General features: G+C 35.9%; 3 protein-coding genes across 3 annotated transcripts; 2 read left to right on the plus strand and 1 right to left on the minus strand.

Moving 5' to 3' along the window:
* Positions 1-14,584: 14,584 nt before the first annotated feature.
* Tcs5 (TP53 regulating kinase) lies at positions 14,585-32,945 on the minus strand. Its single transcript, XM_090408298.1, has 2 exons — positions 32,750-32,945; positions 14,585-15,191 (listed from the first exon to the last, which is right to left on the minus strand). Exons 1-2 carry the CDS (start codon positions 32,943-32,945, stop codon positions 14,701-14,703), a joined length of 687 nt encoding a protein of 228 aa, XP_090264424.1. The 3' UTR covers positions 14,585-14,700.
* A 52,618-nt stretch (positions 32,946-85,563) lies between these two features.
* LOC150096879 (thymidine kinase 2, mitochondrial-like) lies at positions 85,564-157,168 on the plus strand. Its single transcript, XM_090408090.1, has 6 exons — positions 85,564-85,711; positions 97,953-98,005; positions 98,167-98,241; positions 122,639-122,692; positions 142,474-142,637; positions 157,072-157,168. The coding sequence occupies exons 1-6, from the start codon at positions 85,639-85,641 to the stop codon at positions 157,166-157,168; spliced, it is 516 nt and encodes a 171-aa protein (XP_090264216.1). The 5' UTR covers positions 85,564-85,638.
* A 1,164-nt stretch (positions 157,169-158,332) lies between these two features.
* On the plus strand, positions 158,333-201,494 carry LOC150096880 (thymidine kinase 2, mitochondrial-like). The gene is made up of 3 exons (XM_090408091.1): positions 158,333-158,362; positions 183,005-183,085; positions 198,799-201,494. The coding sequence occupies exons 1-3, from the start codon at positions 158,333-158,335 to the stop codon at positions 198,922-198,924; spliced, it is 237 nt and encodes a 78-aa protein (XP_090264217.1). The 3' UTR covers positions 198,925-201,494.
* Positions 201,495-211,670: the final 10,176 nt, after the last annotated feature.

The following is a 211,670-nucleotide window of genomic DNA, read 5'->3' on the forward strand; positions in this document are numbered from 1 at the left end:
TAGTAATAGAATAGCTATCTGTGCAATAAACAGGTAATTACACCAATTCCAAGTTCGCAACAAAGACCAATAATGTTGCAAATCTTCCCACCAGTCCGACCTAAGGAGATTCCACCTAGAAGGTGCTTTAATTTTAATTTTAACTGGGAACAGTTCTCAAGAGAATTAGACATAAACCTGTCCAACATTTTACTTAGACCAGAAAATTATGAAAGTTCACCATAGCTATTAGACAGTCTGCTACCAGGCACATCCCAAGAGGTTGTAGGACGAGTTATATTCCAAGTTTTACAGAACATAACATGGAAATATACTGTGACTAACATGATAAAGATCCATTTTCATCAAAAACAATTGACATAGATGAACTCATAATGGCACTGTCTGAAAAAAGAAGTTGAAAATGGACAGAAAATTAAAAGCTTAGATAGGAAACAGTAACGGGAAAGCCTGGTTCTTACTCAAAAAATTATCTGATGAAATCCACAATAGCAGCAACCGAAGATAATATAAATACAAACAAAACTGCAACTCGGCTATCTCTGAATAGTAAACCGAGTACCGAAGGGAAAAATACCTAAAGACTACATTTAGAAATGTTAGGGATTCAGAAAATAATCTCTTCAAAGCACCATTTTACTAAAGAGGATCTAGAAAATGCCTTAAAAGCCTTAAATCCAGGAAAAGCCACCGGATAGATATTAGAAACGAGACCCTAAGGAATCTGGGAGAAAAGGCAATAGAGTGGTTTGTTAGATTTTTCATCTTGTTGGAAATTTGCTAAAATACCCAGCATATGGAGGCAAACAAAAGTAATACCTATCCTGAAACCAGGTATGCCTGCTGAAGATCCAAATAGCTACAGACCTATTGCTCTCCTATGCTCAACGCAAGCTGTATGAGAAGTTAATTTTGAACAGATTAAGTCCAGAAATAGAGAAAGTGCTGATAAGAACAGGCAGAATTCAGATCAAGTTCATGCACTGGACAAGTATTAGATTTAAGTTTATTGAGGATGGCTTTGAAGGGGGTTAGCGACAGCAGCATATGATACACTAAATCTCAGAAGGCTCATAGTCAAAATTTATAGCATGACAAACAACTATTGGCGGAGGTATTTAGGTTGCGGCTGTTTTAGCAGGAGATTCTTTGTTGAATTTCAAAGAAAAATGGTCTATCCCACTGAAGTGCGCTCGATCCCTCCTCTTTGATATATATATATATATATATATACTAATGACCAACCTATAAAGCCACAATCAAGAATCTTCTTATATGCAGATGACAGGACAATAGCTCATGAAGCTGCTGTTCAATGTTATCAAAATCCTTTGATAACATTGGGCAGCAGCTCACACAAGAAATCGAAGCCCTTACAGTTTACTATAAGGAAAACCCTGAAACCAAATCCCAGTAAAACCCAAATGTGTTTTTCCATCTCAATAATAGGAAGGCGAGGAGAGAGTTGAATATGGAATGGAATAGTGTGAAGTTGGTCAATTATCCATAACCAACTTACCTAGGTGTTACACTACATAGGACCTTAAATTATAAGCAACACATAGAGAGGACAGCAACTAAATTTTTATTTTATTATACTTTGTAATGATAGGGTACTACTCTTACATAACGTCCAAAAGGACTTAAGGCCAAAGTCTTTACATAAAAAGAAAAATTACAAGGGTATCACCTGACGGCAGGCCTTGATATCCTATTTGTCACGTGCTGATGGTAACGCCATGCCATCATTGTACCCTGCGGGGTCCTCAAAGAAATACTTTATCACTCTTGGATAAACCAAGTAAAGACAAGTCTCTGTAGCTAGCGACGCTCCACACACCGTTCATAGAGACAGTGGCGCTGGTAAAACAAGGAGCTGCCCCAAACTCTTCTATTTGCCTGACGAGGCCAGCATTTCTCATTTCTATTAGTACTGAACCTTTCTCTTGTGGCAATAGGTAAGTGAGTGCCCAGTACTCACTATCTGAACATCAATCATCCAAACACCACCATCCCTCCTCATTACTTTATCTGGCATTCCAGAGACCTGAAATTACCATAATTAATTGTCTTCTCCGAACCCTCTCCGACATCTTTTCATCCTTTTGAAAATCAGGCAACCAAATCTGTGCACAGTAATCCATATGCAGTCTGATCAAAGCGTTATACAATGGAATCATAACATCCTTACTTCTCCATGTTAGCGTTCTCTGCATCATTGCCATAATCTGCTGTGTTGCCTTCACAATTTTAGCAAAATGTCCCCAAAATTTCAGATCTCTGTCCATCATCTCCTCTAAGATATCCCCACCAACCTTATAGTCGGCATCCCATCTTTACCTTTGCTACATTGAATTGGCAGCCCACTTACTCACTCACTCATTCAAAGAGTCTATTCAAGTCCTCTTGCAAGGTTACAACATCCATTCTACTCCTCATAGCTCTCTCCAACTTTGCATCATCTGCATACAACTATCATCAAGACCTTTACAATGTTATTTACATAAAAATTAAACAACAGACCCATGGGACACAACACAAGTAATGCAGTAAGTATATTTTACTTAATGAAATTACTGACTTGTATGTTCAAGGAGAGTATTTTGCTGTTACAACAAAGAACAAGTTGATTTTATATATACTTTTATAATAAAATTTATCTAATTTTTTAAATATACTTTATCAAATATATGAAGAGCCAAAGCTTCAATTCAGCGACATAACTTATTTAAGTAAAGGGATATTACATCCCATATTGTTTCTTAGCCGAATAAGAAACTTAGAGTTTCATGCCGAATATAGAAACTATATAAAGTTCGGCGATTCAAAGCACAAGCAAATACCTGGATAGTGCAGCAACTAACCCTTAAGGTAGTGCAAGCTGAGGCAACTCATAGCAAAGGTGAAGCAAGCTCCGATCACTATTCTTGATATTTGAAGCTTTGGCTCTTCATATATTTAATAATTTATTAGAACACCTCTTGGCAATTCTCATAGAAGGGATGTAAGTTCTGTTCACTACAAACTCGGTATTATTAACTAGGTCTACCTACTCAGTGATGAGACCTCAATAAAGGTTGAAACCGGTCTGGGTAGTGACCGTCTCTCATAATGTAGAACAGTAATACAGCTCCTAGGAGCTAAGTTCACATTATGGGTAAATATCAAGAATAGTGATTGAATCTTGCTCCACCTTTGCTACGAGTTGCCTCAGCTTGCACTACCTTAAGGGTCAGTTGCTGCACCATCCAGGTATTTGTGTGCGCTTTGAATCGCCGAATATAGAAACTTTATATAGTTTCTATATTCGGCATAAAACTCTTTGAGTTTCTTATTCGGCATGAAACTCTTTGAGTTTCTTATTCGGCTAAGAAACAATATGGGATGTAATATCCCTTTACTTAAATATACTTTATCAAGTTAATAAACCCCAGTACTGTTTTCAATCCAGGGCGAGCCTCAGCTACTGGGTGGGTCCGCAGGTGGTAGATAGAGGAACAGCTTGCAGATATGCAAGCTAGCTGCAATGAGGGAAAACCTGAGCAGCCCCAAACCGAAGTGGTAGTGCTAACAGGGCACTACCAAACACTGTAACATGGTCAGGTCATCATATAATGGTCATACCACATCGTCCATCTTGTGGGTTACCAGGGGATGCATTCGGATTTTTGGCAGAGGGACATTATATGTTACAGTCTCCTTTAGACACCATTCCTCAGCACTCTGCCAGAGGAAACTCCATCAATGAGCCTGCTCTTGGGGAGGTGTTTAGGGGCAGAGCAAAGAAATGGTTCTGCAAAAGGACGGAAATGGCAACGACAACGGCACCAGACTATGGCTTTAGGCAACTTAGGTTGGTGGCAGAGGATTGTGACCATTGAAAGTCCCTCTTGCAACTGCTCCCCCCCACAACTCGATTAGTAAAGGTAGGTCTTGAAGATGGATGTTTTCAACATGGCATTTAAATACATACATTCTATAAATACAGATGAACTTGAAGTCAGATACATTTCATAATATGTCATCTTGTGAGAACCAAGTACCAAAGAGCTAATTATTTTCATATTTTTTTTTTTTTATAATTTACTATTTACAAAAAGAAAAAAAAAAAAACATTTGGAAGATATCTGTTGCTTTAATGTGTGGTGTCTGAAAAATTATCATGCGTATCAAGGCCTAGCATGGCCTGTTCCGGCCTTAGAAGACATCTTGAATCGTTTAAGATGATGTCCTAGTTTTCTTTTTCCTAATGGCTTGTACTTTAAGGCTTGTTTTGGTAATCTTTCTGTTTTCATTCTTCGGACGTGTTCCATCCATTTGTTTATATTTTTTAATTTTTCTATTACTGGTTCTTGGTTTAATTCTTTCATAATTTCTTCATTTCTTTTGTGATCAAATAGGGAATACGTTGCAGTTTTTCTCATAAACTTCATTTCTGCTGTTGTTAATCTTTGCTTGTCTTTTTATTTTATTGTCCAGATTCGCTTCTATACATTAAGACTGGTAGGACTAATGTATTATATACTTTTAGTCAGGTTTGTTTTTGAACTAGGTTTCGTTTAAATATAGTTAATTACACCTGTTATTTTTAAATATTTTGCAATTTTTACGTTTATATCTTTTTCATTTTCATATGTGATCATACATCCTAGGTAGTTAAATGAATTCACCTGTTCTAAGATCTTGTTATCTATTACTATTTTAGTTCTTGCTGGATCTTGTCCTTTGAAGGCCATAGTTACGATTTTTCTGTTGATATTATACCATAATCTTTGGATATCTCATTTAGATCTAAAATAGCTTTCTATAAGTTATCTTCAGAATTTGTAATTATTATTTGGTCATCAGCAAAGAGGAGAGTGTTTAAGTTTACTGTAGGAGAAAGTTTAATTCCTTGATGTAAATTTTTATTCCATTTTATTATTATTTCATTTAAGTAGATATTAAAAAGAGTTGCTGAGAGGGGATATCCCTGTCAGACCCCTTGATTTATCTCTCTTGTATATGATAGCTCGTGATTTAATCTTATTTGTATTTGATTATTTTCATATATACTTGTGATAGCTTTTAGGATATTATTTGATATTTGTCTTTCTTTTAATATGTTAAATAATGTTTCTTTTAACTTTGTCAAATGCTTTTTCAAAGTCAATAAAAGCAATATGTGTTTCTAAATTGTATTCTCTTTTCTCTATTATTAATTTTAGGCAAAAGGCCGGGTCTATACATGATCATCCTTTTCTAAATATATTCTGTACTTCTAAAATAAAGTTTTCGGAATATTTCATTAGCTTGCTATTTAAGATTCTGCTATATATTTTGTAACAGGAATTTAGTATACTGATACCTCTATAGTTTTTAGGGTCATCTCTATTACCTTTTTTAAAGATAGGAATCACGATTGCTTTTTTCCATTCTATTGGGGGGATACCAGTTGAATAAATTTTATTTAAAAATAATAAGAGTCTTTCTTTGAATCTTGTTCCTGCATATTTATATAGTTCTGAACCTAGCTTATCTTCTCTAAGTGATTTTCCTTTTCTTGTTTCTTTCAGGCTGATTTCTAATTCTTTAGTTATTTCCTTTTCATTTTCGTTAATTGTTTGCCAGTTGTCTTTTATAAAATATTTGTCTGTCCACAATTCTGTGTAGTAATTTAGAAATTCTTCTAATTTCAATTCAGTGTTTAATTTTATGTTTTCTTTGGTATCTGCATTTAAATGTTTCAAAATCTTATATACATTGAGTTATTTTAGATAAATCATGTTCTAAATTAGAAACAAATTTGTTCCATGATTCTCTGTCCTTTTCTGACTTCTCTTTTAGCTATGGCTCTTATTCTTTTATATTCTATTTCATCTTCTAATGTTTTACTGCTTAACCATTTGTGATAGGCTTTTTTTTTCTTTTTGATTTTTTCTTTGATTGTATCATCCCAGATCTTCAGTTTTTTCCTTTTGAATTTTTTGGTCTTTCCTAAGCTTTCATTTGCTGCTGCATTTAGTATCGTTTTTATATTAAGCCATCCTATTTCTATTTCTTCATTTTGTTTTATTTTATCTAGATATGGGTTAATTCTTTGTTCATATAGCCATTGTGCATTTGTGTCATTCAATAGTCTAGTTTTATAAACAAATGTTTCAATTTTTCTTTCTGTTCTTGTTACTTGTAGCCATTTAGGTGGTAATCTTAATTTTATTTTAACAAGGAAATGGTCACTGCTTATTTCATATCCTCTGTGAACTCTAACATCTAGTGAAAATTTTGATGTCTTTTCATTTAATATAAAGTAATCTAATATTGATTTCCATCCTCTTGCTGCCCAAGTATATTTATGTATGTCTTTATGTTTATAGAAGGAATTCATTATTTTTAGGTTATTATAAACTACAAAGTCAATCAATTTTTTACCATTCCTGTTTAGAATATGTTCTCCATGTATTCCTATATTATTATTAATTTTTGTGTTTCCAATTCTTGCATTTAAGTCTCCTGCTAAAATTACGTAATTATTTTTATTTATTTTATTATAAATGTTTTGTAGCTGATTATAAAAATCAATATTATTCTGTTCTCTTCTTTCTTCTGGGGCATATAAACCAATTATTGTTAAATAGCCTCTACTTTTATTCTAGCTTCTATTATTCTTTCATTCCATAATTTATAATGTTTTAACTGTTTTGAAAGGGAATTATGAATCCAAATCATGACTCCTGCTTGTGCTCTTTGGTCTCTGTTGACTCCACTGTATATCACATTAAAATTTTCGGTTCTCATAGTTCCTTTTAATTTCTATTTTGTTTCAGTGATTACTGCTATTTTAAAATTTCTTTCATTTAATAATTGGTCTAATTCTATTTCTTTATATGCTATTCCTCTTACACTCCAGTTTGCTATGTGTATTATATTTTGTCGTTTCCATTTTGTTTTACCTTTTCCATTCCAGGGTCGTTTCCCATAGATTCAATCTGATTATCTTTTTCTGTCAGCTTACAAGTAGAATTATGTTCTCCATGTCAGGGGACTAGCCTGACGATGGAATAGTTCAGTGGTAGGGCTGCTACCTTAAGGCTTCTGAACTAGCCTTCTTCCGAATTTAAACTCATAGGAGAAATAGGGCATATTGAAGGGGGGGGGGGAATATTATAGAAGAATTATAATAAGGTTTATAGAGAGGGCATAGTTGTAAGGCCAGAAATGAAAAGACTCCATGGCCCTCAAGTATTCTAATAGCATAAGGGTCATAAAATAAGAAGAGTTGGCCGATAAGGCCTTATAGGAAAAATTATATATAAAATTAGCATTGCATATGTAAAAATATTATTATTATATGGTATCTCCATGGAGTCTGGAGACTCATTGTGGGAGACCCAAACTGACTATTATACACAAATCTATCAAACCTCTCCTTAAACTCATTCACTGTTAGGGAACTCGCAACTAATTCTGGCAATCCATTTCACTTACTTGCCAATCTCCGTGCAAATAATCTGGTCTGTACACCCCTACTAATCACATTCTTATGCAATTTTCACAGATGACCCCTAGTTCTCTGATTCTTCTTCTTCATTTGGCTTCTTCAGTGAGAGGGTGCAGCACCATGTCCTTCCAGTTCTCTCTGTTGGTGGCTTTCTTTTTTGTTTCTGCATATCCATGTGATCCTGTCCATGATCTTATATTTTCAAGCCATGTCCTTCATTTTTTGCCTTGATCCTTTTCCCATAATTTTTCCTTCTAAAACTGTTAGTATCCTCTGTCCTGCTGAACCTCTCTGTTGGTGGCTGTCCTGTCAATCTCATCTTTCTCTGGATCATTTCCTGTAATAAAGATCTCTGTGTTCTCATTCTCTTTAGGACATCTGTATTTGTCACATGTTCTGCCCATGAGATTTTCAGAGCTCTCCTATAGCATCACATTTCAAAAGGCCATTATCTGTTGCCTTACTCTATTCTTGAATATCCAGGTCTCACTTCCATATGTGAAAACTGGCCACACTAATGTTCTTATCATTCTTTTCTTTGTCTCAATACCCACAGAACTTCTGAGCAGATCTTTATTTTTCCAGAAGGCATATTTAGCTATGGCTGTTCTTATTTTTATTTCTTTATCTTGCTTTCCATCTGCAGTAAAGTAGGCGCCTAAATATTTGTATTCTGTTGTATGTTCAAGTTTCATGTTGTTTATGAATATTTCTGGCTCAGATCTGTTTTCTTTTGAAATTTTTTTTTATCATATATTGAAAAATTTCCTTTGCATCAATTTTATAAAAACCCCTTTAACATCCTGGAAATATATACATATTAAGATATTTTAAACAAATTTATATTAATCCATTTTTTATAAACTGAGTTTTAAAGATTCCAGGAGGTGAGCAAAGCATTTGGGACAGGCAGTTTTTGATACACTGCTTGGAAAATTATGCAATGCGATGTAGTGCATGGAAAACCAAAATGACAAAACTCAGGTGCATGTAACTCATGTACTTGAAAGGGTGTAAGAAACCTTTATAGTTTACTCACCATAGCAAACACTCATTACAAACTATCAAAAAATCTGTTTTAACCAAATCCCCATAAATACAGCACCCAAACTATTCCACTATAACAAACCATTTAATGATCCCTACAAGTTTCCTATGGTGAGCAGTGATTATATCATAAAAAATTTATTACTGCATTTTGGCCATGATAATTGTAAAATTAATCATATAGCAATGTCACAGTATCCTGTACACTCCTATCAGAACAGTAATGCAACAGTTTAGCATGAAAGCAACCTGTTATTCTATCTTTATGGTCAAACCAAAATTTTACCAGTAAAAAGTGTCATTTTTTTGCATTATCAATTAAAAATAACATATAAGACTTGACTGTTATTATTCTCAAGTGCCCCCCCTTTAACAATCCAAGCTTTATTTTAAGCCCCCCCCCCCACTGCACGATTACAAAATTCCAAGTCAGACTACAAAATATATCATAACTTGAAACTCTCTGTTCAGGCTTTGTACACTGCCACACTCTATAAATATTAGTTTTATCATGAATGAGAGTTGTGTGCTTGACCATTTATACAAAGGAATTTTCAAAATGGCTGACAAGAAAAAAATAAAATAACAAAAATAAGAAAATTTTACTTTTATTTTAATTACATATTCTTATTTGTACACTTTCATATAAAATATTTCATTACTGAAATATTTGAAATATTTTGTATTGTGTATAATATTTTTAACGATACTAATTTTAAATTCCCACCACACATTTTGTCTGGCTATAATAATCTCATCCACAAAAATGAAATCCTATAGCAAATTTTAGGAAATCAGTATTATACATTTCTGTAAGGATATGTCTTGAATTATGGGATACTAAGGCAACCAATATGAAGTCATTAGCTTCTATATACAAGTAACACAGTCATGAAGTTACTTGATGTGCAAACTTTGTTTGCTTACATTTGGATAAAAGATGAAACCAAGAATATAATTTCTTGGCATCTTTAACTTTAGAAAATATATTGTCCAAGATACAGATGTAATAAATAGTTTCATAGGTAGTGACTACGGCTTAGTAAAATCAAAAATTGTCATCAACAAAAGATGGGAAAGACAGAAACTGATCAAAAGTAAAAGACCCTCTATTACCAAATCTAGAAAAAAAACAGAGCTCTTCCAAAAAGAGACCAAAGAAAAGTTTTATAATATTGATATGAATGAAGATCTAGATAAAACCTACCAAATAATGCCAAAGAGATTGGTGGAATTAACCAAAAGAAGAGTGAAAGAAAATTGTCTGATGAAACCCTAAACCTTCTCAGAAAGAGAAGAGAAATGAAAAGAGATCTAGACATGAGAAGTAGAATAGAATTTTTAAAGCTACGTAAGATAAGAAAAAGAATAACACAAGAAATTAGAAACTTCAGAACAAGGAGAATTAGAATTACAATAGAAAACAATATGAGGCTAAATGGAGTGAGAAGAGAGTTGCCCATAGAACAAAATAAATTAATAACCCTTAAAGATGAAAAGAAGTACTAATTAAAGACAACAAATAGATCATAAGAAGAAGTAGTTCAGCATGCAATGGGAAGCATGAGTTATCAAAAGACACCAGGGGGAGACGAGTTATACCAGTAGGCAAGTTTGTGGATGGAGAAGTGAATGGCATTAGTTAAGAGCATGAGAGAGAAGGAACACAGAGTAGACAGGAGGACACTGTGAAAAGTGTATATGATGGTTTCAGGAGTAGATGCGTGCATGTGCAAGAAAGGATTAAGATAATCAAGGATGTGGAAGTTACATTTAGGTCTGGGGAGTGGCATAATATTGATGATGATTGAAAGGAATGAATAAGGGGAATGTGGAGGAGTCATATCTGAGAAGTGGGGATAATAGGACTTGTTCAAGAAAGAAAAATGAGCTAGTGTGTATATCTATAAATGTTAGAAATATTATTATTATTATTATTATTATTATTTGACACCTCCAGGGAGTCCAAAGACTCATTGAGGGAGAGTGTGCCAGCAGCATCGAACGATTGGGCCCCCTTCCAATTACTAACCACGCTCAAACTTACTTAACTGAGCCATTAGTAGCAGAGGATCTACCAATCGACCAACCTTTGCCAGTTATGTATCTGAAACAAGGAGAATGAAACTGTAGCATTGATAGTTCATTCACCCAAAAATTGTTGGTATAAGTGAGACATGGTTGAAAGAGGATGACATTCTGAATAGAGGAATAGATATGAAGAGATATGTAGTTTTTGGCATATGATGGCAGAGGAGTTGGGCCATCTAGGCCATCAACATGCAAGGAGCAAATACTGATGTTTAGACAAATTGGTCTGGCCAATAAGAAAAGGGTGATCATTATGGATAATTTCAATTATGGTAATATAGACTGGAATGAAGAGACAGCATCAGGAACCAAAGAATGAATTTCTTGAAGTGATAACTATATTAAGCAGAATGAAACAAAGGCCACATGTGAATCGAGGGTCTTAGATTTGATTATCTCATCAGAAAATATAAATGAAGTGTCATATCTTCCTCCAGTTGGTGAAAGTGACCATGGAGTGATCATTTGGGTGCTGATCAGCCATATCAGGACTTTTGTGAGAAAGGGTTATATGTGGCAAGCTCAAGAGGTGGCTTACAACAATATCATGGAATGAGGATTGCATGAGAAGGAAATCAATGTTGTTTGGTCTCTACTCAAGAGACTAGAGACCAAACCAAAAGAGTAGGGAGTTAGTCTCTACTGGCAGAGGCAGTGAATGAGTGTATTTCAAAGGTCAGGAGATTAAATACAGTAGGTGGTAAAGTGGATGACTGAAGAAGTGAAGCATGCAATCAGGAAGAAAAAGGCATTATGGAGACAGCATAAGATGAGTGGAAATAATCAGTTACAACAAAGAGCAAGCAAGGAAGATGAAAATGACACTAAAAGAACTCCTCAGGAGTTTTTTGATATGTCGGCAGTAGAAGGAAGAACGATTATGGGAGGATGATGTTGGTCAGTGATAATGGAAGAATGATAAATACTGAGGAGGAATAGTAGAGGTGTTTAATAAGCAGTTCATTCAAGTATTCCATCCTTGTTATTGTAACATAATGCAGAAATTGAGAGCAGTGGGAATGAAGGAAGAACTGCTGATGGTGAGTGAGCAGGAGGTATATAAGGAATTTGTCAACAAGGCCATGGGACTTGATGGTATATCACGGCATGTCTTAAGTATATGTTCCAGGGAGTTATCAACAGATTTATCTTACATTTTTAAGATGAGTCTTAGATTAGCCCAGGTTCCAAAGGAGTGGAAAGATGGCAAAATTGTTCCACTTCATAATGGGGATGATAAGACTAAGGCTTCAAATAATTATAGGCCAATCTGCTTGTCTGGAGTGGTGGTCAATGTGTTAGATGAGGACAAGGATTCAGAACTGGGTTGAGAGAGCAGTAGAATTCTCTTTAATGAACAACACTAGTTTGCTACAGGTCGATGGTGTTTTAATAATCTGCTAACTTATTATAACAAGATGATGAATACATTGGACAAAGGAATGCACATATGGTAGTATATTTAGATTTCACGAAGGCTTTTGATATGTTGCCACATGCCAAACTACTAGTAGTTAAACTGGAACAGAAGGGATAGGTATCAGCAGATTGAGTATGGGAGAGTGATATCCAAGAAGAGGAAAGTCACTACTGGTGTGCCTTGAGGTCTGTTTTGGGACCATTGTTTAATTTGTATGCAAATGATATTGGAAAAGGCTTAAATGGTGATATACAGCTGGTTTGCTGTTGATGCAAAGTTGGGGAGTGTTATGAGAAGTATATGTTATGAGTGTAGCTTTGCAAGAGGACCTAAAGAAACTGAATGGGTGAGTGCGCAGGGATGTCAGTTTAATCCTGCACAGCATAAGATTTTAAAATTTGGGAAGCAAAGATGGGATGTAGAGTGTAGGATTGGTGGGTATATTTTAGAGATGGAAGAGATGAAAGATCTGGGGGTGATGGTGGATAGGGATTTGAAATTTCATGGACATTTTACTAAAATTGTGATGACAACACAACATATGGATTACTGTGCACGGATTTGGTCACCTAGTTTTTAAAAAGATGATGCGATTCGAAGAGGGTTCAGAGATGACTAAGTTGGTTTCTGGTCTGGAATGTGAAATATGAGGAAAGATAAGAGAATGCAAATTACAGAGCCTAGTGGATAGAAGGAAGAGGGGTGACATGACTTGAGACATATAAGTTGGTAAGGGGTAATTACCAGATTAATGTGGATGAGATTTTTCATAGAATATCTGGAAACGGGAAAAACGAGAGGCCAGACCTTTCATAGAAGCTGTATAAGTTACATGTGAGCAAGAAGGAAGGGGGGAAAGGAGTAGATTTTTTGCATGGAAAGTGGTGGGTGATTAGAATGCATTACCTGAGAGTGTAGTGAGTGCAGGGACAGTGAATGTATTTAAGTCAAGGTATGTGAAAGTGGTACTTCCCACGATGAGTCTCTTGACTCCATAGAGATCTGATAATGATGACAACAATAATAATAATAATGACTATGTTAAATAAAATTTATACATCATGCCTAAGACCAGGAGCGGCTCGTGCATAGGCACTGCGGAACTGCAGCACCAACAATTTTTCTCGATATATATTTATATTTGCTTGTAATATTTAATTTTATCATCAACAATCCTATACAATTCTCTTATTTTGTATAAAAAATAATAAAATCCATCTTGTAGCATTTAGGAAGGCGAAGGACGTTAGCAGTACTGTGTTTACCAGTGTCATATTGCTACACATGCAAGCATATGCACATCATAGTGAGATGCGTCCTATTAGCGTAGTGCAGCACTGTCCATAGTGCAGTTCCACTGTTGTTTATATGCAGTTTGCAGAGGTAGTAGAGTGTTTGTGGTGCTTATCGTGTTTCCTCTGTCTCTTTAAATATTTGAACATTATAATTAAAGACATAACATTTGTTATAGATTTTATTTTAGAACATTATTGGGGTTATGATAATGGATTTTATTTTTAAGTAATTTTGAATTATAACCAAACTATAATTTTATCGATAATAAACAATGCTGTTTCATGTTTCATTTTTTTTTTAATTTTTACCATAATTTTGATACTTTATCAAAATTATGGTAAAAAATCAAACGTGTACACTGTACTTACAGTGTGTATGTATGTATATTTCGAAAATTGCAACACTGACACAATTTCAAGCCACGAGCTGCCACTGCCTAAGACAGAGAATACCAAAGAGTTGGAACAATGCTATCCTTATCAGTTTTTAAAAAGGGAAACAGAGAAGATATTAAAAATTACTGTCATCACAAGTCTCCTTTCAACAATATAAATTTTTACAATCATTAGCAACAGAATACAAAAGACTAGATTTTTGCCAACCTCCAGAACAAGCAGGATTCAGAAACAATTACAGCATCATTGATAATATGTAATAAGACAAATAATTGAAAAGATAAATGAATACCGAAAACCCTCAGGTCTGGCATTTGTTGACTTTGAAAAGGCTTTTGATTCAATCTCAACATTAGCTATTTTAGAAACCCTTAAAAAATCAAAAAACCGAAAACACTTACATTGATATACTTAGTCCCATATATAAAAATTCGATTGCATCTTTAAAATCAGGAACAGATATGAAATTTTCTATAAAAAAAGGTAGTTATATATTATAACTACCTTTATTTTAAAATCAGAAGCATGTTCTTCTTTTCTACAAGCTTCACCCCTCCCCCTTCAGTTTGAGCTGCTAAGCTTTGGTACTTAGCAGCCCAAACTGCTGGATGGATAGATGGCTATCCATTATTACAACCAGTGAAGTACAATGACCTCACCAGAGCCCAGCAGAAAGAAATATTTCTTCATATACTTTTGCTTATTATTAAATTACATAGAAAGAAAGCATATGTTTAATTTAATAGAAATAAGATAACAATCCTCTGCTTATTAAACGGCTTCTAATGCAGATGTTCACATGACAGTGTGTGTGTGTGTGTGTGTGTGTGTGTGTGTGTGTGGAACTATTTGCAATCACATGAATATAAATTTATTGAAAAGACTGTTACATACATATAATTTGCAAAAAATGCATTATATACATGGAGCCGGAACTTTCAGAATATAATACATATACAAGGTATCATATATTAACCTACCATTGTTCTTTTCCTTCCTCTCATTTGTACTTCTTCCAGCTTTTTTAAAACACTACCTGCACCTTTAGGATACACGCTTTTGTAAGCTTCTAACAAATAATGAAATAATTCTTCAGAATTTGGATGTGAACTTAAAAAAGCTCGTTCCAACACATACAAATCAACACCCTTATCTTCAGCCATATGCGATGTAAAACTCAAACCAAAATCAATGAAAACAATGTCTGCGTTCGTTTCTGAATTTTCTTTAACTAATACATTAGAAGTTGTAAGGTCACCATGGATGATATGATTCATATGCATAATTCCAATATTGTTTCCAATTTTACTAATCAGTGGTTTTAGCTCAAGGTTTGATTTCACTCCCAACTCTCTCTGAGTTTTATAAATTTTTTCTCTCACACTGATGTAATCTATCATGTGCTCCATTACAATGCACCTGGATTCTATATCAACAAAGTAAATAGCTGGTGTGCGAATGCCTGGAAAAAATTATAATTGTTCAGTAAAAAATGAAATTAAGCAAAGATAAAACTACTACCTAGAACAGGGGTGTTCAACCCATCAATCGCAGTGCGATTTTTGGTTGATCTCTTGTGTATTCCTCCTTACTTACAAATTTAATTAAAACTGAAAACATAATATTTTATTTATCATTACTTTGTATTATTTTTAATTCGCTTTAAGTGTATGCTATTGTTTATTTATTTTCCGTTAAAATTGTCAAATCAGTAATTTTCTTATAAGTCCAGGTAAATGAATTAATTTGAATCAGTGGAAGTCAAACAGTGAGCCGAGTGAATACGATTATAAGCAAAGTGTAAAATCTCGATTGTAGCTTAAATATTAAATATTTCAAAGCACATTACATCGATTTTTTACTTAGGTTAAGTCCCATGTGAATATTGTAAAAAAATAAACTTTGTTTGTCTCGGTATAGTTTGTATTAGATGTTTTTGTAAATAACTCTTTTGAAGTTAACTGTATATACTGCTTTAATAAGAATATGTTAGAGGGTTAAAAACAAAGGCAATGTTTTTGTCGCCGAAGCTGAACATGGCGGCATTAGAAAGATTGTTATTGAAGCTTGTATGAGAAAGGCTTGCAGGCTCTAAGCGTAAACATCTCCGAAGTTAGTCAGAAAGAGTTCAAACAACTTTCCGATGGCCGGCAACTTACAATCAAAAGAAAGCAGAGGAGAACAAAAGGTGTGCTGAACTTGAAACTTAAGATGACTCATACCAATTCTTTGGGGGTTGCCAAACTTCATGCAAGGTCTCAGAGGAGGCCTAATAAAAAGGGACTGAAGCAAGCAGAAGGGGTCCCGGTTCTAGAATTGCGGTCAGAGAGGAGGCCGCCTGGTCCAGCGTCGCCGTCAGGGAGACTGCCCGGATTCACGTTGCTTGAGAGAGGAGTAGTTACCCACTTCCAGAAAGGAGCTTCTTGATTCGAGACGTCACTAGAGAGAGAGAGAGAGAGACTACTTCTAGGCCGCAGACAAGGTTTCAAATTGCCGAAAGGAAGAGTTCCTGCTGGAGAAGTTTCCAGGCCAGGTTAATGTCAGACATTCACCAGTGTGTTGTGTTTTCATTACAATTTGATGAATCAAACGACTTCACTGATATTGTTCAGTTAATGGTATTTCAAGATTAACCAAGAAGAAAATTAGAAAATTATAATTTTCAAAAAGAACTTTTGAAAATTATACCATTATTGGGAAGGGCTAGGGGAGAAGACATTTTTTCAGTATTTGATGAATTTGTGAAACAACACAAACTTCTGCTTTTTAAACTTGTGTCTATTACTACTGACGATATCCTGCAATGATAGGTAATAAATCAGGCTTCATTTCATTATGTAAAAACGATGACAAATATCCATATTTTTTAATGTACCACTGTATTATTCACTAACAAGTACTGTGTAATAAAAGATTAAACACAAAAGATGTTTTGGATATTACATTTAAAATTGTAAATTCTGTTCGAGGAAAAGCCCTGCAACGGCGGTCATTTAAATTACAGGCAGATGATGATAGGGAACTTCTGTTCGCTGAGCAGAATTAACTTCTTAAAATTGACTTCTGCTGAGCCAGTGAACATTAGTTCGCTGGCTCAGCAGAAGTCATTTTTAAGAAAGATTTCTTGTATTAATTAACGATATAAAAAATTTTCTTCATGAAAAAGGAGATATTTATCCACAATTAAGTGATAAGATGGTTGTTACACTTATTTTTAGTAGATTTCTGTACGAAATTAAGCAATTATTTAAATTAAGGGGATATTAAATCCCACATTGTTTTAAAACCAAATAAGAAACTCAAAGATTGGAATCAGAGAGTTTCATGCCAAATATAGTATAATAAACTATAAAAGTATCGGCGACTACTAGCGCGAGCTAATGCAAATAGTCTAAGTACGTAGTACAAACTCGGGCAACTCACAGCAAAGGTGGTTAAGTTCTGATCGCTATTCTTGGTATTTTCCATAATGTAAAACATTTCCTAGGAAACGTATGCTCTTATTACATTATGGTGGGAGGTCACTACCCAGACCAGTTTCAGCCTTTATCTTCATGAAAAAGGAGATATTTATCCACAATTAAGTGATAAGATGGTTGTTACACTTATTTTTAGTAGATTTCTGTACGAAATTAAGCAATTATTTAAATTAAGGGGATATTAAATCCCACATTGTTTTAAAACCAAATAAGAAACTCAAAGATTGGAATCAGAGAGTTTCATGCCAAATATAGTATAATAAACTATAAAAGTATCGGCGACTACTAGCGCGAGCTAATGCAAATAGTCTAAGTACGTAGTACAAACTCGGGCAACTCACAGCAAAGGTGGTTAAGTTCTGATCGCTATTCTTGGTATTTTCCATAATGTAAAACATTTCCTAGGAAACGTATGCTCTTATTACATTATGGTGGGAGGTCACTACCCAGACCAGTTTCAGCCTTTATTGAGGCTTCATCAGTGAGTAGCTAGACCAAATTAATACCAAAGGGTATAGCGAAAAGAACTTATATACTCTGCTACAACTCGTATAGCAGAGTATAAGTTCTTTTCGCTATACACTTTGGTATTAAGCCTCAATAAAATCTGAAACCAGTCTGGGTAGTGACCTCCCACCATAATGTAATAACAGCATACATTTCCTAGGAAACGTGTTTTACATTATGGAAAATACCAAGAATAGCGACCAGAACTTAACCACCTTTGCTGCGAGTTGCCCGAGTTTGTACTATGTACTTGGACTACTTGCATTAGTTCACGCTAGTAGTCGCCGATACTTTTATAGTTTATTATACTATAAAATATATAAAACTATATATTGAGTTTCTTATTCGGTTTTAAAACAATGTGGGATTTAATATCCCCTTAATTTAAATAATGTTTATATCGCCAAAATGAAGCCTATTGGCTCTTTATATTTAAGTAATGAAATTAAGCAATTTAAATTTAGAGTTACAAGGTAGAGATAAAAATTTAATTGACATGTTAAGTTCAATAAAAACTTTCCAATAATACTTACTTTTATTAAAGAAAAATATAAACGACCGCGAATTTAACATCTCCCATCTTTATTATTATTATTTCGGGTGACTCCAGAAGTCCTTAGATTCATCAAGGGAGGCCCTAAACATCATGTCCACACAACTATGCGATTACATTCTCACAGTATCTGTCATACCTTGTCTTGAACTCATTCACCGTCATAGCACTCACAACAGACTCTGACAGCTCATTCCACTCATTTACTACTCTAAAAGTAAAGAACCCAGCTCTAACACCCCTGCTAACCACACTCTTGCCCAACTTCCATAGGTGTCCCCCAGTTCTCCCACCACCAGTCCTGATCTCAAAAATATCCTCTGAATTAATCCTATAGAATCCCTTTAGCAATTTGAATGTCTCAATCATATCTCCCCTCCTCCGCCTATCAACTAGTTTCTGCAACCCACAAATCTTCAACCTGTTCTCATATGGTTCATTCCATAGACCTGTTATCATCTTAGTCACTCGCCTATGGATCCTCTCCACCTCCTCCCCATCAAGAAGGAACCGAGGTGACCAAATCTGGGCACAGTAATCGAGATGAGGTCTTATCAAGGCTTGGTACAGAGGTACAATAACTTGCTTGTCTCTGCTCATCAAGATATTTTTCAACAACCAAGTGAGTTGATGAGCTGATTTAGCTACTTTTGCAGTGTGCCCCCTAAACTTCATCTCCTTATCCACCAACACTCCCAAATCCCTGGCCTCATCGATCTCTTGGAGTACAGTTCCACCAATGTGGTATACTGCTGCTAATCTTTTCACACCAAAATGCATAACCTTACATTTTGTCACATTAAATTGACATCCATTCTCCTTAGCCCAGAACTCCAATCTATCTAAGTCATCATGCAAGACTTTGACATCTTCTGCATTCACTATTGCCGTACCCAACTTTGCATCATCAGCGAACAAACGAATTGTTCCACTTAGATCCTTCCCTATATCGTTAATGAACAGATTAAACAGCAGTGGTCCAAGAACAGAACCCTGCGGCACACCACTAGTCACAGGCCGTCTTTTGGACTCTACTCCTGAATAAACTACTCTTTGATATCTCTCCATCAACCAACCACCTATCCATCTCACCAACCCTATATCCATTCCCATATGTTGTAGTTTACGGATTAGTATTCCATGTGGTATCCTGTCAAACGCCTTTGCCAGGTCCAGCAGTATCACTGTAAATCCATTTCCCTTATCCAGTTCAGCTGTCACTTTGTTATAAAACTTGAGCAAGTTACTGAAGCATGATCTACCCTTCACAAAGCCATGCTGTCCCCTGTACAGTATCTCGTTTTCATCAATCCATTCCTGTATTTTTCCCTTGACTACTTTCTCTAAGACCTTGACAACGACTCCTGATATGCTGATCGGTCGGTAATTTGCAACCGTAGTCTTGGATCCTCCTTTATGCAGTGAAACTATTTTTCCCTCTTTCCACACCTTCGGGACTAAGCCAGACCTGAGACTCAGATTAAACGACATGGTCAAGGACATTGATAATTCTTTAGCCGCTTCACGCAAGATCCGTGCCGGTATACCATCCAATCCCACAGATGTGTTCACATTAAGGTTCTGTAATAAACTAGTCATCTCCACTTCATTCATCACCTATTCCTGTATAAACTAATGGTTCCTTCACTTTTTCAATGTCACCACCTGGATGATATGCTTTTGCAAAGTGCGCGCTCAGTAACTCCACTATATCGACTGATTTAGTGACCTCCTTACCATCGTCATTCCTTAAAATCATTTTGCCGCGTACAGTTTTTTTCTTGCTTGCAAAGCTAGTTTCCTTTCATAATCCACTTTTGCTTTTTTTACCACACTCGTTACCTTTCTGGCCTGCACTTTATACCATTCGTGTGCCTGCAGGTCACCATTTTCTTTAAATTCCCTCCACAGTTGTTTCTTTTTTTGCAGCTCAAGCTTAATGGTGTTATTCATCCATTTAACCCCTACTTGTTTAACTATTCGGACCATAGGTATACAATCAGCCATAACCTCCTGTAAATGCTCCTTGACCACTTCCCATGCTCTATCAACGTCCAGCCCTTGCAGTTGTACATGCCATGGCACTGATCCAAGCAATCTCCTAAGCTTGCCATACTTGCCAGCACGGTAATTCCACATATACCGTCTTAATCGAAAATTCCAGACCTTTAGCCACCTCCCAGGTCCTTATGATCACTCTCACCAATAGGTGGCAACATGGTCATATTCATTACAGTCAAATTCTCAGATGCTATTACCAGGTCAAGCACTCTCACACCCCTAGTATTTTCAATTACATGCTGTCTCAGATAGTTATCCCTTAATAATTGAATAAAATCCTTTTCCTTCCTCACATGTGTCCTCTCCTCCTTCCAATCAATGTTACCATAGTTGAAATCCCCCATAATAATTACCCTCCTTCCACTCATTTCATCAATTTCCCTATGCATACTATCTCCACCATCTATTCCATCACCTGGTCTATAGCAGCACCCAACTGTATATTTTATTCTGCCAGTCTCAATCTCACACCAAATAGCCTCAAATGAGCTCCTTTCACTATCCTGCGATACAACTTCAATTCTCCTTGGCTGCAGTTCATCAGCTATCATCAATAATACCCCTCCCCCCCATTTTATTCTCTCTGTCCCTCCTAAACACACTATAACCTACACATTCTATCCCACTAACTATATCTTCTTCCGTCAGCCATGTTTCACTAATGCCAATAACCTGTGGCCAGGAAGAGCCAATCAAGGCCAAAAATTCTTCCTTCTTGTTCCTAATACTCCTGGCATTAGTATACATGAAATGCAGTGATCCCTTAGTCCCACCCCTATATTGACACGTTATTCTAAATGACCCATTCCCATTTTTTGTCCTTAGTGCTGGCTCGGGTACATTATATACATTCTTACACTCATCTGTCTCACTGATGTCTGCATATCCATTCCCCCCACCTCCTTGGTAGTTCTAGTTTCCCTGGTTTTGCACATCCATTTTCACTTCATTCAGCAACACTCCTTCCAGTCTCTGCACACCAAGTCCATTCAAATGCAGGCCATCCATCTTGTATAAGTCCTTTCGCCCTTCAAACTCATTCCACACGTCCACGAATTCCACACCACACCATCTGCATAACCTACGCATAATGTCATTTGCGATTATGGCCCTCCTCCTAAACTCCTCTCTATCATACCGCGGCAACAGACTAACCATTCTAACTCTGTCACTCTTTTCTTTCGCTACCTTTAACAATACTTTCAAGTCCTCTCTCATAAAAAATTTATCACCTTTCAATTCATTTGTACCCGCCACAATTATTAATTCTTTCACCCTCTGTTTTTGCACTCTAATACTCTCACTTACATCCTTAAATTTCGCACCCGGTAAGTACGATTTAGTTACACTGCCATCTATCACCCCTCTTAATAACGAGTCACCATACAACACTCTTTCCTTCATTTCAGAAACTCTCTCATTCTTGCACTGTTTTTTTACGTTAGCCGAATCACTCTGGAAAGAGTTTTGCAGGTGCTCTAATTGCCGCTGCGCATTTTGTATCACTGCGCGAAACCTAGCGATCTCACTTCCTACAAATAATTCCTCATTATTTTTATCATTTAAACCATTTTCTCTCTCATTATGGTTGCTTTCACTCTTTCTTAGATCACCGCTCTCATTGCCATTTATTTAAATTTAATTTAAATTAAAATTAAATTTTTAAATAATTTTAAATAATTAAAATTAAATTTAAATTTAAATTTATTAAAATTTTTTGAACAAAATCAAGAAATGCTTCGCTATGATTTAAAAGAATTTATTTGTGAAATAGAATTAGTTGAGGAAGAAATAAATTCAAGATTTAAAGATTTTAAGAAAACTGAAATGATTGTATCTTTTATCAATAATCCATTTCAAGAAAACTTGAACATCACAGAAATTTCAAATAAAATTAGTGGGCTGTTTGATATAAACCAAGCTGAAGTAGAACTTGAGAGAATAAACATTCAGAATAGTTTACATTTAAAATCAATAAACAATGAAGTCATTTGAAAGTATGCACATGAAAAATTCCCAATATTAACTGATATTGCGCGAAAAATACTATCATGTTTCGGATCAACATACTTGTCAGAATCCGCTTTTTCAAATATGACCGTCATAAAAATTCAATTAAGAAACCAAATTACAAATGATCATTTGGATGATTGTCTGCGATTGGCCACTTCATATCAGCTTGACTATGAAAATATTGCGAGGTCCAAACAATGCCAAATTTCACATTAACTTTTTTTTTTTTTTCTTTTTTTTTTTTTTTTTAAATCAACCAGCATTTCCTGTAACTTGTGAGTTTGTAATCAATCTGTTGTTTTTTCTAACTTTGGTTTTCCAAAATAGAGAAATAAATATTTTATTCCAATATATTTGTTTTTTTTATTGTATTAAAACAATTAAAAGTGATAAATAAATTTTTAAATACACAAATAAAGTTTTTAGTTGTTTATTTTTAGTTTTTTTATTTGTGCGTAATCAGATATCAGGTTGGGGAACGTGATCTATATAAGAGAGCAGATCGCGCCGAATAACTTATATATAAGAGAATAGATCACCGAATAACTTTTTATAGAAAAGTAGTTCGCATAGTAAAAAAGGTTGAACACCACTGACCTAGAAGCACATATGAGGAAAGGGTTTAGTAGCTCCATAAATGATAGAAAATTATACAACTCATATAAATAACAGTAACAGCAAGGTATCTCTATCATAATGAATCAAACTCATGCTGGCGTCAAGCATTCACAACACTCAACGCATTCTGCTCACCCACCACTCTTCATGTAAATAATCTACTCCTCACCCTTCTCTTCACCATATCTTTACAATAACTTTCAGGAATGGCCTCTTGTTCTCTTACCACCCCCCTCCATTGAATGTATAATTCCTTCTGTATTAATGTGGTAAAATCTCCCTCACTAATTAACATCTCTATGACAGTAACTCTTTTGGATCTATCCAAAAGAGTTGCTATCATAGGAGCAACTCTGCAATTTACATTCTTCTTTCTCCCAACCTCTACTCTTATATAAACAACATTCCAGAGTTTGATGTTGCTATAGTTATTTGTCTCTAGACCTTCTCAAGAAATTTACGCATCACAGTGAAAACTAGGTGACCAATCTGAGCACGTAGTCCATGTATAGTCTGATCAATGCTTACAGTGGCAAAAACACTATATCTCTACTTACCAGTGCCTTATCATAACAATTATTTCCTGTGTAGTCTTTCCATGATGCAATATCAGAATCTTCTCCTAGAGTTCAAAGAATAAACAGGTTAGGAGCAAAATTTTAGGTAGGGGATGAATTCCACTGCCAAGCATGAGACCAATACCCTGCTTATTGGAGACCTGAAGCAGCTTTAAAAAAAAAAAAAAAAAAAAAAAAAATCCATGTTTGGTGTCTACAGTAGGGTTTCCAGACTATGTAAAAAGAAATAAAACACAAAAAAATTATAAAAATTAATAAAAATAGAATTAAAAATATCCATAGCTAACTAACAGTAGTAATGTACTATGGGCTTATAACCTTTTGTGAATGGGAATCATATTAAAAAAAGGATGCACAATCTTAAGCAGGAAATTCTTATGAAAAAATGATGTAGAAAGAATACAATATGCATGATGATGTCAGTTATGGAAATTCTAAAATGCAGGCAAGAAGAGTTACAAGTATTGCATAGAAAACTAATTCTGAGTATAAAAAGGATCTACAAGTTAAAGACAATTCAGAAGAATTCTAACATTATATTTCAAGTAAAAGAAAGAAAGAATGAGCGAATGTGCAGACAAATAAAATCCTTAGCTCATCCATACAATAATAAGTTTACAACATTTTGTGGATGAGAGTAACATGAAACTAAAGAGTACCCATTTTGATAAATGTCATCAGGCTGGATTATGCAACACAGAGCTCAATGCCTCTTCAGTGAAAAGAAACTCAGGCATAAGAGGAGGACATATTTGAGCTGTTGAATAAACTAAATAAGGATTTGGCATAAGAATGAGAACTAAATAAGAATTTTAGTCTCTAAGAGTAGAAAAAATGTATCGTAATCCTATTGCACATTCTTGAGATGCTGATAAGTCTAACTATTAACCTATCAGTATCTTGGGAATGATGAAAGTTTTGGAAAAGATGGTTAAGACTAACAATGCCCTGAAATCAGAAATGGGATGACAGAGAATCTGCACTCTCTGAAAGAACAGCATGGTTTGTTATGGCTAAGTTGGACAAGGAAAATGAATACACCATGATGCTTTTGGACTTTGCTAAGACAAAGTCCAAAAGTATCATGGTATATCACTGCATAGGCTGTTGAATAAGTTGGAGGTTATGGGATTAGAATAAAAACTATTAGCATGGATAAGATGGCTGACAGATATCAAAAAGTGGTGTATTGGTTTATGAGCCTGCAAGATTTAACGTGACCAGTTTTATCCTTGATCCATTATTATTCAATCTTGACATTAATAATATGGGGAAAGATTTGACTGGTGATACACAGCTGTTTGCTGATGATGCAAACATGGGTAGGATAATCATTCTGCAAGAGCTGCATGTGACTGACATGCAGCTCTTGCAGAGAGAGTAAATATATAAATATAAATTCAATTAGTAAATATAAAATTATGCTAATAATAAAACCTAAAACATTAATCACCAGTCAAATCTTTCCCCATATTATTAATGTAAAGATTGAATAATAATGGATCAAGGATAAAACTGGTCACGTTAAATTTGGCTGGATCTTATATAATAATGACTATGTTAATGATGAAGTTGTATAAGATACACAACTGTATCTTATACAACTGTCTCATACAGACAGTTGTATAAGACACATGGATGTGCCTTATACAACTGTCTGTAAAATTTTACAAAAAATTCTGCATTTCCACCCATTCAGGATAACCCTGACACAGCAGCTGTGCCCACAAGAAAGTCAACTGACATTCGCTTTAACATTCCTTGCTTGAGTGGAGTTGGACATGGCATGGCCATAGATAATTTTGCAGGGAGATGAGGTTTACTTTCTCCAGAATGGATCTGTGAATATCCACAATTGCTGGGTATAGGCTATACAGAACATGTATGCAATCCATTCCTTTGCATTCACCCAAAGTTACTGTCTAGCTGGTTAACACTTTATCATTGGACAATTCTTCAAGGACGTTTACTCAGTTACTGCTGAGAGGTATATGATAAACAATTTTGTTCAGCCACAGATACAGCAGTGCCTATGCATGGATTCAGTCATTTTCATGTAGGATGGTGCCCCCCTCCACACACACACATCAATCAATCCATAGAGCAGGTTCTTTGAGAACATTTCAAAGCCAGAGTGATCAGCCATGCTTTCCCCATTGCATGGCTGCATCATTCACCTGATCTGAACCCCTATGACTTCTGATTCTCGGAATTTCCCAAAGACAGAGTTTATTAACTTCCCAGAGCTGAAAGACAGCATAGCACAGCATGTGCACAATATCAGTCCTGACCAGCTATGTTCTGTAGTTGAACACAGTGCAAAGAATGCAGTTTGTGGCATACCAGGAAGAGCAGCACATTGAACAGTACAGCTAGTGAATGAATAATAGTCGATAAAAATGTGTTATGATTGTGTTGCTTTTCTCTTTCTTACAGACTCAAAAAAAATTACCACAGCTATATTTGGTACATCATAGTACCCCTTGGTGGTGAGTTTTGGAACTACTTTTTTTTCTACAGATATCACTTCTGCATGATGCAGAATCTTTCCTGCAAAGTTACGCAGCATTTAGATCATTGGGTAGTGCTCAACAAGGCTAAAACAGGTATGCTTTAACCACGTTATCGGCCAAGATGTCTATAGACATCAAGGTTTTTATGGATGCAATGTGCATATTAAAATTGTAATACCATTGTTATTACATTGAAATATGATGGATACAAATCGTATGACGATGCGTATTTGATCCATAATGGCCGGTAAGGTGGTTAATTTTGATCACTGTGTATAATTTAGATTTTGCAAAGGCTTTTGATATATTGCCATAAGACAAACTACTAGTAGTTAAATTGGAACAGATGTTGGATAATAGATTATTATTATTCATGCCTCCATGGAGTCAAGAGACTCATCGTGGGAAGCCCCTCCTAGGAAACACAGTCTATCATACCACTCCTTAAACTCATTGACCATTCTTGCTCTCACCACTCTATCAAGCAATGCATTCCGCAGTTCCACCATCCTTACAAAAAGAAACCACTTCTCACCCTCTTGCTCACAGCTTCCTTTCATACTTTCCAGGGATGGCCCCTTGTCATCGCTCCTTCCTGCTGCTCCACCAAGTGAAAGAATTCCCCGGTGTCCACCCTGTAATTGCCTCTCGACAGTTTAAAAGTCTCGATCATATCCCCTCTCCTTCTATCCACCAAACTCTGCACTTAACATTCGTTCAGCCGATCCTCATAATTAACATTGTACAGTCCTGAAACCATCTTTGTTATCAGCCTCTGCACCCTCCCCACAGTTAATTTATTCAAATCGTGGGGACCAAATTTGAGAATAATAGTCCAAGTGTGGTTTGATCAGGGTCTTATACAACGGAATGATAACTCATCTATCTCTGGAAGTCAGCATCCTGTTCAGTATTGCAGCAATCCTCTGCGTTACCTCACCACCTTTGCAATATGCCCCCTGAATTTCACTTTTCTATCGATCATCATCCCCAGATCTCTCATCTCCCATACTTCCTCCAGTACAGCTCCTCCAATCAAGTATGCAGCCTCCCATCAATGTATCCCAAACTTCAAGACTTTACATTTTGCTGCATTAAACCGACACCCATTCATTTGCCCATCTGTCTATTTTATTAAAATCCTTTTCCAGGACTGCCACATCTGTACTATTACTAATAACCCTTATCAGCTTCATATCATCTGAAAACAACTGAATATTCCCTCGTAATCCATTGACGTCATTGATATAAAGGTTATATAGGTCACAGTACTGAGCCCCGTGGAATCCCACTTGTAACTTTCTGCTTCCTTGATATTGCTCCACCATACACAACTCTGATACCTATCACCTATCAGACAGCCAATCCTGAATCCAGTTGACTAACCTGACATCTAAACCCATGTGCTGTAACTTAAATATCAGCTTATCATGTGGCAGCCTGTCAAATGTCTTTGCAAAATCCAAAAAAAAAGGCAGTGTATGCCTTTCCTCATCAACTGCTCTTGTCACTTTATTATTCTCACAGATAACATTACTCTCATCTGCCCAAAGGCATATATAGTCCCGTACTAATTTCTCCAAGACCTTAACAACTACTGATGACTCACAAACTGGCCTATAATTAGACACTTCCAGTCTGCAATTGCCCTTATGCAATTGCACTATCTTACCTTCATTCCATTCCTTGGGTACGTTTCCCATAGCCAGACTTTCAATGAAAAGCCAGGTCAACAGAGCTGTCAGTTCTTTAGCAGTCTCTTGAAATCTGTTGTGAAATACCACTCAGTCCCACTGCTTTACTGACATCCAGAGTACTCAATATTTGGAACACACTCTCCTCTTGCACCTCTAAACCTGCCCTATCCCTCTAGTATTAAAACCTCCAGGATGAAATATCCCAATAAAGTGCTCATTGAACAACTCCACTGTGTCCTCTGCATCAGTCACTCTATTCCCATTTTTATTCCACAATGTCATTCTTCCACAATCATTTCTCCTATTGGCCACATAGCTAAAACATTCCCTAGGATTTTCTTTGGATCTTAGTGCCAATCTCTTCTCATATTCTAGTTTTGCCTTCCTCACTACACTAGTCACTCTCCTGCCCTGAGTTTTATATTCTTCATGCATCTGCTCTCCACCCCTCTCCTTATATCTCTTCCATAATCTCTTTTTCATCTGCAGTTCCTGTTTGATATTGTTTGTCATTCACTTTACGCCAAATTGTGTCCGCTTCTCCACTAGTGGAATACAGCTTATTATTGCTGCTAACAAATATTCCTTCACCATTTCCCAAGCATTAATGATACCCTGGCCTTTCAATTCCACCCTGTATGGAACTGCCCCAAGTTGATATCTAAGACTATTATAATCATCTACGTTATAATTCCTCATATGTTCCCTTTTCTTTGATACTCCTGCATGTCTATTCATCTTCCATGTCAAAACCATATGGTCACTCTCTACAACGGGGGGGGGGGGGGGGGGGAAGTTATCTCAGTTATTACCAGCTCTTCTGATGCTATGAACAAATCCAAAACTCTTGAACCTCTTGTTCCCTCTATTACATGTTGCCTAAGACATTTGTCCCTCAAGAATTCTAGAAATTTCATTCCCTTATTAATACATGCATTTTCCTCTTCCCAGCTTATACTGCTGTAGTTAAAATCTCCCATAACAATCATTCTTCTTGCACTTGCCAAGTTCAACTGCCTAAACATCTCCTGCTCTCCACCCTCTGTACTCCTTGGCTTGTAGCAACACCCCACTAAATATCCTGTCTTGCCCACCTCTACCTCACACCATATGCTTTCAAAACCATTACTGTCACTGCCTTCCATAGCCTCCTCTCTTAGAGAATATAAATCACTTATAAGCAGTACTCCACCACCGCGTTTCCCCTCCTATCCTGCTGAAAAATGCTGTAATCTGCTACTTCTATTCCTGTTATTATATCATCTTCCGTCAACCACGTCTCAGCGATCCCGATAATCTTTGGACAGGCTGACACTATCAATGCCACCAATTCATCTCTTCAGATACTCCTGGCATTAGTATATTAGATTGGCTGTCTGATAGGTATCAGCAGGTTGTGTATGGGAGAGTGATATCCCAGAAGAGGAAAGTAACTAGTAGTGCCCATCTGTTTTGGAACCACTGTTGTTTAACTTGTATATAAATAACATTGGAAAGTGCTTAAATGGTGATATACAGTTGTTTGTAGATGACGCAAAGTTGGGAAGCATTATGAGAAGTAGAACAGATGTTATAGTTTTGCAAGCGGATCTAAAGAGATAAATGGGTTGGTGTGTGTGTGTGTGGGAATGTCAGTTTAATGCTGCAAAGTGTAAGGTTTTCAAATTTGGGAAGCAATGATGGGATGTAGAGTATAGGACTGGTGGTGATATTTTAGAGAAGGTGGAGATGAATTATCTGGGAATGATGGTGGATTGGGACTTAAAATTTCATGGACACTTTCCTAAAATTGTGAGAAAACTACAGCAGATTATAGGAATGATCCACAGAATGCCAACATGTAGAAGTAAGGATGTTTTAATTCCATGTACAAGGCTTTAATGAGGCCACATATGGATTACTGTGCACAGATCAGATCACCTGATTTTCAAAAAGATGATGAATTGTTGAGGGTTCAGAGACAACTAAGCTGGTTTCTGGTCTGTGGAACATGAGGACAGATAGAATGCAAATTACAGAGTCTAGTGGGTAAAAGGAAGAGGGGAAAACATGATTAAGACGTAGAAGTTAGTAAGGAGGTAATTAATGTGGATGAAATTTTTCAAAGAATATCTGGAGACAGGGAAGGGAGAGAGAGAGAGAGAGGCCATCCCTGGAAGCTGTATAAGGTGGGTGTGAGAAAGGGATGCGAGGTATATTTTTTGCATACAGAGTGGTGGATGATTGGAATGCATTGCGTGGGAGTTCAGAGACAGAATTCATTTAAGTCAAAGTAAGATGAGCTGCACAAGTGAGAATGGGACCTCCCATGATGAGTCAACTCCACAAGAGGTCCGTTGATAATAATAATAATAAAGCCCTAATGTACTTCAGTCTTATAATCTATAATTTCTTATAATCTCACTAGTTTTCTAGAAGAGAAGTACTATGAAACCAAATGCAATTTCATTATGTAAAGCAAAGTCCTGATGCACTTCATGCATTTCTTATAATCTCTCTCTCTCTAACTTATAGCCAGAGAGAGAAAGACTAAGTCTCTTCCAGTAACAAAAGTGTAACTTCACTGACCTAAATGTCAACTTCATCACCTGAAGAACAGTCAGCTACACAGTGATGGCAAGTAAATTCTGCCATTCAAGTCCACAATAGATCTCTCTCTCTCTCCTTCAGCCTTGTATCAAGTGCAACAGCACATGATATTTCCAAAACTTTTGATAGAGTCTGACATAGAAGGCCTGCTTTTCTAACTGGATCACTTGCTGCATATAATAGAGGAGAATGTTCTCTCCTCATATTTCTCATCTAATTAAAGTGTTTGTCAAAGGTCTGTTATGTTATCCACCCCACCCTTTTCTTCATATATACAAAACAATATCTCTGCCTGACCTCAAACCTCATCCAGTTCTGCCAGTGATAGCACTCTCCATTCCCCCTATGTACTGTGCTCTCAAACATCCCAAGCTTCAATACCTTCAGTCAGTGTACTATAACATCATGATTATTCTTTAATGGCATGATGACAATGTCACAATCTTCAATGCTTCCAAAACATAATTTGTCTTTCTTCTTGCAGAAAGACTCAGTTCTCCTCCATATACTTGGGATAACATTCAACTGAACAGTCAAGTCCAGATCTATCTTCTTAGACAGTGCTGGCTAGCTTTACCTGGTACAAAATCCTCAGTTCTATACTGTCCTTCTCAGTCTCCAAAACCTGGCATCTTTTTTTTTTGTTGTTGTTGTTGTTTGTTTGTTTTGTTACATTATTTTTCACCTGTACAGCTATTTAATCAATACAAATCTCAAATCCTTCCAACCTTGAATACTGCTCTCACATTTAGGGTAACACACCAAATATCTCTGTAAAATTTCTTGATGTCCAAAATAGGATAGTTTGGCAAAAGGATATCTGCTATCTCACAAACTCTCTCCACAACCACTGCTCATTGAAAGATTCTGCATTGTATGTTTTCTACAAATGCTTTCATTTGTATGGTTCAGGAGAAATAACAAAAGTGACATCCACCATTCTCCAAGCTGTCAAACTTCCATTTACAGTTCAAGTACTAATCCACTGCACCTGCCACTCCCATTCATATTACACTTGACAAGAAATTGTTTCTTGTCAAATATAAAATGAAGTGTTTTAATCTTTTAGTTTCCATAAAGCATACATGTGAAGTAACTTCATGACTAGTCTACTTGTATACAGAAAATGTTGACTTCCCATCAGTTGTCTTAGTATCCCATAATCTCAAAACCATTACTGGAAGTGTCACTACTCAGATGTTTCAGAGGTCGCATCAGTGGGAGCCAGACCAGAAAGATATCAAGGCTATATCAAAGTAGAACTGCCAACAGCTTCTACATTCAAGTAGACTAGTTGTAAAGTTACTTAGTGCTTATGCCTCAAGTATAATATAGACTATAACTTTGTCTCCACCACAACTAGTATTTTCACAGACAATCACAAACATCCATGCCCACAGCAGGATTCAAACCAGCAGCCTTTTGGCTGGAAAGTGGAGGATATGCTAACCACTTGGCCAACCAGGCCAGCTCTCTCTCTCTCTCTCTCTATATATATATATACCAAGCAATTTTATAAGCTAGGTTTTAATTATTTTATATATATATATATATATATATATATATATATAGAGAGAGAGAGAGAGAGAGAGAGAGAGATTGATGCGCGAGCATGAGCCATTAGTAGCAGAGGCTCTACCAATCGACCAACCTTTGCTGGCATGAAATTTATGAAGGTCACCGAAAAACAAATAAAATAAAATGAAAAATAATGCACGCAAACGTAAATTTCAAAATCATTAAAAAAAAAAAATTCTGTAGTCCGATCTCTCTCTCTCTCTATATATATATATATATATACACCAAGCGATTTTATAAGCTAGGTTTTAATTATTTTATATATATATATATATATATATATATATTGAGAGAGAGAGAGATCAGACTACAGAATTTTTTTTTAAAATGATTTTGAAATTTACGTTTGCGTGCATTATTTTTTATTTTATTTTATTTGTTTTTCGGTGACCTTCATAAGTTTCATGCCAGCAAAGGTTGGTCGAGTGGTAGAGCCTCTGCTACTAATGGCTCATGCAAAAAGTTAAGCAAATTTGAGTGCGGTTAGTGGTAGGAAAGGATTCAATGCTGTTGGCACCCTCTCCCTCGATGAGTCTATGGACTCCCTGGAGGTACCACATAATAATAATAATAATAATAAAAAGTTCATTTGCTAGGTATATCATTCTTTGCCAACAGGGAGGGAAGGGGGGGGGCGCTACAATCCTACCGTCTTCGTTAAGAGTATTTTTTGTCTATTGCCGGAGTAAAACGGCCAGACCACATACGTGACCAGTTCATCTTATCTTTCAGCTTTCATAAATCTACACAAAATGTAACGTTATGAACACTAATGTAGCTCATTAAAATCAAAAAAACTTCCTTAAAATGTTATCATATCTGATAACACATTACCGGCAGACTTGCTTCGCATTATTCCTCGTACTTCTGCTTTCATTCTGTTTCTAGTCAAAACATCGTCCAATTGTTGAATTCGATAAGCTTTAGGAAAACGTTCTTTTAAAATTGCTCGCTTTCCTAAAAATACACCTTTGTATACCTTTGCTTCAGCCCCTTGCTGCAACAACACGAAATCTTCTTTAGACACCATTACAGGATGAAGATTACCTAATCAACAAAATGAAGTGGTATAGTCAATCAAACCATCGCGATTAATTCACCCACGCGGATTTTTTTGTAATTTTCCAGTATTATTTAAATAATAATAATAATAATAATAATAATAATAATGTTTCTCATAAATAAATGATTTTTTATGGGGAACCAATAGACGAGAGACTATTGTATAGGCTACCGATAGTGAACTAACACCATCGATGGGCAAGAAGGAACCGGACAGTCATATAATGATATATTACACAAGGTTAGTGATAGAAACTAAGCAGCCAAATATAGATAGGTTGGATTTCATTTACGGTTGTTAATATTTTAGAGAAATTAGCAAGAGTTCATCCTATTAGTTTTTAAAAAAATCCGCTAACGCCCTTTATTTTCCAAAGGGAGTAGGCGAGTCTTTTCGCCGTAACTAACTTTTGCAGACAATTGGGCAGCTAGCTCCCTCGCTTATCTAATCACAGAATACCTGTTAGTATAGTACAGTCTTAGTATTACTTCCAAGCCTTCTTTTCTGATACCTTCATTAACATACCTAATACACACGCCATATATACACTGCCAATACTTGGACACTGACTTGGATTCTTCTTTCCAGTATTTTTTCTTTCTTTCTACTCTTCTGGGACTGTCCTCGTTGTCGAACTTCTGTTAAACAACTTTTTTTTCACTTTCTTCACTACACTCGTCACCATTCTAGCCTCCACATTATATTCTTCATCCTGTTATTACATTTCTTCCACAACATCCTCTTTCTCAGAGGCTTCTGGATAATTCCATGATTCATCCATACTTTACATATCCTCTTAACCTTAGGAACACAGTCTGACATTCCGATAAGTAAAAGAAAGTTTCATGAAGCTTTCATCTGGTAGCCAATACTCATGTAAAAAGCACATGATCATTCTCCCCAATCTGTGGCAGTGTGGTGTCATCCAGGGTCACCCCTAGGAATTTTTCCACCCCTTTCCCCCTTATTTTTTTGTATAGTTTATGCAATTTTGTCGACCCGTGCAAATGCACTTCTTGCACCGTCGATAGAGCCGGCCCTGGTGTCATCTTCTATTATTACTGTGTGATGGGATATTATTAAATCCAATATTTGTGCCTCAAGTGCTGCTTCAAATGCATGTCGCTTAAGGTGGTTTTCCCAAGTACTTTTCAAGGAATTCAGTCGCTTATTTACAGATGTTGCTTCCAGTCAATGTTTCCATAGCTAAAACTACCCCTTGTTATAATCATTCTGTTGTCACCAGACTCGCCATTTCGACAATTCGAGCTTGACTCGATTTCCTGTCAAATGATCTCAAAGTCATTATCACTATTCCCTTTTTCAAGTTCCACATGCAGGGAATCCAACACTTCTGAAATCATCAGTAATAGGCCATCAGCTATTTTATTTGTCTTTTCTGTAATTGCCAAATAATTCTATAACCAAAATATTTTCTTCCCGTGAGTAGATAATTTTCTATTAAAAATGGCTAATTCACGCCACTATTTTGGAACTGGCGAACTGCATCATGGCCATAAACTATGCACCTTTATTACTAACACTCCCTGTTCTGCTGTATTAAGCACAATAGCTTTCTCTTTGTCCACTTTTACTTCCCATCTTTGAGTACGTGTAACTCTGTTGCTCCCATTGAGACCCTTAGCCCACCAATGCTGCTTCCCCCAAATACTTCCATTCTCTCCAATCCAGCTATGTATCCTCTCAATAAAACCTTTCACCAACACACCTGAAACACATCTTACATTCACTCGCCTACATTTGGACACTACTGACTTGGTTTTTCCTTCCACTATTTTCGTTTTTTTTTCAGTATATTCTAGGACCGTTCTTCTCTGACAACAAAAACGGTCAGAGATTGTCGGACATCCGTTGAACAACCGAGACAACAACACTTCGAATTTCTGGAACATACGTGATGCTATCCCATCTGATACTAGCAATCGAATTCAGTCTTTGCCCTTTCTTCTAGAGTGACATTATTATAGAATTCTCTAGGATTTTGCTTTAACTGCTTCAGCCGATCTCCTTTCATACGCTAATTTCTCTTTCCTCATGCAATCGCCACCTTTCTAACCTTCGGGCATCTCTGCATCCCTATCTTGTTTCCCATCGTACTTTATCTTGGATCAGTTTTGGTATCTTGCACTCATAATCCCATCGTGCAGTTATCGTTATGTTAATTGGCTGTAGACTCTCTCTTCCATCTCCTCATGACAGTACACTTATTTTCATACTACAGACCATCTGCAGCAAACAGCTCTCTCCCACCTTTAAACTTATCCTATAAATTTCAGTACTCAAGTTCTCTCTCTTCTGCACATTCTAGCTGCTCTTCTCCTCTCTACGATCATACCTTTGCAACATAAAATTTGCCCTCTCATACTCTTTCGCATCATTGGCTTTACAACAGTCGCAAATCCAGCTCTACATCATTTGCACTTCTTCTCGAATCAGTTTTTCTTACCAGCATAGATTGGCAAATCCTTTGCATTTCCTCTGCTCTCCACAGCCTCAGTCAGTCTTCCTGCTGTTCTTCCTCTCAGACGTACTATTAACACCTGCTCCATCTTTATCAGAGAAGCCACATACAGCACTGCGCTAACTTTAGCCATTCCATCAGTCAGAGATGAATGACTGATCTACTACAGGGACCTTCCTTATGACATCTCCAGTTAACACTCTCTTCCCATTAAGCCTACTAACTGACTCTGTACACGCCTCAATTCGTTTCCTCAACCTTAACAATTTTCTTCTATTATTCTCACTCGTATTTCAAAACTTTCAGGTATCATTCTGCCTTCTTTCTTTTACCGTTCAGCTGCCTTTTATATCCTCCTGTCTTACTACTCTCTTCTGTGTAATTCACCACATTTGTACCATATTCGCTATTCCCGACTTTCACTACACTCGTCTACCATCAACTGTTTCTTTCATCAGATCAGTCGCCGCTTTTTCATAACTTTCTTACCATTCACTCTCTTTCGCAGTACAGTATTTCTATTTGCTATCAGACAAGCAATTATTCTTGCTACTCCCACTCTCAGTTACGATGCATCGCTACCCATCTACTCGGCATTCAGATTACAACTTGTATACACCCTCACATTCCATTATCCTAAACAACCTGCATCTTATCCGCCGAATACGAACAGTACACCTTACACATACACGACTAAAATCAGAATGAAATTAATGAGTAGACAATCTTACTTTAGATGCCGGTCAGGATACGTCGTTCAATGTTAAAAACTTTGTGAAAAAAAACTGAAACAGCATACACAAATAAACAAAAACAATACAAGTGCAAAACTTCTGCAGAAACCCTCGCAACGAAAAATATAAAAAACTATCGTTAAATAGTCAATAAAATGTTTTGTAACAAAAATATCTGAACCCATGGCATTCGTGCACACATCTTCCTTCTTGTTTCGTACATTTGAATCTGTTAAACTATTATCTTCTTTCTTTATTTATACTCAGATCAATTTGCCGTTGTTTGTCTTATACATATCCAAGCGTTATGTATGGAGAAGTTGTAAGTGGAATTCCATAGAGCTCAGTGGAATCATTACTGTTCAGCCAGTATATCAACGATATTATCATTGAGCTGCAAAGAAATGTTCAGCTGTTTTCGATTGACCTGAAGGTAGCGCAGAGTTATTAGATACATTGACAATTGTCGTGGTGTAGTGATCCCCTCATGTTTAAAGTTGCTAAGTCTAAGTTTCAACTTTGGAATCTGAAATAGGATGTTGTATGCATTGTTTATTGACTTATACTAGAGAAAGTGGAAGCGGCATATAATCTTGGGGTGATAATAGATAAAAGTTTGGAATACGCCACATATATTGCAAAGATGGCGAAGACAACTCAGAATAGAATGCAATAATGAGGACACTGAATAACAGATATAAGGAATCAGTGGTTACACTGCAACGTTCTGTTCACAGTACAGCTGGACTATTGAACTAGGGTGTTGTCTCCATAATCTGAAAAAAAAAAAAAACCTTGAGAAAGGTTACAGAGGTAGAAAAATGTTTCAGGAATGGAATTGATAGTTGTGAGTATATACCGAAATTATGTAATATGCACAGTTTGATAGATACAAGATGAAGAGGTGAGGTTTACAATGTAGAGGCATTTATTCATGAACATCAGATACGTTTTCAAAGGGTTTAACAGTAAGAAGCATATAAAAATTAGTTTCAGTTTCAATAATTAATGGAAAGAGATTTTTCAAGTGACAGACAAATTAATTTGTCGAGAGTAAGATCACTAAGATGCTTGCAAAAGACATAAACTGGCTCGAAAAGTTTTATGTTGAATCAGGGTTTGAAAATTATCTAAGCTTTGCTTGCTCACTTCATTAATGAAAATGTACTATGTTAATTGCTTTCGTGGGCATTATTCGTAATCAGACACTTGCATCATTTTACGCAGAAAGTATTGTACAACTGTACCACTGAAAGAATACAATTTAGCAGCATAACAAGGATAAACGTTTTTTCAGCTTTGCAAAACCGAACTCATTAATAATCTGCCATTATTAGTTAAACGGAGAAGTCCAATCATCCATCGGGATCAAGTGACAACACCATATACAAGAAAGAAAACCAGCAGCGCAGCTGCAGATAATCCCGCATATGATATGCTAATATTTAAAATTATTTCATGGAAAACCAAAGTATCATTTAGGGTGTAATTTAATTCTACAATAACTAAAAAGAAGTCGAGATAATTATCAGTACATCACTGATGATATATTGATTTCTCCTTGAGAGCGATTACTAGACTGCTGATGTATTGTTATTTCCCTGTTATTAGACTGCTGATATATCGATGTTTTCAGATCTTATTAGCCTCAGTGCAACAGGATTATCCTATAAATTCAGTCCGATTTATATCGAATTAGAGAGGCCAGTGCTCATTGCAGTTTAAGATACCTCTAGGATTACCAGGTGGCGGCTTGTACATAAGCACTGCGACACTCCCAAGGAAAAAAAAAAAAATGAAATTTTGTTTGTGTTTATGAATAATAACAATGCTTACAACATTATATAAATGCAATACAATAAAGGTTACAGCTTATGTTTCGACATTCATTGAATAGTTAATAATTGGATTTGTTCGATTAACACCTTAGATTACGAAACAAAGGCACTGCGATCTAACGTAGTGTCGGAATTATCGCGTTCGGTCAATTGCAGCTCGACTCACCGATATTCGTTTGCGCTTGTTATTGCACGTAACAAGTGCATCCGACACTGCTCGTTTGAGCAGTGTCGCTACAGATAAATTGTATGCTTGCGCGCGTTATTTCTGTGAGATACGAAACTTTAATAGTTCGCCACCGATTAGAGATCCTTCGACACTTCTGCGCATGTCAGAAAAAGGAGAATCCATTCCGATAATAGATCAGAGATAATAGGGTAATCAGTCCGTATTGGGGGATGAGTTGTTTATTATTTCAAGTCGGAAAATTTACTTCTCTTTTATGATTATTGTAGTTAACTATGTTGCATGTATAACAGTTGGAAAATTTTACCTATAACGCACGTGATTTTGCATGTTGGCGACCAATTCGTACGTCCTTCATTTCTTTCTCCCCTTCAGCATGAATCGACTATTCTTGGCAAGACGCCAAGCAGAGACCTACAAATGGTGGGCGAACTTTATTATTGGTGTGTGTTCGTGGTGAGGGTCAAATATTTTTAATAAAGCAATTTTTTAATATGTATAGTTTTTTATTAATAAATTGGTTACTAATTAGGAAAAAAAAGAATTTTTTTTTTTTAAAATTTTGTATATGCAGCACCCCCCCCCCCCCCCACTTAAAATTTTCACCGGCCGCCACTGAGGATTACAACACGTTCTGTAGTTTGTGTCTATATATATATGCTGGATTGGTAGTCGTCTGGGTAAACAAGGATTTCGTATGGTGTTGTAGCCCCTGGGCATAAGGCGAAAATTGGCTCCAGGACAAAGAACTAAAATGCTACTGGAAGAAAAAGGTAATCAAAACGAAAGAAATGGACTTTGTCTAAAACAACAGGATGGAAACTTATTATGAATCAAATCCGGCATCAAGAGAATACCAAACGTGAATGTATGAAATTTTGAAACAGAAACTCCCTAATAGATATTACAGTCACTGAGCAGTGATCGATGGGCCAAAGAAAATTTATTTTAAGAAACAACGTTCTCAATGAAATTCAACTTGAAGAATTGCAAACATGGATTATCACGGAATCACAGCAAGAACTTGATGCATCTACAAGGCTTATAGGAAAAACAATTGAGGTAAATATCTTGAATAGAGATAATCCAATTAACAACCAAGAGATCAGTTAAACGCTAGACAAAAGGAACTGAGACATAAGATTGTGATATAAATGTAGAACACCAAATAAAGACGGCGGATCTTGACAATTAAACAAAGCCAAAGACAATATTGCAATACTAATATATCAATATTGCAATACTGATCAACACCCACTTGATAATGGAAACAGTTTTTACAAAAACGGTTAGGAAAAAAAAAGAGCTGATATATAATGCTGCAGCTGTAGTTGCAAAAGAATATGGCTATACAATAAACCAAATGAATAAACCAAAAAAAAAAGAGAGAGAGAGACACCTAAAAAACCAAAATGGAAATTGCGGTTTGAATAAATAAATAAATAAATAAAAAACTTCTACCAGATGTTAGCAATTTTAAAAATTTAAAAGAAGAAAAATTTACAGAAAAGATCAAGTGTGGTTTAGCAAAGCGATATAGCCTTGAAACAAAGTCGATTACCAATACGTCAATGAATTAAAACATAGAACTGTCCACAGCAAAAACGATCATTCGCTATGAAAGTAGAATAAGTCAATACGGGCCAAGCATTCACTTCAAGACTAACAAACATCAGTTGTATCAAAAAAAATGATGGGAAATCCGAAAACAATGCTGAACATCTGAACCCTGAAAAAATTTCCAAGTTTTAGAAGCAGCTCTGGGATGATCAAAAAGAACATAATAAAAATGCTAACCGGATAAAAGATGTTTTAGAATAAGATTACACTGGTTTTATTTATTGACTAATGAATTTAATGATAAATTATGCCAACAAGTTTCACCAGCTGGGTTGTTTGGCTTCTTCAGAGCATACAAACGGTAAAGACAACTCAAACTCGTTAGTACATAGAACAAACGTATAAAATATAACAAAATTAAAAAGACGCGTGACATCATACGCATGGAGCGTGTGTTTCATTAGTTATTGTTGTGTGTGCACTCTGCAGTTTGCAGCGAAACGAAATTAGTAAAAATTGGATTAAAGATTCTGAAAAACAGTTGAACAACGCTTAGATAGAAGAGCTTGTCCTAACCATATACGTGATCCCAAGAAAAGAAAGTGAAAAACTGGAGTGAGTCAGGCAAAGATGAACTGCACGTGTTTAGGCTCAAATACTTTCCCGGTACTCATGCTCGATTGGCTCAACAATTTAACAGTCTATTTCCAACAGGCTCAATTGAAGAGTCGATGTCAGACTTGTCAGGAAAGACAGGTCTCATTTTGAAAAAAAATAAAGAAAGAAAGAATTTGTTCCAAGTAATTAGCACATTAACTTGCCTGTCAAAACATTTAAGTTATTCACTGAACTTCTAGAAACTTCGATTAATTAATATTTATCAGGAGACCAACTTCAGTTTATTGACCAGAACGGGCAAAAACTCCAGAGGAATAAAAGACTAGCTGTTAATTGACAAAATGCTTTTTGAAAAATTCGAAAATACGTAAAGCAGGGAAAACATCAGTTCAGTTATACTCGTACATATATATGGCCTTAAGATATAAGGAAAGTCATCCCGAGACGTTGGATGAATGTTCAATACAGTTCAAATCTTCAGTGAACACATTTATGTGAAATTTGGATTTTCGAAATGCAAAATACTCTCCGTAGTTGAGGAAAATTGACAGACAGCATTACAAAATTTCACCTCCCTGGGTACTTCTTGGTCTTTCCTTTGCCTTTTAAAAATGCATGGTTCCCATTACAGACCTTGCATAAGAAACTATATTTCGTTCAGTTCATTTATCAGATTATGTGTCAGTTTAAGATGTTGGTGAAGATCTGAAAAGCAGGAAAATATAAGTTATTGTTCCCCTTTATAAGGCTTTAATGAGGCCGTATCTGAACTACGTCCGCAGTCTTGTCACCCGGATTCCCTGGAAATAAAGAAGTAGTTGACAGGATCCTGAGAAGGATGATAAACATTTTGGCAAGTCTGAATGCTCCCTATGAGAAGAGACTGAACAGGCATGTTTGTGTGCTTCAAAAACCATCTGATAGGCAAAAAGAGGAGACATGATACAAGCATATGAGTTATTACAGGGGTTTTATATAATTGCCACTGAGTTGTTATCAGTAGACAGTAGAAAGGAGAAGAACTTGAGGTGACCCATGCAAATTTTATAAGAGTGTTAGCAAGGATGTCATGATTAGATTTTTTGCTTGTAGGCAAATTTGAGGATTTCGGATGCAGCTATTTTTCCGACAGCGACTTAAGAATGTGATATTTGGAACCTAAAGAAGTTTGATAGGAAAAGAATGGCTGTTTTTTAGATGAGGTGTTACAGAAGGTTGTTGAGGATATCATATATTGAAAGGTGTACAAATGGATGGATGGATGCTCGAAAGGATCAGTAGAACTTTAAGAATTCTTAAGGATATTGACAGAAGAAATTTGAAATACTTTTGACACAGATTTCTCAGAACAGTAATAGAAGGTAAAGGTCGTGTAAAAAGAGAATGGGTAGACCGTCAGTGAGATGGATGGATGGTGTGTCTAGAATGACTGAACTTTAAAGATTTGAAGCAGTCAGAAAAGCATATAACAGGACCACATGGCTAGCACTTGTGTGGCACATAATCGAGCATCTAAGTGACCATACTGCATCTGTTAATGTGCAATGAACAGAAGGATGGATGGGGACAATGGGTGTAATCGTTTGCCAGAGATATTTGTGAGTGCTTCGTCACTAAATGGGTTTAAGGAGAGATATGATATAGCTATGACCAGTGTGGGAATAATGGGTCTCCCCCGACGAGTAGTCTGACTCAACGGAGTCAGACTACTCGTCAGACTACCTGGATAATAATAATAGTATTATATGACTAGTCAATGCTCAGGGACGTACTTATACACAGAAGCATGAGGCTTTAGCTGGGATCCGGAAATATTAGGGGCAATTTAAGCCCCAAACAGTGAGAGAGGGGGCCCCAGAGCACTCTAGCTTCTCGGCAGAAGTGTATGTACAGCTCTATCCATGCGTGCTTCTACGGCGATGCTCGCGTAGTCTGATTTGTAGTCATGCTGTGAATATTTTGATATTTGTAGCAGTTCATGACTATTTATTTAAAATTAATAAATGCTGCAAAATTATTTCTTCATTGTTATATATATTCATGAATTTCTTGGATGTGCAGCGCACACCCTGAATATCCATGCAGGGATGATTGCAGAGTCTGTCTCATGTAATATGTGCTCCTGAATTTAATTCTAGAGTTCATTTATTCTCTGACATCGTTATACTTTGTTATCGAGGTGTTAATAAATGGATTGATAACAAATCTTAGTTCTATATGGATTAAGATTCTACTTTTTAAAGCCACATTACATGAGTTCTGCGAAAATATGTAGGAGTATATCGTTACCTGCTCTGTAATTTAGGAAATCAATATTACATTGACTAATATATTTGCCTTTCTTCTTGTAATTTTAAAAATCAATATTACATTAACTAATATAATAAAACATCACAGGAATATAAACCACATTTCTGTGATGTTTCCTTATATTAGTAAAAGCATGTTTAATAGGAACTTTGCCCTTTCCATATATTGATAGTATCTGCAAAAACCAAGAACGATTGTTTATTCAGTAGTATCAAGAGCAAAATAAGGATGCAAGAATGCTGATGATATTTGCTGTGCTGAAAAGTTTCCTTTTTATAAAATGAATCGGAGTCTTAAGATTATGTCAAATCACTGAACCTTACCAAATCGTTCGTTGATCCTAATGTTACTTAATCTCAGTTTACTCTTTACTCTTCTGACATTTTCCATCACCATATTAAGTGAGAGGACAGACTTTTGTTTTAGTATAACCCTATCTGAATGATTCTAAGAGTTATTAATTTCGAAGCACCATACATTAGCTCACTTTTTGTATATACTTCTAATATTTTTTCACAAATATATATAGAAGGGGGATCTGCATTTATTTAAAAATTATTTTTGTGTTTACTAGCATACACTTTTAAAAACATATAAAAATCTTCTTATCCAAAAGAAATGTTATGTCCAAAGGTCCCGTATCCTTACATCTCAATATCGATGATGGCCTTTAGCTGGAAAGACCTGGGCTGGAATCTCGTCTAGGATGCTTAATCATAATAATGGTTTTTGATATGAAGGATAATTAAATATTTCTTATGAGAGTGAGTTTTTCCTATCCGAAACTCTTGATTTTTCCCCTCCAATATATGGAAACTAGCAAGAAGAACACATGTATTCACATACATAATAAGCAGTGGCGTCTCACGGCTTGAAATCGTAGGGGTTCTGCAAGTTTCGAAATATACTCCCTCCATCTGTCCAAAAAAAGAAACGGAACTTTTCGAAAATAGAAGAAGCTAGTGGCCACCTGTTGTATCTTTTTATTGTAGAAAGCAGCAACTTTCATTAGTGTTGTTTCAACTGGTTATGATATTTGTTTCATTAGAAGCCGAGTTAGAGTGCTAAGAGTGACAGTGTCTTTTGACGAACGGTAGAAAAATGAGTTTCAAACAGAGAGCTGCTATTGACGTTTGTGTTAAACTTGGTAAACGTTTTACTGAAACGCGTCAAATGCTTCAAAAGCATACGGTGATGAATGCTTATCCAGTATTCAAATTTATAAGTGGTTTAAGCGATTTCAAAGTGGTCGTGAGACGCTTGAGGACGACGAAAAGCCGGGCCGTCCAAAAACCGGACTGAGCGAAGTTAACATCCAAAAAGTGCGTGATTTCATGAAACAAAACCCGTAATCGTCCGTGGGACTGATTTAAGATGAATTGGAGATTCCAAAATCAACTGTGCACAACATTTTGAGCGAGAGTTTGGGCCTTCGTAAATTGAATTCGCGATTTGTTTCCCACAAGTTGACCGACAACCAAAAAATATATCGAATTGAACACTGTAAGGCCCTCATTGAAACCGCTCCTAAGGACTCATGTTTCTTTGAAGTGATCGTAACTGGTGACGAAAAACGTGGTGTTTTGAGTATGAGCCCGAAACAAAGTGTCAGAATGCTAAGTGGAGACCACCCGAAGAGGGACATCCGAAAAAAAAGTCGCTTCGATAAGTCAAAAGTAAAGACAATGCTGATTTGTTTCTATGATTCCAAGGGCATTATCTAAAAAAGAATTCGTTCTGCCTGGCCAAACGGTCAATGGTGAATTTTCTCTCGAAGTTTTGAAGCGATTGATAGCGAGAATTCGTCGCGTACGGTATGAATATCATGATGACCGACCGTTCGTAAAAACACACTGTCACTCTTGGCACTATAATTCGGCTTCTCATGAAACAAATGTCATAAACAGTTGAAATAACACTAATGAAGATTGCCGCTTTCGACAACAAAGATATACAACAGGTGTCTTTTCCCACTAGTTTCTTCTATTTTCGAAAAGTTCGGTTTCTCTCTGGACAGAGGGTGTACATACACACTGCAAGTACAGTGTATACACGTTTGGGTAAAATATCAAAATTATGCTAAAAATGAAAAAAAAAAAAAAATTAAACATGATAAAATATTGTTTGTTATCGATAAAATTATAAAGTTTGGTATAATTCAAAATTACTTAAAAATAAAATATATTCTTCTTGTTTTGTTTCATGAAAAAAAAATATTTATTATCGATAAAATTATACAGTGTAGTATAATTCAAAATTACTTAAAAATTTAAGTAATTTTTAGACATTACAATTAAATCCTTTAATTGTAATGTTCAAATATTTAAAGAGACGGAATAAACACGATAAGCGGTACGAACACTCTACTATACTGGCACAAACTGCATATAAACAACAGTGGAACTGCGCAACCAACAGTCAGATGAGTGATTGACAGTGATAGTGATTAGATCGTCGAGTGGATTAGTGATTGATGAGATTTCAACGATTTGGATTAAATCTGTGTAGTGAAACAGTGAGTCGTGGAACTGTAATTGAAACATCGAGGGTAAGTCCCAACCAATTTTTTAGCAGTAGAAACTAGATCCATGACAATGGAAAAACCCCTTAATTTCGATGAGATATACAGGGAATTCATAAGGCTAGGAAAACTTATTGATAATTGGCCAGCGAAGGTTAAACTACACGGGTCATCTCCCCCCCCCACACACACACACCGTTTAACCTTTACTCTAAAGTAGAAGAACCCGAAGGCACTGATGACGAAGAGAGAAAGACATAATCAGGGGGAGCAACGCGTCCCTCCCCCCCAAAAGAAGTTCCCAATCAGGGGAACCCCCCCCCCGGAAGAATACACCAGTAAAAAGCGTAGGACTGCGGACAACCAAATGGAAGAAGACACACCCGCACAAGAAGTCCAAGACAAAAGGGAAAAGGTCCCCTCCCAAGTAATCCTTCTCGACAAAGATAAATCGACAACTGTAGCACGCAACCTCAGACAACACAACAAAACACAACAGAGGTTACTCCTGGGCCAAAAACACTGACGAAGGGATTAAGATCCAACCAACAACGGTCACAGATTACAGGCAAATGATCAAAATAATGAACAACACCAAGATTCGATACCACACCATCGCCCTAAGCAGCGAAAGAAGCCTCAAGGTTGTACTGTGAGGGGTAGCTGAAGGAATAACCACCGAGGAGATCACACAACAGTGCCTAACCCCAATCAAAGTCGGCCGGATACTCAGATCCGACAAACGACCGATGTCAGTAGTGTTAGATGAGGTCCACAACACTCAAAGACGAATCTACGACATAACCGCGGTCTGCGGCCTTTAGATAACAACGGAACCACTCAGGAAAAGGACATCGGCAGGGCAATGCCACTGTTGCCAAAAGTTTGGCCATGCCAGAAAACTGTGCAAAGCTGAGTTCATATGCCTGAAATGTGGAGAGAGACATCAAACTATAACATACACAAAACCAAGAACCACACCAGCCAAATGTGCCAACTGTGGAGGGCCCCACCCCGCCAACTACAAAGGATGCAACCACCACCACTCCAGAAATCGAGGGGCTACATGACCCACCCAACCTCCCCCACTCAAGACCACTCAAACAATTCCGGCTGACCAGCCATCAAAGCTCTTACAATAAAGTCAGGAAAGGGCTCAACCCCCCCCCACACACACACCCACAGACAAACCAAGACCTATGCAGAAGCAGCCACCCAAAGGGCACAATACATAGCAACCAAAAAACAGGCTCCAACATCACATTAATACTGACTGCCTCACTAGCCACTATGCTGCAGGAATTCAGCAGAACAAACCCAACGCCATCCTCCACAGAGAGATTCCTGCAAGGAACCCACTCCATACTGACAACACTCAACATTGAATAAAACTAAACTAAAACTCAACTCACTCCTGATTGCCGCCTAGAAGGCCAACGGCCTCACCAGCAAGACACTAGAACAGTGGGTCTTAACCTTTTTAATGATCGGTACCCCCCTTGAATCTAAAAATAAGTTCTCGCACCCCCTTGAAAAGTATGTTTCTATTTCTTTATTTAGGAAATTACATCTATTGCAAGATAATTTATTTATTGAAAAATAAACACATACATTTACACATAGATACAAAACAATATCTCAGTTTTTAATAGCTATGTTGTCGTTGTTCATTTATAATAATACTTTTGAAGCGAGGCTCCTTTTTTGAAAGAGCCAAGCGTAAGTCATTACTTGCATTTAAGCGATTTCTGGCTTTTGTTTTTGAAGAAAATCCCATTTCACACAGGTAGGTGGTGGCAAATGGTAAAAGTGTCTACAATGCTGCTTTTGCCAGCTGTGGATAAGGTTCAAACTGTGTACACCAAAATTATTCTCAGTCCAGTTTTTCAAATTCCATTTGAATACGTGCATTGGCTCGTATTTCAATAAGATTGTCTTTTATTAATTAGCTGTCGTCCATCGAATCTGGGTCAAAATTTAGAAACTTCTCTCGCACCCCAGGGGTGAACACACCCCAGGTTAAGAACCACTGCACTAGAACTACACGAATTTGCACTCAGACACAAACTGACATAATTCTGATCAACGAGACCCACCTGAGACCTGCTAACAACCCAAAAGTGAGAGGATACACAATGTACCAAACAGACAGAGTCAGCACCAGAGGGGTCTGCACTGCCATCTATATCAAACCGTACCTCCACCACAACGCCATATCCTGGTTCAGCACCACCACCAACAGAAGTGGCCACATACTACAGAACACTCAACTCAGTTGTGCTAGCAAGACCCACCTAGCACACTCATTACAGTCCTCATGGCAGATCAAACGTACTCGACATTGCCATCCTTAGAAACATCAGTTACCACTACCAACTAGAGACGATCAATGAATTATCATCTGACCACAACCCAATCCTGCTCATACTTGGCACGCAAGACCAATTGGCCCCCTTGCACTCCTTCATAGTGTGGGAAAAGCTAGCCAAAATCCTACCAGAATACATTGGCCCCACACCCATCATCCTCAAAAAAGAAGAAATAGCCAAAGCAGTAAGCAGTCATAAACCAAATCAAAAAAGCACTAGAAGCAGTCACCAAAACCACAGCCAACCACCGAGCCAGACGGCTTCCAGAAAACACCATGGACCTAATCAGAACAAAAAAACAAAGCCAGGAAAAGATACCACAACACAAGATCCCCACAGGACAAGAAAACTCTGAACAACTTGATCAACCAAGTCAGAAAAGCACTACAAAACCACAGGAATGAGGACTGGGAAAACAAACTATCATCACTCAACCCAAAAGATCAGACAATTTGGAAATTTCTGAAGACCTGCGCACCAAACGCAAATCACTCCTCCCATCCAAACTGCTCATGGAACTGCACACACTGATACAGAAAAAGCGGAAGCAATAGCAGACAACCTAGAAAAACAATGCAGCCCATGATATGATAACATAAACATCAGCCACATTTACAAAATCCACCAGCAGGTCTAGGGTACGTTAAGTCTGATCACGGACAAGCCAGAATGCATCACCCCCACTACTCCAATGGAAATAACCAACATCATAAAACATCTAAACAAGAAAAAAGCTCCAGGTCCAGATGACATTACCAACAAAATCATCAAACTGCCTCTTCGAAAGCCTATTGTGCACCTGGTTAACATAACCAATGCAATACTAAGGATACAACACCTCCCCACTGGATGGAATACAGCTGACATCATTCCAATAAAAAAGCCATGAAACAACCCGCAACTCCCGCAGAACTACCGTCCCATCAGCGTGTTATCCAACTTAGGAAAGATTGCTGAAAAAATAATCTTCTCAAGACTACAAGAAAAATCAGACAAACAAGAATCATACCAAAGGAACAATTCGGCTTCCGAAGTGAACACAGCAGAGTGTAACAAATACACCGACTAGTGGAGTACATGACATAGGGATACAACTGGAACCTGCACACAGCTGCGGTATTCCTGAATGTGGCCAAGGTCTTCTCTACAAACTCATACAGGCTAACATATCAACAAACCTCATCTGACTAATAAAATCGTACCTCACTGACAGATCCACGCAGATAAAAATAAATGGCACCATCTCATCTAGGCGCAAAATCCTGGCAAGTATACCACAGGGATCCCTGCTTGCTCCCCCTACTTTGCACAATCTACGTGGCCGACATCCCACTGAATCCGAGGACAACAATCACAGCCCTATACGCGGATGACACTGCCTTAATGACGAGATCTCTCTGCACACACCTGGCGATCAGTCGTCTCCAGGACACCATCATAACACTAGAGAAATGGTTCTCGGACTGTAGAATAGAAGTAAACCCTCACAAAAGCTCAGCTATACTATTCACCAGATGCAAAGCCCTCAACAAAGATGACATTCAACTCCTCGGAAAAAAGATACCTTGGCAAACAGAAACCCGATACCTTGGAACACAGCTAGACAAAAACTCAATTTCAACAGCCAGATCAAACTAACAGGTACAAAGACATCCAGAGTCATAGCCCAACTCTACCCCCTGATCAACCGCAACAAGCTGCTACTATATCCGATGGAAATACGACCAGTAATCATATATGCATCCCCATCATGGAGTCACACATCCAAATCCAACATCCTGAAACTACACAGGATACAAAACAAGTGCCTGCGGATGATTTTGAACGCCCCAAGGTTCGTCAGAAACACGCAGATCCATAGAGAAACCGGAACCCAGACATCCATTCCCTCCTCCACGATCAAGCTGAAACATTCTTCAGCAAGGCACACTCTCACCCCAACCCACTCATCAAACAAGCTTCCAGTTATAGCGAACACGACTATCACAAACATAACAGACCCAAACTCCACAAAGTGGAAGCATGACCTCCCCCACCATCGAGCTTCCCGACACAGAAAAAGAGGAAAACAAAAAGCACTTTATGCTTCACCCATCGAGCCAGTAATGTTGTTGTTGTTGTTGTGATGGACAGTGGCGCATTACGCTAATAGGCTCACATCTCACTATGACGTGCATATGCTTGCACGCGTAGCAATAGGACACTGTGGTAAACACAGTGCTGCTAGCGTCATACGCCCTCCTAAGTGCTTCAAGATGGATTGTTATTATTTTTTATACAAAATAAGAGAATTGTATAGGATTGTTGATGATAATAAATATTACAAGCAAATATAATTAAATTAATAAATATATTTATATATCGAGAAAAATTGGGGTTGCTGCAGTTCTGCAGTGCGTATGCACTAGCCGCCCCTGATAATAAGTATCCTCTTAGCCTCAGATGAGTCGATTCTTTACATCTCATCATCCAATTGGTCTTTCTGGTGAGATATATTCTTTGTGTGGATTTTTTAGTATATGCTTATGATTAAATGCTCATTGAGATGAAGGGTAAAATGCCATAAATAATTTTAACTCCCTTAAAAATATTTTAGTGCTGATGGATTTGTTGTGGTAGACTCCATAAATTAACTATATTGAAGAAGAGACGAAATGCTAACATACATGGGAAAAATCTTAGGTCATAAGTTAAAGGAAATAGTCATTGTAGTCCGATGTCATCCGGCAGTTCGAGAGAATGATTAAATTTTAAACGAAATCCAGGTATCTTTTACATGAAGAGTTACTCGATCCAAATTATTTTAGAGTGGACAATCACGGTTTTACACAAAGTCTATGTGTCAGAGACAATTATGTTTATTTTGAAGTGAGTCCCTCAACGAGTCCCTGACTTCCTGGAGTGGGGCATTCATTCTTAACTTCCAATGGTGTCCTCTTTTCCTTTCCATATGTAAATACCACACATCAGCCAAGTTCTTGATTGTGCTGCCTATGTTTGCAGTATCAGCCAATAGTTATATACGAATTTAGAGTCAAATACTTCTCAATGTCTTTAATGTATAGGTTGAATAACAATGGATCAAGGATCCTTGTGGTACACTACTGATCTTAAATCTTGCAGACTCACATTCCCATATACCACTTTTTAATATCTGATGGTCAGCCATTCTCTTATCTACGCTAATATTTTATACTCGATTCCATATTCTGCAGTTTATGCAACAGTATTCGTTTAGGCCAAAAACATCATGGTGAATCAATTTCCCTTAATAGTAAGATCATTATATAATGTGAGTAGTGTGCTCAAACATGACGTTCTCTTAGTAAACCCATGCTGTTCATTGCAAAATATAGATTCTCTGTCAACACATTTCTGTATGTGAATCATGACCAACTTTTCCAAAATTTTCACCACTATTCCGAGATACAAAGGTTCGAAAGTTAGGTATACCAGTCGTTGCATCATCACGCTTGTGCAATGGGACTACCACACATTCTTTCCACTCCTGATGAATCTGCTTTGGTATGAGAATTAAATTATATAACTTTGGCAAAAGAACAGCTAGTTCAGCTGAACCCACTTTTAGCATCTTTGCTGATATCCTATTAGTCTGTATTGCCGAATTCATATTTACTTTATCTAACAGCTCTTATACCTCCTCATACTCCTAAGCTTCCTCAACCAATAAAGAAGTAGCAGTGAGTTACATAAACCAAGTTGATATCTTTAATCCGTAGAGTTATTCTTTCAAATTAATTATTTCTTTTACTGTCAGCATAACAATGGAATCCTTTTGGATTGTCTTTAGCTTGTACAGCTAGTTCCTTTTCATACACAGACTTTCCTTCCCCTTCAGAGTTGTAACTCTTCTGGTCTTCTTCTAATTTTCATAACTGACATTCGGCATCATCTTTTTCTTATAAATATCTTGCTTAATAAGATTATTTATCCATCTCACTCCTAACTTGGTTATTTTTCGAATTTTATGGACACATTCCAATATTCTTGTAGATTATTATAAGAATTAATATTAAGAGCATCATGTTATTCAGGGTTTAGAAAAAGGGTATTCACTACTCAAGTGTGTTTATGTGTGAAATTGATTTTAAGATTATTATTATTATTTATTATTATTACGGGCAACTCCAGGGAGTCATTAGACTCATCGAGGGAGGCCCAAATCATATTCATCACAACTATTCGACATTCATACAGTATCTATCATACCTCGCCTTAAACTCATTCACTGTCACAGCATCCACCACAGACTCAGGGAGCGCATTCCACTCATTCACTACTCTAAAAGTAAAGAACCCAGCTCTAACACCCTTACTAACCACACTTTTGCCCAGTTTCCATGGATGTCCCCTAGTCCTCCCACAACCAGCCCTGTTCTCAAAAATATCTTCTGAATTAATTTTATAGAAACCCTTCAGTAATTTGAATGTCTCAATCATATCTCCCCTCCTCCGCCTATCAACCAATTTTTGCAACCCACAAATCCTCAACCTGTTCTCATACGGTTCATTCCACAGACCTGCTATCATCTTGGTCACTCGCCTCTGGATCCTCTCCACCTCCTCCCCATCAAGAAGAAACCTAGGTGACCAAATCTGAGCACAGTAGTCGAGATGAGGTTTTATCAAGGCTCGATACAGAGGAACAATAACCTGCTTGTCTCTGCTTGTCAACGTATTCTTCAGCAACCAAGTGATTTGATGAGCTGATTTGGCCACTTTTGCAATGTGTCCCCTGAATTTCAATTCCTTATCCACCAACACTCCCAAATCTCGTGCCTCATCAATTTCCTGGAGCACGGTTCCACCAATGCAGTAAACTGCCTCCCATCTTTTCACCCCAAAATGCATAACCTTACATTTTGCCACATTAAATTGACATCCATTCTCCCTAGCCCAGACCTCCAATCTATCCAAATCATCCTGCAAAATTTTGACGTCATCTGCATTCACTATTGCCCTACCCAACTTCGCATCATCCGCAAACAAATGAACTGTTCCTCTCAGATCATTTCCTATATCATTTATGAACAAATTAAACAGCAGTGGTCCAAGAACAGATCCTTGTGGTACACCACTAGTCACAGGCCGTCTTGTGGACTCTACTCCTGAGTAAACCACCCTCTGATATCTCTCCGTCAACCACCCTCCTATCCATCTCACCAACCCTATGTCCATTCCCATATGCTGCAATTTACTGATTAGAATTCCATGTGGTATCCTGTCAAAGGCCTTAGCAAGGTCCAGCAGAATCACTGTAAACCCATTACCCTTATCCAGTTCAGCCGTCACTGTGTTATAATACGTGAGCAAGTTACTGAGGCATGACCTACCCTTCACAAAACCATGCTGTCCCCGATACAGTATCCCATTTTCTTCTATCCAATCTTGTATTTTCTTCATGACTATTTTCTCTAAGACCTTGATAATGATTCCTGTTATGCTGATTGGCCGGTAATTTTCAACAGCAGCCTTGGAACCACCTTTGTGCAGTGGAACTATTTTCCCCTCTTTCCACCCCCTTGGGACTGACCCAGTCCTGAGGCTCAAATTAAACATAATGGTCAAGGGCACTGACAATTCTTTGGCCGCTTCACGTACGACACGAGCTGGTATACCATCCAATCCCACAGATGTATTGACATTGAGGTTCTGTAATAGACTAGTTACCTCTACCTCATTCATCACAATTCCAGTATAAGCTGTTGGTTCCTCCATTTCCGCAAAGCCACCACCTGGATGATATACTCTTGCAAAGTGCTCGCTCAGTAATTCCACAACATCGACTGATTCAGTTACCTCCCTACCCTCAGCATTTTTTAAGATCATTCTACCATGAGCATTTTTCCTTTTACTTGCAACATATTGAAAAAACTGTTTGGGATTCTCTTTAGCCTGCATGGCCAATTTCCTTTCGTAATCTGCTTTTGCTTTTCTTACCACCCTTGTTACCATCCTGGCCTGAGCTTTATACTGTTCATGCACCTGATGGTCACCCTTCTCCTTAAATTCACTCCACAATTGTTTCTTTTTTTGCAGCTCAAGCTTAATAGTGTTATTCATCCATTTAACCCCTACCTGATTTATTATTCGGACTCTTGGTATACAGTCAACCATTGCCTCCTGCAAACAGTTCTTAACCACCTCCCATGCACCATCAACATCCAGCCCTTGCAGTTTTACATGCCATGGCATTGAGCCAAGCACACACCTAAGCTTGTCATACTTAAGATATGTATTAGAATTGTCGCTCTTGTATATTAAAATCATTACGGTCATTTTAAAATGGTATTAATAAAAATATGAATAAAATCACCTTATAAAACGATTAAATATTAATAATTTTATAAGTTACCTATTTAAATACATAATTATTGGAATGAATAACTTAAGAATAATATCGTAGCGGTGCTCTAATGTGTTGAGAATTCTGTTGCCGCGCCAGTTTTTGAAAACAAATCGGTCATTTAAAAGAAATGTCGTTTGCTTTTTGTTATTTTAATTTAAGTGTTATTTTCTTTAATGATAATTAGATGCATAGCATGGTGAGTGTGCATAATTGTAGTCCTTAGTTTATGTATATAGTATCTAGTACAGGCAGGAATAAAGATGACGAGAAATGAAGTAAAGGGTGTCATATAATTAAAGTCCCCCCCCCTTTTTTTTTCTTTTTTCTTGTTTTTTTTTTTAATAGTGAATATGAACTCCTGCCTAAACAGAATTGTGTAATTAAAAAATAAGAAAAAGAAATCAGAATGTCAGGGAATAAAGATGCACAGGGTCTAGATATTATTCTTTTAAACCAATTACAGAATTCAGACAGCATAGATTTTGTCATTGATCATGTTGCCGAAAAGTGCCCACTCTCAAAAAATAACGCTGAGATTTTATTTAAGAAGATTTCAGAAGTTGTTTCAATGATTCAGGCTCAGTCTATTAAAAATGAATACCACTGTGCAGGTATCCTAGAGTTGTTATGGATAGTATGCAATCATAATGTAATAGAAGATAACGTATTAGCTGCATCACTTAGTAAAGAACTTTTATTAATGGCAATGAACAGTGAACAAGGGATTAAAATATCAAAACAAGCGTTGGTCATTGTAAATTACCTGTTAAATTCCAAGACATTTTCATTGCATCCTGTAATCTCTGATAAAGTTGTTTTAAGGAAGTTAGGTAAAGGTTTGCATTCTGCTGGTGATTATGAACTTGAAACAAATTTTTTAGAGTCAATGTTTCGCCTTACTAATTCCCTTAATAGAGAGTATTGGGCAAAACAATGGTTTAACAATGATACTATGATATGTACTGCATTTCTTTCTTTTCAGGCTATGCAGTTTGAAGTAGAATGCCGTAAATTTTTAAATCTGTTAAACAGCCGTAGCAACCAGCAAACTGTATTTTCTTTTGTTGCTCAGTCTATTATTTTTGGTAACTATGAAGTTCAAAAACCATTGGGTTGTGATCTCTGGACAGATTTCAATTACAGAAGCAAAAGTATTTCATTTTATTGCCAAGATTTAAATCATAATGAATTGGAAGGACAGGGTTTATGGGAAACTGTACTGATGAACAAAGAGAGTGTGGCCAGTTGTGTGTTAACTGTTGGTGCATCTTCAAGTCAAATACTTGAACTTCGACTTTTTCATCCATGTCACACATTACTATATTCCAGTACCCCAACATCTGAGCATTCTAAAATCACTGGAAACAAAGTTCTGATGAAGTTTGATGAAGATTTGAATCTTCATTCGCATTTGATTCATATTTATGAAGATGTCTATAGTGGACAACAAGTTGCCAGCTCTCAGTCACAGGTGGATAATCTTGAAGTGAAAGTTTCAAATCTTTCTAATCAGCTAGAATTAGATGCACATTTGGGAAACACACAGACTTCACATTCTGGAAGGACACATAGGAAAGCTTCCTCTTCTATTTCCTCCATATCACTGTCATTGAATTCAACATCAGAAGTTAGTAGGTCCAAAGTATCAGTTCCTGTTCACACTCTTTATTTTAGTTGTTCAAAAAATCAAACAGTGCAAAAGGAACCACAGAACAAGTTTGAAGAAACATCAAATGAATTTTCTGAAAAGGCACAGCATTGTAAGGAGCTAAGTTCTAACGTGTACAAAGATAGTCACAGTAGTGTGAATTCTTCAAAGTTTGAAAAGTTCCAGCACGTGGAATTAGCTTCGCATTTTTCACCTAATGCTAAAAAAAAATCTGTAAATGACTCCTTGATAAATAAATTATACATGCCAGTAACTCTAGAAAAAAAGCAGAAACATTTAAAAGAAACAGAAGGTACAAACTCAAAGACAGCCCCCGAACATGATCACATTTCTGAATTATATAAAAATACAGAGAAAGACAGATCATCTGAAAGATATAATAATAAAATAAAAATGCATAGGGAAGAAAAATCAAATACACATTGTTTAGAATCACCTGTTCAAAACGATTATATTGTTCCATCTCCTGTACCTGAACTTTCAAAACAGAATTTGAAAGTGTCACTGAAAAATAAAACATGTGAAAACAGTAAGGAATCAAAATGTAAAAGTGATTCAAAGAAACAAACATATACTATATATGTTACAAAAAATATAAATTTAAATACATACAACTCTACAGAAATAAACCATATAACTAAAGAGAAGCATTCACTTAAACAGGTACATAAGAATGCCAAAAAGACACATAATTCTTCTAAAACAGTTTTAGAAATAGCACATGCTGATGAGGAATCTAGAAATTTAGGCAAGGAATCATCACCGCATTCTATAAACTCTGAATCTGATGATGTTTTATTAACACATTCCAAATCAGTGAAGAAGTGCCATTCCAAAAAAGATGAGAATGTAATTCAAGGTAAAGTAGTAAACAGAACTGATGCTGGTAGTTCATTAATGTTTCATAAATATAAATCAAATAAAAAAAACAATGACATTCATTTAGATGCAGCATATGAATTCCACAATGATTCTGACAGTGAGTTCTTTCAGGATAACAGTAAAATAAGAACAAGAGAAGCACCATCTGTCATGATGAATAATTCTAAGAATAGTAAAAAAATTAAAATTCCTCGAAAAGCTGCTTTGGAAGCAAAACGGAAGAATAAAATCATTAATATGCATAATTTTTCATCAGAAGAAGAAGAAGAGAAAAATGAAAAGGAAGAAGCTGCATCATCCTTCATGAGTACAAAGGAGAAAATGCAGTCATTCAAAACTGCTAACTTCGGAAAAAACAAAGTCAACAATTCTTCAAAAAGGACGGACACAAGTAGTGAAGTAAGCTGGTTAACAGGAAAAACTAAACATGTTATGTTGAAAAAAACTAAACGAACATACACTGCAAGAAATAAAAAATCAAAATGTAACAAAAAAAAGAAAAATACAAAGGACTTGAACCAAAAGCACAGTTCACAAAAGAAAGGCAGTCAACTTAACCTTTCCCAGATGAGTTTAAATGCTTATTCTGAAGACATGAATAAGTATTTACCAAGCAAGAAAAGAAAAAAATATGACACAAAAGAGAATGAAATAGAATCAAAAGCCGTCTCTATATCTAAATCTGATAAAAATATATCGAATATGGCAGATTGGTCTGATATTGACAAATATGAAATGATGGTTGAATTACCTAGCAAAGAACAGACATTAAGACCATTAATTATAAATGAATCATCCTCTTCTGATATAAGTGAAATATGTGCTTTTAGTTACAAAGGTATCAAAGAAAGAGAAGCTTTTGATAAAGAAATCATTCCTGAAAATTTCATTGATGGTTCAAAAACTCTTATACACATGGGAAAACTTGAATTACCTTCAAGAGAAGACAGCAGCAGACAAGTCAAAAACTCATATGATTTCTTAACAGAGAGTCCTTATACTGATCAAGATAATCAAAATGGTAAGGTACAGTTATTACATAATCAAAGTGAGAGTAAACGAGGAGATAATACTAAAACCTCCAGAGTACAGTCTAATGATCTGTATAATGAAATAGACACACAGGAAATTTCTCAGTTTTCAGGTAAACATAAAAAAGGAAAGAAAACAGAAGCAAAGGCTGATATATGTTATAACAATGATTCTACTGAAAAAATGCGAAAGGAAATACAGGACAAAGATGATAGTTTTGATGGGAACCTATCTTCACTTGAAAATTTAAATCATAATTATCTTAATGAACAATGTGAAGTAATACCTAGTTCAGATTCATCTATGAAAGAAATAGATGTTGTTACTTCATCATCTGATAATGAAAAATTTATAAAATTATCACCAGAGCCTTCAATAAATTTTTTAAGAAAATGTTCATATGATTCAGTTAAAAGTATAAAAAAGGGAGTCCGTGACCATATTTCAATTGCTGACAGAATAGAAGATATAACTGGTGACCATAATTTATCAAAAAACTCAAAATTTTTAAGTATGAAAGAGGATAGCTTAATGAAGAATTCTAAGTCATTCATGTTTAGTAGCCTTGATTCAAACAGATTTGCTATTTCAAAAGATGGCACTATTAGCAAGAAGTCATCATTCTCACTTGATTCTCAGTTTACTTTTTGTACTACTAGTTCTGAATCATTAAAAGACCACTGGAAACAAACCACATTTCAGACATCATCTCCAGTAATGTCTTGTTATGAAGAAAATTTCAGAATTTCAAAACAAATGACCCAAACATTAAATACATTATCTAGAAAGTATATAAATATAATTCAGAAATGGACAGCTGTAATTTGTAAACAGTTAGCAGACTATAAAAACAACATGTGTTCAATAATTTCAGATATTGAAATTGAAACAAAGTTTAAGTCAAAACCCTCCAATGACTTGCTAGAATATCTGAAAGAGTGCAGATTACACAGAATTGAACTGTCCAAAAAACTGAAGACTCTGGAAGAAGCAGTTGTGTTCTTTGAAAAATTAGAGGTTCACTTTGAAGATAAGTTACAAGATTTACAGGAAAAAGTATCTTGTAAATATGCAGAAAAAGTACAAAGGATAAAGCAGGAAACTTTATATCAACTTGAACAAAAGCTTCTTTACCAATTAAAACAGCATTTAGCAAGCTTTGTCTTCATGCCATGATTGTAGAGCAGAAACAAACACACACACACACACACACAAATAGTGAAAATTGTAGTGTATTTAATTACGTTGGTCACGTTGTGCAAAAACATGGAGAGAGAATATCATTTTGGCTTTTTTTTTTTTTTAATGCTAAATAGTGTTATTAAAGAAAAACTTCATTACTGTTAGAGGCATTCTAGAGTTGCTTGCAAAAAGAAACACAAAGTTAAGTGAACTCTATAGATATAGTCATAAGTTCAGACTATTAGTAAGTGATTGGCAGTTAGTGTCCCATTTCCTGAAGAGGCATGTACAGAAGGCTAGTAAATGCATCTGACTGACTATTTTCTTGTTAGAAAGTGTAAGTTTTGTATAATTAATAGAAATGATGGCTGGAGGTTACTGTTATTATTGTACATATATATATATATATATATATATATATATACACTGTAAATTTAATATAATTATTTATGTCATATGTTAAAATCTGTATTATAATATTTAATTATAATACACTGTATTATGTTTACTTTGTTATTAAATTATATATATATATATATATATATATATGTGTGTATTATTTATTACGTTTACTTTGTTGTGGATGGTCTCTAGAGAAGAATTGCAATCTAAAGCTCAAAAACTCAAAATTTAGGTCAGTAAGGGATGTTTGGTGTATTATAATGAGATGAAAAGAAACTCAATTATCGTATGATTTACTGAAATGTTTCATCTCTACCATAAATATACACTAATTAAAAAAAAATGTAGATAGTTACAGATCTAAAAAGTTTACTGATTAAAGTATAATTATATTTTTGGTAAGCAAATCACACATGAAAAGATAGCTAGTAATTATTCTAGATATCCCAGTGCTGTGGCTGATTTTATAAAAGAATTACAATTTAAGTTTAAAAAATGTCATTGTGTTACATTTATTTATTGTATATAATGTATAATGAAGTATTTTATTTTTAGCATGTTATTGCTTTCTACCTGTTCAGTGCTTTATGCAGTAAAACTTGTAGCAGGACAATCTAAAAACTAAACTCTTCTGTGATAGTGGCATCCTAAAATCGTTATATTCTGTATGAAATCAAATTATTTACATTAGTGATAGGTATTAAAAACCATAAGCATGCTGATAGTTTCATAAAGATGGAGAATATGATAAAATAGGAGAATAGGAGCCTCTGTAGCTCAGTTGATATCGACGAAGTGCTTTGGTCAAAAAGACCTGGGTTTGATTCCTGTCAGTGATGTGAGGAACCTTTATCTGGTCTCTTTAAACGAAAGGTGAGTTAGCCAGTCTCATACGGAGGTAGGGGGGTTTTTTCACCCAGAACTCGGGTTTTTCATCCCCCAGAACAGCAAACCGGTCCCTTGAACAAACTTGGATTGCAGTCATGAATATTGCCCTTAGGGGATGCAACAGAGGAGTGATGAATTGGCTGCATTAATTCATCGTAAGCCCCTCACTATAGGGGGGGGGGAACTCAACCTATCGTTAGGATGGGAAGGATAGGAGGAGAATAGTCTCATAACTCAAGGCATACAGTAGTAATGGTGTGATTAAAAAAAACTTATTACAGCTTTTCGCTAATGATATAAAATATAAGGTGTCAGTATCTGTTTTCAAATTACTGTGCAAATAAGATGTTATTCAAGCTATAATACATAATCATAAAGTGGCATAATATATAACAAATTTGTGAACAAGCAGTGCTTTAATATATATATATATATATATATATATATATATGTTATTTATTTATTCTTCAAGCAGAAAGAAAAGCAAAATTCATTACTATATTTCATTGAAAAACTTACTTTCTAAATTGCATGTATTTAATAGGCATTAATTTGAACCTTGAGAATAATTTGTCATGTTATTTCAATCTATGAACTGTGAAAAATACTATTCTACTGCTTTAATTGGGGGAGGGGGGAACTGAAGAAATGTCATACTATTTATTACATGCATGTTTGTCTTTGTGCCTTAGTTATGAATTTCAGGTGTGTCATGCAGTTCTGAATTTATGACATAAGTCAGAAAGTTTTTTTTGTTGGGGGGGGGGGGGAAGACAAGTGTTTAACCTACAAAATCAACTGCTAGTTAGAACACAGAATTTTCAGATGAAGCACAAGATGCACAGCCTTGGTTGCCTTCGTGCTTAAACAGCCAACCCATTGCTCCTTCATAGTTGATGGTAGTTCCATACAAATAGTAGGTACATCTTTCCATTTTTTATGAAGTTGAATGCAAATGTTGCTTCTTTTTGTTTCTCACTGTGTCTTTTAAATAGATTTCCCATTTTTCTAAAACATGGTAAATGATGCTATTTTGAAATCAAAGCCGTCTTTTAATTTAGTTGATTAATTAAATGAAATCCTTAAAAAGGATCCCCTGAAAATTATCACAGACACACATATATATGTAAATAAATGTATACAATAAATCACATGGCATCTGGCCAATCATTATTAACTTATTATTCAGCCTGTAAATCTTATTGTTAATTAGCTGATAGCTGTTAATTGCTAGGCTCATTATCAGTGTGAATAGTTGCAGCAGTTATTACTTTGTAGTATGAACCATGTGTATTAGTACAACTTAATGAGCAAGCAGCTGAGCAGATACCATATGATTTATTGTATGTGTGTCAGATATAATGAGATTTAGTGGTTATGGCTGCGTAGTTATTTACAGTAAAACAGAATTATATCTACAACGATTTTGAAATTGCAGTTAATAGTACTATATATTTATACATATATTCTTTTATTATTTCCATCGGTGTGTTTAATGACTTTGAGCACACCTGTTGTGAAATTACTTATGTCTCAGAAATGTATTTTTTTTTCAGAAAGATGAATTAAGTCTGTTATAAGAATAGTTTTTTGTCCATATTTCTTTCTGTTATTGAATTGATCTAATATTTTAATAATTTTTAAATAATTTATCAATGTTATTTATTGTAAAATACAGTATTTTTTACAATTAAAAATATATCAAAATATAGGACTGGAATTCTTTATTCAGTTTGATTTCATATAAAACAACGACATTGCAAATGACTTTTCAATTGAAAGTAGTAACACATAGTGCTATACCAGAAGTCAGTTTATACACTAACCTAGGGATGCACAGACCATGGCCCTCCATTGATTTGCTCTGGCGGCCTGCCTCACCGTATATTATTTTAACTTTAACAAGTTACACGATAGGTAATTTTTAAAAATGGTACATGTGCAAAGCAAAGTAGCTGTGACATCACGATTGCCTGTCTACTTAGGATAACGGTTAGTAATAATGTTAACAAATTTTATAATTCGTCTATTTGTCATATGAGTATTTTGTTTTCGTAGGTGCAGTTGCTGCAATTAATTATCACCCCTAGGAAACTATAAAAAATAAATTCTACAATGGATAAAGCAGGGCCAAGTAGGAAATGCGAACTACAGGATGAAAAACGGCAGTTTCGGGATAGTTGGACCGAAAAATATGGTTTTGTGCAGTCGTTGAATAATATCGTGTGCTTGATTTGCAGAAGTGCTGTAGCCATACCAAAAGAATGCAATATAAGGAGACACTATGAAAGTCTGCATTCTACATTTTCAAATCTACCCAAAGAACTACATAAACAAAAGATTTCATTTTTGAAACAAGAATTAACAGGTCAGCAAGTGATGTTTACAAAACCTATTCAACATTCGGAAATTGAAACAGAAATAAGTTTTGAAATATCTCACCTTATAGCAAAAAGGTGCCGACCCTTTACAGACGGAGATTTCGTTAAAGATTGCCTTGAGATAGCTGTTAAAAAAATTTGTCCTGAATCAGCCAAAAATGTTGAGAAAATTCAGTTAAACAGGATGACTGTGCAAAGAAGAATTACTGCAATGTCGGAAAATGTAAAGGACCAGTTAACATCTTATTCAAAGAAATTTGCCTATTTTTCATTAGCTATTGATGAATCAACTGACATTACTTCCACAGCCCAGTTGTTAATATTTGCAAGTGGAATAACGCAAGAGTTTGAGGTAAGTGAATGAGTTCATTGTCAGATCAAACGAAAGGTAATGACGTGTTCACTGGGTTTTTGGAACAGTGTTCCAAAATTGATTTAGATCTGACAAAATTATCAGGTATCATGACTGACAGAACTCCTTCCATGATAGGAGCTAATTCTGGATTGGTAACATTATTGAAACAGCATTTGGGACGGCACAACGATGAGTTGATACAATTCCAATGTATAATCCACCAGGAGAGCTTGTGCCCTAAGAAACTTGGATTTGAACATGTCATGAAAGTTGTGGTTTCAACGATTAATTTTATAAAATCCCGTGGCCTTAATCACCGACAATTTAAAAAGTTGAAAGTGAATATGGTGACTTAATTTTTTACACAGAAGTGAGGTGGCTAAGTCATGGACAAACATTGGAGCGATTCCTAAATTTAATTGATGAAATTGAAATCTTCATGACTGAAAAAAACAAAAACGTCCCTGACATAACAAATCTGGATTGGTTATGTGACTTAGCCTTTCTGGTTGACATTACTAATCATTTAAATACGTGACTTCAGGGCAAAGATCAGTTGGTTACTCAACTTTACAGCCACATTTTGTCTTTTCAGTGCAAGTTAAATCTATTTCAAATCCAACTGAAGTCAGGGAATTACATCCATTTTCCTAATTATAAGAAAGTTTCTGAAAAGTTCAATGTCAACTTCAAAACTGTATGTTGAAAAGATTGATAACTTGATGTCAGGCTTCAAGGATCGGATTTCTGATTTTAAAAAAGTGAAACCGTTGCTAGATTTATTTAGCAATCCTCTTGCCATTTTGCCCGAAAATGCACCTGAATCAGCACAGCTTGAACTCATCGACATTCAAAATGATGAGAGCCTGCGAAATAAATTTAACGAAGGCAGTTTATTAAACTTCTATCGTTGTGTCGATAAAAACAATTATAAATGGTTGCTAGATGATGCATTAAATTGTGCAAGCCTCTTTGGCTCAACATATATTTGTGAACAAACTTTTTCAATCATGAATATTAACAAATCGAAAAATAGGAACCGCTTGACTGATGAAAATTTAGAATCAATTTTGCGGTTGGCTACTACAAAACTCGAACCAAATATCAAAGCAATTGTCAAATCAATGCAATGTCACACATCAAATTAAATTTACTTACTTTTTATTACCTTTTTTGTAACAATTATGATAGATATAAATAAAATAAACAATATATGGTAGATAACTTTCAAGTTTTTTTTTTTGGCGGCCCTCCCATAAGTAACAGTGGAACTGTGCCGCCCTCAGCCTTAGCAAGTTTGTGCATCCCTACACTAACCCATTCAAGGGACATTTAATTGAAAGTCCCTCATTTGAAGGTTGGATAATTTAGAGATAACTGTGTATATATGTATCTTTGTGTGCATGTGCATATTATATATTTATATATATATATATATATTTAAGCTTTATGTTAATAACACTTACTGAACTGTAGGGAGATACTCAGTTGTTTGCAGATGATGTAAGCTTGGAGTTGTAATAGTGGCAATGTGGTAGTGGTTCAGGAGGATTTAAAAAACTGGATATGGGCAGATGAATGGAGATATCAGCTTAATGTAAGTTTTTTTTTTTTTTTTTAAATAATGATCACATGTACAAGAAGTTGAAGGATATATAAGCATGTCAGCGCCACATGCAGGTGAGAACTGAGATAGAAGTTTACTGACTTTTTTTTGTTGTTGTTGTTGAAGAGTTGTAGTTGGAATACTTAAAGAGAAGACTGTTCGAGGATAAAGATGGATGGAATAAGAGAAGAAGTAGGTTTGGCATGTTTGCAGTTGCATAGTAAAGTGATGCTGACAAGCTGCCGCTCTTGTATTAACAGCAACTGAAAGTGGACGAGGGATGGTTGTCAGTCCAGTGGAGCAATTACCATCGAAGTACCTGCAGAATAGACACAGTGCTGAAACATTCCATCTGTGAAATAGAGGTTGAAGTGAATTGAGGATCATCTATGAGACGAATTGCTCTTCGCTATACAGTATCAAGAATTTTTAAGGAACTAAATGTAAGGTCCTAAAATTTAGGATCATTCACCAATGGGAGGCTGCATATTATAGTTGATAAAAATTTGAAGTTTAAGGTACTTATTATGAAGGTGGCAAAGGTAGCCCACAGGGCTACTGCAGTACTAATAAAGATATTGAGCAGCACAAACAAGAGGAGTGATGTAATTCCACTGTATAATGCTGATCAGCCCATATCTGAACTGTTGAGCTCAGATATGCTCACTGCAATTTGAAGAGGATAAATTAACCTCTGAGAGCATGCAGAGCCAGATAACAAAAATGAAATCAGGAATGTATAGTATTATAAGGATTGATTGAGGGCAGGCATGTAAACTGCAGTTTGGTTGATAGAAAACAAAGGATTGACACGATTCGGACATTTGCAGCATTGACACTTGGAAAAGTTTTCATATAGCAGAATAAGGGCATGGAATAATGACAGCGGACCATTCCAGGGTTTTTAATTGTGGTAGATAACACCGAGTCTGTCATACCATTCCATTCTGTCAGGCAATGCATTTCATGGTTCAGCCACCTTCCATGCAAAGAAGCCACTTCTCACCACCTGCTGCAACTTCCAAAAACTCAGGTTTTAATCATTCTGCAACTGCAGAACTCACACTTTTCAGATAATATAGAATGTTCGGATAGGGACTACAAGTTGGCAGTATTTGTTTACCTTACTCTCTTCAGATGCCTGTCAAAATCATTGATCCTTTGGCTAGCTATCTGTGATTAGCTAAGGGTATCTAGTAGACTACCAATCTCAAAAATGTTAGTTAAGGTTAAACAGCCTTGAATACTCCTTTTTGGGGAATAAAAGGCATTATTGGATAGCAGATTTTAGTTAATGCAAATATAATACAGGTGTATCTGAAACTGGATGGCAAATGAAGAATGACTAGATTTTGCTTAATCTGTTGAATTTCTGGAAAGCACAGATAAGAAAGTGAACAATTCTGCAGTAGGGATTGAAATGAATCAAGATTATTTGATAATTATAATAATAAGAAGAAAAGGGTCTTTTATTTTTCAAAGGGAGTAAGCAGAGCCCTTTTAATTCCAACTTTTCAATACAGGTGATTAGCCGGTCTCCATCATTCTCTCTCTCTGTGGGTGGGTGGGGCTTGATGCATCCATCTTTTATTTTCTGTGGTTATTAGTAAGATTTTGGAAACATTAAGAGCTTGTATACAAAACTCAACAAATAAGAGTTCATATTAGTTGGCCTGGTTGGCTGAACAGTTAGTGTATCCACTCTCCAGTCAAAAGGCTGCAGGTTTGAATCCTGCTGTGGGCATGTATGTTTGTGATTGTCTGTGGAAATACTAGTGGTGGTGGTGGCGGGCAGTAGATGGCGTTGGTGGATTAAGTGGTGGAGACAGATAGTTATGGAGTAGGTGTCCTTCCTCAATGAGTCTTTGGACTCCCTGGAGGTGTCATGTAATAATAATAATATTTATACAAGTTGTCAGCATAGTTTTGTTAAGGATCACTCTTGTTTCAGTGATCAAACCTTTTATAATAAATGTATATTATATTTCACAAGAAATTATATTGTATTAATGCTATACTAGAGAGATAGGATTAATACCTATACATAAGAAGGTGAAGTAACTTCATGATTAGTCTACTTGTATATAGAGGCTCTTGACTTTGCATCAACTGGCTTAGTATCCCAAAAACATTATGGAAAGTGTCATTACCCAGATCAGTTTTGATCTTTATTGATTCAATGGAAACTAATGATTTAAGATCAAGATTGAATCAAGATCACTTTGGAGTGATCTTGATTCAATCTTGGTATCTTCATGGGTCTGGCTCCCAGTAATGAGACCTCAGTAAAGGCAAAAACCAGTCTGAGTAGTGACCCTTCCCATAATGTTTTTGCATTATGAGATACTGAAGCAATTGTTGCAAAGTCAATGGCCTCTATATACAAGTACACTATCGTGAAATTCCTCATGTCTATGCTCATGGTGGATATAGTATTAAAATGAATATATTTCTTGTCAAGTATAATATACAATGAAACCACAACTGTCTCTCATTCAGAGTATTTAGTAATAAGGTAATACACCTTTTTTTCTACTTGTAAAATATCAGTTTTGTTATATTGTTGGGTCTGGCTTCCAGTTATGATTATAATAAAGTTCATCTCTCCTTTAGTGATAGATTTTTCCTGTCACTGAGCAAATCAACTGCTGTGTGTCCTATCCTGGAGTGAATCAGATCAGATCAGGAGTGATCATTTTGATGGATTTGGTGAACCTTTGGGAGTCATTCAGTGAGATTTAGATTGATCTTGTAGATCACTTAAGAATTTTTGAGAAGGAAACTTCAAAAGCTTTGACCCCCACTTTCACATTAAATTTGATAACAATCTCAGTACTGACCCTTCCCATAATGTATATGCATATGGAATGCTAAGGCAATTAATGTGAAGTTCCTCTGTATACAAGTAGGCTCTCATGACGTTATGCTTACACTTGGGTATAGAATGAAAGCAACAATGTGATTCTTCTCAAGTATGATATACATTGTAACCAAGCAGATAAACTTTGCATGCTTTTATAATAAAGTAACTGGAATAGTTGATGAGGGAAATGATATTCTGTTTTTTTTTTTGCTGGATTTTTCAAAAGTGGGTGAAAGGTTGCTGTATGACATGTTGATATTTAAGCTGCATCAAAAGAGTATAAATGTTAGGCTAGTGGATAGGAGTTGCAGTTGGCTGTTTGAAAGATATGAAAGAGTTGATATTGGTGGGGGAGCAGTATCAAGAAGGGAAATTAAAAGTGCTCTTCCATGGGCTCAGTACTGAGACCATTACTATGTAACCTTTATAACCAGTGATACTGTTCTTGAATTACAAAGAGTTATTCAGTTATTTTCAGATGTGAAATTGAAGTGTTGATCAGATTCAAGCTTATGATTAGTAATAGCTCAAATAACCTATGTTGTGACTTGTGGGTGGGGGAGGTGAATAAGCTAGAAGGATGAAAAAATTAATTTTCTCATCCTTCAGCTCATTCAAAGACACAGAGTGAAAAACCACATATTTTCAAGGCAGAGTTATACTGGAAAAAACAAAGGATTTTAGAATGATAGTGGATAAAAATATGAAGTTTTGGGAGAACATTTCAAAGATGATGAAGACAACACCCAGAATTGCTGAGGATACCAACCAATACATAAGGGTGTGCTAGTTCCATGGTATCAGACTATACATAGACTATGCTCAGACATGATCACTAATTAGAAGGGAAGAAATTTTAAATAGGGTGCAGAAGCGAAATCAAATATGACTAGGACTGTAGAATGTAAGTAGTGAGGACAAACTGAAGACATTATCTACAGAGTTAGTAGATAGAAGACAAAAGGGTATTATGAGTGAGGTATTTAAGTCTTTTGAGAGATATTTACTGAATGACATTTAAGAATAGCACCATATCTCACCTTTCAGATGTAGATGCTATTCCTGGAAATTGCAGTAGGAGTTCAAATTGGCAACAAGACAGATAGTGAGTATTTCTTTTTTTTTAATTTATTATTATTATATTATTTTATTTATTTATTTTATATACTAGTGGCTATGCACTTCGCAATCATATGCCTGGGGAAGGAGTGTTCCTAGGTTCGATTCCCGTCGGTGACGTGAGGAGCTGAAGGATCTTCCTCAGCCATAGCCAAGTTAGCCAGTCTTGGCGTGGACAGCAGGGTTTTTCCCCCAGTTTATTCTGGAGTTTTTCATCCCACAAAGCAGGCAAACTGGCCTTGAGAACTCAACACTACAGGCCATAGGATACACCGGGGCATAAGGCTGACCACCTTATCCTGTAAACGGAGTGAGGTCCGATGATCAATGGACCATTGACACCGCAAGGTAAAAGAGGGTATAAGGGAGATGATGATGATTTATTTATTTATTTTTTTTTTTTGTACATAGAGCGGTTGTGGAGCGTGGTATGCATTGTCTGAGTGTGGACAATGAAGATGTGTCTTGTGCTCTTGGTGTTATCTAAAGTAGACCTTTGCAGTAAGCCATAAGATGACAGCATAAGATAATAAGAGGTATCTTATTATGTTATGGTATCATGGAGGTCTCATGATGATGATAATGTGCAAGTTATGGTCAGCTTATGTATACTCTGAGCCATTTTCCTTTCATTCAGCTGATCAGGAGCAAGATATAATAAATTTAGTTTAATCCTTTATCCAAGTGTAAGCGAACAAAGTTTGCACCTGAAAATATCTTCAGGACTGAAGTAAAGTGCAACTCAGAGCAAAGGTGGACCAAGCTCTAGCTCTCCTCACTCCTTGTCTCAGTATCTCTCATAATGCAAAGCACATCTCCTTGCGGACATGTATACTGCTATGCATTAAAGGAAGGGCCACTACCCAGACCGGTTTCAACCTTTATTGAGGTCTCGTTGGTGGGAGGCAGACCCAAACGTGGAGATACTAAGGCAAGACGCAAGACATTTCTGACTATAAGGGTGAAGCAAAATGCTTTTATAATCACTACTATCTGATAAGGTTGCTGTGTAGGGAAAAGTTGATGAGCCAAGTGCTCTGCCTGAGTGGGAGCGATTTAAAGATCTTCATTTAGAAGTAGGATGGCCTTGGGTCTCCTATATTTGGAGAAGTCTGTTTCATCATAATTTGCTGCTTGTTGCACTAATTCATTTGGATGTGAAGAGGATGCTGAGAAGAATTTTACTGCAGAAAAGAGTAGATGTAGAGGATATTTGTATCCCGGTGGAGTTGGACATTTCTGATATACCATGGTGTGTTTAAGATCATGCGGAGACATTTGTTTTGCACTCTCTGTAGTTTGAGGATATTTGTACTTGAGGTGTGGCTCCAGGCTGGGGATGCATAAGTAATAATGGGTCGAATCATCAACTGATAAAGGAGCAGTTTTATTTTGTATCCAGCTTGCTATTCCTATTTATAAGAGAGTAAAGCTGTGCAATAATTTTTGATGCTTTTGTACATGAGGCTTTTATATGTGGACTGAAGGTTAGTTTTCTGTCCAGCACACCAAGATATTTGGCTTCTGCTTTCCAGGGAATCTTGATATTAAATAGGAAGATGTCATCTTTGGGAGATATTGAGTTTTTAGTGAAGAGCATGGCGATACTCTTCTGTGGGTTTACTTGCAATCTCCATTCCGAGAACCAGTGCTGTAATCTCTGCAGGTTTTCTTGCAGTTTCTGTGACAAGGTGCGGTTTAATAAATCTGGTTAGTATTGCTGTGTCATCTGTGTATAGGGCAATGATAGATGACATTGGATTGTGTGGAATGTCCGCCATGTAAATCGTGAAAAGTATTGGTGCCAGTAGGGACCCTTGAGGCACTCCTACCAAGATTCGTCGCTAGGTAGATATTATATCATTTAGTTTGCCTTGCATTCGTCTGCCACTAAGAAATGACTTTATAATTTGGACTAGATCTAATGGAATGCCAGCTAAAATCAACTTGTATAGTAGTCCAAAGTGCCATAATTTGTCGAACACCTTTTATAAGTCAAGAAAAACTGCTCCAGTGTATTTGGTGCCAATTGTAACTTGTGGTGATGAATTCGATTAGTCTATGAATTTGTTGGGTGGTACTGTGAAACTGGCAAAAACCAAACTGTTCTGAAGGAAGAATGTTTAATTTTTTTTACTGAAAACTGAATTCTGCAAAGGATAGCTTTTTCTGCTATTTTGCGCAAATTAGAAATCAGACTTATGGGACGATAACTTTGAGGCTGTCGAGGATCCTTGCCAGGCTTGTATATAGGAACTACGTCTGCCAACTTGGATATGCCGTCAGGCCCTGGAGCTTTTTTATTCTTTAAGTTCTTTATAATGTCATAAATTTCAGCTGGAGAAGTAGGTGTGAGTTGGCTGGTACAAGTATCGCACTGTTTAGGTACGTATCTGAGGTGGCGGTGGATTTTATAAATATGATTGAAGTTCAGGTTATCATAAGATGGACTGCATTGCTTTTCTAAGTTTTTGACTATAGTTTCAACTTTTCCAGCATCTGAGTGAACTATGCCTAAATCCGATTTGAGAGGAGGAAGAGTTTTATTTTTATTTTTGATAACGGTTTGATCACTGGGTGAAATGGAAGCTAATTTATCTTCCCATAGTTTGTTTCTGTGGGCCTTCAGTGTATCTCTCATTGCACTATTCAACCGGTTGAGTAACTTTTTATCCTGGGGAGCCCTGGTATTAAAGTATCTTTTTCTTGCCTTATTTTTTTCTCTGATTAAGTTCATAATATCTTCTGGAAGTCTTTTAGGCTTAGAAGTAGGTGTATATTTGAGGTGATAGATGATAAGGCTGCATTGATTTGTTGAGTAAATTTATTGATTGCAGAATCAATTTCTTCTTTAGAGTTAATATGAGGAACAGGACCGAAGTAGTTTGGGAGCACATTGGATAGTTTTTCCCAAGGCGTGTGTGTGTGTGGGGGGGAGAAACAGTCCCTTCTGGTTGCCTAATTGGAGCAGAAGAATAGGGTTGTGGTCAGAGGTTAATTCGTCAAGTGAATCCAAGTTGTACTGCAATTTGACATTTTGGAGGACAGCTATATCTAGGATGTCAGAGGAGCCAATTGGACTGATATTAGTTGGTATAGAAGGACCAGCCACAGCAATGCAATTGGAACTTGAGTAGTTAAACAGTATTCAACCATTTTTGTTGGTAGATTTACTGTTTCAGGCAGGATGTTTTGCATTGAAGTCTCCAGCGATGTTGACCGGTTCTTTTACTCCAAGGATGACATCCAGATCTGAGGTCAACAATGTTTTTGATGGAGAGTTGTAAGCTGCAAAAATTTTTACGTTTCCAATTGAGTTTGTGAGGACATTAATGCCTGTGATTTCAAGGCTGGTGGGTGTAGGGTTGGTTATTGAATGATGGTTGATATAGTTTTTGATAAGGGTGGCTGTACCTCCACCTCTATAGTCAAGTCTGTCGTTTCTGTAAATCTGATACCCTCTGATTTTTAGGTTTTCAGCAGGTCTCAGGTGAGTTTCATTGATTAGAAATATGTCTGGATTATATCTATTATTAAATTCCTGGATTTCTAACACTTTGTTTTTGATACCGTTGGCGTTCCAAGTGATAATCCTAAACGTATCTGGGGCGATTTTTTTTTCTATGCATCAAAGAGTGCAGATAATATGGATTGGGTTTGTGTAAGAATCTTTTTGTAACACTTAGTGATGGATTTGAGTTGCTGAAATCCTGCAGCACCTCTGCAAGAGAAGAGGTGATAATAGCTGATAGATTTGAATGGATTAGCCAGGTTCTGGGTTTGTACTATCTGTTTGGAGTAGGCCACATCAGCATATGTTCTCGCTTGATGTTGAAGATTCATTTTCTTAAGGGGTTCAGTTAATGGTGGGCGAGCACCTGTTATCATGTTCTCACTCTTGGAGGACTGAGAAGCCTGAAATTCAGGAACTCTCGCACTAGATGACGAGATAGATTGATTATTTGGATCATTCCATCTGTTTTTGGGGTGATGTATGCACCCTCTATAATTAGCAGGGTGAGGACTCCACAATTAGACCACTTAGCCGGGGTGGATTTTGGCTTGGTGCAGGTGTTTGTGGGATGATTCTCACCACATTTTAGGCATCTGTACTGGGCTTTGCATAGCTTCTGGGCATGGCCAAATTTTTGGCATCTGTGGCACTTCCCAGAAGATGCTCTCTTTCTCAATGTTTCTGGGGTAATTTTAAGTCCACAGACTTGATTTTAGATTGTATATGTCTTTGTAAATATGAATCTCTCTACTAAGACTAGAGGCATAGGTGTCTTATTTGATCTGAACATTCTAGTGACCTTTATGGGAGTTAGATCCTGTAAGTTGAGGTCAGTAACTATTTCAACCGTCAGTATCCTCGGAGACTCCTCGTAGGACCACTTTCAGATTTTTTTCAGAGGCAAGTGAAAACGTGTGGTATCGTGTTCCTGTTGCGTCCAGCTCCTTTGTAAGATTTCTATAATCAGCAACCATGGCTGGCTGAATTTTTATGCCCTCATCTACATTTTTAGCTGATCTATAACTTATTTGTAAGTTAGCCATGGTGGTTCTTAGTGTTGTCCATCTCTGCTTTTCCTTTAGGATAATTGGTGGCACCTTTTCATTGGGGGAGGCAGAGGGATCTGAAGTGGGAGCGTCCTCATCCATACCAACATCATTTGTTGGCTGAGCAGCGAGAGTTTTTCGCTTCTTACGAGCGTGGATCTCTCCTTGATCAGAAGGATTAGAGGCAGAGACAACTAGATTGAGTTTTTCCTCCATTTGAGGAGAGTCTTCATTTTTTTTAACATCGACCTCAGGTGAAGAATATAAGTTTAAGTAGCTGGGCCAATCTCGTTCCAATTTCTTGAGAAGCTTTTTAACAAAAGTGAGTGCTAGTCCTTTATCGAGTGACTCGATAATGATGTCGGGGTCGATCATGCTAGTAGGCCATTTCAGCTTGAACTTCTTTTGGAGTTTATTAATGAGTATAAGAGCTCTTTATCGAGCAAATCAGTGACGATGTCTAGGTCAGGCACGCTCATATCGATTTAATTGCATGTGAGTGCTAGTAGAAATCCTGCCAGCAGAAATTTTGTAGAAAATCTCGCAGCCGCAAAGGACTGCCAGCAATACCAAGCGTAGGATAAACGAAGCAATAGCAATTAAATTGCATCAAAAATCAAAGTCTTACCTTGTGCTCCACTATCAGTAATCAGATTAGTCCCTTCTGTCTTTCCTGAGTAGAACGACATATGATTATATTTAAATATGAGCTTGTCATTCAAAAGCACTCAGAAAAAAACACAAACCATTCACACATAAACGTTCAGAATGACCCAGAGATACTAAGGCAAAAGCAATAGGAGAGATCATATTTACCTATAGGAGTTGCCAACAGGTGTACCACCTTATTATTGAATTACTCTGGATTTAGAGAAAGATGTTGGAAGTTTATTTTTCACTTGGTTAGACTATAATAATTTTAGTTTAATCCTTTATCTGAGTGTAAGCAACTTATACTCAGATAAAGGATTAAACTAAAATTATTATAGTCTCTTAGTATCTCCACGTTTGGGTCTGCCTCCCACTGATGATGCATTAAAGGAAGGGCCACTACCTTTTAATGCTATGCATCAAAGGGTAGTGGCCCTTCCTTTAATGCATAGCAGTATACATGTCTTGCATTATGGGAGATACTGAAACAAGGAGTGAGGATTGGAGAGCTTGGTCCACCTTTGCTCTGAGTTGCCTGGTGTTGCACTACCTTTGCGCCTCAGGTGCAAACTTGGATAAAGGATTAAACTAAATTTATTATAGTTTAACCAAGTGAAAAATAAACTTCCAACAGGAGCAAGATACAGGTTTACATGTTTGTAGAATAGTAAAGCAAAACATTACATTACATAGTCTTGTTTGGTATTAAACAGAATTTTTGTTCTTTTTAGATCTGATGTTTATGGATTCATAATATCCTCTATTTTAATATCTTACTTGTGTGAAGGGGCTCACATTAGTGAGTATGGGCATGGCAAAACCGAGATATCCAAGCTAGACCTGATCTTGCTTCATACAGTATACACTTGGTATATCATATCTGGAGACTGGTCTTCTACTCTTCTTTCCTTCTACTCTCATACTTTTTACTCCCCTTCCCCCAGTGCTATTAGAGCAACTTGAGGGCAAGGAGGTGACTCTTTCCTCTCAAACTGTAGTTTCCACTATCCATTAAAAAAAAGCGGCTGAATTCAGGTCAAGGAGTGGTGGTTGACACGACGAAAACTTAACCTTTGGTTTCAATGGTTAAGTTACTCTAACCAACCTAAAGATACATGCCGGCTTGGCCGTCACCCGGTCAAACATGGGTCGTGCCCACTATTAGGGAACCAAGATAGTGAAGGCGAAAAATATGCTATTGGAACAAAACATCACCTAATAGACAGGAAAAACATAAGCATAAGAACATGGAATGTAAGAACTCTTCACCAGGAAGGAGCATTGGAAATGCTACTGCATGAATTAGACAACTATCGATGGGAAGTGAATGGACTCTGCGAAACCAGATGGACTGACTGGAAAAGGAGAATTCCTCCATAGACAGTACAAAATCTTAACTTCAGGCAGTGAGGACAACAAACACCATGAAGGATTAGCACTTATATTAAAACCAAAGGCTCAGAACTCTATTATCCTACAATCCTATCTCACCTAGGATAATTAAAGCAAGATTTAAAACATCAATCGGATCACTAACTATTATTCAAGTATACTCACCAACTTCGACATCATCAGAAGAAGACATTGAGGAGTTCTATATAAAATTGCAAAAAGCAGTACAGCAGACATCAAGTCGAGATCTCCTAATTGTAATTGGGGACTTAAACGCAAAAGTAGGCAAAGACTGGGATACCTGACCAAGAGTAATCGAAAAGTTCGGGTATGGAGAAAGCAATGAACGTGGCGAAAGACTGCTAAACTTCTGCTCAAATAATAGACTAATAATAACCAACACTCTCTTTAAACATCCAAAACGCCAAAGAATATGGACACGGATATCACCAGACAGACAAACCAAGAATGTGATAGACTATATTATTGTAAACCAAAGATGGAAATCAAGTATCCTAAATTGCAGATCCTTCTCTGCAGATGTTTGCTAATACGCTAGTATTAGCAAACCTAAGAATAAAGTTAAAATCTAGAAGCACTTTTAGAGTCAAAAGGAGACTGAATGTAAAAAAAACTACAAGATAACAATATTCTAAGAAAATATCAACTAGAACTAGATAGAAACCTGAAGGAACTACCAAAATAGAATATAAACATCGAAGAACATTGGTGCAAATTAAAGGAAATAATATTAAATTCGGCAGAAAAAACAATAGGTTACACAGAAAGAGAAAGTAAAAAGGATTGGATCTCGAATGAAGTAAAAAGGTTAAGCGATCAAAGGAAAATAATGAAACTATAACAGAAATGAATATAACAGATTAATCAGAGAAATTAGAAAACTAGTTAAAAGAGACGAGAATAACTGGTTAGAAGAAAAATGCAAAATGGCAGAAAAGCTATCAAAAGAAAATAACCTTCATGGATTATATATAAACAAATAGACCAAATTAGTAAGATATGGACAACAAAAATTATAATGATCAAGAACAAAGAGGGACAACTAATTGAAAGTAAAACAAAAAGAATGGCCAGATGGAAAGAATACTTCAAAGATTTATATAATAAAAACAGCTCCCAAGATATTACGATTCCAGCCACTGAAATGGAAGAGGAAACAAACATCTTTACGAAAGAAATAATAGCACACAAAACTAGGAAAGCACCTGGCATTGATCAAATACATGCAGAATTCTTAAAAGCAGGAAAGGAACAACTTTTGGAACCATTAAAAACATTATTTGAAAGGATCTACAAAAACGAAGCAGTGCCTACTGATTGGACCAAATCAGTCATAACTCCTATATACAAAAAAGGAGATAAAACAGAATGCAATAATTACAGAGGCATTAGCCTCCTTAGTATTCCAAGTAAGGTTTTTACGAAAATACTCCAAAAACAAATTAAGCCATATATAGAACTAGCACTAGGAGAAGAACAAGCCGGTTTCAGACCCGGGCGAAGCACAATTCATCAACTATTCACCTTAAGACAGCTAATAGAAAAGACACTAGAGTACAACCAAAGTTGCTACATAAATTTCATAGACTTTCGTCAGGCATTTGATTCAATCCGTAGAAGAGAACTATGGAAGAATTTGGAATTCCCAACAAAACTATAAGAATAAGAAAGAATCTGTATGAGAAATCTGAAAGTGCAGTACGAATGGAGGACACCTTAACCAACTGGTTCCACACAGAGAGCGGAGCAAGAGGGATGCAATCTGTCACCAGACCTGTTGAATCTTACACTGGAAGAAGCAACCAATAAGGCCTTAAACAATGAAGACTCGAATCAAAATATATGGGGAAAATGTGACAAATTTAAAATTTGCAGATGACATTGAATTACTTACAAGCACAGAAGAAAATCTACAGCGAATTTCTGATAAAATAAAGGAGGAGTGTATAAAATCTGGATTAAACATAAATATAGACAAAATAAAAATTATGTAAGTAGGAAAAAGAAGCACCAATCTGAAAATTGAAATCGATAGTAAGAATCTAGAACAGGTAGAAAACTTCACCTACCTTGGAGGAGTTATTGAGTACAATGGTGAAATTATAAAAGATATAAACAGACGAATCAGTCAAGCATCCCAAACTTTTGGACGACTTAATAAAATATGGAAGTCAAGAGACATCAAACAAGTAACAAAAGTAAGAATCTATGAAACAATGGCCCTCCCAGTACTCCTTTATGGAACTGAATGCTGGAATCTCAAAAAGGCTGAAGAGAAAAAATTATTAGTTACTGAAATGGGTTGGCTAAGAAGATTACTTGGAGTATCTCTGCTGGATCGACTAAGAAACGAAGACATAAGAAAACGACTAGAACAAAAAATAACAATAATAGACAAAATCCAAGAAAGAAGACTGCGATGGTTTGGCCATGTGACCAGAATGGGAACAGAAAGACTACCATCTAAGAACCCTGAATACAACGATGGAAGGTAAAAGATCCAAACGACGGCCCAGAATTAGATGGATAGCCAAAATAAAAGAGGGCCTGAAAACCAAATCACAACAAGCGACACCAAACTGGACAGAATTGTTCGGACTCTCCTGGAACAGACAGAAGTGGAAAGAGTTCATCCGCATAAATAATGGAAGAGAGAAGAAGAAGACTTGTGCTAAGTTGAAGCCTTTGACCACTCTACCTTAGTAAAAACCAAACATTACTTTTGTAAGGAGAGATTTAAAGTGTCATCAAATATCACATTTTATGCGATATTTAAAACATTTAACATTTAATATTTATGGCATAAAATATTCTTATAAGCACATGAAACTCAACCCTCCCCTCCAGAAATAAAAGTTTCTGAATAAGAAAAAATGTAGGGAAAATAGTACTGTGATTACACAGAATTCATTGATTTTCTGCATACCTGATAAGATTGCATTGAGGGGCTGATCCAAATGCCACCATTTGGCCATTGCTGATATATAATATAAAGGGAGAGAGAGAGAGAATGGATATGATTGAACAAAAAGAAGGAGGAAAAAAGTAACTGGGCCATAAGGTTTCTTAGTACAGGTAGCCATTTGATAGAAAAACTCTTCACTTCCATAAGTTTTAAAAGAGGTAAACCGTGAGTAGACATAACTATACATAAAAATATAACGGAAAAACTCACGTAGAAAAATTATTTAATGGTATAATTTTCGCCCGTGTGTCACAGGCATCTTCAGTACAATTAGGCACAAAAATTAAACATTAACTGACAATTCCAAAAAGCACCACCTAAGTAGCTGGTGTAAGATAACTAAAAAGGTGCTCTTGTGGATTATGTTATTTCGGACAAACGGGAAGATCTGCCTCCATTCGGCTAGAAGAACACCAATCTTATATTGAATACTTTAAACCTGAAAAGTCTGGACTTGCAGAACATGCCATCTTCACTAGACACAGAGTTCATTGGAAAAAGACAAGAGTTCTTCACAAAAGTCAGTTTCTCATGGAACGCCTTTATAGAGAAGCATGTGAAACTCTACTTCATTCTCCTAACTTAAACAGATCCGACGGCTTACGTCTATCCCCTTTATGGGAGATAGTACTTTACAAATCAGCTAATCTTTCCTAACTTTTTATTGTATTAATTTTTTTTTTTTTTTTTAGGAAAGTTATTGACCTTTTTAGTTATCTTACACCAGCTACTTAGGTGGCGATTTTTGGAATTGTCAGTTAATGTTTAATTTTTGTGCCTAATTGTACTGAAGATGCCTGTGACACACGGGCGAAAATTATACCATTAAATAATTTTTCTACGTGAGTTTTTCCGTTATATTTTTATGTATACTTCACTTCCATACACAGCAAATAGTCACAAAAGAAACATATCCATTTGAAAAACACAAAGAAAAACCATAAAATGCAATATACTTAGAAGTTAAAGAGTAATAGCCAAGATTTTTCCAGCATGTTTTCATGCGAGTTGAGGGGGGGGGGTAGAAAATTTCTGAGGTGCAGTGGCAAATTCTGTACTGGTAGTTGCCTGATATGTATAAAACTTCTTACTAGGCAGGCAGGAAGAACTAGATGGCACATAACAACTAGGAAAGTAGGAAGTTTCCTCTTCTTCTTCTTCTTCTTCAACCTTTTGGTTCTGTCCACTGCTGGACGAAAGTCTCTCCCGACCCGGGAACTGTCTGAAAAAAAAAAAGTTCCCTTTGTTGTCAAGGGGAATTTATTATTATTATTATTATTATTATTATTATTATTATTATTATTATTATTATTATTATACTGGGCATCTCCATGGAATCAGTAGATTCATCGTGGGAGACCCAATCGGTTCACACAATATCTGTCATACCCCTTCTTGAACTGATTGACAGACGAAGCACTCGAAACTGAGTCAGACAATGCATTCCTTTTATTCACCTCTCTCCAAGCAAAAATCCAATCTTCACACCCTTGTTAACTACATTCTTAGTTAATTTCCAGTGATGACCAATTGTTTTTCTACCACAGGCCGGCCAACTGCCACAATAATTCCCCTGCATCAATCCTATAAAACCCTTTTGGTAACTTAAATGTTTCTGTCATATTCCCTCTTCTTCATCAATCTACCAACTTCCGTAATTTACAAACTCAGAATCTATCAATGTAGGGAGCATTCCTTTCATCACTCACCAACTTCGTCTCTGGCCCCTGAATCTGTTTTACCACTTCTTCATCGCCAAGGAATCAAGGAGACCAGACCTGACCACAAAAATCGAGATGTGGAGGCCTTATAAAGAGGAATAATAACTTCTGTATCTCTGCAAGTTAGTGTTTTCTTCATAACCAAGTAATCCTATGAACTATCTTAGGCGCCTTAGCAATATGTCATCTGAACTTTTACTCTCTATCCACCGCACAATCATGTCCCTAGCATCATCAGTCTCCTGAAATACAGTTCCATCAATGTGTACACATTTTGTAATCTTTTAATCTCAAAATACATAACTTTACGCTTTCTACATTGAACTGATATCCATTATCTTTTGCCCATACTGCCAGCTTGTTTAAATCTCCAGCAAGCTTTCTACATCAGCTTGATTAATTATTATGCTACCCAACTTTGCCTCATCAGCAAACAACTGAGTATTTTGATTCAAATCATTTCCTATATAATTTTTGTACAACAGAGCCTGTGTAGCTCAGTGGATGTGGTGTTTGCATACCACAGCGCTTGACGAAGGAAGATTTGCTTTCGAATCTAGTCGGCGACTAGAGGAAATTTTTCTAAGCCCTTTTTCGACCGTTCCCGAGTTAGTCGATATCTGGCACGGGCAAGCGGGTTTTATCTCCCGGAATCTCGGGTTTTTCGTCCCGTAAACTCAAGAAAATCGACCGTAGAACCCACTATTATTGTGTTAGGGTTAGGGACCACGAGATGGCGGCACTTGTTGAGCCGCCTATTCAATACATGTCGCTTAATTAGTGATAGCATTGGGCTAGTTATCTCTGATTGGCAACCACTGGAGATTGAACTGCCCACTCAGTCTCCAAAAGTTAGATAGGTCTAAAACGGCCTCGCCTACTCTGTATACGGAAATAAAAGGCGTTAACTGATTTGGATTTTTTGATTTTTGTACAAAATAATCAGCAGTGGTCCATGCACAAAGCCTCGCCTGTGTAATATCCATCCCCATTTGCTACAGTTTGGAAAACAGCATTAGATGGGGTAATATGTCAAAAGCCTCAGCAAAATCCAGCGGTATCTTATGTAGGCATTCCTCTTGTCCAACTCAGCTGTAACTCTATTATAAAAAATTAATAAATTACTAAGGCAGTACCGACCTTTAACAAAATCATGTTTCCCCTCATGGGGTATCATATTTTTATCCACTCATTCCTGAGTTATATCTTTAACCAACTTTTTTAATACTTTTTACCACCACTCCCAAGATGATGATGATTGGTGTGTAATTTTCTATTGCAGTCCTATAGCCTTCTTTAATCAAATGAAATATTTTACCTTCCTTTCACTACCTTTCAGTACCTTACCAGAGCCCAGGCTTAAGTTAAACAGCCAAGAAAGAGAGAGAGAGAGAGAGAGAGAGAGAAAAATTTTTGACAATTCCTTTGCACATTCACATGATACCCGAGCTGATATCCCATCCAAACCTACATCACCATTTGCATTTAAATTCTGAAACATCATAAGTACCTCTGATTCATTAACCTTAATTCTCATATTAGTTATTATGACACAGAAATATCTTCATTCGGGTGACAGGCTTTTGAAAAGTCGCCACTCACTCAGTAACTTGACTATTACATCTGACTCAGTCACCTTGCTATCATTAGTACCCACTAAAGTTATTCTTCCATTTACCTGCAACGTAAGAAAGAATTCTTTGGAATTTCTTTTCATATGCTTGGCTAAGGTCTTCCCGTGATCTGATTTACCATTCCTTACTATGCTGGTAACCTTCCTAGCTTTGTACTAACCGTGAGTGTGCTGATCACCTTTCTCATTGTAAAGCCTCTATAAATTTCCCCCCCTAATACTGCTATTTATCCATCTAACGCCTACCTTATTTATCTTACTGACAATGGGAATGTATTCCCATAATGCTTCCTTTAGATACCCGTTGATTATATTCTATGCATGGCTAGCATATTTCCCCTGCAATTTCTTATGTCATCGGACGGCTATAAGCCTACAAAGCTTGCTATAATTACCTTACCCTTTAGTTCTGTATATACCCCTTCTTAAGAGAAAAATCCACATATTTTGCAACCTCCCAAGTCAGCACATTATGATCCCTCTCACCAATCGGAGGTTACATGGACACCTTACTTATATATAATTCTTCTGAACTCGTCTCTATGACCAGATCGAACATTCTCACACCACGAGTCCCTTCAGTTATACGCTATTTCAAGTAATTATCTCTTAGGAGGTGTACGAATTCCATTCCTTTCTTCTTTCCAGTCGATATCTCTGTAGTTAAATTCCCACATAATAATTACTGGCCTGCCTTACACTCATTACGCTAATTTGCTTATGCATGTCTCCAGCATCATTCCCTTGTATCTCCTGGCCTACAGCAGTAACCAACTATATATTTTGTTCCATTGGCCAGTATTTCATAAATGAACTACCATTCACGTATCCATCTTCTTGATATCCTTTTTTTTTTTTTGGCTGCAGAAGGGGGTTCTCTGTCAAGAATATGGCTATTTTACCAAAAACTGGTGACAGCATGATCACTGTCATCTGTTCTTCCTCTATCCTTGTTCTATTATTGTTCTGGGAAACTCCAAGCAGTCGACAGACTCATCGAGGGAGGCCCTAACATCATGTCAAGAACGACTATTCAACATTCACACAGTATCTATCATACCTTGCCTTGAACTCATTCATGGTCGTAGCACCCACAACAGACTCTGGAAGCTTATTCCACTCATTCACCACTCTCCAAGTAAAAAACCTAGCTCTAACACCCTTGTCAACCACGCTCTTGCCCAGCTTCCATGCATGGCCCCTAGTCCTCCCACCACCAGCCATATTTTCAAAAATATCTTCTGGATCAATCTTATAAAAACCCTTCAGTAATTTGAATGTCTCAATCATATCACCCCTCCTTCGCCTATCATCCAATTTATGCAACCCACAAATCCTCAACCTATTCTCATAAGGTTCATTCCACAGACCTGCTATCATCTTGGTCACTCATCTCTGAACCCTCTCCACTTCCTCCCCATCACAAAGAAACCCTGGTGCCCATAACTGGGCACAGAAGTCCAGATGGGGTCTTATCAAGGCTTGATACAGAGGAACAACAACTTGTTTGTCTCTGCATGTTAAAGTATTTTTCAGAAGCCAAGTGATTTGGTGAGCTGTTTTAGTCACTTTTGCAATGTGCCCCCAAAACTTCAACTCCCTATCCACCAACACTCCCAAATCCCTGGCCTCATCAATCTCCTGGAGTACGGTTCCACCAATGCGATATACTGCTGCTATTCTTTTCACCCCAAAGTGCATAACCTTACACTTTGGCACATTAAATTGACATCCATTTTTCCTAGCCCAGTCCTCCAAACTATCCAAATCATCCTGTAAAATTTTGACATCCTGTGCACTCACAATTGCTCTACCCAACTTCATCATCATCAGCAAACAAGTGAACACTTCCTCTCAAATCCTTTCCAGTGTCATTGATGAACAAATTGAAAAGCAGTGGTCGAAGAACAGAGCCCTGCGGCACTCCACTGGTCACAAGACGTCTTTTAGACTCCACTCCTGAATAAACCACTCTCTGGTATCTCTCCTTCAACCACCCTCCTATCCATTTCACCAACCCTATATCTATCCCCATCTGCTCCAGTTTACTGATTAGGGTTCCATGTGGTATCCTATCAAAGGCCTTGGCAAGGTCCAGTAGTATCACTGTACTGTAAACCCATTACCCCTATCCAGTTCAGCCGTCACTATGTTATAAAATGTGAGCAAGTTACTGAGGCATGATCTACCCTTCACAAAACCATGTTGTCCCCCATACAATATCCCATTTTCATCTATCCAATCCTGTATTCTTTTCTTGACTAATTTCTCTAAAACCTTGACAATGATTCCTGATATGCTAATCGGTCGGTAATTTACAACAGTAGTGTTGGAACCACCTTTATGCAGTGGAACTATTTTCCCCTCTTTCCACCCCCTCGGGACTAACCCATACCAGAGACTCAAATTAAACAAAATGGTCAAGGGTACTGACAATTCTTTAGCTGCTTCTCGTACAACACGAGCTGGTTTACCATCCAATCCCACAGTTGTATTGACATTGAGGTTATGCAATAGACTACTCACCTTCACTTCATTCACCACAATTCCCTTATAATCTACTGGTACATTCATTTCTGCAATGTCACCACCTGGATGATATATTCTTGCAAAGTGCCCACTCAGTAACTCAACTATCTCAACTGATTCGGTTACCTCCCTACCATCGGCATTCTTTAAAATCATTCTGCCATGTACATTTTCCCTTTTACTTGCTACATATCTAAAAAACTGTTTAGGGTTCTCTTTAGCCTGCATGGCCAATGTTCTTTCGTAATTCTTTTTTGCTTTTCTTACCACTCGTCACCCTTCTGGCCTGCGCTTTATACCGTTCATGTGCTTGCAGGTCACCTTTCTCCTTAAATTCCCTCCATAGTTGTTTCTTTTTTTTTTGCAGCTCAAGCTTAATGGTGTTATTCATCCATTTAACCCCTAGTTGATTTATTATTCGGACTCTAGGTATACAGTCAGCCATTGCTTCATGCAAGCACTTCTTAACTACCTCCCATGCACTATCGACTTCTAGTCCTTGCACATGCCATGGCACTGAACCAATCAAACTCCTAAGCTTGTCATACTTTCCAGCCCGATAATTCCACATGTACCCTGTCTTAATTGAAATTCTATACCTTTAGCCACCTGCCAATCAAGACCCTATGATCACTCTCACCAATTGGTGGCAATATGGTCATATTTGTTACAGCCAAATCCTCAGATGTAATACTAGGTCAAGCACTCTTTGACCCCTAGTATTTTCCATTACATGCTGTCGCAGATAGTTATCCCTTAATAACCGCATAAAATCCAATTCCTTCCTTTCGTGTGTCCTCTCCTCACTCCAATCAATGCGACCATAGTTGAAATCTCTATCCTCCCTGAAAATATTATACCCATCGCATTCAATGCCAGTAATCACATCTGCTGTTAGCCAAGTTTCATTAATGCCTATAACTTTGGGAGAGATTGCGCTGACTAATACCAGAAACTTTTCCTTCTCATTTCGACTACTTCTTGCATTAGTATGCAGAAACTCTAGACTTTAGTTATCTACCACCTTTACATCTTATATACATTTTAGTGATTTCGGTATTCACAATAGATGCATACGGATTTTTATCCGATCTCTTCTCCAAATTATTCCTCGATAAAGGATCACCAAAAACACCCAAGTCTATGACTGCCAAATCCATTTTCAAGGAGCCACACAGGTATCTCCTATTATTTAATTTAATAAAATACAATAACAGTAATTATAGCACTATTGAAATAATAATATATATTAATAATAGTGATAATACGATTGGAATAATAAAATAAGAAAACAAAGTGGTACTTTGTTTCGAAACTACAGGATACTAAGACATTGGAAAATACTGCAGTGGGATACCTACCTACATACTGTCTGATTAGGGCTTAAAATATTTGTATACGCATACAATACGTACAATATATTTAATTCCCGTATAAGTTTCATTCCGTTTCACCAGGCAAGTATGAAGAATAATGAGCGGTACTTTTCATTCTTTGATGAATGTCACAAAAAGCGGTCATTGAAGTCAATTTTTTAAAAATATATTTTATATCTTAAAATCTTTTTTTTGTTGTTGTTTTGTTTTCCATTGCTATGTAGAATTCTTATGTGTATAAATATCCAACGGCTTTTCTTGCTGTTCAAATAATGTGAGATGTTTTCATGATTTTTCTTAACCGTTTTATACAGCTGACATTTGTATTTCGGGTTTTCTCGATGCAGTTCGTTTAGCTTGGCTTTGGCAGCATGGTTTTTGATAAGTGGTTGATATATATGTTATTCTGTTTTTTCTAATAGAAATAGTAATTTCCTTGGCAAATATGTATATTTTGAGGCGGTTTTGGCTCTTGTCGAAATATAAAGTTAATAATCTTCAGAAATTATTTGTTAATGGTAGGTGTTTGTGAATTTCTCAGCTGTCTGATGATGCAATCACTAGAGCTTAAATTTCGAGTTCCTCAGAAACTTAGTCATCGGTTAATAGAAATTATCTAGATCCCACTGAAATAAAAGAAAATGAACGTTATCTCCCCCCTCCCCCCCGATGTGTTGTATTTCATTTAAACTGTCGTATGATGTTCTGTTTAGCACCCAGTGGGATGTTGTATTGCTTTTCAAAAGCATGCCAACCTGATTCTGTAAACAGAAATGTCAGACGAGAAGTAAGGGTTTATATTTCATTGTGTTAGAGGTGATATCATTTTATATTCGTCATTTGAATGGTTGGTTGTCAAATCTAGTTCATGGTAATTGTTCCTGTTATATATATGTTGAATTTCTATTTTTTCCTAGTATGATTTTGAAATTTGCATGTACTTGTGTAGAGGATAAATGATCGTATGCGTTAGTATTTAAGGATGCTATGCTTCTGAAATCTTTCCAAAAAAAAACAAACTTTGTAACACTTGAGATATTATTCATGCGTAAATTGCAACTGAAATTAATATAGTTAAACCAAATTCCCTCAGTTTATGAAAGAGTCTGAAATACAGTGAAAAAAAAAAAAAAATTTCTTAATTTGAAAAAAAAAAAAAAAAATCAGCTAACGCCTTTATATTCCCGTATATAGGGAGTAGGTGAGGCCGTTTTTAGCCCCATCTAATTTTTGGAGACTAAGTGGGCAGTTCAATCTCCACTGGTACCCAATCAGAGATAGCGTGCCCAAGGCTATCATTAATTAACAGGCACGAAATGAAGAGAGACACGGCTCAACAAGTGCCGCAATCTCGCCGCTTATTTGAAAAAAAAAAAAAAATCACTCTCAATAAATGAATAAATTGTTATATTTCCTTTATGTTTCACATTATCCAGCCATGTGTATTAATTCTCAACGTTAAAAAAAAAAAAAAAAAGGTCATTTTTGAGATGGTGTGTGCAGATGATGATGGTAGTAGAGGTTGTGTGTTAGTAGGTTAAATGGTGGAGACAGTTGTAGGGTGCCCTCCTTTCATGAGTTCTTGGAGGTGTCGCATAATAATAATTTTGAAGAAATATATGAACTGTGTGACAATAGGGTATGCCATATTAATCTGTTCGTTATTGAAATGTATACATTAAATGCCAAGTTAGAAATCACTGTATGGACTGACAAATTTCTTCTTATATATTTTTCCATAAAAGGAGGGAATAGTTAGTATTCTTTTGGCCCTATCTTTTTTTGGATATCAGCAGTTTGGGGATATGCTAGCCAGGTGATGAGTATATTGCAGAACTGTGGCCATTTGATGTTCTTAATTGTAAATAGTTTTGTGTGCATATTTTATAGTTCATTTTTCTGAGTTGCAGAAATAAAATCTGAGGGGGGGGCCAAAGATCAACTGATTTGGAAATGGATTGAGAAAAGGCCTAGAAAAATCCCCCCCTCATTACTGACTAGAATCAAACCATCTTCCACCAATACAATATTGACAGCGATGCAGTTATCCATAATTATTATTATTTAATGTTAGCATTATTCTTATGTTATTTATGTGAATCCTACTCATGAAAGATTGTAAATGAATGGACTGAAGGTCAGATAATTTGAACAGATACTCTAGAGATTAAATATGGAACTCTTTCAAGTTACTTTAGGCCTCCATAAGCAGAGTAGTGGTCTCATGCTGGGCAGTGAAATTCATCTACCATGTAAAGACATTGACAAATGTTCATACTTCCAGTGGAATTCAGACCTATTATTTGTAGATTAGAGTAAAAACACTGTCCTACTGAGTAGATACTCAGCAACCAGGCTCCGAAATATTTAATATAACTGAAAATGTAAGCTGAAGTGAAATGTTCCTCTTACATCAGAATAAATGAGAAAAATCATTCCTCTTACATCAGAATAAAATGTTCCTTTTATTCACAGTATAAATTTTTATTAGTTCTTTAAAGTATGCCTGATAATCCCAGTTCCAGATGTTTCCATGCTGAATGCAGAGCACTAGTACAGTATGTGACTATAAAAGCATAAATTAATGGATTAATTCTGCCAGGGCATGTAGATTTAATGGTGATTGGATTTTTTGTTACCTGGGTTGTGTTCCATGAAACTAGTGGGACAACATCTGACTGCCATGCATTGTGCCAACTAAGTGCAGCTCTTCATGCATTTGCTAATGGCCACTTAAAGCAGGATGTTGCACAGTGTAACAAGTTCCAGATTATTTGTGAATGGTTTCAAGCTTTAAAATGATTTTACCATACTTTAGTGGTTTGTAGAGTTACCAGATTTGAACTCTATTGAGCATCATGTGAAGTGGAATGAGCTGTTTGTGATAAGAATCTGCTGTAGTCTAGGCTGAAGCAATTGTGTAATATAATCACATCAGCATTCCTGTGGAATGCTGTTAACACCTTGTAATACTGTTTATTATTTAGGTGGGTGCATGCTTTCTGTATATGCAAAATATTTCATATATCTCTGATCCTGTGTGATGATTCACACAGGACCAGAGATATATGAAACCAGAGATCTTGGTTTCAATTTTTGTGAAGGCTAATTTTATGTTCTGTTTCAGTATTATCTTCTCTTCTCTTTTCAGATATTGCATGTCTTGAAATAGTTTTCGTGGATGCCTGATGTAAAGATTAAGGATAAGAATGTTTGCCAAATAATCTCCTAATTCTTGTAGAAAGTCTTTTCGCTTGATTACCAGAGCCTCCGTAGCTCAGTCGGTATAGACGAAGCCCTTTATTCGGAAAGACCTGGGTTCGATTCCCATCCATGACATGAGGAACCTTTATCTGGTCTCTTTCGACTAAAGGTAAGTTAGTCAGTCATATGGAGGTAGTGGGGTTTTTTCACCCGAAAACTTGGTTTTTTTTGTCCCTCATAACAGGCAAACCGGTCTGCTGATTGAACCATTAGAAGGGTTCAACCAGTCCTAAGGGACAGTTGCAGAAATAGGGAATCCCCACATGAAATAAATAACTTAGTTACCAAGTAAATTATGCTTGCCAAGAAATGGTTCTGGTTTAATCCTTTATTGAAGTGTAAGCAAACAAACTTTGCATGTGATGTATGTTCATGACTAAGCTGCTTGTATGTATATATATAGGGGGCTGATCACATCAATTGCTATGGTATCCCATAATGCAAAACACACTTCCTTTTGGATATGCATAATACTTGCATTATGGGAGAGTCACTATCCAGCCTGGTTTTGACATGGGAAAACTATTTTAGTGATGTAAAATTTTTATTATTATAACGTGACACCTCCAAGGAGTCCAAAGACTCATCGAGGGAGGGCACCTACTCTACAATTCTCTGTCTCCGCCACTCAATCCACGAACTACAGTGAACCACATCATCTACACCAATGCCATCTACTGTCCATCACCACCACTAGTATTTTGCCAGACAACTACAAACATCCATGCCCACGGCAGGATTCGAACCTGCTGCCATTTGGCTGGAGAGCAGATACACTAACCTGGCTAGCCAGCATTTTCACCTTAATATTGAAGGCATCCTCAGTACAAAGACAGTCTGCAATGGAACATGTTTAAAATTCAAATAAGAAAGTATTTTATAAAGTGCCATCATAGCTTCAGTAAGACAACGATCAGTAAAATAAATTCCTAATTAATTAATTTAAAAAAATTGTGTTATATATATATATATATATATATATAATAAGAAAATATTAAATTAGGAAATAACAGACAGTTGATATAATATTTCCCATAAAGGGGATTACTACGGACATCGGATCTGTTTCGATTCCAGTGATGTAAAAAAAAATAAAAAAATGTTGTTACCCTTTATATAAATGTTCCTTAAGGAATCTACTCTTGTGGAAAAGCTCAATTTTTTTCCAGAGAGGTGTGCTTAGTAGAGGTGACATGTTTAGCTTAGCCAGATTGCTTGCATGTTACTGTATATACGCTTTGTGCTTCATGGTGGACAGCAGATTATCTGAAGTGCAACAAGTCACATGAGAAGGAGAGATCTGGCAGTAGATACCTGGAACCTTTAAACACTAAAATGGCTAGAATGGTTAACAAAGCCAAAACGTTTGACATTGTCAAGAGGTTATCTCTTGGATTCCTCTTCCTTATATTAAAGGAATATCTGAATGTACTGCTAAAGTTCCAAGACCTTTCAACATTTTGGTTTCCTTTCATCAAGACCTTTTATCATAACTTTCCATTCTTCACCTATAGACAAGCTTCCTCCACATCCTAGTAAGAAGATTCAACCTTCCTCATTTCATCTGAAGACAAAATTCTTCCATTTTATATGTTTGTTAGATCTCTGGCTCCTGGCTTGTTGTACTTTGGACATTGGACAGATCTGCTGATGTCTACCATAAGCAATATAAATCTTTATCCAGTAACATGGAGTTAAGCAATATGTCTTAATTGAACATGCCATCTTTACTAAGCACACTCCTTTGGGAAAAAATTAAGCTCTTACACAGGAGCAGATTCCTTATGGAATATTTATATATAGAGCTGTAAGACCTTCTACTTTGTCTGAATTTAAACAGCCTTCGGTTATCCCCTTTCTGTGAAAAATAGTATTGTATCAATCTTCTACTAATTTCTAACTTTATGTTTCCTTATATATATATTAGTCATTGTAGTTAGGATCCATTTGATACTAAAGCAAAAATTTTGCATTATGAAAATAGTTTTCACAAGTTTTTTCTTTCTCTAATTTTATATAGTATCTTTAGATGGTAATGATTTTCATTGGGCAGTATGAAACTGTTTATCTCACTTATTGGATGCCTGAATTGGCATGAAAACTTAAAAAAGTACCACATTTGCTTTCTATAGTATGGTTTCTGGATTATACAATCCTTAGTCTGGCCCAAGTACTAATGTATGTGAAATTTGCAACCTAGTGGGATTTTTTTTAATAATAAAATAAAATTTAAAAACCTTCATTAAGTTCAGCAGTGTATAGAACAAAATATCATATTTATATTTCTAATATAAAAAAAAAATCTAATTTACTTTATAAACTATTTCATGATCATCAAATTCCTAACATATATCCTCAAGGGGGGGGGGTACAGTATATGATAGTACTACATGAAAAACTTACATCACCACTAACTTCCTATCTACAATTTTCCTCCAAGTCAATATGTTACCTTTCAAGACTCCAACTTTATCATATCTTATTATAAACTGTTTTAAAAAAAAAGAACGATGTACTCACCAAAGATTCCCCCCCCCCGTCACCAATTTTTTATGATGTGTCCCAAAATTCATAGGAGTTCCACAGATTGATTAGCATTAGTGTATTTTTGGAAAATTTATTATTTTTTTATTAAATGAAAGATATTCTATTTTGTTCAGTCTACAGCTACTGTTCATATCCATATTAATTGTTTTCTTTGGCTTGTTTAGTTATGGACTACCTTAGCAATGTGTACTCTCTCTCTCTGTCTATCACCACCCCTAAATCTCTATCTTTCATCTATTTCTGAAGTACAGTGCCATCACTGTGATACACAGCTTGTAATCTATTTATCCCAAAATGCATAACTTTACATTTCTCGACATTAAACTGACACCTGTTATCTTTTGTCCATACTGACAGCCTATTTAAATCATCTTGCAATCTTATATTTTCTCACATGTTTTCTCATTGCTTGACTTTTCTTGATTGGTGTTTAAGGTGAGTAAAAATTGGGAAGGATGTGGAATACAAAGTAATAGACTTTTTGAGAAATCACACAAATGGGGGTAATTTCACCCAGCTCACTCTCATCCCACTTGGATTGTTTTCCAGGTTCATCTGCTAGAATAATGCCATAAGATCATTCATATTCACTAACTGATCCAGAACCCCTGTTAAATATTACAATTACTTTGCTATGTGCATGGTGGCAAATCTACAGAATAACTGTTTTGGTTTTGAGCTATGTCCTCAAAAAAGAGCTGTTGGTTATCTTCATGATATTCATTGTAACTCTGAAAAGTTTACTTGTGGTGCATACAGGAAAAAATGGGGATGGGGAGGGGGGGGGGAAAGTAAACTAGATTTTTGCTCTGAAATAAAATCTAAACATGGTTTTGGGCCACTTCAAGCTTCCAATAGCAAAAGTGTATTATATAAGGCAGTCAGACTCAACTACCATTAGTACTACAGATTCTTGACCTTTCCTGAAGGGATTATGAAACCTTGAATACTGCCTATGTTAATTGTGAAACCATCTAGGAGACCATTTCTGAAAGGAATGGCTTCCTAGATGGTTTCTTTCATGCTAATGGTTTTATGCCTGTTGTCTGGGGCAGGGATATGTATATAGGAAAACCTCATTTAACATGATTAATTAATCCATCAACCACTGAAACAAAAAAGAAATTAAAAGGAACTATGAGAACTGAAAATTTTAATGTGATATACAGTGGATTCGACAGAGACCAAAGAGCACAAGCAGGAGTCATGATTTGGATTCATAACTACCTTTCAAAACAGTTAAAACATTATAAATTATGGAATGAAAGAATAATAGAAGCTAGAATAAAAGTAGAGGCTATTTAACAATAATTGGTTTATATGCCCCAGAAGAAGGAAGAGAACAGGATAATATTGATTTTTATAATCAGCTACAACATATATAATAAAATAAATAAAAATGATTACATAATTTTAGCAGGAGACTTAAATGCAAGAATTGGAAACACGAAAATTAATAATAATATAGGAATACATGGAGAACACACTCTAAACAGAAATGGTAAAAAATTGATTGACTTTGTAGTTTATAATAACCTAAAAATAATGAATTCCTTCTATAAACATAAAGACATACATAAATATACTTGGGCAGCAAGAGGATGAAAATCAATATTAGATTACTTCATATTAAATGAAAAGGCATCAAAATTTTCACTATGTGTTAGAGTTCACAGAGGATATGAAATAAGCAGTGACCACTTCCTTGTTAAAATAAAATTAAGATTACCACCTAAATGGCAACAAGAACAGAAAGAAAAATTGAAACATTTGTTTATAAAACTAGACTATTGAATGACACAAATGTACAATGGCTATATGAACAAAGAATTAACCAATATCTAGATAAAATAAAACAAAATGAAGAAATAGAAATAGAATGGCTTAATATAAAAACGATACTAAATGCAGCAGCAAATGAAAGCTTAGGAAAGACTAAAAAATTCAATAAAAGGAAAAAAACTGAAGATCTGGGATGATACAATGACAGAAATAATCAAAAAGAAAAAAGGAGCCTATCACAAATGGTTAAGCAGTAAAAGATTAGAAGATGAAATAGAATATAAAAGAATAAGAGCCATAGCTAAAAGAGAAGTCAGAAAAAGACATAGAGAATTATGGAATAAATTTGTTTTTAATTTAGAACATGATTTATATAAAATAAGACCCAATGTATATAAGATTTTGAAACACCTAAATGCAAATACCAAAGAAAACATAAAATTAAAGACTGAATTGAAATTAGAAGAATTTCTAAATTACTACACAGAACTGTGGACAGACAAATATTTTAAAAAAGACAACTGGCAAACAATTAATGAAAAGGAAATAACTGAAGAAGAATTAGAAATCAGCCTGCCTAAAAGAAAGAAGAAACGGAAAATCACCTGGAGAAGATAAGCTAGGTTCAGAACTATATAAATATGCAGGAACAAGATTCAAAGAAAGACTTATTATTTTTAAATAAAATTTACTCAACTGGTATCCCCCCAATAGAATGGAAAAAAGCAATTGTGATTCCTATCTTGAAGAAAGGTAATAGAGATGACCCTAAAAACTATAGAGGTATCAGTATACTAAATTCCTGTTACAAAATATATAGCAGAATCTTAAATAACAAACCAATGAAATATTCCGAAAACTTTATTCTAGAGGTACAGAATGGATTTAGAAAAGGACGATCATGTATAGACCCAGCCTTTTGCCTAAAATTAATAATAGAGAAAAGAAGAAAATATAATTTAGAAACACATATTGCATTTATTGACTTTGAAAAAGCATTTGACAAAGTTAAAAGAAACATATTATTTAACATATTAAAAGAAAGACAAATACCAAATAATATCCTAAAAGCTATCAGAAGTATATATGAAAATAATCAAATACAAATAAGATTAAATCACGAGCTATCATATACATGAGAGATAAACCAAGGGGTCCAACAGGGATGTCCCCTCTCAGCAACTCTTTTTAATATCTACTTAAATGAAATAATAATAAAATGGAGTAAAAATTTACATCAAGGAATTAAACTTTCACCTATAGTTAACTTAAACACTCTCCTCTTTGCAGACGACCAAATAATAATTACAAATTCTGAAGATAACTTACAGAAAGCTATTTTAAATCTAAATGAGATATCCAAAGATTATGGTATGATAATATCAACAGAAAAATCAAAAACTATGGCCTTTAAAGGACAAGATTCAGCAAGAACTAAAATAGTAATAGATAACAAGATCTTTGAACAGGTGAATTCATTTAACTACCTAGGATGTATGATCACATATGAAAATGAAAAAGATATAAAGGTAAAAATTGCAAAATATTTAAAAATAACAGGTGTAATTAACTCTATATTTAAACCAAACCTAGTTCAAAAACAAACCGGGCTAAAAGTATACAATACATTAGCCTTACTGGTCTTAATTTATGGAAGCGAAATCTGGACAATAAAACAAAAAGACAAGTAAAGATTAACAACAGCAGAAATGAAGTTTATGAGAAAAACTGCAAAGTATACCCTATTTGATCACAAAAGAAACGAAGATATTATGAAAGAATTAAACCAAGAACCAGTAATAGAAAAAATTAAAAAATATAAACATAAATGGATGGAACACATTCAAAGAATGAAAACAGAAAGATTACCAAAACAAGCCTTAAAGTACAAGCCATTAGGAAAAAGAAAACCAGGACGTCCTCTTAAACGATTCAACGATGACTTCTAAGGCCGGAACAGGCGATGCTAGGCCTAAATCCTTGATACGTATGATGATGATGATCAATTTTGTGCATGACAAACTAACATAGGCTTGAGTTTAAAGTTGCCTTCTGCGTTGCCTCCTAATAAAAGCTTAAGACGATCTTTAGATACTTTGTATCCTGGTTGAGATGCTTCAGTTTTAGCTAGAAAAGTTTCTGTTGGTATACGCTTCCAAAAGAGACCAGTTTCGTCGACATTGATATTTGCCAATTGTCATAATCGCCCTTCTGAATTATCCTTTGCAATTCTTCAGGAAGCTTGGCCACAGAATCTTTATCAGCACTTGCAAATTCCCCAGTTATTCCTACATTATGCAGTCCAGCTCGATTTTTTTAAACGGTCAAACCATCCTAAACTCGCAGTAAAACTTTCAACTTCCTTTTTAAAATTTGGTTTCTTTCAATGGGTAAAAATATTGAGATTTGAATATTCCTTGTACTAAGAGGTTTTTTTTTTTATAATTTTTAATCCAGAGTGATAAAAGATGCTCCATCTCGATCATTAAATGGCTTCTATTTTGGATGATATGCATGCTTAAATAAGCAGTAGAAACTTTTCCTTATTCTTTGTATTCTTTGCTCTTATTTAATATAGTCCAGACTGTAGACTTGCTGTATCTATCTCAGGTCTCGCACAATCAATCATTGTATTACTAGTGCCACTTTCATGTCTCTTAATGACTTCCAGCTTTTCCACTCGCTGCAGATTGGATACGTAAAATTTCACATAATGTAAAAAAATTGCATTAACTGATTAATCACTTGCTTAAAGTGGGAAATAGTATCATTTCACCCAATCACGCTAACTGATTATTGTTCATATATCGAATTCACGTTAAGCGAGGTTTTCCTCTCTGTGTGTGTGTGTGCACGCGTGCGTGTGCGTGCACGGTTACTAACAGGCCCACCAACATGAAGGTATAGCTGGAGGTTTTGATTGTTGCTGACTGGTGCACCTCATTGAAATTGAGATATGCTGCAATGTCATGACCTGAACATCAGTTCTATCAGCAGTTTATAATTCCGAGGTTTAGCTGTAGACACTGCAGTTAATCTTGATATAGTTGGAATGAAAGATAAGAAGTTAGTTCAGTAAGTTTGAAGTTGAACTGTAAATGGATTTTAATTATAATCTGATTGTTTTAACATAGAGGAATGATGGAAAGAGCCTCCATAGCTTAGTGATTTTGATGACTGTGCTCAAGACCTAGGTTTCCCATCAACACAAAGAATCTTTCTGGTCTCAGAGTTTTTTATTCCAAAGCCAAGCAAGCTAGTCAGCGTACACAAATTATACACAAAAATATATATTAGGAATAAGACCATCTTATCCTAAAATTATGGTTATGAAACCAAGGATACTTGGCAGGTCATCCTTAAGGAACTGTAAGCACCATGAATATTATGACAAATTGTTATTATTATTATTATGCCTCGATGGAGTGAATGACTCATTGCAGGAGGTCAACTATCTCCACACTCGCCACACTTTCAGTGTGGTGAGTGCGGAGACATTCCAACCAACCACAACTTTTCATGCAAAAAACCCTTTGCGCACACTTTGCTCCCCCCCTTGTTTACACATTCCTTATATGGCTTCCAGGAATGGCCTTCTGTCCCGCTTCTCCCATCTCAGCCCATTCTATGAAAAATGTGATCCATCCATCTAACCCCTTCAGTTTATGTTTCAATCATTTCCCCTCTCCTCATCCTTTTATCCACTAGACTGCAATTTGCATTCTCTCAATCTACATTCATACTCTACATTCCAGAGACCAGAAACCATCTTAGAGAGAGAGAGCATCCATATAACATAGTAAATGACCAGAGAGAAAAGTGCAAACTTAGTTGTATTGGATTGATGACCAACTGCAGGATGGTAATTTGTTAATCAGATCTCTCCATGAACACAGTTTTTTTTTTTGTAAATCTTTCATTGGCTTGTGTCCAAAGATAAGTAATATTGGTCAAGATATCTGCTCTGGATCAACACTACAGAATTCATTTGTAGATTATTCATTGTTATGCATATATAAAGAATAAATTAACTTTTGATGATATTGATTTTCATTTTTAAGATGAATGGATTAGGACAATAGGAGGATCAAACTAGATATCGAACTATTTTTTGGCACGGACTGAATATAGGTTTACTTTCATGTTGCTGTATGACAAGTAGCAGTGCTCAAGTTTTGACCATGAATGGAAGTTATATCAGAACCAGAATATTTGTTTACATTGAAGGCTCTTAAAGTTTTTGATGGCTTCTGTATGAAAGACCAGGGAAGGTGTGCAGTGTACTGTTAGCTGTTGGTGCTGATCCTGGTATAGGAGGTAATTTGTCTAAGTCATCTGTGAAGGATTTTAGGGATAAGAATGAATCATAATATGATGATGATACCATCTGCATAGGAGAGGTGAAAGATGAAAGGGCAGAGGTTGCATCCAGTGCTTTTGGTATTGAATAACTGAGTTATTGCAGCATAAAGGATAATTACTCTAGTTCAGGCGTTCCCAACCCTATGCCTGCGGGCACCATGGCGCCCATCGACCAATTTGTGTGTCCACCGCTGTTCAACCATGTGCCGTATAGTTTGAAATAATCACATGCACATCACACAACAATTCATGGCATTCATTAATGACACATGACGAGTATTAAATGCATACAATGTAAAGTAGATGCACATTCACAGTTGTTCATTATCTGTTGCTATTCATATGTGCATAATTTTAATGGTGTCTTGTACTTACATTTTTGAAATATTTTGATTTTTAATCCTAAAATGAGTGAATCAAGTAAAAGACAACGAACCTATAATTTTAACACTGACTGGGAGGAAACATATTGTTTCGTTAATTTTAAAGATAATTGTGTTTGTTTGTTGTGCAACAGTAACGTTGCAATTCCGAAAAAATAGATGGTGCCCGTCACCCTACCGATATTTTAGAATGTGCTCTAGGAAACAAAAAGGTTGGGAACCCCTGCTCTAGTTTATAACTGCTGTTATGATATTTTGCAGTTGTTTGATATCCCTTTTGAATTGCCAATAGTGACAATAAATAATAGTAATGTGTTTGTTTTAAAGATATGCCATATTCAAGTTTTTTTCACTGTCAATATTTTATTTATTTTTTTATTTTTATAGTTCATATTGCCACTTGTATCTCTTCCAATTTCAGGTGCTCCCAAAATGTTGTTTCAAAACATAAATTCAGGACCAGAGAAATATTCAGTAAGATACTTTTACCAGAATATGTACATTAATTACATTATTAATCAAAATATTTATTGTACATGCTTGTTTAAATTTTTAGTTTTAATAACTAGTGTGAGCATTTACTTATCTGGCAAATATTGTAATATTACTTGCTACATTGAAATTATCTCTTTCAGGTTGCCATTGAAGGTAATATTGGAAGTGGAAAGTCACTATTGCTGAAGTATTTTTCCAAATTTCCAGAGACTATGGTAAGGGAATTTTGTATAAACCTAAGTATAGCATAAATGTTGACATGAAACATTATTCATATAATTCTCTTTGAACTTTTTCTGGTTTCCTCTTTTCTTGAATAATATAACTGGGTTCATCAAGGCGATTCATTTTAATGCTAAGTATATTATAACTGTCAAGAAACTATATTCTTGTATTAATCTGATATCCAAGTGTAAGCTTATCATGAAGTAACTTTATTACTAGTGTAGTTGTATATAGTCTCTTGACTTCCTGTCAATTGCCTTAGTATCTGTATACAAACTTAACTATACATGGTGTTTCAGAATACCCATTACAAACTTCTTGGGTATTTAGAAGGGGTCAGAGTAGAGCAGGTTTTGATTATCAACCAATGTCCCCAAATGCACCGTTGCAATAGTACAAGTCAAAAACATTTTATGTGCACATCACAAAGAACATCTACATCAGATACAGAGCAAATTACATTTTAATTTCATATACATTTACAAAAAAGTGCTTGAAGGAAGTTGTGACCACAAACTTCACAGCATGCATAGCAGGTTCTGGCACACTCTCAAAAATGCCTGACATGGTTTGAATCTCACCTGCTTCAGTGACATTTGCACATTTGCCACAGTTGTTGGAAAATGTGCTACTGAACATTAGACAACACATGTGGTTTCAACATGATGGTGCCCTACCACATTTTGTAAGTGACATCTGACACTACTTCACCAAATGTTTGGTGGGCAATGGATTGTCAGAGTGGCTCAGTGGCATAACATGGCCTGTACATTCACCAAATCTTCTACCAACTCCACAGGGATTTCATACATGACTCTTCATGTGGCCCTAGACAAAAAAAGTCCAATTGAGTAAGTTTGGTGAATGTACAGGCCATGTCATGACACTGAGCCACCTCTGGCAATCCATTGCCCACCAAACATTTGGTGAAGTAGTGTCAGATTACAAAATGTGGTAGGGTACCATCATATTGAAACCACATGTGTTGCCTAATGTTCAGTAGCACATTTTCCAACAACTGTGGCAGTGTCGCTTGCAGGAACATCAAGTATATGGGACTGTTCAGTGGGGTGGAAGAAGATACAGTCCCGTCAACTCATCAGCAACGACGCCTGCCCACATGATGATGGTGGTGAGTAATGTGATGGTTGTCCCTGGACCAAATGTGGCTATTTTGGCTGTTTCATATGCTTCCCTAGTGAATTTAGCTTCATTGGTGAAGAGCACCAATTCTGGAAATTGAGGCTTTTCTACATAATGTTGACTGAACTACCTACAGAACCCAACCCATGGTGCAAAATCGGTTGGGCCCAATGTATGAACCTTTTGGTACTAGAAGGGGTGGAGCTGATCAGCATGCAGAGCTTGCCAGTTACTGGAATGAGGGACACCCGTGGCATGTGCAATGTCATGGGTGCTCAGAGAAGGGTTTTCCTCAACTCGATGAAGCATATCCTCACCAAAGTCTTGTGTACAGCGAGTCCTTGGAGCTCCATAGTCATGCATGTTGGCATTGAAGGAACCTGTTTCCTGCAACTGCTGATTCGTGTTAACAAACAGGATGTGTGATGGAGTTGGACGATGTGGGAAACACTGTGCATGCAACCAACAGGCAGTCTTTCCATTACATTGAGCTTCTCTGTACATTAACATCATGTTGGCATTCGTATAATTTATGATTGTGTATTAATGTGATGTGTGTCAGTGTGACATTGCATTGTCATCACTAGAGAGAGGATTTTTTTATGGTTTCAGATGAACCCAACTGGAGGGCTGATCTAAACTGTCGTTTGCAATGGAAATGAGTCAGTTTGTTTGTTGATCCCCCCCCCCCCGCCATGTTTTGTAGTTGAGTTCATGATAAAATTACTTAAACATCCTTTCTCTAGTCATCACAAACCACCCCCCCAATGTTAATGGCCTGATCCATACCAGTGGCTGACTTCATGTCAGCACAGACCTGGAAACATTTTCAACCTGTGCCATTGCAATGCCATGTTTGAGGACATGGGTTGCTGATCGAAACCTGATCCACCTTCACCTCCTTACATATGCTAGAAGTTTGTAATAGGTATTTTAAAACAGCTTGTTTACAAATCCCAAACTGATGTTTAGAATACACATGTTGGGGAATATGCACATAAAATTTTCCTTCCATGGTCACTGCCCAAGTGAATTGGCTGCCATCATTCCTCCACTTTCTGTTGTGCCTGTTTATACAAGAGCAGCAGCTGCCCAGCATCCCCTGCACTGTGCAACTGCGAACACACTGAACCTGCTTCTATTTTACCTCTTTTATTCTGTCCACATCTGTCTGACTTTATTTATGAACTATTCCCAAACAACTAAGCCCTGCAGTTCTTCAATATACTTCTGTCTCAGTCCTCATCTGCAACCCGCACATTGCATTAATGTGCTTATAGGTCTCAACTTCTTGTGTATTGAATCAATTAAAAAAAAAAATCTCATTAATGCTTTTGCATTATGGGAATGCTCACTTATCCAGACCTCTTTCAACCTTTGAGGTCTCATCAGTTGGATCCAGACCATTAATGTAACTTGGTATCATCTTGTCTTACTCCCACTGATGACCAAAACTTTCTAAAGTTTTGGCATTTCATAAAGAGTGGTGTATAGGTACTAGGCAGATTGTATATGCTGCAAAATTTTTAAAATTTTACTAAGTCCATGTACAAAGCACCATGTACTAAATTAATTTTTAAGATAGATGCAAATAAATATGATGTTATGTGAACTTGTTTGGAACTGTGATGTTATTTGATGGATCAGGTATTGGAAAAGCCAAAACTGGAAATCAGGAATGGATGGATAGAAATATGACAGCTTTGTGAGGGGGGGGGGTATTATCTCAGTAATTAAACCACGTTTTACAGTAAAGTGCCAGCTGAGTTGGACAAGGGGAAATGGTTACACCTTGATATTGCTGGATTTTGCAAAAGCATTTGACAGGATCATGTTATGTAAATTGGACCAAATGAGGTTGGACATAAAGTTGGTGAAACAGATAAGAAAATAGAAAGTGGGCAGACATCAGAGACTAGTATATGATGGAACTGAATCAAAGAGAAGCAGGTAACATGTGGTGTGCCATTAGGCTATATACTTGGGGCATTGCTGTTTGTTTGTAAAAAAAAAAAAAAAAAAATTAAGGGCAGAAACTTATTTACATGAAATAAATTTATTAGCAGCAAAATTTTCACCTATATTATTATTATTATTATTATTATTATTATTACGGGTATCTCCATGGAGTCAGTAGACTCATCGCGGGAGACCCAAACTAGCAAAACAATATCTGTCATATCTCTTCTTGAATTCATTTACAGATGAAGAGCTCACAACAAAGTCAGGCAATGAATTCCACTCATTCACCACCCTCCAGGCAAAAAACCTTGTTCTGACACCTTTGTTAACCACACTCTTCTTTAATTTCCAGAGATGACCTCTTGTTCTTCCATCACTATCACACAGCTGAAACATTTCCCCTGCATCAATCCTATAAAAACCTTTTAGTAATTTGAATGTTTCTATCATATCCCCTCTTCTTCGCCTATCAACCAATCTCTGCAATCCACAAGCTCTCAATCTATCAATGTAGGGAGCATTTTTTATATCACTCACCAACTTGGTCACTCTTCTCTGAACCCTCTCCACAGCCTCCTCATCTCCAAGGAATCCAGGTGACCAGACCTGAGCACAGTAATCCAAATGTGGAAGTATCAATGCTTTATAAAGGGGAATAATAACCTCTTTATCTCTGGATGTCAGTGTGTTCCTCAACAACCAAGTAATCCTATGTGCAATCTTGGACACCTTAGCAATGTGTCCTCTGAACTTCATCTCCTTATCTACCAATACCCCTAAGTCCCTAGCCTCATCAATCTCTTGGAGTACCTTTCCATCTATGTAGTACACAGCTGGTAATCTTTTAATCCCAAAATGCAAGACTTTACACTTTTCCACATTGAACTGACATCCATTTTCTTTTGCCCATTTTACCAGCTTATTTAAATCCTCCTGCAAACTTTCAACATCAGCTTGATTTTTTATTGCACTACACAACTTTGCATCATCAGCAAACAACTGAATATCTCCCTTTAAGCCGTTTCCTATATCATTTATATACAAATTAAACAACATTGGCCCAAGCACAGAGCCCTATATCACAGGCATCTTCAGTAAATAATTATATGCTCATCTGCCTAGATTATATGGTCTTCCCAAGATTCATAAGCCAGGTGTTCCATTAAGACCAGTAGTGTATTGTATCGGTTGTCCTACATATAAAGTTTTTAAATACTTGTATACGTTATTATCTTCATTTACTGGAAAATCTGCTTCTCCCATCAAGAACTCCTTAGATTTTAAAACAAAGTTTATAATCTATGTTTAGAACCTTTAGATGTTTTATTTAGTCTTGATATAGTATTTCTTTTCATAAACATTCCTTTGGCAGATACTCTTAATTTGCTTAAACAAGATTTTCCTCCTAATATCATCAAACCTTTTGACTTTGTGATTCATTCAGGTTATTTCAGTGTACAAGACAAATTATACCAACAAGTTGAAGAAACAGCCATGGGTGGTCCTATCTCTCATACCGTTGCAAATTACTACATGGCAGCATTTTGAAGATTGTCTCCTTAAAGTCATTTTCCCTAAAACTGCAGCATGGTAAAGATATGTAGATGATATATTTGCAATATGGAAAGGTTCATCATCAGGTTTAAAACTTTGTTTAAAAAATAAATATGATTCATCCTAGAATGCAATTTACTTTAGAAGAATAAAAAAACAATTAGAAAACTAACTCTTTTACTAGATAATTTAATTCTTCGTCAACTAGATAGTAGTTTACAATCTGTTTTTAGAAAATAAATTCAGACTGATCATTATATCCATGCTAATCCTCATCATCATCCTAGTCAAAAGATTGAAACTGTTAAAACCCTGTTACATCATAACATTTGTTCTGCTGAAGATCCTTTCTAGCAAGAATTATATCAAATCTACTCTTATGTAAAATTGCTTTAATGAATCTGTTAAGGAAGCCTTTAACAGCTTTAGACAGCTAGTCTCTAGATCTTCTGAAGATATCACACGGATTCTGCTCCCTTATGTTAAAGGAATTTCTGAACTTATGGCTAAGTTCTAAAACCTCTTAATATTATAGTACCCTTTCATCTATCAGGAAGATTTCTACCTTCCTTTCTTCACCTAAAGACAAGCTTTCTCCACTCAACCTTGTAGGTATCTACCAGATCTCATGCTTCTGTGGTTTCTTACTTTGGATAACCTGACAGATCTGGAGCTATCCATTGTGAAGAACATAAATTTTACATCCAGTACCATTATCCTTAAATATTTAACCTAGCAGAACATGCTATCTCAACTAAACATAATTTTTTGGAAGAAAACTAAACTTTATAGAAGTAGATTTCTTATAGAGCACTTATATAAGAGAGTTTTTGAGACCATTCTACATCGACTGAATTTAAATAGATCTGATGGTTTTCAGTTATCCCCCGTTATGAAAATATTATTACATCATTTTATGCAAATTCTTAATTATTATGTTATTGTAATTTTTTTTTTAAATAATTGAGAATTTTACTGATCATCTGTTGTCCTGTGAATGCTAGTGGCACTTTTTGAAAATTATTCTTTAACTGTAATTTTATATTGTGTTCCATTATCAATGTGCTGAGGATGCCTATGATATATAAGTGAAAATTTTATAGCTAATAAATTTATTTGGACATCCTTCACATGGATCATCTTCAAGGGTGGTACGACCACGTTTCAACTTGGTAGCCATTTCTTAATTGTCAAAAACGAAGGCGAAGAGTGCCTATAAACTTTTATGAACTTCAAATGATCTTTTGCGTTAAACCTTCTTTTACAAAGAATTTTATGACTGCACAATACTCAATTTTATACATTTCAAGGAATACAGACACCACTTTTACAGTTGTCTGAATCAGAGAGTTGATTCAGACAACTGTATAAAACAAACTACTTGATAGAATGACTTGCAATTTTACATGGATGCTTATGACAGATGTACCAACTTTGGAAAAAAAAAATCTTGTCGATAGTGTTGCCATATATGGTCGAGGTTGAGAACTTTTCAGACCACCCTCGTAAAAGAAATTAGAGATGATAAAGAGGACATGAAAACTGAAGATAAAGATATTCAATGTATGGAATAATTACTTTGGAAGATTACTAAATGAAGCAAACAGTGACAGCATGGTGGTAGAAAACACTCAACAGGAATGACATCTGGAATATATATCTGTACTCGAAGTAGAAAAAACTATCACAAACCTGAAATGTGGAGTAGATAATATTTCACCAGAAATATGAAAATAGGGAGGTATAAAAGTTTTACAGTTGCTATACTGCATAATTCAGAAGGTCTAGTCAGAGGGGTGAATTCCAGATGATTGGAATAAGAGTACTCATAGTACCCATGCATAAAAAAAGAATAAAGGTGAATGTGTGAGAATTACAGAGAAATTTCTCTGTTGAGCATTCCTGGTAAGAATGCAAGTATTCTTGAGAAACAGCTAAGAAAAAGTGTGGAGGAGTATCTTAGAGAAGACAGACTAAACAGAGGTTGTTACAGTGGCACACCCAGGATTTAATCTGGGGGGGGGGGGCTGAGTTGAATGGATAAAAATATCTTTAATGCAATGAATAATAAAAATTCATTAGGTAATTATAAAAATTTATTTAAAGAATAAAATCCAGTTTTCTTTTCTTTTTACAAAGCTCTTGAATTATTTCAGTCGTGGTTACATTAATCTCTCTGTGTATATACAGCAAAGCCAGTCCGTTCAATTGTGATTGTGTCATTGTAGATCTTAAATAGGTTTTTAAAAGGCATAAGTTAGAAAATGACCTTTCACTGACACATGTTGTTACCGGAAGTGTTGCAAATATTTTTAATAAGTTATAGATGTTAGGATATATCATTTTGTCACACTTTGAAACTGCATCAACAGCATTTTTGCATAGAGCTATTGCAAATGGTTTTTCAAATTTCTTATACCACAACTCGAATTCGGCGTTCAAAATTGCTGGATTTGTATAAGGCAAATCACCGGCATAAAATTCATACAACTGACGAAAATCTTCCATTGCACTTGCTGTTGGAGCATCTTTTCCATTTGGTAGAAGAGAAAAAAAAAATTTTTCAAAATGTTGCGGTACCGAGTGAAATGATCCTGAAGTTGAGTCAATATTTGATCAATAAATGGAATGAAAATAGTTCTCCTGAAATACTCTTCTACAGAATCGGCTGGAACATTGGACCTTGATGTTTGTTTTGATGTAGCCCTTGGCTTTTTAATGTCAATATTAAAATTATTGGCTTTTATACATGCTTCATCGTAAATATCTTTAAATGAAGATTCTGGTGTTTCACGAATGGTATTTAATTGAGCCACAACATCATCAACAAAATTTAGGGCAGTTAAGAGGTCACTATCAGATTTTTGCATTATTTTAGACAATGGTAAGGTGTATGCAAATATTTTTTGCAAGCTAAATAAAGATATTATAAAACCAAATGCACACAATGACTTATTCAAACGTTTTGCATTAGAGGAGTCTCTGTCTTCCCAAGAAATGATTGTTTCAAGACTATGAATCACTGCATCATATAATTCCACCATGGTCATGATGGCTTCATGGCGTTCCACCCACCTAGTTGGGCAAACTTGGTGTAGTTTCTGTCTCTTAGTATCCGGTGTATATTTATCAATGTTGTCAACAGGGACGTCCTGTCTCTTAGGGGTATTGAAGAAATTGTGTACCTTTTCAATTATGCCAATGCAATTTCTTATTTCAGTTGCAGATACAGCATTTCCAATTGCCAAATTCAAACTATGCGATGCACAATGAACATATAAAGCTTGTGGATATATAGCTGATATGTGAGATTGGACACCATTAAACTTTTCGTTCATTGATGCGGCACCGTCGTAACCTTGCCCACATAAATGTGACAAATCGATGCCATAATTATTTAAGCTTTCTAATATTTTGTCAGATAAGTTTTTTCCTGTAGTGCTTGTTACAGGAACAAATTGTAAAAATTGTTCACAAACTTTGTTGTCATTTTCTTTGTCTATATACCTGGCACACAAGGAAAGATGTTCAGTGGTAGAAATGTCACAAGTTTCATTGGCAAGAATTGAAAAACATTTCACCGAATTAATTTTTTCGACCAAATGGTTCAAAATGATTTCATTACATGCATTTATAATTTGATTTTGTATGTTCCAGCTAATGTAGGTAGCGTTTTTAGTAGAATGTTTAAAATGTTCAGGCAAGTTTTTGTTGCCCGCATCGATTCTCGTTCTTAACAAAGCTCGAAAATTGGCTTCATTGATGATTGGCTCCTGTTCAAATGAAAATTCTCCATAATCACGATGTCCTCTCAAGGGTATATTTTGCCGACCACATAAAATTACTGTTTTTATAATCGTTCTAATCGTTTCCGATTAACTGCGGCTTGTGATGCACTATCTACAGCAATTTGTCGATTATTGGAATACATTTTCCATCTCGAATATTGTTTAGCCTTTCATAAGTCAACAGCCATTATATGATATTTTGTTTTTTGATGATTATTAATTTTTCAATGGCTTTCTTCCAATTATTATAACCTTGCTAACTAATTGCTCAGGTACTTCAGATTTAGATTTTCCATTAGCAGGTGCAAAAAACACACAATATTTACAGTACGCACTATTTTCAACTTGAGAGTACACAAGCCATTTAAATTTTTCAAACCATGTGTATTGAAAACTCCGGTTGTGAATTGCAGCACAAGTTGCAGGAAAATAAAATTTGGTTCTGGTTTCCACAACCTTTTCACAGTATCTAAATTATTGTCAGAATTAAATATTTGTTCTTTCAAAAATGTGATGTCGTGAGAATTATTAATAACTAAGGAAGTACTTTCTTCTGGATAATTCAATGGTTTTGTCAGGCCTACGACTGGGGAAACCGAATCCAAATCGGTATTGACAATATTAATAGCGCCAACATTGCTACTAACATTTGAATCATCCTTTTTTGGTTTTTGGTTTTTTTGAAATAGTTCAATAAAATACTCTGCGTATGTTTTTCAGCCATAATTTGAAGCACAAAATCCAAAAAAACAAAATAAAATCTATAAATTTAACTTTAAAATTTTAACTTTAACTTAACTTCAACATTATTGAAGAATTTATGTACGGTAAGGTTACTCTTCAGAGATGGAAAGAAGTTGCAAGTTCAAGACATGCTTTTCAACAAACTCAATGCAAAATAGCAGAATACGAGCTTATCGCACATGACCTATGACTGAGCATCTGTAATGATTCACCAACACATGATACCCGTGATCCTCTCTGTCCCGGCTCGGACAGTTATAGGACAGCGTTTCTCACCCTTTCTAAGCCCAAGGACAAGTAAAATGCCTAAAACAATTCTATGGACCGCTAAGTTATGTAATTTTTTTAAAAACATATGCGGGGATTACCAACATTTGGGAAAAACTGTGCCATTTATAACATAATTTGATAGAGAGCTGAAATTCAGGGGACACATTGCAAAGGTAGTGAAGGTAACACAGAGGATTGCTGCAATAATGAGAAGGACACTAACCTGCAGAGATAAAATGGTTATCATTCCGTTGTATAAGACTCTGATCAGACCACACTTAGACTATTGTTCTCAGATCTGGTCCCCAGGATTTGAAGGGGATAAATTAACTGTGGAAAGGGTGCAAAGGCAAATAACAAAGATGGTGTCAGGACTGTACAATGTTAGTTATGAGGGAGTATGGACTGCAGAGTTTGGTGGATAGAAGAAGGAGAGGTGATATGATTGAGACTTTTAAGCTGTTGAGAGGTGGTTACAGGGTTGACACTGGGGAGTTCCTTTGCTTGGTTGAACGGTGGGAAGGAGTCATGACAAGGGGCCATCCCTGGAAGTTACAAAAGGAAACTGTGAGAAAGAGGGTGAGGAGTGGTTTCTTTGCATGGAGGGTGGTTGAACCATGGAATGCATTGCCTGATGGAGTGGTGAGATTGAGAACAGTCAATGCATTTAAGGAGTGGTATGATAGACTTTGTGTTTCCTAGGAGGGACCTCCCTCGATGAGTCTTGATAGACTTGTGTTTCTTAGAAAGGACCCCCCACATTGAGTCTTTTGACTCCATGGAGGCCTGAATAATAATAATAATGAATCTAAAAGCATGTTTTGAATATATATGGAAACATAATTAACTTGGAAGTAAAATGAGTAAAAGTGTATCATCATTGAACAAAGTTTTAATTTTTATTAAACAGATAAATAATATGATATAATTATTTACTATTTACTTTTAATGAGATGGATGAGCTTCTCGGCATTGCAGAGTTGCTGGATGTCTGGCTCAACATTGGTCAACTTCAGTCTAAGATCATCACATACACTAAGAAGAATTCTGTATTTTGTTTTTATTTAAAGGAGTGATGAAAATCCTTTCTCGCAAAGATATGTTGTAGAAAACTGCATGACGATTTTCAATGCTTCTTCAGATAATTCGGAAAATTCACTTCTCAGTGAAGGCGAGATCCAGAATCGAGCCAAACCACGATCACGGAATTGCATTTTAAGCCCACTGTCACTTGAAAGCTCAATTAGCTATTCTTTTTTCGATAACGAAAGATCGTTCTCGTGACTGCAAGCCTGAAATGGATTGTGAACCCACAGAAATTTCTTATAAAAGTTATTCGGAAAATATGTTTCCAAATTCTGAGTTTTGAGGTGGACACAAACGCTTTCCCAGTGGTTAAATTCTAAACTAATAAGTTTCGGGGCCCTATACAAAATAACCAATCGTATTTACCTTTTGAATACTATCCAGGGAAGCTCCACACCTCCCTGTCCCTTTCATCACGAGTTCGTAATCAGGCCACTGTTTATATTGATTTATATATACATTCAAAACTGTAAACACTTGTTGAATAATAACACAATAATGTAGGCATAATTACCGTAAAGGGAGAAAAGTCACAAAACAGAAAAATGTTCCTACAAAATAACCAATTGTATTTACCTTTGAATGAGATCCACTGGTCGAGTGTCCAGCAAGTCAACAAATCTTTCCTTTCGTTCAGTGTATTAATATTATCGCATTGCAACTGATGGGAATTCTGTGTTTCTGTGGATTCGTTACAGACCTCTTTCTCTTCAGAAACTACACACAAGCTGTCATTACAAACTCATTTTGTATTATCACTGTCATCTGAGCTATTTTTCCATTTAAAGATGGTACCAATGTACTTATCCATAATTGAAATACCGTATTTACTCGAATATAACTTGCCCTTGCATATAACTCATACCCCTGATTTTACTTTACGAAAAAAGAAATTAAAAAGTTTCTCAATATACCTCGCAAATGAAAAAAAGCTGAAACACGTTCAGAGCAGGGGAAAGTAATTTGCTCCTGCGGTAAACAACACACCCTCCCCAATACTACTATATTGCAGAGGCAAGAAAAACAAGTACTTTTATTATGTCAGTGAATAAGGTACCAGCAGTCTGTGTAATATATTTCTCAACAAATAGTGCAATTAGAGACAACTGGGATAAAAACGACACTAATTAATAAATCACATGTCCTTTCATACAGAAACTATGCTATTTAGACTTAAGCAAAACCATATGTTGCACCGGCAAACACAGTATCTAACTAAAAGCTATTGTTATTAATTAGATGTGTGTGAGTTCGCCTCCCCTAAAGCAGCAATAAAGTTCAACCGAAGGTGGTAAAATTCGTAAACATGTTAAAACTTAGAAATATATATATAGTGAATGTTGTTATGGCAGTTTCACATATGGAATTCGGTTGAAGAGAATTAGCATTTCAACTCAACTGGCAGCTTGCTTTTATCTTTCAGTCCTGCGATTTCCTAAAAATATATAAATACTGGGGTTAACTCACAACACACTTTGTCCAACATGTGGACAACACATGTTCACTTCAAATCTGACAAAACAGAAGGCAATACATAGTCTCATTTGAGTTGTAAATCAGCAGTTAGAATTGAAGGAGGTGCAGGGAGATGGATCGGTGTGTAAAGTCAGATGTGTGAGAAGGGTGTATATTATCTCCACTGTTATTCATCATCTATATGGATCACATTACGAAGAAAAGCGATATTGAACCTGATATCAAAATTGCAGATGTTAATCTCAACTCTTCATGCAGATGATGCTATACTCCTAAATAAATCTGGGACAAGTCTGCAGGATTCCCTGACCAAATGGAATAGCTGCTGTAATGAATATGATATGAAAATCAGCATTAAAAAGCTAACCTATAGGGTACTCTCACCTTATGTGACCGCTAATTCATAAGTAGTATAGAAATAGAAGACACGACACAACATAAATAAAACCTATAAGAGAGCCTATAGAAAACATTTCAGTTAATTAGGCACAATTTTTAGTAAAGATGGTAATTAAATTTGGAAATTGACAGCAGAATTAGCAAAGCTGGTATTGTAGGAAGGGAATTGAATAAATTTATGTGGAATAAGAGATAGATCAATCTAAACACTAAACTTGCTGTATACAAGATAGTCTTCAAACCAATTTTAGCTTATGGATCTGAGAGCTGTGTTAGAAATAAAACTCTTGATCAAAGACTTGAGTCCAAAGATATGAGAGTCCTGAGAAAGATTTGGGGGACTGAACAGGTGGCATTAGTGGCAATGTCATATTAAAAATGAAGATATTAGTAAAGAATTTGACATTGTTAGCATTCAGGAATGTGTTAGCAGAGCTAATCTCAGGTGGTATGGCCACTTAAACAGAATAGGAAAGGAAATATTAGCTAAAAAGACCTAGAGGAAGACCAAAATGTAGATAGATTGCTTTAGTAGACAGAAATATAAGATCTGATAACATTGAGATGTTGGCAGATAACAGGCTAATCTGTAGGAAAATTGGATAGGAAGTTAGTAATGATGAAGCTATTTCATGTAGTACTATCCTAAGATCCTGTAAATCCCCTGAGGGTATATGTTAGGAATTTGATGATGATGGTTACCTTTGTCCTTTTCTTCAAATTTTTCCCAAAACATTTCTTCCACTTCTTGCTTAGAGAACCTTCTGTTGGACAATAGGCACAAAGAAGTTTCATTATCTTTACGTTGATAGTTGCTATCATCGTAAGGAGATAATCAGTGGAAATGAAATCGAACTGGTAGAACTACAGAAGTCCCATGTGGATGTAATTGGTGATACTGAGACAAAGAAGAGAAATGTGAGAGTCTGCCAAATAATAAATACAGGATGTTATATTTGGGCTATAGTGATTAGAGAAAGAGAGTATTAATAGCACTCACCACATAACTACAATGTAGCTGCCTACCAGTCAAGAAGTTTCTTTTCATGTTTGGGGTTGAACTATCAGTACATCCTTTCCCTGATCAGTATGGTCCAAATATTTAGCAGGATCTCGTGTTTGTCTTCTTTCTCTCAGTATCACCAATTATGTCCACTTGGTACTTCTGTAGTTCTTCTACCAGTTTAATTTCCTTTCTATTGATCATCCTTATGTTGATGGTGCCTATCATCGATTCTTCTGACATGGTGTTCTAATAACTGAATTTTCACTGTTTGTCCTGGTTCTCTGACAAAAAAACTTCACGGGTGCCTTGTTTAACTGGGCAGTGGCCCAGCTGCATGAAACTTCATGTTTATTTCTGTTTTAAGCAAATACAAAGTACAGTTAGTCTGCTAAGTCTCGGGTTGCTAGTCTATCTTCATTCATTCATTCAGTATCTGCAGGATACTGAATGAACAAGGGACAAGCCATGTGGGAGTGAGCCAAGTGTGTGCAAACAAAAGTTTGCGCCTGAAAGTATCTTCAGGACTGGGGTAAAGTGGTACTTTGTTTGCACACGCTTGGATAAAGGATTAAACTAAATTTATTATAGTCTGACCAAGTGAAAAATAAACTTTCAACATCTTTCTCTAAATCCAGAGTAATTTAATAAAAAGGTGGCACGCCATTTGGCAGCTCCTATAGGAGAAGATGACCTTGCTAATGCTTCTGCCTGGTATCTCCACTTGGGCCTGGCTCCTACTGAAGAGACCTCAATAAAGGTCGAAACTAGTCTGGGTAGTGGCCCTTCCCTTAATGCATAACATTATACATATCCGCAAGGAGATGTGTTTTGCATTATGGGAGATACTGAGATAGGAGTGTTGGTAGCTTGCTCCACCTTTGCAAGGAGTTGCCCGGTGTTGTACCACTTTACCCCAGTCCTGAAGATACTTTCAGGCACAAACTTTGTTTGCACACACTTGGATAAAGGATTAAACTAAATTTATTATAGTCTGACCAAGTGAAAAATAAACTTTTTAGTTAACTAGTATATTTCGGTAAACGTTTCATATGGGCATACAACATAATGTTATTTTTCTCAAAAATTTGTAAATGTCTTTATCATTCTAGAAAGATAAAGTATTTCTATTAAGTTTATTGTTAAAACATTCACAAGAGATCAGTTAATAAGAAGCAAGGAGTATGAAAAAAATGGGCCAGCATTTTGCTTTCCCCTTTCCCACAAGTTTTTTTGGCAGTATTGAAGTTAAGAATTAGATAATTTCTTTTAATATTACATGGTAATCAGCATTCATTATGGCAAAATTATGGACACTAATACCATGCTAGGAGTGTAACTTTAATTTTCCAGCATCACTTGGAGTCTGTGCATCCGCGCGTGCACACACACAGAGAGAAACAAGTTACATTACAATTCAAACAGTATGCTAAAGTATCACTCATTTGGTCAAACATTTTATTCTATAAAGCCTGTCATCTGGTGAAAAAGAATACTACATCAAAGTCTTGACTGACTTGGCTCGAGATCCAATTTAGTCATGTTATTCTTTAATGATACGGAGCATCATTAGTGGTCTAATCGATATTTAAAATAAGGGCTGAAGCTTGTTTTTGTCCAGTTATGCCTGAAGTAATTAATCTAGAATTCTTGGGTACTACGGTCCTAATTATTATGACCTGTTGGAACAAAATTTTATGTGAATAGAATTTGCCATCCATATTCTACAGATGTTTTAGGCCATCATTTTTGTTTAGATTGGGATGGTCAATTAGAAGTTCACAGACTTTTTTTTTAATTTGCACTTGTATCATCCTAAATCCTGGTATAAGGAAGAGTTGCCTTTCCATTCAGTTCTGTGCAGAGTATCTGGGCATGATCAGAAGTGCTGTATTTTAATGCTTAAATTTAATGTCGTGTGTTCTATTTTCTGAATAGGAATTTCACCTGTATATGGCAAGTTATACAGTCACATTTAGGTATCCTCTAGGGATCATCTTCCTCCCTAGTGGAGTTGAATAAGTTATTTAATTTTGGAGTAGGTTTAACCACTGTATCTGCCTTGACATGTTATATGGATGTGAGGTGTCTGTTGAAATTGAAATAACATGGATGCAAAACATAACTTGTTTAACATGTTTCATCCATATATGGTTTTGAATAGTTAAAAGGTGACATTAAAGTTGTATTTGTTTATTTTTTCTGATAACCTTTTAATATATGAAATGGCTAAGGTTTTATTGTTTTTAGGTGCAGTCTTTCTTGTGAAGAATTCTGTTGAATAGTATTTTTATTATAATCATTACTTAGAAAAGTACTGATGATAATTTGTAATTCATTTTAATAGCTTGATTAGTGGAGCAGATATTTATTTCTGTTTTTGAGGGCACTAGAAACAGAAACAAGTTCTGGTTTTTCAATTTCAGTGGTGAATAGTAAGTGCTTCCATGGTGCATTTGGAAGAACGATGATGCCCTTTGATCGATTGGGAAAGGCCTGAGTTCGATTCTTGTCATGATGAAAGGAATCTTTTTTTATGGACTTTTTCAATGAAGGTGAGTTAGTCAATCTCATATGTAGGTAACAGGGTTTTTCATTCTGAGTATAGTCAAATGGGTCGTGAGAGCACACACAACTTACAGACAAAAAATACTGTTGTTGATGGTGATGTGTTGATTGTAGTTGTGTGTAATGGTGGAGTTAAGTGGTGAGGAAGACTCTCTCCACCGGGAATTCTCCTGTTTCCTCTCCATTTACACATACTGATGCTGTTTGTGTCCAATATATTCTCTTTAAGATTTCCAAATCATATGAATCAATATCAATATTTTCTAGAATATCAAAAAGCCATTTATGTTTCACTGTATCAAATGCCTTTTCAAAATCTAGAAACCCCCAAAACACCTTTCCACCATGGTTTAGTGTTTTCTCCCCAATAATTCTTAGACAAGTTATAGCCTCTCTAGTTCCTTTGTTGGTTTGGAAACCAAACTGTTCCTTCATTCATTTCTTTTTCTATTTTACTCTTAATTCTCTCCAAAATTATTTGTTCCAGAATTTTTGCTGTGTGAGTTATAAGACTTATCATTCTAAAATTATTACAGTCTAAAACTCCTATCTTTTTTGGAATGGGGATAAAAATTGATCTTCTAAACTCCTCTGGTAATTCTTGTCCCTCATAAATTCCATTAATAATTTGCCATAACTCTTCCATACCTTTTTCACCTATATTTCTTATAAGCTCTATCTGTATATCATCTATTCCAGGGGATTTTCCTTCTTTCATCTTTTGAGTTGCTAGATTCATTTCCTCCCTCATGATGTATAACCTCTGCCCACTATACTCTTTCTTTTTTCTCCTCTTTCTCTGTCTTCATACAGTTTACCTACATATTCCTCCCATCTCTGTAATATCTTCTCTTTTTCTATCAAAATTTCACCTCTTTCATTCTTGACTGCTCTAGTCTTTTGTATCTTTCTTTTCCTCTTTCAATTTTTGCATTCACATCACCCTGTATTATAATTATATCTTTTGTGTCTTTACATTTCAAACCCTTTTCTATATCACCATAAACTCTCTCTACCTCCTCATAATCACAAGTAGGTAAATATATCTGAATAAGTAAAATATTTCTTGGTTTTGCTTTCATCTTTACCACCAAACCTCTGTCTGAGATTTGCCAGTAGCCTTCCACATATCTTGCCACTTGTTTATTCAATATTATACCTACACCTGCTTGATGTTTCTCCTCTCTTCCTCAGTAAATTACTCTCATTCCATCCTCTGTTCTAAAATCTCCTTTTCCTTTCCATCTCACCTCAGCCATTCCCAGAACATCTATTTTTAATCTTAACATCTCCATCTTTACAATTTCCAATCTTCCAGTTTGAAGTAAGGTATTCACATTCCAAGGGCCAATGTGAAATTTACCTTTAGTCTCATTTCCATATGCATATTTTCCTTTTTCCTCTTCTCCACCTCCCACAGGCTTTAGTAGAGATGATTCATATGATTGACATGTAATCTTGTCAATATCCATACAGGAATAAGTGACCTCCCTAGTAGCCAATTGCACAGTTCCAAACCTAGATGTCCCATCCTGAACTGTGCATCACTTGTCATTTTGATCATTGCTGCTCATCCAAACTAGGATGAGCAAAAGTAGAAACATGGTTGTTTCCTGTTGCTTTCTATGCATGAAGAAATGAAAAAGTAGAAACATAGAAAGATTCACCCCTAGCCCTCGAATACTCGGATAGCATTGGGGAAAAGAAACAAGAAGGAAATAAGAGTAGGGACCATCCTATAGATAACATACAGATGTATATTACATGAAGTAAGGTATGATCCAGCATCAGGTATACCTCGGGTTCACCACTCCCGTGCTCACTAAAGTGAGCCCTTGAGGATTGTGACTTGCAAATTTCATTTGCTTTTGTTGAAAAGCATTGTCAAACTTCTTGATGGTGAAGGAATGAACAGCACTTTCAGCTGTTAAATCTTCTTCCTTGGCTTTTTCATTTTGCCATTTGAAGCAAGTCTTCATTTCTGAGCTTTCCATTATGTGCTTGAAGTAGACCAGTGGTGTCAATTGTAGAAACCTCAAGCTACAATTGGTTAGCAATATTAATAATCTCTGCTAGGTCTTGAAATCCTTCAGGATTTCAAGACCTAGCAGAGATTATCAATAAACTGAGGATGCAGTAATGTATCAGTAATGAACATAGTTGTATTGTATTATATAGCTTGTGTGTGTTGCTTGAAATGCCATATTGAGAAATGTTTAAGCATCTATTTATTGCAATTAATGTTCATATTTTTGCTTTTGTTGATACTTGGGGGGAGGGGGGAGGAAGAACTCATAAAGTGGGAACTGCCTGTATTTGATTTTATTTTCTTTGCAGCAAATAATGGTATTTTCTGAATTTAACATTGTTTCCAAAAGTTTTAAGCATGTTCATACGATGGAAAGCAGTGTTATCATCACACATCCTATAGAAACACACTGTTGATGTGTTTCTATAGGATGTCTTCTTCCAGAAAACATGATTCAAAATTACCCTAAGAGAGGGTACATATCATTCCATCCACTTTTTTATTGGTATGCATTCTGATTGATTCTTTCTCAAGATATTTTGTGAAAGAACGTTGATTATGCATTTGTCTACTTCTATATATCTTTATTGCTGAAGTATTGTACATCATTAGCATTATTTTCCTGGCATTATTTATGTCCTTTATAATTGTTCCTTTTTTAATTATCTACACTAGACTACAGTACTGATTGTGTTATATATAATGGATTTTATTTTTAATTACACCTTGTCACACAACTTCTGCTATTATCTTTCATTTACTCCATCTTTTGTACCCTTTAATTATCAACCCTGCATGAACCTATACAGTATATTCCCAAAACATCTAAACAGATCTGATGGAAGGGAGTGGAGATGTGTTGTTATTTTTAATAGTCTTAATATCAAAGATAACACCAATATATCAGAGTACTGTATTTCTTGTATTTCTGACCTACTGTCATAATCTACACCTTCATATATTGTTGCAGTTATTTTTTTTTCTCTTACCTCTTTCTTCATGCCAGCAGATGATATTAAGAAAAGTTTGCAGTTATGTGATATTCAAAAAGCACACATAATTAAATAAGTCGTTATACATAATCCAATGTTCATTAATTTTCATATCAAAGAAAATACACATATTTATCGTTCTTCCTTTTTCACATATTTCATGAGTGTTCTTTTTTATATATAGATGCAATTTGTAAGTCAATATTCTCTGTGAATATTTCTCAAATTTAATAACTAATGTGGGTTCAAATCCCACTGCAGCATTAATATTTGTGAATGACTTGAGGAAATTAATTTCATTGCCTTGTGTGAGATCACTCAGCCTATTGGTGGACTTGAAGTGCCTTGAAAAAATTTCCTATTTGGTCTCTAGAACAAAATTTTGGATTATCTAATCCAGTGGTCTCCAAACGTTTTTGATCGCGTATCCCCAATTGATTGAGCAAAAATCTATTGTAATAAGTATTATGAAGAGGAAATATGCCTTGTATCACCATCTAATAATTAAAAACGCTAAATATTTTTACACATTATTTTTATTATTAACAGCTTACAGACATATTTATTACAATATTTAATGTGAACAATGGCCTTGCATTTCTTTCATAATTTCTTGAAATTCTGGTTTGATGGCTTCTGATACTGCCAATGATTTCTGTACATCTACCAATAGTATTTGCTGATAAGGGAATACATTTTAGTTTATCTGCATATTCTTTTCCATGGATTATTTCTACCATTTTTATGGCTGTTGGGAGTACAAGTGTTTCCCCAATGGTGTGTGGCTTTTGGTCTTTTGCAATTAAGAATGCAACCTCAAGAGATGCCTCCAAATATTTATCATTCATTTTAGTGAATTTTTTTAAGTTGTTGGATTGAGAATTACATGTCTTCAAACATCGTTCAAAGAATTGTAAAGATTTGTGTTCATGTTCAGGATGTTTAGTTTTTAAGTGTCTTACTAATAATGATGGTTTCATACTTCCATTACATAGCGTCTCATGACACAATACACATGTAGGATGAGGTTCATTGTTGACTATCGTCGATGTAAATCCCCATTTCAAATAGTCTTCTTGATAATTTCGAACTTTCTTGGGCAAGGTTTTGTTAAGTTTCAGATTAATGTTTTTATCACTTAATTTGACTGATAACGAACTTGTTTGAATAGAAGAATCAATCCTATCTTTTCCTTGTTGTTCATCTGATGTAGAAGTACTATCATAATTATCTTCAATTCGCGGTTTCTTTGGAGGAAATTTTTTTAACCATTTATCCATTATGTGAGGGTTAATTTGTAAAATTTAAACATAATTCATTTACTATTGGTAATATCAAACACTTTTAAAAAATGTAAGCAATTTTGATATTAATTCACTATTTCTAGTGTAAACGTAAAAGTCGTTGGAATTGCACAGAAACAATATATAGTAAAAAATCATTACTCTTACGACTAATAGTCAAATAATTAATACAACTGTGGTGTCATCTGTAGATAGCAGGATAACTAAGCAATTTTCCTTCTCTAGTTGGACTTGTCAACACTAGGATGCTCTACAAACAATAGCAATGATAAGAAGTAAGAGATTTACTCCCTAGTTTTAAAAAACATAACAGCTTTGCCACGAACGATTATGTGTGCAAAGTCACCCAATGTAAACTCGCAAATTTAAGTTTACAGGATCTTTATAACGTCTTTGTCTATATTAGATATATGTTTAATTGAAAGAAAGTAATGTTCTTTATCTTTAATTAATTAATTGATTTTTTTCCTATCGATATAAAACTTTTTTTGAAGTACCCGCACATATCGACTCGCATACCCCCTGGGGTACGCGTACCACACTTTGGAGACCACTAATCTAATCCAAGGTCCACCTGCAGTACCAGATATGCTGTAGATTTAAAACCTTTCTTGGGTGGGAGTGATGTTAAAAAGTGAAGTCCATGGCTGAGTAGTTGCACCACACATCAGTTATTGGAGAAAGAAATGTGGGATTGAGCACTGTCTGTGACATGAGAAACTAGACTTTTTCAGACAGTCTAAGTTTGCTAGTCTTAGAAATGGAAGGAATTTTTCCTCTTATAAAAGAGGATAGATGTAGCATACTTGGAGGCATTTCTGTTTCCTGGTGAAATTCAGTGAAAGAAAAACCACTTTTTGGTCATACCATATCATATTGGACCTGATATGTAAATTGGAGATGATATCATAACGAGTGTGTCATTCTCAAGAAAATCATAACAGAACATATCATTCTAAAGACGATACCGTGAAGAAAGAACATTTGATAGGTGGCATGTAGAATAAAAAAATGACTATGGAAGAATAATGCTAGCTGATAACACTGACAGATTGTTAATTGATGCAGAGATATGGTTGAAGTATTCAGTGAGCAGTTTGTTAGTGTATTTCATCCTAATGAATGCAACATCATGAGAAGCTGGACTATAAAATATAGTGGAGGATGGACTGATGGTGAACGAGGAGGAGATATATGAAGAATTAAGTAAACTTGATGTTAACCCACATCAAGTTTACTTGACACACCAGTTTAAAATGTCTTGCAATAGGGGGAGTTCCAAAGGAATGGAAGATGGGAAAAATTGTTCCATGTCATAAGGGGAGGTAAGAGACTGAGGTGCAAATTATAGGCCAATCTAGTGTCTAGTTGTTAAGGTGTTAGAGAAGTTAGTGAGGACTAGGATTCAGAAATGGTTTGATAACAACAGTTTTCTTTATGATGGTCAGCATGGGTTTTAGAGCCCTCCCCCAATGCATCATACTGTCATGCTTTAGCAATATGTTTACATATTACAGCAAAGTGATAAATTCGATGGAAGAAGATCCGTATGCAGTGGTATACTTGGATTATTTTAAAGGCCTTTGATAAATTGCAACATAACAAGCTGGTAGCTAAATTAAAACAGATAAGATTTGATAACAGACTAGTTAGTTCAATAATTAATTGGCCGTCAGATAGGCATCAGAGATTGTGTATGGAGGAGTGGTTTTGGGACCATTATTGCTTAACTTTCACATTAATGACATTGGGACTGGCTTAACTGGAGATGTGCAGCTGTTTGCCAATGATGCAAAGAACTATGAGAAGTAGAGCAGATATTGTAGCTTTGCAGGAGGATCTCAGTAGACCATGTGAGTGGGAAAGTAAATGGAGCTGCCAGTTTAATGTTGAAAAGTGTATGGTCTTGAAATTTGATAGGCAGGGTTGGGATGCAGAGTACACCATTAATGGGGAAATTTTGAAGGAGTTAGAGGAGATAGAAGATATGGCAGTGGTGGTGGACAGATACTTGAAATTTAGGGATTGCATTGCTGAAGTTGTAAGAACATCACAATGGATTATGGTAATAATGAGGAAGACTGACATGCAGAAGCAAAGAGGTTATGGTTTCCTTGTATAATGCTTTGATCAGGCTGTATATGGACTACTGTCTGCAGATTTGGTTGTCTGGTTTTTTTGGGGGGGGGGGGGAATGAAGATGCAGTGTTAGGGTCTAGAAGTTTACTAAGTCAGTGCAGTGTCAGGTCTATGGGATATCAAATATGAAATTGCAGAGCTTGTGAATATAAGGAGAGAGTGATATGATTGAGACATATAAGTTGGTGAGGGATTGTTACCAGATTAATGTGGAGATTTTTCATAGAGGGAGATAAGTGTGAGGAGGGGGAGAGAGTGATAAGTAGGTTTTTTGAGGGGAATGCATTGCCTGGGAGTGTGGTGAGGGCAGAAACTATGAATGAGTTTAAGGCACAGTTCATGTCTCTTTGTATGAGAGTATGGATCTCCTGCAATGAGTCCTTTGACTCTATGGAGGTCAGATGTTAATAATAGTAATAATTTCAGTGATTTGTGTACAGGTGTGATCACAGTGGGATTTCTTGGTGATAAGTAGTGGAGAAAAGCCTGGTTTGATAACAGCAGTTATCACAGACAAAAGACCAAAATGGTTACAGATCTGTAAAGTGCTTCTTAAGAAGTTAGATTGAAGATCTGTGACATATAAAGTTTTGTGGATGAGTTTAAAAAAGAGAGGATATAATAGAAACATAAGTTACTAAAGGGTTTAAGAGAGTAGATGTAGAAGAATTTGTCAATACATCATGGGATGCAAGATAACAAGGGATCATAATAAATTTAGTTTAATCCTTTATCCAAGTGTGAGCAAACAAAGTTTTCACCTGAAAATATCTTCAGGACTGAATTCAGGACTGGTATCTCCACCTCTGGGCCTGGCTCCTGCTCCTCAATAAAGGTTCAAACTAGTCTGGGTAGTGGCCAATCCTGTAATGCATAACATTATACATATCTGCAAGGAGATGTGTTTTGCATTATGGGAGATACTGGGATAGGAGTGTTTGTTAGCTTGGTCCACCTTTGCTATGAGTTGCCCGGTGTTGTACTACCTTACCTCAGTAAGGTAGTACAACACCATATTCAGTCCTGAAGATATTTTCAGGTGCAAACTTTGTTTGCTCACACTTGGATAAAGGATTAAACTAAATTTATTATAGTTTAACCAAGTGAAAAATAAACTTTCAACACCTTTCTCTAACTCCAGAGTAATTTAATAAAAAAAGGTGGCACACCTTTTGGCAACTCCTATAGGTAAAGATGACCTCGCAATTGCTTCTGCCTGTTATCTCCACCTCTGGGCCTAGCTCTCACTGAAGAGACCTCAATAAAGGTCAAAACTAGTCTGGGTAGTGGCCAATCCTGTAATGCATAACATTATACATATCGGCAAGGAGATGTGTTTTGCATTATGGGAGATACTGGGATAAGAGTGTTGTTAGCAAGGTTCACCTTTGCTACGAGTTGTCCGGTGTTGTACTACCTTACCCCAGTAAGGTAGTACAACACCATCTACGAGTTACCTTATCCCGGTAAGGTAGTACAACACCATATTCAGTCCTGAAGATATTTTCAGGTCAAACCTTGTTTGCTCACACTTGGATAAAGGATTAAACTAAATTTATTATAGTCTAACCAAGTGAAAAATAAACTTTCAATAACAAGGGATCATCCTCTAGAAGTTGTATAAGAGAACATCAGGACTAGGCTTTTTGGCGAGAGAGTGGCAATTGAGTTGCTGAGGTAGCTTTGTATGCTCTAGTGAACAGTTGAAGCAGAAGTATGATAGGCATTGTGGAAATAATGGCTAGTGACCTCCCATTGATGAGTCATCAAACTCTGGAGATGCTTTTTTAATGATTATTATTAAAAATAATTACTAATACTAAAATTATTATTAGCAAATATGTAAATTTTTAATATATAGATTTTCTGGATATATTTTTCATTCTATTGTATTATGATGCATTGTATTATTTATTTTCTTTACTAATAGATATTAGAAGAGCCTGTAGAAAAATGGCAGAATGTACATGGCTATAATCTGCTGGTAAGAATGTGTAGTTTTTCTTAGTTCAGTTTTAGAATACACATGAGAAAAAAGAACAAACTTGGGTAACAGAACTAGTTTTATGTAACAAATTGATTAAATGAATGAAATTTTATTATTTTTTATTTTTTCTTATGTACTAATTTGTGATTAACCTATTTTCCTGCTGACATGGTATTCGTGTGGTACGGATGTTTTATTAGTGAATATGTCAAATTTAAAGAGACTTGTCTCTGTCCATTGAAATGCACAATATTCCTTGGTTTTTGATTAGCTAGTTTTTGCTGCTGTAGTTGTAATGCCAAATATTAAACAGGATAGTTTAATATAATAATTCATACATTTGATATAATATAAAAAATTAATAGTTTAATAACTGGATAGATGATGATAAAGTAAGAATTGCATCTTCAAGAGCGATTATCCACTGAGGTGAAGGTACAACAGCGAACAAATTAATCCGAGCAAGCCAAATTTTCATCAAATTTTTGGTTTGGTTTTTGTTTAAGTTCACAATAATTTTGGTTTTAGTTTACTATTTTGATTGAGTGGTGCATGGTTTTAACTGTCTCTATGATGTTTATTAATAGTGTTATGTATTTTTAATAGTGTAAGCAAGTTGACATTCATAGTGTTTATTCATTTTGTGTAGCTATAAAATGGATATATCTCCAAGAAAGTGTTCAATAATATGTACTCTTTCTCAGCACTCATCTATGACTCAAAAACAAATTGCCAATGAGTGTGATGTTGGTGTAGGTACTGTTAACCTTATAGTGAGATAAAATAGTGAGACCAAATTGCACTTCTTATTCATGTCATTCAACAGGTGTTACAGAATTGTATCCAGATTTAGCTGGATGTCTATAGATGTCATGGCCAGTTGGGGGGGGGGGGTAATGCGATTTTAAAGAAGTTTAGGGAGACAAGTACCTTTTCTCCTGACAGAAAAGGAAAATGTGGGCAAAATAGTAAAACTACACTTTCTCAAGATTATAGATTATTTACTAGTTAGGAAAAGCAAAATGAATCCAAGATTGTCTGCTATAGACTTAGAGATTTGGCAGCTAGTGGGAGTAATGTTTCTGACATAACAATCCATCGAAGATTCTTCGAAGCAGAGAGGACTGCCCACAGACAAAAAAAGAAACAATGTTGTTGAAGGGTATGCAGAAAAAGAGGCTAGCAGGCAAACGTGTACAAGGATTGGACTGTTGAGAAGTGGAAGAAGTTCATACTCAGATGAGAGCCATTTCTTTGTCCAAGGAGAGTGAGTACCTTATGTTCTCAAATCAGCAGCTCCCATCCATCTTCAGCAATCTCCTAAACATCCAGCTATAAAGATCTTCTGTGGTTGTTTTACACATGATGGTTCAGGGACTTGTGCCTGTTAACAGTATGATGAAAAGTGACCAATACTTAAAAATATTGGAAAAAAGTCCCACAGATCCAGAAAGACAAAGAACTCATCTTCCAATGGGAACCAGACTTGTCAGATTCCAAAAATATAATATAGTCTTGATGTTCATCAGTTTTAATTAAGGCAGAATGGCCAGTCTGTCCAAAATAAGAAAGACGACATGAGCAGGATTCTTGATAGACACCTCCCGGTAAGGAAAGAGGTGGTAATGTATCCTTTATCAATAAAGGAAGACAGTTTCCAAGCTGGTTTGGAGGAAGCATATGGATTGAATTCATGAAGTATCCTTGCTATTTGCTCTGAGGTTCCTTTAAGGTACCCTATTGAAATTCTTTTCACATTAGATTGCAGTCTGGTAGAAGGATGATAATTATCAATAATTTTTTGACTGGTAGTTTCATTGTATCCATTACATATCAAGTTACTTTTAATTTTATTCATTTCATCTAACAAAAAGGGGATCAGAAAAGCAGATTGTATGAGCTCTGTGTACAAGACTTGATAATACCCATTTTTTTGTGATGAATGATGGTGGGAGGATGAGTGCTTGTATCTACCACTAAAGATTGGCTTCGGATAAACTAAAAATTCAATATGACCTGTGGGATTACAAATTATTACGGTATCCAAAAAGGGTAGTTGATTATTGGATTCACATTCAGTAGTAAACTTGATACAGGAGTACAAGGAGTTTATTTTCTCTAGGAACTGAAGCAATTCTAATTCATGGTGGGACAAGATTGCAAAAATATCATCAACAAAACATAACCATATATGTGGTTGAAAGAATATAGTGACAGAGTTCTTTTTCTAGATACCCCATGAAATAATCAGCTTCATAAATGGTTAGGTTTTGTTGATGGTTGGTGCTTGGCTTATATGCAGCTACCTTGTCATAGAAACTAAGATTACAAATCTTTATATGGTGTCCTATTACTAACTTGAATCTCCCTTCCCATTCTAGAGTCTTTTAACCCCACCTGGTAAACATCTTCACATCAGACTGCTGAGATTTCTGTGCTGCTCTTGCAAAAACACCTTTTAGTCTTTTAATGTTAGTTTTCTGGGTCTTTCTGTGCTTTTCTTAGCTGTGGTGACCCTTCCACATTTCCATCAGTTGATAATGCTGATTTTCAGGATTCAGCCTTTTATGCATATTATGAACAAACAGGTTACTCGATATGACATTCTATGATAACACACCTTTTGAAGTCCAAGTTCTCTTGACAGTATAGAGATGTTAATCAATTCTAGTGTTGTGTGTTTATTCTTATATAACAGAATAAGCTAGGTGTGTGATGAATGAATATATTTATCAGCATGTTTCATTCTAAAACAGGTTGCTCTAAATCGTTATGTCAACACAATGTAGTTATCGTATGAGGCAACTCATTGAAAAGATAAAAATACAAATTTCATAAAGCATAAACTTTGGTTTCTACCTTCACTTTGTTTTTGATTGCTTCAAAATATAGGCTCTGAAAAAGTTTATCAGGTTCAGTTGAAAATGTTTGCTATGAAATGCTAAATGGTTTTTCGGTTATTCTTTTTAGTTCACTGATAGTTGGAAATTAGGTTCATATTCAGAAAGTTTGTTTTTACAGAATGCCAGGTTAATTCATTATTAATACTTATGAATAATGAAATTAACTAGTAATAAACTAATAAAATTATGAATCAGAAAAAGAACTTGGGTATAAGACAAGTTTAAAAGTTTTATTTAAGTTCTAAAAGTTCTTTTCACAGTAAGCAAAAAAAACTCTGTTTATATATATGAATTTTAAATGCTATAAGAACTGTTTTCTTTTGTTTCTGAATATTTTTAGATTAACTTATATGTTTGATTAATAAAGTCTTCATATGCAGAGAGTTGCACCAGGTTACACCAGATTAGAGATTTGTGAAGGTAATGACATAAATGAAAGCTGCATTTAAAATATATATAATGAGAGTTAGAGATGTTCCTGGCCTGCAAAAATTATGCCTTCCCCTTTACTTTCCTGTTTAACCCAAGAAATTAAATAAGAAACACTATTTATATGCAAGAATATTCATCCTCATTCTGACTCATTCTTCTCCTCATCATTCATCCAGATCCTGACAGTATGGATGCCAATTTAATGTGGAAAAGTGTAAATTTATACATTTTGGAATACAAAGATTACAAACTGTGTATTGCATTGAGGGAACTGTGCTCCAAGAAATTGAAGAAGCTAGGGATTTGGTAGTAGTGGTAGTGGTAAATAGAGCTGAAATTTAGAGGGCATATTGCTAAAGTAGCCAGGGTAGCTCACAGTACTACTTGGTTATTGAAGAACACACTAAAAAAGTAGAGATAAGGGAGTTATCATTCCTCTTTATAAAGCCTTGATACAACCACATCTGGATTACTGTGCTCAGGTCTGGTCACATGGGTTTCTGGGGATGAGGAAGTGGAAAGAATCTAGAGGCGAATGACCAAGATGGAATGCTTTCTATGAGGATAGAATTGAGGGTTTGTGGATTGCAAAAGTTGGTTGATAGATGAAAAAGGGAGTATATGATAGAAACTTTTAAGTTATTAAAAAGCTTTTATAGGTTTGATGGACTCCATGGAGGTGCCCATGCAATAAGAACAGTAATAATCTTCATCTACAGCATGAAATGATCCAGAAATTCTCATTCCACCACTGCATTACTCACAGCTTCCTCTTAACTTTCTGTTCGAATCCAAAGAAACATCTCCTACTTTCAGTAAAAGACTTATTTCCACCTTCTTCATTCAGTTCATTGAAACTCTTCACCTTATGCTTATCCATAATTCAAGTTAGTAACTGAAGTTACTCAAATTAGTAATAGATAACCAGGGGCAAATTCTCCATGCTTGCTGCAGAAACTCATTAATTCAGAAAGAAGTAATATTTATTTGTTAATAAATGCATGCATTTATAAGCATTCCATTTAGGCTTTTATTTTTGTAGACAGAAGATATCTTAAGCTTGCACAGCAATAATTGAGCTTTGCATTGTGTATCGAAGGGCGATGCTTGCTCGTCTAGTCAAAGCTACCTTGGCTTGCTTGGTTGTAGGAGCTTCCAGGTCCTCGCAGCAGCAGCAGCACTGTGATTTCATGTGCATGCATAGTCATTTCATGTCGTCTCACACTGTTGCTTAAACACAGGCCATATGCAGTCAACATAGCTCTAGCCAGTGAGCTTCAGCCAGCCTTTACGAGTGTGCGTGTTGCTTGGGAAAATTAAGTTACAACCAACTTTTTATGAGAATGTTATTGACCAGTTCATAAAGAAGAACCATAGGGTAGAATTTGTATTCAAGAATATCATTTGTAAAATAAATGTTGTATTTGTATGATTAAATGTACATAAATTTCTAAATATATAGTTTTAAATGGTCAGTAATTCATTATTCTGCTAATCAGACTTCATGAAGTGAAGACCCTGAATGATAACAAGAGCAAGCGTGAATTTCAAGACCAGCATTTGCCCCTGTAGATAAGTAACATAACAAGTTAGTAGGATATTGCATTGAATTCATGTGTCATCAACCCATTATCTAAGGAGTTTTTTCTATCCTCTCCATCATACTGCTGCATGAATCTGCCATTTGAAGGTGTTAATGTGAACTTGCAATTCAAAGAGTTTTTTTGCTTTTTCTCAGAATTCTTCAGTAAGATATGGGCCAAGTTCAGAACTGCAACACATTAGGTTGTGCCTTCCTTCAAGAGCCTCTATGTTGACATCCTCCAATACCCCCCCCCCCCAAATTTATGGACTGCATGCCTTCTCATTGTCATGTTCACTGAGGCATGTTAGTAGCAATCTTTTTTATATTTTGTATACCATATAAATTTTGTTATAATTATTAAAAATAACACTTGAGTTGCTTAAGAACCAAAGCTAGAGACCATCACATAATCTTAAGGAACACAGAGAACCAACCAGAGCCTTTGACCTAATGTCCAGTCATCATATTATCACGTTGCATCCCATTGTAGATATTTTCCTGATCACTGAATGAGTGAGGATTGTCTACAAGTTAAGATTTTACTAACCAAATTGTATTCTCTTTTGGCTTAAATCTAATGACAATGGTGTTACAACAAGATGAAATGTAATACCAGCTAGGGCATTGCTGGGTTAAACAGATTCCGAGCTGTTTTTATCATTCTGCATTTAGTGTTATCATGTGTAGAAAAATATAGACTTCATTAAAACTTCAATATACTTCATCCAGTGTTACATGCTGCACCCAGTTACATCCATGTTACATCATTGGTTAGAGAAGATGAAAGATCAGCAAACTATATTCAATCACAAGCTATGTCACGTAACATGTGCTTACTAGCTCGTATCCCAGTCGCAGCTGAAAAAGCTGCGACTGGGATACGAGCTAGTAGACAGGAAAATGTACACAGCTGAGTTGACAGGAAAATGCATATTAGAATTCAGAGGAACAAATTGGATAGTTTCTGATAGTTAGAATTAGAATTGTTGTTCCGAGGTACAGGAAGATGGTTTGATGCAGAAATTAAATGTGAGACAAGGGTTGCATCCTATCTCTACTGTTATTCATCACCTATATTATTATTATTATTATTGTTGTTGTTCCGGGCAACTCCAAGGAGTCGACAGACTCATTGAGGGAGGCCCTAACATCATGTCAAGAACAACTATTCGACATTCACACAGTATCTATCATCCCTTGCCTTGAACTCATTCATGGTCATAGCACCCACAACTGATTCTGGAAGCTTATTCCACTCATTCACTACTCTCCAAGTAAAAAACCTAGCTCTAACACCCTTGTCAACCGCTCTTGCCCAGCTTCCATTCATGGCCCCTAGTCCTCCCACCACCAGTCATATTTTCAAAAATATCTTCTGGATCAATCTTATAGAAACCCTTCAGTAATTTGAATGTTTCAATCATATCACCCCTCCTTCGCCTATCGACCAATTTCTGCAACCCACAAATCTTCAACCTATTCTCATAAGGTTCATTCCACAGACCTGCTATCATCTTGGTCACTCATCTCTGGATCGTCTCCACTTCCTCCCCATCACGAAGAAACCCTGGTACCCATAACTGGGCACAGAAGTCCAGATGGGGTCTTATCAAGGCTCGATACAGAAGAACAACAACTTGTTTGTCTCTGCATGTTAAAGTATTTTTCAGAAGCCAAGTGATTTGGTGAGCTGTTTTAGTCACTTTTGCAATGTGCCCCCTAAACTTCAACTCCCTATCCACCAACACTCCCAAATCCCTGGCCTCATCAATCTCCTGGAGTACGGTTCCACCAATGCGATATACTGCTGCTATTCTTTTCACCCCAAAGTTCATAACCTTACACTTTGGCACATTAAATTGACATCCATTTTTCCTAGCCCAGTCCTCCAAACTATCCAAATCATCCTGTAAAATTTTGACATCCTGTGCACTCATAATTGCTCTACCCAACTTTGCATCATCAGCAAACAAGTGAACACTTTCTCTCAAATCCTTTCCTATATCATTGATGAACAAATTGAAAAGCAGTGGTCCAAGAACAGAGCCTCTGTGGCACTCCACTAGTCATATGCCGTCTTTTAGACTCCACACCTGAATAAACCACTCTCTGGTATCTCTCCTTCAACCACCCTCCTATCCATCTCACCAACCCTATATCTGTCCCCATGTGCTCCAGTTTACTGATTAGGTTCTATGTGGTATCCTATCAAAAGCCTTGGCAAGGTCCAGTAGTATTACTGTAAACCCATTACCCCTATCCAGTTCAGCCGTCACTATGTTATAAAACATGAGCACGTTACTGAGGCATGATCTACCCTTCACAAAACCATGTTGTCCCCCATACAATATCCCATTTTCATCTATCCAATCCTGTATTCTTTTCTTGACTAATTTCTCTAAGACCTTGACAATGATTCCTGATATGCTAATCGGTCGGTAATTTACAACAGCAGTCTTGGAACCACCTTTATGCAGTAGAACTATTTTCCCCTCTTTCCACCCCCTCGGGACTAACCCAGACCCGAAACTCAAATTAAACAAAATGGTCAAGGATACTGACAATTCTTTAGCTGCTTCTCGTACAACATGAGCTGGTATACCATCCAATCCCACAGATGTATTGACATTGAGGTTATGCAATAGACTACTCACCTCCACTTCATTCACCACAATTCCCGTATAATCTACTGGTACATTCGTTTCTACAATGTCACCACCTGGATGATATATTCTTGCAAAGTGCTCACTCAGTAACTCAACTATATCAACTGATTCGGTTACCTCCCTACCATCAGCATTCTTTAAAATCATTCTGCCATGTACATTTTTCCTTTTACTTGCTACATATCTAAAAACCTGTTTAGGATTCTCTTTAGCCTGCATGGCCAATGTTCTTTCGTAATCCTTTTTTGCTTTTCTTACCACACTCGTTACCCTTCTGGCCTGCGCTTTATACCGTTCGTGTGCCTGTCGGTCACCTTTCTCCTTAAATTCCCTCCATAGTTGTTTCTTTTTTTGCAGCTTAAGCTTAATGGTGTTATTCATCCATTTAACCCCTAGTTGATTTATTATTCGGACTCTAGGTATACAGTCAGCCATTGCTTCATGCAAACACTTCTTAACTACCTCCCATGCACTATGGACTTCTAGTCCTTGCAGTTGTACATGCCATGGCACTGAACCAATCAAACTCCTAAGCTTGTCATACTTACCAGCCCGATAATTCCACATGTACCCTGTCTTAATTGAAAATTCTACACCTTTAGCCACCTCCCAAGTCAAGACCCTATGATCACTCTCACCGATTGGTGGCAATGTAGTCATATTTGTTACAGCCAAATCCTCAGATGTAATTACTAGGTCAAGCACTCTCTGACCCCTAGTATTTTCCATTACATGCTGTCGCAGATAGTTATCCCTTAATAACCACATAAAATCCAATTCCTCCTGTGTGTCCTCTCCTCACTCCAATCAATGCGACCATAGTTGAAATCCCCCATAATAATCACCCTCCTTCCACTCATTTCTTCTATTTGCTTGTGCATACTGTCACCACCATCTTTTCCATCACCTGGTCTATAGCAGCACCCAATTGTATATTTAGTTCTGCTAGCCACAATCTCACACCAAATGGCCTCAAATGTGCTCTTTTCTCTATCCTGCAATTCAACTTCTATTTTCCTTGGCTGCAGCTCATCAGCTATCATTAACAATACTCCTCCCCCCATTTTATTCTCCCTGTCATTCCTGAACACACTATACCCATCACATTCTATCCCACTAGCTATATCATCTACAGTCAGCCATGTTTCACTAATACCAATAACCTGTGGTCTGGAAGTGCCAACCATGGCCAAAAACTCTTCCTTCTTGTTCCTAATACTCCTAGCATTAGTGTACATGAATTTAAGACCCCCCATTAGCCCCAACCCTACCTTGATGCCTTATATTAACTATCCCACTCTGATTTGTTGTCCTTATTTGCTCAGGCATATTATATTCATTCTTACATTCAACTGCCTCCCTAAGGACTGTATATCTACTCCCCCCCCCTTAATAAATCTAGATTCCCTGAATTTGCACATCCAGCACATTCAGCAACACTTTCTCAAGTCTTCTTACACCGTAACCATTCAAATGCAAGCCATCCATCTTATATAGATCCTTTCGCCCATCAAACTGACTCCACACATCCGCAAATTCCACACCACTCGTCATACATAACCCACACATAAAGTCATTCGCAATTATGGCCCTCCTTTTAAACATTTCACTGTCATACCGTGGCTAAAGACTAATCATTCTAACTCTCTCACTCTTTTCTTTTGCTACCTCAAACAATTCATTCAGGTCCTCTCATTTCCATTTTATCTCCTTTCAAATCATTCGTACCTGCCAAGGTATGAATGATTTGAAAGGAGATAAAATGGTTTCTTTTATCTCCTTCAACAATCATTTCTTTCACCATTTCCTTTTGCTCTCCAAAAGACTCAGTTACATCCTTTATGGTCGCACCAGGTTGGTACGATTTTGTCAAATCCTCTACTATCACACCTCGTAGTAACAAGTCTCCATACAGCACTCTATCCTTCATTTTGTTCATGTTCACACTCATACGCCTATTTTTCCTGTCATACTTTTTATTATTGGCTGGTTCATTCAGTCGACTTTTGCTCATACGCTCTAGCTGTTGTTTTGCCCTTTGTATCGCACCATTCAACAACGCGATCTCACTCATTGCGTCTATCTCATCTTTTTGATTCTCAGTAAAACCATTAATACTATCATTCACACTTTCTACATTCACACTCTCACAATTCTCTGGTACAACCTCGCCGTTTCTTGTCATATCCCTATTTTCTTCATTCTAAAGTTTGACAAAAATATCACACTCACGATCCGAAATACTCTTCAATTTCTCATTCTCCCTACATTTTCTACACACATTCACTCCTTTATTATCATCTAACTACACTCTGACCGCACTCCGCAAAGCATACGTTTCGCAGCTAGTACGCCAAATCATCTCTTTTATACTACCGTTCTTTGATAAAGATGGCGAACCATCATTACTGGCCGCCATTTTCCTTCGTACTGGAGCCATACTTACTTGCAACGTATTTTATCAAATTATAAATTATAACACACCAAAAACACATAAAAAGATGCACTAAGAGATGCAAGGCAAACAAAACTATGTAATATTAAATAAATTTATCAACGATAACTGAAAATAATACTTATCTTATCCAGAGCTTTCACGAACACTACACACTACGAATCCCTCTAGCGGCGACAGCCCCAATAAAATATGTTATAAAGACACACAAAATACTGTTAATTCCCATTAAACCAGCAATATAAGGAATAATTATTCATAAATTTCACAGTCAAGGCGAATAAATTTCACTTGGGAATAAGAGTTCGCTGATACTGCACGGGAGTTATGGCTGTTCAGGAAATGGAAAGGTATGATGTAAAAACTGTAACAGTTTTTATAACTTGTGTGCCCCTTATCCATTTTTTGTTTTTGTTCCTGAACAAAATAAAATAAAAATGTGAACTTTTCGGTCTCTTCCAGCACAAGAAACGCAATAATATGTAAACTGTTCGAGCCATCGTTCTGCCATATGGATCACTTTACAAAGGATATTACACATTAGAAAGTGGCTTTAAACTTGATATCAAAATTTGAATTATCAATCTCAGATCTTTACTTTATGCAGATGATGCCATATAACAGTCTCTTAAATAGTGCAGTTTTAAACAGTGTGGATTTTATTATAATGCAGTTTGTAATGTTTTTTTTCATGTTTAATTTATTTTATTTTTTTTTAATGTAACTTCCACCCATAAAAGGTTTATTTGAACCTATACTACAGTACATTTCCTTGGGTAGGTTAAGGATTTTTTTTTGTTCTATTTTTATTGATTCTATATAATTTTTTTATATTTTAATTTAATTTAATTTTGTTTTTTTTACTAGGTTTGGGAACCTTGCTCTAGAGACCAAACATGGAACTTTTTCAAGCCACTTCAATCCTCCATTAAGTAGGATAGTGGTCTCACCAGGTGATGAAATCCATGATTCATATCCAGAGCTATTGGTTGGAGAGTGGATGCACTAACCACTCGGCAAACCTGGTCAATAGCTCTGGATATGAATCATGGATTTCATATGCGTAAGATACATTACCGTACATGTATTGTAATTTCATCAGAAAGTCAATTATACTGATTACATTTTACATTAATAGTTATTCATTACATTAGAATAGATGCATTACAAAATTAAGGTGGAATGTATTTCCAAGCATTAAAAAAAAAAAAAAAAAAACTCCACAAAAACATTCAGAACTAAGGCTCACAGCATAGGTCTCCACGATAGGACTGCAATATGCAAGCTCCACATTACCCAAACCAAACATGCAACGTAGTCTTCTTTGGTGCAAAGATCATGTATACTGTGGGACGTGGTGGAAGCTTGGAAAGCTGTGTTATGGAGTGATGAATCATGCTGCACCCTCGACTGAGCAGATGGGTGTGGTGGAAGCCCAGTGAACATCTCTTGCCAGAGTACATTACCTGAACTATGAAATTCGGAGGTGGTGGTGTGATGGTATGTTCCTGTTTTTCCTGGTTTGGCCTTGGACCTCTGTTTGTAGTGCCATGAACATTGAACTCTGAGAGGCAGCTGAACATTTTGGACGGTGCCATGCTTCCTACTTTGTGGTATTTTTACAGAACTGATCATTGTCTCTTTCAGCAAGACAATGCACTGCGTCATAAGGCTGCTGCTGTAACTGCATGGTTTGTGGACATGGACATCACCACATTTGACTGGCCTCCAGAGAGCCCAGATCTCAATCCTATTGAATCTCTGTGGAATGAACTGAAGCATTAGGTGAGGTTAAGGAACATCCAACTCACAACAGTTCAGAACCTCTTTACATGCCTACAGGAAGAACGGTCCTAAATTCCCATTGATCACTATCATATGCTTGTGGAAAGTATGCCCCATAGGATTGCTGTAGTCATATTCAGAAAGTATTGATCAAGGAAAGGAAGGAGTAATTATGGTAGTAAATGAAGATTATTATTACTTAACATCTCCAGGGAATCCAAAGACTCATTGAGGGAAGGCACCAACTCTCCGTCTCCACCACTCCACCAACCACAACTATCTTTGTCATCTACCGCCAACCACCACCACTAGTATTTTCACAGACAATCACAAACATCCATTCCCACGGTGGGATTCGAACCCGCAGCCTTTTCACTGGAGAGCGGATACACTAACCACTCGGCCAACCAAGCTGGCAAAAATATCTACACCAACGCCATCTACTGTCCACCACCACCACTAGTATTTTCACAGACAATCACAAACATTCATACCTACGGCGAGATTCGACCCTGCAGCCTTTTGGCTGGAGAGTGGATATGCTAACCACTCGAAAAACTGAATGTCAGGCAATTTCGATTAGAGTAATGTGCACAAACATAAAATTAGGAATTTCAACAAGATTTGTGCCTGTGGCCTGCAGAGTGTTCTATTGAGGAAGAAGTGGAGGAGTTTTTCACAGCATTACAGATGTCAGCTTACATAAAGAAAAAAGCTAACAATTGTTGGAGATCTGTACAGGAGTAGGAAATGAATGCTATTCATGGAAGTATTTTGAGAAAATTTAAAGAAAAGCATGAAGCTAATAATAATGGTGAGTACCTGCTGGATTTCTGTTCTGGACATGGCCTAGTCATTACAGATGTTCTATTCTAGCATAAAGATATGCACGAATTCACATGAATAGAAAACAAGAAATAAAGTCTCATTAACTATGTTTTACTGTTGATGGTGATATCTTCACACTTTCAGGACACAAGTATACAGCAGGTTTGAAATAAGGAATTAATCACCATTTAGTTTTGACCAGTATGAAAAAGAATGTCATATTGAAAAGGAGAAGACTATGCAAATTCAAAAATCCTCACAACATCAGGAAGAAAATCATCACATAGTAAACTTAATAGTGTCAGATAATACTTTCATTAAAGTTAACCACTGTGGTTATCATGTGATTTGTTGTTTATAGTTATGTCACAGGTACCTTTTAGTGATATCTCAAGGTTGTACTTGGTCTAACTGTTGTTTGCAGTTCTACTCAAATTATGAATACTCAATAGTATTTGTCAGAACAGTAACATTATCATCGCTTACAATTATATTATGGTGCAAGGAGCATAGCACTTGCAGTTCTGAGAAGGATATATTCACTAGAAGAGGTTTAGTTTTTGTATAAAATCTGTGGGGGTCTCAAACCTGAATTTATTGGGTTCATCCATGGCAATTCTCTGATCCTTTTTTATACACCCACCTCTAATCTTTAAAGGTGCCTGTGGCATAACTGTTGTTATTATGTACCACCCAGTCATTTTCAACTCTTGGTGATCTTGTGAGCAAAGGTTCTCCATCCCACTCTGCCTCTTGTCCTTTCTTTCAGCAATTGGTTCAAGTTGATAAGTTCTTTTATGTTATGTATCCAACTCTTTTGCAGTCTTCCTCCTCTTCTCATTCCCTCAATCCTCCCCCAACATAACTGCCTTTTCCAATGATTCATCTGATCACATGATATGTCCAAAATACATAAACTTCTGTTTAGCAATCATTGCCTCCAAGGAGCATTCTGTCTTTATATTCTCTAAAACCTTTTTATTGGTCATTCTTGCAGACCATGGGATTCTTAACAGTCTCCTCCATGCCCATAACTCAAATGAAATCAATTTGCTTTCTGTCTTCTTAATAATCCAGCTTTTCACATCCATGCATCACTATTGGAAATACCATTGCTTTGACAATTCTAACTTTAGTGGCCTTATGCCTCTTTCTTTCATAATTTTTGTCAGGTTTAACATAGCTTTTTTTTCCCTCCCCCATGACTATCCTTATTTTAATTTCATCTTCATATTTATAATCATTTCTGATTCTGGATCCCCAGTAAATCATAGCATTCAACCATCTCTGTGTTATCTCCCTCTATTATAAATTCATCTAAATTGCTGGAAGTCAGAGACTGGAAAACATCAGTATTCATCCCAATTCCGGAAAAAAAAAAATCAAATTTCAGAGATTGTGAGAACTATAGACCCATCGCTTTAATTTCACATGCAAGTAAAGTTATGCTGAAAGTGATTCAACATAGGTTGTAGCCATATGTGAATAGCGAAATGCCACAAGAACAGGCAGGCGGCTTTATTTAGGAGAGGTAGAAGAACTAGAGATCAAATAGCAAACATGAGATGGATTATGGAAAGAACAAGAGAATTTCAGAAGGAAGTATTCATCTGTTTTACTGATTATGAGAAAGTTTTGATTGCATGGATCACAACAGACTGTGGACTATAATGAAATTAGTGCAATACCTGAGCATTTAATTCTCTTAATAAGAGAGTTTAAACATAAGTGCAAAAAAAAATTGGAATGCAAATATCAACAGATAAAACAAAAATAATGGTTTTTAAAAGGACCATCTGCAGTCAGTCAGAAGTAAAATCATGATTGAAAATAAAATTTTAGAACAAATTAACTGCTTCAAATTCCTTGGATGTGCTGTATCATATGAAGCTGACATTAGCATCAAATTTTCAAACTTTCTAAAGATAACAGGAACGATCAATAATATTTTCAAACCTAACCAAGTTCAAAAGCATTCAAGAATAAGAGTTTTTATAAAGTTTTGGCAAGACCTTCTCTACTGTACGGAAGTGAATTATGGACCATAAAATCTGCAGGGGGAAAAAAAAATAGAAACTGGATAGATGAAATTCATGCAAAGGACAGCAGACTATACTCTCTGGGACAAAAGAACATAGAAATACATAAAGAACTAAATATAGACTCAATATGACAAAGTTTATGAATACCAAAAGAAGTGGATTGAACATGTCAAAAGAATCGACAGTTCAAGACTACCTAAAAAAAAATACTCTGATACCACCCATTGAGGATATAGAAGTCAGAGACGACCAAGGAAAAGGTGGAACGAGACTGGAACAGACCACTGGACTTAAATCCCTAACTGTATGACAACCAAGAAGCTTAAGTAAAAACAAAGACCCAGCTGGAATTAAGATTGGGGGCAGAAAAATAAATAATTTAAAATATGCAGATGATGTAACTCTCATAGCAGAAACTAAGGAAGATCTGGAACAGTTGATTCTATTGGTTAAGAGGGTAAGTAACAAATCTGAGCTTAATTTAAACATCAGCAAAACAAAAGTGGCATAACTATAAAACAACAAAATTACACAATAACCACAATAATAAATTCTAATAAAAGTAGATATTTCATACTGAAAATAACAGTACATCATCGGTGTGTAGAAACAACAAGCAAATCATAGAACAGGAATACAAGAATTGATTTACCAATTAAAAATGGTTGCCGTGTACTAGAAATTAATAATAATAAAACTGGTTTTGATGTTTACATAACATGAGAATCTCCCAAACTTTTTTGAGGGATGGGAGAATCGTTTTGATTCAGGTTAGACCAATGTAAAAGGACTTCTCAACTTTCTTTGAAAAGGCAGTTGATATTTAAAACTGCATCTGTGGAGAAGATGAGCTTCAACCCACACAACACTCTGTTTAGTGTTAATACTATACTATGCCAGACCAAACTTCAGGTTTCACATATTCAAGTGATAGTCATATTTCCATATATAAGTAGGAAAATGATATCCCATATTATTAATACTTGAGAAGAAACAGTTGTGGCAAGTTTTTTTCACTTGGTTAGAAAGTAAATTATACTTGAAAAATAATTATATTCTTCTTTTTATCCCTTACCCAAACACAAGCAAACAAAGGTCTTTGTTTGCTTGTGTTCATTCAGAATAATTTTATGACTAGGCTACTTATGAAGGTTGTTGACTTTGCATCCAATCACTCCTGTGGCTATTTCACATGCAAACTTTTGCTCATATTTGGTTATAAGGATATAATTCTTTAAATATAATTTACTTTCTAACCAAATGAAAAAAATTGCTCACATCCAGGATATTTTTATAATATAATATAGTAATACACCATTTTTCTACTCATTTACGTATACCAAAATGATTTTCCAATTAATTTAACTCTCAGGCAGTCCAGCTTTTACTTATGTAGTCTTGATCACAGAATTCCAATAGATACTGGCATATGGCATAGCTCCTGCTGTGACGTGATCTCAGTCAAGATCTTCCAGGAATACTTGCCTTAGGAACAGAAATTCCTATTAGCTAGGGTAATCCAAAGCTTGGCACATTATCTGACAGAAATGCTACTGAATATTCTGATTGAGCTTAGAATGAATGATCTGCACTTTTTTCAAAATCAACCGGAAATGCTGGTGTAAGAGTTCAGCTGGTTCCTGCCAACCACTGGCTTGAACCTGGCTCCAAGCATGCTGGCAAAATTGTCTGCTGCTGAGTTCAGCTTAGTGGCAGACATTTGCTTTCAACTGCACAGAGTCGGCGCCTAGCTGAGTGTTTCTGGAAAAACCAGTAGAAAGACTAGAATCTTGAGTATCCTCAAATGAAGCATGTTGAAAATTATGGGAGAGGTATATTTTTAGATCGTTCACAGTCTTTGGAATCCTTTCCCTATAACAATACACAGTCTTGCCATAAATACTGTTACAACTTCTGCACACCCTCGTGCTTCCCACAGAATTGGGCAAGCACAGTTCTTTTAGTGGCACTGTGTATAGCTAACATTTGGGTGTTTATCGGTAGAGAGAGAGAGAGAGAGTTGTCTAGCTGCATGGGTTAACATGCAGTGAGGAGATTATGAGAGCCATGTAGTTGTAATGGCATTCATAAGGTTGGAATGCAACCACCTGTTATTTTCAACATGCTAAACACACTCAGGATCAGTAGGATGTTTGTGTATCAGACATTAACCATTGTAATGATACAGAAGACATATCCAAGTGCCAACCATGCTGCATTAGGACAAAAAATCAGCTTGTGAGGGCTGTGAAGGCATGCCTCCACCGTAATCCTGTGAGAACGCAGAAAGTTATGTCACAAGAGATGAATGCTTCACAGAGAATAATATCATGTGCACTAACTGATACCTGGGGTGAGAGCCTATCGTTCTACTGGACACTTCCTGACACGATATCTTATGCAACAGAGGATGATGAAATCAAAGGCACTTCTCCAGTGGTATGTGAACAACAGACACAGAGATATCCTTTTCACAGATAAGAATGATTTTCATTGAAGAGTCATTTAACCACCAAAATGATCGGGTGTATGCCCCACATGGTTGAACATCATGTGTCATAGCACCCAGGATTCAGAGAGGTCATCACCCCACATCAGTGATGGTTTGTTGGGGGGGGGTGACATATCAGGGATATCCAAGTTGCATTTCTGTGAGAAAGGGGTCAAAACACTCTGCCAGAGTGTATCAGGACACTGTATTGGAACCTGTGGTATAGTCCCTAAAGAACACCTTGTTTCACAGTAGGCAGTGGACCTTTCAACAGGACTCAGCCCCTACACACAAGGTGAGGACTATACAACAGCGGCTAGAGACAAATGTGCTCGACCACATATCACCATCTGATTGGCCTTCTGAAAGTCCCAATCAGAATCCATTGAATTTCAAATTGTGGTTTGAGCTTGAGAGAGAGAGAGAGAGAGTAGCCAGCAAGAAGCAGCATCGCAAGAATGAAGGTGGATTTGGAGCAAGCAGTGGCAGCATTTCCATTTGATGTTGTACGTGCTGCCATTGATGTGGCCTCACAGACTTCAGCCATGCATGAAGGAAAAGGGGGGGGGGCATTTCGAACAGTGAAATTATACATGTGGTTTGTAAGTGCTGAAAGCTGTAAATAATTTACTGATAGATTAAAAGTTTATGCTGTTTAAGTTGTAACAGTATTTATGGTTAGACTAGGTACATCTCTAAAAAGACATGTTCTCTGCATCATGGAATATTATGGCAATTTGATGTGAAGTAATTTGACTCCACATACAACTAATAACCTAGATGGGAAGTTACTTTACTTACAAACTTTTCTTTTCTCACAAAAGAATGAAAGGTAAAGGATGAAAGCAAGAATATAATTTGTCAAGTATGATCCCCCCCCATCCATACTACTCTGTGTTCAGTTACAGTAGTACACTCACTATAATTTAGTTTTTTAAAATAGAAGTCGATACTAAGAAAGGAATTAACTTATAGTGGACTGTTTCCCAAAATTTTACTGAATATCATATACTTATTCTCAAAGGAAAACTTTTGAACTGTTATCAGAACCAGATTGGTTGCTTCATCCACTGGTTTTGCATGCTTGGATTGTTAAAGTTTATCTGTTTTATATTTCAGGTAGCAGTTTAATGAAATGTTCAACTTCAGGATTGGTGAGCAGCTCTCCACATCAATCAGCGCATTGCTGATCTTGTTTGATGTCAGTTTGTGCATATCATTTTAAGCTTTTGTTGATGTTATCAAGCTAAACATGATGTTGCATAGTTTTCTTTTGAAGTATTAAACTTCAAAAGAAAACTAAAAGAAAAATCAGCTTTTATTTGATGCATATCTTGTGGATTTTTGATTTACTGTTTGGAATGAAGTATTTTGACAGAATACTGCAAAAACAATATGCCCAAGTTGGAATGCACCAAATAAAATTTCTTAAATGAGACAATTTTGGTTATGAATGACAATTAACTGCTTTGCTTTTTGTATGTCAGAAATTGCATAATGAAGCAGAGCAGAGTTTTGATTTTCTAATTCTTAACTCTTCTGTGATACAACAAATTTGTAACTTTTCGTTAGTATATATCTTAAAACCACTTAAACATAAATTATTCATTTTGTTTGAAAGAATAAGCTCTTTAATTTGTAACACAATAGAAAGCAAAAATAAAATGTAATTTCTTTTGTACATGTCACTTATGTTATAGGTTTTGCCAACCTTTCATGAGGAGATTTATATATTAAAAATGGTGAATGTTTTTTTCTTCTGAACTTGGGTAAATCGATGTCAGATTATAGCTATAGATTTGGCTTTCTTTTAGTAATCACGTTTTTTCTCTCATAGATAAACCTGCCTTGAAACCACTTAATGGTAGTGCAAAATTTATAAAGCATGAGTTTTGATAATTTGTGGAGATTTTCCTGTTGTCAACTTAAATAGGCTTATCTGCATTCCACCAGGGGGACATAACAGAAATACAAATTAGGGAACCCATGCATTATATATAAAGCACAAGCTCATATGCTTTATTGATCTTGAAAGACTCCTTTGATAAGTTCAAGTAGTCACAACAATTATTATTGTTGTGACTACTTGTGACTTTTTTTTTATTGGTCTCCCACCCACAAAAGGTTCTAAACCTATAGTGCATTAATACTAGTTTGGTTAAAGATTTTTTCTATTTTTATGTATTTTGTTTGTATTTTATATATTTTTTATATAATCCAGAAAACCTTCTCTAGAAATCAAACTACTTCATGAAACTTTTTCCAAGTCATTTCAGACCTCCAGTAAGTGAAGTGGTGGTCTCACACCAAGTGATGAAATTCATAGTCACAAACATCTATGCCCACAGAGGGATTAGAACTTCATAACATGTTAGTTTGGAAGTGGAAATGCTAAGTGCTCAGCCAGGCTACCTTTTCATTGTTATTTAAGATATTTTTTTGAAATGATTCTAAGAATGTTGTAAATATTACAGAATAAGATAGACAATGGTTTCTGCTATTTTAAAACTATTTTATTATTGACATACAAAATTTACTATTAGTGAAGCAGGGCTCTAATTACTAATGTTCTTTTTCCATTACCTTGACAGAATTTGATGTATCAAGATCCTTCAAGGTGGAGTCTTACGTTGCAAACATATATCCAATTGACTATGATAGATTTACATAAGAAAGAACATGCAGCTCGAGTGAAGTTAATGGAACGGTCATTGTATAGTGCAAAATATTGCTTTGTTGAGAATTTATTTCAGAAGTAAGATTCCACACTTATATATCTGAATGATTTTGAATAGTCGTATATGTTGCATCTATGAAAAACATTATCTTTCAGTAATTATAAACATTAAAACAGTATTTTTTTTTAAATCAAAGCAGCAGTTCTTCTATACTTTTCTTTGTTTAGGATTTTGTATTTGGAATCAGGCTATATTCTTTTCTGGTGTAGTACTCATCAGTCATAGTCCTAATACTTTTCATTGATCATGTTGAATGCAATCGAGATCAAGATGAATACATATGTTCCACACAGCACTCTGAACTGCCATTCCCTAACGAAACCCTGGTTCTCCAAAAGATGTGCCAAGGCTGTAGAGATGAAACACCAGACATACCACAACTGGCTGAAATCAAGAACCTCATCCTCCTTCAAAGCTTACATCGAAGCCCGTAATAGATGCAAAAAAAAAAAAAAAAATCAATGCTTCCAAAACAGAGTTTGAAAGAGCAAAAAGCAGGAAACTAGCAGCCTGTCCAAACGGCAGCCGAGCCTTTTGGTCTCTCACCAAAGCAATTCGCCGTAACTTCTGTCCAACACTATTCCCACCCCTATCATCACCCACAGAAAAAGCCAATCTTCTGACTTCATACTTTGCTTCAAATGCATGCATAACTGATGATGGTAAATGTCCTGAGATCAGAAAAATACTGTCCAAATTAGACACAAAAAAGTCTCCTGGCCCCGATGGCATTCCCCCAATTGTTCTGAAAGTTTGTGCTCCAGAACTGACCACTATCCTATGTCACCTATATATACTCTCTTACTCCACTGGAATCTATCTCACAAACTGGAAATTGGCCTATATTCAGCCCATTCCCAAGAAGGGTGACAAGTCACTGCCTTCCAATTACCGCCCTATCTCGCTTACCTCAGTCCTGTCAAAAGTAATGGAAAAAATCATCAATTCCCAACTCCTACACTATCTTGAAGACACTCACCAAATAAATGACCGCCAGTATGGATTCCACCACTGCCGATCAACAAGAGATCTACTCACATACGTCACCCATCTCTGGACAAATGCTATGGAGAGGTTTGGCGAATCTCAAGTGGTTGCACTAGATATCTCCAAAGCCTTTGACTGGGTCTGGCACAAAGGCCTACTAGGCAAACTACCATCATTCGGTCTGACCCAGGACTTCTATAATTGGATTGCCAGCTTTTTGTCTGGATGCAAACTGTGTGTGATGGTGGATGACTCCCTATCCTCTCACCACTCAATTAATGCTGGGGTCGCACAAGGTTCTGTTCTCTCACCAATCCTTTTCCTGCTATATATCAATGACCTACCAATTGACCTCCAACCCAATTCTCAGCTCCTCCATCTTCTTCCACTGTCGAACCTAAGTATCTAAAGTCCCTCACCTTCCTGATGACATTTCCTTCCAGCTTCAGATCTGTCTCTTGGCCGCTGCCCACTGTGCAACACATATACTCTGTCTTACTTCTGCTCAATCTCATACCTCTCTCTTCCAGTACTTTTCTCCATCTTTCCAGTTTAGTTCCCGTTTCTTTTGAATCCGCACACAGCAAGATGTCATCTGCATACAACATTGTCCAAGGTGCATCTTCTCTCACCTCCTCCGTCACCACCTCCATCACAATGTTAAACAGAAATGGACTTAATGCTGACCCTTGATGCAAGCTAACTGTTACTTGAAAACTTTCTGTCTGTCCCAGACAGGTCCGAACACTTGTCTTAACATTTCTGTACATCTCCCGCACCAACCTGACATATTTCTCCGGAACCTTCTTCTTCCTCAGACACCTCCAGACTTCTTGCCTCGGCACTCTATCATATGCTTTCTCCAGATCAATAAATGCCAGATGTAGCTCCCTTTGTTTCTCTCAAAACTTTTCCATCATCTGCCGTAACCCAAAGATAGCATCTGTTGTTGATCTACCAGGCATGAAGCCAAATTGTTCCTTTGCAATCTCCACCTCCTTCCTCAATCTTCCATCAAGAACCCTTTCTAGGATTTTCATTGTGTGGGACATCAACTTTATTCCTCTATAATTTTCCTTGTTATGTGAGTCAATTCACATAAGTAAAATATTTTAGGCACAGTTTTTAGTGAAGATAGCAAATTAAATTTGGAAATAGATAAGCAAAGCTGGTATGGTGCAGAGCCAGTTGAATAAATTTATATGGAATAAGAGAAATTAGCAAACTAGCAGTATATACAAGACAGTATTACCAGTTTAATTTATGGATATAACTTAAACTTGACAGTGATGCTTTCTCTCTGGTGCAGGACACCAGAGTGTACACAGGATTTGAAATTGGAAGCGATCACTATTTAGTCTTGAGCAGGATAAAATTGAATTTCATATTGAAAAGATTGGCATGTAAGAAAGTTTTAAAGCGAATAAAAGTTGAGCAGCTCTCAGGTGTGAACTGTAGACTAACATACACAAAGATTATAGAAGAAAAAATGAAAGAGTTTGAGAGCAGGCATGAAGCCAATCTAACCTAACCAAACCTTGGAGATTCAGTGGCAAGCCTTGAAGAAAACCCTGATTGATTCAGCCAGAGAGGCATGTGGTGAGGTTGTCTGCAAGGATAGAAAAATCAGGACTCCATGGTGGACACTAGAAGTTAAAGAGGCAGTGAAGGAAAAGAAGAAATCATATCAAAAGTTCCTGGCAAATAAGTCAGCTTGTGCTCTTAGAGAATACAGAGACAAATGTAAGAAAGCTAAACACTGTGTAAAACTAGCTAAACAAAAGTCATGGGAGGACTTTGGCAAGAACATAGAAAATAAATATCAAGAAGTTGGTAATTCTGGAGGTTGTTGAAGAAGCTTAGAAATGGAGGAGAGAGTGCTGTAAAAGGAGTTAGAGATGATAAGGGTGACATGAAAACAGGAGAAAAAGATATCCTTGAAGTATAGAGTAATTACTTCGAAAAATTGCTAAATGAAACAAGCAGTGATAGCACAGTGGTAAAAAACACTCAAGCATACAGCCAGGAATAGGAATACATATCCATACTTGAAGTAGAAAAAGCCATGAAAGGCTTGAAATGTGGAAAGGCAGCAGAAATAGATGATATTTGACCAGAAATGCTGAAGTATGTTGGCATAAAAGTCTTACAGTGGCTGCACTGCATAGTTCAGAAAGCCTGGACAGAGGGACGAATTCTGGATGATTGTAGTAGAGCTCTCATAGTACCCATATATAAAAAGGGAAATAAAACTGAATGTGAGAATTACAGAGGTATTTTCCTACTGAGTGTTCCGGCAGGATTTATGCAAGTATACTTGAGAAACGGTTGAGAAGAATTGTGGAACAAAAACTTGGTGAAGAACAAGCTGGATTCAGGCCAAATAGAGGCTGTCAGGATCAGATCTTCACTTTACGACAGATAGTTGAGAAAGCATGGGAATATAACAAAGATCTGTATTTAAGTTTTGTCGATCTGGAAAAGGCATATGACAAGGTGCCAAGAGAGAAGCTATTCCAAATGCTACAGTTATATGGTGTCAATGGGGCATTATATCAAGCAATACTTGTAAGTCTTTTGTTAGTTATGTAAGTTTGATTTGTAAGTTTGTAAGTTAGAATTGAAGGAAGTACAGGAAGGTGGTTTAATGTTAAATCTGGTGTGAGACAAGGATGTACATTATCCCCTCTGTTTTTCATTATCTATATGGATCACATTATGAAGGAAAGTCGTATTAAATATGATATCAGAATTGGAGATGCTAATGTCAGTTCTTTGCTTTATGCGGACGTGTTATACTTCTCAATAAATCCGCTACAAGTTTGCAAGATTCCCTGACTAAATTGAATAACTGTTGTAATAGATATGATATGAAGGTCAGCATTAAAAAGACAAAGACAATGAAAATAGGTAGAATTGTTGAAAATGTCAACTGTGTTGTGAAAAGGGAACCTGTGGAACAAGTAAAACATTTCGGCTACTTAGGCACGATGTTTAGTGAAGGTGGTAAATTAAATATGGAAATAGACAACAGAATCAACAAAGCTGGTATGGTAGGAAGTCAATTGAATAAATTCATATGGAATAAGAGAGAAATTAGTCGAAACACTAAATGAGCTGTATACAAGACAGTGTTCAAACCAGTTTTAACTTATGGATCTGAGAGCTGGGTTAGAAGTAAAACACTTGACCAAAGACTAGAGACCGCAGATATGAGAGTCCTGAGAAAGATTAGAGGCGTGAACAGATGGCATCAATGGCAATATCATATTAAAAACGAGGATGTTAGGAAAGAACTTGATGTTGTCGGCATCCAGGAGTGCATTAGCAAAGCTAATTTCAGGTGGTGTGGTCACTTAAACAGAATGTGCGAGGAAAGATTAGCAAAACAAGTGTTCTCTGCCAGGTGGGCAGGAAAACAACCCAGAGGAAGACCAAGATATAGGTGGATTGATATGGTACAATGTGCCTTAGACGATAGAAAGATAAAGATAATGCCTTAGACGATAGAAAGATCTGATAATGATAATATTGGAGTCTTGACAATTAATAGACTGATTTGGAGGAAAATTGTAGATAGGAAGTTAGTAATGATGTAAATTTTTCATGTAGTACTATCATATCCTGTACATCCCTTGAGGGTACATGTCAGGAATTTGATGATGATGAGTTATGGATATGAGAGTTTTGAGAAAAACAGCAGAATAAACAGATGGCATCAATGACAGAATCATATTAAAAGTGAAGTATAGAAATGATATTGTTAGCGTTCAAGAATGTGTAAATAGAGTTAATCTAAGGTAGTATAGCCACTTAAATAGAATGGGTGAGGAAAGGTTAGCAAAGCAGGTGTTTTGATGCCAAGATGGCAAGAAAGAGACACAGAGGAAAACCAGGGTCTAGGCTGCTTGATTGAGTCAGAAGTGGTTTAGAAGCATGAAATGTTAGATATGACAATATTGGAGTGCTTGTGTCGTGACTTTCTATTTTCATGTTGTGTTCTAATTTACATCTAGTTTCAAGTCACTCTTATAAATAAAATAACTAATTGCGAATTGATCACCGATCCAAAAGTAGGGAAATTTATAATTATACTGCGCCACCCTATTTTAGATTAGTCTATATAAAATAGTAGGATCAATTCTTAATTAAGTTAGCAGTCTTCTCATTAGGCTGAATCATTTATTATTATACTTGGGGTTCCTGCAAGATTCGAATATTTATGAACGGTGCAATAAAAGGGAGTTCAGGCAAACACAATATTTAGATTAACAAAATAAAACATTTAATATACGATATATAGCAAATACATGAATTCTACTTTTAAATGAAACAATACAAATAACTTAATACATCTTGCTAAGTCACTCATTCCAATTCAATGTTCTAAACTTTAACATACAATTCTCTGCTTCAAATTATAAATTTTCTTAATTCAAGTTAATAAAACCAAACTTCTCATTTGATCATTCTGCACACATCTATCAGTTGTACTTAATGTTTAAATTCACAGCAGGCACTAATCAAGGTAGACATTATTCCAAGCAATCTTATTTCGGACCTTGAATTTCGAAGATACGCTATAGTTAATGTTAGAATAAACAAACATGTATGACTACTCTTACCAGATACAATCTTCAATACATCAATTTATTGCGAGCACACTTATGAAATAACTTATTTGAGCTAGCGGAACACATTAAATAAAAATCTCCAACGATTTAACTGAACTGCTGTTAATCGCGCTTCACTACTTTAAAAAAAAACAGCAATAAGGTACTGATATCCTTCCTTGTTTACTTTTCTACAACAAGTTAAGTTCATTATATTCTTCTCAGGGCAACACAGAATTAAGACGTAATTCAAGAGTAACTGGAACTAATCAGAATTTCCCATTGAATGTCCAGTTCTTTATTTATCCGATTACGACATCAATTTTCCTCTATAACCACAGCTGATTTCACTTGCAGCTCAGTATAAGATTCACTACGTTTCTTGCTTACTTCTAAACACTATGTTCTTGAATTTCTGCCCTAAAGAATTTACAATTTTCTTTCACTTTCTTGCTTATATCCTACTTTCCTTCAGGCTCCGCAAAACTCTTCCCTTTTCTCTCTATAAAATTCTTATTGCCTCCCTTTCTCCTTTCTGGTTCCAAGGTCACACACTCTTCGACTCGTGCTTGTTTATTTCATGCGTCTCCATGACAACGCATGAACGTAAACATTTCGCTAATGTAATACAACGCTCTACTCTTACATAAGTGATTACATAACATTAAATTTTCACAAATAAGAATAAACAGAATATTTGAGCTACTTAATCAGCTCTTTCATTACGTATACAATTATTTATAATACACTTTTCGTTACTTTACATATATATTTTAGTTATCATAAATTTCTACACATATTATTGCCTAATAAATTAATAGTAGGTTAAGTTTAGAATAAATAATTAAATAGTAATTCTTAATTAAGGAACAATAAATAATTTTTATACAAATCATGATTAATATATAATAAGCAATGTTAAATGTGAATGAAAAGAAATAAATTACACAACATAGTTTCATTCACAATTTAACACTTGCAAGTAATAGACTGATTTGGAGGAAAATTGTTGATAGGAGATTAATAATAACATAAAATTAATCATGTAGTGCTGTCATAGTAACTTGAACACCCCCTTAAGGGTACATATCAGGAAATTGATGATTATGATGATATAATTGACTAGAGCAGCTGAATTCAAACAGTCATCAACCATATAATTGAGGATTGGAAGTTTCAGAAGTCATTCCATTTTGTACCATTATAACACCAGAGGATATTAGGTAGATTAACTGGATGAAGGATGTTCTGTGATAAAGGAAAGTTGAATGATGTGAAGTTCCAAGAAGAGAACTAATATCTGCAATATTTGGAAGGATAACTAGTTAAGAAAAAAGGTGAGAGTGTTGGGATGATGGCGAGGATTGTTTGGTATTCTTTATGGTAGATGGATCTGTATTAGGTCAACATTAGTAGCAAATACCATTTCAATTTTTTTAGTGACTTGGAGAAAGAAGATGACCTTGCTGATTTGAGTATTTGGACTGCAGAAAGTTGAGTACAGAGTGGTTATCAGAATTTGGAGAGTAATAAAAAACAAAAAATGAATGCTACAAAATGCAATAAAGAAATTTTTAGTAACAAATTAAAAAAAAGTGGAAGATTTTCTAGGTTTTGCATTTCTTGGTATGGATTATCACATCTGACAAATGCACAACACCACCGTTGTGATAAAAGGTCAAATATCTGCCAGAATTGACACTGGTGGATAATCATAGTAGCAGAATAACAGTTGCAAAGGATATAGTGGAATTATTGAATGAGTCAACGTATATCATATTGTTATAAATGATGCAGTGAAATATATAGAAGGGAGGCGAGTATTAGGAGAATTGAAAATGAAAGAATCAGAGGTGTACCAGGTGTTCGCTGGCTTAGATATTATAAGGCTGTGGGAATGGATGACATATCACTACGTATTCCTTAGATTAGTTAGGAAGAATTCAGGATTAAGTTGATGGACAAAGCATTCTTTATGATGATCAGAATGGATTTGTCAAGGGTAGGTCCTGTTTTAGCAATTTACTTGCATTTTATGATACAGTAATGCATGTGTTAGAAGGGAGAATCGTATACAGTGATATTCTTGAACCTTGCAAAAGCATTTGATAAGTTGGTGTACGAGCTGCAGAGGATGGGAATAGATATAGTCTGTCCACAGTCGAGAGAATCTTAGCTGCCCGAGTGCCCAGAAGAGTCAGTTCATTTTGAAGGGACGAAAAGAATAATGCAATATACGAATTCATCACCAACATGGGAAATCATGTGCTTCATACATAAAATTTCCAACTGTTATACAAGGGTGGTCTGAAACGTTCTCGGCCTCGACCATAGATAGCAACACTATTGGCAAGATTTTTTTTTTTTCTAAGTTGGTATATCTGTCATAAGCATCCATGTGAAATTGCAAGTCATTCTATTAAGTAGTTTGTTTTATACAGCTGTTTGAAGCAAAAGTGTTGTCTGTATCCCTTTAAATGGATAAAATTGAGTATTGTGCAGTTATAAAATTCTTTGTAAAAGAAGTTTTAACGCCAAAAGAAATTCATTTGAAGTTCATAAAAGTTTATGGGCACACTTCTCCTTCATTTTCGACAGTTAAGAAATGGGCTGCCAAATTTAAACCTGGCCGTACCAGCCTTGAAGATGATCCACGTGAAGGACATCTAAAAAGTGTAACAACACCAGAAATCATTGATCAGGTGCACGATATGTTATTGGATGACTATCGAGTCAAAGTGCGTGAAATTGCTGAGACTATAGGCATTTCAAAAGAATGTGTAGGATATATTGCATGAAGAATTGCAAATGAAAAAGCTTTGCACAAGATGGGTATCGTGCTTGCTCACAACAGATCAAAAATGCACTCGCATGAAAATCTCTGAACGGTGCTTGGAGAATTTTAACAAGAATAAAACTGATTTTGTGTGTAGATTTATTACTATAGATGAGACTTGAATTCACCATTACACACCAGAATCCAAACAGCAGTGATAACAGTGGACAGAAGCTGGTTGTTCAGCACCAAAGAAGACAAAGTCAGTTCCATCAGCAGGAAAGGTCATGGCATCAATGTTTTGGGATACTAATTGTTTGTGAATACTATTTGTTTATGATTATCTTGAAAAGGGTAAAACAGTAACTGAGGAATATTATTCCAATCTTTTAACCAGACTACACGAAAAAATTCGTGAGAAAACACCTAGTTTGCAGAAGAAAAAAATCATCTTTCATCAGGACAGTGCACCTGTCTACAAAGGTGTTTTGGCAGTGGGAAAATTAAGGGATCTGCACTATGAACATCCACGTTGGAACATCCACCCTTTTCCCCAGATTTAGCTCCCTCTGACTTCTGTCTCTTCTCAGATCTAAAACTCTGTCTTGCTGGTCGGCGTTTTTCTTTGAATCAAGAGGTGATTGCAGCTGTAGAGGGGTATTTTGCAGATCTTACTGAGAATCACTACAGGGACTAGTTAATAACACTGGAACATCACTGGAATAAATGTATTAGTCTTAAGGGAGATTATGTTGAAAAATAAAAGTAATTTTTAAATTATAAATTCGTTTTTTCATTGTTAGGCCGAGACCTTTTCAGGCGCCCCTTGTATAAGCAAAATAGTTACACTTTAAAAACTAGAATGTTCATTAAACACTCATTCCACGAAATGAATGGATTACCCTATTATCAGCATGGATTCGCCTTCTTCTACCATGCGCAGAAGCGTCGAGGGTTCTGTCATCTATCAGTTAGATGGATCGGAGAGTGGCTCTCTGAACAATACCAGCAGCATGTGTATGATGGAGCAGTGTTTCAAAAAAGGAGAGTAACCAGTGGTGTCCCCTGCAGTTCTGTCTGTTCCTGGGCCCCTGCTGACTGGGGATTTTCAATTGTTTGCTGATGATGCAAAGTTGGGAAGAATTATAAGTAGCACTGCTGATGTTAATTCCCTTCAGGAAAATTTGAATAGACTTTTTACTTGGAGAAAGGAGTGGGGTTATGGTTTTAATATCAATAAGTGCAAGGTGTTGCATTTTGTAGTACAGAAATAAGGCTGTGTACTATATCAGTGGTACCATACTGCAGGATGGGGTTGTGATTAAAGACTTGGGAGTCTCTAATGGTTGACAGTAGACTGAAGTTTAGAAGGCATATTGCTAGTGTTGCAAAGGCTGCACATCATAGTGATATGCTATGATAAGAAGTACTCTAATGTGTAGGGATAAGGAAGTGGTTGTGCCACTGTATAATGCAATGGTCAGACCACACTTGAACTATTGTGCTCAAATCTAGTTACCTGGTTTTCAGTGTGATGTGGAGACATTGAAAAGGGTCCAGAGGTGAGTGACTAAGATATTATCAGAACTTTGGACTGCTGGATATGAGTGGAGGGGGGGCGAGAGAGAGAGAGGTTGAAGAAATGTGGATTGCAGAGTTTGGAGGATAGGAGAAAAAGAGGTGAAATGATAGAGACATATAAATTAGTGAGAGGATGTTATTGGGTTAATCCAGATGAGATTATAAAAAGAGAAGGTGAGAGGGGAAAAACCAGAGGTCATCCATGGAAGTTATGTAAGAGTGTGGTGAAGAGGGGTATAAGGAATACATTTTTTACATGGAGATTGTCAGTGTTGTTAATGTCAGTAAACGAATATGTTGTTAATGCAAGGAATTTTAAGCTTCGGTATGATAAATATGTTGTCAGTTGAATGAACCTCCCATGATGCATCTGCCGACTCCATGGAGGGTGCAATAATAATAATAATAATGCCAGTCAGTGATGCTGATTAAGCGATACTGTCTAGTATAGTTATATGTGATATTATATGAAACTTCAGTCATCAGTTTCTCAATAGATCAAGTACTGCTTATGTGTTTGCTTGCTGGTATAATAACTGATGCAGTTTCATTTACTGTCATGTTTCCCCCTCCCCTCCTTTCTGAAACTGTAACCATTGAATGGAATGATAAATTAATCTTAGACCATTTGCAACATCAAAATCAGCATTTTCAGTGATATACTGCTTGTCAAAAATGTGAACAGTTCTGTTTGTGTGAATCCCACCCATGAATATTTGTTAATCTGTAGTATATTAGTACTTTGGGTAAGGTAGGAGTCAAATAATTTGGAAACCTTTTTAAAGAGACAAAACATGGATTTTTTTTTTTTTTTTTCCCCAGGCCACTTCAAGTGTCCAGTAAGCAAGGTTGTGGTCCATTATCAAATGATGAATTTCATCTCCTACCTAAAATAACTATTCACACACATCCATATCCATAATAGAATTCAAACAACAGTTTGTTGGTTGGAGAGGGGAGGGGAAGTATGCAGTCCACTTGGTTGACCAGTGATTAGCATACCTTCTTTCCAACCAGCAGGCTGAGGTTCGAATCCTGCCATGGCTATGAATGTTTTAGACTGTCTTAGGTGGGAGATGAATTTCATTGTCTGCTGTGAGATTACCCCCCCCCCCCCCAGCTTATTAAAAGTCTGAAGCAGCCTGAAAAAGTTCCATGTTGGGTATCTAGAGCAGAGACTAGCTAAAACAATAAATTTTTTAAAAAAATGTATATAAAATCAATCAAAAATATAAAAAAAATTCCTTAGCCCACTCATGGCATGAATTTATTATAGGTTTACAAACAAGTCTTTTGCAGGTGAGAACCACATAAAAACAGACTAGCAAGACATGTAACTACATAATGCAACTAACTTCCAGTACTTCTGATGTCAAATGATATACTACTCTTCGTAGAACAACATAGTGGCTCAAAGTACATCGTGCATGTAATGAGTCACGTATAGTCCTGGTGAAATGGCTGCGAGAAGGGAACCGATGGAGTTAAAAAGAAGCATTATAATAGGATGTCATATTGCAGGCCTATCTGTTCAGCAAATTGTTGATAGATTGTGATATCCCAGGTCAACAATTAGTGATACCATAGTGAGAGGGAAGCATAGGGTGTCAACTCCAGTGCTACCTGCAGAGGATGACCCACCACACTCACTGAACGTGACCCTAGGGTGCTATGAAGGGTAATATATAAAAACTGCCATTCGTTAACTGATATGTTGAATGCATAGGTCTGGGCATCATCTGGAACATACATCTGCACAAAAACATTCAGAACCAAGGCTCACAACATGAGTTTCATGGCAGGACCACAATATGCAAGCCCCACACTATTTGAACCAACATACAGCATCATCTTCAGTGATGCAAAGAGTATGTACAGTGGGATGTGGAATCTTGGAAAACTGTTGTTGTTGATATTATTATGAACATCTGACCTCCATGGAGTCAGAGATGGATGGGTATGGTGGATACTCAGTGAATATCTCTTACCAGAACGTGTGACCCCAACTATGAAATTCAGAGCTGGTGTTTTGATGGTACGGTCCTATTTTTCCTGCTTTGGTCTCAGACCTCTGTTCATGGTGCCATGAACGTTGAACTCCAAGAGGTATATGAGTATTCTGGACCATGCAATGCTTCCTACTTTGTGGTGTTTCAACAAAACTAACCATTTTCTCTTTCAGCAAGACAATGCACTGTGTCATAAGGCTGCTGTTGTAACTGTTTGGTTTGTGGACATGAACATCACCACACTTGACTGGCCTCCACAGAGCCCAGATCTCAACCCTATTGAATCTCTGTGGGATGAACTGGAGCATCGGATGAGGTTAAGGAATATCCCTCACAACAGTCCAGGACCTCATTACATGCCTACAGGAAGAATGGTCCAAAATTCCCATTGATTGCTGTCATATGCTTGTGGAAAGTATGCCCTTAGGATTGATGTGATTGCAGTGAATGGGGATCCTACATATTGTTAAGTTAGGAGCAATGGCTGTTTGTTCCTCACCCTATGGTGTCCACTGAGTTCTTTCCAAGCAGTGTATGTTTACCAAACACATACAATTCATATTAACTCAACCAGTCCTGTCATCTCCATCCAGGAGATTGGTTATTATGGATCTCTACCTGAGATCCATAATGTTGCAGTAGATAGATAATATTGCGATGCTTTAATCTCTTTCATCTTGTAATTATTCTCCTGTATCTGTAGATACATGTTCACAGGGCTGATTTGCCTGTTTTGAGGCAAATCAGCCCTTTTCAAAATTGTTTTGAAAAGCCTGAGTTTCTGAGAGAAAAAAACCTTCATCTCCATATGAGACTGGCTAACTCTCCTATGACAAAGCCCTGATAAAGGTTCTTCATGTTACTGATGCAATTCGAACCCAGATCTTTCCAACCAAAGGGCCTCATTGAAACCAGAAGAGTTGAGGAGGCTCTGGTCAACCAGTATAATCCATATAATAGCACTTAATTTTGTTCACACAAATATCAAAGATTAAACTTAATGTATGTTGAACTTAAAATTAATATGAATCAGGTGTGCTTGAAGCAATATTTGTTTTACCTTTTAGTTAATCAGAATGATTTGCTTTGCTTTTGTACTGCCAAATACATATGCACAAAATACCATGTCATGACTGTTGCCATGTTACCAAAAAGTAATTACCCACTGTCAGTACACCCATTTATATCTCACTGAGTAACAAGTAAACCTTTGATTATATCTTCTCATGAGTATAAATTTTTATAAGTTACTAGAAACAGCTGCATCTGGCTCTCAAATAACTAATTAATAACACTTAATAACAATTGTTAGCATTACTACTATATAAAATTAGCAGGAAATTCTTAGCTACATAAGATGACATACAAATTGGGTTTTTAATAGTGTGGAGATTTTGATACAAAGACTGTTAGCCTACTAGTTTCATAACTCTAGCTGGTGGCTTTGTCCAGGCAAGATAACTTTACGCATAACAACTTAACAAATAAAAACGAGCTAAAGTTACAAATTAATACATAACCAAAGGATGAAAAAAATATCAAATTCATAGGAACCGTTACATAGATGTGTGGAGTGTGTTTGTTAGCACTTGGTTAGTCATTGTTGAGCAGGTGCATCCTATAATTGGCTGCGAAGTTGAACTCTGAATTGTTGAGCGATCTTGCCTGGACGAAGCCACCAATTAGAGTGGTGAAACTAGTAGGCTAGCTAGTAGTTTCACCTAGTTTTTGTATCAAAATCTCCAACCCCAAGGGATGATCCTTTTTTGATATTTGGAAATCACTCATAAGATTTCTCAACACATCACAGTTCAACTTCACAGCCAATTATAGGATGCACCTACTCAACAATGACTGACCAAGTGCTAACATACACGCCCCACACGTTTATGTAATGGTTCCTATGAATTTGATATTTTTTTCATCCTTCGGTTATGTATTAATTTGTAACTTTAGCTCGTTTTCATTTATTAAGCTGTTATTGTAGAGTTATCTTGCCCGATGAAGTCGCCACTTAGCGTGGTGAAACTAGTAAGCTAACAGGTTTTGTATCAAAATGTCCGATCTATTAAACCCAATTTGTATGTCATCTTATGTAATATTTAGTGGTTGAAAAAACATTCATCAGGAAATTCATAGTTTTATGTCAGACATTAACATAAGGCATCTTACAGATCTATCTGGAGATGCTATAATATGAAATTCCTACCTTGCTACAAAGAATTGTCAACATGCATTCTGGTAATGCTGGAATTGACTGTGTTGTATAAAATTAATTCTTTTTTGTTAAAATCTTGATTTACAAATGCATAAAATTAAATGATATGTGAATGTTTATATTCACGCATAAACATTTACATTTTATTTTATAAAAATAAATACACTTTATTTTAAATAATTTTTTAAAAAATGAATTCTGTTTTATTTATTATTTGTGTTAATTTCTATTAATGTTAATTCTTCTTTTCTTTCTCCTATATCTTAGTGGTAGTATGCCAGATCCAGAATATTTGGTATTGACTGAATGGTTTAATTGGCTTATAGCTAATGAACATATTCATCTTGATCTCATTGGTGAGTGAATGTTGCCTATTTATTATCCTTCTTTCTATAAGAAAAATGTTTATTAAATTATAAATGAAAGATGTCAAGAAATTATATTCTTGGTTTAATTCTTTATCCAGTGTAAGCAAACAGTTTGTGCCTGAAGTATCTTCAGGACTGGGAAACTCATATATAGAGGCTAATGACTTTATATCACTTGCCTTAGAAGCCCAGTCCTGAAGATACTTCAGGCATAAACTTTGTTTGCTTACACTTTAAAAAAGGATTAAACCAAAAATATAATTTCTTGGCATCTTTCATTTATAGTATAACCAAGTGAAAAAACTTTCAAAAAATACTTATTAAATTGTCTTGTTGCTTATTAAACAAGACATGATTTTGTCCTCTTCCTTGCAAATAAGATCATTTCATCTCATATTATTTCAAATCCAAAATATTTGGTACTGTTAGATCTAGAATAAGGGCTCTATCAAAATTTAGAGCCAGTCTTCCAAGATCTAACAACAAAACAAAGTTATGCAGGAATATACTTGTACTCTCAAAAAAGAAAATAAAAAGAGGTAAACATATAAAATATAAATATATAAAATAACTATATATAAAAGAACTTGTCATATAAAAGAACTTGTCACATTCTAGTTTGAAGATAATGAAAATTAAGAAACGTGGACTGTCTAGATTGGAATGAGCTGTAAAGAAACTTTGATGCTAAATTATGATATGTGTTAATTTTTATGTCTAAGATAGAAATATATTTGTTGAAACATGAATGTAAATTTATATTATGTGCAAGACAAGCGCTGTATATCCACCTGTTAACGAAAGTCCAAAGGCCTCCACTTGATGACGTAACATATGATGAGTAAACGTTCATGGAAAGCGAACATAACAACCCTTTCATGAAAGCAGTGTTTGACGAAGAGAGGAGAGGTGACGTCACCCCGGAGAATGAATGGGAAGGAATCGTGAGTACGATTGGAGTGCTGATAGAGGGTGCTGGAAAACGGGATAAAAAGTGCTCGCGCATGATTTGAGCTCTCTCTCTCTCGATTTTTTCTGTTCCTGTGTCTTTCCTCGTACGGACCAGCGTGGCTGAGGACCGGAAGGATGCCTGGCACCGGTGACCTGCAACCTTTTCCCCCGTTGCTAATCGATCCGAGTCGGACAAGGCTACCTGCGAGATGACAGCAGAATTTCAGATTGAGCCATTGGTAAAGCCAGTACCAATGTAAGATGGCAAAGGATCTCCTTTGAAGAAGAATCACGTGAACCACAGTGACCAATGAGATGACCGGATGATTAGCAAAGAAGCCTGGCCATTTTTGTAGTTTTTCTTGTATAATTCATGTTTATCTTGTATAATAGTTAATCATAGAGGAAGGAGCAAACTTGATTCTATCCAAGAAGAGAAGAATCCTAGTGCAAATTTGTGCTCAGTGTCCTAGTGTCTGTTTGGACTGATAGTCTGAGAACTGAACATTGTGCAATTCCTAACTAGTACAGAGGAAATATAACATCTGAACGATTAGTCTAACAAATTGATAAGTTAATTGTGTTGCGCGTGAGCCTAACTCACACATAAGATGTGGATAGTGCACTTGTAAAGTTGAATATTGCTTATTCAGTTAAAAATGTGATATAATGTTCATAAATTGAGATGTTTTAAACTTAGTACTGTCTTTTTTTTTTTTTTTTGTAATTTAGATTGAAAGGGAGGGATTTGATTTCTTCACTTGCATAACTGATAACTGGGTAATGAAATTATTGTTGTTTTTTTTTATCCTTGATGTGTGTAACCTTAATGCAGTCTCATTTAGCCATAAATAAATGTGTTTTGTTAATATATACCTGAGAGTTGTCTGAGCACGAGAATGACTTACCAATGGTAAAATTACAGACCTATGCACTAAGGGGATACCAAGGGAGTTAAGAGTAGATTGGCCATGACTGTATTTCACGATCTCCAACGTTAACTAAACTCCATTAGTTGGATTAGATAACATGTTAGTTCTGGTGGACTTTCTCAGGACTAGAAGTTTCTGTTCCTATGGTTTCTGACTGGCACAGCCCTAACAAATCAAATTTGTCAGAATTCAAAAAGGGAAAGCACCCCCAGAAAATTAATTCGGAGTAAATCTTGGTAAGCAGAAAAGAACTGTTAGAAATTATAGTTAAGACAAAAACACACGACATAACAGTACTAAATGAAGGGTTTAACTGGCTATTCCAATTAGATTCTAGAACCTATTGATAAGTACAGTGTGTATAATTGTGTGATATCAGTCATCTCAATTTGATACATTTTTAATGCCGTGTATGCCTTCATTTCATAAGAAAAATATGTTTATCAGATTGTCTATATCTTTATTTCCTTCCCTCCTGAATATCTTATTGCAGAGGCTATCTCATTGCCATATTATATGAAATCTCCCTTTCATGAAGACCAACTTGGCAAATTGATAAACTGATGAAATGAGAACAGTCTGTCTGTTATGTAAATCAATATATAATTGTAGCAGCATAATTATATTATTAAAAATGCTGTTTGGTTCTCACTATAACTTATAAGAACCACAGGAAAACTTGTTATAGAGGATACTTTGCTGCAGTGAATTTTCTTTAGAATATCATTTTACTTATGGATTTTGGTTAGGACTTTTCAGTAGTATGTTTGTGAGAACTGACTGTATGAACCTGAATAATAGTGTGTGGATTGAAGTCTCATCTAGAATACGAGAAACTTTTATTAGAGTTTTTCAACTGAAGAAGAGGTAACTAGTCTCGTACAGCAATGGCAGAAATTTTCCTTCTGAAAACTTGAATTCTCTCTCTCAGTCACATGGGCCAGAAAATACATATGGTTAGTAGACATTACACTATAAATTGTGTATGGAGATTACCTGCTCTTTATAAAGTGTTAGGTTTATGTGAAACCAAGTTGTATTCTTCAAGTTGTATGTTAACAGATCTGGTCTGTTCAACGTAGGCTAGGTTCCAGGTACACAGAACTTCATGCATTCCAGGGTGTGCAAGCTGATCCTCTGATCCTTCAGAGGATCAGCTTCACATTTTGATTCGGAGGACTGCTAATAGTCTTTCAAATATACCCCAGATATAGGATTTGAGATTAGTTTTGTTATGGTCTTGGATGTCAGATGTGGAAAGGATGGGGGAGGAGATACAATATTTAGTGTATTTTATATGAGTGATAGCTGTTGACTTAAAAAAAAGAAGTGTTGTAAAGATAATTATGTTCTGAGGCAAGAGCTGTGATATTAGACCAGGAATGTTTCTGTCAACAAATAGTCCTGGCTCTGTGTATAATTATTTTGAGGATGCCATACATTTAAATAAATTCCATTGTGTTTTAGATTTCCTATAAACAGAAAATAATGATGAAAGAATAACCATTTGGTAGTTATAAAAGTAGTGTTTCTAGGGAGTGAAGAAATTTGTTTCTTTTTTTTTCTGTCTAATGGGATGTTTGTTTGGATGTTGGCTTTTTCCTTTTCCTTTCATGTGTCATCTCCTAACTAGAAGGTTGACTACCTTAATGTAACTCATAGCTCTTTAGATGCACTTAAAAAGGTATCTAATTTATCTAGGCCGTGAGACAAATTGTAAACTCATCTCCATAACATAGCCAGACTTGGTTTGTATGTAGTTAGTGTTGAGTGCTTTGATTTTCTAGAAATTTTATATAGAAATTGACTGGAGAAAGTGGGTAGGCAGGCCATCAGACTGTTTTTTGTATATTTTTCTTTTCCATCAAACCTAACAGGAAGCCTACACACACACACGCACACACACACACACACACACACACACACACACACACACACACACACACACACACACACACACACACAGAGAGAGAGAGAGAGAGAGAGAGAGAGAGAGAGAGGAAGGTACTTAATGTAAGCAGTAACACTATTATCCATTATGAATAGTATGGTATTTTGTGATCTGTCCAATAGATATCCTTGCATCATGGAGCTAGGGCTGTTTGCTCTAACAGTATAGTTCATGTCACAGAACTTGGCTCTCCTTACAACTTTTTTTAAACTAGTGGCTACAACCCCTATAAAATAGGCAAAATACTGCAGCCTTCTGCAAAATGACTAACCCTCGGCATTTGAGTCTGATATAAATTCTGTTTGGAGACTGTTTATTGACCTTTGTTTAAATACCTCTGGTTGTGCATAATTTTGTACTATGCTTCATCAGAACAGTAAAAGTAAAAAATTATAATAAATTAAACAAGCAAATTAGTGCACATGATTTATAATGGCTAGTGATGTGATGTTAAGAGTGCAAAAGATCTATATACACCAGGTTTTTATTGAAAGATAACCAAGCCTAATATAGGTATAGGATCATATCTTGTTTCTTGTTACACTGACGTGGGTTTTTAGCATTTCCAATGACTCTTTGAATGCTCTGAAGAAATTGTAATCAATTGTACACTGCCATATGTTACTGGTCCTAATGTTTTTTTGTGTGTTCTGGCATGCATATATCTCCTAGCCATCCTGTTCCCACATAATAAATTTCACATTAACAAGTGAGCTTGTGTATTCCCAATTTTTTTGAGTGGTGAATCAGATTGAAGGATTGGAGGTTGAAGGAGACCCATGATCTTGTTTAGCTTACAGAAAGCAACTTTTATTCCTTGTTGATGCAATATCTTTCTAAGATAGACTTTATGGATGAGAGACACTTCTCTGTATTCTTGTCTGAATGTCTGTATTTATCTGAATGTTCTCAACTGTTTTTTTTTTTAACCATTTTTGAATGGATAAGACTGAGATATTCTATTTTTTGACTTCTCTTTTCTTCTCCACACACTTCTGGAAATGTGTTTATATGCCTGTCTCAAAAAGTTTTTATAATCCATTTCCCTGTGACTGTTGGTTCAAAGAAGACTAAATAAAGCAACAAGAAAGAAAGATTGTAAATGGTTGTTGTAAGAAGCTATTCAAATAGCAGAGGAAAGAAGAAAAATAAAACTTCAAATAAAGATAATAAGTTTAGTTTAATCCTTTATCCAAGTGTGAGCAAACAAAGTTTGCACCTGAAAGTATCTTCAGGGCTGGGGTAAGGTAGTGCAACACCAGGCAACTCGTTGCAAAGGTGGAGAAAGATCCCATCACTCCTATCTCAGTATCTCCCATAATGCAAAGCACATCTCCTTGCAGATATGTGTAATGCTATGCATTAAGGCAAGGGCCACTACCCATACGTTTCGATCTTTATTGAGGTCTCGTCAGTGGGAGCCGGCCCAGTAGTGGAGATACAAAGGCAGAAGCAATGAGAGGTCAACCTAACCTATAGGAGTTGCCAAAGGGTGTGCCACCTTATTATTAAATTACTCCAGATTCAGAGAAAGATGTTGAGAGTTTATTTTTCACTTGGTTAGACTATAATAAGTTTAGTTTAATCCTTTATCCAAGTGTGAGCAAACAAAGTTTGCGCCTGAGAGTATTTTCAGGACTGGGGTAAGGTAGTGCAACACCAGGCAACTCGTTGCAAAGGTGGAGAAACTGGGGTAAGGTGTTGCACTACCTTACCCCAGTTTTTAGGTGTTGGTGTCATTAAGTTTTACATTTTTTTTCAACATGCTCTACCGTAATTATGACTGCTGTGGCATTACCATTTTTCACATTTAATACTACAATGTTCCTGTTATATTTTCTGAAGTGCCAACCATTCCATTTTTACCAATTATATATTTGGTTTAATCCTTTATCCAAGTGTAAGCAAGCAAAGTTTGTGCCTGAAGTATTTTCAGGACTGGGGCAACTTGTGGTAAAGATGGAATGTGCTTTGCATTATGGGTGATACTAAGGTAAGTGATCAGAACTTATTCCATCTTTACGACAAGTTTCCCCAGTCCTGAAAATACTTCAGGTGCAAACTTTGTTTGCTTACTCTTGGATAAAGGATTAAACCAAATATATAATTGGTAGCATAGCCAAGTGAAAAAACTTCCATCAACTATCTCTAATCCAGAGAATTTTAATAATAAGGTGTTGACATCTTTTGGCAACTGGTATATGGTGATATGACTTCTGCATTACTTCCACCTTAATATCACCACCTCTGGGTCTGGCTCTCACTGATGAGACCTCAATAAAGGTCTGGGTAGTGGCCCTTCCCTTAAAGTATAGCATTATACATGTCTGCAAGGAGATATGCTTTGCATTATGGGAGATACTGAGGCAAGTGATCAGAACTTATTCCACCTTTACCATGAGTTGCTCCAGTCCTGAAAATACTTCAGGTGCAAACTTTGTTTGCTTACACTTGGATAAAGGATTAAACCAAATATATAATTGCCAGCATAGCCAAGTGAAAAAAACTTCCATCATCATTCCATTTTTGAGAAGAATGGCTGCTATTTAGATGCAGAATACATAATTTCTTTAGTACCTCCCCCACTAAACAAAATCTCAAATCTCCTTTGACTTCTGAAACCTCCCATTTCACCACTCAAAAATGGGAGTATACAAGATCACATTTTCATATGAAATTTGCTATTTGGAAACAGATAATCCAGTCAGGGGAGATTTTCATATCAGAATGCATCAAGGAATTGAACTTAGAAACATAAATCAGGACCAGAAGCACATACAGACACTGTAGCAAACATGACTATAACAAAATGATACACTGCAACAGACTGCAGAAAAGTTTTTACCTATGAGACCCTTAGAACAAGTGCTTAAACTTGCTATTACAAACAGTAAAAGCTGGAGACCTTCACTTTGTCGAACTATATTTCCTATTACATAATGTCATAGTCAGGAGGAAAAAGAAATGGTGGTAAATATAACAAATTAAAATTACAGGAAATGCTATGTAACAACAGAAAATAATGGAAAATACTTATAATAAATGAAAATTGCAGGAAACAGAACTTAACAGAGGCTTGGTGAGAAGTCATACATTGAGAATAGAACAAAGAATAGGCAGGAACCCATGTGTTAAGCACACAAAATTATAACATGAAAAAGTGTAAATGCAAATAATAATAAGAGACATAAGAAAGAACTAAAAGAGCATGGAATAATAAAAATGTAGAATTTAAGTTACGTTAGCTTAATGTCACTTACCTGAAATCTCCATTATAAACTACTATAAATATATGCATACTATAAAAATGTAAGTTTTTACAATTAAAATAAAAACTTCATCATCATCATCAAATTCCTGCCATGTACCCTCAAGGGGTGTACAGGATATGACAGTACTACATGAAAAAATTACATCATTACTAACTTCCTATCTACAATTTTCCTCCAAATCAGTCTGTTACTTGTCAAGACTCCAACATTATCAGATCTTATATTTCTATCATCTAAGGCACTTTGTACCGTATCAATCCACCTATATCTTGGTCTTCCTCTGGGTTGTTTTCCTGCCAACCTGGCAGAGAACACTTGTTTTGCTAATCTTTCCTCTCCCATTCTATTTAAGTGACCATACCACCTGAGATTAGCTCTGCTAATGCATTCCTGGATGCTGACAATGTCAAGTTCTTTCCTAATATCCTCATTTTTTTTTAATATGATATTGCCATTGATGCCATCTGTTCACGCCTCTAATCTTTCTCAGGACTCTCATATCTGCGGTCTCTAGTCTTTGGTCAAGTGTTTTACTTCTGACCCAGCTCTCAGATCCATAAAAATTAAAACTGTTCAAACCAGTTTTAACTTATGACTGTTAATTAAATTAAAACTGTTCAAATAAAAACTTTTAGTTGTAAAAATTAAAGGTGTTTAAGGGTCAGGGGGGTGCTTAAGGGTCAAAGCTATATGACTGAGAGGAGACCTCCACATAGCCTTAAAGGAATGCGGAGAACCCACCAGGGCTTCTGACCTAATGTCTAATCTTCACCTTCTCGTGGTGCACCCTGTTGGGTATCTACCTGGATACTGAATGAACAAGGATGGGCAGGCAATTTGGGATTTAGCCGACCAAATTGTATTCTTATTGACTTAACCTCCCAACTGGCCGGTGTGGATGAAATATTCAACACTCCCTAGCTTTTTTCATGGATCAAAATTTCGTCGGCATTCTACCTTTTATCATGCCATTACCTTCCTCAGCCGTTAATCTCCTTACGGCTATTCCATAGCCATTAGTGGATTAACTGTTGCTGAGTGACCTTTGTGTCCCCTCCCCCTGTCTTTACGTCTATTGTGTTGCTTAGAATTTCATTTACTGTCCTAAGTTATTTGACCTTTCTTGCCTCTAAAATGATTTATTGTATCTCTTCCCAAAAATTGAAACGAATCTCACATATGTGAAAAAAAATCAATCCTGAAATGACTACTGATCAGCTTTTGCAATGAATCTATTTAGTGATAGTAAATTTGGTGTATTTTATTCTACAAATCAGTGCACCGGAAGAGTTGCACTGATTATTCTTTCACTTTATGTATAATAATTGAATAATTTTTTTTCGAATTTTCAAATGTTTGCTTTGAAAATATTATGTCAAATATTTATATTTTTAAATAATATTTATTGAAATAAATATGTCCTTTTTCTTTCGTTTCTAGCCAAATAGCATTATATGGATCATCACATTTCAGATTCAGATACGATTTTTTGTTATTCATAAAGACAAAATAAAAAAAAAAAAATGTTAAAATGCTAAATTGCATTACTCGGTTTCTGATCGTGTCAAAACAATCGGAAACCGAGTTTGGTATCAAAAATTTATATCCAATGATATTTTAGCAGTGATTCTTCGCCTTCGTCATTTATTTATTTATTTGTATTATGTATATTATGATAATATCTAGTGCATAACCTCGTAGATATGTTGAAAATATAATGTGAAAAATATCATATACGGAATGATTCAACATTTTTGCTCATTTTGAAGATTTTCTAATGCTTCTCCCCCCCCCCTCGTTATTCTCTCCTGGAACTCAATTGCATTACTACTCTAAATTTCTATACAGATTTGAAAGCTTTTCTAGACAGCATTCAAAATTAATTACTTCATTTTACCATTTTGACAATAGATATACCGCAATCAGATTGTATCGTGAAGCTTCTAAATCTGTTCTATTTATTTGCAATCTAAAACCAGCTGTTCTACTGTCCGCTGAAATTATGTGAAATTTTAGAAATAATATGCTATATTTTCACCATGCAAAATTGTTTATATGCATACCACACAAAAGAAAGTTCAGTAGTATTAATTTGTGTTTGTTTTTCTTGAAAAAAATCTAAATATTACTTCTGCTGCTGCTGGAAGCTATTTCTGAAATAATCTACATCTTCTAAATACTTGGTAATATCCTCTTAGCTGGAGGAAAAGTTGAAGGCTTGTTACTCTCAGTGCTATTGAGAAGAAAGGGGAGAACACTAAAGTGCCTCAGGCTGTAGTACAGAATATGTCAAGAATGTCTTGTTTCCTTTTCGATTGTTGATTACCTATATCCTAACAGAAATACTGATATTTCGTTTACATGCTTATACATTATTTATGCCAAAATAATTGCTTAATTTATAATGATCAGTTTCACTTTTATTTTCAAAAATTAGAAATTAAATCATACAATTATCTTGAAAAAGAGGATTTGAATTATTTTCAAAGAAAAGGTGCATATGCGTTTCATAATCTTCTTTTTTGGGGGGGGGGTATAGACCTAATCAATCTGCGGATATTTCAGATAATTTATTTCATAAATCGTTCGCAAGACAGCTGTTACAAACGTAAATCACTTGGGGAACATACCCATTCATTTTAGTGTAAAATAGTAGCAAAGGTTCAGTTACTTTAGATATGTAATCTAGAAGAAAATGTTATGTCTGCTGAGATTAGAATCTTAAGTGAATAATTTTTCTGACATGATTTCTCTATTCGTTATAATGTAACTAATTTCCAGATTTTTTTCCCTCCTGCAGCCTTCATGTTATATGCAGTGATTTCTTCTTTGTACTACAAAAAAAAAATCAGATAACAGGAGAAAAATCTGTAGTATTTTCTTTTCCACTGGCTGAATTTACAATGTTCTTTCTTTGTGTTTTGAAGAGAAAGTGCAAATAACTTTTTTCTTACTATTTTTGCCATTATAACATCTCATATAATTATAAGAGTGACATTTTACGTTTTTCTCCCACACGAGAAACAGAAATAAGGTAGTAATAATATTGTTGATTCTGCCAAACTTCATTGTAGCAGAAATTTTTATTACTAAACTTTGTAATATATATATATATATATATATATCTCCGAAACAAGAAATTTGGAACCCATATCACATCAATGTTGAGTGTTGGCAAGGTAAAAATGTTCCCGTTATTATTTATATATTTCATTTATTAACTAGGGGGGGCTATGCCCAACCCCCCCATGTTCCGGTATGGTAGGCCAGTTCTCCTTCAATTGTGATAACTCGAAAGGGGGTTCCGCCCCTGAATTCTGATGACTCGAATTTTGAAGGCTCGACACTCAGGTAGCCCCTGAGTTTCAAAACATTTCGATAAACATGACATGAAAAGGCTTATCATTTTATATATATATAGGGTAGATTTTATTTCATTATTTTGATGAAATACTTTACCTGGAATACTCTTTCCAGTTTCTCTGTGTCATAAAAAGAACTTAAAAATTAGCCTTCAAGATGAAAAAGAAACAGTGCATTTGGGTATCCCTCTATCAATATTTGTAGTCCCGAAAAGGACTGTTTTGATGGTCTTGAAAACAAACATTTTTTATTTCATACTGTTCAGAATTTAAAATTCTTGAACAGCGTGGAACACCTTGAAGCAAGGGTAAACACACAAAGCAGTTTTACATTCAGGGCACCAGATTTTTGTTTCCTTTCTGATATTTTTTTATTACATACATAATATTTGTGTGCAGGTTTTTTTTTTATTAACCGTTGGTGGTAGATTTTCGGGATAATGGTTGGAGTTAGCAGCATTCAACCTCGGATGTCTGGCAGAATTTCCTGTTTTTATGCTTGCTGAAGAAGGTGCATGTGCATGCAGCAATGCTTTCACAATTTCTATTCTGTATTCTAGATATGTTATGGTAGACAAACATTTTTTCTTGTACAGGAGGAAACTGTTCCAAATAACAAAATCCAATACATGTCCAAACACTTTTTTGTAATATTTTTATGCTGCTTCCTCATTACAGAGTAGAATGATAGCTGCTGATCGCACCTGTCGACACACCCATAGTGTCGTTGTATGCACACACAGCAATGGGTTTTTCTTTCTTCAAACCATGCTTCTCCACGGATTCTGTTGATGGATTGTGCAGGGAAGACAGCAGAAAAACATCTTTTTTGTCTTTCCAACGTAGTGCAAAGACTTTCCCTCGCTGATAAGTTCGGATTTCCCCCTTCGATAGCTTTCCTGAAGCCAGATCTGGAGGCATATCTCGCCTTTTTGCATTTACAGTACCATAACTATCTATATGATGCTATAAAAGCAAATCAGCGAGTTCAGGACACATATATAGTAATTATCCATTATAATGCAGTAACCTTTCCCCAGTAAAGGGTCTAGTAACTGCATTACTGCACACATTGACAAGATCCGAATATTTATCATGCTCGATTACAGTTTGCTTTCCCGTATAAGGTTTGAAATCTCAAAGATATTCACTTTCGATTCACAAAGCATAAAAAATTTTACTCCATACTTCGCTTTCTTTTTGGGAATATACTGCTTACATTTCAGTCTACCTTTGAATGGCATAAGGCTTTCATCGATACTCAAGTCTCTCTCTTAGGAATGTAAAGTGATCTACATTTCTGATGGATTTTCATCAGAAAATCATAAATTTTGTTGAGGACTGGGCAAGGATGTGTTGCCTGATCGTATTCCTCATTATTCTGAAAATGCAAATACTTCATGATGAGACTGAATTGTTTTTCAGTCATAACATCACGAAACATTGGCATGTTCAGAATCCAGTCTGTAGACCAATACATTTCGAGAGCAGGCTTTCGAAATGTATTTTGAAACTTCAGGTTTTCCACTTTCTTTATTCTGATATTGCATTTGAAGGATGACAGTGATTTTAAATATTAATTTCACCTATATCGGAATATCACATAATTTCCTGATTTATAATAATCAGGAAATATGTATATTGTCTGATTTATAATTTGCTAATTTATAATAATCACCACATAGTTTCAGTATTGAAAAATTAAAGTTATGTGGAACAATTACTAGAGAAAAATAACGAATTAAATAAAAACTGTGCCTATGTTTCATAACAGTTTTCGGGTGTGTGATAGTAATGCAACCGGGGGGGGGGGGGTTAAACTATCAGAGGCAAAATAAAGTTCAATTCTATTGTAAAAATATGGAAATGAAATTTCACATTTGATATACATATTTTGAATGATAAAAATTGGAGAATAAAATATGCAGAAAATATAAATTAAAATCATAACTGTTGATTTCATTTTGTAATGACCAATTATACAAGGAAACCAAGAAAGTGAAAGTACAGATTACTATACAATATGAAGAAAAAATTTAGTAATATGATTAAAGAATTTCATGTTATTCTCTATAAAGCAAAGTTCCTCAAGCATGTCCTAAAGGAAATGTGTGAAGTATTATTCGATTTCGATAGTTTTGTACAAAAATAAAAATAATATAATCTGGAACGTCGGCAGCCGGTTTTCTTTTCTTTTTTTAAAAGAATATTTCAAATAATTATCGTGAATTAATTTCTTCGAGAACAAAGAAAAATCTTTTGTCTAGTAAGCGATTAGAAAAAAATTAGCGCAAAAAAATAAAAAATTAAATTGGTTCTCCAAGGTAAGGCAATATTTAAGTGAAGAAATTATGCAAGACCTTTATTTTGTCCAGAAATTAAAATTGTATTGTAAAATAAAAAGAGAAAATAAAAATATAAATAATTTCTCTATTTTTAGTCTATCATATATAACTAAAATCCAGTTAACCAGCATGGAACAAGAAAGTCCATTTCTTGTTATAGGCAACTGAGAAGCAGCTACGAACGGGAGATAATCCGATTAACCGTTCTCTTCAGCGTGAGGGTTTATCACACCTTCTAATGGACATGACAGTCAAATTGAACTTCTTATCCATTTTCTTTAAACAGGTGGGCTGAAACATATCCAGATTTAGTTGGACGTCTATAGACGTCCTAGCCGGTAGGGAGGTTAAAGACCTCCACATAGCCTTAAAGGAATGCGGAGAACCCAACAGGGCTTCTGACCTAATGTCCAATCTTCACCTTCTCGTGGTGCACCCTGTTGAGTATCTACCTGGATACTGAATGAACAAGGATGGGCAGGCAATTTGGGATTTAGCCAACCAAATTGTATTCTTATTGACTTAAACCAAAATACAAAATGATGGTACAACATGACAAAATTTCATGCCTGCTGGGGCGTCGCCCGGTTAATCAAGGCCCCCCATTGTTTTTGCCATGGTGAACAGCGAAAAGTCAGATACTGGAACAAATCTGAAAACACACCCCAACTCAACATCACCAGAGTCAAAGATCGGTACTATCAACATAAGAAGCCTGAATTGCAAAGAAATGGAGCTAGCTGAAGAATTAGATAAGTACCAGATCGACATAATAGGTGTGACTGAAACAAAAAAGCAAAAACTGGTGAAATCTTTCTGTGCAATAAATACAAAATGTTATATTCAGGCAATGACAATCAAGGAAAAGAAGGAGTAGCTATAGTATTCAACACTAAATACAAGACTAATCTTCTTGAATGGCAGGCAATCTCAAGTAGAGTGATGTGGGCAAATATCAGAATGGGGAACTGGACAATGAGACTTACTTGTGCCTATGGTCCCACAGAAGGTTCTACTACAAGTCTGCAAGATTCTCTGACTAAATTGAATAACTGTTGTAATGGATATGGTATGAAGTCAGCAATAAAAAGACAATGAAAATAGGCAGAATTGTTGAAAATGTCAACTGCATTGTGAACGGAGAACCTGTGGAACAATTAAAACATTTCAGCTACTTAGGCACGCTTTTTAGTGAAGATAGTAAATTAAATATGGAAATAGACAACAGAATCAACAAAGCTGGTATGGTAGGCAGTCAGTTGAATAAATTCATATGGAATAAGAGAGAAATTAATCAGAACACTAAATTAGCTGTATACAAGACAGTGTTCAAACCAGTTTTAACTTATGGATCTGAGAGCTGGGTCAGAAGTAAAACACTTGACCAAAGACTAGAGACTGCAGATATGAGAGTCCTGAGAAAGATTAGAGGCGTGAACAGATGGCATCAATGGCAATATCATATTAAAAATGAGGATATTAGGAAAGAATAAAATTGCTACAATAATGAGAAGGATACTGATAGTAGAAATAAGGAGGTAATAATTTCATTGCATAAGACATAAATCAGACCACAACTGAATTTCTGTGCATAGAAATCTGGATAAGGAAACATTAAAAGTGAAGAAGTGAGTGACAGATTGTTTCAGGACTCTGGAATGTTGAACACGAGGACAATTAAGTGAATGTGTTCTGAAGAGCCTTAGTAGATAACAGTAGAAGTGATATGATTGAAACATTGAGATATGATTGAGAAAAAACTAATTAGATAAATATTGGGGAGATATTACATAAGGTAATAGGTAGTGAGGGAAAAAAGGTCATCCCAGGAAACTGTGTTAAGGATTTTGTGAGCAAAGAATTGAAATGGGGAATTTTTGCTTCTTGATTAGGACTTTTCATTAGTTTGTTATAACAAGAGTCAGCTGTATATACAGGATGTGGATGTACTCAGAAACAAATTTACTTAGTAAATTTTTAACTTCATTTGGCCTATTTTTGTTTGTGAGTAATGCTTTTTTAGATTGTATTGAATTATAGCTAAATGTTGACTAATTCCTTCAGTTATATGAAAGATGCTAGTACAAAACTTTCACAGTCTCTCTCTTTCTCTCTCTGCACTATCATTGATAGATTTTAGCATTACTAATGATATTGTTAAAAGCATTTATTTCTGTATATAAATATCAATCAGCACTTGACCATTCTTGGCAGAAAACATGATGATTTCAGATACAAGGTATGTTTATTTCTTTGAGTAGCTAGCAAGGCATAAACTGACTCTTTCTGCATTATTTCTCCATGCCATTGGTACATTCTTGCCTCTGCTTGAAGGTTACTTTTGCAGGGAATGAATTCTCTAAATTAGGAGTGCAGTTTTATTATTTTATTTCAAGGTGCAGAGGGACCAAATAAGTCCTAATACTTCATTGAACAGTTAATTTAATGCTGTATTAGGATTTATTTGGTCCCTTCTACATCTTGAGAACCTTAACCAAAGTACCACACATCTTACCTAAATGCTAAGAGCTATGATGTTTAATTCTAATACTAGCTCAGATATTTTTGGTGATATGGTTAAAACATATTTAACCATATGTCTCATACAATTTCTAGTTTCCTCAGCATCCAATCACCACAGATATCAAGTGTTGACCTTCTTTTATGTGTGTTGTTATAACAACATAGCTGGTTAATATGTCTATTTCCCCACCCCCCCCCCCCCCCACCCCCCCCCCCCCCCACCCCCCCCCCCCCCCACCCCCCCCCCCCCCCACCCCCCCCCCCCCCCACCCCCCCCCCCCCCCACCCCCCCCCCCCCCCACCCCCCCCCCCCCCCACCCCCCCCCCCCCCCACCCCCCCCCCCCCCCACCCCCCCCCCCCCCCACCCCCCCCCCCCCCCACCCCCCCCCCCCCCCACCCCCCCCCCCCCCCACCCCCCCCCCCCCCCACCCCCCCCCCCCCCCACCCCCCCCCCCCCCCACCCCCCCCCCCCCCCACCCCCCCCCCCCCCCACCCCCCCCCCCCCCCACCCCCCCCCCCCCCCACCCCCCCCCCCCCCCACCCCCCCCCCCCCCCACCCCCCCCCCCCCCCACCCCCCCCCCCCCCCACCCCCCCCCCCCCCCACCCCCCCCCCCCCCCACCCCCCCCCCCCCCCACCCCCCCCCCCCCCCACCCCCCCCCCCCCCCACCCCCCCCCCCCCCATCACCACTCCTGTTCAACATATATGCAGAGGTAATCTTTAAAAAAGCATTGGAAGAATGTCCAGAGGGAATTACAATAAATGGAAAGATTGTTAACAACCTACGATATGCAGATGACACCGTGTTAATTGCATATAACATTATGGATCTCCAAAAAACTCTTTGACAGAGTATACATAGAAAGCCAAAGAATGGGAATAAATATAAACATCAACAAGACAAAATACATGATCATCAGCAAACATCCAGCCTCATCAATGAAACTGACACTCAATGGGAAAAATATTGATCAAGTGTCAAGATATAAATATCTTGGCTGCTGGCTTAATGAACGGTGGGATCCAGAAATAGATATAAAGACAAGGATTGAAGTTGCACGGCAGTCCTTCATGAAAATGAGAACACTATTCTGCAATAAAGACCTAAACATGGAAGTCAGATGCCAAATGCTGAAATGTTACGTGTGGTCTATTCTGCTCTATGGAGTTGAAACATGGACATTGAAGGCGACAACTATCAAGAAAATCGAAGCCTTTGAGATGTGGCTATACAGAAGAATGCTAAAGATATCATGGACAGAAAAAATTACCAATGAAGATGTCTTAAAATCCATTGGCAAAGCTAAACATCTTGTACAAATAATCAAGAAACGAAAAACATCATATCTTGGACACATCATGAGAAACAGCAAATACCAACTTCTACAAACTATTTTAGTAGGAAGAATTGATGGCAAAGGAACTAGAGGAAGAAAAAGAATATCATGGTTTGACAACATCAAGACGTGGACAGGAAAGAGCAGTGCACAACTGCTCAGATTAGCACAAGAGCGCAGTTTGTTCGCCAAGATGGTCGCTAACCTTCGATAGAAGATAGCACAATAAGAAGAAGATAGCTACTTCCCAGTCTTTGGGAATAATTTTCTTTTTCCATACAACATTGAATAGGTGTAAAAGAAATTTTATGGCTTTCATTCCTAAATTCTTTACCATTTCTGGTGTTATTTGGTCATGGCCTGCTGATTTGCCCAGTTTTATTTTATTTATTGCTGCTAATAGTTCATTTGCATGAATTTCTTCACTCTGATCTTCTATTTTGCTTGTGTGTCTTGCTCTTAGGGTTCTATTTTTTCCTGCACTTCCAATAATTCTTGAAGGTACTGTTTCCATCTTTCCATGATGTCTTTGGAATTTGTGAGTAACTTTCCGTCCTTATTTTTGATAAACTTTATGGGGCATTCTTTCTCTGACCTCATTCTTCTTAAAACATTATAGAAGAGTTTTTGGTTTCCTTTAAAATTTTGTTCTAAAGTATGTCCGAAGTCTTCCCAGCATTTTCTTTTCTCTGCTTTCACCAAGGTTTTAACTTTATTTCTTTGGTTGTTGTATAGTTCTCTATCAACCTGCAGCTTTGATGTTATATATCTCTTCCATAATTGCTTTTTCTTTTTAATTTCTTCTTTTAGTTCTTCAGTCCACCGGGGTGTTTTATGTTTCTTCTGTTTATTATTTAATGATACAACACAAATTTCTTTGCTTGTTTCTAGAAGTGTTTTGAACCTATACCATAGGTTTTCTACATCTTGGTCTTCATATATCTCTTTTTCTACTTCTTTAATCTTCTCTTCTATTTTACTTTTATACTCAATGGCTGTTTCTTCTTTCTTTAGTTTGTAGTTCTTTATCTTAACATTTATTTCCTTGCTACTTTTTCTACATTTTTCAACTTTTATTTTATGGATTGTTTCCAATACTAATAAGTAGTGGTCACTGCCTATTTCAGGACCTCTGTAGACTTTTGCATTTTTTGTATACTTCCAGTACGATCTGCTTATGATGGCATAGTCGATTATAGAGTTTTCGTTTCTATTGGGCTCTTCCCTGGTAAACTTATGGATTTCTTTATGTTTGAACATAGTATTCGCTATTGCTAAATTATTTGTAAGGCAAAGATTTGTTATTCTTTCTCCATTATTATTCCGGGTTATTTCTCATTGTGATCCCAACACTTGTTTCGTTTCTTCATCTACTTGATTCCCTACCCGGCCATTAAGGTCTCCTAGTAGTGTGATATGCCCTTGAACTTCTTCAATTGTTTTTTGTAAGGGGTCGAAGAATTCATCTTTAATTTCTTTATTGGCATTATCGTTTGGGCCATATGCAACAATTACAGTGAATACTTGGTTGTCTGATTTAAAATCTATAGTGATTGTCAACAACCTTTCGTTTATTAGTTGCCATTTAGTAATATATTCTTTGAGATCTGGTTTAATTATGCAAGCTACCCCTTGTTTTCTCCATTCTCTTGGGTTTACCCCTAACTAGAAAAGTATATACCCATCTTTCATTTTCTGGCAACCTTGCCCTTTCTTTTTTGTTTCTGTGACTGCTAGCAAATCCAGTCTTGATTTTTTAAATTCATCTATTAATTTGTTTTCTTTTTCATGTAGACTTTTAACATTCCATGTTCGTATCTCATGTATCTTTTTCCTCGCTTTGTTGTTAACCATTTAGGCAGTTCGGCTATCTCTTTGTTATTTCTTTTAATGAGTGAAATTTTAAGGTGTGCAGGGAATTAGCCTTCAGCACCTGAGTCTGGTGGTGGAGCTGCCACCTTCGAAGCCCCCAGACCGGCCTATGAGGGAACTGCTATCCTGTTGGTCCGTGGGAGGTATTTTATTTCCCTCCTACCCTTCATAGTAAACTATGATGAGCATTCCCTGATCTGCCACCAGGGGACGTGCCTGATGGGGGTTACAGGTGTCCCCACATGGGATGTATCCAACTTTCGACCAATTAGTATCTCAGGAGTGGTGAAGATTTTGTAAAATTGGTTAGGGCCTGCATTCAGAAATGTTGACAGTGAATATCTGCTTTCCAATGAACAACATGGGTTTACTAAGGGAAGGTCATCCATCCCAGCAGCATCCTCAGGAAGGAAGTTAAAAGAAAGCTCTACAAAGACTGTCATCAACCCATTTATTCAAGTTCTCATCATGCTTGTTCTGGTGGTCAAGGAGTTCCCAATCTCAGACACTTCATATGTCAGGTCTGCGATCATGCATTCTCTACTGCAGTTGGCCTTGGCATGCATCGCACCTTGAAACATCCATCCGAAGCCAACGCTGCAATAAGAACAGAGCATGTCAAATCACGTTGGACTGCTGAAGAAGAAAAGATCCTCGCCACTCATGAGATCGAGTTGACGGCTCGAGGGATAAAGAAAATCAATGAGGCTTTATTTAAGGCGTTCCCATTAAGATCCTTGGATGCCATCAAGTGTCATAGACGGAAAGCCAGTTACAAAGCCTTACTTCAAGAATTGGCAGCCCATCCACCACAGGTAGGGACAGGTAATATCTCCTGTCCCTGCCTCTCCATTTTCCAGCTATCATCCTGCTGTTGAAGAAGAGGCTTTGATTCTCAGACAGCCATCATCTCTAGATGATCCTCCTCTTCCAAAATATAACCATCAAATTCTTAAATCTCTCATCCAGACTCACCTTCTGGAAATGGATATCACAGATCAGTTGAATGACTACCTCCACGCTGAATTCTCTGAACACTTCATGCCTCGTCAACATCAGCCTATGTCTCATTCTACAATGACTTTGTCAAATAGGAAGCAGAGGAAGAGGGCCTATGCAGGCCCTCTATAAAAAGAATAGAGGGCAATGTGCCAAAACCATCCTTGATGGTGCTTCTCCTCCACCTCTAGCAGACTTACATCATGATTTTGTCAAATTCTGGAGTACAGTCTTTTCTCCTCCACCTCTACACTTCCCTGATTATGATGACCAACCCACGATATTGAGGTCCGTTCCTGCCCTTCAAATATACCAGCCTGCCTCCATCCAGGAGATTAAAGCAGCTCTTCCATCTAATTTCTCTAGCTCCGGACCTGATGGCTTTCCTGCATCTAGGCTTCGGAAGGTGCCATTGAAGATTCTTCAAGACTTAGTGGACATTCTCCTTTCCAGTAAAGTAATACTACCATACTTACGTGCTTCAAGAACTATCTTCATTCCAAAGAAAGAAACTTCAAGCTGTGCATCATGTGTTACTTAGACTCTATCATAAAATATTAGTTAAACTACTTTAGCAGCATATACAGCATGATTATAGACAGAGAACTTTTGTCCCTTCGGACGGCTGTGCCGAGAATATATATCTTCTTTCTTCTCTTCTCTCTGATTCCCGATGCCACCTTAAGCTTCTATATATGGCCTTGCTGGACCTCCAAAAGGCCTTTGATAGCCTCTCCCTTCCTGCTCTCCTTCGAGCACTGTCTATTGCTGGATGTCCAGAACCTTTTCTTTCCTATGTTAAGGTGCTATACTTGGGTAGCTCCATCACTATCACTACAGGGTCCCGTGCAACTTCTATTCCCGCAGTGCAGGGTGTTCACCAGGGTGATCCTCTATCTCCCCTTTTCTTTAACTGCGTCATAGATGAGTTTCTTCATTCTCTTCCTAGCCATATAGGCTATTCTCTAGGCGCTTCTTCCTTTAATGCTATGGCCTTTGCGGACGATCTTATTCTCATAGCCTCTACTAAGATAGGCTTGCAGGAACTCCTTGACTGGGCAGTTGACTTCTTCTCTATTTGAGGCCTTTCCATTAATGTAGGGAAGTCCTGCTCTTTAGCTCTTGTCTCCTCTGGTCGTGACAAGAAGCTTAAGGTCGCGACTATAGAGTTTGCCCTGCACGGGAGGCCGTTGCATGCTTTGACCATCCTGGAAGAGTGGAGATACCTCGGTATCATGTTCACCCCAAAGGGAAGGTCTTCCGTCCCTTCTATCCTAGAAGCTGGATCGCTTCTTTGAGGAAAGCTCCTTTCAAGTCCCAGCAAAGACTGTTTGTCCTTTCCTACTATCTCCTGCCTCGCTTTTACCACAAGTTTGTGCTTGGTAGGACATATATCTCGGTACTGTCCCGAATGGACAGAGCTATCCATTCAGCCATGAGATCATGGCTCCGACTGCCGCCTGACACTCCTACTGCATATTTCCATGCGAGGGTTAAGGATGGTGGGCTTGGGGTTCCATCGCTTAGATGGCTGATCCCATGCCTGTGGCTGTCAAGAATCACGCAGTTAGAACTATCTTCTTCTCCCATCTGCAGAGAGGCTTTCTATAGCCCATTAATACAAGAAGACTTTAGGCAGGCTAAAGGCTGGTCCCATTATCAAGGTACTTTAATCAAGTCAGTACCCACAGAACACAAGAGATGGGCATCTCTGTTGCACTGTTCTGTAGATGGTGCTCCTTTAAGAGAGTCATATCTCGTGCCTCCCCAGCATGATTGGGTAAGGGATGGCACCAGACTCCTCTCTGGGTTCAAGTATATTGACCTTATCAGGACAAGGATCAATGTCCTGCCTACTCAAACCCGTACAGCTCGATGGGGTAGTGACGACTCCAACTGTAGGGCTGGCTGCCACTGCAGTGAGACATTGTCTCATATAGCCCAGTTTTGCTTCCGCACCCATGGTGGCCACGTGGAGGCATGATGTTGTGGTCTCCATTCTGAACAACCGCTTGAAGAACAAATGGTTGGGAGACTGCAGTGGAACCACATTATAGGACCTCCGCGGGTTTGCATAAGCCAGAATTAGTGATTAAAAGAGATGATGACGTTTGGGTAGTTGATGCCCAGGTGGTGGGAACAGGGCATCCCCTAGCCTATAGCCATAATAATAAAGTAAATTATTATAAAAATAACCCAGATCTAGTTAGTAAGATAAGGGAGGAGCATGGGGCAACTACGAGGTTTACCAGCACCACCATCTCTTTACATGGCATATGGAGTGCAGATAGTTATAAGGACTTAAAACAGCTTGGGCTTACGCAAAAGGATATAAAAGTTCTTTCCTTGAGGGCCCTATAGGGCACACTGGTGGCATGGCGTTGCCACCAGAGAATGACTATAATGATAACTCAAACAGGCATAGGGTAAAACACTTGTAAAGACTTAGGCCTATATCAAATCTGGACGTGATGTAAGGGTAGTACTGCCCATAAACAGTACAACGATTAAAAAAAAAAGAAAAAAAAAGTGGTGTACCACAAAGATCAGTGTTTGGTCCACTATTATTCAATTTGTGCATTAATGATATTGGGAAGATTTGACAAGTGACATACAGTTATTTGCTGATGATGCAAAGATAGGTAGGGTAATCAGGAATGCTGCTGATATGCGGTCTTTGTAGAATGATTTGAATAGGCTGGAATTGTGGGCATGGGAAAATGGGTGTCAGTTCAATGTCAGTAAGTGTAAAGTCATTCACTTCGGCATGATTAGCTATCCAATGTCGTATTATATTGATGGGATTAGACTAGAAGAAACTGATGAGGCTAGGGATCTTGGAGTGTTAATAGATAGGAAGTTGAAGTTTAGGAGCCATGTTACAAAGATTGCAAATACAACTCAAAAGATAATTGCAATGCTGAAACAAATGTTCACATGTAAAGGTCTATTTACAAGGCCTTGATAAGACCTCACTTGGACTATTGTGTGCAGGTCTGGTCTCCTGGTTTGTGTTGTGATTCTGATATATTAGAGAGAACAAAGGAGTGTGTTAAAAATGATATCAGGATTGTGGAATACTGATTATGAAAACAGATTGAGAATTTGTAGACTGCAGACACTAGCAAATGGGAGAAAGAGGGGTGATATGATTGAGATGTACAAACTTCTGAAAGGGTCATACAAGATTTCAATTGATGGAATTTTTCAATTTATGGAGGTGGGGAAAGGACAAGAGGGCATCCTTGGAAGCTGAGAATGAAGGCCGCCAAGAAAGGTGTGAGAGCTAGATTTTTCTCTCAGAGGGTAGTGCGTGATTGGAATGGATTGCCATTGGATGTTGTGAGTGCAAGCAGTGTGAATGAATTCAAGAATAAGTATGATAGCTGGTGTGCGTAGTATGTGGCCTCCCTTGATGAGTCTCTGACTCCCTGAAGGTTTCTCTCTCTTAATAATAATAATGTAACATTGGGCATTGCCTATGAAGTCCAAAGACCCAACTTTTCCAATACCTTAACCACCACTTCTCAGATATCAGTTGGTCTATAATTTCTTCCCTTGATTATCTAGTAGCTTTCTTTATATAATGGAATTATTTTGTCCTCTTTTCACTTCCTTGGCATCTGCTGGTGCTAACTTACATTAAACAGTCTTAAGAGACAACACACACAAAGTGATCACTCAGTAATTCAACTATTTCCTCTATCATCTTCCTTACAAATAGGTGTGTGTGTGTGTGTGTGTGTGTGTGTGTGTGTGTGTGTGTGTGTGTGTGTGTGTGTGTGTGTGTGTGACTACAATGGATATAGAGGTATATGTGTAACTATGTTAAGAAGAGCATATATGTGTAATCATCATCCATCAGCCTCACTATCATCAGCATTCATTAAAGTTATCTTTCTGTAGTCATTTTACTCACAGCATAGAAAAAGAACTCTTTGGAATTTCCCTTCTCCTGCTCAGCTAATTTCCTCTCATAATCTGATTTCGCTTTTTTGCCTATTTTCAGGAGATTGCTATTTCAGGAGATTACCTCACTTTTTATATTTTCTCCACAACCTTTTCTTCTTTGCAGCTTCTACTCACCCATTTAACTCCACCCACACTTTATCCTTCAAGAATTTAGGCTTGTTGTTTGATACTGCTTTCCTTTAATATCCTTATTTCTTAAGGCAAGTCACTGCTCCAAGCTGCCTCTTGAGCTTGTCATAATCACTAGCTTCATAATTGCACATACCTCTTCTTAATTGATCTCAGTTAAGACTGCATGCTTACTCTCCCTCACATAGAGACAAAGTTTGTGATTACCTTGGTTATGAATGCCTTCACTGTATCATCAGATCCAACTCAAACTCCAGGTCCCTTCCATCATATGCTCTGTAGTTGCATAAATTTCATTCCCTCCCATGTGCACTTTTCTTCTTTTAATCTGTGTACTCAGAAATTCCCTACACAATGATTACTTGCCCTGTGTTCTGGTTAACTTACTGATGCATGCTGTCCATATCTCTTTTTTTGCACCCCACCCTCATTAAAAGATGCAAGGACAAATATCCTTGCATCTTTTAATGACTGAACTATTCAGATTTGAGACCTGATAAACTACATTCTAAAGTGTAAAAATACATAATAATGAATAGTCATGGATCTATTTGTTATTGGTTTTCCTTAAATAATTACATCTTATGCCATAAATTAAAGATGCCAAGAAATTATATTCTTGGTTTCATTCTTTATCCAAGTGTAAGTAACTTCAGGACTGGGTTACTTGTATATAGAGCTAATAACTTCACATCAATTGCCTTAGTATACCATAATGCAATCCTTATGGACAAGTATAATGATATGCTGGAGACCTCGGTAAAGGCTGAAACTGGTCTGGGTAGTTGCCCCTCCCATAATGCATAGCACTATACCTTCTTGCTACTTATCTAAAAAATCTCTAGGTTTTTTTCTTTGCCTGATTTGCTAATTTCTGCTCTCCACTTTTGCTTTCCTTTCTAACTGAGTCACTCTCCTGGCTTTTTCTTTATAATCTTCATATATTATTACCATTATTCTTGTACTGCCTCCAAAGTACCTTCTTCTTCCAAATTTCATGCTTAAGCCCCTTATTCATCCATTTTACACCTCCCTTATTCAGCCTTTTGGCCTTTGGAATACATTCACACATTGATGCTGTTATGTATTTCTTTGTCAATTCCCATACAGCATCTGTTTCCTTACCACTCAACTCCTCATTCCATGCTATAACTCCAAGCTGTCTCCTAAGCTTATCATAATCACCAGCCTTGTACTTCCACATATATCCTTTCCTCACAGAAGTCTGCATATGGCTAGCCACAGTGATCACTCTCACCAACTGAAGGAAAGTGCGAAACCCCACTCACAATTACATCCTCTGATGAAATGATCAGATCTAAAACTCGATCTTTGACAAGCCTTTAAGGATGACGCTTAAGGTAAAATGCAGGTCTACGAGTGGCAATCAATGAAGATCATCAAAAGACCATTGAGTAAGTTTCCGAAGAGACAAATTTGTCATGGAGTTCATGCCAGCAAATTCTAACAGAAGATTTGCAAATGAAACCCGTGTCCACTAAATTTGTGCCTTGTTTGCTCACAGAGGATTTCCCCACCCTTCCTACTCTCCCAATCTCTCTCCATGTGACTTCTTTTATTCTCACGGATAAAGAAATCCTGAAAGGTCAGCAATTCGTTGATGTGGACAAAGTGAAAGAAAAGTTGCTGGAGGCCATGAACAGTTCCAGAACTGTTTCGAATAGCTGTGAAAAAAACGTTGGGACAAGTGCATTGACTCACATGAAGAGTACTTTAAAGGAGACTAAAATATGGTATTATATTACATACTTAAATAAATTTTAAAAAAAATAATAATAATTCCAGTTATTTTATCCCCTTGTATATTGATGTTTTGAAGGAAGCACAGTGCATTTGTAATAAAGATACTTTTATTTTTTCAGAACAGGACACACATTATGGGTACATGTAAAGAAAATGACCAAACATGAGCTGCTTTCAGAATCATGCAAAAAACTACAGACGTGGTTAAAACTATTGGGGGGGGGGGGGGAACTGTTAATCAGAATTCATCTGGACAGAAATAGCTAATTGGAGAATTTCAAATAAGTTTTTGTTGTATTTGGTAATGATTTTATTAGAGCAATGTGGCAGAACTTTAGGTTTTGCACAAAATGCTGTTAGTTTCTTCAAAAAAGAGAAACTAGATTTTCTTTTTATTGAATCTAATGAGAATTTTTTTTCAGGATTATTTGAAGCAACTACATGATCTTCATGAAGACTGGTTAGTCACAGAAAAACACTTCAGCCTTCCATCTCCTGTGTTGGTGAGTAAATACATTTCATGCCATTTCATTTAAAATATAAAAAAAAAAAAAAATAACAAATGCATCAATTTAGTCATCTTTGACATTCTTGCTTCTAAAGCATATCCATGTATTATCGAATATCTTTGTTCTATGCAGTTGATATACCAGGGTGCTATACTGAAACTTTCTATGTTGCTCCAACTTACAAAAGGTTATTTGCTAATCTATAGTATATTTTGTTCCATGGATGGGATAAGAATTTTTTCTGTTTTTATCAATTATATTATTATTATTACCGGCTACTCCAAGGAGTCTTTAGACTCATTGAGGAAGGCCCTAAACATCAAGTCAAGAACTATCCAACATTTGCACAGTATCTATCATACTTTGCTTTGAACTCATTCACAGGCATGGCACCCATAACAGACTCTGGCAATCTATCCCACTCATTCACTATGTAAAGAAATACAAAGAAATACTCTCCAAGCAAAAAAAAACCAGTTCTAAAAATTTCCTCTGGATTAATCTTGAAAAACCCTTGGAAAAAATCTTGATAGATTGTATGTCTCAATCTATCATCTCTTTTCTGCCTATCAACCAGTTTCTGTAACCCACAAATCTTACCTCTTCTCATAAGGGTCATTCCATAGACCTACTACCATCTTGGTCACTCGCTTCTGGATCCTCTCCTCCTCATCACCAAGAAATCCTGGCCCCCAGATCTGCACACAGCAGTCAAGATGGGATCTTATCAAGGCTCAATAAAGAGAATAATAACCTGCTTATCTCTGCTCATCAAAGTATTCTTCAGTAACCAAGTAATCTGTTGAGCTGCTTTAGCCACTTTTGCTATGTTCTCCCTGAACTTTAACTCCCTATCCACTAACACTCTCAAGTCTCTGGCCTTATCACTTTTCTGGAGTACAGTTCCACCAATGTGTATATAGCTGGTAATCTTCTCACCTCAAAATATATAACCTACACTTTGCCACATTAAACTCACATCCATTTTCCTTTGCCCAGTCTGCTAATCTATCCAATTCATCCTGCAAAATTTTGATATCATCTGTATTGACAATTGTTCTACTCAACTTTGCATCATCAGCAAATAACTGAACAGTTCTTCTCAGATCTTTTCCTATATCATTAATGTATAAATTAAACAGTAGTGGTCCTAGAACAGAATCCTGCTATACACCACTAGTCACAGGCCTTCTTTTGGACTCTACTCCTGAATAAACTACTCTCTGATATCTCTCCATCAACCACCCTCCTATCCATCTCACCAACTCCATATCCATCCCCACTGCAGTATATTGATTAGAATTTGATTAGATTTTGTGGTATCCTGTCAAAGGCCTTTGCAAAGTCTAGTAGTATCACTGTAAACCCATTAACTTTATCCAACTCAACTGTCTCTGTATTATAAAATGTGAGCAAGTTACTAAAGCATTACCTGCCCTTCACAAAACCATGCTGCTACCCCCATATAGAGTCCCATTTCCATCTATCCATTCCTGTATTTTGCTCATCACCAACTTCTCCAATATTTTGACAACGGTTCCTGATATGCTGATTAGTCGGTAATTTGCTACGAGGGTGGTCTGAAAATGGGGTGCTTAATGGTCAAAGCTATATAACGGAGAGGAGATCTCCACATAGCCTTTAAAGGAATGTAGAGAACCGATCAGGGCTTATGACCTAATGTCCAATCCTCACCTTCTCATGGTGCACCCTGTTAAGTATCTACCTGGATACTGAACAAACGAGGATTGGCTGGCAATTTAAGATTTAGCTGACCAAATTGTATTCTTATTGACTTAAACCAAAATAATAAATTATGATACAACATGACAGAATTTCATGATGCTGGGGTGTTGCTGGGTTAAAAAAGGCCCCCATTGTTTTTGCCAGGGAACTAGGGCAAACAGCAAAAAGTTAGCTACTAGAACAAATCCTAAAACCCATCCCAACTCAACATCACAAAAGTTCAAGATTGGTACTATCAACATAAGAAGCCTGGATGGCAAAGAAATGGAGCTAGCTGAGGAATTGGATAAGTACCAGATCGACATAATACGGGTGACTGAAACAAAAAAAGGCAAAAACTGGTGAGATCTTTCTGAGCAATGAATACAAAATGTTATATTCAGGCAATGACAATCAAGGTAAAGAAGGAGTAGCCATAGTATTCAACACTAAATATGAGGCTAATCTTCTTGAATGGCAGGCAGTCTCAAGTAGAGTGATGTGGGCAAATATGAGAATGGGAAACTGGACAATGAGACTTATTTGTGCCTATGGTCCCACAGAAGATTCTACTAAGGTAGAAGTGGAGGAATTTTTTGAGGCTTTAGAGAAAGCAACTGACACAATGAAAAAGGAAAAGTTGGTCCTTGTTGGGGATCTAAATAGCAGAGTAAGAAATGATTGTCAGACATACAAAAATACTTTGGGAAAATTTGGAGAAAAGAGTAAAGCTAATAATAATGGCAAATGTCTGTTGGATTTCTGCTCAGGACATGGACTGGTTATTACTAGCACAATGTTCTAACATAAAAATGTGCACAAATTCACATAGAGAGAAGAGGCAAGGAATAAGATAAGTCTCGTTGACTATGTTATTGTTCATAGTGATGTTTTCTCAATGGTGCAGGACACCAGAGTGTACAGAGGATTTGAAATTGGAAGTGATCACCATTTAGTCTTGAGCAGGATAAAATTGAATTTCATATTGAAAAGAAGACATAAGAAAGTTTTAAAATGAATAAACGTTGAGCAGCTCTCAGATGTGAACTGTACACAAACATGATTGAAGAAAAAATGAAAGAGCTTGTGAATAGGAACCAAACCTTGGAGATTCAATAACAAGCCCTGAAGAAAACACTGATTGATTCAGCCAAACAGACAAGTGGTGAGGTTGTCTGTAAGGATAGAAAAATCAGAACTCCATGGTGGACACAAGAAGTTAAAGAGACAGTGAAAGAAAAGAAGAAAGCATATCAAAAGTTCCTAGCAAATAAGTCAGCTTGTGCTCTTAGAGAATACAGAGACAAATGTAAGAAAGCTAAACACTCTGTAAAACTAGCTAAATAAAAGTCACGGGAGTACTTTTGTAAGAACATAGAAAATAAATATCAAGTAAGTGGCAAGATATTCTGGAGGAAAGAAGCTCAGAAATAGAGGAAAGAGTGTTGTAAAAAGAATTAGAGATGATAAAGGTGACATGAAAACAGGACAAAAAAAAAAGATATCCTTGAGGTATGGAGTAATTACTTCGAAATGCTAAATGGACAAGCAGTGATGACAGCACAGTGGTAAAAAACACTGACCAGGCATGCAGTGAGGAATACATATCCATACTTGAAGTAGAAAAAGCCATCAAAAGCCTGAAATGTTGAAAGGCAGCAGTAGTAGATGATATTCGACCAGAAATGCTGAAGTATGGTGGCATAAAAGTCTTACAGTGGCTGCACTACATAGTTCAGAAAGCCTGAGCAGAGGGACGAATTCGAGATGATTGGAGTAGGACTCTCATAGTACCCATATATAAAAAAGGGAAATAAAACTGAATTTGAGAATTATAGAGGTATTTCTCTACTGAGTGTTCTTGGTAAGATATATATATGCAAGTATACTTGAGAAACGGTTGAGAAGGATTGTGGAAAAGAAGTTTGTTGAAAAACAAGCTGGATTCAGATCAAAGGAATAGAGGCTGTCAGGATCAGATTTTCACTTTATGACAGATAGTTGAGAAATCATGGGAATATACAGGGGCGTGCCAGTAGTGTCCAGCGCCTGTGTGCAAAACTTTAGTTGGCACCCCTATACCCAGTAGCACGCCAGTAATGTCTGGTGCCTGTGTGCAAAACTTTAGTTGGTGCCCCTATTCCCGCTCCCCAATAAAAAAAACACGTTTTTTTTTTTTAAGTATTTCCTCCTCTTTGGAACCTTTGCTATTTTGGCGGCTGTGTGCATCGCACACATTGCACATATGACCGGCATGCCCCTTGGAATATAACAAAGATATGTATTTAAGTGTTGTAGATCTGATAATATTGCATATGATAAGGTGCCAAGAGAGAGAGAGAGAAACTATTCAAAATGCTACAGTTATATGGTGTCAGTGGGGAGTTATATCAAGCAATAGTTAGTCTTTATTTGAGTTGTAGGTCAGCAGTTAGAATTGAAGGCAGTACAGGAAGGTGGTTTAATGTTAAATCTAGTGTCAGACAAGGATGTACATTATTCCCTACGTTAACTTATCTGTATGGATCACATTATGAAGGAAAGTGTTATTAAACCTGATATCAAAATTGGAGATGTTAATGTCACCTCTTTGCTTTATGCAGATGATGTATACTTCTAAATAAATCCGATAGAAGTCTGCAAGATTCCCTGACTAAATTGAATAACTGTTGTAATAGATATGGTATGAAGGTCAGTGAAAATAGGCAGAAACATTCAAAATATCAACTGCATTGTGAATGGAGAACCTATAGAACAAGTCTACTTAGGCATGATTTTTAGTGAAGATGATAAATTAAATATGGTAATACACAACTGAATCAACAAAACTGGTATGGTAGGAAGTCAACTAAATAAATTTATGTGGAATAAGAGAGAAATTAGCCAAAACACTAAATTAGCTATACAAGACTGTTCAAACCAATTTTAACTTATGGATCTGAAAGCTGGTTCATAAGTAAAACACTTGACCAAAGACTAAAGACTGCAGATTTGAGAGTCCTGAGAAAGATTAGGGGCATGAACAGATGGCATCAATGGCAATATCATATTAAAAACAAGGATATTAGAAAAGAACTTGTTCAGACATGTTCTGATGGTATGGTCACTTAAACACAATGGGAGAGAAAAGATTAGCAAAACAAGTGTTCTTTGCCAGGTTGGTAGGAAAAAGATCCAGAGGAAGACCAAGATATAGGTGGATTGATACAGTGCCTTAGAAGACAGAAATATAAGATCTGATAATGTTGGAGTCTTGACAGGTAACAGACTGATTTGGAGGAAAATAGATAGGAAGTTAGTAATGATATAATTTTTCATGTAGTACTATCGTATCCTGTACACCTGTTGAGGGTATATATTAGGAATTTGATAACTTATAATGGCAGAGAAAAAATTGTTTGCTTCTTTCCATAAAAATGATTTCAGACATGTTATAAGTGTCAGAAGCGAAAATGTAAAGGAAAAATGGCATTATTAATAATAAAAGCAGTAAATGGTCGTTCATCACTTATAAAATGCATAGATTTTTCTTCACAGACTGATAAACGTACTAATACATAAGTAGTTAATATATCTGCTTCATGCTGGTAGTTACGATGGTGGTCTGAAAAGTTCTCAGCCTAACAATGAAAAAATGAATTTATAATTTAAAAAAGAGGAGATTATGTTGAAAAAATTTTTATTTATCAACATAACATCCCTTAAGACTAATACATTTATTCCAGTGATGCTCCAGCACCATTATCCAATCCCTGTACTGATTCTCAGTAAGATCTGCAAAATACCCCTCTACAGCTGCAATCACCTCATGATTCAAAGAAAATGCTGACTAGCAAGGAAGAGTTTTACTTTTGGGAAGAGATAGCAGTTAGAGGGAGCCAAATCTGGGAAATAGGGGGGTTGAATTAAGGGATCTACAATTCATAGTGTAGATCCCTTAATTTTCCCATTGCCAAAACACCTTTGTGAGCAGGTACATTGTCCTGATGAAAGATGATTTCTTTCTTCTGAAAAAACGGGTCTTTTCTCAAGAATTTTTTCGTCTAGTCTGGTTAAAAGATCAAAATAATATTCCCCAGTTATTGTTTTACCTTTTCAAGATAATTAATAAACAAAATGCTTTAGCATTTCAAAACACCGATGCCATGACCTTTTCAGCTGATGAAACACTTTGTCTTCTTTGGTGCTGAACAACCGGCTTCTGTCTACTGTTTTGACTGCTGTTTGAATTCTGGTGTGTAATGGTGAATACAAGTTTCATCCATAGTAATAAATCGACACACAAAATCAGTTTTATTCTTGTTAAAGCAATCCAAGCACTGTTCAGAGATTTTCATGCGAGTGTGTTTTTGATCTGCTGTGAGCAAGCGTGGCACCCATATAATGCAATTCTTCATGCAACATATCCTACTGCACGTTCTTTATAAATGTCTATAGTTTCAGCAATTTCACGCACTTTGACTCGCTGGTCATCTAATACCATATTGTGCACTTGATCAATGATTTCTGGTGGTGTTACACTTTTTGGACGTCCTTCATGTGGATCATTTCAAGGCTAGTATGACCACGTTAAACTTGGCAGCCCATTTCTTAATTGTCGAAAACGAAGGAGAAGAGTGCCCGTAAACTTTTATGAACTGCGAATGAATTTCTTTTTGGCATTAAACTTTCTTTTACAAAGAATTTTATAACTGCATGATACTCAATTTTATCCATTTCAAGGGATACAGACAACACTTTTGCTTCAGACAACTGTGTAAAACAAACTACCTGATAGAATTACTTGCAATGCACATGGATGCTTATGACAGCTGTACTAACTTAGAATCTCCACTTATAAAACTACATTAGTGCCTTTCTGAATTGTGATTGGCTCTAAACATTGTTGGATGGACAGGACCATTGATGTCATATGACATCACTGCTCCTGTATTTAAGTATTTAAGCTAAAATCATATAATGAAATACTTTCAAAAAAGAAATAGCTCTTTCTCAACTTTCCAAGGTTTAATATTCACTATTAATTGGAGAAATTCTGTATATTCTATTACTAGATAAGAAATAGCCAATTAATGCTGTTTGCTGCATATCTCTTTTAGGTTGCTATTTTGCAGCTACCTCATGGTACGAATGAGTACTCTATAAGGTAAAATGATGCATGTATATCCTCTCTTCTCATTGGTCATATTCCATTACATTAAAATCAGTGATAATCGACAGAACATGTATTTGTAATGACCATCATTCCCCAACATACAAAAAAAACTATTTAACATGAAACAGAATCAGTATCACATAAATAAAACTGAATTAAACCAAAATTCTCTTTGTTAGTTTTTTTCCTTTCCTCATTTAACTAACATTTTTCAAGCTCTCTCTCTCTCTCTCTCTCTCTGTGTGTGTGCGTGCGTGCAGTTCAAGTTATTTCATTATAGCATAGGAAAAATAACTTTTTGAATAGCTGTTTTTTTATTAAAAAAATGAATAATATCTTATTTCTTGTCCCTTACCAAATGAAAATGGTGGATGGTGATGGTAGCAAAGTGCATGAATATAGAAAATAATGTAGTGAAATTATTTAAGGAATATTTTTCGTTAAATTAAAGATGCTAAAAAATTCTTGGTTTCATCATTTATCCACATGTAAGCAAACAAAGTTTGCACGTGAAGTATTTTTGCGACTGAGCTTATTTGTCAATGATATTTTATGTAAATTGACAGAGGTGATTTCAGTTGCTTGTTGATCTGAAGTTGGAGAGAATTATAAGGAATGATTCCAAGTCCCTTCAGGAAGATTTAAATAGACTCTTAACTTAGAGTATGATTGAAGTTTTAATGTTGATAAGTATAAAGTGTTGCACTGTGAGTGCAAAGGTGTAGAGCTGTGTACTGTATTACTGTGTTGGTAGAACTGTGCCTCAGAAGATAGATGAAATTTGAGACAGAGGCCTGAAGCTCAGGAGATGCAATTGTTGCAAAAACTACACATTTCATGACAGTTATATTGAGCATGCTGGGCCACTACACAGACCAGTTTCAACCTTTATTGAGGTATCATCAGTGGGATCCAGACTCAGAAGTAATACAAAAGTCATATACACGTAGTGAAAATGCTGTGCCAAGTCCTTCAGGAGGAGATGAGTTTCTGTATTGATTCTTAACCTGACTGCTAGCAGTCAGATCAAATAATAAATTATGAGTTTTCTTGCAGTACACCTGTGTTGTCACTGGGAAAGTGACAGAAACATCAGTCGAATCATGCACATTAATCCTCTTATGTGAGCCAATACTACTATCAAAAAGATTTAATGTGGTACTTTGATTTTCATTATTATACTTCTAATGAAAACAGCTACGACAAGACAATATTCATCATCATCATCATCATCGTCATCAAATTCCTGCCATGTACCCTCAAGGGGCATATGGGATATGATAGTACTACATGAAAAATTTACATCATTACAAACTTCCTATCTATAATTTTCCTCTAAGCAGTCAGTTACCTGTCAAAATTCCAACATTACCAGATCTTATATTTCTATCTTCTAAGGCACTTTTTATCAATTCACCTATATCTTGGCCTTCCTATGGATCTTTTTCCTGCCAACCTGGCAGAGAACACTAGTTTTGCTAATATTTCCTCTCCCATTCTGTTTAAGTGTTCATACCACCTGAGATTAGCTCTGCTAACGCATTCCTGGATGTTGACAATGTCAAGTTGTTCTTTCCTAATATCCTTGTTTTTAATATGATATTGCCATTGACAGCATCGTTCATGCCCCTAATCTTTCTCAGGACTCTCTGCGGTCTTTGGTCAAGTGTTTTACTTCTGACCCAGCTCTCAGATCCATAAGTTAAAATTGGTGTGAACACTGTCTTGTATACAGCTAATTTAGTGTTTTGATTAATTTCTCTCTTATTCCATATAAATTTATTCAGTTGACTTCCTACCATACCAGTTTTATTGATTCTGTTGTGTATTTCCATATTTAATTTACCATCTTCACTAAAAATCGTGCCCAAGTAGCTGAAATGTTTTACTTGTTCTGTAGGTTCTCCATTCACAGTGCAGTTGATATTTTCAATGCTTCTGCCTATTTCATTATCTTTGTCTTGTTATTGCTGACCTTCATACCATATCTATTACAACAGTTATCCAATTTAGTCAGGGAATCTTGCAGACTTGTAACAGATTTATTAAGAAGTATAACATCGTCTGCATAAAGCAAAGAGCTGACATTAACATCTCCAGTTTTGATATCAGGTTTAATACCACTTTCCTTCATAATGTGATCCATATAAATCATGAATAACAGAGGGGATAATGTACATCTTTGTCTGACACCAGATTTAATATTTAACCTAACATTAAATCTTCCTATACTTCAATTCTAACTGCTGACTTAAAACTCAAATAAAGACTAAGTATTGCTTGATATAATGCCCCATTGACTCCATATAACTGTAGCATTTTGAACCGCTTCTCTCTTGGCACTTTGTCATATGCCTTTTCTATATCTACAAAACTTAAATACAGATCTTTGTTATATTCCCACGATTTCACAACTATTTGTCATAAAGTGAAGATCTGAACCTGATAGCCTCTATTTGTCCTGAATTCAGCTTGTTCTTCACCAAGCTTTTATTCAACAATCCTTCTCAATCGTTTCTCAAGTATACTATAAATTTTACTCTCTGCAATTCTCACATTCAGTTTTATTTCCCTTTTTATATATGGATACTGTGAAAGTTCTACTCCAATCATCCGGAATTCGTCCTTCTGTGCAGGCTTTCTGAACTATGCAGTGCAGCCACTGTAAGACTTTTATACCTCCATACTTGAGCATTTCTGGTCGAATATCATCTACTCCTGCTGCCTTTCCACATTTCAGGCCTTTGATGGCTTTTTTTCTTACTTCAAGTATGGATATGTCTTCCTGACTGCATGCCTGTTGATTGTTTTTTACCACTGTACTCTCATCATTGCTTATTTCATTTAGCAATTTTTCAAAGTAATTAATCCATACTTCTTTTCTCCAGTTTTCATGTCACCTTTATCATCTCTAATTACTTTTACATCACTCTTTCCTCCATTTCTGAGCTTCTTCAATAATCTCCAGAATATCTTGCCACCTTCTTGATATTTTTTTCTATGTTCTTACCAAAGTCTTCCCATGACTTTTGTTTAGATAGTTTTACACTATCTAAACAAAAGTTTAGAAGTTTATTTTGCACTTGGTTAGACTATAATAAATTTAGTTTAATCCTTGATCCAAGTGTAAGCAAACAAAGTTTGTGCCTGAAAATATCTTCAGGACTGAGGTAACGTGGTGCAACCCGTAGCAAAGGTGGATCAAGCTCTCATCACTCCTTGTCTCAGTATCTCCCATAATGCAAAGCACATCTCCTTGCAGACACTTATACTACTATGCATTAAGGGAAGGGCCACTACCCAGACCGGTTTCACCTTTTATTGAGGTCTCGTCAGTGGGAGGCAGACCCAGAGTGGTGATACTAAGGCAGAAGCAATGGATTGGTCATATTTACCTATACGAGTTGCCAACTGGTGTACCACCTTATTATTAAATTACTCTGGATTTAGAGAAAGATGTTGGAAGTTTCAGGACTGAGGTTAGGTGGTGCAACCCATAGCAAAGGTGGATCAAGCTCTCATCATCACTCAAATGGGAGATACTGAGACAAGGAGTGATGAGAGCTTGATCCACCTTTGCTACGGGTTGCCAAAGGATGTACCATCTTACTTCAGTCCTGAAGATATTTTCAGGTGTGAACTTTGTTTGCTTACACTTGTATAAAGGATTAAACTAAATTTATTATAACACAGTGTTTAGCTTTCTTACATTTGTCTCTGTATTCTCTAAGAGCACAAGCTGACTTATTTGCCAGAACTTTTGATATGCTTTGTTCTTTTCCTCACTGCCTCTCTGGCTAAATCAATCAGTGTTTTCTTCAGGGCTTGCCATTGAATCTCCAAGGTTTGGTTCCTGTTCTCAAACTCTTTCATTTTTTTCTTGAATAATCTTTGTGTATTTTAGTCTACAGTTCATATCTTAGAGCTGCTCAACTTTTATTTGCTTTAAAATTTTCTTATATGTTCTTCTTTTCATTATGAAATTCAATTTCGAATCCTCTGTACACTCTGGTGTCCTGCATCAGGTAGAAAACATCACTATCAAGACAATCTTCTCAAATAAGAATTAGAAAGATACTGATGTTTTAAAAGGACCACTCAAGTGGGTAAGTTACATGCATGAAATAAACTCTTTTATCAGTTAACTTCGCAAAAAATAAGATTTGTTAAAATGCTATAGTTCTCAAAGAACCAAAACAAAAGCTCCATTTCAATAAAGAGCCAGCACAGCCACAATAGGGAATTTTATTTTTTCATGGACCAGTACACTATTTTAATAAAGAGCACTGCCACAATACAGAATTTTATTTTTCATGGACCAGTACACTACACTGAACTGGTTATTAAAATTTTTTGGGTTTGCCAAACCATCCATTGTGAGGACAGAAAATGAAAAATCAGTGTTGAATTCTTGAACAAAACCACTGTGGTTCCATCAACAAGCTATTGATGGTGAGCAATTGAACCATATGATTAGTGCAAGCAAACCCAATGTTTTGGTAAAGAGTTAAATTTGGAGCAAAGGTTTTGAGTAACATGGTATAATGTGTGTCAAGAAAGTGTGAATTTCATATTAAAATATACTATTTTAGTACACATTTTCATTGTTGTAACATGCTTGCATGAAGTTGTGAGACAAAGGAATTATGGTTTCCATTGCAACCGACTGCTTTCAAATAATTATGCATGACCTGCAATGAATCACACTCATGGTCCTGTAATAATTTATTATTGTTTCCATTTCACTTATGCAGTAAAACATATAGCAAGTGAGCAAGAATTCAACTGTGAATTTTCATTTTCTGTCTCACAGTGGATGTTTTGGCAAACCCAACAAATTTTAATAACCAGTTCAGCGTAGTGTATTGGTCCATGAAAAAATAAAATTCCCTATTGTGGCTGTGCTGGCTCTTTATTGAAATGGAGCTTTTGTTTTGGTTCTTTGAGAACTATAGCATTTTAACAAATCTTATTTTCTGCTAAGTAACTGATGAAAGAGTTCATTTCATGTGTGTAACTTACCCACTTGAGTGGTCCTTTTCAAATATCAGGATTTGCTGACAGTTTCAATTACCAAAATAAGAAAAGATATGATGGTTTGCTCTAAAATTGTTTATTATGAATTAACAAATTATGGATACACATGCACACACACTGAGAAACATATATACAAATCTGTAGACATTTATTTTCATTAACTAGTGAACCATCTGTATCAGTATATATTGCCCTGCCATCAGAATGAAAGATATTGCAGATATATGCTTACTGATGCATTTTTTGTTATTTCGTAATTCCTTTCAGAAATTTTTACTATTCCACAATATCTGATATACTTCTTAATTTCTGGTCACACTGTTTGGAATGTTCTCTCCTCTCAAAGATAAATATGTGCATTTATCATGTTTGTCATCAGCTATTTAACATTATCTTATTTATCATTTTAAAAATATACTTAGCAACTTACAGATATGATAACTAATTTGTTCTGGTTTGTTGATGACATAGTTTAGTTTAGACATGTAGAAAGGCTTAGGTGCAAGCATCATTCATCTTAACATTTTTACTGTGCTGACTCACCATACAAGAACAAAATAAATATAATTTATCAAACTGATGATATTTCACTAGATTTCAAACCGTCAAAAAAAAAAAAAAAACTTGCCTCAGAATTCACAGCACTACAATTGCCTGATTGCAATGCTGTGAATTCTGAGACAAATTTATCTCTGATCATTCACACCATTCTGATATACTCTGATGTGTTGGTCAAATAATTTCACTATATCATTTGCTATGATTACTCTGCTACTATAACTTATCCACCAGGATCAACCTGCCATAATTATTTTTTCTCTTGCTTGCCACATAGTAGAAAAATTCCCTTGGATTAGCTTTGACCTGACTGACCAATCTCCTCTCATATTCTACTTTTTCTTTTTTTAACCATGCTTGTCACTTTTCTGGCCTGCACTTTATATTCCTCATGCACCAGTTCACTGCAAACTGTCTTGTACTTCCTCCATAACAGCTTTTTTTGTAACACTGCTTTCTTTATTTCACTGTTCATCTATCTTGCTCTTGCCCACTCCTGTTTATTCGCTTAACTCTCTTGGTATGCAGTTATGCATTGCTTGTGTTAGATACTACCTTATCATTTCCCATGCACTGTCAGCATCTTTTCTACACAATTCATCAACCCAGATGCTAGTTGACTACAGAGCTTCTGATAATCACCCACCTTATAGTTCCACATGTAGACCTTCTTGATAACAAGTTTCCTATTTAAGACTACCTTCCAAACCAATACCTCATGATCATCTCCACCAACAGATGGTAGTGTTGATATCTCATTTACAACACATTCTGTGAGGATATCACAATCTAACACCGATAAACATTGTGTTGCTTCCATCACATGCTGCTTTAGATAGTTATCCAACAGAAACTCAACAAATGCACTCTCCTTGTTACTCAACACTATCTCTTCTTTCCAGTCCACATTCCTATAATTAAAATCTCCCATTAGGATCATCTTTCTTTTACTTGCCCAACTGATTATTCTAAACATTTCATAATCAATATTCTCTACATTCCCTGACTTGTAACAGCATTCTATTAGATATGCTATTCTATTGATCTCAACTTCACACCAAACAGCTTCAAAATCTTCATGTACTACTATTTTCCACTTCGACTCTTGAAGGACACAATTCCTTTGCTGCCATTAACGATACCTCCCCTCCCCTCTTCATCTTCCTATCCTTTCGGAAAATTTTATATCCTACCATTTCAAGTCTTGACAGTATATCATCCTGAGTCAACTAAGTCAACCAACTTTCACTTATGCCAATTATCTTTGGGCATACTGATTTAATCAATGCTACAAACTCAGTCCCTTTATTGCTGATACTCTGTACATTGTTATACAAGCATAACAATTCTCCACTCTTTGAAGGTCATCCCATCAACACAATTCAGAGTGAATAGAGTTCACTATAGTGAACTAACTCTCTTCATTCTGACCACCCCTGTTTCCATGATCCTGACTCCGATTTTCATTTATATTCTTATCATCCCCATCGTTTTGCACTGCATTACTTTGCTCTGCCATAATAACTTCTTCACTTTTGTATCCATCCTCTTCCCATCCTTGCACAACCTGTTTCTCAACCTCTCTCTGATTCTTAGTGGTTCTAATTTCATATAGACCCTGTGCACTCTTATTTAAACAGCAATCCTTCCAAATACCCATTCACATCCCATCAGCTTTGAACCATTCTAACCTCCCTTTAAATTCATTTCATACATTCACAAATTGAACACTCCACCTGACACAATTCAGCCATCTTGTCATTCTGTATCATTGCTTTTCTCAGTTCACTATAATCATATCTGGACAGCAAACTAACCACTTTCACAATAACACTATTATCCTTCACTTCCTGCAACAACTTCAAATCCTTTTCCACGTTCTTTGTCTCTATTCAAGTCATTTGTGCCCACCACTACTACTAATTCTGATGCCTGTTCCTTCTATTCCAAGTATCTGATATTCGGTTTATTGTACCACCTGTAAAATGTGTCTTGTGCATTTTATTTGTTTATCACACCTTTAATGGTTGAGTCACCATATAAAGCAACTCTTATCATCCTTGGATACTTGCTTCTTCTTATTAACTTCCTTATCATTTACATCAGTTATGTTCTTCTTTAAATGTTCAATTTCTTCCTTCTCCATACATTTGACCTGACTCTTCATTTTCATTACCTCTTGTCTGAGTTCTTCCACCTCACTTCTCTTATTACTGCCACAAGCACTCCCATCCATTTTCTAATTATTTCTGGTAGCACGTTCTCATTTTTGGAATGTCTCCTAGCCTTTCATCACACTTCTCACATATCATAATACATTCCTTTTGATCATTCAGTATAACACTGCATAAATCTTTAATGTTTTTGGACACACATATAAAACGATTGTCGCATCTTATCACTGGAAAAGTTCAGGGAAAAACTCGATCTCCGAGTTGAGACCTTCTTTGCTGCTACTGCAGTCATTTTTCTGAGTTAACTGGCACTTCCACGTTAATCAAAATAACAACTGAAGCAAGCACTTTTAGAATCACAGTACCATGATTATATATCCAGTCTGGCTATCAGCTCTTTTTAAAATTAATAAACTTAGTGAATTTTGTTACAAAATGTAAGAGAATCAAGTAATGACACTAGCAGAGTGACATAGTTGGCCAGGTGAGTAGCAGCTCTGCTCTTTGTCTAATAATCTGTGGGTTCAAATTCCACTGTGGCATGAAAGTTTTTATTGGACAGTTGATTTTCATTGCTCTTTGTAAGGTTACAACTGTAATTATTGGAGGCTGGAGTAGCTAGAAAAATAGTACTGTGTTTGGTCTCTAGAGCAGGGTTCCCAGATTATCTACCCCCCCCCCCCAAATCCACTTAGAGTGCTAAGTGCATAATAAGTTTACAGCCTTTCATGGGTATGTCACAACATAAAAATCTAGTCTGTTCAAATTTATGTACATTGCTTGACATCTTGATCCCTCCCTTGGTTTCACCAGTTATTTGGGATATTTGGATGTTAGAATCAAAGGTAAAACTAAATACACTTCAAAATCAAATACAGAATAGTTTACTTAGATTAAAGAGAGAACTAACTACATAATTGAAAGGTTGGATGTTGGGTTAGTTGTCAAGTCAAATGCTAGATAACTTGCTGCAGTTCATTTTTCAGTATATTTTAAAAGATCACATGAGTGAATGAATATTCTACTATTTACATATGTATTAATACTTTCTACTCTAGGTTTTGGATGCTAATCATGATATAGAACAAATGGAAAAACAATATGAAAAACATGCTGGTGATATTTTATTTTTGAATGGAACAACAAATTCTTGTCATGATGGACTTGGAGTGATGTCTTCATAGCAAATGAAATTTTTTGTTATGTAGTTTAACAGTACTTCTGCATTTATCGACTTAATAACTGTTCAAAAAATAATTTCAGTCTAATGGTGGCTGTGATACATTTGTAAATAAATGAAGAAAGAAATTATTTTTATGTACTTTTGCTGCTGTAGTTCCTAATTTGTATTTTGTTTTCAATGTGTTTGTGGTTTTTTTTTTTTTTAATTTGTAAATGCTTTTTTAATGATTAGTTTTTATATTGAATTATCTGTGTAGTCTTTTGGCTTTAATAATTGTATATTTTTACATGGATTCCATAAGTCCTTTGTAGAAGATAGCATATCAGAATATGGTAATTAATATTTCACTCTCCCCCCCTCCCAATTTCTTTTTCTTTGATGTAGCCTCAATTACAGTTAATGAACAGTATAAGTATTGTACTCTCTTCCTGTATATAAAAAAATTTATATTTCCTTGGGTTCTACAATATAAATGAATTGTATTTTGTTTGTATTATCTACAAAAAATTAAAATAACATACACCAGTGAGTAATATCTGCTGATAGTGCCCAGGGCTATTCTTATCTTGAATACAGTTATTAGAAAGCCAAGGTTATGGTAATTTAATTTAAATTATGTAATCATGAAATGATTCATAGATCAACTCCCACAATAAACAGAATCATGTATTCTAGTCATTTAATAAGATCTGATATTACTTATTCAATTATAATATAATTAGGATACCTGTCTTGTTCTTGACTTCTCTTCTGTGAGTCATCATCATTAACCCTTCACTTTCCTGCTGTTTTTTTGGTATAGCCAAAAACTGCTAGAACCTCATATTTTTTTGCAAAATCTTAGTTCAGTTCTTCTGCTCTGGGACCACTTCTTACTCTTCTTTTATAATGGTTCATGACCAACTTCATCATATTATAATTCCAAATCTTGACTTGCAGATTTTGGAACAAGGAAAAAGTCACAAAGGGACCAGTTCTACTAAATACAGCTGTTAATAAAAGTTTTTTGTTTCTAAAAATGTCTAATGAGAAAGATTTTGAGAATGGCTGACACATTTATAGCGTGATGCAAAATTAAATTTATTATGAAAGAAGAGTGCTAGATTTGCCTCCAAAAATGATCATACTGCTGGAATTGGTATATTTATAAAACAAAGCTACTTTGAATGGGATAGTTTTGGTATATCATATTAGCATTTTGCTCAGAAATTCAGTTTCGCTACTTGATTATATCTTGTATGTGAGAAACACTACAAAATTTTAACCATTTTGTTATTAATTTATAACTACCATTTTCAAGACAAAGAACATGATTAAGAGCATTAATATATCAGCACTCTAAAATGGACAGTAGTAGTACTCTTTCATATGCTAATGGTTACACACATACACAGTGCATCTTTAGCACATGAATCAAGAGTACCTTTTAGAAGTATTGTTCTACAGATTTTATTGAAACTTGTTCTGTCATCCATATTAACTGAATTTTGATCTCTTCAGTAGTTTGATACTTTTTAATGACGTTATCTTTCAGTATCACATATCACTAGCACAACCTATGGCTTATGCTGCTAAAGTCAAAGTTTGCTTTCATTATGTTACAGTATGATAAAAATTTGTACATATATTTAAAAGTATTTCTTAACATCTCAGTTGCATTAACATGAAAATTAATTCATCTTTGAACAACCTGAATTCCTTTATACAGTGTGTGTGTGTTCTATCTTGAAGTGTCTATGCAAAGCAATTTTTTTAAAAAAACAAAACCATGTATCTTTGAAAGAAAAAAAAAGTTTTATTACTTCATTTTGACTGTTTATAGCAATATTAAATCTAAATACAAATTACATCACCATTTTCATTTATAATAAAATAGTTCCACAAAGTTCTTCTGACATTATTTTCATGCACATGTAATTCTAAATGTTTTCAGTTCTAAAAACTGAAAACATTAATAATAAAACACTGGCTGTAGTAACATTTTTCTAATATATTTTCCTGTTACCACAATATGAAACTTACATTTTCTGATGTCAGCAATTATTATTATTAATTTCCTTCTTGTTAATTTAATTCAGAATTTTGCTAATTTAATATAAATTTTGATCTGTCACCTTAACTTGAATAGTAGTGTGCATTCACAAAAATGTATATAAAGTAGTTTGAAACTAAAGATCCAATAATGTTAAGTGTAAGCTGCAAGTTTTTTATATCTTTCTGTTTGATCTCCTTGTCGCTAGGCCAATCATGTTAGGTTGTAGTGTTTGTAACCTCGTTTAATGCCAACTGTTTGATTGCATTTAATAACATGTTATTTAAAGTGGAAATGAAAATTAGTGTCTAATTGTGCATAAACAAACTTTGTACTTTTTTTTTTCTATAAAATAAGAAACTTGGGAGATGAGAATTTCTTTTATTTTGAAGTTATTTCTTGTACAAAAGATTTTTAATGTTTATTGTTCAGTAAAAAAATAACACGGATTTAAAGTAACCATGAAAACATTTTGTAACTAACTTGTTACTTTATCTTGTTATGTTTCTATTAAAAAGTTCTTGATTTTGTAAACCGTACTGTAGTAGTTGCTGCTATGGACTACTTTGTCTTTGTTTCTTAAACTGCTAACAGAACTTTACATAGTCATTTCAGTTCTGATTTCAAAGTCATATGATTCAAAATTGATATTGTACCATTTTTAGTGGCAGAGTTTGGCAAATACTTCAAAATTACATATAAACGAAGAAAAAAATTTCGCCAGTGCATAAACCAGAAAGGAACTAACTAAAAATGCAGGTTAATTTCCATAATTTAGGATAATTTCCATACACTTGTTGCATTACTTCATGATCGCTTAAAACTGCATTACAGGTCAAATTTTTATTAACATTACAGCTATTTTTCATTGTTTCTCCAACTGAACTTTCACATTCACAATTCTGTTTCAGTTCACTTAATATTCCATGTTTTTGCAGTTTGTTTAGACTTGTTTAATTTTAAAGTAACACTTTTGATCACTACTTTAGAATTCTATAAATTGCATCAATATTTTTAATGACTATAAATTACTACACTTTTAATAAATTTCTTCTGTAAATTATTTTAATCCTGGCACATGGTGAATTAAAACTACTGTGTAAGAAATAATCCCAATATATTAGTGCAAAATGTAGTGGTTTGTAATATGTTTATATGCAAACAAGTAGATAAATATATATTTATGAAATATATATGTATTCGGTATATATCACATATATACTGAAGAACTTATAACATTTCAGATTTTGAAATGTTAAAAAATGAAATCGTGCTCCAAAAAAAATCTCAAAAAATGTTTTTTAAAAAAACAGTATTATATCAATAAGCAATTGAAATTGGTATAACAATATTTAAAAAACTACAGAATCATGAGTGCAGTAATACCTCAGAGTACAATTAATGGGTACCAAAAATATATAGTGCTAACTGAAACTTCACTGAGCAGAACATTAATATAATGGGTTTGTTATGCATTCCAAACAGAAGTACTCTACTAGTGGAAAAAAAAAGATAGATCTCAACAGGAATTATACTTCTGCAATACTCTGCTGTGGTGAGATGTTTCAATGGATACAATTAATATGAAGAAACATTTCGTAAAAACTGTCACGCTCAGAAATGCAGAATGTTACAAATGATTTTGTAATGATTAGAAATGCATTCTGTTTTTATATTGTAATACAATATAAAGTTCATTATATATTTGAAAGCTATCCATTGCATTGTTGCTCCAATGCAATGGATAGCTTTCATTGTACACCCCCTGTCAAAAAAGAAATCGAACTTTTCGAAAATAGAAGAAACTAGTGCCGCCACCTGTTGTATCTTTTTGTTGTTGAAAGCGGTAACCTTCATTAGTGCTGTGTCAACTGTTCGACATTTGTTTCATTAGAAGCCGAGTTATAGTGACTGTGTTTTGACGAATGGTCGGTCTTCACGATATTCATGCCGTATGCAACGAATTCTCGCTATCAATCGCTTCAAAACTTGGAGATAAAAACTGACCTTTGACCGTTTGGCCAGTGCGAACGAATTCTTTGTGGATAATGCCCTTGGAATCGTAGAAACAAATCGGCATTGTCTTTACTTTTGACTTCTCCAAGTGACTTTTTTTCGGATGCTCCTCTTCTGATGGTCTCCTCAGCACTCTGGCGCTTTGTTTCTGGCTCATACTCAAACGTTACTCCTTTCACGTTACTCCGTTCAAACTTCCTTGTTTCGATGAAATAAGGAAGTTTGAGTCCTTACGAGCGGTTTCAATGAGGTCCTTGCAGTGTTCAATTCGATACATTTTTTGGTCGTCTGTCAACTTGTGGGGAACAAATCGTGGATTCAATTTACGATCTTCAATCAATCTCACGGACGATTTCGGGATTTCTTTGGTGAAATCACAACTTTTGGATGTTAACTTCGCCCAGTCCATTTTGGGCGGCCTAACTTTTCGTCGTTCTCAAGCGTCTTACAACCACTCATAAACTTGAGTATGGGATAAGTATTCATCACCGTATGCTTTTTGAAGCATTTGATGCGTTTCGGTAAAACTGTTACCAAGTTGAACACAAAAATCAATCGCAGCTCTCTGTTTGAAACTCATTTTCCGACCAAACTCGGCTTCTAATCGGGGCCGTTTCTACATTTTGCGATGCCCTGTGCGAAATGGAAAAGCGGGGCCCCTGAAAGTTGTAACTTTTATGGAAATTTTAAATGGATATCTTAATTAAATCAAATATGAAAAATATTTATGCACATAAATAAACAAGTATGCTCTTTAGCATAAATTTAAGTAAAGGGAAAAAATTAGTTAAAAAATGTGTTTGTATTTACATGATATATTATTTTATTATGCAAGTACACATTATCATATAAAATACGCCAGAACAATGATTTATTTAATAATATAAATAATATAAAATATGAAGAAAATGTCCATTTTTACTATAAAGAATGAAATATATGTATAACAACTTATAAGATTTAAAAGAAATCTTAATATATTAAATTTAATTTAATCTAATGCACTTTTAAATAAAATAATTTATAATGTTATCAAAATTCTAATTTTTTGCATTTTAATGCTCTATAGATATTATTGCCGGGGACGACAAACGTTCTTGAGACATAGACGATCGCAAATAGGTTTTTATTCATTTTAATTTGGAAAATGACTTTCTGCTGATGCGACCGTAACTGGACTGGTCAATATTTTAAATGTCGTAGTAATATTTCGATAAATATCCGACAAATTATTTGCAATTATGAATTTTAAAATATTAATGGGTACATCTTCTGGAACAGTATTTCTAAAAATAATTAATTCATTGTAAAATTCAGATTTATCAATATCTATTTAATTTTTGATACAGCTGTTTGCAGCAAAATTTTAATTCATTTTCTGTCATTTTTCTTATTAATTTCATATAAAGAAATCCAAATGATTTTTGGTGAATTTCATACATTTCGAATCTTTTTTTGACAGATTGTAGAGCAGTCTAAAATTACAAAAAAAAAGAAGTTTGTCCTAAAATTATCTTTGTTATCACCTGTGTGATTTATCAGGAGTTTCATAATCAAAAAATACTTTTCTTCGACGTACTCGACTTTCTTTAAATTTAATTTCTATTTCTAATAGATTTGACAGTTCTTTAGCAATCTCAAAACACCTATCAAATACTGATATTCTCTGCTCTTCAAAGTACTGCACTAACTCTTTAATATACTTAGTTGCTACGTCTATGGGAATTTTTGCATTTTGTAATACTTTACTAAATTAACTTTTGACAAAAAGCTCATACCAAATTACAAGGCTTAGTATAAACTCAAATGAATCTATTTGTTCATATATTGAAACCACTTCTACTTTGATAGTATTATCCGATGCAGTTTTAAATAATTCTTTTAGTGCATTTAAAAATTCTGGAATTTGAAAACGTACAGCCCTAACTGATTCTATTCTACATTCCCATCTTGTATCACATAACGGTTTTGGAGTTAATTGTTTAACAAATTTCTTTAATATATCCCAACGTGAAATTGAGGCAGCAAATAATGTATATATTTTTTGTATAACATTAAAAAAATGTATTGCTATAATTGATGATTTTGCGACATTTGTCACAAATTTGTGTTCACGAATTTCAATATCTGCTTCAAATATATGTCAAAATCTAAAAGTTACTGAAATTTGCTCCTGATAACTAACATCAGGAGTACAATCGAGAATTATTGAATAGTACTTTGCCTGTCGTATCATATTTACAATATTTTGTTGAATTTTGGTTCTATCAACAATTAATTTTGTACAATGGGTGATAGATACGAATTTTGTTTCTTATATTTTTTTCCCGAGAATATCGCATTAAATGATCTTTTAAAAGTGGATCAAATTTTGCAATTAATTCTATGATTCCAAAAAAATTACCATTATGAGCTGTGTACAAAGTATCAAAATTACCTCTAAAAGTTAAATTATGTTCGGATAAATAAAGAATTGCTGCTACTATTCGTCTTAAAACATTTCTTAACCGTTCTGCTTCAAATTTTATGACATTTTGATTTGTCTGATCAATTGTATTGTGATTTTTTAAATTACATTCCATTTGTGTCCATGAATACATGCATTTCATGTGCACTAGATTTCGTTCGTGCGACTTTAATCTTTCACTTACATGTCGCACTCAGAAAAGCCATTATTATATAAAAAAATATCATGAGAAGAAAATAATTTGCAACAAAAATAAAAAATAGAGTTGGAAGAGTTTGAATATACAAGCCATCTTCTGTTTTGCTTCCCTCCGTTTGCAATTGTCCTAACATAGTGAGCTGTGGAAAAACACCTCTTGTCATATTTTGGGGAATCATTTTCAGTCGAAGGAGACGGTGGATCACGTTGTACAATTTGTGTTAGTGTTGCGTTGTTCAAAATTTTGGGCCATGTTGCTGGATCATCAAAAGTAAATAGTTCACCTTCCTCTGGTGTCTTAGTTTTAGGATCTTCAATACTCATTGTTTGACCAAATGCGTCAAGTTCTCTGCTTCCTTTGAGTATTTCAGAGCTCTCATTATTAATTAATGTTGAAGCCGAAGAACTGTTTGTAGTTATTTTAGAACTCTCGTTATCAACTGATAAATCTGAACAAATATATGAGTTCAACTTCATAAATTTAAACAGTGAATTTCTTTGACGTTCCTCAGCCGCTTCTTTTTCTTGTTTTCGCTTTCGTTTTTCATGACTGCTTGTTTATTTTCTTCCATAATAATCTCTCTCACGACTAGTCATACTCTAGAATTAAATACGATAGATTTAATTATAAAATAAGTTAATAAATTAAAACAAAATTACTTACCTGATAAATAAAATATATCTAAAATAGATAATATTAGAAAATAAATCAATCTGATATAGATTGAAAATTGCTATTGAAGAAAAATTCTGATGTCGGATAACCTAAAACCAGTTTACAAAATATGTTTTTTAAGATGTTTTACAAGTGATGTCACATAAAAAAATTGCCATGACAGTACGTGTATATACTTGTTCATAAAATCATAAACTAAAATAAAAAAAAAAAACTCCTTAAAATTACTAAAAACACCTGTTTTTAAATGCACTTTTCCCTACTTAACACTATGTTGTACGACAGTGGTGGCAAACTTTTTATGTGCGCGTGCCAAAAGTTTACAAATCGAGTTGCTGACATGTCGGCACTTGCCAAATATTTAGAAATCAAGTTGCACGTTGCAAAAACATGCGGTGAAGTTTTTAATAGGTGAAAAATTAATACAAAATTAATTGCAGAATTTTATTGAGACAAGTTTAAAAATTAACATAGAATTTCATAAAAAGGAACTCATAATTTGACATACACATTGTCGTATACAAATCAATATCAACCTATTATCAATTTATTAATGAGATTTTTGCTGTTGCATTAGATGCCAAATGCTTTATATCAGGATCATATTTTGTCACTGTTAGTAATACACACGCCGAATGAGATTCATCAGTCATTCTATTTCTTAAACTGTCTTTTATAAAATTCATTTCGAAAAATAATGAATCACGAGCCTTTGTAGAGGGGTAAATTGATAATATAGTTATAGCTAGTTTTTTTAATATTTATTCTTACTGTATTAGAGGGGCCCAGTCCCATCGTAAATACCGATCCCATTTTTTTTTAAAGTTCATACATTAAACTAACGTTTAATGTTGGATTTAATATCCACTTAATTTATATAATTTTGTATCGCCGATGTGAAGCCTTTTGGCTATTTATTTTAGTAAATAAGTATTAATAATTAATTATGGAATGATCATAAAGAGTATTAGTACACTTATGTATACGGTGTAGCATGTTGAGAAATATAAAAGTACGCATTCAAATTAGTTATCAATCACAGGACTAATGCTACAATATTCCTTAGGCCAACATCATTAAATTAACTTGTGGTAAGTTTCATTGACATATCCCATTCTGATCACCAAAAATGTATAATATTATTCAGTATAAAATTGATTATTGTATTATTAAATTGATTTTAATGATGTGTTTGAAAAAAAAAAAAAACGGTAGTGAGGAAAATATTTATGCATTATAACTCACCATAGAAGGCAGTGGAGCAGGGGAAGCAGCAGAAGGATGTCGACTTGTGGGCGAACGCTTACCGTCGAATATAACTGGCACCCCTGATTTCACTTTACGAAAAAAGACAACAGCCATTATATACTATAGATGCAAGAAAAAAAAATTGTTTTATTGTATCCCTGAATAAGGTACAGAGGCTTTTGCAGTCTGTGTAATATATTTCTCAACAAATAGTGCAATTACAGACAGCTGGAATAAAAAGGTGCTAACTAATGAATCACATGTCCCCCCTCCTCACAAAAACTATGCTGTACAAACTCAAGCAAAACCATATGTTTGACCAGCAAACAGTATCTAACTAAAAACTATTCTCTATTTTTTCAATTACATGAAATAAGTGTTAGGTTGATTGCATTTGAAATTCTCGATGTCATTATGACAGATCACAAAGGCTAACTTCAAATAAAATTCTACCACGAATTGAAACATGCCATATAATGCTTGTGTGAGTTCCCTTTCCAGCTCAAACGCAAACAAGGCAATAAAAATCAACCAAGGGTTGAACCTTTGTGTGAGTAGAGCCCACCAGTAATGAGAAGTTCTGTCGGAAGATAAACGACACCCCCCCCCCCCCCGTCGTGAATGTCTTAAAACTAAGAAATATATAAATGAATGTTGTTATGACAGATGCTATGGAATTTGGTTGAAGAGAATTAGCATTTCAACTCAAAAATTGTCGGTTCCATTTGTCTTTAAAGGGTCGCGTGATCTTTTGTTAATACCACACCAATAGAATTCGTGTCTTCATAGCTGCTCTCTCCTGTAAAACAAAATTTAACTTGTACGTATTGTAACAATTAAAAAAAAGGGTGAATAATTTATAAGCGTATAAAAGGATACCATATGTAAATCGTTGACGTGCCAGCAAAATTCTCGGGCGTGCCATAGGTTCGCCACCCGTGTTGTACGATATTGTTATATATCTTAGAGTAGTTTCAAATACTACCGCTCTAACGCTACGATCTTATTTCGCTTACTATAACAACAATAGTTGGTTGTAAAATTATATACATATATTTTTCTATATAATAATTATAATATTAATTTATATAATTTCAAAAAATTAATTTTCTTTTTTCAATTTTTTGCGCTTTGCGGGGGCCCTGTGCCACCGCACAGTTCGCACACCCATGAATACGGCCCTGTTTCTAATGAAACAAATGTCATAAACAGTTGACACAACACTAATGAAGGTTGCCGCTTTCAACAACAAAAAAGATACAACAGGTGGCGCCACTAGTTTCTTCTATTTTCGAAAAGTTAGGTTTCTTTTTGGACAGAGGGTGTAAAATATAATCAGTATAATTGCCTTTCTGGTAAAATTACACTATAGTAAATGTACTATAATGCCTTTTATGTTATTTTATACAAAACACACTATACTAAAACCAGCACTGTTTAAATTTTTATTGTTGAGGTTTTGCTGTATATTTGCATCAAGACCGCAAACCCTCTCAACTAGATTTTATTTAAATTACAGCATTACTGAAATGGGCATTGTGACCTATAATCTAATCCTGCAAACTACAATGCCAGTCCTAAATATACTCCAGTTAACTGTCCTATTAAATAAAGTAGAAAATTGGTGCTTTTTGGATAATGACCCTCACACACACTTGAAATATTCCTGAATAATAAAGATCATGAACCAAACGAAAATGCTAATAAAGGTTGTCAAGTTATTAATATTTATTTTTTTTTATTCCCTAAAGGAAGTGAAGTGGCATCCTTTCAGTACTAATAGTTGAGAATTCAATGGAATTCTCAACTATTAGTACTGAAAAATGGAGAGCCAGTCTCCATTTTTCCTCACTGCGGCAGTTGAATGCGTTTCTGGCTTGCTAAATGAAAGACGATATTTCTAATCCTAAGTAATATTTAATTTTATCCACTCGTGTTCTTCGATTGAATCTTGCAGCTCACCTTCGTTGAGCTGAAGTTTCTTCCATCATGATTTAAAAATAAAAACTTACCTGCACAAAGGATTAATTGGAAAAAAAAAGCCTAGAAAAAGTTCTGGTCTTTAAATAAGTGTAGTGTAACAAGCCCATACAATATATCCAAACTACATTTTAATATAAATTTTATTAAAGAACAAATTAACATTATTCAATTCTATAATCGCCATCGTTAATTGTAACCTTATTCCAACGATCTACTAAGTTTAGAATTCCTTTTTTAAAAAAAAGTGTTTTCTTTGGAGGCAAAAAATGATATCAAACTCCTTTGGACATCATCTTGCGAACGGAAGGTTTTATTTCTTATGCTGTGTTCTAAGGACCTGAATAAGTAATAGTCACTAGGGGCAATAGCCGGCGAATATGGAGGATGTGGGTAGAAGTTCCCATCCTAACTGCCTGATTTTTTCTTGAGTCATTCTTGCAGAATGTGGTTTTGCATTATCTTGCTGCAAAATTACCCCTTTTCGATTGACAAGCGCAGGACGTTTGATTAACAATGCTTGATGTAGTCGCTCTAATTGTTCACAGTAGATGGCTGCTGTGATAGTCTTACCTTGTTCCATGAGTTCGTAATGAATAATTCCATGAATATCCCACCAAACGCACAACAGAACCTTTTGTGGATGAAGTCCATCTTTAGACGTAGGAATTGGAGTTTGATTTGGAGAAAGCCACTGTTTTTTGCATTTATTATTCTTATACAGCACCCATTTTTCGTAGCCAGTTACAACTCGTTCCAAAAAAGGGTTGTCTGGTCAACAATGAATTGCAAATCGCCCGTCTCTGTGCTTTATTGTTTTCTGACAGTACGGTACCCATACACCCTGTTTAAGAACCTTGCCACTCTTATGTAAGTGCTCTTGGACAGTTGACCATGATGAATTAAGGTTTTCTGCTAATTCTTGTATGGTTTGTTTTGGATCTGATTCAACGAGAGTCTTAAGAGCATCGTCATCTAGAGTAAGAGGTCTTCCAGATCGAGGACGATCAGAGAGATCAAATTTTTTTCTGCAAATCTCCTAAACCATCGCTGACATTTGTTAACCTTCAATACGTCTCCATAAGTTGAGCAAATTACTTTGGTAGCCTCAGTAGCATTCTTTCCTTGGGGAAACAAAAACAGCATACAATGACGTAAATGGTGCTCTTCAACTTTCAAGTCCGCCATATTAAAAAATAAAATAATCTAAAATTAAAAAAAAAAAAAGATTTTTTAAATAGAAAAGTAATGCTAATATTTAAATAAAAATCAAATTTAATAATTGATGTGTTATTTAAGAAAAAACGATCGGCTAAAAATGACCTATTCAAAATAATTGATTACTTTCCAGTCCCCCTTATACAAGATGCCATCATTTTGAAGAAATAATAAACATTTAAAAAAAAAAGCCCTTCACAAGGTGTCTTGAAAAAAGGACCTCAAATAGTTTTTATTATATTTGTGTACATTTTAAAGTTTCAAGTCTTGTCATAATGAATTTAATGGTATTCAAGAAAAGTTTTTTTTTTTTTTTAAATACTGGACTAGCATATATAATACATTTACATTAGAAAATATGCTTGTAACCAGACAATAAGAAAGAAAAATACAGTATATGTTGTTATATAGTGTGTGGACTATTATGCTTTCACAAAGAGATGCTGGCCACGCTTAAAACACTATAAAGCTTGAAATGCCTAGTCTGAAAATGGTTGAGAAACATTATCAATGACTCATGCCCTATTGAATTAGGCAGAATGCAATATTACTGCATTTTGCATGTGGTGTTTCATTTCTTAATATGGATTATATTCTTGGTGATGAAAGTAGCACCTGCTGTAAGCACTATCAGTAGCAACAACTGCATCTGTGAGGTGGAATGGCCTAAGTTTCGATCTTGTCTACAACTTGTGGGGGCCTTTTACAATTTTCAGCTGATATTGAATTATTCAATCTTATGTTGTGAACATAGCAAGATTTTTTCTTCCAGAAGCTCTGTTTTTCTCCTTGTCTAATGGCTATAGTTAATCAGCTTCATTGTTTTGGTGATGCAGCCACTGAACAGACAAACTGACCTTAATTCCAAACGACCACAACTATTGCCAACAGTTCTGCATTTTGACTTTTTTA

Source organism: Typopeltis vanoorti, chromosome 18 (assembly GCF_054136105.1).
Source record: "Typopeltis vanoorti isolate ZY-2024b chromosome 18, IOZ_Tvanoo_1.0, whole genome shotgun sequence".
In the NCBI taxonomy this organism is placed as follows: Eukaryota; Metazoa; Arthropoda; class Arachnida; order Uropygi; family Thelyphonidae; genus Typopeltis; species Typopeltis vanoorti.

Excerpts from the sequence above, each read along its gene's own strand:
- LOC150096880 (XM_090408091.1), top strand. The coding sequence starts at position 158,333 with ATGACAGCAGAATTTCAGATTGAGCCATTG. Across the intron at positions 158,363-183,004 it reads AATTTCAGATTGAGCCATTG|GATTATTTGAAGCAACTACA; the intron begins GTAAAGCCAGTA and ends ATTTTTTTTCAG. Across the intron at positions 183,086-198,798 it reads GCCTTCCATCTCCTGTGTTG|GTTTTGGATGCTAATCATGA; the intron begins GTGAGTAAATAC and ends TTTCTACTCTAG.
- Tcs5 (XM_090408298.1), bottom strand. The coding sequence starts at position 32,945 with ATGGTGTCTAAAGAAGATTTCGTGTTGTTGCAGCAAGGGGCTGAAGCA. Across the intron at positions 15,192-32,749 it reads AATGCGAAGCAAGTCTGCCG|GCATTCGCACACCAGCTATT; the intron begins GTAATGTGTTAT and ends AATTTTTTCCAG.
- LOC150096879 (XM_090408090.1), top strand. The coding sequence starts at position 85,639 with ATGTATATTTTGAGGCGGTTTTGGCTCTTGTCGAAATATAAAGTTAAT. Across the intron at positions 85,712-97,952 it reads TCAGAAATTATTTGTTAATG|GTGCTCCCAAAATGTTGTTT; the intron begins GTAGGTGTTTGT and ends TTCCAATTTCAG. Across the intron at positions 98,242-122,638 it reads CCAAATTTCCAGAGACTATG|ATATTAGAAGAGCCTGTAGA; the intron begins GTAAGGGAATTT and ends CTTTACTAATAG.